General features: G+C 52.2%; 4 protein-coding genes across 21 annotated transcripts; 1 reads left to right on the forward strand and 3 right to left on the reverse strand.

Moving 5' to 3' along the window:
• Positions 1-1311: 1311 nt before the first annotated feature.
• Positions 1312-86081, reverse strand: SBNO2 (strawberry notch homolog 2). 2 transcript variants are annotated; one of them, XM_053300134.1, is made up of 32 exons: positions 85780-86081; positions 60859-61086; positions 59462-59547; positions 53352-53475; positions 41308-41469; positions 38487-38570; positions 38241-38337; positions 37664-37824; positions 35067-35200; positions 34022-34112; positions 32060-32203; positions 31287-31404; positions 29726-29831; positions 28199-28352; positions 26323-26499; positions 26041-26138; positions 23326-23408; positions 21943-22143; positions 17712-17887; positions 16243-16374; positions 15976-16111; positions 14829-14941; positions 14479-14550; positions 14208-14316; positions 13346-13414; positions 9760-9903; positions 9517-9611; positions 8431-8523; positions 7287-7418; positions 6802-6878; positions 6380-6570; positions 1312-5283 (listed from the first exon to the last, which is right to left on the reverse strand). In XM_053300134.1, exons 2-32 carry the CDS (start codon positions 60985-60987, stop codon positions 4676-4678), a joined length of 4296 nt encoding a protein of 1431 aa, XP_053156109.1. In that variant the 5' UTR covers positions 60988-61086; positions 85780-86081; the 3' UTR covers positions 1312-4675. The 2 variants fall into 2 exon arrangements, with proteins under 2 accessions (XP_053156109.1, XP_053156110.1); XM_053300135.1 differs by lacking the exons at positions 53352-53475; positions 59462-59547; positions 60859-61086; positions 85780-86081 and adding an exon at positions 47793-48002.
• Positions 86082-102845: 16764 nt separating this feature from the next.
• Positions 102846-163245, forward strand: STK11 (serine/threonine kinase 11). Of its 6 annotated transcripts, none has more exons than XM_053303481.1 (12): positions 102846-106182; positions 123163-123246; positions 131754-131843; positions 131971-132103; positions 134712-134848; positions 136520-136647; positions 144660-144717; positions 149771-149970; positions 151865-151987; positions 155444-155503; positions 160611-160846; positions 162437-163245. In XM_053303481.1, exons 1-11 carry the CDS (start codon positions 105893-105895, stop codon positions 160820-160822), a joined length of 1515 nt encoding a protein of 504 aa, XP_053159456.1. In that variant the 5' UTR covers positions 102846-105892; the 3' UTR covers positions 160823-160846; positions 162437-163245. The 6 variants fall into 6 exon arrangements, with proteins under 6 accessions (XP_053159456.1, XP_053159457.1, XP_053159458.1 ...); XM_053303482.1 differs by having other exon boundaries at positions 162529-163245; XM_053303483.1 differs by lacking the exon at positions 162437-163245 and adding an exon at positions 156448-156604 and having other exon boundaries at positions 160611-160747.
• A 2868-nt stretch (positions 163246-166113) lies between these two features.
• On the reverse strand, positions 166114-190424 carry CBARP (CACN subunit beta associated regulatory protein). Of its 9 annotated transcripts, none has more exons than XM_053303479.1 (10): positions 190261-190424; positions 185238-185307; positions 182133-182278; positions 181348-181409; positions 178686-178851; positions 177946-178123; positions 176661-176798; positions 175849-176047; positions 173580-173763; positions 166114-169986 (listed from the first exon to the last, which is right to left on the reverse strand). In XM_053303479.1, the coding sequence occupies exons 2-10, from the start codon at positions 185283-185285 to the stop codon at positions 168864-168866; spliced, it is 2244 nt and encodes a 747-aa protein (XP_053159454.1). In that variant the 5' UTR covers positions 185286-185307; positions 190261-190424; the 3' UTR covers positions 166114-168863. The 9 variants fall into 9 exon arrangements, with proteins under 9 accessions (XP_053159454.1, XP_053159449.1, XP_053159453.1 ...); XM_053303474.1 differs by having other exon boundaries at positions 185238-185311; XM_053303478.1 differs by lacking the exon at positions 190261-190424 and adding an exon at positions 189107-189126 and having other exon boundaries at positions 185238-185311.
• A 14577-nt stretch (positions 190425-205001) lies between these two features.
• Positions 205002-211269, reverse strand: CIRBP (cold inducible RNA binding protein). 4 transcript variants are annotated; one of them, XR_008316299.1, is made up of 8 exons: positions 211114-211269; positions 209042-209151; positions 208752-208858; positions 208346-208484; positions 208164-208251; positions 207986-208050; positions 205322-205419; positions 205002-205123 (listed from the first exon to the last, which is right to left on the reverse strand). XR_008316299.1 is itself a non-coding variant. In XM_053296752.1 (7 exons), exons 2-7 carry the CDS (start codon positions 209142-209144, stop codon positions 207512-207514), a joined length of 519 nt encoding a protein of 172 aa, XP_053152727.1. In that variant the 5' UTR covers positions 209145-209151; positions 211114-211269; the 3' UTR covers positions 206746-207511. The 4 variants fall into 4 exon arrangements, 2 of the variants coding, with proteins under 2 accessions (XP_053152727.1, XP_053152726.1); XR_008316298.1 differs by having other exon boundaries at positions 207986-208053; XM_053296752.1 differs by lacking the exons at positions 205002-205123; positions 205322-205419 and adding an exon at positions 206746-207528.
• Between the last annotated feature and the right edge of the window lie 70715 nt (positions 211270-281984).

Genomic DNA, 281984 nt, shown 5'->3' on the forward strand with positions numbered 1-281984 from the left:
GACCGTCAGGAAACCACTGAAGACGTTTAGTTAAGTTCGTGTTTTTATGGATATTTTGATCTGGTTTTATGTTTCAACTGTTAAATTCTTGGTTTGCTTGATCCTTGGTCTTGTTTGTTTATTTATTTAACACATTTCTATACCACCCAAAACGCAAGTTCTCTGGGCGGTTCACAAAACAATAAAAACAGCCAATAAAAGATTAAAACATTTCAACAATTAAAACTAAAAAGTTAGAACTATTAAAACACAATTAAAACAGTATCTAATGAAAAGCCTGAGTGAACAAATGCGTCCTGACTGCCTTTTAAAAAGTTGTCAAGAGATGGGGAGGCTTTTATTTCAGCAGCGAGCGCATTCCGAAGTCCAGGGGCAGCAACGGAGAAGGCCCGTCCCTGAGTGGCCACCAGATGAGCCGGTGGCAACTGCAGACGGACCTCTCCAGATGATCTCGATGGGCATTGTGTGGTTCTCTTACATACCCAGGGCCCAAGCTGTTTAGGGCTTTATAGGTTACAACCAAAACCTTGTACTTTGCCCGGAAACTTACTGGCAGCCAGTGTAGATCTTTTAAGATGGAAGTGAGATGGTCCCTCCAAGATGACCCAGAGACCAACCTGGCTGTCACATTCTGGACCAACTGCAGTTTCCAGACTACGTACAAGGGCAGCCCCACATAGAGCACATTGCAGTAGTCAAGTCTGGAGGTGACCAGAAGATGTACCACTGTTCTGAGGTCGTTCACCTCAAGAAACGGATGCAGATGGCATATCCGCTGAAGCTGATAAAAGGCACCTCTGGCCACTGCCTCAGCCTGGGACACCAGGGAGAGGTTTGTGTCCAAAAGCACCCCCAGACGGCGTACCTGTTCCTTCTGGGGAAGTGTGACCCCATCCAGAACAGGCAGAGCAACAACAGGCGGTTTTATGCTGTAAACGGCCTAGAGACTTTGGTAGTGGGTGGTATAATAACTTATTAAATAAATAAATAGCAGCCACTGATAGGCCTGTCCTCCATGAATTTGTCTAAGCTTTGCTTAGAGCCACCCAAGCCGGGGGCTGTCACCACATCCTGTGGCAGAGAGTTCCACAGATTAATGATGCACTGTGTCAAAAAGGACTTCCTTTTGCAGTCCTAAGTTTTCCTGGTCTCCCGTTTCACAGGATAACCCTAGCGTTCTCACACCACTAGAACATATATGGCTTCTAGTGGGTGCGAGTGAAGGCGGAAAATTCCTCTCTAACCACTTGAACACACTTTAGAAACCAATGCATCCAGCCCCATCCATTCATGCACTCGTACAATCGCAACTGAGCTGAAATGCCCATGTTTTAATCCTTCCAATGCAAGTATAAAATTCAGGAATAATTAGTCCAAAGAAAGGCACATTTTCCCCCCAAAACGGAGAGGGAGAAAGAGTCCTCCTCCCCTCCACCCACCCCGCTTTACATATATACAATTCACAATTACTTAATTTGCAGTTAATTATAAATATACATAAGGACAAAAAAAAAATAATAGTAAAGCAGGCCCAAAGGGGGTGGTTAGAAAGTGCCAAGAAGGGGGAGGCCAGGGGAAGACCGAGCAGAAGATTCCATTGGGTTTTTTTAAAAAATACATATCATCAGTAGGACAAACTCTGCAATAATTTAGTTCAAAAGTAGCTATTACATATTATTATTATTCCTGAAAAAAAGGGAGGGGGGGCCACGCCTGGAGTGGGCAGGGGCAGCGTGTCATTCATGGGCCTCCTTGCCCCTCGCGCCCCCCACCCCGCAAGAAACTCGGAAAGGAAATTGCATATATCATATTTTAAAACAGCCATAAAACCACCACATACAATTCTGAGATCTTTTTTCTAGGGCAAACGTCATGGTGAGAGCAGGAGCGGGGCCGACCGAGAGCACCTCCCGTTCTTTTCCTGAGTTTTAGGGCCTCCCACCCACCCACCCTCCTTTTTGGGGGTGTGTGTGCTAGAATCTGCAAACCAGTAAAGCCAGACTACCTGGATTGTTTATATTTTTTAAAAAAAATTATGGATACTAAAAGAAAGTCAGTCTAATGACAGGACACAAAATGCACCAGGTGCTGCACTGTAACTACACAAGAAGCGACACTGGTCTCTGTCCCAAGGAGCTTACAAATCAGGATTTCAGATCCCTGGCAGATATTATGCAACTGGTCAAATCTGCATAGGGTTTGGGGGGTTTTTTTGGTTGCTTTTTTTGTTGCATGATTTATCCTGCTCCTCCTAGTCCTGGGGATGAGGGAAAGAATTATGCAAGGCACCAAAAAACCCTCCCCCTCCCACAAACAGGGAAGGCCTCTTCTAGGATGCGGCATTCCTCCTCCTCTTACATGTGAGGGAATGCCTCTTCTCTCACTCACTCTCTCTCACACGCCCCCCCACCACCACCACCTGCACCCACCTAAAAAGGCCACCACCACGATGTCCAGTGTCTTGGGCAAAGCTGAAAGGCATTTGCAGAGAACCCAGAATCCCCCCATTGGAAAGCAGGAGGCTGCACACACAGCAAGAGGAGGACGTCAAGAAAAAGAACGCCTGAAAACGCTGCCGCTGTATTTTGCACCAAGGGAAGCCAGAAGTTCATAACCTCTATGAGCTTCTATATACATGACACGCCAATAGGCAAGGCAGAGAGAGAAGGAAAAGCCCGGGACCCCACATCCCTGCTAGAAATCTTACTCGGTATCTCGGCCCTTTTGAAACATCAGCAGACATTCCGAAGGGCTAGAAACACGCAGACTTAAAAACGGAAGCGGGAATGCCCCAGGGGCCAAAATCCCGCACCTGACCTCAAATCCAGGGGGGAGCCTGCCAGCCACTCCATCCCTCCCTCCGCCTAACCCAGAGTCAGGGGAGTGTGGATCCAAGCACAGAGCCTCGAGCGCCCGGGTGGGACAAAGGTCTCTTTTTCCAGACCGTCAGGGGCAGCCTTCTGTTCACGACGTGGGGAATCTCAAACCTGTATAGACTTAGCTGTTACAAATAAAAGACATCCTCCCCCCACTCACACTCACACATAAATAGGGGGCAGGGGAGAACCAGAGTAAGTACTTTGCACAGAGAAAGACATGCAGAGGGTGTGTGTGAAATGACTGAGGTTGAGGGATGGGGGGGGGCGGGGGGCGAGAAATATTCCAGCAGGTCTGCATAAGAACATAACAGCAGCCCTGCTGGATCAGGCCCAAGGAGGCCCATCTCGTCCAGCATCCTGTTTCGCACAGTGGACCACCAGATGCCGCTGGAAGCCACAGGCAGGAGTTGAAAGGGGCAGGCCCTCCCTCCTGCTGACTCCCCTGCAACTGGTACTCAGAGGCACTCTGCCCTTGATGCAACTAGGAAGGAATTCTCAGCATTGCCTTAGAAATAAACGTCACACACACACCCCCAAAAAGAAAGAGGCAGGATAAACTTGTTTAAAACTTCCCAAAATCCTGAGATCTAAAAACCAGACGCAGAACTTTTCTTCTTAAGTGGTGGTGGTGGGAAGGCTAGACACAAAATTGCCTGAAGAGCGGGCTGGGGGAGGAACCAGTGCTTCTCTTTGGGATGAGGCATGACAGTTTGTCTAATACACTGGAGTCTGGAGCAGTCTGGGGTCCCAGTGGTGGCGAGGACTTCCCTGGCTAAGATTTTCGGCGGAGGGTGGGGGAGAGGGCTTGCTCATTTGCCCCTCCTTTCTCTCCAATATTTTCACTAACAAACAGAACCAAGCTGTAGGCAGGACTCTGCTAAAAATACACACACACACACTAAATTCAGGCCAAATTAAGCCAAATTGCATGATCATAGTAAATCAAGCACATTTCCACACAGCAGGCTGGCTTTGCATAATTTATCATCCTTCCACTGGCTGCACGGAGGGGCAAAATAAAAGCCCAGGCAGAACCGACCCAGAGCACTGAAAATGTACCCGCCCGATTCCTGCCTCTTTTGCCACACACCGCCAGCACATGGGCAAGCGGTTTCCTTCAGCCTTGAGATTTAGGAAGTCTGGGGTTCGTTTCCTTTAAAAACACAGAAACCGAGAATCGGTGGATGCTGGATCGTGCAGCTGTGCAATGCAGCTGGGGGGACCAACGCCTCCACCCTGTCCCCTAACTCTTGCCCTCTGCTATCATGGATTCGAATTGCGCCCTCCCAGCCCCGAACAAAAGGATTAGGATAGAAAAAAGTATAAAGATTCTAGCTTTCCGAACTCAGTAGTTGCATTGGGATGGGGTGGAGAGGGAGGTGCGGCAGGGGATGTGGGGGGGGGGGGAGGCCGGCAGCCAATTAAAATTCCTCTGTCTGATGACCCCCCCATTTTTTTTTAGGTGCTGCCCCCCACTTACCCATCCCCCAAACTCCACTTTGTACATATCTATATAGAGATATAGATATAGATATCGAGATATATATATATATATATATAAAATTTAGTATGCATGGAACTGTATATTTATATATAAATAAAACTTTGCTTCTCTTAAGTATAGTTCTCTGTCCCATCCCTGTTTTTGTTTTTTTTTTAAAAATGACAGAAGTGGTCCATTCCAAACCAGTATTCTTTAAAAAAAAAAAAAAGCGCCCCACCCCAAAGGAGACCGCTGGGTCTGGGAGAGGCGACGATGCCGGCCGCAGCAGCCCCCGCGCCCCGCAGCGGGCACCCTAGAAGTCGGCGAAGGAGCCGCTGCCGTACTGGATGACGCTTTGGCGCTCCTGCCCGACATTCAGGGAGCTCAGCATCTCCTCCAGGAGTTCCTTGTAGTTGATCTCCGGGCTGGGCATGGAGAAGTTGTCCGGGGGCAGGGCCTGGGCTGCTTCGGGCAAGTGTTCGTGGGGCTGGGAGGAGGAGGAGGAGGAGGAGGTGGGGCCGAGGGGGGCGCTGCCGCCGCCGCCCCCCATCAGAGGGGCGGTGCCGTCACAGGGAAGCGGGTAGCTGAAAGGCAGCGGAGGGTGCGGCTGGGGCAGGGGGTCGGTCCAGAAGCTCAGCGCCGCCCCAGAGCCGGCCAGCTCCGCAAGGCTGTTGCTGGGCGGGCTGTAAGTCAAGTCCAGGACCTCATCCTGCGGCAGGGAGGCGTGCTGGGCGGACAGGAAGCCTCCCGGGGTCACGGGCCGGCTGAGGTCCAGCGGCAGTGGTTGCGGGAGCAGCGGGTAGGGCAGGCTCGGACCCTGGGCCGCCAAGAGCGCCTGCTCCTGCCTGTGCTTCACGTCCGCGTCCATCTGCTTCAGCTCCTTCAGCACCTGCTGGACGCAGCTCTCGGGGATCTTGATCCCTGCGGCGGGGAGGGGAAGGCAAGACTGGTCAGCCGCCAGGCACACACACACACACACACACACACACCCCCGCTGAGCTCAACCGCCCACCTGCCGTCCTTCTCTTGAGCACGGAAAAAGCCACGCAGCAGAAGGGAAATGGCAGCACCGCGCAAGAGCGACAGAAATTACAAGGGGGGGGGAAACGGCTAGATTCCCCCGAACCCAAGACAACTCTGAATTTAAGACAACCCCCTTAAAAAGTAGGAAGTTAAAGACAGGTTATCTACCTGCACTTATCTGAAAGGAAGAGGACTCTGGATTTTAAGACCTCCCCCTGATTTCTGATATCAAAACACTTGGGGGGAACCTAGTCTTGGATTCAGGTCCATACAGTACATGCTTCCGGAAGTTTGCAGAACAGGGTCGTCTTTTGAACCATGGCATACAAGGCACCACGCTGGGCCCAGCAATTCAGGCCACCTTTCACCTCATCGTTTAAATGATCCTGAACGGGCTGCAGCCACCCCTCGGGCGCCTCCCCTGAAAGAATTCTGCTCCCCATTCAGGCCAGGAACTAACGGAGTTCGGTCGTGACATCCCAACCAACTGGATCTTGCTTCATTCTCCCCAACTTCCCTAAGATGAACACAGATCTGAAATCCACTTCGAACCGTGGGCGCCGATCACGGTTTATCTGAAGGGAAGTTGGTGAGGATTAACCGTTGGTTCGAAGCCGCCTTGGTTTGTTTTGAAGCCCAATTGGAATGAGGATCCTTGGGGTGGGGGGGATTCATGGGGACAGAGGAGGGAGGAGTGCCCGTTCTCAAGGCTCCGGAACATCATGCGGAAGCCGCCTCTCTAACCACGGGGTCGTGTCACGTCCGAATCGGCCCACCGTTTGTTGGATTGTCTGAATCAGCTGCTGTTTTCGAGAGCCAGCAATGGGCCCAGCCACTACCAGATAAAGGCAAGACTGTCCTGTGCCTCCCGCTTCTCTGCTCCTGGTGTCCAAGGCAGCGCGCACGCACACATACACCCTCCCGCTGCCGCCGCCGCCAAGACCGGGAAGTCTCCAGGCTGGCTCGCCACACGGAACAGCACCACCCCACTCACCAACTTGCTTCTTCTTCTCTTTGGTCTTCAGGCGGACAATCTGCAGGTAGCTGGTGTTGGTGATGTCGGCCATGATGCTGGCGATCCTGCTCCAGACGCGCAGCAGCGCCCCACACAGCATGTAGTAGTGGCGAAGGCGCGTGCCCTGGAAACACTCCTTGCCTTCCTGGACCACTTTGCAGTTCCGGTTCCTGTTTTCGGGGGGGGGGGGGGGCGGGAGGAAGAGGAAGAGGTCAGGCTGAGAGCTTTTTCACACGCTCACCGCCTGGACACAGCCAGATTTTGTAGCTCGCCTGATCCCAAAGGCCTGGGGCGGAGGAGACGGTCTGACCCAGCGGGGCCCTTCTGAGAGTGGCCCCTCTATTTCCCTCCACCCCCGGCATATGCACCCCAAAGGACTCCCTCTCTCCGTGGCGACTCACCACACGGCGTGGCTGCAGTTCTTCAGCGAGAAGGCGTAGTTGTCCTCCCAGTGCTCTTTGGCTTCTTCTGGCGACACCTGCAAGCAAGGCAGGCAGCAGGAGATGGTTAGGGCCTCTGTCTTCCTCCCTCGGGAAGGAAGAGAAGCAGCAGCAAGAACAGAGAGGAGAGCTGGTCTGGTGGGAGCCAGCATGACTGGTCCCCTTAGCTAAGCAGGGTCCACCCTGGTTGCATTTGAATGGGAGACTAGAAGTGTGAGCACTGCAAGATATTCCCCTCCAGGGATGGAGCCGCCACTCTGGGAAGAGCACCTGAGGTTCCAAGTTCCCTCCCTGGCAGCATCTCCAAGAGAGGGCTGAGAGAGACTCCTGCCTGCAACCTGGGAGAAGCCGCTGCCAGTCTGTGAAGACAATACTGAGCTAGACAGACCAAGGGTCTGACTCAGTCTATGGCAGCTTCTTCTGTTCCTAACCGGGGCCGGACTTACCCGTTGGTACTTCCTGAGGAGGCTTTCCAAGCTCTCGGGCTGGCTGTGCTTGCCAATATTCGGCTTGTAGAGGGTGAAGTATTTCCCCCAGTTCTGCTCCGCCAGGAGGCAAATGTGCTTGTCGCCCCGCACCTGCAAGGAGGGGGGAGGGGACACCTGAGATTAGGGGAGGGGGAGGGGGCAGGAAGCAGCGGGCCCTGCACAGACCCTCTCCCCTGTGTCTTGGTGCACCGGGGACCTCCGGGGGCTCATCTCCAAGGCGGGATGCCGTCACGGGCACCGTTCCCTCTAAGGCGTGCGCACTTGCATGTGCTCACGAGTTTTCTGATGTCCGCTCAGTTAATTTTAGATCCCTCTCAGGTTGAATCCGGAAGGCCCTACTCTGAATGCACATACAGTGCCTTCATCCTGCCGCCCAGAACAAAACGCACTCCGCACAGAGATGAAAAGAATGAGAGGGGCCACGGGGCCACCCTACAACGCCCCCATCGTGACCGGAACCCCCTCTGTCGCTGGAGGCAGCAGGGAAGCTGGGACGCATCATTATTAAAAATATTTACACCCCACCCCCTTCAGTGCACTGCTGCTCAGGGCCGTTTACAACATTAATAAAATCGATACAATACAGGATTAATTATCATTAATTCGGTTAAAAAAGTTAAGAGACCAGGCTAAAACCACCATTAAAACAAGTTTTAAAAACTGAAAATAAAAACCGTCAATAAAAAGGGCAACACACCAGATAAAAGTAGAGGACCTGTTCAGGATCCATACCGCTTTTCCTTCCCAGGTTCCCAAAGCTGTTTACATAGAGAAAGAGATGGGGAATGCCACCCCACTGCCCCAAAGGGGCTCACGATCAAAAGGGAAACAGAGAGAAAAGAGACACCAGCAGGAGCGGGCAGGACAGCTACTCTCCCCTGACTCCATAAAAGAGAGGGCCCTCACTCACTCAGCCCAGCTGGGAGAGGCGATTCCCAAAGACAGGAGAGCCTGAAGGTGGTTCCCTGTCCATCTAAAAAGACACACAATGCAGACACCAGCAAGAGACCCTGGGAGGGACGCTGGGCTGGGCTGGGACAGCGGCTCTCCCCTTGGAGAAATTCCTCTCCCAAGTTTCTTGGAGAGAGCATGGTGTACTCACCCTATGGGAGACATAGAAGCCGTCGTCAGGGCCCGTCAGCTGCAGGGACTTCTCATAGACTTCTTCCCACTTCAAGCCTCTGTCGACACTGATCTGAAATGGAGCACAGGCTGAGCCAGGCCCTTGGGACCATTTAACTCAGGACTGTCGGTCTGCACGGACCGGCGACAGCACCCTGAGCGAGATGGACCAGCGGTCTGACTTGGGCGCAGAGAGAGAGAGAGAGAGTTACTTTAAGGATCTCCGGAGCCAGGCCTGAAGCCCTGGAGTCACAGAACTCTGCTCCACACGCTAGCAGCCTGATTCAGTCGCAGGCAGCTTGGCTTCCCGTGCTCACCATAAATGCAAATAAAACGAAGTCGTTCTACACCCCCACCCCCACACTTCTGTACTCAAAATCCATTTTAAAATGACAATTTTAAAATGACCCTCTTAACCCATGTTTGGTTCCTAGGATCACCTGTTAGAAGATAAGGACAGCCCTGCTGGATCAGGCCCAGAGCCTCTTTCCCACAGTGGCCCACCAGAAGCCTCTGAGAAGCCCACAGGCAAGAGGTGTGGGTGTTGCTGCGGTCTCCTGCTGTGGCTCCTTGCAACTGGCATTTAGACCAGTTCGTGCCTCTGAGGCCAGAAGTGGCCCACAGCCACCAGACTAGTCGCCATGGATAGCCCTGCCCTCCATGAATCTGTCCAAGCCCCCTTTAAAGGTGGCCATCACCACATCTCCTGGCAGAGAATTCCACAGCTTCATTATGTGCTGTGTGAAAAAGTCCTTCCTTTTGTCAGTCCTAAATGTCCCGGCCTTCAGTTCCATGGGATGAGCCCTGGTTCTAGTGTTATGCGAGAGGGACAAAGATGTTTCTCTGTCCTCTCTCTCCGCTCCATGCACAATTTGATACCCCTCCGTCACGTCTCCCTAGTGAACCAGTGTTCACTGGTTGGGTGCATTTTCCCTTGGAAACTCTGGAACGACACCGTCCAGCCCTGAAAGCCTGCAGAATCTGCAGAATCCCCACCCAGAGGAGATCAGGGGTGACGAAGCCACAAGATTGGATCACGCCTGCCGTCAGCTAGCCCCCCCCTTACCTTGTAGAAGACCACTTGCCCATCCTGGGGGTGTCCCGGGGTAAGGAAAACCTCCTTGCTCTCTTCATAGATCTCATCAATGCCGGGAGCCAGGTCTGGGGAGGCAGAGGCGTTGTTATTCTTCAGATTATCGACGCCACTTTTCTGAGTTGCATTAATGACTTTTGAGAGAGCGTAGACCCCCCCCCCCGCAGCCCAGCCTGCTGAACTTCAGAATCACTGGTTCAAGGCGATGCGGCTTACCCAGAATCCCCATATCGTATTTGCCGTCTTTCTTGTCCCGCTCGATCAAGTAGTCGAAAGTGTCACTGAAGTACTGGAAGAGGAGATTCTGCCTGTCGACTTCCAAGCCCAAGATGCGGTTCAGGAACTTGGTGATGGAGCAGTCTGGGACAAGAACAAGGCGGCAGGGGTGGAAAATCGACTTTGGGCACGACCATGCAAGCCACTTACAAAAAGTGCTGGGCAGAGGACCTCATACACTTCCAGAACACAAGGATATTATTTCAGAGGAGCTCTTCTGAAAGAGGATGCTTCTGCTACAACAGGCCTGATTATGTACAAAGCAATGTTTTGGATTTATTGATCAAAAAGGTGGATGGTAGTTTAGAGATGACTTTACACAGAAAACCTACAGATAGGAATACCTATTTGCAATTTGATAGTTCCTATTCCAAAATCACTCAGGGAAAATCTACCATATGGAAAATATTTTAGGGTTAGACAGAATTGTTCCACTGATCAATCATTTGTTCGAGAATCCACAATATGGACAACAATTTCTTGACAGGGGTTATCCAGAGACAGTTGGTGAATGTAATTTATGGGAAGCGATGGGGATTCCTAGGAAGCAGCTTTTATGCGTACACAAGAGGGATCCCTCCAGGGACATCCACTCCAGTTAAACATTTAATCATATTACCAACTATTTACAAAAGAAAATCAAGCAATACTGGGCCATTCTAAGTGATAGCCCTGGTTGCCAGGATAAGCCCATTTCTTTTAAGATGACAACAAATCTGAAGGACATATTGGTGAGATGTGAATATAAAGAGGAAGAGAGACAAAGTCTACATATTTTACCAGGAGGTTCCTCAAAACCTCAGGGTCATTCTCCTTGTGGCCACTGTGTATATTGCCAATTGTAAGCCCTTTGGGGACAGGGATCTTTCTTATTGATTGATTGATTGATTGTTTCTTTGTTTAAGAAGAACATTTTTGGAAGGGCAGTATAGAAGTCAAATTATTATTATTAATAATAGTAGTAGTAGTAGTAGTAAATATTCAGTTAAAGATTTTGTAAATCATTCCAATCATTCATTCAATTTCGATACCGCCCTTCCAAAAATGGCTCAGGGCAGTTTACACAGAGGAATAACAAACAAATAAGATGGCTCCCTGTCCCCAAAGGGCTCACAGTCTAAAAAGAAACGTAAGATAGACACCAGCAACAGACACTGCAGGAATGCTGAGCTGGGGATGGAGAGGGCCAGTTACTCTCCCCCTGCTCAATAAAGAGAATCACCACGGTAAAAGGTGCCTCTGCTCAGTCAGCAATCAGAAATGTTACACACAGCATTCTTTTACCAACTGCAATACGGCTGGTGTGGTGTATGTCATTCAGTGGCCATGCAAGAGAACGTACACTGGAAAAACTTTGCGATCTTTAAAGAAGAGGATGGGAGAGCATCTGGGTAATATTAAATGTTCCAAGAAGGGTGCCCCTTTGGTGGCCCACCTTTTGGAACACAAGCACTCTTGCAAAGAATTACGTTTTTGGGCTGTTGAAAAGATTAGTTTTGGCCATGATAGAATCTTAATTAGGAGGGAGGATTGGGAAATTAAAAGAATTAAAAACCTTGATTCCAGGTGGTTTAAATGAGGAGTTAGATGCTTAAGTGAGGATTATTCTCCTTTTAAGTCCCCTGCTAACTGGGCAAAAAGGCACCTTTTTAATGTGGTGATTCTCTTTATTGAGCTGGGGGAGAGTAACTGGCCCTCTCCACTGCGAGTACAGTACCTCCAGTGACTGTTGCTGGTGCCTGTCTTATGTTTCTTTTTAGCTGTGAGCCCTTTGGGGACAGGGAGCCATTTTTATTTAAATATTTATATTTATGCCAACCACTTTAAGGACTTTTGTTGAAAAGCAGCATATAAATATTTGTTGTTGTTAAGTAGCATGACTTCAGGAGTTGGTTAGGCAACGTAGCACAGCTGGAACATTGTTTAAGGGTATAAATTTGCAGGTGAATGGAGAAATGTGATAAGCTCACAGCAGGAAGATAGCAGCAAATGTGCTTCATTCGTACTGCCATATTGTTTTTCAGCATTATTTTTGGTCAAGCATCGGGCAGCAGCGACATAGGAAGATGCAGAAAGGCATCATCTCATACTGCGTGGGAGGAGGCAAGGGTAAACCCCTCCTGTATTCTACCAAAGAAAACCACAGGGCTCTGGGGGTGCCAGCAGTCGACACCGACTCAACGGCACAACATTTACCTTTTACTGCTTTTGCAAAACTGAGCTTCTATTTTGGATTTTCTAGATTGCTAACTGTTTTTGAAGAAGTATTTTTGTGGCAGGATTACATTGGATAATATGTAAGTGTACAATGATTAGAGTTTTCGTAATAGGTCATTTTAATATTACTGTTTTTTAAGAGTCTAATGATTGTACATTTTAACATTTTCTATGTTCTCATGTGTCCTAGTTTGCCCCTGAAGGCGGCTTCGGCTGAAACGCATTGGGCTCAAATAAAAAAGTTTACAGCACCATGGGAGTTTTGTCTTTTCATTTGCATCAGGGAAAATAAGATGACAAAGACAGAGATGAAGCAAGAAAAATAGGAGTGACTTCCAAAGAAAGGGAGAGAATTTCTGTGTAAGAGAAGGACGACTGAAAGGAAACCGTATTCCTTGCACTTTTCTGCTTCTTATTCTTTTCCCACTCTAGGTCTGTTGAAGGAACCACCCAAGTCCTGACTCAATACCAGAGGTTCAACTGTGCATAAACGAGAATTTCCACTACACTTTTTTAATTGCTTGCTTTGCGCTGCAAAAAATGTGTCCAGCTACACATCAGAATAAGTCTCGGGGCTCCTGACATATGCAGAGCAAGCAGAGAGGAAACGTCTCAAGATCAGCAGCAAAGCAAGGCAGGTCCGGAGAGACGACGAGCTTCTCTGGACAAGCAAAAAGCATCGCTCATCAGCCTCTTCTGGTTTCCCTTTGTAGGCAACGTGGAAAGCTTCCATTGGTTGAGTCAGACCTTTGGTCCATCTAGCTCAGTACTGTTTACACTGACTGGCAGCATCTCCCCAAGGTTTCAGGCAGGAGTCTTTCCCACCCAGTCCTACCAGGAGAGGCTGCCAGGGACGGAACCTCAGACCTTCTGCACGCAAAGCAGAAGTTCTGCCACTGAGCTACAGCCCCAAAGGCAAGTTCTGGCCCATGAAAGCACCGAGGGCAGAGTTCCCTGCCCTCCCACCCCATCTTGGCCAGAGGTACCTAGGCAGCGGCCTTCTACAGAGCCAGACCACTGGCCCTCCAAGCTCTGTTGCAGCAGCTCTCCAAGGTTCCACACGCAGGGATCTTTCCCAGCCCTACCCAGAGATGCTGTCGAGGATGAAACCGGGCACCTTCTGCAAAGCAGATGCTCTGCCACCGAGCGTGACCCCCTTCCCCTTGGGCTTCTGGAAGGAAGGGCAGGACCAAAGAGGTCAGGGAAAGCAGAGCAGTCTCAGAGGTGCCTTGTCTACAGGGCACCATTTCCCTAGGAGCCAGGCAGCCCCGCGCTTCTGGGGGAAGAGAACCGAGACCCCAAAGCGTACCTTTCTCAGCAGCGCCATACCGCACCTCCTTGCAGCCAATCCCGACTGAGAGGAGAGCCTGTTTCATTTCTGGAAATGCAGAAAGGGATTCCGGGGGTGGGGAGAGAAACAGCATCATTTTGCTTGCAAGCCCAATATTATGCCTAGAATATTTATGTGCCGCTTTTCAAACAAAAAGGTTCGCAAAGCGGTTTGAATGGCAAGAGCGTGAGAAGACAGTTGGTCCTCTGCCCCAAAGGAGCCCACCGTCTAAAAAGAAGCAAAAGCAAGACCCTGGGCGGCTCCGCCTGGGATGCAGGACGAACGGGGACCGCTGCTCTTCCCCTTACGAGGTGTCTTCTCTTTGGCCACTTAGCAGGGGCAATGCCAAGCTGAGTGCCACAAGGCGGCCCCGCAAAGGGGCTCACCAAAGCACCAGGGAGATCCCAGCAGGGCCCACGGGAAGGATGCTATGCAGGCCGCCCAGGGACAGCTGCTCTCCCCCTGCTGAAGCCGAGGGGAACCGCTATTTTAGAAACTCTTCCTCTTTGCCCAATTCGGAAGGGCGATTCCTAAGCACAGGAGGGCCTGAAGAATCTGAAGAGGAGACCCCAGCAACAGCCAGTAGGAGGACGCTGTCCTGTGCTGGTGTGGGACAGTTGCTCTCCCCCTGCTGCTAAAAATCGAGGTCTCACTTTCAAAAAGGCGCCTCGTAATCCTGTTAGGTGGGAGAAATGCCCCACGCCCTGAGCGGGAACTGATGCCCAGCCCAAGGCCCAGCTGTAATCAGAACTGGGGGGCATTTCTCATGTCCGCAGCCACAAGCCACGCCAGCTCCTGGGCATTCCTTCGCAGCCACACGGGCCTCGCCTCTTGAACATACCGTGGAAGAAAGCGGCGTCTCCTCCCAGGTAACTCTTGGGCACCGGGACTTTGTTCTCAGGCTGGTTGTGGATGGTGAGCAGGACCTTGTCGAGGGCTTTGGACCCGTACTGGGGAAGGGAAGGAAGTGGTCAAGAGCCAGGCTCTGATGTTTTGCCAAGCCCATGGCTCTGCTCGGCCCCACATTTAAAGAAATCAAGGCACAAAAAGCTGCACCCCGACAGCCCAGAACCTGCACTGAGAAGAGTCGAAATCCCGGCTGCATTCCTCACCTTGCTTTCGAAGTTGTATTTGCTGAGGTCCCTGGATTCTGTTGCTCTCCTGTCCCCGTGAGTTAAGGCACCCTGTGGAGATGAGAGGAGGAAGAGATGGGGGTGGGGGGGGAGGAAGAGAATGCAGACACTGTTCACTACAGCAAGAAGAGAAAAAACAACAACCCATGAGCAACAGAGAAAGCCAGCGTCCCCTCCTCCTCCCCGTGGCGGTTTTCTTCCACGGTGGCTTCAGACGATACAGAACACGGTCTGGACTCTTTACTTCCAGCACCGCTGATCTGTTGTGCACAGGAAGCACACCAGAGAGAGCCAGAAGCTGTCCTTGAGAAGAGGAGCCCCCAACTTACAAGGCTCTCCAGGCGTTTGGCTACGATGGAAGCAAAGCGTCGCTCGCCGGCCAGTTCGGAGATGAGGAAGATGTACTCGGGAGCAGAGACTTGATTGGAGCGGTGCGTTCGGCCTGGAGGGGGAAAGAAGAGATGCTCGGAGGCTGGTTCTCGGTCCCCGCACCAAGGAGGGACGGACAGCAGGAGGCCTATTTGGGGCTGGAGTTCTGTTCAGCTTAACGGCGACGTTTAGTTGGCGATAAGAAGGACCCCTGGAACTGTGCAAGCAGCCAATCCCGCTTTGTGACCTCATGCATTCTGCAAATCTGCACAAGGTCACCTGCTTTTGGACTACTTCCTGCTAGATGTGGGAGGCTCAAGGAAACCAAAGCCTCACCCAGCCCTGGACATCCTAGTCAACCACTCAAGCTTCTGAGGCAGGAAACATCAAATCACTTCATTTATCATATTTATATACTGCCTGATGTGTGTATCCCTAGGCGATGTAAATAATTTAAAATGCAATAAGTACAGAACAAGCTGAAATGATTAAAACAATTTTACAAAATAAAATAAGCAGTTTAAAACTCACTAACTAAAAGCTGGAGAAAAGCAGGAGTGTCTTAAGGGGCTTTTTAAGAACAGCCAGAGATGGAGAAAGCCTGCTTTTAACAGGGAGTGCATTCCAAAGCCCCGGGGCAGCCACAGAGAAGGCCTGGCCCCGAATCGCCACCAAACAAGCCAGCGGCATCGCCACCAAACAAGCCAGCGGCAAACAAGCCAGCGGATCTCTCCAGATGATCTTAGCAGGTAGCAGGGTTCCTGACAAAGGAGGCACTCTCTTAAGAACCTGGGCCCCAAGTCGTTCAGGGCTCTGTAGAGACACTTGGTATTGCTCTTGGAAACATATCGACAGCCAGTGCAATTCTTTCAGAATTGGCAATATATTATGGTCCCCTTCAGGTTATCCCAGAGACCAGTCTGGCTGCCGGGTTCTGCACCAACTGTAGTTTCCAGACTATGAATTTTGCAGCAGCCATAATGGTGAGGAAAGCATAGGAAAGGAAGGCACGGAAGCCGAGATTCTCAGGAAGGTGGAAACGGGTGCCCCAAGACGCACCCTGAGCCCCTGCACGACACCCAGCGGCGGCTTTCATTTTCTGCTCACCAAACTGCTGTATGGCTCGGTCAGCGCTCCAGGGCAGTTCCAGCGTCATGTGGACGCGCCGCTTTTGATTCTTTACCCGTTTGTCGGCCTGGAGAGAAATCCCTGAGCTGGAGGCCTCAGAGATTATTGCTACGAGCTAAAACGAGAGAGGAGGAGGAGGGTGAACACACACACACACACACACACACACACACACACACACACACACATGTGCCAACACTCCACCTCCTCCCACCGAAGCCAGTTCCTCGCTCCCTCGCTGCTCACCTTGTCTCCGTTCATGAAGCGCTCTTTCTCCTTCAGGTTCACGTGGTCGATGGAGAGGCTGTGTTCAGCTCGTGACTCGTACATCACAGCGCCGCTGGGCCGGCGCACAACCCGCCCTTTCCTCCCCGTCATCTGTGTGGGGAGGAGAGTGACACTCAGCACAGCACCTACTGCACCCCAAGGGAGGCTGCCCCCCAAACAGAATCCGCCCTGCAGTTCTGATCCAGATGGGTCACAGAATCGCAGGGCGCTGGGAGTCCAAAGAGACCTCGGTGGTCTTCAAATCTGGTACACAGGAGGGGGCAATATGGCTGCCCTCTGGACGTGGCTGAACTACGACTCCCAACATCCTCAACCACAACCTATTACAGTTGAGGATGGTGAGAGTTTGCTTGTTTATATACTAATAAACATAGCCTTTAAATGATATCAATACACATGCACCTTTTAAAAGGGCTGTCGAGACACATTTATTCACCCCGGCTTTTAATTAGATTTATACAATTTATCATTGTTTTAAGTTGTTTGAACTCTGTTTTTCATCTGTGCTGTATTATTGTAAGCTGCCCAGAGATGCAGGTTTTGGGCAGTATACAAATATGCTCGATAGAGTGAACCAGTGTTGTTCAATCCATATATTGCCTTTCATAAAACTCGTCTCCAGGCGGATAAAAATCAATACAATAAAATTCCATAAAAGTCACAGCGAAATATTAAAATCCATTAAGATCACTGTAGTTCAGCCATATCTGGAGAGTCACCGGTTGCCTATGCCTGGGCTACGGTCTCCCGGGGAGAAGGGAGTCACAGGACTGGAAGGGACCTGGAAAGTCTTTTGGGTCACAAGCCAGAAATCCCCCCAGCGCAAGCATTCGCTGTGGTCTCAGAGCCCACTGTAAGCCCAGAAGGGAAGAGGAAAGATCACTGGTCCCCAGAAGAGGCCAGCCGTTCCCATGAGCCCCGGGACCCCAAGGGGAACAACAGTTCCGAGTATGGCTGCCCACAGCCCTGGTCTGGCCAACCCTAACAATGGGGGAAGTTTGGGACGCCGCAGAGCTGGAAAGAGAAAGAAAAGGAAGGAAGGACTAGAGAGGAGTTCCGTGACTTGGGTCTATGCTTTGGGCCGGTGTGACTGGAGGCAATGGCAGAGATGTGGAAAAGCAGGAGAATAACCTCTGCTCAGAGGAGGCTGCCTGTTCTGCTCCTGCACGAGTCCCTCCGCTGGGGTTGCTAATCAGGAGGCTACTCAGAGCAGGGACTCACGCAGAGACACCCACAGGCTCATCTCTGCAGGTTCCCATCGTCATGCAGAAGAAGAGGAGTAATCCTTTGGGGAGGGCAAATGAATGTGGGGAGTAAGCCTCCCCACACAGAAGTGTGGGAAACGCCGGCACAGAGCACGGGAGAGCTCCTCCTCATCCTCCTCCATTTCAAGGTGTCCCCCCCCCCCCACCCCGGTGATGCTCTACCTCTGCCACGTGTTCCGGGCCCCCAAAGTGATCGATCAGTTCATCCAAGGTATTGAGAGGTAGTTCTTTGCCCAGTGCCTTCACTTTGGACAGGAGGTCCTGCTTCATCTTCTCCATGTGCTCCAAGGCCCCGGGACCGTGCATTTCCTTCTGGGACCCTTGCAAGTAGAGGCTGCCTGCATGGGATGGGGGGGAGAGAAAAACAGTTTCAAGGCTTCATCTCTGAGAGGGAAGGAAAACAGGGAAAGGCAGAAATGCAAGCATGTCTAAGAACGTAAGATCAGGCCCAAGGAGGCCCATCTAGTCCAGCATCCTGTTTCGCACAGTTGCCCACCAGATGCCACTGGAAGCCTACAAACAGGAGTTGAGGGCATTCATTCATTCATTCGATTTCTATACCGCCCTTCCAAAAAATGGCTCAGGGCAGTTTACACGGAGAAATAATAAATAAATAAGATAAGATGGCTCCCTGTCCCCAAAGGGCTCACATTCTAAAAACAAAAAACAAGATAGACACCAGCAACAGTCACTGGAGGTCCTGTGCTGGGGTTGGATAGGGCCAGTTACTCTCCCCCTGCTAAATAAAGAGAATCACCACGTTGTGCCTCTCTGCCAAGTTAGCAGGAGTAACTGCTAACTCCTCCCTCCTGCTGTTCCTCCCCTGAAATTGGGATTCAGAAGCATCCTGCTTTGAGGCTGGAGGTGGCCTATAGCCCTCCGACTAGTATCTGCCCTGACCATTTCCCAAGCAACGTTCACAGGTTTCATTCCCCGCTTGCAGTGCATAAGCAAATCGTGACCAGGATTCTGATGGAGGTTGAGTGGTCTCTACTTCCACGCTCCTGCCTTTTCCTGTTGGGAGGCGGACTGAACTCCCAATTGTGCTGAGGGCCTGGCAGAACGGAGCCTTTTCTCCTCCAGAACCTAAGACCACCTGGATTTGTTCATTATGTATTTGGTTTTGGTTGCTATATTTGTACAGCACCCCAAACGTCTGTGGGTGGCTTACAACAACATAAAAGAAATGAAAACATTGAAACAATCTAAAACCACAAGTCTAGTTAAAAAGCTTGGGTGAATAACTTTTAAAAAGTTGGCAGAGATGGGGGGGCTCTTATTAAGCCGGGAGCACGTTCCAAAGTCTCAGGGCAGGGACAGAGAAGGCCCATCCTAGAGTAGCTACCAGACGAGCCAGTGGCAACCGCAGACAAACCTCTCCGGATGATTGGGCTCATTAACCCTTGCTAATTGAGCAAAGAAGTCTTTTGAGGGTACCACGGACAGCCAAGAAAAACAAACAAATGACTCACAGAACAAATCAATCCAGAACTTTCACTCGAGGCACAAATGACCAGGCTCAAATGATCATACTTCAGACACATTATGCAAAGACCTTGAGAAGTCCACAATGCTAGGAAAAGTGGAAGGAAGGAGAGGACGACAAGCAGCAAGGTGGATGGACGTGATCATGACAGCAATGAATGCAGCACTGCGAGAGCTTCAAGGCCAAGTTGAAGGCAGATCATCCTGGAGAGAATCTCTCTCTGTGGTCGCTAAGCGTCGACACCAACTTGACGGCACTTAATCAATCCGAGCAAGAGGCACTTTTTTAAAGTGATGATTCTCTTAATATTTAGCAGGGGGAGAGCAACTGGCCCTATCCAACCCCAGCACTACATCCCTCCAGTGGCTGTTGCTGGTGTCTACCTTTTATGTTTCTTTTTAGATTGAGAGTCCTTTGGGGGCAGGGGACCACCTCATTTATTACTTGTTTATCTTCCTATGTAAACTGTTTTGAGAACTTTTGTTGAACAGCAGCATATAAATCTCTATAGTAGAAATAGATAGATAGATAGATAGATAGATAGATAGATAGATAGATAGATAGATAGATATAATAATAATAATAATAATGATAATAATAATAATAATAATAATAATGAAGAAACTATTCAACACCAATGAAACAAAGCAGGCCTATAAGAAAGAACAAGTCAAGAAACGAGCAGAAAAATGGAAAAAGAAGCCCCTGCATGGTCAAGATTTGCACAATGTAAGTGGAAAATCAGACATCACCAAGACCTGGCAGTGGCTTAAGAATGGCAACTTGAAGAAAGAAACAGAGGGTTTAATACTGGCTGCACAAGAACAGGCACTAAGAACAAATGCAATAAGAGCAAAAGTCAAAAAGTCAACAACAAACAGCAAGTGCCGCCTTTGTAAAGAAGCAGATGAAACAGTGGACCACCTGATCAGCTGTTGCAAAAGATCATACAGACTGACTACAAACAAAGGCATGACAAGGTAGCAGAGATGATACACTGAAACATCTGCAAAAAATACAAGCTACCTGTAGCCAAAGATTGGTGGAACCATAAAATTGAAAAAGCTGTAGAAAATGAAGATGCAAAAATATTATGGGACTTCCGACTACAAACAGACAAACATCTGCCACACAATACACCAGATATCACTGTAGTCGAGAAGAAAGAAAAACAAGTCAGAATAATCGACAAAGCAATACCAGGGAATAGCAGAACAGAAGAAAAAGAAATAGAAAAAATCACAAAATACAGACATCTACAAATTGAAATTGAAAGGCTGTGGCAGAAGACGAATAAAATAACCCCAGTAGTAACTGGCTCCCTAGGTGCCATTCCAAAATACCTTGAAGAGCACCTCAACACCATCGGGGCCACAGAAATCATCATCAGCTAACTACAAAAAGCAACTTTACTGGGAACAGCCTAGATTTTGCGGTGATACCTATAACAACAACATTGATAACAAAATTCTGGCATCCCAGGTCCTTGGGAAGGACCCGATGTCTGGATAAATCAAACCAGTCAATAACACCTGTCTGACTGTGCAAACAAGAATTAATGATGATGATGGAGGAGGAGGAGGAGGGGACGACGACATTCTCTTAAATACACTGGGCCTAATCAGACCAAAGTTCCACCTAACCCGGCATCCCATTTCCAACACAGGCCCATGGCGTGCTTCCTAGAAGCCTGCAACCAAGGCATGAAGGCAGCAGCCCTCCCTTGTCCCCAGCATTTAGTAATCAGAGGTAGACTGCCCCCCTGTGTGGAAGCTCCACTGAGTCTTCACAGCCAGTAGCCATCGGGCGGACTGACTGCTCGTCCATAAGATCAGAACGGTTCTGCCGGATCAGAGGAGAGGGTCCAACGACCCACTGCTCTGCTTCCCTCAGCGGCCATCCCGCACTACTTAAGTCCAAAACCCTGCAATTAAATAATAATAACCTAGCACTTCAGAGAGAAGTGCTCGCTTTCTGGTTGCAGAAGTTTTGGTGGTTTCCCTATGAGAGGCCTGGGGAAAATGGCTTCTCTTGAAAACTGTGCAGGCCAACCCGTGGCAGAGGCTGATCTTTATAAGGAAATGGGAAGAGAAGAGGAAGAAGCCCTGGAGAAGACGGCTCTGAAGGACAAGGGTGGCTGAGGAAGACCAAGGCCTCTTGTGGGGAGCCGTTACACTTTGCAACGCTTCGCCCGTAGTCTGCAAAACGCCCAGGTTCAGCAAAGCATGTTGTGTCCCAACAAGAATTCAGACTCTAGTACTGATGATGAGATTTTTAACATACTTTGTTCTTTGTAATAATATTAAGTTGCTGCTCATTGTTTGAAGTTGTTTTCCAGTTATTATAATGTGTTTATTTTATTATAACAATATATTTTCCATATTGTAGCTATCAGGATAAAGTTATTGGCTAATGGATGGAGGATAAATGTTAGAAATAAAAAATCCTGAGCGGGTGTGGGTTGCAGGAGATAGCTTCTGCCACAAGGGGAAATTCTCCACACTCTGCTGTGTGCTCGCAAGAGTGGTGTGTGCTCACTCAAGAAGCAAGGTTTCTAGCACTCGAACATGAATCAGGGAGATTCTTCCATTCACAGGAGCGGAACATCCCTGAACTAGAATCCTTAATAATACTGTACACACACACATGCATATATATACATACACAGACACACACACATACATATATGCATGCACACACACACACACACACACACACACACACACACACACACACACACAGACACACACCCCCATATCAGTATTGTAGATGATATCCAGTAGATGATATCCTTTGATCTTTCGTTCCAATTCAGGCGAGAGCTTCGCCCCTTTGGAGTCCAAGTCTGCATTGTTGAGGCTGGTGGTTTCCTTACATCAATTTCCAACAACCCCCAATCGCTCTCACCTCGGTCCTCGCACGCAAAGCCGTTGGTGCGGTCGACGAAGATCACGTCGTCATTCTCCACGAGCGACTCCGGGGAGGAGTTGAAGTCGCTCTCCAGCGCCCCCTCCGAGTCGGAGCTGCTGTCGGAGCTGATCTTGATGATGTTGCTCGCAAGGTCACAGGTGGCCTTCGGGGCCTTGGGGCAGCGGCCTCGCTGCTTCCCTGTCGGGGCGGAAAGGAGGAAGGCGTGAACACCTCGTCCTCAGAAAGGCGACGAAAGGCCGGGCCAATATGTGGCTATCTCTGTGCTAATTACAAGGCAGGATGGGGACATAAGGCATTGAACAGCTGTGGGTGCATCCCCATGCAAAGAGACCGGACTAACATTTAGCCCCGTCCAACATCCTGTTAATTAGCGCTGCTCTGGGCTAAGCACTGTGGTCAGGGCTGAATACTCCCTCATGGAACGCCTCTTCCCAGACTTTGCCAGTGATGACACCCATGCACAGAAAGCAAATGCCATCTCAGAAGAGGCCTTCCCTCTGCATTCTCACAGAGGGGATGCTTCTTCTGAGATCTGGCAGTGGTGACACCACTGTTCCCTCTAACAGGGATTCCCGGGTATTTTTTGACTACAACTCCCATCATCCCCAGCTGCAGTGGCCACTGGCTGGGGATTATGGGAGTTGTAGTCAACAACATCTGGAAATTCCTGTTAGAGGGAACACCAGATGACACCCGTGCGCAGAAAAGCAAGCGCCAGCTCAGAAGAGGCATTCCCTCTACTCTCACAGGGAGGGAATGCCTCTTCCAGACTATACCTAATGCACTCTAAGAATATGCTCTCTCTCTTCAGGACTACTGTTTATTCACATTTAAGCATATGCAGATTTCACTAGCACTCATATGATTAATGTACAAATATGAATCATGTGGGCTAACGACCACAGACTAATACTTCTTCAAATCCAATGGCAGTGCTAGATGCAAGAGAACTTCGGACACCCAACGTTGGCACTTTTAACAGGGGATGATGAACCCCTCAAGGGTGTGTCATAATTGTAACAAGACAAATACATTAAAAATCAATACAAGAGGAGAAGGGAAGGATCAGGAGGGTGGGGTGGAAAAGTGCATTGGAAATCCACGATCACAAAAATGTTTAGTAGCTACATGCCTAAGGGACCCTCTAACAAGGGAATGGAAAGAGGAATTCTAAAGATTAAACCAACAAAACAAACAAACAAGTCAGTAAAACAAAACAAAACCAAGCGCAGGATGGAGAAGCAGAAGTGCAGAGGCGGGAGGGGTCGGACAAAGAGGACGAAGCCACGAGCCGCAATCACGCTGGAAGAGGCACGTGGATGCCAGGTTTGGGGGTGGGGGGGAGAGAGAAGGTCTTACGTTTCCTTTTAATGCCAGTTCCTCTTTCTCTTTTTCGCTTAGTTGAAGGAAAGTGCTTCTGAATTAGTGAGAAAAAGACGCCTCTGAAAGTTAAGATGCAATATTTTATTCTAGCTGACTGTACAAAAATGGTGACACGGGGGGGTGGGCGTGTCACAAAAAAAGAGAAAACAAAATAAAATCATCTACTTGGTGTTGGGATAGGTAAGACTGCAGAGCCCCAGTGTGAACATTCTGTGACAGGGCTCTTGTAGCCAGGAAATCATTTTCCTGCCTTCCAGAGCCTATTGGCTGAGCTGCTGTGATGTCAGAGAATGTTCACCCGCATTTTCAGTGAATGACCTCAGCTCCTGCCTGTAGGCTTCCAGAGGCATCTGGTGGGCCACTGTGTGAAACAGGATGCTGGACTAGATGGGCCTCCTTGGGCCTGATCCAGCAGGGCTGCTCTGATGTTGGAGAACAATAACAGAGAGCAAAATGGAAGAATGTTTTGGCGGGGAGGAACCGTGCACAGGGCCTGTGGATAGTGGGCGGCAGCATGCTGCAGCTTGGAAGAGCTTGGGAGCAGTGAGAAGAGAACCAGGGTTGTATAGTGGTTAGAGCACCGGGCTTGGACTGGTGAAGCCTGGGGTCGAGCCCAGATTTGGATTCAAAGTTTATTGGGCACTTTTGGGCCAATCCGCTCTAAGTAAACACAACACAAAATAAGGTGTATTACTGAACCAAAGAAGAATGTAGATTAAAAAAAAAGACCAGAATAAGAAACTAATGTCATAATAGGCTGCCAAAAATTCAGAATGTCCCTGAAAATGTGTATATTAATAATATAATGTAAAAGTTCTACAGAGAACTAAGCACATTTAAAACCATACCATAAAAACATTCCTGTGCAGACAATAATAATACAAAATCCCATAAAGGAATATATCAAAATGTCCCTGAACAGTCAAAGAGGACTCACAGTGAGCCAAAACCCTTATGAAGAACAAATGCCTTTCCACCCAACAAGAAGAAGTCTTTTCAGAGTGTCAGAGCCCTTTTCAGTGGACTCTTTTAAAATGCAGAACGTTTAAATCAGATGAACAACACATACCCATTTCCAGGGACATTCTGGATGTGGGGCAGCCTGTTATTACATTAGTTTCTTGTTCTGCCCAATCCGCTAAAAAACAGCCCTTTTTCTCAGCCTCACCTACCTCACAAGCAGTGGCAGCCCATGAACGTGCCGCTGGGGGGCGGCGGCGGGGGCGGGAGGCCCCTTTAAGAGTAAATGAATCCGGTGCTTACCTCCGCTCCCGCCGCACCTGAACACTGTTCGGCGAAGCAGCCCCTGCAGGGGAGAACTGCCTCCGCCACTCACCTGGCTTCCACGGACACGAGCCCCCGCCACGGCCAGGTGAGTGGCAGAAGCGATACCCTGCCACAGGGGCTGCTGGGCATCATGCTGCTTCGCCGAAGAGCGTCCAGGTGCGGCGGGAGCGGAGGTCAGCGCCCCATTCATTTACTCTCCCGCCGCCCCGCCAGTGGCGCGTTCGCGGGCCACCTCTGCTCAGAAGGCATGATCTCCATCCCACAAGAACAGGGATGAAGGTCATGCACGCCACACCTTGAGCTCCTGGGAGGAAAGGCAGAAGGGAGGAGTGGAGAAAGCTTCACACAGGGCCTCAGACAGCAGGGGAGGAGGACGGAGAGCTAAGTTTCACGGCCCAGTTCCAAACAAACTGGCCTGCAACTGCTGTTAATGGGCCAAGCACAGAAGAGTCATTCCTCACATGGTCAGGAGGAGGAATGACCAAAGGACAGGGGGCGCTAGGACTCTTGCATGGATAGCCACAGAACCCAACTGATGCAGGAGACACATTTCTTTGGAAGAACCAAACAAGGGCAACGAAACTGAGAAACAGCCGCCCATAAGAACGGATCGCCTCCTTGTGGGAGGCTGTGGCTTTTGGAGAGCAAGGAACTCCCAACACGTGCACCAATTTTTTTTGGTCTGCTGCCAGCACCATTATTTCATTCTTCCCAAGGCCTCTCTCTCTCCTGCATCCATCCGATTCTGGTTTGTGGTGCTGCCCTCTTTGCGGACACGGGTGCAGCCAACAAAAAGAGAGAGAATGGAAGGGAAACCAAAAAGGATGCCTGAATCAGGGCCTTGGATGCAGATGGATGGGCAAAAAGGGTCTTCCGGGGGGGGGGGAGGCCTGACCTGAACCCCCGTCCCCGCACACCGCCACCCCAGAGACCCTGGCTGATGAGAAAGGCAGTTGTGAGCACACGGGCGTGGATGTGAACAAGAGCAAAAATTTAAAAATTTATTTCAGGTTGTTTTTATTTGTGGTTCTAAGCTGTGTGCCCTTTGCCTTGAGAGTCAGGTTTCGAAAGGTAATCAATGAACACATGAAATAAACGAAATGAAACCAGAACCATTCAAGCTGACAAGCATGGATGTGGAACCACCCGCCACAGGTTTTTAGAGGGGTGCTGGGGAACCAGGCAATGGGGGGAGATTAAGGAGAGACCCTTGCTGCCCCCCCCCCCGGGCAGGCACTGAGCCAATCAGTGGCCAAGAGCACTGGGGGCTGGCCTTGAACATGCAGGGCCTCCTGCTTGGGTTCTTTGGGAAGGCCAGGAGTCCGCAGAACCACCGACCGAACCCTCACACCGGAAAGCCTCGGGGCTCTTTGCGACGGGCACCCCCCGCCGAGCGGCACTCACTCAGCAGCGGAGACGAAGCAGTCCAGGTGCCCCTCGTTCTCGTCCAGGACCTCCCGGGTGCGGGCCTCGCCGGTGGACTGCAGCCCGATCACAACGCACTGTGGGGGAGAAGTCGCCCGTGGTGGGGAGAAGGGTCAGCCCAGCGGGAAGAAGGAGAGGCCGCCCTTCGGCGCGGGAAGCCTGCTGGAAACGGCTCCTCCTGCTCCAGGCGGAGGGGGAGGCCAGCCAGCGCCCCAGCAGCACCCCTCTGCTCCACGGTTCCATCCAGGCCGGCATTCTCACCTTGTCCTTGCTGAGCTCCTCCTTGGCCAGCTCGACCAGGCGCCGGACCTTGGCGGCGATGCAGAGGTACTTGAAGAAGCGCTGGTGGGCGGACCAGAACTGGCCCCAAAGGGACTTGCGCGACTCCAGGCCGATCAGGTCCGCGGCCTGCTGGAAAACCACCAGGGCTTCCACCCACTGGAGAAGGGGGAGAGGAGAGCCAAAGTGACCAGAGCTCTGTTCAGTCCTGCTGGCTGGTTAACGTCAGAACATGCCTGCCGGACCAGGCCCAAGGAGGCCTCTCTCGCCCAGCATCCTGCTTCCCGAAGGGGCCCACCACCAGATGCCTCTGGGAAGCCCACAGGCAAGAGCTAAGAGGGGCAATGCCCTCTCTCCTGCCCTTGCTCCCCGGCAACTGGTATTCAGAGGCTGGTGGTGGCCTATAGCCATCGAGACTAGCCGCCACTGAGAGACCTGTCCTCCATGAATTTGTCTCCTCTGAAAGCCACCCGGGCTTTAATGCCATAGGCTAATTATGCCCTGTATGAAAAAGGGCTTAAGGGTTCTGACTTCCAGCCCCTAATAATCCAAACCAGAAAAGCCTTATTAGGATAATTTGCACCGTTCAGTGCAAGCCACTTTGAGCTGGTCTGAGAAAAAGGTGGCCACCCCCATCCTGCGTCAATAAAAATACTGAACAAACCCAAGGTCGGGCTTGGGATTTGTAAAACGAAATCATGGGAGTCGCAGCTCTGGGTGAGTGTAGAATCCAAAGGGATCCCCAAAACGCCATCTAACCTGCCCCCTTCCTGGGCAAGGCAGAATCAGCCTCTCTCTCAGAGGAAGCTGCTTCCTGGTGAGTTGGACCCTTAAGAACATCAGAACAGCCCTGCTGGATCAGGCCCAGGAAGGCCCATCTAGTCCAGAATCCTGTTTCCCACAGTGGCCCACCAGATGCCACTGGAAGCCCACAGGCAGGAGTTGAAAGGGGCAGGCCCTCTCTCCTGCTGTTGCTGCCCTGCAACTGGGACTCAGAGGCACCCTGCCTCGGAGGCTGGAGGTGGCCTGTAGCCCTCTGACTAGTAGCCCTTGATAGACCTCTCCTTCATGAAGTCATCCAAACTCCTCTTCAAGCCATCCAGGTGGTTGGCTGTCACCACATCTTGTGGCAGAGAATTCATTATGCGTCGTGTGACAAAGTACCTCCCTTTGCTGGTCCTAAATTTCCTGGGAATCAATTTCATGGACCCTTGGTCCATCTAGCTCAGTACTGTCTGCACTGACAGGCAGTAACTCTCCAAGGAGAGGAGAGCTGGTCTTGTGGCAGCAAGCATGACTTGTCCCCATAGCTAAGCAGGGTCCACCCTGGTTGCATATGAATGGGAGACTTGATGTGTGAGCACTGCAAGATATTCCCCTCAGTCGATGAAGCCGCTCTGGGAAGAGCAGAAGGTTTCAAGTTCCCTCCCTGGCAGCATCTCCAAGATAGGGCTGAGAGAGATTCCTGCCTGCAACCTTGGAGAAGCCGCTGCCAGTCTGTGAAGACAATGCTGAGCTTGATAGACCAATGGTCTGACTCAGTATATGGCAGTTTCCTATGTTCCTATGCTTCCTATGTAAGGTTTCAAGCAGAAGTCTTTCTCAACTCTACCTGGAGATGCTGCCAGGAACTAAACCTGCTTGCAAAGCAGATGCATTACTGCTAAGCTATAGTCCCTTCAAGATCACCCTACAGAATCTGAAGCATAAGCAGACGCAAAGGCGGCACACTGGCAGGAAACCAGGCCCAGGTGACTCAAGGAAGTGAGCCAAGCTATACAGAACGTGCGGGACCAAAGCAAAATCCCAGGACCAACCACAGGCCCTGGAATGGCTCCATGGGGAACCAGCAGCTCACCAGCTTGGCTGCCTTGTTGTAGACGGCTTTGTACTCCGGGTCCAGTGGGATCTCCTCTATCCTGAAGTTGACTCCCGAGAAGCTGAGCTGCCGTGCGATGTACATCCCGCTGACCTTCATGTCCATCGCAACGATTTCCATCGCGCCAACCCCCCTGTGGAGAGAGCGCAAGAGTGGGTGAGAACGACCGGCCGGGGGGAGGATGCAACTGGCCCCCAGCCCTGCGGGCTAATGGCAGAAAAGTTCGGAGGACAACGGGAGGGAAAGTGAGAGGTTGACGCCAGAAAGAGCCGAGAGGCTGCCTGCGAGACAAGTTTATTCCAAACGCTGATAACCTGCTTTTCTCTCTCGCTCCTGTCTGCTGCACCCACCACCTCCCCGCTTGCTGGGACACAGATGCACAGCTTTCCATGTTGATCGCAGGGCAGGTTTCCACAAGGGAGGGCAGACCTTTGGGTGTGGTCTCAGAGCTTTAAGAGCCAGGCCCGTTTTTAAAAATAGCAAGCCATGCTGCACCCTCAAGATGGGACGGGGAAAGCATCTAAGCCTGTTCACCCAGGCTTTTAATTAATTAATATTGTTTTAATGGTTTTAATGCTGTCTTAAAATATTTTTAAAAATTTTAAATTGTTGGAATGTGTAAAATTTTCCATTTTTTGTCTTAACTAATGTTTTACTTTGTTTTTATTCTGTTGTAAACCGCCCAGAGACTAAGTTTTGGGTGGTATTTATTCATTTATTCGATTTTTATACCACCCTTCTGAAATGGCTCAGGGCGGTTTACAATTAAAAACAGAAACCATTAAAACCGATATCAATTAAAACAGAAATATAAATATGAAGACCAATTAAAAAACACATCTTAAAAAAACAATTAAACTATCAGAACAATTAAACCCCTGAAAACCAGGTTAGCATTAAAACAATTAAAGCTAATTAAAAACCCTGAAAGGCCAGGCCAAACAGATTTATTTTTATTTATTTATTTATTTTTGCATTTATATACCGCCTTTCGTTAAAAAGATAACCCCAAGGCGGTTTTAAGGGCTCTCTTGAAGGTCAGTAAGGAATTAAGATGGCGGATTTCCTGCTGGGAGTGCCTTCCACAGCCCGGGAGCAGCTACAGAGTATAAAAATGTTTTAATGAATCAACAAAATAATAAATAAATATAGAACGGAAACTCCTGCCAGCACTCACGGTTTAATTGAGAGCCCCTGGTGGCGCAGTGGTAAAACTGCCGCCCTGTAACCAGAAGGTTGCAAGTTCGATCCTGACCAGGGGCTCAAGGTTGACTCAGCCTTTCATCCTTCCGAGGTCGGTAAAATGAGTACCCAGAATGTTGGGGGCAATATGCTAAAATCATTGTAAACTGCTTAGAGAGCTTCCAGCTATAGAGCGGTATATAGATGTAAGTGCTATTGCTAATTGAAACTTCTCAGGAGCCACCAGGAAGCTAGAGAGAGAGCGTGAGAGATGCCACCTCCCCTCCCCTGGCCTGGCCTGCTCCCCCTCTGTTGCCAACGTACCGCTTCTCAATGGCGTGCAGGAACTCTTCAAAGGCCCGGAAGGGGGTGCCTTCTCCCCATATCCCCAGCCGGCTCATGTAGATCATGTTCTTTGGCTCGGAGGCACCTGTCGGAAGGCAACGCACCACGAGGCTTAGATGTGGGAGCCGGGCTGGGGCCTCCTCCTGACGTGGGGGTCAGGAGCCCTCAGGCCGCACCTGCTTGACTCTTCCCAGCACAAGAGCGGCTCTCGGAACCCCCCCACATCGGCTTGCCAATGTGACAGCAGCCCCACCCCGCCTCCCTCCGCGACTCTGTCATTCCGGCATTGAGGGGAACTCCGTGGGTGGGGTTCAGAGGGAGACGCTGGGGGTGCTGAGTCTAGAAAAGACCCAAGGGAGATGCGGAGGCCAGCTGCAAAGAGGACTGTGGCACAGGAGATGGGGAGGACCCCGAGGGACTAGAGCCCGGGGCTTGAAAAGGACAAGGAAGCAGACTCCGGCCAGGCACCGGGAGGCATCTCCTACATGGGACAGCCGGACAGCCTGCCTCAGGCAGCACCGGGCTCTCCTTCGCAGGATGTTTGCAGACAGAGGCTGGACGGACACCCACCCACCAAGGCTGCCGCAGCTGACTCCCCCCGCACTGAGCGGGGGGATGGACTAGATGACCTCTAAGGTCCCTTCCACACTATTTATTTATTTATTTATTTATTTAACACATGTATAGGCCACCCCAAACTTGCATCTCTGGGCGTACAACACCACCATACAAGTTAAAACAAAATTTAAAACATCAAAACTTCAAGACAATTGACAGTTTCACACCATGTTAAACTATTAAAAGCTGTAATGGCCCACCGACCTGCCCACGTTCCTTCTTCTGTTCCCCACCACCACTGGAAGAGCCACCCCATAATCAGTGGGGAGCCTCCACCCCCCATGTCTCCCCATCTCCAGAGACGTTAAAAAACCATCTTGGGTGAGATTGGTTTATAATGTGTCTGGGTTTGCGACAGGGACCCCATCCACTGACTCCGGGGGCGGCTATTCCGGCGGTGGAACATTGGCAGGCCGGCAGGCCATTACAGAGGTAGGGAGATCAGAAATCTCCTAGTGGCTTCTCCTTCCGGCTGTCCTGCCAGCGCTTTGACCTCGGGGAGCAGCGCCAACCACCCCCAGGGCCTCACCTTCCTCCTTTGCAGTGCCAGGCCAGGCCAGAATAAATCAGATATGATCCACGATTTGACGGATGGTTCACGCTAGCATTCTACAATCCTAGGATTACGGTTTGTTTAAAATTAACGGCGAGAGGAACCTGCTAATCCCCCGATGTTGTGGACTACAACTCCCATCATCCCCAGCCAAGGGCTACTGAAGCTGGGGGGTGATGGAATTGTAGTCAACGCCTGGGAATCCCTGTACGCTGCGGCCTAAATAAACCCAGCAGACACAGCCGGGCTGCTGAGCGCCCGTGACGGCAGCGGAGGGAGGCGGGTGCAGACGCTTGCTCTCCCTGTGAGCCCCGACGTGTCCCCCCTCTTCACCTGCGAGGCGCTGGGTGCAGCCCCCTGGCCCCTTACCTGTGGCACTGGCGTAGACAACCCTTGCGAGGGGCAGCTTGTTCTGCAGGTCCAATACTGCTTTGCCCATCTTAGTGGAGCTGGCATTTTTGGCTTTGTGGCATTCATCAAACACAATCTGAGGGCGAGGGCCGAGTTAAGGAGACAGACAGAGAGAGAGAGAGAGAAAAAGGCCTCTGCTCTTGGAGAGCCAAGGTCCGCATCACTCCGGGCAGCTTTGGATACGAGTCAACAAAACCGAGCCCCCCACCCCGGGGGGGAAGCGCAGGCAGCTCCGAGGGCTCCTGAGAGAACCAAAGGACAGGTCGCGCTTGGGGATTGGGGGAGGGACCTCAAGTCGCTAGCCCTCATGACTGCAGGAAGCGATTAAGAAAACCCACCAAGACTTTGCCAATTTAACGAGGCAGCTTAGCAACTAGAATGTACGTGGAACAAACCTCAGATGGCTTCATGCCCAGACTACCTGCCCATGCTTTTAATTCTGATCTTTGGTTTGGAAAAGATCTGCCTCTTTCATTGTCAACTTCTGGCCAACGGGAGGAAGCCGCCAAAAGCAGACTAGGGCGGCCAGCAGAGACTCTTTGCCAGTAAGCCAACACAAAACCCCAGTGCTGAGATCCTGGAGAAGCCAAATTCTCCAGCAGCATAAATAAGTGTTGACTCGTTTTTTAATGTCTCAGAACTAATATGAACGAATTCAGGAGCCAAAAGAAGTCCGAGATTTGGGGGGGGGGAGATGCAGCAAGCAGATACTCTGGTTTCTCTTAGGATACAACACCATCGAAATCCTCCTTGCACCAATCCAGAATCTGCTTCAAGCGGGTCCTGTGCTGGCCACCTGCGAGGCTTTCGCCGATCAGGGCGGAGTAAGTGGCAAACAAGACTCCTTCCGAGGTAGCTGTGTCACCATATTTAATCTACGTCGGGGAGAAGAGCAGGAATCAGAAGGGGTGGGGGAGAAGGATCTGGCAATGCGACATTTCAGCCACGGGACTGGAGAGAGCTGGTCATGTGGGGGCCAGCAGGAATGGCCCCCTTTGCTAAGCAAGGTCGGCCCAAGTTTGCATCTGAATGGGAGACTCCATGTGTGAGCACGGTCAGATCTTCCTCTTCCGGGAAGATCTGAGTCACAGCAAGAGAGAGAGGGCAGGCCCCTTTCAACTCCTGCCTGTGGCTTCCAGCGGCATCTGGTGGGCCACTGTGTGAAACAGATGCTGGACTAGATGGGCCTCCTCGGGCCTGATCCAGCTGGGCTGTTCTTATGGATGGGGCCACTCTGGGAAGAGCATAAGCCTGCTTGCCTGCAGGATGTTCCAAGTTCTCTCCCTGGCAGCATCCCCAAGATAGGGCTGAGAGGAACTCCTGCCTGCAACCTGGGAGAAGCTGCTGCCCGTCTGGGTAGACAACACTGAGCTAGACGGACCAAGGGTCTGACTCGGCAGATGGCAGCTGCCTATGTTCCTATGACTGCAGGGCAACATGGGTTTGCAACTCCATCAAAAAGGCCCTCCAAGAATATTCAGGAATGAGGATCCGCACATTACACTCTGGATGCGGGAACTCATGTGATCAAGCCTGCGCTCGCTTCGGGAAAGAGGGGGGCCAAAGCTGCCCTATCCACTGCTTCCCTTCAACTCAGGGCTATTTGCCTGGGCTGGTAGCCGCTCTCCGGAGTCTCAGGTGGAAATGCTCCCTATAATCCTTGGAACTCCAGGTACCGAGGACTTTGGACCCAGCGGAGGGAGAGCAACTGTCCCCACCCTGCCCAGCATCGCGCCCTGCCTGGTGGCTGGAATGGGTGTCTCCTTTGTGTCTCTTTCCAGACGGCAAGACCTTTTAGGACAGATCTCCCACGACCTCGGCTCACTGGGCCAAGAGGCACTCTTCCAAGCAAGGGCTCTCTCTTGCTTAGCAGGGGGAGAGCAACTGTCCCTCTTCAGCCCAGCCCAGCATTCCCACAAGAGCAGTTCCTCAGGCAACCCTGTATTTAGACTGTAAGCCCTTTGGGGCAGAGAACCAAGCTGAGAGGAAATTTAGGACCAGCAAACGGAGGTACTTTTTCACACAACGCATCATCCACTTGTGGAACTCTCTGCCACAAGATGTGGTGACAGCCAACAACCTGGATGGCTTTAAGAAGAGTTTGGATCACTTCATGGAGGAGAGGTCTATCGACGGCTACATGTCTTGATGGCTACAGGCCACCTCCAGCCTCAAAGGCAGGATGCCTCTGAGTATCAGTTAGTTAGTTATTAATTAATTAGATTTCTATACCACCCTTCCAAAAATGGCTCAGGGCGGTTTACACAGAGAAAAAAATAAATCAGTAAGATGGCTCCCTGTCCCCAAAGGGCTGACAATCTAAAAAGAAACATAAGAGAGACACCAGCAACAGTCGCTGGAGGTCCTGTGCTGGGGATAGATGTTGAAGTTGCAGGGGAGCAACAGCAGGAGAGAGGGCACGCCCTCAACTCCTGCCTGTGGCTCCCAGCAGCATCTAGAGGGCCACTGTGTGTGAAACAGGATGCTGGACTAGATGGGCCTCCTTGGGCCTGATCCAGCAGGGCTGTTCTCATGTTCTTAAGCGTCCTCTTATCCCTTTGGCTAAGTCAGGAACTGTGAGAACTTCTCTTTGCTGGAACGTGGCCTCTATACCACGATCATACATCCGAATATCCACCCCTGCCCCTGCCAGGTCTTAGGAGAGGGAGAGGGAGAGGAAGGAGATGCCCTACCTTGTTTAAAGCGTGGACAGGAATGTTGGAGGCATCTATATCCTTGAGGTCCCTCTCGGCGTCGTACTTGAGATCGTTGGAGGCGCTGAACCTGAAGAGGGATGGGGGGCACAAGGGGACAGGGAAGAGGACTGAGCTCGATCTTCCAAAGCTCAAGTGGGGGGGGGTAGCTCAGGGTTTGAGGGCAGGGTGGGCGGCCGCCTCTCTCTTGCAGCTGCCGGCTTCTTCCTCCCCCCGGGTAGGCCGGCAGCCGCGGAACCGGGCTTCTAGCCCGCCATCTCCGCCTGCCACAGCACCCCACACAGCCCAGAGGAGTGAGAACACGGCGGGGAGCAGCAGCTGGCTAGAACGCTGCTACTGCTGCTGGCCCACTGGGACCGGAAAGAAGCCGTGGCCTGCCGCCCTGGGAAGTGGAGGGGAGTCCGTCCCAGCAGCGGGAGCTGGTTGCTGGCTCAAAGGCCAACGAAAGCCCAAGAGAAAGGGGGGGAGGGGGGAAGAGGCGAGCTGGAGAGACAGCAGTCGGCACAGGAAGGGTTAAAGCAGACTCCTGGCCAACGTTCCTGCAGAGCAGACACCTCTCCTGCAGCCGCATCCACAGCCGGCAGCGCGTGTGCCGGGGAATGCCATGTTGCTGGCATGCGGGGCGCTTCTGCCCATGCACAACGGCAGCTCGTGGGCGTCCTCTTGGGCCAGGGGCGGTGGAATAAAGCCGGCACACACTTAGGCCAACGGGCGGACTGAGCTCTTGCCGGGGAATACCACGCACCCGATGGACTCCCCCCGAGATGCTGCTGTGTAGCAGCGCTCTGGCGGTTTTGCCCACTACTGGCGCCGAGAAAAGGGAACGAGGGGTTGGAGGAAGTGGCTGTCCTACACGGAAGTAGCACTGCATGTGCCCCCCGCCACAAGCCTTCGGGCAACTGCTCGGCGGTAAACCTCTGGCGCCGCTCCCCAGAATATCTTCGGACTGCAGGAGAGCCTCCCCGGGGGCAGGAAAGGAATGGCATCAAGGGAGGGCATCTCCTTCAAGCGAGAGGACACTCACCAGAGGGCTTTCTTCCTTCCCTTCAGGTAGTTTTCAAAGATGATCCCTGCGACGGTCCGGCCCTTCCCGACGCCAGCCCCGTCCCCGATGAGGAAGCCGGCTCTTTGCCCGCTGGGGAGTAATATCTCATGTTGCTGCCGATTCAGAAGAAAAGGGTTAGCCCTGGGAGGAGCCAAACAGTGCCATGCTTACCGGGTTTCCCATTTGCCTCCTGACGGTGTCAGACTTGCATCCTGACCAGGGGCGTAACTCTCCGAGGGCAAGGGGAGGCAGTTGTCTGGGGGCCCACTGCCTTGGGGGCGGGGCCCAGAGGCAAGCCACATGACGGACTCCCCCAGCCGCGCACCCGCCCGGGCTTCCTTCAGTCGCATTCATCCTCCAAAAGTGATGTGAGTGTGAAGACCTGGAGCTAGCAGAACAGCATGTCTTTCTCTGGTCCCCTTAAATGACTTGCATCGTCCACAATTTACAAAACCGTTTTTAAAATAATTTAGGACGATGTTCTACTGGAGGTTCTCCAACCTCCCTTTTGTAGCGAAGGTGTTAGAGAGGGTTGTATGTGCCCAGCTTGAGAGGGTCTTAGAAGAAAACTGGCTATCTTAATTCTTATTAGTCGGGGTTCCAGGCCTCGGCATAGCACAGAGACAGCATTGCTCGCTCTGGTAGATGACCTTCTTTGGGACCTTGATGAGGGTGGTGTCCCTCTCCTGGTCCTTCTAGATCTCTCAGCGGCTTTTGACACTATCCTCCTTGACCGCCTGCGTGAGTTGGGTATCGGGGGCACTATCTCACAGTGGTTCCGTTCCTACCTTAGCGGGCGTGTCCAGTCGGTATGCATTGAGGACAGATGCTCTGACCCATGGCCCCTCCTTTACGGAGTTCCCCAGGGTTCAGTTCTTGCCCCTGTCCTCTTTAACATCTATATGGAGCCACTGGGTCAGGTCATTTCCCAGTTTGGGGCGAGATTTCACCAAAACGCTGATGATACTCAGCTGTATATTGCCATCCCAGACCATTCTGGAGATGCTGTTTTCTGTGCTTACTCGATGCCTGGAAGCTGTTAAGGTCTGGATGAATCAAAATAAGCTCAGACTGAATCCCACCAAGACTGAACTACTCTTACTCAGCCCTCGTAGCGGCCAACAGCTGGATGTGAACCTTGTTTTAGATGGGGTGGCACTGCCCCCGAAGGAGCTTGTACGTGACGTGGGGGTCCTTTTGGACTCGCACCTCCTGCTTGAACAGCAGGTGGAGGCTGCAGCCAGAAGTGCCTTTGCCCAGCTCCATCTGATTCGTCAATTACGCCCTTACCTTGACCGGCAAGCATTAATGACAGTGACCCATGCCCTTGTGTTATCTCCCGCCTAGACTACTGTAACGCCCTCTATCATTCTAGGGTTACCTTTGAGGACGATCGGAAAGCTACAACGGGTCCAGAATGCAGCGGCTCGTTAACTTATGGGTGCCAGAAAATATGACAGGGTAACACCTCTCCTGCAGTCATGTCAAAGCCTTGCGGGGTTTGGCACCTGTTGACCTACAGACCCGCCTCTCCTATCCAGTTAAATCCCGTCCGGTCAGATGGCCCTTTTGTTGGTCTCCGATTTCCGAGAGGTTCGGGGAGCTAGAACCCGTGAAAGGGCCTTCTTGGTTGCCGCCCCACTTCTCTGGAATTCCCTTCCCCTGCAGATTCGTTTAGCTCCTTCTCTGTCGATTTTTAATTCTTTATTGAAGACTTTTCTTTTTCACCAGGCTTTTGCCCTGTAGTTTATCTAACCCACCCCGTTAGTTACTTTAGTTTTATTTAGAATCTAATTTTAATGCTGTTTTGTTTTGCATGTTTTTGTACACAGCCCAGAGTCTTCGGAGTGGGCGGTATATCAAATGTTTCAAATAAATAAATAAATATTGTGGCACATAGGTGTTTATTTATCTCTCTCACTCTCTCTTTCACACACCTATGAGCCGCAATAGAACATCATCTTAAATTATTTATTTAAAGGTTTTGTAAAATTGTGAACGATGCAAGTCATTTAATGGTACTAGAATGGTACAAGCGTATATATATATATATATATATATATATATATATATATATATGCATGCTATCTATCTATATCTATATATGCTTTTTGTTACCACTATTCAGCCTCATTTAAGATTTCTTTACTTCACGAGCTGAGCTTCAGTGAGGGGGGGGCCATTTTTAAATCTTGTCTCTGGGCCCGCTCCAAGCTCGCTACGGCCCTGATCCTGACCCCCTCCAGCCTCTGTGTGTCAGGAAACACATGGCAGCCCGGCAGGAGGCAACCTGACCCTCTGAGCCGGCAAGGATCTGCCCAGCCACATTCCGTGGCCGTGGGCAACCTGGGGGGGTCTGGAAGCCACGTCCCCTGAGGAATGGCCCAAAGTGTGGCGTGGGCCTAGCCTGGAGAAAAGGACGACGCCAATGATGAAGGGGAGGTACGAGAGCCCTCCTCAAAGAGCCGAAGGGCTGCAACGGAGAAGACGGAGCAGACACTAGAACCCATGGAGGGAAATGACAAGGAGGGACATGACCGGACCCACCGGAGGTGCCCTCGTCGTCCCAGACATACCTGGCAGGCATAAGTAATCGCTTCCAGCTGTAGTGCGGAGAGAAACCCGTTGTCAGCGATCGAGCTGGAGAGGGACAGGCTGTAGGTGACGTCTGGCGGGGGGACGCTGGAGAGGGTGCTCGTTTCGACCACTCGGTCGGGGTGCTGCTTCCCGATTTTCGCTGCAAGTTAAGACAGAGCAAGCGAGTCAGCCACGACGGTTGCCTCTCGGCTGGAGGAGAGCTGGCTTGGTGGTCGCAAGCATGACCGGTACCCTTAGCTAAGCAGGGTCTGCCCGGGTGGCATCTGAATGGGAGACAGCGTGTGTGAGCACTGGAAAAGATTCCCCCCTAATGGCGCTGCTCTGGGAAGAGCATCTAGGCTCCATGTCCCCTCTCTAGCGCCATCCCGACGCCTGTTGGCCAGTGTGGCTAGGGATGATGGGAGTTGTAGTCCAAGAACAGCAGCCCCCGTCTGTCCTCAGACAGCCCTGGGCTAGACAGGCCCAGGGCTGTCTGACTCGGAAGGAGGCAGCGTTCTGTGTCCGGGGCACGCTCTTTTGGCCAAAGCCGGAGCCGCCTCCCCCAGGCCCACTCACATTTAGAAGGGACGTAGTCCGCGTAGGTCTCCGTGTGCCCCAGCTCCTCCGTTTCGTCATCGTCTCCTTCCTCCTCCTCGTCTACCTGAGTTTGGGACTGAGACCAAGGCAGACCAAAGAGTCAGGCCTAACGAGAGTCTGGGTGCTGCCCTCTCTCCTCCCCCCCCCCCAGCGCCCCGCGATCCCGCCTCCCCTTCCTCCCCCCACGGTGGTCTCCGGCCACTCCTTCCCTGACCCCGTCCCCACCTGAATGCTGGACAGGAGAGGGGTCTCTTGCGCAGCGGCCACGTGGCTCTCGATTCCCTGTAAGCCTTCCAGGCCTTGCAAGAGCTGTGGAGGAGAGAAAGAGGGGAGGAAGTCTTCAAGCGCAACCGTTGAGAGGGGAGCTGGGAAGAGGAAGGTGGGTCCGGAAACCGTCCCGTGAAGAACGGCTGAAGGAGCGGAGGGGGAAAAGGAGAGCCCTCTTCAAAGATCGGAAGGGCCAGAACCTACAAGGAAGCCGGTTCAGGCTAGACACTCGGAGCCACTGCCTGCCAGGAAGAGCTGTTGGAATGTGGAACCATCTGCCTCATGCAGCGACAGGCCTTCCCTTGCTGGAGGTTTTCAAACAGAGGCTGGCCAGTCACTTCTCAAGGCCGCTGTTGTGGATTCCTGCATCGAGCGGGGGGGGGGGTGACCTCCAGGGTCCCTTCAACCTTCTATGAATCTAAGAATAGCCAGGAATACTATGCACCCTGCCCTCCCAAAACATCTCTTCTCCCACATTACTACTACTACTACTCCCTGCTAACTGAGCAAAGAGGCACCTTTTTAAAGCGGCAATTATATTTATTTAGCAGGGGGAGAGCAAGCGGCCCTATCCATCCCCAGCACAGCATCCCTCCAGTGGCTGTTGCTGGGGTATGTCTTTTTTAAAAAAAAAAAAGATTGTGAGCCCTTTGGGGAAAGGGAGCCATTTTATTTATTTGTTATTTACCTATGTATAGTGCTTTGGAAACTTTTGTTGAAAAGCAGTATATCAATATTTGTAGCAGTAGTACTTATATACTGCCCCTCAACAAAAGTTTCCAAAGCGGTTGATATAGGAAAAATAAAATAAAATGGTCCCCTGAGCCCAAAGGGCCCACAATCTAAAAAGAAACCTAAGGCAACAGACCCTGGAGGGAGGCTGTGGTGGGGATGGATAGAGCCAGTTGCTCTCCCCCTGCTAAACATAAGTGACACCACTTTACAAGGCATCTCTTTGCTCAGTTAGCAGGGGCGAGCTCATTGCCTAAGCCTTCTAGAAAGCTTTGCAGCTGAAAATAAGAGCCGGAACAACTGCTCAGAAGGCCTGCTCGGTAGGAGGTCCTCGAAGAGCAAGGCTTGCCTGGCTGTGGCACCGACCTTTCAGGAGGCAAAGCCAAGCCCACCAGGTCCCTCAGGCAACTGGTCAAAACGTGGCTCTTTCAGAAATCTTTGGGGCTACCTTCCTTTGGGCCAGAGCTTGACATGAGGCTATTGTTGACCATCCTATGATCAACCGTTGGTTACTTTTTGTTTGCTATTGTCATGGTCCGGGACCTGTACTGAGTTTTGGCCATTCCAGTTTGTGTCTTGGGTCTTTGATGGGCTTCTTTTAACCTTGGGCAGCTAGCTAGCTAGCTCTCTCTCTCTCTCCCCCTCGCCTACCTCACAGGGTTGTTGTGAGACCAACACTGGGGAGGGTGGGGAACACAATGTGCACCCTCCTGAGTTCCTTGGAAGGAAGGTAGTATTAAGAAAAATGCAATAAATAAAATAAGAAGTTGTCTGTTGGCCACTTCAGGGTTGTTTCTGACATCGTGGCCACGAGTTCAGACAGAGGGAAAACCTGAAGAAAAACTCCTCACCTATATTTTGGGGTGGGGGGGGCGGCAATACACTTTTGGGGGACCAAATGTTTTCTGGGGGCAGAAAAAGCACTTCTTAACATGGGGGAGAGGAAACACACTTGGGGCAGGTGAAAAGCTAATACTTTACGGGACAGGGGCTCCTCCTAAAATGAGGGGGGGGCTCCTTAAATACTATGGGGGGGGGATCTGCAAACCTAATCCTAACTTTGTATAAAGTCACTCTGGAATTTGCATTTCCCAAGAACACCCCCTTCCACCCCCCAACGGGGGGGGGGAGGAGTCGAAGAAGAGAAAGTCAGCAATTGTCTGGGGAGTGGTGTTAGTGGCGGTGGGGAGAATCCAAACACAATCAAATACTTGGCAAAGTGGCTCCCTTTCAGCTTTATAGCCAAGGGTGTCGTTGCCAGGACTATAAAGAGAGAGAGATCCACATTCCTGAAGCAGAAGCGAAAATGGGAAACCCAGAGCACAAACACACGCTGCAATTATTTCCCTTTACTGGAAGTCTGAGTCACAATTACCAGCAGGAAGTTGGAGACAAGAGCAGAGGAAGTTTAGGGGGGTGTGTGTGTGTGTGTGTGTGTTTGTGTGTGTGTGTGTGTGTGTGTGTGTGAACGACAACAGCTTCAGCCCGCAGGTAATCAAGTATTTATTCTTTTCTTCACTGGCCTTATTTAATCAATTGGTCTTCTGCCACGTGGCACTCAAAACTGGGTGTGAAATGCACCCATCAGAGCAGCGAGCTGATGGATCTGCCGGTGGGGGCCTTTTTTTTAAATTGGCAAGATCACATCTTAAAAAGAGGTGAAGCTGCAAGAGAACGGCATTTCTAGACAGGTGAAAGGGAGTTCTTTTAGCTATCAAGTGAAGACTGCTCTGTTCACCCAGGCTTTTAAAGCAGGTCTTTGAAAGAGGTTTTTTAAAGTGTTGTGTATTTCATTGTCAATATTTCACTGCCTTTTGTTTTGTGTGTTTCAGTTGTATGTTGTATTGGAATGATGTTTTATTGCTTTACTGTCTGAGCCACCCAGAGAACAGTTTGTCATGGGCTGGCCAGCAAATAAAATCATTGTCTTTTGTCGTTATTTTTAGAAAACGTGTTAGGGGACCCACTCTAGATCTCTTTGCACTCATGTCGAAGTTTAGAGGCCTGCTTGGAGGCGGGGGGAAGCCGCCCTGGCCGGCTGGCTGACCTCTATTTGGTTCTGCTGGGGTGTGCTGATGTCCCATATCGTTGGCACGTGGCTGAGGCTGTCGGCGGGCAGGAATTCCTGAGCATCGGCGATGTCCGAGAGGGAATCCGTAGGGGAGGAGAAGAGGGAGTTGCTGGAGATTTCATTGAGGTATGAAGAATCCTGGGAAAGTGACCAGAGAGAGAGAGAGAGCACACATCCGTGACTTGTCGTCGCTGCCATGCAACCGACATCCATACCTCGCTTTCCTACTCCTGAAAGGCACTTAAAGCAGCGCACAGTGCAAAACTAGCATCGCCACCGAGGAGGAGAACAAGGCAACCCAAATGCAGCCCTTGATCTTCCTCCCTGCTGATTCCTAAGGAGAGCCAGGAGGACGGAAGAACAGCCCTGCCGGATCAGGGCCCAAGGAGGCCCATTCTAGTCCAGCCTCCTGTTTCCCACAGTGGGCCACCAGATGCCGCCTGTGGGGAGCCCACAGGCAAGAGCGGCGAGGGGCAGGCCGCCTCTCCTGCTGCTGTGGCTGCCCTGCAACTGGGATTCAGAGCATGCCGCTGGATTGGACTATAGGAACGTCTCTCTCGGTTTACTGCATTTACTTGCATCCCAGGTTTTTTTTTTGATACTAGAAATCAGGAGGTAGTCTTAAATTCCGAGTCCTGTTCCTTTCAAATAAATGCAGGCATAACCTGCATAATTATAACGCAGGTATAACCTGCTTTATTAATTATGCAGGTATAACCTGCATAAACAATTAAACAAACAAATAATTTAATCTCTATTTTTTTAAGACAATCGTCTTAAATTCATAGGGCTATTTATTTTTACACCAAATCCCGCTCTTCCTCTGAGGAGCCCAGATCAGTGTACATGGTTTATGTTTATGCTCACAACAGCCCTGTGAGGCAGGTACGGCTGAGAGAGAAGCAACTGGCCCAAAGTCACCCAGTGAGTTTTATGGCTGAATGGGGATTTGGTCTCCCCACTTACAGTCCAACAGTCCTTTCAACAGGAAGCTGCTGCCTACTGAGTCTGACCCTTGGTCCGTCTAGCTCGGGATCGTCGCCACGGACTCGCAGCAGCTCTCCAAGGCAGGCCTCTTCCCCAGCCCTTCCTCACGATGCTGGGAGACCTGGCCCTTCTCAGTCATAAACAGATGTTCTGCCGCTGGGTTGAGGCCCCATCCCATTAGAGGTCCTCGTGCCTGGGGGCAAGGGTCTCGGCCTTGTGTCCTCTGGGTTGCTGCCTGTTTCACACACACACCCCGCCCCACAACTCAATAGGAGCCCCTATTAATAGCGGCGGTTTGAGACCCAGCCCAGGGAGAGGGACGCAGTGGGGTTCAACACAGCAGCCATCAAGGTTCCCATTTCCTGGGCACACTGGCCGCGGCCCACTGGAGAAGGGCTGGGGGTGGGAGAGGGGGGGCTTCTGCCTCTAGGCCACGACTCCCGCCTGCAGGGCCAGGTGGGGAAATCGCCCGCGCAAGCTGAAACGGGCTGCAGGCGGGCAAGTTCCCGGAAAGCAGAAACGGAGCAGCACCTCCGAGGCTGAACCGGGCTGGAATTTATTCTTTTCCTTTGGAGGGTTGGGCTTCTCGCATCGGGAGCGCTCGGAAGCCCAACCGTCTGAAGCGGGGCGGCTCAAAAGGCCACCACCTGGCCCCCCCGCACGCGTGTAGACTCGATGCACGTGGGGTGAGATCCTGCAAAGCGGGAGGTGTGTGTGTACAAACACACACACACTCACTCACTCACTCACGGCCAGGAAAAAGGTGACCCCATGGGGGTCAGAATGCCCCACCGACACCGTGCCCCCTCACCATAGGGGATGTGGGAATATAAAAAGGTTTTAGTACATCGGAAACTGCCTGCTATACTGAGCCACATCCTCGGTCCGCCTAGCCCCGTCTTTTCTGCACGGACTGGCAGCGGCTCTCCTGGGTTTCAGACAGGGGTCCTCCTCCCAGCCCTACCTGGAGATGCTGCCAGGGATTTAACCGGGAACCTTCCGCGTGCAAAACAGGGGCTCTGCCGCTGAGCTGGGGATGCTGCTGACGAACACACGAAGGCAGCCTCCTACCGAGCCCAGCCCTTGGTCCGTCTAGCTCAGTCCTGCCAGCTCTGACTGGCAGCAGCAGGTCTTCCCCAGTCCTCCCAGCTAACGGCCTTCCAGCTGTGGGCGCCGGAGGCCCAACCTGCTGCTCCACAGAGCTCCGGTGCTCCTGACAAACAGGCCTGGCTGTTTCCGCCGGGTTTTCCCAGTGGGGCGTCTGCCCAATCCGTCCTCGACTCGGTGGCCTCTGCTTTGGGCTGGAGTTCAGTGCTGCAGTCACGGTCCTGCCTTTGGCGAGGCGGAGAAGGGTTTGCTTCCTGGGCAGAAGCAGCTGGCCAGAGAGACAGCCGGCTTTCTCTCTCTCCTCCTGCCGCTCGCAGCCCAAGGGAGAGAGCCGTTGGGCAGAGCGGGACCCTAGGGCAGGTTACCTCCCTGCCTAAGGGGCTGCTCAGGTAGTCGGCAAGGATGCATTATGCCCTCGCCCGGAATCCAAGACGAGGCCCCCAAGGCAGAAATGGGGATGCCATCTTAAAGTCAGAATCCTCTTCCTTTTGGATTAACCCAGGTATAACCTGAGCCGTTATTTCAAAGGGGGTTGTCTTCAATTCAGAGCCGGGTAAGTACAGCAGAAGCATAGAGAATACTGGAAATTTTGGGGGTGGGAGGGGACCCCTGGAGGTCATCTAGTCGAATCCCCTGCTCAGCACCAGAATCAGCGACAGGTGTCACGGAAGGGGACAACCGAAGGTTGGCGGGTCTTCCAGTGCCATTCCCTACTCCCTGCCAGAGGGCCGTCCAAGCTCTACCTGGAAACCTCCAGCAATGGAGAGCCCGCCAATGCATGAGGCAGGCTGTTCCGCCGGCCAGCAGCTCTTACAGTCAGGGATTTCAAAGCTCCTCCTGGCATTCCATTTCCAAGAGCAGCAACTAAAGCATGAAAGCAACTAGCCCTCAGACACACAAGGCCCCTATACAGGGGTGGGTGGGTACGGGTTTCCATTTAACTCTCACAGCTAACAGAAGCTGATCGGCCTCCCAGAAGGAGAGCCTTGCTGGCCCAGAGTCAAGGCCCATCTCATCTCCTCCAGTCTCCGAAGAAATGCACCAGTGCTGTGACTCCTGCAAGAAAAGGCTGCGAGGGAGGAAGGCCCAGCCAACGGGAGGGAGCTTTGCCCAGACAGTGAGAAGTTAACCCCGTCGCCAAAAGGACAAGGAAGCGGACACCAGGCGGGCAGGCTCCGGGCAAGCCGTCAGCGCCGCTGTCTTTAAAGCCGCGGGCGGGTGGGGGAAAGGTCTGTGGTCCCAGAAGAGGAAAGGGGGGTCTGAATGAAGCCCCTTTTGCCTTTGGCCTTCCAGCACTGCCTCTGGGCCTCCTTCCTTCGGAGGGCTGAAGTGGCTGCAGCGTGGTGTAGTGGTTAGAGTGCTGGACTAGGACCAGAGAAACCCGAGTTCAAATCCCCATTCAGCCATGAAAACTAGCTGGGTGACTCTGGGCCAGGCACTTCTCTCTCAGCCTAGCCTACTTCACAGGGTTGTTGTGAAAGAGAAACTCAAGTGTGTAGTACACCGCTCTGGGCTCCTTGGAGGAAGAGCGGGATGTAAATGTAAAATTAATAATAATAATAATAATAATAATAATAATAATAATAATAATAAATTCCAGATCGCCGAGGAAGACGAGATGAAGAATCCATTCTCTCTGCTCCCAGCAGCCGGTTAGTATGGACTCAACAACAGCGTGGACTTGCACACACTCAGAGTCAACGGCGTACAAGCCTGCTCTTGAACTGGCTGTGCCCACTATAGGCCAATTCCTTGGCATGGCAGCCTTCTTACGAATGAATAAAAGCTACCCCCCTCAGAGAGAGAGAGAGAGAGAGAGAGAGAGAGAGAGAGAGAGAGAGAGAACGCCATCTGTATTATTCTGCTTCTGCAAAGCCGTGCAGACTTCCGAGGCCCACAGAACACTTCTTCCTCTTCCACCTGAATACACCTGTGCGGTTCCCAAAGCCTGCACACTTACACACCAAGAGACGTAATGTTCGAGTTAGATATTGCCTGGCTTGGTTTTATTTAAAAGCTGGACAAGCTATGCAAACTTCCAAGGCCTACAGAAGGCTTCTTCATTATCCCTTCCCCCCTGCACACAGCTGTGCAGTTGCAAAGCCTGCACGCTGACACACCAACAGAAGCCGTGCTGAAGGGCTTGGCTGGGCTTAAAAGCTGCCTTCCACCTCTCCTCCAAGGAGATGTGCCTGGCGGATGCCCCGCTTGTTGTCTCACAACCACCCTGTGGAGTAGGCTAGACCAAGAAGTGCGGACGGAGCCGAGGAGAGACACAGAGATGTTTTGTTTTTTTCCTGAACAGCGCCTTGAGCTTCAGTCCAAGATCAGCCCTTGACGAGCCTCACACTGGCTCTCAGCCTTAACTGGGTTCCACGGGGTTCTGGCCTTTTGTCACATAGGAAAAGAAGAAGATGCCTTTGACCGAGTCAAACCCTTGGTCCCTCTAGCTCAGAGCTGCCGGCACGGGCTGGCAGCAGCTCTCCCAGATTCCAGGCCAGTCTCTCTCCCAGCCCTTCCTGCCTGCAGAGCAGATGCTCTACCCCTGAACGACAACCCTCTTCAGGGCACAGACATCCTCTGTCCCCCGCATAGCTGCTGTGCGCAAACCTCAGAAGAGCTTCGCTGGGACTGGACCAAAACAGCCTCCCAGCTGATGACGAGACGCCACTGGGAAGCCCTCATTAGTCCACCAGGAGTAGACTGCCCCTGTATATGGAGGCTCCGTTTAGCTTTCCCGACTAAACAGCCGTAATAGCTATCCTGGCAAACAGACCCCGCTCAACGACCATAGGAGGACCTAAAGTGAGTCCTGCCAAATTGGACCAAAGGTCCCTCTAGAGCAGGAATTCTCAACGTGTGGGTCCCCAGATGTAACTGGACTTCAACTCCCATAATTCCCAACCAAAGACCACTGGGGCTGGGGATTATGGGAGTTGAAGTCCAATAACATCTGGGGACCCACACGTTGAGAAACCCTGCCCTAGAGACAAGGTCTTCCTTCCAACAGCTGGATGGGCCGGTCTCTCCAGAAAGCCCTCAAGGGAGGCTTGAAGGGAGCAGCCCTCTCCCGCCGGCTCTCCCCAGGACTTGGCATCAGGGGGCAGACTGCCTCCGAACACGATGGCCAGGAGGGTCTTGGAGCAGGCGCCAGGAGAACAGGGAAGCGTTGCCCCACGTACGATGCCCTCAGCTCCTTGGAGGAGATGGGGAGAGGCATGCCGCAGCTCCATAAAGAGGCTGAAACAAGGCAGGCAATCTTGGGCCAGAGGTTTTAGCACTCAAGACACACACAGGCGGATGCAAGCACAGGACCACTTCTGGGGGGTGGGTGAACTGAGCTGGGCTCAGACCGATGCCGACCACGTCTCAACCCCTCCCGTATACGACCCCACGCAATCCAGCCCCTGCACCCACCCACAGGGAACAGCCATATATTGAGTCGGGCCATTGGTCCATCTAGCTTAGTATTCTCAACCCAGGCTGGCAGCGGCTTCTCCAAGGTTGCAGGCAGGAGTCTCTCTGAGCCTTATCTGGAGATGCTGCCAGGGAGGGAACTTGGGACCTTCTGCTCTCCCCAGAGCGGCTCCATCCCCTAAGAGGGGAATCTCTTGCAGTGCTGCTCACACATCAAGTCTCCCATTCAGATGCAACCAGGGTGGACCCTGCTTAGCTAAGGGGACAAGTCAGGCTTGCGACCACCAGACCAGCTCTCCTCTCCTAGCGCCACGCCAAGGAGTCCGACCCGAGGAGCCACGCAGATCCCCGGTTCTAAAACAGACAGACCCGAGACGGGCAAGAACTTGAACAGGCTGCCGCTTCCGCTTTGGGAATCTGGCAGAGTCCCGGTGCAATGAGAAAACTGAGTCCCAGCAACTTCCCTCTCTTGGGGACGCCGGTTCAGGGATGGGGAAAACTTTCCTAGCGCACTGGAAACTCGCACAAGCCCAGAGTTTTCACAGTGATGTCACCCGACAAAGACACCCCCCCGCCCGCCCGCCTCCCAGTCGTAAGGGTCTAATAAGGCAAACCCTTTGAGTGAGTTTATTGGCGAGATCCTTGTGTGTCCCAAAAACAAAGACGGGGCTTCTTCTCTTTTCCTCCAGCAGTTCACAAGCTCGCGGCTCTCCGCCTGCGCTCCACAACCCTATTTCCGCACCCTGAAAAGCCATTAAAAGACGCTGGACAACCAGGCAGGCACTGGATAGTCTGAACTTTGACCAGCGGCGGGACAGGAACGGTGACCTTCCCCCTTTTGAAAGAGGCTCCCCTCGCAGGGCAAAGAGGAGAGGGTGGAGGAAACGGCGAGGAGGGTTTTGCCTTTTCTAAAAAAAAGCCAAAAGGAAGGAAGGAGGCGAAAGAGTTACCTTGAAGAGAGAGGCAAACTTGAGCCAGAACTCCACCTGGGACATAGTAGACGGGCATCCGAGGCGTCGTGGGAGAAGCTGGTGCGTGGCGAGGTGGCGGCGAGGCGGTCTTTCTGGGCACCCCAGGGCGGCCAAGTTTGCCTCATGACAGCAGGCACGTTGGGAGCCGGCAGGAGAGTGGCATGGGGATGGATTCTCCCCCCCCTGCTTCTCTTTAATGGGCACTAAATTAGAAAGCGCGAAAAACCAGCGGAGGAGGAGGGGGCGAGGGCTGGAGGGGGGTGGGAGAAGCCGGCCCCACACACACACACACACACACAGAGGCAGCCGCTCCGCCGCTCTGCCATCCAGCCCCACCGCCACTGGTTTCGTCACGGAGAGGAGGGCACTTTCTTCCTCTAAATCCAGCCGCCTGACTTTCAGGAAATGAAGGGCTGGTTGGTAAGTCAGTGAAATTACTGGCAGTGAGCGCCGAATTACTGTCCGTGTGGTGTAATTTAACCACAGAGCCACTGTAAACAGAAGGCGCAGAGACGCACCGGAGGGCTCCAGCACCAGCCCCCCACGCTCCCCCCACCCCACCCCACCCCGGCTCCTGCCTCTGTGCAAAAACACAAGGGGGAGGGGAGGGCGGCTCGAACCCTCCCCCCCCCGCAAACGGTGTTTGCAATCCTTTTTTCCGGGGGGGACAAGCCAAAGACAGCAACTCAATTCCGTCCCGGGGCTGCCGGGAAGAGGAACCGGTGAGGATTCCTTAACTTTTTTCCACCTTTCCAACTCAAAACGTCCGTTGATTGGTTTGGGGGGTGCAAGTGTGTGTGTTTTTTTCCCCTCAGAACGTAGATGCCCCCTCTCTTTTGAAGACCAAACCGAACCAACACAAATCGTTCTCCTAAAAGGGGCAAACAAGGAGGAACTTCGAGCAAAGAGGCTAAAACGAAAGCAACCCGTCACCGAAGCCCAGACGCCACTTTCCCTGCATTTCACACCACCCGGCCGATTCTTCCCTGGAGGGGAAGGCCGCCAAATCAGAGCCCAACTGCCCCCCCCGCCCCGCTGCAGCCTACCAGAACAGACCCTAGACACTTAATGGAGCAGTGGGGCAGGACCCCTAAGAAGTGGGGCAGGGGAGCTGAAGCTTCAAAACAGCGCCCCCCCCACCCCAACATCAGAATGACGCAGTGGCCGGTTTCCTGGTCACGACCAGAATGAGTCACTGTGCACCAACTACTATCTGGGAGGGTTGTGACAGACGTCATTTCCTCTCGCGACAGAAACCACAGCCCGTGGACGGGGCAGTGGGGCAAGACGGCTGTGCCGGCCGTGAAACCTCAACACCCCCGCCTCTCACCCCACACCCACACCCCTCTAAAAAAGCCACAGGGGCCAGGAAGACCCTTCGAGAGGTTCAGAAGGAGCAAGAGGTACCAGCCAAGGCCTGCTGCCCCAAGGGGTTCTGGGCACCACAACCAAGCCGTGTGGACTTAAAACGTGGCCCTGGCACTGAAAGGCAGCCGTGAATCCCCTCCTGAGCTCTGCCCTGTGCTCTTAAGGGCTGTAACTGGCCCGCTGTGGCCACCACTTCTGCAAACAGGCTCTGCTGTGTGGGTCGTGTTTTCCCCCCACCAAGCCTTTTATCGAACAGAGGAAGCTGCCTTCTACTGAGTCAGACCTCTGGTCTAACTTGGCCAGTCTTGTCTACACTGACCGGCAGCAGCAGTCCAAGGTTTCAGGCAGGGGTCCCGCCCAGACCAACCGGGAGATGCTGCCAGGAAGTCAGCCTGGGACCTTCCACATGCCAAGCAGGGGATCCCCGGCTGCGCTGCGGCCCCATCCCTGCAGACACATGCCACCAGCAAATGCCTCCGGAGAGCAATCCCTCCCGTGGGAGAGGGCAGGGGAAAGGGGGATGTCCTTGCTCAGAGGGTGTGCATCTCAGAGCAAGAACAGACTCCGAGGAGGAGGCACCCCCTGCAGATCAGAGGCGGCCATGGGAATCCTTCTGGACAGCCCTGGCCCTCTGAAGCTTATTTTGAAAAGTCACTCATAGGAACCTAGGAAGCTGCCATATCCTGAGTCAGACCATTGTTCTATCTAGCTCAGTATTGTCTTCACAGACTGGCAGCGGCTTCTCCCAGGTTGCAGGCAGACTCAATTATTCCAGGGTCCTTCAAATGGAATGAGTTGCTTAAGAGCTCACAGTGTGGCTGTTTACTGCCATTTGCACAATGCCAGTTGAAGCAGAGACCTATCGCTAATTAGAACCAAGACGGAAAACATGTCAAGCACCAGAAGCCACTTAACTTTTCCTGCAGGGGAAGTCAGTCCTTCGATGGGGGCACAACAAGAGCACACGGACAAGCTGGGTGTAAGTTCTATGGTGAGTTGGATGCCATGTGTGATCCGGTGCTTTCTGTTGAAGCACTCGGCCTGTGGAACTCCCCACCTCAGGACACTGGACCCACTCCTTCCTTGGCAGTGTTCTGACAGCGTCTGAAGACATTCTTGTTCCAACAAGTGCTGGAATTTCTACTTTGCCTCTTGCTTGGCTGATGTGGTTCCTGCCGTCTTCATTGCTTAGCCTGATGGCTGTTTTTAAGTTTGCTGTGCTATCTATGCGTCCTGACTTTTCAAATTTTGAGTGCCAGCTGCTTCGGGCACCCTCAGTCTTGAGGGAAGAAGCCAGCTATCAGCGGTTTAAAACAGAGCTCCATTTGAGCCTCCCCACCTCTTTCTTAGCCACTTTCCCCAGACATGTTGTGAGTTGCACCCTCTGGGCTGGCCTCTTGGATGCCTGGTGGCTCGGTGGTGAGAATGGCACTCTGAGCATGCCACACGCGAGAGGGACACCTGGGTGAGCCAGTTCACTCCTTCCCGGAACCAGCTGTGCAGGTGGTGGTCAGCTGGCGACCCCACAGCCCAAAACATCAAGGAGTCCAGAGAAACACAGCCCAGCACGGGGGGCTTTGAGCCAGGCGTGGTGCCAATGCCTGCCAGAGTAGTAAACGTAGAGGGGGAAGTGCACACACACACACACACTTCTGGTAAATGCTCCTGGCTCCACAATGCCAAGAAACAGGGAGAGGGAAGAGAATCGCAGGCGCAACCGGTCGGACCGGCTTCTGCAGACGGGGTACCCATTTCGCTCCCAATCAAGGAGAGCCAAAGGGCAGGCGCTCTCTCTGGAAGGGTGGGTGGGGTTCCCCCACATGCCTCTGCGTTGGCCTGCCAAGCAGGCCTCTCTCCAAAATGAGATCTGGGTCGAACTGCGGTCGAGCAGAGGTCTTGGCACAGGCTCAGTGGCCGCCTGTATCTTCAGGTGCCCAAGGTCATCCTCAGTCAAAGTGGCGCATCTGTCCTAAACCAACCGGGACGATCGTTCTTTTCTCTTCCTTAGCCCCCTTGGCTGACACACGGCATGGCAGAGTTTCGTGAGTAAAAGGAAGGTCCCTGCCCTCAAGGATCTTACAAGCTGGAACTACCCCAAAGGCTTGGGGCAGCTCAGAACAGAGATCGGCAGGTGGCAGATAATTCTGTGGAGCGCATCAAGATGCAAAACCGCAGCGGAAACCTCCTCCAACATCTCCCAGCATTCCACCTCTTCCCCAGTCCAATCTGTTCCATCACGCCTCCCAGGCGGCAAACCACATTCCCCTCCAAAACACATGCGCTCCACTCATCAGAGAAACCTCGCCACCGCTTCCTGAAACCCCAGGGGCAATGCTCCACTGTCGCGCACACGCGCATGATCACCCATGTAGCTGCCTTGAGACACACCTGTTATATACACACACACACACACACACACACACACACACACACACACACACACACACACATGCACACAAGCCTAGTTGGGTCCTCCTGGGCAGCGAGACTTGGCTCAAATGGCATCCTCAACCCATTGGGCTTCCCCACTGAGAAGCTACCCACCACCCTGCCATCAGCACCCATAGATTTTACCTCCCCTAAATGAACGAGTGAGACTCGGTGGCCAGAGTGGTGGCCACTGAGAAGGCTTGGCCACCAGCACCTGAAGATTTCATCTTCCTGAACAAAGGCAGCTCAGAGTCTGCCAAGCCTATCGTGGGGAAGCAAGGAAGCAGTTGTGGGACGAGGTGCTTCAAAGGCATGAATTCAAAATTCTAGACCCTTGAGGAGTCTGGCTTAGCAGTCCCTGAGTGGGGAAAGGGGTTGGTGCTCCCCCCCATACTCCACTTGCTTCAGAGATCAGCAGCTGATCGGATTGCATCTTTAATGCTTGAGGACATGCCTTACCTGTAAGGTACTCGTTTTTCTTGGAACACTGCCCGAACCATAAGTTAAATCAATCATGCCTTAATTACTGCCTGGTTACATGCTGTCAAACAGGCCTTCATCTCCTGCCTGCTCAATTTCGGTGCCAAAACCAAAACTTGTTTCCAAATCTCTCCAAAAGCAAAATACCAAGATGCGTATCATGGATACAATAGGATTCCTTACTTATGATCTAGGAGAGACCATATTACTCCTGTACTGAAGGAGTTACACTGGCTGCCGATATGTTTCCAGGCAAAATACAAGGTGTTTGTTGGTTATAACCTATAAAGCCCTAAAGAGCTTGGGCCCTGGGTATTTAAGAGAACGTCTTCTTCATCATGAACCCCACCGCCCATTGAGATCATCTGGAGAGGTCCGTCTGCATTTGCCACCAGCTCGTCTGGTGGCTACTCAGGGACGGGCCTTCTCCATTGCTGCCCTGAGACTTTGGAATGCGCTCCCTAGTGAAATAAGAGCCTCCCCATCTCTGACAATTTTTTAAAAGTCTTTAAAGGCGCATCTGTTCACCCAGGCTTTTAACTGATACTGTTTTGATTGTTTTTAATGTTGTTTTAGAATATTGTTTTAAAACATTTTAAATTGTTGTGTTTTAAATGTCTTGATTTTGTTTTTAACTAATATTTTAGTGTTGTTTTTATCTTGTTGTAAACTGCCCAGAGATGTAAGTTTTGGGTGGTATAAAAATATGTTAAATAAATAAATAAATAAATAAAATAAAATGATACACCAGGCTTGTAAACAGGTACTCGCCTGGGGTGAGTTAAGAATAAGTTACAGGTGACCAGTGAGGGACGCTTTGCAAAAACAGGGTCACTCTTTCAGGCCACAAGTGGCAAACAGAAAAACAGTGAGGCAGCAAACGTCTCTGTGGCTAATTTCCAAGGCTGTGCCATTCCAAATTCCCAGTTATTTAACCTCCTAGACAGGCTAGGAAGATCAAAACCATTTCACATTCCATTTGCATGCATGCTTTCTTTCAGCTTTTGATGGGAGTTGTAGTCCAACAACAGTCGAGGGTCAAGGCTGCCTATTGTTGGTAGGGGCAATGCATCAGCCCAATTCTCCCACATCTGATCAACAAGAGTCAAATCATGCTGCAAAGTCACTGTTTTGTGCTACTATCTTTGGCTAGAATCAGCAAAATAATGAAGCAGAGAGTTCAGGGAGAGGAGGAGAACCCCGCTGCTGCCAGAGCAAGCCAGATCCACAGGGATCCTGGCTGCAAAGCTTGGCTCTTACCTGAGCTAAGTCGCCATTCAAGGGCAGGAAATCAACAAGGCTTGTGGGTGCATAGTTGGTGTCGGGGAAGGACGTCCTGCTGATGGAATTCGTGAAGAAATCAGACGTGGTATCAAAATATTGCCTGTGAAGGAGGAGAGAGATAGATCAGGCGAGCAAGCAATTCCCGTGCGTCTGTTTTTCCAACCTAAGGGCACAATAAGAAAGTGGTGCGCATGGATGGATTTCATTTGCACTGAATCAGGATACAATATGAAAAATCAGAAATGGTTTTTTAAAAGGTGCTATGGGTTGCCTCCTGGCCTAAGACCCAAAGGGAGTAATTGCCGCTAGCTTAAATGTGCACCCCACCCCCGGCAACCCCAAGAGAACTGGATAAGTTATCAAAAGCTTTAGCTACGCTAACTTAAAAGAAACTGAACCACCAGATCCCGAGGCAGTCTACCTGTCATTACTAAACAGCCAACAGAGGATGGACCACCTCCGTTTATACCCAGGGGAATCCAATGGGCTGGGGGGGGGGCGGAATTAAGTTGGACCTTTCTTCTCATTATTAGGGTTTGTACCTGCTTAATCACTATAGCACAACCCTGATATATTCATTGACGACCCATGGTCAGCTTATAGCGCAAGCTTAGTAACCGAAGCAAAGAGTAGGGCGGTCGTGATTGCCTCTAGCAGGCTGCCTTAGTGGCTGTTGGCCCCCAGCCCGCCCCCAGTATTTGCAAGCTTTCTCCTGCAGCCATGAGGCCTGGCTACTTGGCGGGTGCTTTTTTCCAACGAAGAGAGGGGACATGTTCTCAAGCTCCTTTCTTGTGCCTTGAGAGGGCACCAGGAGGAGGCAGGCAGAGCCCAGGGGCTGCGGCTATAAATAAATAAATATATACATATAAGTTACCCCCCAAAAACCCAGCCCTGACTGATTCCTCGCCCTCTGGAAACAGTGGGTCAAAAGTCACCAGAGAAGACGGCAGCCTCCCTCCCTCCCTCAAGAGAGGGACCCACCCACGCCCCCAGGTCTCCGTGGCCGGGTTTCGGTTTTATTCGCATGGCAGCCTCGGGCCCCCAGGAGGCACCTCCCTCCTCTCTGCAGCAATCTGCTTCATCACCCTTCCCGGAAGAGCGTCTGGGTTGACGGGCGACCCGGAGCCGCTCCCTGGAGTTCGAGGATTGCAAGGCATGGGGGCCACCCGGAGGACAGCTGGGAATCACACACACACACACACCCCCAGGGGCCCCTTGGGTGTCTTTGCCCAGGGAGACCACCCCCTACTGTGGGCCGGGCCCCTGGGAGACCCTCCCGGGTTTCTAGCCATCCTGATTCCAACACACAGACCCTCCCCGGGTTTCTAGCCTCATGGAAGAAAGCAATTGACCTTGGGTTTTGTTTTTTGTTTTAAAGTGAAACTTCTGGCGAGTTCAGCCAGTCTTGCCATCACAGGAACACAGGAAGCTGCTGTTTACTGAGTCCGACCCTTGGTCCATCTAGCTCACTACGGTCAACACTGACTAGCAGCAACTCTCCAAGGTTTCAGGCTGGAGCCAATCCCAGCCCTGCCTAGAGATGCTGCCAGGGAGGGAACCTGGCAGCTTCTGCGGGCAAAGCAGATGCCCCAGCCCCAAATCCTCACCTCCACCCTCAGCAAAAGCTGGGAGTGGACGCAGGAATCGGCAGCGTAGACTGGGCACCAAAGATCCACTGAGCCGGGCACCTGTGAGCCACGCCGACCCACCGCAGGAAGGTCGCAAGCGGGCAGTGGCCCTCTCTCCGCGATGTCTGCCCGGCACCTGCAATTCAAAGGTGGACTGCCGCCGAGCATGGAGGTTCCATTTAGCTGCGACTAGCGAGAGGAAGAAGAGCCCTGCCCTAGGCAAGCTGCAACCACATCCGGAACGTGTGCTCACGCCCACCTCCCACTCCCGGGCAGTCGGAGTCAGCCCAATGAATCGGGGGCCCAGCCGACGTTTCTGGCAGCTGGGAAAGCCGCATCCCGCCCGCCTCGGTTTCCCCTGTTGTCTCCGGCGAGTCCGGGGGGGGGGGGGGCCTGCAGATGTGCTGCCCCAGCCGAGGCCGAGTTGGAGCAAGGCTGGGTGAGGGGAGGGCCGCGAGCTGGATCAATAAGCCCATCTGCAGGCGGCCATTCAATACCAAGCGGGGAGGGGGGCAGAGAGAGAGAACTTCTTCTGCTCACACCTCCCAGGAGGGCTCAGAAAGCGGAATTTACAGGAATCCTCCCAAGCGGGGGGAGCAGGTCCTTTTCCAAGCATGGGCGGCAGCGGGAGAGGCTGTCCAATCGGGGCGGCGGGTGGCTGGGGCGGCAGCACCCAACTCCCGCCGAGCAGAGGCTGCCAACACCCTCCTCCCACCGGCCCACCTTCGGCACGGCTTCTCTCCCGCTGCAGGGAGGCGGGAAGCCTAGCCGGCCACACTCCGGGATGAAACCAAACGGCCGCCCGGCCCAGAGTCCGAGGGTTAGGGTCCGCAGCTCAGGGGAAGAGCACCTGCTTGGCGCGCAGAAGGACCCAGGGCGAGAGCCGCTGCCAGCCCGAGCAGGCTGTGCTGAGCGAGGCGGACCGAGCGACATGGCACAGCTCCCTCCGCTCCCCACTTCAGGAGCATCGGCAGCTATGGGGTAAAGCCCCTGCTCTGCAGGCAGAGGGGCCTTGGGTTCAGTTCCTGGCAGCATCGCCAGGCGAACCTGGGAAAGACACTTCCGGGAGAATGCTGCCAGTCAGTGTAGGTCGTATCAGGCTGGAGGGACCGAAAGTCTGATGCGGGATAATGCAGCTTGCCACGCCTTTCCCCACAGAGACTAACCAGAACTCCAAGGCGGCAGCGGCCATCCCTGGCCGTTACTACGCAGCAAGCGGTGTTCAGGGGTATACTGCCCTTGAACATGGAAGCTCCATTATGTCTAAACAATGCAGCACCCTCTTTCCCACAGTGGCCAACCAGGGGCCCCAAGGAAGAGGCAAGCAGGGCACAGAAGCTAGAGTCCTCCCCACAGCAACTGGCCTTTAGAGACAGATAGACGACCAGGGAGGATGGAGGCTCCTTACAGCCATCATAACATCTGCCCTTTGCCAGCAGGTTGATCTCCAGTTTAAATTGCCAGCAGTTCCAGCTGAAGGGGAGGCAGGTGGGGCCGGGAAAAGACACCGTCGGTCCGAGAGGAGAGCTGGCCTTGAGCACGAGCTGCCCCCTTTGCTAAGCAGGGTCCACCCTGGTTTGCATTTGAAAGGGAGGCTACATGTGAGTACCTCTCTGGGAACAGCGCCTGCCTGCTTGCATGCAGAAGGTCCAAAGTTCCCTCCCTGGCAGCAGCATCTCCAAGACAGGGCTGAGAGAGACTCCTGCCTGCACCCTTGGAGAAGCCGCTGCTGCCAGCCTGGGTAGACAGTACTGAGTGAGATGGACCAAGGGTCTGACTCAGTAGATGGCAGCTTCCTACATCCCTATGCCTGCAGGGTGCCGGGGGCTGCACTGACCAGCGGTGCAATTCAACAGAAGTCGGCTCCTGACACCCTCCCATTTCTCTGAATTGCTTTTACACATTTTATATATCATTTTATGCCCCAGATCTGTGTGCGTGTGACTCTTTCCCAACACCACTGCCATTCATGTCAAGATCAATGGTGCCTGGAATCAAGATGCTTCCCAGCAGCCCTGCGTGGCGCCCCCCTCTCCTCCAACGCCGCCCCCCCCGCCCCAAACCCACCTCTTCCGTGAAGCTTTTGGCACTGCTCTGGCATCGCCAAGACCTGCTGCCACTAAGCCTAAATACATGCCACTGAAACAGACACACCCTCCTCCTCCTCCTCCATTCGCCTGTGCCTCCGTATCCCTCCCCTTCCCCTCTTGTCTCCTTTATGTCCAAACACAGACTGTAAGCTCTTTGGGGCAGAGACTTGCCCCCTTACCTACCACCTTCATGGAAGGCAGAATAGCAACTGTAATTCAGAGTCTAAGAGAATAAGAGACCACGTGTCCAGAGAGGTGGAACTGCAGCCCAGAATTCCTTGGGAGGGTGAATTTTAGCACACTCGGGGTCTTCATAGCCCAGTTTAAGGAGAAGATCCCTCTCACTGATCCCCCAGTCATACCGGCTGGAGAAGCAGCAGCGAGAAAGCCTCGCCTGTTTCCACTGTACGTAAACTGGCTCGCTCACTTGAGACACCTGCAAGCACAGGATTCTAACTCCACGTCACGTCGTTTGCATCCAGCCAGCCTTTTTGCCAAGCACTCAGAGTGCTCCATATCCTAATTATTCTCACAACAGTCCTGTAGGGTAGGACAATATTACTTCCACAAACAGTGGGGTGAGAGAGAACAGCTTGGGAAACAGAGTTGGTGGCACAGATTCGAAGAGCGAACTTCCCTTCCAGTTTGCAGCTTGCTCTCTTAACCTGTGCCTTCATCTCCCTCATGTCCAAGTATAGACTGTAAGCTCTTTGGGGCAGACGTGTGCCCCCTAACATGCCACATTCATGGATGGTGCAACAGCAACAATAATTGTGAATAATTCAGAGTGTATTTAATACAATAATTTATTCTCATTGTACCAGAGTAAAATCACCACCTTAAGTGGCGCAGCGGGGAAATGCTTGACTAACAAGCAGAAGGTTGCCGGTTCGAATCCCCGCTGGTATGTTTCCCAGACTATGGGAAGCACCTATATAGGGCAGCAGCGATATAGGAAAGATGCTGAAAGGCATCGTCTCATACTGCGCGGGAGGAGGCAATGGTCAACCCCCCCTGTATTCTACCAAAGACAACCACAGGGCTCTGTGGGCGCCAGGAGTCGAAACTGACTCGACGGAACACTTTACTTTACCAGGATAAAAATGCCACGTGTCCAAAGAGGCGGGCCTGTGACCGAGTGATGCACAGAGAGAGACAACTAGTCTGAGACCATCCGATAAAGCGGGGATTTGAACCTGGGTCTTCCACATGCCATATGGGGGTCTCTACCCATTTGGGATCCGAGTGCAGACGCCCATGCTGCCCATCACGGCAAGAGACGGGCCAGACCCAGATCGGAGTCTCATTGTGCTAACAGGAAACAAGCAGAATCCGCAGAAAAGAGAAGAGATGGGCGGGGGGCAGGGGAGAGAAAGGAGGGAATGATTGGGGTCGGGGGGACTGACCGGAGAGGGAAGGACCCAAGAGCGAAACGGCAGCTGTGCCAGAGTCGAACGGGACAAAACCACACCCCAGTCGCCACCTCTGCAATGGCCCTCCAGTGATTTCAGAGTCCTCTCTGCCAGCCCCCTGCACTTTTAGCAACAGACGGAATTATGGGGGGGCGGGATGAGACAGCCCGAGGAGGGCTGGGGGTTCCCCCAAAGAGGGGGCCCCTCTGAGCCAGAATGTTGCAGGCGAAGCTGTGTTCGGAATGGAGTTCAGCATCCCCACCCTCCCACCGATTCTTCCCTCCACCTCCGCGGTGTGACCTCAGCCAACATGGTACTGGGAATGCACCACGGCAGAGGGGATGGTCCTTCCTTCCTGTGGGGAGATGAGAGAGGCGAGCCAGAGGGTTGGTGGCCCACCCCAAGGAAGGCGGGGGGGGGGGTTCGGGTTCATAGGTCCGGAACCGGAAAGCAGCGGCACGTACACACACCGCCTGCTTCCCCCCAAAGTAACACGTGATGCAGAATGAAAAGGCCGTGTATCTGCTACGGAGAGTTCCAACATTCATTTAAACCTGGGTTGGGCCAACTTGGCCCCCCAGCTGTGGATGATGGGAGTTGTGGTTCAACAGAGCTGGGGGGCCAAGTTTGCCCACTCCTGATTTAAACACACACATGTACATTTCTTGGGACAGGATTGCAGGAAACACAGGAGACAATGAGACGTAATGGACAGAGTACCGGATCCGGGTTCAAATCCCCACTTGGGAAGGATGTTTGAGGAATCTCTCTCTCTCTCTCTCTCTCACACACACACACACACACAGACATACACAGCCTAGCCTACCTCGCAGGGGTGTGAGGTAGAACCTCACAAGGTTGTGGCGAGGGTGGCTCAGCTTCTGGGAGGCAGGCCGGAATTTTACTTGCTTTTAAACCACAAACCAACCAAGGTTTAAGAGCCCAAGAGCACTTACTGGTTTTCGCTCAGGAGAGACGGAGCTGTGTAAGCAGCGGTGGAATACAAATCCGAACCCCACCAAGTGGAAGCCAGGGCAGAATTCTGCAAGGAAAAGGCGGCAGGGTGAGAAAAACAGAAGAGGAGGTGGACCCGTAGCTCAACGGCGGAGGGTACAGGGAGTTCAAGCCCTGGCATCCCTACATCTTGGGCAGCAGGTCAAAGACCTACGGCCGGGGTGGGTGGGGGGGGAGACTGAAGACAGGGCTGGTGAGCGTAAAGACGGCCTCGTACCAAGTCATCACACTCCGTGCCTTCTACACCAACCGCATTTCAGACGGGGCTCTGTCCCAGCCCAACTCAGAGATGCTGCCAGCTTGGGACCTGCTGCATGCAAAGTACACGCTCGACCATAGAGCTGTGGATGCTTCTGACAGCGCTGTGGAGCTGCCTTTTACCGACCCAGACGCTGGTCCACCGAGGCCGGTACTGTCTACTCTGACTGGAAGCAGCCCTCTAGGGTTTCAGAGCGGGGTCTTTCCTGATGCTGCTGCCAGGGATTGAACCTGGGACCCTCCACGTGCAAAGCCATGGGGAGCTTCTGTACCCCACCCCAAGTCTCCCCTAAAGAGACAAAGCTGCCACATACCGAGTCCCTCTAGCTCAGGGATGCAGCGGGGGGGGGGGTGTATGTTGGATAATGAGAGTGGTTTGGACTACAACTCCCAACATGCCCCTGCCAACTTGGCAAAGAGGCACCTTTCTAATGTGGTGATTCTCTTTTATTTAGCAGGGGGAGAGCAACTGGCCCTGTCCGTCCCCAGCACAGCATCCCTCCAGTGACTGTGGCTGGTGTCTATCTGATGTTTCATTTTAGATTGTGAGCCTTTTGAGGACAGGGATCCATCTTCTTTATTTATTATTCCTCTGTGTAAACCGCCCTGAGCCATTTTTGGAAGGGCGGTATAGAAATAGAAATCGAATAAGTAAACAAACAAACATCTCCATCTCCAGGCACAGTGGCCAGGAGTCATGGACGATGGGAGTTGGAAGTCAACACCTGCCCAGTTGGGCAACCTTGCTCCAGCCCAAACTCCCCTACACCGTTAAATTCACCTTAATTGCATTTACTATATTTACCTCCATCTATGCCAAAGAAATTCACACACACACACCCCCAAAAAATCTAATTGCACTTGGGGAGAAAGTTTTATAGAGATGATTACCCGGCCAAGAAAAGCCATGTCGTGATCCCCACCCTGACGAGCAGCAGGTCGCGGGTTTCCGGGAGGGGCCTTACCCAGCCCGACCTGGCTGGAGACGCTGCCGCCAAGGACCGGAGGTGGGACCGATGCGGTGGTGAAGCCCACCGAGGCGCCGCTTCGGGCACGGGAAAGAGACAGCCAGGGTACTCACCTCGATGGTGGGCATGCCCAGTGGGGCCTGAAGGGCGGGCATCCCGTAGAGCACGCTCCCCGGCTGCTGGTGCGTGTGCGGTGAGTGGAAGCTCTTCCCCCCGTCCATGGCCAGGCGCAGCGAGGGCATCAGGCTCCGCGGCGACGCATGGAGGAAGCCGGCCTCGGCGAGGGATCCCAGACGCCGCGGGAGGGAGCCTTAGCTGCGCCCTTCGCTCTGCAGCATGCCCTGAGGAGGAGCAGAGAAAAGACAAGACGGGCCGGGAGGGGGTCAGTGTGGATGTTGTGCTGGAACATCGGCTGCTGCCTTCTACCTTCTATCCAGCTCCAGTTTCATTATGAAATGCTGTGAAATTCCAGGCATTCCTATGGCCTTTTGGAAGGAGGAAGCTTAGGAACATAGGAAGCTGCCATATACTGAGTCAGGCCACTGGTCCGTCCCGCTTAGTATTGTCTACCCAGACTGGCAGCGGCTTCTCCGCGGTTGCAGGCAGGAGTTTCTCTCTCAGCCCGCGCTTGGAGCTGCTGCGCTTGGAGCTGCTGCTGCCGCCAGGGAGGGAACTGGGAACCTTCGGTAGGCAAGCAGGCAGGGGCTCTTTCCCAGAGCAAAGAGACACCTTCCCAAGGGGTGGTTCTCTTCTATTTAGCAGGGGGAGAGACACTGGCTCTATCAAGCCCCAGCCCAGCATCCCTCCAGTGGCTGTTGCTGGTGTCTGCCTCGTGTTTCTTTTTAGACTGTGAGTCCTTTGGAGAGGGGGACCATCTTACTTATGTATTATTATTTTCCCCCCTATGTAAACTGCTTTGACACTGGTCAATTTGATTGATGACCCGTATATAAGTATTCGTAGTAGTAGCAGTAGTGGTTTTCCCCAGAGTGGCCTCATCCCCTCAGGAGAATACCTTACAGGGCTCACACATGTAGTCTCCCATCCAAATGCAAACCAGGGCAGACCCTGCTTAGCAAAGGGGGCAATTCAGGCTGGCTCCCACACAAGACCAGCTCCCCTCGAGGGCACCTTCCAACTCTAGGATCCCGTCAGCCTTCCAGACTTGTGGCATCTCCAGGGATCGGCACCCATTTCCCAGGCGACTCTTGAAAACAAGCAGCAAGCCTGGAGATTGTCACGGCCTGACCTGGGGCAAAATATTCCACGCGGGCGGCGTGGATCTCCAGGAATAGTTTCAGTGAAAAAAGACAATCCAAAAGTAATATAAAACGACGGCGCTCCGACTCATTTATCTCAACAGTGCTTAATAAGACTAACTTGCGTCAGGGTCCTGCCAGATTATTATTTGTAGAGCAGAGCCACAACTCTACACAGAGAGTATCTGGGGTCCGCAGTGACCCCAAATATGAATAAGAACATGATGTAATTCCCGCCTTGGATACATATAGCATAGGTGGGAGTGGAACTGCGCTGGGTCTGATGCCCGACCACTGCGGCTGCAGCTCCCTCTGTTTTCAGAAGGCCGCTTGGCGGTCTCATGGACAGGTCTTTTCAGTCACGGCCCCGGGCCTGTGGAACTACCTGCCCCTTGGCGTCAACTATAGCTGCACGGTACATCTGGGGACCCATCAGGCTGGCGGCCACAAGACCAGCTCTCCTCCTCGTGCTGCACCTTACTGGAAAAGCACGGCAGAAATCTTGTGCAGTAAATGAATGTGTGAAAAGATTCACGGAGATGCTGATCTGCAAAGCTGCAAGGGGGGGGCGGAGACCAGGCATGCTGGGAGAAGAGCTTCTTCTTCCCCTCCCACCTCGAACGCAGCCCCAGGCTGCTTTCGGAGTTAAGAACTGTACAACCGAACAGGGGTTTGTTTATTTATGATGATTATTATGTATTGTTAAATTTATACCCCGCCTTTCATTGAGAAAATCCCAAGGCGGCTCACAATAAAATTTAAAAACAAGTTTATAAAAAGGACACATTAAAATATTGAGCTCAAACAAACAAACAAAAAACACATCTGGTTTTAAAAAAGAAATTAAAACACAAGCATAAAGGCTTCTCACACTTGGGTCCCCAAACAACACTGGACTACAACTCCCATCATCCGCAGCCAGAATCAGAACCTAAGACCATAAAAACAGCCCTGCTGGATCAGGCCCAAGAAGGCCCATCTAGTCCAGCATCCTATTTCCCACAGTGGCCCACCAGATGCTTCTGAGAAGCCCACGGCCGGCCGCAAATCTTTATATACCACTTTTCAACCAAGGTTCTCAAAGCTGTTCACCTAGATATAAATAAATTATAAAACGGCTCCCTGTCCCCAAAGGGCTCACCGTCTAAAAAGAAGCATAGACCCCCAGCAACAGCCACTGGAGGGATGCTGTGCTGGGGATGGAGAGGGCCAGATGCTCTCCCCCTGCTAAATATAAGAGAATCACCACTTGAAAAGGTGCCTCTTGGCTCAGTTAGCAGTTAGTATGTCCTTAGTAAGATGAGGCAGGCCCTCTCTCCTGCTGTGGCTCCCCTGCAACTGGTTTTTGGAGGCATCCTGCCTCTGAGCCTGGAGGTGGCCTATAGCCCTCCGACTAGTAGTCATTGATAGACCTCTCCTCCATGAATTGGCTGAAGGCAACCAAGATTATCAGGGGGCTGCAACACTTTCCTTAGGAGAAACCCTTGGGGGGGTTTTAGTCTGGAAAAGAGGCAGTTGCAGGGAGACATGGCAGAAATCTATAAAACGGTGCATTGTTTGGAGAGGGCGAAATCTTTCTCCCTCTCTCACAGGACCAGAACCAGGGGTCATCCCATGAAACCGATGTCCAGGAATGTTAGGACCCACCTACAGAAGTACTTTTTCACACAGTGCACAGTTACCCTATGGAATTATCTGCCACATGATGGGGTGGCGGCCACCAGCTTGGATGGCTTTAAATGGGGCTTGGAAAAATTGATGGAGGGCAGGGCTATCCGTGGCTTGATGGCTGTAGGCTGCCTCCAGGCTCCGAGGCAGGATGCCTCCGAATCCCAGTTGCAGGGGAGCATCAGCAGGAGCGGGGCCATGCCTTCACCTCCTCACCTGTGGGCTTCTCGGGGGCATCTGGTGGGCCACTGTGTGAAACAGGATGCTGGACTAGTTAGGCCTCCCGGGCTTGATCCAGCAAGGCTCTTCATATATTCTTATTACTCCAACAATATCTGGGGAGCCAAGTTTGAAAACCCCTGCAATTAAAGAGAGCCAAGATACAAACGTACATTTGCTTTTTAAAATAATTTGCCCTGATCTTCTTCCACTAGCGAACTCAGGCTGGAAATATCACTAAATCTTCCTCCTCTGCAGGCAAGAACTAGCCAAAGCATCTCCAAGAGATCTCAATGGGCAGAATGGGAGGCGAGCTGGTCTTGCGGCAGCCAGCATGAATTGGCCCCTTTGCCAAGCAGGGTCTGCCCTGGTTGGCATTTGAATGCCAGGTCTTCCCCTGAGAGGACGGGGCTGCTCTGGGAAAGGCACCTGCCTGCTTGCCTGCAGAAGGCTCCCAGTCCCCTCCCTGGCGGCAGCATCTCCAAGACAGGGCTGGCAGAGACTCCGGCCTGCAACCTGGGAGAAGCCGCTGCTGCCAGTCTGGGGAGACAACCCTGAGCTAGAGGTTGCTCTCGGTCCACTCAGGTCCTAAGAGCTCAGCATCTCCCAGAAGCAGCGAGAAACACTCCCGCTTCCTTCCAGGAGCTTATCCGACGACTTTCCACCTGAGGCTTCCCTACTTTCCACTCGGGAACCCAAAGCATTTGAGTCCAGCAGGGCAGAGGCGGGCGATGAGGGGAGGGAGGCAGGCAGGGCCTGGGGCTGCTCACTCCCCACCTGGCCAGAGTCCCCCGTGCCCTCCCTTCCAGCTGCCACGTCTTGAGCACTGGGGAGCAGGCCAGGGGGAAGGTGCCCCCAACCAGCCCTGCAGGCCCCGGCCAAGGGACCGGGCCCCAGGCCCTCACACAAGCTGGGAGAGACGCCCATCAAGGCCAGCTCGGAAGAAGAGACCCCCTCCCCTCCGGTGTGGATGCCCGGGGGGGGGGGGCTCTGCTCTCACTCCCCACCAAGCATAGGGGCGGCGGGGGGGGGAGGTTTCACCCCGTCCCACTGAGACACCAGCTGAGCAGCTGGCTCAGGGTCCCAACACTTTTGTGGGAGACCCTCCCCAAAGCTGGGCCAACAGGCAGCACCCCCTGCCAAGCTCAACAGGAGGTTAGAGACGGTGCCAGTTTGGACGTGGAAAGAGAGCCTCGCCACGGTCTGGCACAGGGCCTCACCAGCGCAGCCCCACTCCCTTCGACTGAGCCAGACCCGAGCTCAGGACTGTCTCCCCAGACTGGCCGCGGCTTCTCCCAGGTGACAAGCAGGGATCTCTCTCACCCCTATCTGGAGATGCTGCCGCCAGGGAGGGAACGGGGAGCCTTCGGCATGCAAAGGCTCTTCCCTTCCCCTCAGGGGAAGCTCTGACCCTGCTCAGCCCTGGGGTCTCCCATTCAAGTGCAAACCAGGGTGGACCCAGCCTAGCAAAGGGGGCAGTTCCTGCTGGCTCCAAGGCCAGCTCTCCGGAGGCGAGGCGGGGGCCTCCAGCGGCGGATTCCTGGGGCACAGCAGGCCGGCAGGATCCCACCCCCCACTGCCGGCCACCGGAGCAGCTCTTGGGGATCCATCCGGCCCCGCGGGCTCAGCAAGGAGGCCGCCTCTCCTCACTCTCCATGCAAAGCTGGCCAGGAGAAGCAGCACACTCCCCACCGGCGAGGATCTGTTCTGCATGGGGCAGGGGAGTGCCCGGCGCCTTGCTTCAGCCCCCACCAGGCCAGCCCTGCCCAGATGGGTGGGAGGCGGGCGAGGGTGCCCCACTCACCACCTCCCCTCAAGCCTGGCCTGGCCCCGGCAGAGACAGAACGCTGGGCACGCGGCATCCAACAGGCCAGGCCTCCGTTGCAAAGAAGCGGAGGAAGGAAGAATCATTCTGCAGCCTTTTGGAAGAAGGGACTCGGGTCCGGGGGGCAGGGGGAGAGGGCGGCCAACAGGCCAGGTTTCTCATGGCACTCAAGCAGGCCTTCCCCATGGATAGGAGGCCTTGGTGGGCCGGTGGGCTTCCTGGAGGCACACTGGCCGGCCGCTGCGGGAAGCCGGACGAGACCGAGCTTTGGGCCTGCCGCTCACTGCCCAAGGGCTTGGGAGAGATGCAGCCAGTCAGGGAACCGGAGGGGCAGGCCGGCCACCGGCCAGGCTCCGGCAGCCTCCGACATCCAAAGCTTGCAAGGCAGACCATCCGCAGCACACCCTGCTGGAGTCAGCGAGCCGGGGGGTGGGGAGAGGGGAGATCCATAACTCTCTCGCTGGGCCCTCCGCCAGAACACAAATCGACACCACTTCACCTTTACAAGCAAAGCCATTGCTTTTTACGACGCCATAAAACCGGTAATATACTCGCAGCTGGGAGGTGTCAGTCCCGTCGCTTGTCAAGATGTCCAGGACGTTCCCAGCCCCTGGGCAGCAGCCGGAGGATTGATGTTCTTTCCCGCTCCCTCCGAGGGCAAAAGAGCCGGGCTGCAGAGGAGGGCTCGGCGTTACCGAGTTGGACGCCGGAGCGCCCGACAAGAGCTACGGAAGCAGCCCGAGAGGGCAGAGGGGTTCCTGTGGCTGCGCTGGGCAGACACAGGCTCTGGGGGGAGGAGTTCCACGTCCAAAAAACTTCGGGGTTTAAAAGCAACAGACAGGTTTCTAGTCCTCAGGCTGCTAGGATAAGCTCGGAAGTGTGTCAGAAATGCCTGGCAAAATTCCTGGACTGTCATTTGTATACTGCTTTTCAGTGAATAATTCTCAAAGCGGTTTACGCAGAAAAAAAGAACAAGAAGATGGTTCTTACTACTAACTGAGCAAAGAGGCACCTTTTCAAAGTGGCGATTCTCCTTGAATTGAGGAGGGGGAGAGCAACTGGCTTTATCCGTCCCCAGCACAGCATCCCTCCCGTGGCTGTTGCTGGTGTCCATCTTATGTTTCTTTTTTAGGCTGTGAGCCCTCTGGGGACAGGGAGCCGTCTTATTTATGCATCTCTCTGTAAGCCACTTTGGGGACTTTTGTTGAAAAGCAGTACATAAATATTTGTCGTATTTGTATATTCCCTGTGCCCCAAAGAGCCCAGTCTGCAAAGAAACACATGGGAGACACCAGCGACAGCCACTAGAGGGGTGCAGTGCTGGGGTTGGATAGGGCCAGTTGCTCCCCCCACTCGCCACTAAATATAAAGGAATCACCACTTTGAAAAATGCCTCTTTACCTAGTTGGCAGGGGAATTGAAAGGGCGGGGGGGGGGGGGCGTGTAACATTCTAAGGGTCTCCCAGTGGTCAGAGGGGATCGTCTCTTCCATGCCCTATGCAAGACCTTGTCCTTTCTCCCGACTGAGGAGAGCGGGATGAATTATGCAGGGAGATCATGCATGCAAACCGCATGCATAATTTATACAGGTTGCAAACGTGGAAAGTCTCTCTTTCTCTCTGTTCTAGGAAGGTAGGTTGGCTTACCGTAACATCCCCCATGCTCGAACGGTGGCCAAAGGACAGCTGTCCACAGGGGGCGGCGCAGGCTGGATTCCGACCCCACCAGCAAAAGGGGCCGACTGTCCTCCCACACTGAGCCTGAAAAAGCAGGAACCCCCCAGCAAACTAGAGACTACGCCCCAGCAACGGAATCGGCAGGATGACGCCCCTGAAAGGCTTTAGGCCCAAGGCCAAATGCTTCAGAGGTTATCCTTGCAGCTTAAGGGCTAGAAACTTGAGCGTGAAGTCAGAATATTCAACTCCCATTATCGGTCAGGTGGCCGCGCTACCCCTGGTAGTGCTCTGGCCGCCTAGCAATGCCAACCGAGGAAGAGGTAGATTCGGTGCTGGCTAAAAGGAAGTACCTCATCACACAACTCATAACGAGTTTGTGGAACTCCCTGCCACAGCAGATGGCTATGAGTTTGATTGCTTTATTTTATTTTATTTTTTTAAAGAAAGTTTAGAAAAATTCAAGAGGGATATGGGTTGAACTGCAGCTTTGGACAGGATCCTTCGATGGAGCCTCCATGTTCAAAGGCAGCACATCACTGAATATTAGCTGCCTTCTTGCCGGCTTCCAGGAGGGATGGGGCTAGTGGCTGTTGGAAATTTCTGGTCTGAGCCTGCAAGGCTCTTATGTCCATATTGTCTCACTCTTCCCATGAACATTCACATCTTTCGAGAACTACCAACTCTTATATCAAGGGGAAGCCACTGAGAGAGCTTCTGCTCTGTGTTCACAAGGTCCCAGGTTCAGTCTCTGGCAACATCTCCAGGTAGGGCTGGGAAAGACCCCTGCCTGACATCCTGGAGAGACGCTGCCAGTCAGTGTAGATGATCCTGACCTAGACAGACCAAGGTTCTGACTCAGTAGGAGGCAGATACCTGTAGACCTACTTTGCCAGTTACAATGTCCGTTTCTTGCTGCTCAAAGTACAGGTTGAATACACCTCATCCGAAATCCGGAACGCTCCAAAATCTGGACACCACGGCAGTGGCGGTAGGAGCAGCAGTAAGTGGCAGCTACGGGTGTTCTCGCTACGTACATAAAGTGCTGCAGTTTCTGAGGCTGCGCTTGGTGGGCGCCACCAACCCAATCACGGGAGTTCTGGTCACTACCGAGCCCTCCAACACGTTTCTGCCTTATGCTCCCTCCTCCGCCACCCGCTACCACTGAGGAGGAGAGCTTTATTATTCACTCTGCGCGGTCCGCAAGGAGACCGCAATGCGCAGGCGCTGCTGCCGCCGCCATTACCACCCGGGTTACCCGAAGCATGCTGGGGCTTGTAGTCCCGGTGATGGCAGAATGTCCTCCTTTTCTTTTACTGGGCTTCCGGCCCCTGAAACGACAACTTTCCAAAATCCGGAAAAGTCCGAAATCCGGAACACTTTCTGGTCCCAAGCAGTCCGGATAAGGGATACTCGACCTGTAGTTTCACTTAAACTTAGGAACACAGGAAGCTGCTTTCTACCCAGTCAGACCCTTGGTCCATCTCGCTCAGTATTGACTACCCAGACTGGCAGCAACTTCTCCAAGGTTGCAGGCAGGAGTCTCTCTCAGTCCTATTGAATCTTGGGAGATGCTGCCAGGGAGGGAACGTCCAACCTTCTGCATGCAAGCAGGCAGATGCTCTTCTCACAGTGGCCCCATCCCCGGAGGGGGATACCTTACAGTGCTCACACATGTAGTCTCCCATTCAAATGCAAACCATAGTGGGCCCTGCTTAGCAAAGGAGACCATGCATGCTGGCTCCCACCACACCAGCTCCCCTCTCTTGCTCATCAGCTTCATTTGTTGTTTGGCAATCATTTTCTCACTGTGATTCTGTAATTTGCTGCTTTCTCTTCGGGCAGTGGGGGAGAACGCAGTACAGAAACAAACTAAATCTAGTGGAGGTGGGTTTTTTTTCCAAGTTGTTGAAGTTTAGTGGCAGTTTGTGTCTGTCTTGGCTGCCCTCCGCTGCCTCGAGCCTTAGCTTTATACGGCCCCAGGTTCAAAGCCGGAGGCTGCAGCTCAGGATGTCCTGGGTTCAGTCCCTGGCAGCATCTCCAGGTAGGGCTGAGCAATGCGCCTGCCCGAAACCCTGGATAGCCGCTGCCAGTCAGCGAAGACAAGACTGACCGAGCTAGACCAAGAGAGACTGACTGAGCAGACGACAGATTTACGTGTTCATATAAAAGGTAACGTGTGCCGTCGAGTCGGGTGTCAACTCCTGGCGACCGCAGAGCCCTGTGGTTGTCTTGGATATGGGACAGTTCGACACAGCCTCCAAGTCTGGGGGGCTGCAGGCCTGTGACTGCAAGATGCTCGATGACCTCCATGCCCTGCTGGCTTCACGGAAGCCACGGCTAGAGGTGGCACCAGGGCAGCTCGGCCGCATCCTGCACAAGCAGTGCTTATTCCTCAGGCCGCTTGAAAACTCCCTCTCACATCACACATTGCCGGGAAATCTAGGACCAGCCAACGGAAGCCCTTTTCCAAACAACGCATCATCCACTTGTGGAACTCTCTGCCACGAGATGTGGTGACAGCCCACAACCTGGATGGCTTGAAGAGGGGCTTGGATCACTTCATGGAGAAGAGGTCTATCAGCGGCTACTAGTCGGAGGGCTACGGGCCACCTCCAGCCTGCAAGGCAGGATGCCTCTGAGTACTAGTCGCATGCCCTCAACTCCTGCCTGCGGGCTTCCCAGCGGCATCTGGTGGGCCCCTGTGTGAAACGGGATGCTGGACTAGAGGGGCCTCCTTGGGCCCGACCCAGCAGGGCTGTTCTGATGAAAAGCCAGCCAGCCCCGCTGTTTAAACCGGAGGCGCTGGTGCCCGTGCCCACCCCCTCCCCTCTCCCCAAGTCCGCAGCGCCTTGTGATAGGAAATCCAGAGGCAGCGTTTCCCGTAAGGGCTCGGCTCCCCTGACTTGCATTTTGCAAAGAGTAACCAATTGTGAAGGGTAGGAAATCAATAGTGGGGACGAGGGGGGGGGGAGAGAGAGACTCCCCCAGCGCCTCCCATTACCCGCTTTGCCTCCGCTCCAGGAATAGGGGGATTTGGCTTTTGGTTGGCTCTCCAGGAGGAAACTCCCTTCTCTCCAGGTGAGGAGTGGGGAAAAGGAAGACTGCTCAACGGCATAGGAGGAACGAACTTGAGCTGCTTACCCCTGGTCTTGAGTCCCCAGGTGATGTTCGACTACAACTCCCATCATCCACAGTCCCTGGCCAGAGTTGCTGTGGGCGATGGGGGTTGTAGTCCATCATCACCTGGGGACCCGTAGTTGGAATCCTCTGCTGTTCTAGAACAACAGCTGGGGGCTGTGTCGATCAAAAGTCCACAAAGTGCTGCAGCCAGTCAGGACAGGAAGAGTTCGAATCCCGAAGACCCCAGTTCAAATCCTCACTCGGCTGTGAAACGCATCGGACAATGGTGGGCCGGTTTAGCCTACCTTACGGGGTCACTGTGGAGATCAAACAGTGGGCGGGGTGGAGAAGTCACGGCCTCGCGACACAAACTACCTCACAGGGTTGTTGTGGGGATAGAAACGGAGCGCTGTGTTCACTGCCCTGGTCACCACGGAGGGAGGCGAGATAGAAACACAGATTCCTCATCACTGCTGCATGCTTCAAAGACCCAATTCAACTCGCATTTCAAAGCAACGTAACAGAGTCTGGCACCAGGACGCCTGGATTCTACCACCTGCATGACTTGACTAAACATATTATTACATCCAACGAAGCCCAGTGTGACTAGCCTACACAGATTTCCCAATAGCCCACTTTCCCAGTAGCCCACTTGCTCTTAAGTCTATCAACAGTTACCAGTTGTGGTGGGTAAGTGGAACCTCCATGGGCACAGGAAGTCTACCTCCGATTAGATCCCGGGGGGTGGGGGAGCAGACCCTTGCTCACGAGAAGCAAGGAAGAACGAGGCGGTCGCCAGCTGGACCCATTCGGATTCTGAGGCTCAGTCTATAGCTTACAGAGCTTGAATAGGAAGCGGCCTTATAGCAAGTTAGGCCGTTGGTCCAACAGGCTCAGCACTGCCTGCCCTGACTGGCAGCAGCTCCCCCGGGTTTCAGGCCGGAAGCCTTTCTCAGCCCTCCCAGGAGATGCTGCCAGGGGTCCGGGGACCTTCCACTCAGCTCTGCTCCTTCCCCTACTGTCCTTCAGGAAAATATTTTCTGCAAAACACGGAAAGCAACAGCAGGCCGCCGGTTTTTCCGCCTGGGGCAGGGCAGAGTCCTCCCAAGTCCAAGGGGCCAAGTGATCCGTGGGGCTCCTGTTCCGGTTGTGCGTGGCACACCACCTTTAAGGCCTTTTTCCAGGCAGAAAGGAGAGATGAGGCCGGGAAGACGCGGCCTTCGTGACCCTGAGAAGGGCTGGGCTCCTAACGTTTCTAGCTGGCGCCGAAATCTCACCGGCTCAAGAGCCCAGGTGGCAAAACTCAGAAGTGGAGCCAGCGCTAACCTGATGGGGCCGGAGCTCAGCGGAAGCGCATGTGCTGGGCCTGCAGGAGGCCCCGGGGTCAACCCCTGGCAGCATCTCCAGACAGGGCTGGGACAGACCCCCTGCCTGAAACCTGGGAGAGCTGCTGCCAGCCAGTGTAGACCATTCCGAGCTAGATGGAGCAAGGCGGGTCTGACTCAGCAAGGGGCAGCTTCCTAAGTTCCGCTGCTGCTGCTGCTGCTGCTGCGATAACCACTAACCGCCGCTGCTTCCTGGGGGCGGGGAGGCTTCCATTCCAATACCGAAATGCGATCCCCTCCGGAGCACTCTCCAATTACGCTGCTAAAGAGGCAGGCGTTTAATTAGCTGCGTTTTAAGCTTCGGGCTGACTCTGATGGATGGTGGCGGCGAGGCTCAGCTGGGGCAGAGTGAAACCACCACCACGGGGTGGGCGGTGAGATCTGCAGGGCCATCCTCCCTCCAGGACTGCAGCATTTCAAAATGCAGGGGGGGGGATGCACATTTTAATGCTTCCCGTCAGCAGCCTCCGCCCAGGGACCACGCGCCGGTTAGAGCGGAGAAAGCCATTTCCACCCAGCTTTGGCGTTTCCAACCCACCTGCGCACGGCGATTCCATTGCGCTCTCCTGATGCTTAGCGACTGATAAGACCAACCTGCCGTAAGAACACAAGAGACCTGCTGGATCAGGCCAAGAGGCGCTCTGGCCCAGTATCGTGTTTCCAACAGGGGACAGCCAGATGCCTCCGGAGAGTCCACAAGCAGGACAGGAAGGGAACAGATTCCCCTGTTATTCGTCCCGAGCAAGCGGCATTTTGGACATAGACTACCCCTGTGCAAGGATGCTCCATTCCACTAGCCAGAGCGATAGCTGTGGATTGATCCACCCCTCCACAAGCACACTAAGAGAACCCCACTGGGATCGGACCGAAGCACATCCAAGCATCCCGCTTTGGACGGTGGACAACCTGACGTTCCCAGGACGCCCACAAACAGGGCCCAGGGAATACCACCCTCCTCCGCTCCTTGTCCCTAGCATTTAAGTGAATGAGGCAGACCAGTGGCTGCCAACCCGGGAGGCCTCCAGATGTTGCTGAACTACAACTCCCATCATCCCCAGCTAAAATAAATTGCAGCTGGGGACGAAGGGAACCGAGGTTCAGCGACATCTGGAGGGCCCCCCACCAAGTTGGCAGCCACTGAGGTAGACTACCCCTCAGCATGGAGGTTCCATTTAACCACCGCTATTAATCACCTTTTCCCTCCCGAAGAGCCCAGCCAGATCAGGCCAAAGCGCCATTTAGCCCAGCATCCTGTTTCCGACAGCCAGACATCTCCGGGAAGTCAACAAGCAGGGCGCGAAAGTGAACGCAGGTTTCCTCTGAACCTGGATCTCGTGGGCCTTGCGGTGGGGGCGGCTGCAGCCGGGCACAGACCTGGCCTTTTCCTGCCTGACGGGTTCCGCTCCCCAGCGGCAGGCAGGCCTCCCCCGAGCTCTGCCAGTTGACGGCCCGTCTGAAAAACATCCGCGGCAGCCGCCAGCGGAGGAATCCGGGGCCCCGTGGAGAGCCGCCGCTCAGCTGAATCGGACCCAGGAAACGCAGCCGAGCCGCCGCCCCGCCCCGCCCCGCCCGGAGAAACGGGAACCTCGGGCCGGGGAATTCCGAGCCAGCCCCAGGAGAGACGGACCTTCGGACGCAGGGCCTGCCGCACTGGCCCCCCTCCACTTGCCGGGCGGCCAGGTGGCCAGGAAACCTCCCCGGCGGAGAGGAGAGGAGAGGAGAAGGGCTTCGGCTTCCCCACCCACCCTCGGCTGCCACCGCCCGGCGTGCAGCCAGCGAGCAAGGAGCACCCAGGAGGGCACACCCTCCCCCCCGCCCGCCCCCCCCCCCTTGGAGGCCAGGCTGGGTGTCGCCATGGTGGCTTTCGGTTTCCGTTTGGGGCAGGACGGAGCCCACGGCTGCGCAGGAGGCCTGCGTTTTGAGGGAAAGGGCGCCAAGGAGAAGGAGCCGCAGCAGGAGAGGGAGAGGAGAGCCAGAGCGAGGCGGGCGCAGCAGCAAGACCCGGGGCGCCGAGGGGCCACAGTGCCCGTGGGGTCGAAGGACCCGGGCTGAGCTGCCTCGGGAGCCGTCCCGACACCTTCTGGGGCACCTCACCGGTCCCTCCTCTGCCAGGGTGCCTCTCCCCCGCCCCGGCAACGGCGGGCTCCCTTATCCTGCAGGGTGGCTGGTGTCGTCCCCCCCCCCACCCATAGGAACATAGGAAACTGCCGTATACTGAGTCAGACCACAGGTCCATCTTGCTCAGTATTGTCTTCACAGACTGGCAGCGGCTTCTCCAAGGTTGTAGGCAGGAATCTCTCCCAGCCCTGTCTTGGAGATGCTGCCGCCAGGGAGGGAACTTGGAACCTTCTGCTCTTCCCAGAGTGGCTCCATTCCTGGAGGGGAATCTCTTACAGTGCTCACACATCAAGTCTCCCATTCATATGCAACCAAAGCAGACCCTGCTTAGCTATGGAGACAAGCCATGCTTGTTGCCACAAGACCAGCTCCCCACTAGGCTGGCCTCTACATGTGCACAGAGGCCATCGGTCGGCCCGGCAGCTCTCAAACGGACACCGTGCCACTGAACGGTCTTGGCAGCCGAGCGCCCCACGGAGGCGATGAAGCCACGGCAGGCTGCCTGGAAGGTTCTGCGGCTCCAGGAAACCCACGACACATGGCACTGGGGGGGAGGCTCCAGCTTCCCACAAGCCCCAGATTTCAAGTTGTGGTGGTTGTTGTTTTCAAAGGAGAGCACAAGTTTCTAGTCCTCCGGGGTTCCCCCAGAAAAAGCCCGGAAGCGCAGGTGGGCAAGGCCTCTGTTCAAGCGGCCTCGTTTATACAGACTGCCGGACTGGGCTTTTCAGGACGCAGCATTTGCTCTGCCACTGAGGAGGGTTCAAGGGGGAAACCTGGCAAAGCCTGGCTCTGGGCCCAGGACCCAGGCTGGCCCCCAGCCACCTTCACAGCCCTGGGAACAGCTGGCAAGGCACGGGCATTGCAGCATCAGCCCCTTCTGGGGTCAGCCTGTGGCGCCAAGGGGGCCCAGCACACCTTGGCAGGATTCAAGCGTGCGCGCCAAAGAGAGGATGCAGCAACCCTCAGGAGAGGTGACTGTCAAAGCTGGAGGGCAGCTCCTTCCAAAGAAAAACCACTTCCTCAAAAACACAAGTGTCACTGCCAGCTTCCCAGGAGACGGCCCAACTCACAAGAGGAAAGTGGCCTGTCTGGAGAAACAGAGCACGGTCCAGCCAGATCAGATACCTCCTCCATCAATTCCAACATCAGTCAGTCGGGAAGCCCACAAGCAGGGCAACGGCAGCCTCTTGGCATCTGTTCCCAGCGTCCGGCTTTTGAGGGTAGATTGCCTTGGGATCTGGAGGTTCCATGTTGCTACCCTGATTAGAAGTTATTGGAAAATCCTCTATTCTATACTAATATAAGAGCCCGACTAGATCAGACCAAGATGGGCCAGGGGCCCCCTTGTCTGTCCCCTGAATCATGCATGGTGTGGAGAAAGTGGAGAGAGAGAAATTCTTTTCCCTCTCACACAACACTAGAACCAGGGGTCACTCCATGAAATTGATTGCCAGGAGGTCTAGGACCAACAAACAGAAGTACTTTTTCACGCAACACGTGATCCACTTGTGGAACTCTCTGCCACAGGATGTGGTGACAGCCAACAACCTGGATGGCTTAAAGAGGGGTATGGATGACTTCATGGAGGAGAGGTCTATCAATGGCTACTAGTCGGAGGGCTGTGGGCCACCTCCAGCCTCAAAGGCAGGATGCCTCTGAGTCACAGTTGCAGAGGAGAAACTGCAGGAGAGAGGGCATGCCCTCAACTCCTGTGTGTAGGCTTCCAGTGGCATCTGGTGGGCCACTGTGCAAAACAGGATGTTGGACTAGATGGGCCTTGGGTCTGATCCAGCAGGGCTGTTCTTATGTTCTTAATCCGGGCATTTTATTCAATTTACGACTAGTGAAAATATTTGTACCCTGCCCCTACTGCTGCTGGTGGAAGCCGTTAACAAAACCAGTACAAATAACACACTACAGAACAATTATTCTGGTCAATGACTGTAATAAAGATTGGATTGGAGAACAATATGAAACCAATAAAATAGAAACCAACAAATCCCACTTAAAACCAAATTTTAAAAATTACAAGTCACGACATGGAAAGCTGAAAAGTTAGAAACCCACCAGAAAGAGTTACAGCTAAGATGTTAAAATGGGTCTTCAGCAATTTAAGACCCCCAAAGGGCGGCAGGGGGCAGGGGGCATGATGGAACTCCCCCAGGAGGGTGTTCCAAAGTCAAGGAGCCACAACTGAAAAGGCCCTTTCTCTGACCATGCAGACTTCACTTTATTATCTCAGCTGAGAGCCACTAACAGACTTCAATCTCTCTTTTTTTGAAGCCATCGAAGCTAGTAACTGTTACAACATCTGGGGTCACTGAGTTCCACTAATGACTAACTCAGACCAGTGAGGTGGCCAAATTTGCAGACGACACTAAACTATTTAGGGCAGTGAAATCCACAACAGATTGTGAATAGCTGCAAAAGGATCTCTCCAAACTGGGGGAGCAGGAGATAAAAATGGCAAATGCGGTTCGTGGTAAGCAAGTGTAAAGTGCTGCTTATTAGGCCAAAAAAAAACCCCATCTGATGGGGTCCAAGATGTCGGTGACCGAACAGGAGAGGGATCTTGGGGTGGTCATGGCAGAAAGCTCATTGAAATGATGGAACTCATCAACTCAGTGTGTGGCAGCTGTGAAAAAGGCCAATTTCATGCTTGGAATCATTAGGAAGGGGACTGAAAATAAAACTGCTAACATCATAATGCCCGTATACAAATCTATGGTGCAGCCACATTTGGAGTACTGTATAAAGGTCTGTTCACCGTATCTCAAAAAGAACATTATAGAGAGATGCAGAAAAGGGGAACCAAGATGATCAGGGGCCTGGAGTACCTTCCTTATGAGGCAAGACTAGAGCATCTGGAGCTTTTTCATTTGGGAAAAAGATGACTGCAGGGAGACATGATAGAGGTCTATACAGGGTGTAGAGAGAGTGGACAGAGAGAAATTGTTCTCCCTCTGTCATAACACCAGAACCGGGGGTCATCCCATGAAACTTATTGCCAAGAAAGTTAGGGCCAGCCAAAGAAGTATCTTTTCACACAACTCATAATCTACGGAATTCTCTGCCACAAGATCTGGTGACAGCCACCAACCTGGATGGCTTTAAGAGGGGCTTAGACAAATTCATCAAGGCCAGGTCTATCAATGGCTACTAGTTGGAGGGCTATAGGCCACCTCCAGCCTCAGAGGCAGGATGCCTCTGAGTCCCAGTTGCAGGGGAGCAACAGCAGGAGAGAGATCATGCCCCTTTCAACTCCTGCCTGTGGGCTCCTCAGAGGCATCTGGCGGGCCACTGTGCAAAACAGGATGCTGGACTAGATGGGCCTCCTTGGGCCTGATCCAGCAGGGCTGCTCTTATGTTCTTAAACAGCACTTCCTTTCCAGCAATCCTGCTGCTCAGGCAACCAACTTCACTGAGTAATCACGAATTCTAGTATTCAGAGGCAGTGAATCCCCCTCCTATCGGCAGCGTAAATCCAAGAGGCCTTGTCCACCTTTTAACGCGAACGCCAATACTCCCGATGTTAAGAGTCATGGAAGGTCGGGCCATTGGAAGGCACAGCAGCACCTGAGTTATACGGGTGTGCTGCTCCTCCTCAATGCCAACTCGTTTTTCACACGCCTGACATGCGCGGGCAAAGCACGCCGGGGCCTTCCACGCTTCACGCTCCCCTGCAGCGAGCGACGGGCGGTTTTGGGTTTCGTTCCGCACAATGGAGTCGCTGGGGAAGGCAGGGGCAAGTGGAGTCATGCCTCTTTCTGCTCCCAGGGTCACCCCCTGAAAACAAACACCACTTTCTGCACATCAGGCAGGCAAGGCCAGCTTCCCGTGCAGATTCACTTCCTAAAACAGAGTCCAGACGTGGGGATTTGGGACTCGTGAGCCTGCCCTGCCTTGGGTGGGACTCTTGGTCCAACCAGCTCAGTACTCTGACTGGCAGCAGACCTCTCAGGTAGGGGCCTCTCCCATGACCGGCTACCTGGCCCATTCAAGCTGGAGATGCCAAGGATAGATCCGGTGGCGTTTTGCATTCCAAGCAGGTCCTCTCCCACCGCAACGCTGCCTTCTCACCAAGTCAGCCCATTAGGCCACCTAAGCCTTTCCCAGCCCTGCTGTGACGTGGGGTTCTGGGCACTGGGCCAAAGTGTGCCCTCGAGTCGGTGGGGACTCCTGGCTCCCCCAGAGCCCTGTGGTTTTCCTTTGGTAGAAGACAGGAGGAGTTGCCCATGGCCATCCCCTCCCACGCAGTCTGAGATGATGATGCCTTCCAGCATCTTCCTCTATCGCTGCTGCCCGACAGAGGGGGTTCCCCTAGTCTGGAAAACAAACCAGCGGGGATTCAAACCGGCAACCCCGGGCTTGGTAGTCAAGCCACCTCCCCGCTGTGCCATGAGGTGGCTTCTGGGCACTGAACCTGCATGCAGAAAGCAGGTGCTCTGCCACAGGACACAACGGGGAGAGCAAAGCACATTGGCCCCAGGTTTTCCTGTGTGGGGTGGGGGCTGGCTGTCGGGAGGAAGAGCATCAAGGGGGCAGAAGTGACCGAGTGGGTTGAACGCCCCTCACCCCGATGCTCCTTCGGCTCTCCAATAAACAATCCCGCACACACAGCGGCTGGAACCACATCCTTAGAGCCAGGCGGTCCCCCCCCCCTTTGTCCTGAATCCGGGGAGACCACAGCTGGAGCCTTCTCCACCCCAGCCACTTCTGTCTCCGTTTAGGAAGACTCCGAGAGCCCCACCCTGCCCGGAGCTGAGCCCTCCGACCTGCTGTCTCTTGGTTTTTACGCGGAGGCGTCAGGGATCGAACCTGGGACTTGCCACGCGCCGAGACCCACGCCTCACCGTCCTCTCTCTAGTGACTGCAGGGGAACCCCGTTTCCGAAACCGAACCTTCAGCCAGGCAGCGGGAACCCTCCGGGTTTCCACAGAACCGGTCAGGCCGAGACCCGTGCCAGGGGAGGAAAGGGTGTCATCACCGCCTCCAGAGAAGGGCTCCGGGAGGGATGGTGGTGTGTTCGGCTGGAGGGAGGAGGAGGAGGAGTGTCCCGTCTCTCAACAGCAGCCCATCAACAAACAGTCAAGAGACTCGGCGAGGGGAGGGAGTTGATTTATCTGCGCCTCTTCTGGAGCAGGATGGGGCATGGGGGGTGGAGGCAGCGCCCAGGGGAAGCCGGCGTAGATGGAAGGCTGGAGGGGGACCAAAGAGGAGAGGGGGACACCTGCACACACACGTCCCCTCTCAAGGAAAGTTCAGCGTCTTTTGAGTTGATCAACAAGATATAAATCTATTCTAAAATCGGTTTTATGTTGTTGTCGACTGCCCAGAGATGCAAGTTTGGGGTGGTATACAAATCGGGGGGGGGGGAAGCAATATTGGGGTTCAACTCCCCTCTGAGGGTCGCCCGTTCCTCCAGATCCTTCTAGAGCAACACCCCACTCCAACATCTACAGAACTCTGCAAAGTTATGTAGCGGGGAGGAGAGCTGGTCTTGGGGCAGCAAGCATGAATGGTCCCCTTTGCCAAGCAGGGTCTGCCCTGGTTTGCATTTGAATGGGAGACTACATGTGTCAGCACTGTGAGATCTTCCCCTGAGGGGATGGGGCTGCTCTGGGAAGGGCGTCTGCATGCTTGGTTCCCTCCCTGGCAGCATCTCCAAGAGAGGGCTGAGAGAGACTCCTGCCTGCAACCTTGGAGAAGCCACTTCCAGTCTGTGTAGACAATACTGAGCTAGATGGACCAAGGGTCTGACTCGGTAGAAGGCTGCTTGCTATGTTCCATGTGCATTGATGGCCTGATGATCACCATCTTCCCAACCATAATCTGGACTAGAATGATACAACCACAGGTGGAGGCAGGTGGAGTTTGCTGTTAGTGTCTAGGACTGGGGAGACCTGGGTTCAAATTCCCATCATGCTCACCATGGGGCGGCTTTCTCAATCCCCGTCTCTCAGCCTAACCTACCTCACAGGGTTGTTCCAAGGATGAAAGAAGGGGCAAGAACCCTACACACTGTCCTGGAAGAAAAAGCACGATATAGAAGTCGACTCAAATCAATATTCTACCGCAGGGCTCTTGCAACAGACCCCAAACTCCCTCTCGTGGGGGTCCTATCAGGCAGCACAGCCAGCTGCATGACCGTGAGCATGGGAGTCACCCGAGCATGGGTTCCTTGGCGTCATTGCCTCCAGGAGGTGTCCGCAGGGAGCAACCTGCAAATTCCTGAGAGCCAGCAAACCCGGGGCACGGGGGCAGCATCTTTATATTCCCCAACCAGGTGTGTCCCCAGAAGACTCTGCAGGTTGGCAGGTGGGTGGCCTGGGGAAGTTGGCCCCTTGGCCTCCGGCAGGTAGGGGGCGGGGGGGGGGAGAAGCAACTGTCCCCCTCACCACATACCAACAACACTCTCTGCAGGGATTTTAGCGATAAGCTCCTGCAAGCAACAGGATGCCAGCCTGCTTAGCGGGGACGCGTTTGCCTTCCTAGGAAACCCGTTGCTTCATGGATTTCGCAACTCCACCTCAAGAACCGTTTCCCTTCTATTCCTCCTCCGCCTGCTGCTGCTGCCGCTGCCGCCAACCCATTCCAGAAGCACGTCAGACTCTCTCCCGCCTTGCCAGAGTCCACATTCGGCAGCCCTGCCCCGCCCCCACCCATGCTCGGTGCCCGTCTGCAGGGGATGGAGGAGGCCCCCCCCCCTCGGACCCCTGTCCCAGGCAGCAAGGAGCAGTTCCCAAAAAAAGGGGAGGGGGAGGGAGAAATCTCAGGCCAACTCCACTCCTGGCCGCGCAGAGAAGACCTCCTGGGGCAAGCAGGCCGTGCCAAGCCTGCCATACAGCCGGGGTTTGGTGCCCTGCCCCCAGGGGGAACAGAGCCAGACGTGCCGGTTTTGCCCTCGCGCGGGCTGCAGGGGCCTGAGAACGTAGGAAGAGCAACGGAGCCAGCTGAGAAGCCACCCGGCCAACGCCACAGCCCTCCCCTGCCTAATTCCTGGGCCTGTGGCGGCTGTAGTGGCTCCTAGTTAAAGGGATGGGCCCTCACGGTTTGACGGCTATGGGCTTCCCAAAGGCATCTCGCCAACCACTGCGAGAAGCAGGACGCTGGACGTGGACCTTTGGGCCAATGCAGCCGCGCTTCCTGGATGCTATTAAGGGAGGGGGGGGATAAGCCAAACTGATGGAGGAGCCAATCCATCAACGGCTATGAGCCACAATCACAAAATGGAGCCTCCATGTTCAGAAGCAGTCCACCTCAGAGGGGCGGGCAGCAAACGGGGGAGGGCGAGAGGCCTTCTGGTTGGCCTGCGGCTGGCCACTGTGGGGAAGCAGGGTGCTGGCCTAGATGGACCGGCAGGCCTGATCCTGTTTGGCAGAGCGTCTTCAGCCCGATTTGAGGCTCAGCCCTACTGAGACCTCCACACAGGTGACAAACGGGTTCCAGGGGCAGCACTAGCTGGCCCGCCTTGACAGTGGCGCAAGCCCAAGCCGGTCGTGTCCCCAGGGCCTGGGAACCAGCCTCCCCTCCAGCAGGAGATTCCAGATGTTGCCGACTACAACTCCCAGCATCCCCAGCTGGGAGGCTCTTTGGCTAGGACTCGCAGGAGCTGACGCCGCCGACATCGGGGATTCCCTGTGCGAGGGAACACTGCTGGGAACGGGTCGGCAGTTCAGAGCAAGAGCCCCGGGTGCCCTCCTGCCCTCCTGGCCCCATCAGCTCAGCCCACGCCCCTTCTGTGTGGCAGGAGCCCCAGCCGCACCCCTGGCCCCCGAGCGGCAAGGCGGGCTGCTTCTGGACGGCACTCCAGGAAGTGATTCAGAAAAGCGGCACCGTCCGGGTATTCCCTGAAGCTCCCCCGCACGCACCTTTGGAAGGGGGAAGCAGCAACGGGAAGCGTGCAGGAGCCCGTCCCAGGGACAGGAGGAGGAGAAGCCCAGCCGAAGGGCGGCTCCAGAGAGCCAGCCGGCGACGCAGGGGGCAGGGGACGCTTCCTCCTCCCCCACTGGCCTGACAGAGACCCCCAGGGCAGGGGCAAGGCCAACTCCTTCTCCCCCTGCAGAACTCCTTTCACCCTGAGCTGGGGCTGCCCCCTCTGACCCGAACCAGGCTGCAAACGCCCTAACCCAGCCCCGAGGAAAGAAAGGTCTCTTCCTTCTTCCACGCCCCCAAACCAACCTCGAAGGCTTCCCTGAGTGAATAAGCAACACAAACCGGGCGGGGGGGGGCGGGTAAGGCATATCGGGAGACGCTGGCACGACGTTCCATGTCAGGCCAGCTAAGAACATGGGCTCAAAATCCCCGCTTCGGATCAAAGGTGGAGGTACTCAGTGGCCGAGGGCCTGGCCTGCGCCGAGAAGGCCCTCCGGTTTAATACAGCTGGGCAAGACCCCGTCGGAGCCGCTGGAGAACTGTGGCCAGGCAGAGCAGATGACGGTGAGCTAGACGGGCCCAGGGTCGGATCCAGTACACAGGAGCTCCCTATATTGAGGGGGGATTTCATAGCTCAGGGGCAAAGTGTTTGCTTTGCACACAAAAGGTCCCAGGTTCAGTTCCCAGCATCTCCAGGCAGGGCCCGGAAAGCCCCGTGTCCGAAATCCTGGGAAGCTGCTGCCAGTCAGTGTAGACAGCTCTAAGAGAAACGGACGGAAGGCCTGACTCAAGAGAAAGAGGCTTCAAAGGCGAGGATTCATCAGTCCGATGAAGGGCAACTCAACCTGCCCAACTTGCCCTTTCAGGCACTGACAGAAGCCTATCAGACGACACATTTATCTTGCTTGATCCTGCGCCTTTTCGAGGGGAAGGGGAGAGAAACATTCGACTGGATCACACTCAAGAAGTCCAGTGAAGAAGGGAGACGCTTCCCTTCTCTTCCAGCTGAGGAGGACAGCCTAACCCTAACCCTAACCCTAACCCTAACCCTAACCCTAACCCTAACCGACCGAGTCCCTGAAGTTTGCAGCTTAGAGAGTCAGACTAGGACCAAGAGGAGCTCGGTTCAAATCCCCCTCTGAGCCATGAAGCTCACCGAGGGGACCTTACACCACCTCTTGGCCTAGCCTACCACACGGGATTGTTGTGAGGATAGAAAGGGGGGCCAGGGACAGCCTCCCAAGCTCCCTGGAGGGCGGCCGGGCTAGAAATGTTGTCATTAGTAACTGCGGACCATCTTCAAGGGGGGAAAGAGCAGGGTCCACCTCGTTACCGCACACCAAAGAGGCAGAGGCACTAACCCTTCCTAATCGCATCAACAAAAGTATCTGCAAACTAAGCACACCTTCTCACCCTGCCATGAATCACTTTTTCAGGCACTTCCCAGAAATCCTAGCCTCGCCGAGTGTGAGCGAGAGAAATCCCATTCCCTTGGGGAACTCCCTGCCACAAGATAAAGAGGCAGCCAGTGGGAGGAAAGCCGAATCTACGAGATCAGGCCCACAGGCCTCAGCAAGGCCCCTCAACAAGAGAAGGGGCCTCCCCTGCAGTGGCTCCCCTGCAACGGGCATTTAGAAGGGCTTCAAAGAGGGAAGGCAAATGCTTCCAATTCTCTAAGCAAGACAGGGCTCAAGAGGCCAATGGGGGAAGCACAGGTCTATCGCCCCCTTTGACATGCAAGCCCCAATGAAATTACGAAGCAGGACCCTATCACACTGGAGGAAAGACGCCTTCTCCGTTTCCTCTCCCCACCACCAAATGGAGAGAGAAAACTTCTGAGGCGGGGGGGGGGAAGGGTTTGAATCCATCACTCCCTCCCCCCAATACAGGCCTCCCCCCAATCAGATGCTTCCCCCGCAAAATGAGACAATCGCTGAACCGCCTCCCTCTCACCATCGATGTTTGCCACCCACACACATCATCATCATCATCATCATCATCATCGCAAACCCAGCAGCAGAGATCTGGAGAAGGAAGAGAGGGAGAAAGGACTGGGAAAGAGAACATACCTTGGAAGGGGATGAGTCGCGGAAGGGAAAGAGTAGCGGGAGAGGAAGGCAGGGCCATTCTCACTAGTCGTTCTCCCCCCCCCCAACTCTCTCCCATTTTCCAGACTTCATAGAAAGGAGCTATCCACCTTGGGAGACCCACTGAGAACTGGGGGTGGGGGCACAGGAGATCCCTTTTCACCCGAGGAGTCCAAGGAGCTTAGACAAATTCATGGAGGACAGGTCTAGCCATGGCTCCTGGTCTGGTGGCTGTGGGCCACCTCCAGCCTCAGAGGCAGATGCCTCTGAGTACCCGTTCGTTGCAGTTGCAGGGGAGTAACCGCAGCAGGAGAGAGGGCAGGCCCCTTTCAGCTCTTGCCTGTAGGTTCCCCAGAGGCATCTGGTGGGCCACTGTGTGAAACAGGACAGACAGGCCTTGGGACGGCTCCAGCAGGGCTGTTCTTATGTGGGCGGAGGGGGGGGTGGGCGGAGAGAATGAAGAGGAAGAAAGAGAGAGGATGCAAGGACTTTAAAATCAGGGTCTGTACGGACCCCACAGACCCAAAGGAGGCCGTTGTGGGGCGAGAGAGAAAGAGTGTGCTTCCTCCCCATGGAAAGACAGACCTTGGTCTGAAGTCTGGGTGGAGAAGGTAAATGAGAGGTTAGTGAGTGGGGCAGCCACGGAGGCTCTCTCTCACGGCCCACCCTGTGCCACCAGGGAACAAGCCAAAGTTGCTTCCCCCCCCACCCACCTGGAGGAAAGAGAGGTGCTTCTCTGCCAGCACCCCTTCACCCCTCACTATGAGTGCCTACAAGGGAAAAGAGAGAGAAGGAAGAGGAGGAAGCACGGGAGGGGCGGAGGGGGGGGTTGAAAAAGTCCCAGAAGGGGAGTTCACTCTGGCCTCTCCTCTTCTGACACCCCCCCCACCCCAGTGCGCCCACTCTCTCAATTCAGGCAGCGACAAGAAAGCAAGCGGGGAGAAAGGGAGGATCCCCCCCCCAGCACCTCTGACAGCAAGGGCCCCAGATGGACAACGATGGTCCTTTAAGGTACCCAGATCCCCAGCAGCATAAGGCTCTCAACGCATGTATGGGGGAGGCAGCAAGCGGGGGGGGGGTGATAAGGAGGAAGGGAGAGCTCCCAAGGAGGAATCAATGGGAACCCGGAGGGGGAGTTCCCTGCTCTGCCTCCCAATGACTCTTACCATTAAAGAGGGGAGGGGGCGACAAGCAAAGGGGTCTGACTTATCCTGGTGTGCCCAATCAGGGCCGGGGGAGGGGGGAAGAGGCACCCGGCAAGGAAGGATCTGCCTCACCCTCCTCTTTCCAGTCGTTTGCATACCGGGGGTCGGGGTGCCAAGCAGGGGCAAGGAGGAAGTTCCCTCTCCCCTTCTGCCCCCCCCCCACCAAGTTGCTCTGTCCATTAGGGAAGTCGGCGGGGGGGGGGGGGGCGAGGAGAGAAATTCTCTTCCCCCCTCCCCCAATTAGCTCTTCTTCCTTCAAGCTAATGGGGAGGGCAGCAAGCAAGGGGGGGGGGAGAAAAAGTTCAATCAGGGTGGGGGCAAAGCCCACCTGCTGCCCCCCTCCCAAGCCTTTCCCTTCCCCATTGGGGGAATCAGGAGAGAAAGCTGGGAAGGGGGGAGGGGGTCCACAGTCCTCCTGCTCCCCCCCCAGGATAACCCCCCCCGCCTTTTTCATTGGGGCTACTCTCCTTCGTCCAGGGGGCACAGGCCTCACCCCTTCCCTTGAAAGTGGGGGGTTGAGGGGAGGAGGAAGCAGAGGGGGGGTCGGGGGGGACCCAAGGGAGGGGCATGCCCCCGGGGCGGGGGGGCGGCTCTTACCTTGCTGGGGCTCTTCTCCCTCCAAGGGCGAGGACGAGGAGGAGGAGGAGAGGGCGGCAGTGGAGGCGGCTGCCGGCTCAAGGCTCCCGGCCCTGGTGGTGGTGGCGGCGGCGGCGTTGACTCTGGCTCTTGCCCACTTCCGGGTAGGCCGCCGCCATCTTGGACTTCCGGTGAGGAGAGGGTGGAGGAGGGGCGGGGCTCTCACGCACTCCCGACACGTCACTCTTTCGACACTTCCGGGCGGCCCTTTGACTCCACCCCCCACAGCCCCCACACCGCCCACTTTAGGTTTTTTTCTTTCTTTTCTTTTCTTTTTTTTAATCTCTGCCCAGGAGCCCCCTGCTCCTTTGGACGCTTGTAAGAAACAACACACGGAGCGGGGGAGGGGAAATCACCGTTGCGTAGACTGGACTTCCGGTGTTGGAGGGACGACGACAGTTTGCCCGTTAACCATAGAGAAGCTCTAGAGGGTCTTTCTCTGGAGGCGCTAGACCCGGGCGGCCCAACTTCGGTCCAGTTGGACTACAACTCCCGGCATCCTCAGCCGCATTAGCCAAAGAGCAAGCGTGATGGGAGTTGTATGCCAACGGCAGTGGGCGGGCCGAAGTTGTGCAGCCCTGCCTGGACTTCCACTAGTAGTCATACTAGGAGGATAGATTTTTATTCTTATTTAGTTTTAGTTTTAACTTTATATCCTGCTCTTCCTCCAAAGGAGCCCAGAGCAGCATGCATGGTTATGTTTATCCTCACAACAACCCTGTGAGGTAGATTACCAGAACTGTCTGGCACAGAGGGCCCCCCCCCCACCCGCCTGTGAGCGGCATGTCTGAACATGGATTTGCACTCAGGTTTCCCCTCTTCTAGTCCATCATTTTAACCCCTTCAACATACTGCCTCTAGGCTTGGAGTAGTCACTTTAAGTGGTGCAGCAGGGAAATGCTTGACTAACAAGCAGAAGATTGCCAGTTCGAATCCCCCGGAAACAGGAAGATGGGCATCATCTCATACTGTGTGGAAGGAGGCAATGGTAAACCCCTCCTGCATTCTATAAAAAGAAAACACAGACTTTACCTTTTCTTATAAGTAAAGTGTGCCATCAGGTCGATTTCGACTGCTGGTACCCACAAAGCCCTGTGGTTGTCTTTGGTAGAATGCAGGAGGGGTTTGCCATTGCCTCCTCCCGCGACCCACACAGCATCTTCCTATATTGCTGCTGCCCAATATAACCGGCAACCTTCTGTTTGTTAGTCAAGCATTTCCCTGCTGCGCCACTTAAGGTGGTCAAATTGACATTCTCCTAAATACCCTGAAGCCACCCCATGGTGCAGCAGGAAATGACTTCCCAGTCATTTGGCATCCCAATCACTGGCTTGCTAATCAATTCATTTCCCCGCTGTGCCATGAGGTGGCTTACACTTATAATTAGCAGCAGATTGTGCATCGCCCACAGACTTATTTGTATGGGGCGGTATAGAAATGTAAGAAATAAATAAAATGAAATAATAAAACTATGATGTTATCATCATTATCAGAACTATTGATTGACTGATCAATCAAATTACTATGTCATATAATCAATATAATTCTATAATATAATCTAGTATGATATTTTAGGTTTATTACACTTAAATGAGAAATATTATCATTAGATTTGAATTAGATCAAATTAAATGTATGCTATATTCAATTCTGCATAAATATATAAGGCATCATGGGCAGCCTCACCAGCCCTGTCCTCTCCTAGCTGCCACCCCAGAGCGACCAGGAACCATCTGGCTTGGAAGTGGGGAGATAGCACCATAGAGGGGAAAGGGGATTAGAGCAGGTCGCTCTATGCTGTATTGGAGAGAGAGCTACTCTATGGTGCTTTCCCCCTATAACTTTGCATTGGATGCCAAAGGGAGGCTCTCTCTCTTCTGCCCCATGCTTCCGCCCCATATATGGGGATGTGGAATGGGAACCTGAAGTGATTGTATAAGTGTGCCTAACTCTTGTCCTTTGCATCCTATCTCTATGTTTTTTGCGTCAGGGAGAGGAAGGGCGGAAAATGGGCAGGATGCCAGAGTGGGCGTGGCCATGCAGATAGGGAAGAAGTCTGGGGAAGGGGAAAGGGAGGTCAGAAAAGTCAAGGGGCACACTGAGGAATCCAGACAGCCCTCAACGGGGTTCCTTAACCTTGGGCCCCCAGATGTTGTTGGACTACAACTCCCATCATCCTCACCACATAGGCCATGTCTGGGGATGATGGGAGTTGTAGTCCAACATCTTGGGGCTCAAGGTTAAGAAACTGGTCCACAACGTTAACAAATATAAATAAGATTATGGGAAATAAATACAAATAGGTCACTGTCATTCGTGATTATTGTTCATAATTAATTGAGCAAGAGTTATGGATTATCGTAATTGGCATTTGTGTTAAGGCTGTCCTTTGCAAACCTCTTGCAGGAATAATCTTGAGACTTGATGAAATCATTAAATGGCCATAATATGTTCCTGGGTCACCCCAAAAAACTGAACATAAGAACAGCCCTGCTGGATCAGGCCCAAGGCCCATCTAGTCCAGCATCTAAGTCCAGCATTTCACACAGCAGCCCACCAGATGCCTCTGGGAAGCCCACAGGCAAGAAGTATGTGCACATCCTCTCTCCTGCTGTTGCTCCCCTGCAACTGGGATTGAGAGGCATCTTGCCTCTGAGGCTGGAGGTGGCCCATAGCCACCAGACTAGTAGCTATTGTAGACCTGTTGGACCTGTCCTCCATGGATTTGTCTAAGCCCCTTTTAGGGCCATCCATCACCACATTCCCTGGCAGAGAATTCCATAGATTAATTATGCACTGTGTGGAAAAAGTACTTCCTCTTGTCGGTCCTAAATTTCCCAGCCTTTAGTTTCATGGGGTGACCCCTGGTTCTAGTGTGATGGGAGAGGGAGAAGAATTTCTCTCTCTCCACTTTCTCCACACCACGCATGATTTGATAGACCTGTATCATGTTTCCCTGCCGCCGTCGTTTTTCTAAACTAAAAAGCCCCAGATATTGTAGCCTTTCCTCATAAGGAAGGTGCTCCAGGCCCCTGGTCATCTTGGTTGCCCTCTTCTGCACCTTTACTAGTTCTACAATGTCCTTTTTGAGATGTGGTGACCAGAATTGTATGCAGTACTCCAGACGTGGCCGCACCATCATTTTGTATAAGAGCATTATAATAGTAGCATTTTTATTTTCAACCCCCTTCCTAATGATCCCTAGCATGGAATTGGCCTTTTTCATAGCTGCCAGGCACTGAGTCGACACTTTTAGCTGTCCACCATGAACCCAAGATCTCTCTCCTGGTTAGTCACTGGCAGCTCAGACCTCATCAGAGGATATGTGAAGTTGAGGGTGGTGGTGTGGGTTTTTGGGTGGTTTTTTTTGCGGGGGTGTGCCTCAATATGCTTAACTTAACACTTGTCAACACTGAACCACATTTATTTATTTATTTATTATTTTTACATTTCATATCCCACTCTTCCTCCAAGGAGCCCAGAGCGATGTACTAATACTTAGGTTTCTCCTCACAACAACCCTGTGAAGTAGGTTAGGCTGAGATAGAAGTGACTGGCCCAGAGTCACCCAGCTAGTATCATGGCTGAATGGGGATTTGAACTCGGGTTTCCCCAGTCCTAGTCCAGAACTCCAACCACTACACCACGCTGTCTCTTTGCCATTTTGTCACCCACTCCCTCAGTTTGGAGAGATTCTTTTGGAGCTCCTCACAATCTCTCTTGGATTTCACTACCCTGGTCAATAAATAGTTTAGTGTCATCTGAAAATTTGGCCACTTACCTTCTTAAACTTAAAGAGCACTGGGCCCATTACAGATCCTTGGGGAACCCTACTTATTACTTCCTCTGCATTGTGAAAATTGTCCATTTATTCCTATGGTGTTTCCTGTTCTACAACCAGGTACTAATGCACGCTTGAACCTGTCCCCTTATCTCATGACTGCTAGGTTTGCTCAAGAGCCTTTGGTGGGGAACTTTGTCAAAAGCTTTTTGCAAGTCCAGGTATACTGTGTCAACTGGATCACCTTTATCCACATGTCTGTTGACACTTTCAAATAACTCAAAAAGATTGGTGAGGCAAGACTTGCCCCTGCAGAAGCCATGCTGGTTCTCCTTCAGCAAGGCCTGTTCTTCTGGGTGTTTAACAAATTTCTCCTTAAGTATGCTTTCCATCCATTACCTGACAAGAAGTTAAGCTAACTGGCCTGCAATTTTCCGAATCCCTCCTGGATCCTTTTTAGAAAATGGGAGTTACATCAGCTGCTTTCCAGTCCTCTGGTACAGAGCCTGATTGTAGGGACAAGTTAAATTTTTTTGCTAGGAGATCCGCAATTTAACATTTGAGTTCGTGCAGAGGGTGGATGCCATCTGGCTTTGGCGATTTGTTAGTTTTAAATTTTTCAGGACAGTTTAGCATATCCTCTCTTGTCACCTCAAATTGGCCCAGTTCTTCAGCCTCCAAGCCAGTGCAGTTCCAGAGTGGATATATGCTCAGTATCCTCTGCTGTGAAGACAGATGCAAATAACTAATTCAGCTTCTCTGCAGTCTCCTTATCCTCCTTAGTAATCCCTGTCACGCCCTCATCATCTAAGTGGCCAACCCGCCTCCCTGGCAGGTTTCCTGCTTCTGATATATTTAAAGACATTTTTGTTATCTCCCATGACACTTCACGCTGTATGCCAGAATGATGGCCAGAGGGGGAAATGTCCTGGGAAATTTTGATGGCCAGGAAATTTTGGACCGACAAAAGCAAGTCCTTTTTCACACAGCACATAATTAATCTATTGAATTCTTTGCCACGGGACATGGTGATGGCCACCAGCTTGGATGGCTTTAAAAGGGGCTTAGGCAAATTCATGGAGGACAGGTCTATTGCGGGCTACTAGTCTTGTGGCTATAGGCCACCTCCATTCTCAAAGGCAGGATACCTCTCAATCCCAGTTGCAGGGGAGCAACAGCAGGAGAGAGGGCAGGCCCCTCTCAGCTCTTGCCTGTGGGCTACTTGGAGGCATCTGGTGGGCCACTGTGTGAAACAGGGTGCTGGACTAGATGGGCCGTGGGCCTGATCCAGCAGGGCTGCTCTTAGGTTCTTCTTACGTAAGTGGGCCCATTAATAAAACAAGGAGCATTGGCTAATGGGGGCTGAATTGAGAAACTGGAAACTGCATGCCGCTGCAGTGTCAGGAAGGTTTCAGTTTCACTCAGTGCTGTGTCAGCAAGAAAAGCCCTTCATGCGGAAAGGAAGCAAATATTTTTGTTGAGTAAGTTTTGCTACATTCTAGGACTTGCTGCCAGGAGGATCACAGACAGAAGCTTCGGAGCCACACAGAACTCTTTCCCCTGGCACTGAACTCTTGCTTCCTTTATCCCACTGGGGGAAAAGACAGGCAAACAGATCCCAGCACTATAACATACATCTCCCCTCTTCTGCTTCTCTCTTTATTGGTAAGAAAGTCCCACTGTTTGGGGGGGTCAAGTATCGATTTATCTACATGGTCGCTAGGGGCCGACACCGACTTGACGGCACTTAATCAATCAATCATAGATTTATAATCAATAATGGATAAAGAGTTCTGTGTGATCCCAGAACTTTGCTTTCAACGCCGCAGAGTGTCAAGCGATGAGGACATCCAGGGGCGTAACTATAATAGGGCAAGGGGAGACAGTTGTCTGAGGGCCCACTGCCTTGGGGGCCCCCCAGAGGCAAGTCACATGACTGACTCCCCCAGCCGCACATCTGCCTGGGCTTCCTTCAGTTGTATTCATCCTCCGAAATTGATGTGAGTGTGAAGACCTGGAGCTACCAGAACAGCAGGTCTTTCTCTAGGACCATTAAGTGACTTGCATCATCCACAATTTACAAAACCTTTTAAAAAATAATTTAGGATGATATACAAATTTTACTCTGCTTTTTGTTACCACTCTTCAGCCTCGTTTAAGATTTCTTTACTTCATGAGCTGAGCTTCAGTGAGGGGGGGGGCATTCTAAAATCTTGTCTCTGGGCCCGCTCCAACCTTGCTACGCCCCTGAGGACATCACTGTCTCTAACCCTTGATGTGACTACGAATGTGCCTTGAATGGCTGTGAATAACCACGGCTGCTCTCTACTGACCACATCGTCCCCTCACCTCTAGTCTCAATCTGGTTCCTTGTGATTTCAGCCCATGGGCTCCACGCCTGCCCTCGGGAGCCACAGATAACACGTCCACTCCTCCTTCTGTGCACCAGCCCTGAGCAAGGGGGACGAATGTCCCTGGGCCGGTGGGGGGTGGGGGGACGCCTTGCACTTTGCTCCCCCCCCAGCCTCTCTGAAGAAAACGGCAGGGGGTGGGGGTGGGTGGCAGAGACCCTCCTTCTTCGCTCTTCCAGTCGGCCCCGGGGCCCACGCCAACCTTGCTACGCCTGTGCTGGAATGCACTGCTGTCATGGAATCTGGGCGCAACCGGGGCGTGTGTGGCCAGGTCTGCCTTCTCTGGGGGGAATCAAAGAAAACAGGGATGTCGCCAGCAAAGGAGGCGAGCGGGCACAGGCTGCAGGCTATTTGCTTTGGGGTGTGTGTGTGTGGGTGGGTGTGGTGGGGGGACACACAGACGTTGCTTTGCAGCGTTATAGCTTCCCTCCATCTGGCCGCCCTGTGAGTTCCCCGGCCTCTTTCCTCCTCGCCCAGAAGAGCTTCACTTTCTCTGCCCCTCCCACGGGTGGGTCCCCCACGCACCCAAGAGCCTCCCAAAGGAGTCCAAGAGCCACGACCGGCTTGAGCCCAGGCCAGGCGGGCCGCTTGCCCGGGCTGGGCCAAAGGTCGTGGAAGGCGACTGAGCACCACGCCTGGAGCCACTTCCCGGACTCCTCTCTTGGAAATCCCCCTGCTTCCCCAGGGCAAGGGAGGGTGGCGTGTCCCTCCGTCACAGCAACAGCAAGATCCCTGTGAAGGGATCTTGGCTCCCGTCCTCTTTGCTTTGACTGAACGGACCGAGATCCGTCTCGCTGGGCACCAGCAAGGGGCGTGCCGCTTTTCTTCCACATGAGTGGGCACTGCAGTGGGGAGGCCGCCCCACCCACCCACCCAGGCCCACGTGGAACCACGTGGGGTGCTTATTCAGACACCCATCGCAGCCAGGGGAGGGGGAGGAGGGAGGTTTTCCTGGGGGCAGCTTTGTCATCCGCGGAGGGGGGGGGCTGACAGCACGGGAGCAGGAGCGTCCCTCACCTCTTCCCTTCCACCATCAGTCATGACCAGGCATCCCCAAACTGCGGCCCTCCAGATGTTGCTGAACTACAACTCCCAGCATCCCTAGACACAATTTTTGGTGGCTGGGTATGCTGGAAGTTGTAGTTCAGTAACATCTGGAGGGCCGCAGTTTGGGGATGCCTGGTCATGAGGGTCACTTCTTAGAGTCCAAGGGAAGGCCTGAGAGGTCAGCCCTGAAGGGCGCTCTGGATCGAAACCCGCTCCAATCCACCAGTGACTGAAGCACCGTGGGGGCAGCGTGGGGGCTTCGAGGAGGGGGCTCTTTTTCCAGCTGCTTCCCACGTGCAGAGAGGGCGGAGAGGGAACCTCTCCGTAGGGCAGCCCCAAGGCAGGCCTGGATCAGACCCAGGGCTGGGTCTTGCAACCGGTTCTAGCCTTCTGACTCAAAGCAGCTGCAGCCGCGATTTGGAAAAAATAAAGGGAAGCGCCACTGAGCCGTGCACAAAACTGTCTTTCCCTGCCCTGCTCGCCTAAGGTGAGCAGAAGGGCCGGATGGTGAGCAGCGGTGGTGGGGGGGTTGTTGTTTTGAAAACAGAAGAAATGGACCTGCTGAAGGTGTGTGGGTTTTGCAAGGGGAAAAGTCCACGGCCCTCCTGGATCTGGAACAAACTTCTTGTCCTCTGCTCCAAATCCCTCCAGGGCCTTTTGTTAGCACCCCCTCCCCACCCATAAAGGTAAAGTGTGCTGTCAAGTCAGTTCTGACTCCTGGTGCCCTCAGAGCCCTGTGGTTGTCTTTGGTAGCATACAGGAGGGGTTGACCAGCATTGCCGCTAGAGTTCCAGCTTTCAGCATCTTCCTAGATCGCTGCTGCCCGATATAGTACCAGCAGGGATTTGAACCGGCAACTTTCTGCTTGTTAATCAAGCATTTCTTCATTCCTACCTATGCCCCTGGTCCTCCAGCAACTCTGCCCCTTGTCCCTTGGAACAGAGGAAGCTGCCATATCCTGAGTCAGACCCTTGGACCATCTATATTGTCTACCTAGACTGGCAGCGGCTTCTCCACAGTTGCAGGCAGGAGTCCCACTCAGCCCTGTCTGGAGGGAGGGAACTTGGGATGTTCTATATGCAAGTATGCAGGTGCTCTTCCCAAGGTGGTCCCATCCCCTCAGGGGAAGATCTCACAGTGCTGACCCATGTAGTCTCCCATTCAAATGCAAATCAGGGTGGACCCTGCTTAGCAAAGGGGACAATTCATGCTGGCTACCACAAGACCAGCTCTCCTCCTCGCTGCCTCTGATGTCTGCAACCACTTCTCAAAGTGTGTGAAGAAGTGAAAGGGAAATGAATCCAGAGAGTATGTTCTTTGCTTCTTTAATTGTTCCGTTTGGTCCAAGGAACCCAGGACGGATGACTGTGCAACTATCTGAAAACATCACAACTCTAAAAGCGTATAAAGAGCCAAATCATGATGATGACGAAGATGATTTATTTTATTTATTTATTTAAAATATTGATATACCACCCCAAACTTGCATCTCTGAGCAGTTTGCAATTAAAATCATGATGATGCAGATGCAAAAAAGCCCAGCAACAAGCATGAAAAGAACCCCAGCCCACAATACCCCACATATTTGCACACCCCATGGATGGCTGAGCATCGTTGTTAACCCAGCTCTGATCCTTGGGGGATGTCCCGGGAGGAGGAGGTCCCCTGTTGCCATAGCCAGGTGGAGGGGTGTGCGTGTCTTTCTGCTATTTTGCTCCCCCGCCCAGTGTGGAGAAGCCTCGTGTGATATTCTTGCTGCATGCTGGTTTTAGTTCTGCCGGTCAAGGTTTTGCGTGCGCCAGATGTCCTGTGGCGAGAGACAGACAGGCTGGCTCTGGGGAGGAGGGCGGCCAGCAGACCAGGGGCTGAGGGATCTCTCTCTCTCTCTCTCTCTCTCTCTCTCTCTCTCTCTCTCTCTCTCTCTCTCTCTCTCTCCAGCTGATGCCAATGGCCGGTCCAGCAGCCAGCTGCTTCCAGAGAGGGTCAGCCCTCTCTCCCACCTGGCCCTGCCTGCCTGCCTGCCTGCCTGCTGCTCAGCTTTCTTCTCCTGCACCATGGGCCCTGCCTGATCGATCCTGCTCGTCCCACTTCTGGGAAGCGGCCCCTCCTTGAAAGGTAGTGCTTGGCTTTCCAGTAGTTGGGCCGCCGGTGGTTTCCAGAGCTCTCCAGCCAGGGCCAAAAATGGATCGCAGGCTGCAAGCACAGCAGCCTTGGCCTGCTGCTAGAGAGGGTGCCGTGCAGGCTGACCGGGCAGCACGGCTACCTCTCCGGCTGGCTGCTGCACTGGGAGAGCTCTCCTCGCCCGCGGAACGCACGTTGGCTTCTCTGCGTCCTGCCATCGGGCCGCCTTCTGTTGAGTCAGACCCTCGGCCCAGCTAGCTCAGTATGGTCTCTACACAGACTGGCAGCGGCTTCTCCACAGTTGCAGGCAGGAAACTCTCTCAGCTCTGTCTGGAGATGCTGCCAGGGAGGGAACCTGGGCCTTTCTGCATGCATGCAAGCAAGCAAGCAAGCAAGCAGGTGCTCTTCCCAGAGTGGCCCTATCCCCTAAGGGGAAGATCTGATAGTGCTCACACACATGTAGTCTCCCATTCAAATGCAAACCAGGGTGGACCCTGCTTAGCAAAGGGGACAATTCATAGGAACATAGGAAGCTGCCATATCCTGAGTCAGACCCTGGGTCTATCTAGCTCAGTATTGTCTTCACAGACTGGCAGCGGCTTCTCCCATGCTGCAGGCAGGAGTCTCTCTCAGCCCTATCTTGGAGATGCTGCCAGGGAGGGAACTTGTAACCTAGATGCTCTACGCAGAGCAGCTCCATCCCCTGAGGGGAATATCTTACAGTGCTCACACATCAGGTCTCCCATTCATATGCAACCAGGGTAGACCCTGCTTAGTTAAGGGGACAAGTCATGCTTTCTACCACAAGACCAGCTCTCCTCGATGATTGCTACCTGCCCCTAGGGAGAGGAGAGCTGGTCTTGTGGTAGCAAGCATGACTTGTCCCCATAGCTAAGCAGGGTCTGCCCTGGTTGCATATGAATGGGAGACTTGATGTGTGAGCACTGGAAGATATTCCCCTCAGGGGATGAAGCCGCTCTGGGGAGAGCAGAAGGTTCCAAGTTCCCTGCCTGGCAGCATCTCCAAGATAGGGCTGAGAGAGGTTCCTGCCTGCAACCTTGGAGAAGCCGCTGCCAGTCTGTGAAGACAATACTGAGCTAGATAGACCAATGGTCTGACTCAGTATATGGCAGCTTCCTATGTTCCTATGTTTGTGGTAGTAAACATGACTTTGTCCCCTTAGCTAAGCAGGGTCTGCCCTGGTTGCATATGAATGGGAGACTTGATGTGTGAGCACTGGAAGATATTCCCCTCAGGGGATGGAGCCACTCTGGGAAGAGCAGAAGGTTCCAAGTTCCCTCCCTGGCAGTATCTTCAAGAAAAGACTAGACGATTTTTTTTTATTAGGACAAGATTTTTTTTTTTTTTAACCAACAAACTGCCAAAGCAAACAGTACGTTACCAAAGCACAATTATATACAAAGTGGTTGTTTGCACATCATATACACAAAGATTTACGCACAAGGATTTGGTAACCAACAGGGTTATAAAGTATATGCAGCCAGTATTGTAACTCCGTGTTGGTGAGGATTTCAAAGCACATCAGGTAATCGGGGTGGGTGGGTGGGTTTACATCCAACGTCGATTTCCACAATTTGTCCTATTGCTGTTTAGAAGAGAGACACACTTATCTTTCTGCACATAACCATCCAATCTTTCCCAGAATAAATTTACTGTCTTATCCACATGGGCTGAGAGAGACTCCTGCCTGCGACCTCGGAGAAGCCGCTGCCAGTCTGTGAAGACAATACTGAGCTAGATAGACCAATGGTCTGACTCAGTATATGGCAGCTTCCTCTGTTCCTCCCCAGCTGCCACCACAGAGGTGGTTAAGAGCCGTCTTGCCCTAAGGGAGGAGTGGGCAAACGGGACACTCCAACAATGGTTGAACTACAATCCCCACCATTCCTTGTCACAATAAACTGTGGCTGGGAATGACAGGCATTGTAGCTCAGTCACAGCCGGAGGGCCAAAATTGCCCAACCCTTCTCTAAGAAGAGGAGAGAGGAAAGAAGCCAGCCTAAAGAGCCTCGCACTTACAGATCTAAACATGTTGTCCGATGTACGGTTCTTTATTGAAGCTTTTCTGGAAACCACTTTGGGAGGTTCGCCAGAAAAGCGGTATATAAATACAACAAATTAACAAACAATTTGTCATCCAATTAAAACCGTCATCTAATCAAGGAAATAAAAACATCAAATGTTTGCAAATCAGCCTACCAGAGGATTAAACCTTCATCCCTTTGCATATGTCCAAAATAATAATTTAGAAGAAACAAAAACGAGTTTCTTTGTAGATGGTTTAAGTTGCAGCAGGTGCCATTTTAACAGAAGGATTCCCCCGTGCTAGAGAAATTGGGATGCCTCTTTTACAGTGGTGCATGTGTACGTTGCAGGGCACACCCTTTTAGACGAGGCATTCCCTCCTGTGGGAGAGAAAGATAAGTGCTTCTTCTTGGCGGCTGCTTTTAGATGGTGTGTGTGTCTGTGAGAGAGAGAGAGAGAGAGCAGGGGCCATTGGGGTAGAGGCATTCCCTCCTGAGTGACTGTGAAGGGGGAATACATCATCCAAGATAGTACCTGCCATACCTACAGTTTTTGTAAATGCTTCTGTCCAAAAATTGTTAATGTGGCACGCACACACGCACACACTCCTGATTGACAAAACATAAATTTAACGGGCAAGACATTTGGGTTTCTACCTTCTTCAGCTGGTCTGATGTTATAGGAAAGGTATGAAGTCATGTTTACAGCTTTAAAAATTGCCCCCACCCATATATATATAAGTAAAACATTACCCAATTAATCAGAGATGTGTCTTTTTAACTGATTAAAAAATTAAAGGTGCAGCCCTAACAAGGGGGTTCCAGAGGGGTGGGGGTGGGGGGCATGCACCCCCTCCAAAATGTGGCCTCCTCCTCCTCTCCCCGCCCCATTTCTGTTTCAGAGATCGAGCATGTGGGGCCCAGCTTGCCCACCTATAAGTGCCCCTTCCGTGCCCCGCCCTCTTTCCAAAAAGTTCCCTGGTGCTGCCACTGGGCCCTAAGTACAGAGATGCTACCAGGGACTGAATCTGGGACCTTCTGCAGGCACAACCTGCCCTCTGCCACTGAGCTGCGGCTGCCATTTTTGGCTCTCAATTGGACGGGCCATTGCAGATGAAATTGCATTTGGCCTACAGGAACGTGGCAGTGACGAGCCTCCAGCAATAGGTACGAGTGGAAGAGGCAGGGCTTGGGAAGTGATCCTCCGTGGTGGGGGGCAGGGGGACCACCACAGGGTTAGAAGTAGCAGGTCCCTATTTTCCCTATGGTGCCTATGGTGCGACCACACTTGGAGTACTGCGTACAATTCTGGTCACCACATCTTAAAAAGGACATTGTTGAACTGGAGAAGGTACAGAAGAGGGCAACCAAGATGATCAGGGGCCTGGAGCACCTTCCTTAGGAGGCAAGACTACAACACCTGGGGCTTTTTAGTTTAGAAGAAAGACGTCTGCGGGGAGACATGATAGAGGTCTATAAAAGCATGCATGGTGTGGAGAAAGTGGAGAGAGAGAGATTCTTTTCCGTCTCACACAACACTAGAACCAGGGGTCACTCCATGAAATTGATTGCCAGGAGGTGTAGGACCAACAAACGGAAGTACATTTTCACACAACGCGTGATCCACTTGTGGAACTCTCTGCCGCAGGATGTGGTGACAGCCAACAACCTGGATGGCTTTAAGAGGGGTTTGGATGACGTCATGGAGGAGAGGTCTCTCAATGGCTACTAGTCAGAGGGCTGTGGGCCACCTCCAGCCTCAAGGGCAGGATGCCTCTCAATACCAGTTGCAGGGGAGCAACAGCAGGAGAGAGGGCATGCCCTCAATTCCTGCCTGTGGCTTCCAGCGGCATCTGGTGGGCCCCTGTGTGAAACAGGATGCTGGACTAGATGGGCCGTGGGCCTGATCCAGCAGGGCTGTTCTTATGTTCACTGGGAGAAAAGTTGGACTCTAGCACTACCGCCTTGGAGAGATGGTAACCATCATTTCTGCATCCCTCTGCTGCTTCCTAGTGGAGGAGCCTGGCATGTCTAGAGCCTGGAAGTGCAGGGAACTCCAAACATCTGAGAAAGGAAACGGTGTCCCTGTGAAGAACTCATCTTCATTAGTGTTGCTGATATCGTATCTAGGCGAGGCCCGTTGTTGACTGGGCAAAGTCATTTTGAGTAGATTACAGTACTGCTAGGAAAGTTCAAGGAATGAGATCCAGGAGGCCCCCTCTTTGTGGGAATCGCGTTGCAGAAGTGCTTGACCTGATCCCACAAACGGAGTTTGGTTCCTTAGCAAAACAGTCCACTCCTGCAGCAAAAATGGGTGGAACAGCATGGGAAAGTGGCTATTTAAACTGTATACCAATTCAGCTGGGTGTGTGTGTAGAAAACCACGAGAAACCAAAAACTACCCTGCCTTTACAATTGCTAAATTGGTATATTTTATTTTCACACTTATATCCCACTCTTCCTCCAAGGAGCTCAGAGTTAATACATTGTTATTTTTATCCTCACAACAACCCTGTGAGGTAGGTTAGGCTGAGAAATATATGACTGGCCCAGAGTTACCCAGTGAGTTTAATGGTTGAATGGGGGTTCGTACTTGGGTCTTCCCGGTCCTAGTCCAACACTCTAACCACTATGCTATGTGGCTCACAAATGGGTTAAATTGCTATCCAATGGCCACCTAGTATATGTCACAGAATATCTTGTTAATGTGCTTGCAAAAGGGAAGTAAAACAACAGTTTGCAATTTGTAGGATTTCAACTTCAAACATGATTAATTTTATTGAATAATTACCATATATGGTGAATTAGAATCCTAGTAAATTTGAATCTGAGGAAGATCTCAGATTCAGCACGTAATTAAACTATGGAATTCTCTACCACAGGATGTGGTGATGGCCACTAGCTTGGATGACTTGGACAAATTCATGGAGGGCATGATACCCACTTTGTATTTAACCTGTGTTTTTTAAAGGACTTGTCTTAAATTCAGAGTTGCCTCCCAAGAGCCCCTGGTGGTGCAGTGGTAAAACTGCCGCCCTGTAACCAGAAGGTTACAAGTTCGATCCTGACCAGGGGCTCAAGGTTGACTCAGCCTTCCATCCTTCCGAGGTCGGTAAAATGAGTACCCAGAATGTTGGGGGCAATATGCTAAATCATTGTAAACCACTTAGAGAGCTTCCAGCTATAGAGCAGTATATAGATGTAAGTGCTATTGCTATTGCTATTCAGTTAAATATAGTGTGTGTGTATATCTATCTATCTATCTATACACACACACATATATTGTACAACAAGATGACTGACAGAGATACAAGTAAACCAAATAACATATGTGCAGGGAGACATTTGGAACGTGAAAGAGCAGAACACGCTCCAGCATGCATGGAGTTTATTTAAACCACAATCATAGAAGCCCAGTTGGGATGAAGTTTTGGAAAACTAAAAACTAGCAAATCTCCAGGGCCGGATGGCGTCCACCCAAGAGTTCTGAAGGAACTCAAACTTCCTCAAAATAAAAGGGACTCTCCCAACACACACACACACACACGGTCCTCTGTTGGCTGTCGAGACGGGTCATCTCGGAAGTTTTAGCCCGAAGAGTTCCCCAGCAGAAGTCCAGCTGCCGTCTGGGGTCTTTCCGCCTTTGCTGTTTCCGCCAGAGAGTCTTCAGTCTGGTCTTCTGCTCTCTGTTGCTGGCCGGTCAGCCACTTGACAGTTAGGTCCTCCAAAGATGAGGAACCTCAGGTAGCCAGATACTCCCTGTTGCTGGGGCAAAGCTCCTTAGGTGAGCTGTTCCGGCCACTCTTCCGAAGGTGTCTCATACAACTTGTAGTTCAGCATCAGCTGGGGCAAGCCAAAGGGTGCCTACCCCATATAAGCTCTGTCCAAACCACTGGCCTGCCGACAAAAAAAGGTAGAACCAGCCAGCCAGGGAACACCTGAGGATACCTGAGGGTTGCTGCCCACTTGACAAGGTCATCCGAGGGGCAGCTAGGATTTTATCTGGAGCAGCCCGTTGGGATCACATCACACCCATTTTGAAAGAGCTGCATTGGGTTGGTGGGTTGGATGTGGGCTAATAAACTGAAATTGAATCTGGACAAGACAGAGGTATTGTGGGTCAGTAGGAGAGCCAATCGGGATGAGGAGATTCTACCGGTTCTGGATGGGGTTGCACTCCCCTTGAAGGAGCAAGTACGCAGCCTGGGGGTATTGCTGGACCCGGCTCTGCTTTTGGAAGCTCAGGTAGAGGCAGTGGCCAGGGGTGCCTTTGCACGGCTTCGGCTAATGCGCCAGCTGCGTCCCTTTCTCGAGAAGGCAGATCTGGCCACGGTTACCCATGCCTTAGTCACGTCACGGCTGGATTACTGTAACACACTCTATGTGGGGCTGCCCTTGAAGGATATCCGGAACCTGCAGCTAGTGCAAAACGCGGCAGCTAGGGTTTTGTCCAGAGCTGCCTGGTGGGAGCACATCACACCCATCCTGAAAGAGCTGCACTGGCTGCCAGTTCATTTCTGGGTCCAATTCAAGGTGCTGGTTTTGACCTTTAAAGCCCTTAACGGTTTGGGCCCGGGTTACCTGAGGGACCGCCTGCTCCCCAGGGTTGCTGCCGGCTTGACGAGGTCATCTGAGGGGGCTCTGCTCTGGGGGCCGACAATGAGGGAGGCTCGGCTGTCGTGCACTTGGGACAGGGCCTTCTCTGTGGCTGCCCCCAGACTCTGGAATGCTCTCCCGGTGGCTATTCCCTCCTCGGTCTCCATCACGGCTTTTAGGAAGCATGGGGAAACCTGGCTTTTCACCCAGGCTTTTATGTGATCGTCTCTGCTGCGGCTTCTTTGTATTTTGTATGGTTATTTGATGCATGTATTTTTAAAAAATCTTTTTAGTAAGAGCTCTGGTTTTTGTATTTTTGAGCTTAATATTTTAATTGTGTCATTGTTATAGTCTTGGTTTTTTAATTTCTGGGTGAACAAAAGTTGGGATTGTTTTAACGAAAGGCGGTATACAAATTTAACAACAAAATAAATAAATGAATAAATAAATGTGGTATACGCGGATTACACAGTTCCTCCCTCTCTGCCTATATCAAGGCCTGTTCAACTTTGCCCCCCCCAGCTGTTTTTGCACCACAACTCCCATGATCTCCATCCACAGTGGCCAATAGCCAAGGATTATGGGAGTTGTAGGCCAACCTCTGCAGGAGGGCCGAAGCGAGCAAGCCTGGCCTATCTGGTGCATCAGCTTAGACCAGCCTCGACCCCGCCCCTCGACATGCGTCACTATGGCAACCGCTCGCCCTCTACCCACCCCTCCCATCTCCGCCCGGAGACCCACCTTCCTTCTGCCCCGCCTCTCGGTCCCGCCCCTTCCCCTACCCCAGCCAATCACTACCCTCTCCCTCCTCCTCCTCCCACTTCCCCACCACTTTCTCCTGACACACTCAGCCTACTCTTCCCTGGCAGGAAAACCGCACACTCCGCCGCCCAATGGGGATCAAAAGCAGGGAAGCCGCGCAGCCAATCGGGGGCCGCTCTGAGGAGGCGGTGGCGGAGGGTCGGCACGAGCGGCGGCGGAGCGTCCAATGGGGAGGCGCAGGGCTCCAGACGCGCGCCTGCGCGGAGGGCCACATGAGTGGGGGAGGAGCTGGCGGATAGCGTCGGTGAGGGGAGGGGGGAGGTAAACAAAATGGCGGTGGCGTGTTAGTTGCGGCGGCGGCAGGCAGGCGCTGAGAGGGCGCGACGGCGGCTTGGCGCGGCGAAGGGAGGGCGAGCATCCACCGGCCCCCCCCACGCCCACAGCCGGCCCCGCAGGAGGGGCAGCCCCACCCCCCTCCCCAGCCCCCCGGGGGAGAGGCCCCCCCAGCAACGCGCTCGCCCCCCAGCGAAGGGGCCGGGCCCTCTTTCCCTGTGGGGCGAGGGAGGCCTACCCCGGAAACAGGCCTGGTATTTATTGGCGGGGGGGGGAGGGAGGAGTGAAGCCTGAGGGAAGCCCAGTTGTGTGGTGAGAAAGAAGAGGGTGTCAGTGTGGTAGGCAGCTGGTCCGAGGGAAGAGGGGGGTGGCTGCCACTGACACTAGCTGGCCCCTCCTTCCCCTCCCAGTGGGGGTTTTAGAGTGTGTGTGTGTGTTGCGAAGGGGTAGGTGTGTGTGTGTGTGTGTGTGGTATATTGGGAGAGGTGGAGGCATCAGGTCTTGGGAGTGTGGTGGGACACTGCATAGCCTCTTCCCTACTTGGGGGGTGCTTCTGTTTTGGGTGGGCCTGCAGAGCATCTATTGGGTACCACCAGAATGTGTGTGTGCCTCTGTGAGGCACCCCAGCAGGTTGATATTTTTGGGGAGGAAGCGGTGTCCATTAATTAATTAATCAATCAATTAATTGTTTGCCACTCACGTGCAAAGGATAGCTTCCCCTTGACTTCCTGCCCTTTTAAGCCTCCTTTTGTCTTCCCCGTTTGGTGTAGAAAGAAGTGTAACCATTAATTAATTAATTAATCAATTAATTAAAGGCCATTAATTAGCCTTTTCCCTCTTCGCTGTTTGCAGCTCGGAGAGAGATTTAGTATATCTGAGTGACCCTCAGTTACATTAGGGGAGAAGTGTGGCCATGAATTGCCCTCCCTTAATTTGGGGGAAGAATACCAATTAGTGACTCTTTTAGAAAAAGAGAGGTTCTTCCCTCTTTCTGCTTGGTTTCTTGTCAAGTTTGCATCCTCCTATTTGGGACAAGTTTGGGAAGAAGTTTTTAAAATGTAAATAGGGCCATCTCTTAATTAATATCCTAGCCTCCTTTTGGTGCCAATTAGCAACACTGCTGGCAGGGAAAAAAGCTCCTTCTGTTCTCCTGTTTCTGCTTGTTTGGGTGATTTCTTCTGTTAGGGACAGGTTTTCTTCTCTTGTCTTGTTCACAAGAATTCCTCCTTCACTAGTTCTTGCAGGAAGCTGTCATCTTTGGTGTGGTCTCCATCAATTGAGTCCCATCCAAAGAAGGGGTTCTTGCCCTCTTAATAGCTTTTTAACCCATTGGAGACTGAATTATTTTGGGGAGCAGAGGTGGTGGGTAACATCTCTTTTTCTCTTAGTGAGTGTTGGGCACCTTTCTATACTACTGACTCTCTCCCCCTGCCCCAATTGTAGAGGAAGTGACTGTTTTTCTGTTAAGTGGTGCCTGGGGTGTTAACTGCATTCTTCATTAACTTGAGGTAGGTGAGAAGTTACCTTCCTTTTTATTGAGTGGAAGCTCAGTTTCCTGATCCCTTATTTATGTGGGTCCTGAGTAGCTGAAATAGGCTTTAACGGGGTTTTGAGGCTGAGGGTGGTGGAAGAAGGGGCCCATTAGTAACTTGGTAGGAGGGGAAATGGGAAGAAAAGGCCAACTTCCCCATTCAGATTCTCCCCGCCTGTTTGACTGGTGCCTTGCTCCCTGAGTACCAATCAAGAGGGCAACGGTGCAGTTGTCTCTCAAGGAAAGAGTCCAGTTTCCTACCCTGTTTGCCACTCATGTGCAAAGGATAGCTTCCCCTTGACTTCCTGCCCTTTTAAGCCTCCTTTTGTCTTCCCCGTTTGGCTTAGAAAGAAGTATAAACATAAGTGCAGGTGGAGAAAGGGAATATTGCTTCGAAGAGGCCAGCTAGGTGAGGCGATTGGCACAATTGGGGTCTGTCTCTTTTTGAGTGATGTGTGTATGACACTGGAGTTAAGTGTGATTGAAAAGTTGAGGCTTCTTCCTAAGTCTAGGGTGCCCTCGGGCTGCTTCCCTTCTTTGAGGTAGCTGCTAGATTTGGAGGGGCCCTGTCAACTTCTTCAGCTTGCCCAAAGATACCTTGTTCAAACCAGCCAGCCTGCCCAGTTCAGTGCAACTTGAAAAGGGTTTGCGCTGCCTGCCTGCCTGGATACCTGAAGCCGTGGGGTGACACATCATGTGTCAGGTAGACCCCAGGTGTTTGAAGGATGCCCCTGGAAGTATTCACTAGACACGGAAGGCCTCAAACCTTTGTCAAGGACAAAAGAGAAGCTGCGAAAATCAGTATTGAAACTTCCTTCAAAGAGACTTGGTTCCAGCTTCCCAACGGCTGAGAGGACTCGCGACAGACTTCGTACCTGGGTGGTGGAAGACAGGAGCCTCAGCCCTGTGCTTCTCCGTTCTGGAGCTGGGAGCCCCCGTGACTTCCTAGCAATGGAAAATCCTTGAGGACTAGACTACTGCTTTGATTTCAGGGAAGTCTTTTAAAGATGACTTAGGTCTCAACAAAGCAAAGAGCTGGGACTTGCTAAGGAAACCAAGCTGTTGAGAGACGCTTGGAACAGCAGGGCGAGATCAGAAAGTTAGCCAACTGTAAACTACGAAAGACAACCCCCCCCCACACACACACATACGCACATCCTCTTTTAAAGAGGCACTATAGTATTGGAACGAGGTGTTGCCTCTCTTTAGGACCCTCCTGGTTCAACAGAAACGTTCTTGCAGGTTGTTGTGTGTTTTTTAATTAAACGTTTGTACAATCTTCTGGAAAGTTCCTTACCTCTGCTGAAAACTCCTTGCCCTCCCCCTTAAAAAGAAGAGCTGGGAGTAAAAGGGAGCGTTGGTTACATCAGGAACTGGATTTATAAATATTTGGTGTGCGCTGACTGGCATTGGAGGAAATCGACTGGGTTGCATTGTTTGATCCAGGATGGATCTGGATGAATCCCAGCAGCTGGGCATGTTTGTCGAAAGTGAGTTGATGTCTGTGGGGATGGACACTTTCATTCACCGCATCGACTCGACAGAAGTGATCTACCAGCCCCGCCGGAAGAGGGCCAAGCTGATTGGCAAGTACCTGATGGGGGACTTGCTCGGGGAAGGGTCTTATGGAAAGGTCAAAGAGATGTTGGATTCCGAGACGCTTTGTCGGAGGGCAGTCAAAATCCTGAAGAAGAAGAAGCTGCGTCGGATCCCCAACGGAGAAGCGAACGTTAAAAAGTGAGTATTTCTGGTGGCATATCCACAAACGCAACCAGGGTCTCCTCACTAGGGATGTGCACGGAACCACGGCGGGGAGGCTTGAAGGTGGTGGGGGTGCCGCTTTAAGAGCGGGGGAGGATGCACCTACCCCTCCTGACACTTTCCCCCCGCCGGCCTCTGGCTTTTGGAAAGCCCATTGGGGCGACAGTGTACCTGCCTGTTGCCCCCATCTTCCGGATATGACCGGAAGTCTCCGGCACGCCTGTGCACGCTGGAGTCGGCAACTTCTGGTAATATCCGGAAGACGAGGGTAACGGGCCGGCAGGGAGGTACGCTACTGCCCCAGTGGGCTTTCCAAAAGACGGATGCTGGCAAGGGGGAAGCAGTGGGAGGAGTAAGTGCACCCTCACCCGCTCTTAAAGTGGCACCTCCGTTGCCGTCGAAGGGCCTCCGAACCGGATCCATGCACATCCCTACTCCTCACACACTGCATATTTAGGTGTATGCTTCACAGTGTCAAGCACAGATGGGGAAAATGGCTGTTCACAAACACACATCATAGAGGTTTTGCTAGCTGGCAAGCCGGAGCTGGTGACTGATTCCCTACTGGGCTCGCTCAGCTACGTAAGATACAAAATCTCCCTTTGAGCAAGGGCTGGGAAACATAATGGCTTGATGTCTGGTCCCTGCCCACTATGAACTTGCTCAGTGACCTTGGGCCTCAGTGGCTTAGTTCAAGCACTGCATTCCCCTGGTCTGCCATCCTGTTCTAGCGCTCAAACCTGAGTGTTCAGACCACGGCTTCCCAGTTTGGTCATCATGGCAAACTGGCTGGAGAGGCCAGGAAATCTTGCATTAAGCCAGGCACTGAGGAAGAAGGAAAAAAGTGTGTGGTGTATTTAAAGCCTAGCTAATCATGATTTGTTGCACCAGGCATGTCATGTCTGAATGGGGCCCTTGGGTCTCTGCCACAGCTCCTTCATCCATAATACAGGAAGAGTAGTTGTGGATGGCCTCCTACAAGTGTTGGGGAGGCACTTCTGCAGCTCTGCGAACTGACCTGGTGAACCCACAGTAGACACAAGTTCCCCATATCCTAATTTCTGCAGCATAGTTGTGCAAATGCTTCAGGTACCTGGGTATCCAAACTTCTGCAAGGTTGCCACTTGGAAACACAATATTTTGCTCATGCTGTGGCTAGTTGGGTCATAGTCATGAGGAGAGATCTTTCCCGAGTCCATTCTGTAGGTTGCTTTTGTAGCATCTGGGTGGAAATAAGGCTGTAAGAAAGTGTGTGTCTTTTGGTTCTGTATCTCTGGAAGAAAGAGAATGTTGTTGGACCTCTCGGGTATTTTCCAGGCCTCCTCTTACTTTGGCCATCCTTGATCAGATCAGGTAAAATGCCTTGGCAGCGGATGGAGAAGTTCCCTAGCTTTCCCAGGGAATAGACAGAGATGCCATGAGGAAATGGAAGGTGTCAAACTTGATTGGCATATACCAAATAGCTCGCTTGCAGATTTTAAAGCACGGTGCTCAGTTGGAGCTGTCTTGCATGGCTGGGTTTTGTCCTTGTGTGTGTTGTGAGCCGCGCAGCAGAGTTCGGAGGCCTCTCATCACGGTTGTCTCCATGAGTAGTACATTAAGCCCTGTTGGTAATTCTGGGGCTGGAACCGTGAGTCTTGTGTCCAGAGGCCGGGATCTAGATTAGGGAGTTAGCCAAGAGTGTGTGCGCACACACAGGTGCAGAAAGGGGTAAGGGATGTGACAAATTGGCTCCTGTGGCTGGCGGACAGGGTGAGCCTCAGATTGGCCGGGCCTGTATAAATACCAGGAGTGTGTCCTTATGCCCTTGCCTGGCCATAGAGTCCCTGCTGTGCTTCAGTCTTTCCGGCTCAGCCCTTGCTCCTGTAGCAGCTCAAGCTCTCAGTTGCAGCAACTGACCTCTGGGAACTCTCGAGTTGGGGAGCCCATGGTCCAGATCTGGCTAGGACTTGATGCAACTCCTAGCCAGTCCCTTGGCCCTCTAAAGCTAGGAGATTTGGCTGGGGAAACCTGGCTGTGCACGTCCTAGCCCAGGAGAGCAGTGCAGTGTTGTTGGGTTCAGCTTTGTGTGCTTTGCGACCTTCCCCTTGCTGCAGCCATCTTTTCCTCGGCCGGGGAAGAGTCCTAAGAGCCCCTGGTGGCGCAGTGGTAAAACTGCTGCCCTGTAACCAGAAGGTTACAAGTTCGATCCTGACCAGGGGCTCAAGGTTGACTCAGCCTTCCATCCTTCTGAGGTCGGTAAAATGAGTACCCAGAATGTTGGGGGGCAATATGCTAAATCATTGTAAACCGCTTAGAGAGCTCTGGCTATAAAGCGGTATATAAATGTAAGTGCTATTGCTAAGTGCTATTGTCCCGGCTTTTGAAGGGAACGGAAACACTGCTGCAAAGTTGCCTGGGCTCCCTTTCTGGTTAGAGAAGGGCCTTAGTTGCGTCACTGACAGTGGAGGGAGGCTGAAGAGGGCAAGCGGACCAAGGCTGGGGACCGGCTGTAGGGCAGGCTTCTTCCCAGCACGGCTGCTTTGGAGACTCCCCTTAGTTTTCAGGGGCTCTAGGTGTTTTGTTTCTTGGGGATCAGAAGAATTTGCTTTTCCTTTTCCTTTCCAGCCTTGAGTTAGGATTAGGGTTAGGTAAGAGCACCATTGGAGTGATCTTGATTTAGGGAGTCCCGCAGTGATAAACCCCTCCTGTATTCTACCAAAGAAAACCACAGGGCTCTGTGGGCACCAGGAGTTGAAATCGACTTGATGGCACACGTTACCTTTTTCCCTCTGCCCCAGCGCTTTAGTGCCGCTATAACCAATCTGCACCTTCCAAATGTCTGATCAAGACGGAGCTGTTTCTGCAAATGCAAAGACTTGTTCCTGTAACCTAGCAAGGATGAGCGTGGGCACCATGGCATCCTCTGAGTCGAGAGAATGGCACTGTCTTGCTGCTTGTTAGAAGTGAGGCAGGTAACTGACTGGCAGACCCCTAAATCTGCAGACAGCTCAGAGGTGTAGGACTGTGCCGGGCACCACTCTGCCCTTCCTGGCCCATGTAGGTGCCCTGAAGGCTGGCTGCTCAGCTGTGCACCCGTCCCTGCTGCTTCCTAACCCGTATGCTTTCGGGGGATGTGGGCCAGGCGTCTGTGGTGCCTTGGTGCGATGGGGAACCTTATTGGCTGTGGGTGAGTCCTAGCCCCTAGTCCAGGAGTGGGCCATGTGTGGCTCTCCAGCTGTTGCTGAACACCTGTCATCCCCAGCTGTAGTATAGGGATGGAGAAGATGTTAGATAGATAGATAGTAAATTGTGGTGGGGGGTGTTGGGAGTTGTAGTTCAGCAACATCTGGAGAGCTGCCCGCTGCCCACCCCCTGCCCTCATCCCTGCCAGAGTTACTTGGAAGCAAAGTGTGTAGACATCTTTGAGATGGCACGCACATGCGCCGACTGTGACAGCTGCATGATGTATGCTATTGATATTTAGAAGTACTTGCCAGTTTGCTGTTGGTAAGGAGGAATCTCCTTCTGGCGATCTGCCTCTTAGGAGAACAAAGCGAGAGGTCCCCTCCGCCGTTCGTCCTTGATCTCAGAGGAGTAAGAGACCTCTCACTACCTGACTGCCTGACCTCTTCCACCTTGCCTACAGTTCTCTGTCATGTATGTGAAGGGGAGGGATTGACCTTTCGCCTTGTCCCAGCATGAGAGGCAATTGGGAAGTGGCCAGAGGGGATCTGGAACCAAGGCTTCTGGAACCCTGCTGATCTTTCCTTTGGGCTCTGGAAGGGCAGGATTGCTCATTCATATGGGCTGAGCTGGCAGGCCCGCTGAAGGGACAAGAGAGCTTTTTGCCACTTCTAAGCATATCCCAGTGACCTCTCCTTTCCAGAAGCCTTGCACTGGACATCTTCTCAGCCTGCCCCGGGCCAGCAGGAGGCGAATCCTCACCCTGTTGAGGATGGGAGCAGGAGAACGGAGGGCTGACGAGGCCAGCTAGGAACTATTTATATAGTGTATGGCTCTTTACAAAATATGAGGGGGCAGGTCCCTGCCCTGAGGAGCTTACAATCTATTAATTGCCCATGGGGCAACAACAGAGGAAGGAGAGGAACAAAGAGCTACAAGTAAACGGTAGACAGAATCTGTACATACGTTGTGAAAGGCCAGACACATATATGTCTGAGTAACAGCAGGAGAGAGGGCATGCCCTCAACTCCTGCCTGTGGCTTCCAGCGGCATCTGGTGGGCCACTGTGTGAAACAGGATGCTGGACTAGATGGGCCTCCTTGGGCCTGATCCAGCAGGGCTGTTCTGATGTGCATGTATGTATGTGTAGTGTACACATGCCTGTGTCTTTCCTTCCCCGGTTCTCATAGCCCTTCATGCTTTCAGTTAGGTATTGTTTGACTGATTTAACCCTAGTGGACTTGGATGGCTTTACCAATGGCTTGGGAGATGCTTTCGGCTGCAAGGGAAGCAGGATGTAAATATCTGAACTGCATAGGCTGGCGGTTCACAAACTCTCTTGTAGCAAGCATCACAGCTTTACATTTCCTGAACTTAAGGTGCTGGGTTTGCTCTCTGCTAACGAATAGCACCTGGATTCCTTTCTGCCTTTCTGTCTGTGGGACAGCCGGCGTGGGGAGATCGGGACCCCCTCCTGCAGTCTGCTGTGCAGCAGAGCATCGGACTGGGTGCAGGCTTTCCTGTACAGTTGCAAAAGGACACCTTGTGCATGCGCACCCGCTGACCTTTGCCAGACCTTAGAATGCCGCAGCCCTACAGCACGGAGTTGAGTCTTGCTGTAACTCTGCAAGTGGAGGGTGGTCTGCCTGGCTTGGAGGGGGCGAAGTGCGGAGAGCGGCATCGCTTTGGTGTGCAGGGCAGGGAGGGGTGACTGTCTTGCGTGGCATTGCTTTGTCCTGAGCACCGGTCTCTGACCTCAGAGGGTGAACACCCAGATCCAGCCTAGACGGGGAGATCTCTGTGCGTTTCTCTTGACGCATGGAAACGAAAGGAGCACACTGCGCTTTCCTTTTTGGTAGTGTGAAGATTTATAGCTGGGAGCAGAGGGTAGAAATCTCCCAGCATACTGTGCTACAAAAATAAAAGCATGTGGGGGGAAAAGCTGTGTCCCCTTGTCCTCTCTCCCCCACCGCCCCACTAACTCAAGTTCATACTAAAAGTGAAAGTAAACTGCTGGTTAATGTGTAATAAAGTTATTTTGCATGGGTTCCGTTTTCCCTCTTCCCTGCCTCTGAGGTTTGCGGATGTCCCTCTGTACTATTTTTCTCCCCAGTCCGGTGTTTGCTAGTTGCATCAAGAGCTTCTCTGTAAAGTGGGGCAAATGTCTCTGCTTCCCCCCCCCCTTACGTGCCATATAGCAACGCCTCTCCCCTACCTGGGATGAGGTTCTTGTGGGAAGACGAGTGGTTCGATTTGCAATGCGCCTTCTGTCGCCTGGGAGCGTTGGTCTTCTGTGGGTCTTCCATCACTAGGGCCATCTGATCCACACACAGGATTGCCCTGTGCAGCTCAGGCATGTGGCCACCTGGCCATCAGGTGCTCAACCTGTGTGCCTCTCTTCCCTCCCAGCCATACCTCGATGTGTTCCTGAGCCACTTAAAGTTGGGGTTGACGGTGCCAGTCACCCCTTGCATCACTCTCAACCTGGATAGATGGTACTGTGCCACAAATTGATCAAGACATGCTCTTCTCCCCCACCCCCCACCTCAGTGACCCAGTAGCTGCTCTTAAACTTGCTGTGTGTCCACTTTGTGCATTTCTGCCTTTTCAGGCCATCTTGGATAAATCAGGATGGCAGGATGGCCTGGGCCCCTCACCACCTCTGCCTGTCTCAGATGGGAGATGGCCGCCCCTGTCAGTTACCTCTTGTTCTGCTGTATTAACTCTCAAGCCAAGTTCCTTTCCACCCTGTTCTCTCTTCTAAGAACAGCTCTGTCGGAGCAGGCCCAAGAAGGCTATCTAGTCCAGCATCCTGTTTCACACAGTGGCCCACCAGATGAGGAGAGCCAGCGTGGTGTAGTGGTTAGAGTGCTGGACTAGGACCGGGGAGACCCGAGTTCAAATCCCCATTCAGCCATAAAACTAGCTGGGTGACTCTGGGCCAGTCACTTCTCTCTCAGCCTAACCTACTTCAGAAGGTTGTTGTGAAAGAAAAACTCAAGTATGTAGTACACCGCTCTGGGCTCCTTGGAGGAAGAGCGGGATATAAATGTTAAAAAAAAATAAAATAATAATAATGCCTCTGAGGAGCCCACTGGCAAGAGCTGAGGGCATTTCCTCCCACAGAGATTGAACTAAATAGCAATTTGTGGTTGTCTTGGCACTATTTTTTGTGGTTCGTGCCCTGTCCAGAGCCCCCAGAATCCCTCTCTCTAACGTTGAATTTCTAGTGACTCAGCTTCCCTACCTTGTCTCTTCTCCCCTGTTCCCACTTCATCTGGTCTCTCTGAACAGATGTGGACCTGTCTTAAATACTCAAGATAGCTTCTGCAGCTTGTGGGTGAGACCTCAAACTCTTCCCAAATCCCTGGAATAGCTTTTGAGGGTTGTCTTTCTATGAATGAAGGCCCAGGGTCTTGGAGCTGGTTAGGAGGACGCGCCTGCCTTAGGCAAGGCACCATTCACATGTGCTGGTCTTGCAGGAGTCCTTTCTCCATATGAAGGATCATCGCAGGAGGGAATCTCAGAATTCTCTTCTACTCAACTTTCCCAATGAGACATTTCTGGCCAGAAAGGCGTTTAGAGGGGGGGGGGTGTGTCTGTGTGTGTGCGCGTGCGCGTGCGCAGTTCAGGGTTTGGGGAGTACAGCACATCTCTCCCTTTTAAGGAAGGATTTCCATTCAGCTCCCTTGCTTGTGGAAGATAAAGCCACACAGAAGGGTTTGTTGGACCAAAATAACTGTTCGCGTGGAAGGTGGCATGAGCTCATCTTCTCTAGGAGAAGCAAAAGGGCTCTAAGTCTCCACGGTTAGGACAAGCTTAACAGAAGAAAACTATTAATAAGTTTTCACTTGATTAAGTATTACTTGCTGGTCTCCAGGCACTTCAAGTGGTACTTAATCTGCTCCAGCCCCACACCACTTCTGCCTTGAATAACAGAGCATCTCTGTGTTAAAAGGCTTGCTTGAGTTTTCCCACGTGAGGAAAACTGTAGATAATCCCAAAAGGGATCCAGGCTCATCTTTGCATTTTATGTAAGAATCGGACGGGACCAACAGCAGCATAGAGATGTGTGTAATCAAGCCAGGTGCAGGCAAGGTCAGCAGTGGAGCTATTGGCTGTCTGTCATGAGACGAGATTTCCCCTTGCTGTATCACTGCAGACCATAAGTGGGGCGCATTGTGCTTCTCTGATCAGTGACAAAATAGATCCAGTCAACATAAAATAAAGTTTCCGACTAATCGCTGGTGAAGACAGGCAAAACCACTTTGCCAGAGATTCTGTGGTTACCATGTTTGCCCACTGGCAGTTAGCAGCATTAATTTGTTGTCTGTGTTTGTAGCCTGCCCTGTCTCTCCCGCCCTGTGCTCAGGAGGGGTAGCAAAATCAGTACCTTTTCATCATAAATTCTGCCATGTGGGGAGGAGAGCTGGTCTTGTGGTGAGAAGCATGAATTGTTGCCTTTGCTAAGCAGGGTCTGCCCTGGGTTTCATTTGAAGGGGAAACGACATGTGTCAGCACTGTAAGATATTGCCCTTTGGGGATGGAGCCGCTCTGGGAAGAGCACCTGCCTGCTTGCATTCAGAAGGTTCAAGGTCCCTCCTTGGCGGCATCTCCAAGATAGAGCTGAGAGAGACTCCTGCCTGCTCCCTTGGAGAAGCCACTGCCAGTCTGTGAAGACAATCCCGAGCTAGATGGACCATGGTCTGACTCGATAGAAGGCAGGTTCCTATCTTCCTATGAATTTGGGTATGGGCTCTTCCCCTCTTCCTTCCTCCCTATCACACAAATTCAGGCCAGCCATTATGTGAAATCAACCTTGTGGCTTAGGCTTGTGAACACCACCTTAAGCTCCACCGTATGATACAACTTCCTAGTAAAAATGTGAGTGTCGGAGAGGGAACCAGCAGGTGGGGATCCAACTAGAGTGACTTGTTGACATGCTAAGTTTAGGCCCATGCATCTGTTGTGTTCCCGTCTCACTCCAGCCTCTTACCATTTGCTGAACAGCCGTGCCCTTTTCTCTGTTCTAGGAAGCTCTTCCTGGATGTTTCTCCTCCCTTGGTGTCCTTGCCCGTCGGAGGCAGATTGCAGGGCTTGGTGTAGGAAATGATTCATGCGCGCTCTCTTTTCCTCTGCCTGTCCCCTAAATAGGGCTTGGCTGCTGAGCCCCACGATGCTTCAGAGCCTAAAGCAAGGGGCAGGCTGAAAGTGCATGTGCCCCACACACGTGTAGCGGTTGTACTCGGGGACGTAGATGGAGTGCAGGGAGTTCTATTTGACTTATTATTAGCTACCTTATCAAACCAAAGCAGCCACAATCTCACCCCAAGATGAACTGCGCAGTGAGAGCCTTTGGGGGCTACCCTGGCCCTCCTCTCTTGGAACAAGTCATGGCCTAGGCCTTGGGTCCTCGGCTGCTTGTTGGACTGAAACCCCCATTCTCCCCAGCCCTGATGGCCAAAGGATGATTAGAGTTGTAGCCCACAACATGTGGAGAGCCAGGGTTGGGGGAAAGCGAAGATTGTGCCGTCGAGGCAGTATTGACTCCTGGCGGCCCCAGAGCCCTGTGTTTGTCTTTGGTAGAATACAGGAGGGGTTGACCATTGCCATCTCCCGCGCAGTATGAGATGATGCCTTTCAGCGCCTTCCCATATCTCTGCTGCCCGATATAGATGTTAAACATACCAACAGGGATTCGAACTAACAGCCTCTTGCTCCATAGGCAAGTTGCTTCTCTGCTGCGCCATTAGGTGGCTCAGAGTTGGGAAGCCCTGGCCTAAACATTGCACCTGTGACTGGGTTATGTAGGATTATGTATCAGCTGCACCACCCCTGCTTGGAGATGGCGGCTGCCATGTCCAAGTGCTTGCCTGTGTGTAGGGGAGAACCCAAATTGGCAGAGAGAGGCTCTAACCTAGGCATTTCCCTGCTGTGCTACATGCCCAGAACACTACCCACCCCCCAACATCAGGGATCTTCACCTGCCCCGCTGCATCCTTCTGCTAATGCAGGGCTTCTCAACCTGGGGTTCATGGACCCCCTGGGGGCCCATGGAATAGACCCATCTGGTTCATGGAAAATGAAATGTATTAGTAAAGCTCACTCTCCCCCACAAACATCTCATCAAATAGGATACTGTCCTTCTAATTTTCTTGAATTTTACCTTCAGTTGACAAGAGTGGAATTAACTGTTCTGAGTTCTCAGTGTTTCCCAGAGCCTCATGAAAGCATATTCTGTAAATATGGTGGGAGCCCTGGCTAATATAAGATAAAATAAAAATAATTCTCAGGGATCTGGGGGAGGAGTGCAGTCCATAGGTGCAAAAAAAGTTAAGAATCCTTGATAACAGGAGCCACAGCTTCGAAAGGCAACTTGGATGTGGCTTCCCCCATGCCCAGAACCCTAGAAGTTTTGTGTGGCCGGACAGACTCATCGTTGCTCGCCTACGGTGAGCAAAATCACCCCCAGCAACCAAATCCAGGAAGCTTTTTTGCCAATTTGAAGAATGGTTGCTTTCTCTCTCTCTCTCTCTCCTTTCAGACTGTCTGAAATGTGTAGGAGGAGAGCTGGTCTTGTGGTAGCAAGCATGGCTTGTCCATTTAGCCAAGCAGGCTCCACCCTGGTTGCACATGAATGGGAGACTAGAAGTGTGAGCACTGTAAGATATTCCCCCTCAGGGGATGGATCCGCTCTGGGAAGAGCATCTGAGGTTCCAAGTTCCTGCCCTGGCAGCGTCTCCAAGATCGGGCTGAGAGAGATTCCTGCCTGCAACCTTGGAGAAGCCGCTGCCAGTCTGTGAAAACAACACTGAGCTAGATAGACAATGGTCTGACTCAGTATATGGCAGCTTCCTATGCCCCTATGTGTAGGTATGCGCACTCAAGTGGGCTTGTGTCTTGCAGAGCAAAAATGCTGGTGGGCGCATCTGCAAAGCTGGGGATCTACTAGTCATGTTGGTGTACTGCAGATCTGTGAGGTTTAGTTGATTAACTGATTAATCAGCTAAAACATCTTGATTTTGGTATTTATTTTTTTTAACACAAGTACTTAAACTTGGAAGAAGCATTTCCCCTCGTCACTCCCACAAAGCAGAATACTCATTTTTGGACACATGTGGAAAGAGCATGCTTCCTTTGTTTTAGAACCATGGTCTTTTTCCTATGGAAACTTATGCTGATTTAACTGACTCTAATCAACCTAAACTCGTACAATTCATCAATTAAGATGCTTTTGATTGGGCAACTACCTTTGTGCATGCTGACTAATTCCCTGAGTTCTATTTTACAGAGCAGCATCTCTGAATGAGCCATTGGGGTCAACTCGGGCAAATGTTAACTTCCTTGGCTGAAGAATAGGAACTTTTTATCGCACAAGAGAAGGTTTATTTTTCTCCTCCTCTTGCTGATTTGGCCATCTGGCTGAGGCTTGGCCACCAGCCAGACTTCTACATCCTGCCTTGTCATGGTGATGGTAAACAGAGAGGATCCTTGTATGAACCTGTCAGCAATACGGGTGCTGCAGCATGTTGACTGAAACCTGAACCGGTCCCAAAGAGGAAATCCTACAGAACAGGATTGGAGGGTGGGGTGTGGGGTGAAGAGCCACAGTGCAGGGCTTGCAGGCCTACAAGGGCCAGCCGCTGTCCTAGAATTGCCTGCCGATGAGCCGCAAGTCTAGGGCAGAGGAGAGGAAGTGCTTGTACACACAAGTGCATGCCCAGGAAGCGATGTTTAAGATGCAGTCTCTGGAAGTGGCCATCGCCACAGGCTTAGTTCTTTCAAAATGGGTTGAGAAGAATTCACAGAGGAGAATGGCTTCGCCACTGGCTACCCGTCATGATGGCTGCATAGATCCACTTTGTTCTGCAGCAGTATATGCATTTTGGGTATCCCATTTTGCTGGGTAGCTCTCCCTGCAGCTGCCCTTTGGGGGGTGTGTGTGTTGGGCAAGCCCTTGATAGACAGTGAAGGGACCATACAAATTTGTGGTTGGGGTGAGCTCCCAGCAACATGGTCCCAACAATGCTATGCTTTTCTGCATGTTGCTGCCAAATACCTTGATATGGGTCAAGCACACAAGCTTACGATGTCTTTTACCAGAGCTAAGGAGACACCATATGAACATAGGAAGCTGCCGTATACTGAGTCAGACCATTGGTCTATCTAGCTCAGTCTTGTCTACACAGACTGGCAGCGGCTTCTCCAAGGTTGCAGGTAGGAATCTCTCTCAGCCCTCTCTTCGAGATGCTGCCAGGGAGGGATCTTGGAACCGTGTAACAGGAATCTTCATGGTAAGGGCTCTCTTGGTATTGGAGTTTTGATTTTCTTCTAGTTATCACTTCAGATCCTTTGACTTCGATGAGGCCACATTGAGCTTGCAGAGGGGCAGGATAAGTGTCTGCAAAATACTGTATTGCCCGAATCAAAGACGACTCTGAATTTAAGATGACCCCCATAAAAGGGTTAAATACCAGATATTTCTGCATTTTACTCTAAAGAAAAAGGACTCTGAATTTGAGATGGCCTCCTGATTGCTAATATTAAACTGGCGGGGGGGGGACCTAGTCTTGGATTCAGGCAAATACAGTCAACTGATCGATTCTACCCTTTCCCTCCACCCCCACGTTTTTCTTAAATTCTGTGAGGACTCAACTCCAGGGAGCCACCGAGTTGCCTGCAAGCACAGTGGTGGCCCTTGTGAATTTTCTCTCCCACTCTGCAGCACATAGTAACACTCACTATTTGCCGTGGTTCAGGTTTCCCCACTCACCAAAGATACAGTGTGAGCATTCCTATGCGTCACAAAGATCGAGAACTCAATACAGCACTGCAGGTTTTGCAGGTGGGGCGGGGTGCCCTCTAGGCATGCTGAGTCTCCCATAGTACCAGGACGCTCCCTAACTCGGTTTCACACAGCACCCTTGTGCTACTTGTTCTCAGTTAATCCAGAAGCACAAAGCATCCACCCACTTTGCTAGCTGAGGGACTGTTAGGTATGGCAGCTCATCCCCTGGGCAGTCAGGCACGCTGAATCTCTAACTTTGGGATAAGGATAGGCTCTGAGGGCTTGGTCACGAAGTGGCTGAATAGTAGCACATCTGCTGTGTGTGTGTGTGTGTGCAGAAAATCCCGAGTGAGAAATATAGGGAGCTGCTGCCTTCTGAGTCAGACCCTTGGTCCATCTCACTCAATATTGTCTTCACAGACTGGCAGTGGCTTCTTCTCCAAGGCTGCAGGCAGGAGTCTCTTCCAGCCCTGCCTTGGAGCTGCTGCTGCCAGGGAGGGGACTTGGAGCCTTCTGCAGACAAGCAGGCAGGTGCTCTTTGCAGAGTGGCCCCATCTCCAAAGGGGAAGATCTTCGCGTGTTCACCCATGTAGTCTTCCATGCCAATGAGGGTGGACTCTGCTTAGCGAAGAGGGCAATCCATGCTTGCTGCCACCAGGCCAGCTCTCCTCCCTGGGTTCAGTCTGCAGTTGAAGGAACTTGGCTAGCAAAGCCTTCCTGGAGAACGGCTCTTCGACAGACCAAGGGCCTGACTCCATCAGCAGCTTCGCTTGTTCACCCCAAATGCAGGAGCCCAGTAGCTTCCAACACCCTCTAACTCTTCTCCCCCGCTCTCCCTCTGTTGACGGCTTGCTAAGTCCTTCATGTTCGCCGCCGCCAGCATCCTCGCTGCTTCCCCTTGCCCAGCTTGGCCTTCCATCGAGTGTACAGCGGTCCAGTAATGTGTCAGGAGCCCAGCAGGGTGCCTGAATGGATGGCCCTGCGTTTCCCCAGAAGCGGACGTGGAGGTGGGGGGAAGGATGTGAGCCGAGCAGCGCTCTTTCCAGTTGTGCTGCCCTCCTGGAGAAATCGCGAGGTCTGGAGCATCTTCCGTGGCTGGGCTGGAAAGCAGCCCTTCCATCGGCCTCTGATGGGCCCGTGGCCTTCTGCTTCGGGGCCATGTTGGCAAGTCTGCTTGGAAAGCAAACTTACTGCAGAGAAGTGAGGTCTGTTTTTAACCTCGCAGGCCAAGCTGAGGCTCTCCAGCTGTTGGACTACCATTCCCATCATCCCCCACAACTCATTGTGGTGGGGGATGATACAATACAACAAATACTTATATACTGCTTTTCAACAAAAAATTTCCCTAAGTGGTTTACATAGATATAAATAAAGTAAATGGCTCCCTGTCCCCAAAGGGCTCACCATTTAAAAAGAAACCCAAGAAACAAGCCGCAGCCACTTGTAGGAATGCTATGCTGGGGATAGATAGGGCCAGTTGCTCTCCCCTGCTAAATAAAGAATCACCACTTTTTAAAAAATGCCTCTTTGATCAGTTAGCAGCTGTTTGACTGTGATACCTATGATGGGAGTCGAATAGCTGGAGAGCCTTGGCGTGGCCATTCCTGTCGTGGGCCAATCTGCTACTTGCAGACATTGCCGACTTTGGTCCAGCATAAGTTTCAATCGGCAGGACCGTCTCTCTGCTATCTATGCCGGCAGTGGCACCGCCCTCCTGTTGGGACATGTGGGGTCTCCCTAGTTCTTTCATCGTACCTTGGTGCGCTTGACCCATATTGAGGAGTGTTGTGGCAACATGCAGAAAAGCAGAGCATTGTTGGGACCATGTTGCTGGGACCTTGTCCTGACCACAAATTGGTAAGGTCTCCTCACTGTCTATATTTCCTGCCACCTGGTTAAAACTTACATTTGGCAGGCTTTTAAAAAATCTCTTGAGTTAGAACATAAGAACAGCCCTGCTGGATCAGGCCCAAGGAGGCCCATCTAGTCCAGCATCCTGTTTCGCACAGTGGCCCAACAGATGGCTCTGGGGAGCCCACAGGCAAGAAGTATGTGCCTGCCCTCTCTCCTGCTACTGTGGCTCCCTTGCAACTGGTATTGAGAGGCATCTTGTCTCTGAGGCTGGAGGTGGCCCACAGCCACCAGACTAGTAGCCTGTCCTCTATGAACTTGTCTAAGCTCCTTTTTAAAGTCATCCAAGCCTGTGGCCATCTTCACATCATGTGGCAAAGGACTCCCATAGATTAATTATGCGCTGTTTGGAAAAGTACTTCCTTTTGTCGGTCCTAAATTTCCCGACTTCCGGTTTCATGGGTTGCCCCCTGGTTCTCGTGTTGTGAGAGAGGGAGAAAAAGGTCTGGCTACTCCGTGATGTGTGTGTTTAACTCTTACTGTGTGCCACTGAGTGGTTTTTCTATGGAGACATGGTAGCAAGTCCTTCTCATGAGGACTAGGGACTTGAGCAAGGCTAAGGAAGTTGTAGCATCCGCAGAGAGGGCTATTGCGCTCCTGGGCCAAGCCAGTCTTGCTGTGCCTCTCCCAGGACGCACTGCTTCATCCTGCTTGCACCTGTGCTTGTCCCAGCTCCATGCATCAGGAGGTGCTGAACGGAGCAGCCGATCCAGGGACCCACCGTCTCCAAGGTGCAGGTAGCCCTGGGCACTCCTTGCAGCAGGGGTGGGGAGGCCCTGGCTGCTCGGCTGGCCCTTTTCGGGCCACTCTGCAGGCCTGTTCAAGCCCAGTGCGACTGGATGATGCCGGAGGTGCTGGCTGATCCGGCTGCACCACGGAGACGCATTGCCCTTTCCCAGAGTCAAGCCAGGGGGACTGAAGGTCTGGATTAAGTGTTTGTGGGCGGGGGGGAGGGAGATGTTTGCAGGCCACTCAGCTTGTTGTCTTGTAGTTCTGTCAAGCAGATCGCCTCTCCCAGAGTAGCTCGGCTACTCCCCTGTGTCTTGCAGAGAGCCTGGTGGTGTTCTCTACGTGTCCTAATCGGTCGTCTGTGGGGCGTGCTCATCTCTAGCAGACCACAGAGGGCGGAGAGGCAGAAGCCCTGCCGGGTGTGAGATTCCCTTTTTGCTCCTGAGCTGCGCAGCTCGGTTAGCTGGCCGGAGTTCCCTCTGCCTGTGCCTTGCTCCGTGGGCAGTGTGTGTCCACCCTGTGCCTGGGGCTGTGTGCACTCCAGACAGTGGGCAGCTAGTGAATGGGCTACTCATGCCTCCAGCTGCATAGGCTGCTCTTGCTCTTTGCTCTTGGGTCTCCTCCAGCACACTTTCTAGTTTTGTTTGCCCAAACCTTTATTGCCTGGGGCAGAGAAGCAAGAGTGTTCACTTTGCTGAAGTCTTCCTTCCAGCAGTAGATTGCCACAGTAGGAGCATAGGAAGCTGCCATATGCGGAGTCAGGCCCTTGGTCCCTCCAGCTCAGCACTGTCTACACTGACTGGCAGCAGCTTCTTTAAGGTGGCAGGCAGGAGTCTCTCCCGGCCCTGCCTGGAGATGCTGCCAGGGATTGAACCTGGGGACCTTCTGCATGCAAAGCAGATGCTCTGCCCCTGAGCTCTGGCCTCATCCCAGCTGTAGTTTTCCAGCACCTGCCCTCTGGAAGAGCGCCAGGGTGTGGACGCAAGCTTGCCTTGGGAGGCAGGCAAGTGGGTGGAGGGGTTGGGGTGCCCCCGGAGGAACAGACTGTCCCCTCACGCAGCATGGTGGCTCCCGTCCTCGGTTGGCAGCCCGAGAGCGCGCCGTGGTCTCCCGCCCCAGCGGAGTCCTCGATGAGCTGTTCTCCTTCCCTCGCTGACACCACACCAAGCTGTTCTTCCTGTTTTTTGAGCTCACGGAACAGTGGGGGGGCGGGGGGGCGGGTAGAGCGCACGGTGCCTGCGGTATGTTTGTGTGAAGCAAGAGACCATGCCAAGAACTGGCAGCGTGAGCTGCGTCAAGTGGACGGCGCTTGCAGCCAGCGAGAGGCTCCCTCTTAGACACTGAGGCACACTCCCTTGGGCTTCTGCGTCGTCTTAACTTGCAGAACTTTTTGCAGCAGTGTTTTCTGTTGTCAGGCCAGGGGCAGCCCCCTCAGCCCAGGATGTGGCTCCCTGACTCCTTGTTGGGCCTGTGTGGCCCTTGAGCGGAAGTGGGTACTGGGTGCAGCCCCATGTGGGGGTGACCCTTCCCATCCTGCAGTGCAGCACTTTGCCCAGCGCCGGGAGAAGCTCCTTGCACCCTCTCGGAAGGTGCGCACAGAGTGCTGGGGAGTGTCACCATCCCCGGGAAGCTTTCCCCCTAGAGCTCTGGGGTGGGGACTCTGTCTCTCTTCAAGGGCCCTCCCAGCACTGAGGAAAGTGCAGGGCTGTGCAGAGGTCAGGAACTGCCCTCATGTTGAAGATTTTTTGCCAAAAGTGGCTCCCGCTTGTAGTGAGGATCACTGTGTGTGTGTGTATCCTGCTGTTCCTCCAAAGAGCTCAGGGCAGTGTACATGGTCCTTGCTTGGAACCTTCATCCTTGTGAGGTACCTTACGTTGAGACGGGGGGGTGGGGGGAGTGCCTGGCCCATAGTCACTTGGTGAGCTTCGCAGCTGAGTGGGGATTTGAACCCGGCTCTCCCTGCTCCTCGTCAGCCCTCTGATCATGACACTGCACTGGCTCTCGCTGTGTGCCTGGTGGCAGACATAGTGAGAAATCTGTTCCCTGTCCCAAGGGGCTCCCAATCCAAAAGAGACACCCAGAAAGCCTCAGGCTACATACCTAGCAGGAGAGGGATGCTGTCAGTAGATAAAGGGGAAGGATGAAAATGGGGGGGGGCGCCTTAGGAGGAAAGATTGGGGAAGGGAGGGGGCCTTCCGAGTGTGAATGTCTTGTCAGTGGCAAATAAAGTACTCCTGAACTCGGGGCTACCACACTGCAGCCCAATTTCCCATCTGCTGGACTAGTGAATGCCCGGGAGGTGAAGGAGAAATCGCATGTCAGCTGAACTGGCAAACATAAGTGTTTCCTCTCTCTTTCTCCAGGGAAATCCAGCTCCTCCGGCGGCTACGGCACAAAAACGTCATCCAGCTCGTTGATGTGTTGTACAACGAAGAGAAGCAGAAGATATATCCTTTCCCCCCGCTGCATGCCTTGCTGAATTCTTTATACAAGGATCTGAATCCTGTCTGCATGTGTGTTTCTCCTCTAATATTGTGTTGCCCTTCTGTTTCTAGGGCTCTTCCATCTCTGCATGGAAGCTGCCTTGTCCCGAGTCAGACGCTTGGTCCCGCTAGCCCAGGACTTCTGCTGGGGCCAGCAGCGGCTTTCCGAGGTCTCTCGGGCAGCTTTTCCCAGCCTCCCTGCCTGAGATCTTTTAAAAGACACCATGGACTGAACCCCGGCCCTTCTGCTTGCAAGACTGGCCCTCTCCTGCTGGGCTGTGGCCCCTCCTGAAATCTCTGGGGTCCTCTAGCTGGTGGAAGGTTTCTTTTTTAATGGGCTCCAGAAGTGTTGGTGAGACGCTGTGCAGACCCTGTCATGGCCTTAAGCGGAAGTTTCAGCTGCTAGTATCCGTAGAAGAGTTGGTGTCGTCTTGGGTGGTCATTGGTGGCTGGCGCTTGGTGCACAGCTTGGGAGTCGGTTTAATTTAATTAAATTATCCTCCCCCGTCCCAGCTTTGGGAACAGGGAGATGGCATGAGCCACCAGCTGTTCCTTGTAACGAGGCAAGAACATCTCTAGGCCACCAAGAGGCAGCCATCATGAGCTGGGCAGCTATTTCAGTTCTCTCGTTTTGAAACAGCAGCTTTAACTTTGAGGGCACTCGGCTTGACCGGTAGATGGTGTTCTCTCTAAACTTTTTTTTTGTCTGTGTGCAGAATGAGTTTTGTTCTGGGTGGCAGGTTCAAGACAGTGTGGGCCCACATGCATTCAGAGTGGGACCTTCCTGATTAAACCTGAGCGGAATCTAAAATTAACTTAAAAACAACAACACGTGAGCGTGCACACACGCTTTGAGAGGAGAGCTGGTCTTGTGGCAGCAAGCATGACTTGTCCTCTTAGCTAAGCAGGGTCTGCCCTGGTTGCATTTGAATAGGAGACTAGAAGGGTGAGCACTGGGAGATATTCCCCTCAGGGGATGGAGCCACTCTGGGAAGAGCATCTAGGTTCCAGGTTCCCTCTTATCCCTGGCAGCATCTCCAAGATTGGGCTGAGAGAGATCCCTCCCTGCAACCTTGGAGAAGCCACTGCCAATCTGGGTAGACAGTACTGAGCTAGATGGACCAAGGGTCTGACTCGGTATATGGCAGCTTCCTATGTTCCACGCACATGCTTTAGGGAACACTGCTGGTAGATGGGGACGCTGCTATGCATGTGCATAGGAAGCTGGCTTCCGAGTCAGAGCCTTGGGCCATCTAGCTCAGGATTGCCTACACTGACTGGCAGAGACTCCAGGATCTCAAGCAAGAGACTTGCTCAGCCCTACCTGGAGATGCAGCCTGCATGGAAAAGAGCTGGTCTTGCGGCAGCAAGCATGAATTGTCTCCTTTGCTAAGCAGGGTTTGCCCTGACTTGCATTTGAATGGGAGGCTACATCTGAGCACTGCAAGATACTCCCCTCTGACGGGGCCACTCTGGCAAGAGCGCCTACCTGCTTGCATGCAGAAGGTTCCAGGTTGCTTCCCTGGCAGCATCTGCAGACAGGGCTGAGAGGGACTCCTGCCTGCAACCGTGGAAAAGCCGCTGCCAGTCTGGGTAGACAGTACTGAGCTGGATGGGCTGGTGGTCTGACCCAGGTGTAAGTCAGCTTCCTGTGCTGCCACAGATTGAAGCTGGGACGCCCTGCATGCCAAGCAGATGCCCTCTCATTAGGCTATGGCCCCACCACCCCCAGCATATTGGTTGTGGCCCAAGGCAAAGGCATGTAGGAAGCTGCCTTATAGCGAGTCAGGTCCTTGGTCCATCTAGCTGCTTGTGGTCTACGCTGACTGGCAGCACTTCTCCAGTCTTTCCTAGCTCCACCTGGAGATGTGGCCAAGGATTGAACCTGGGGCCTCCTGCGTGCAAAGCAGGGGCTCGGCTAGTGGCCTGCCACCATACAGAGCCTTTAAACCGCCCAGAGACAAATGTTTGGGTGGTGTATAAATGTGATTAGAGAAAGAAAGGTGGCTTGGGCAGGGAGGGTTGCTGGTCTTGCCCTTCTGTTGGCCAGGAACCTTGGTGCAGACATGGGTTGCTGCTTTAAAAAGCGGCTGTGATGGTGCATGGAGACAGAGGGGTGGGAGAGAGCCCAGGGAAGGCTGCCCCGTTGCATGAGTAGCAGCTTGCCATGGACAGCTGCTTGGCTGGGATCCTAGGCTTCTCCTTGGCGTACCTTCCTGCATCATGATTCCCTCTCTCGAAGACCCTCTGGTCCCTCGGGCTGCAGTCCCTCTTCTGCTGCTTCCACAGCTGCTTCTTCCGAGGCCAGAGTGACTCTGCTTTGGTTTACTCAGCATGACATCCTCTCTCTGTTAGGATGAGTGTGTGTGATATTTTTAGAGGATACTTTCACATCCCACAACTGATTTGTCTGTCTTGTTCTCCGTCTCCCTCCTTTATATCTAACCCCACATGCATAAGAACAGCCCTTCTGGATCAGGCCCAAAGCCTATCCAGTCCAGCATTTTGATTCACACAATGGCCCACCAGATGCCTCTGGGGAGTCCACAGGCAAGAGGTGAGGGCAATGCCCTCTCCCCTGCTGCTGTTCCCCCGCAACTGGTATTGAGAGGCATCCTGCCTCTGAGACTCGAGGTGGCCTATAGCTACCAGACTAGCAGCCTGTCCTTCATGGATTTGTCTAAGCCCCTTCTAAAGCCATCCAAGCTGGCGGCCATAACCGCATCCTGTGGCAGAGAACTCCATAGCTTAATTATGTGCTGTGTGGAAAAGTACTTCCTTTCGTTGGTCCTAAATTTTCCGGCCTTAAGTTTGAGGATGACCCCTGGTTCTAGTGTTGTGAGAGAGGAAGAAACATCACTTCCTCTACTTGATGTATAGTTTTATACACTTCTGTCATGTCTCCCTGTAATTGCCTCTTTTCCAAACTCAAAAGCCGTAGATGCTGTAGCCTTGCCTCATAAGGAATCATCTGATCAGGGTTGCCCTCTTCTGCACCTTTTCCAATTCTACAATGTCATCCTTAAGATACAGTGAGCAGAACTGCACACAGTACTCCAAATGTGGCTACACCATAGATTTGTATAATGGCATTATAATATTATCATTTTTAGTTTCAGTCCCCTTCCTAATGATCCCTAGCATGGAATTGGCCTTTTTCACAGTTGCTGCACACTGAGAACACTTTCATCGAGCTGTCCACCCCCCACCCCAAGATCTCTCTCCTGGTTGGTCACTTTTCAGCTCTGACCTCATCAGTGTATATGTGAATTAAGGGTCTTTTTTTGCCCTAAAATGTATCACTTTACACTTGCTTACATTGAACTGCATTTGCCATTTTGTTGCCCACTCACCCAGTTTGGAGAGATCCTTTTGGAGCTCCTCACTCCAATCTCTCTTGGATTTTGCTACCCTAAATAGTTTAGTGTCATCTTCATATCAAATAAATAAATAAAATTGGCCACTTGGCTGCTTATCCCCACTTCTAGATCATTTATGAAAAAGCTGGCAGAGCACTGGTCCCAGTACAGATCCTTGGGGGACCCCACTTCTTACTTTCCTCCATTGTGAAAACTCTCCATTTATTCCTACCTTCTGTTTCCTGCCTTTCAACCAGTGACCAATCCACACAGGAATCTGTCCCCTTATCCCATGACTGCTAAGTTTACTCAAGAACCTTTTGTTGGGTAACTTTGTCAAAAGCTTTTTGCAACTCCACTGTGTCAACCATATCACCTTTATCCACATGCCTGTTGACACGCAAAGAACTCCAAAAGGTTAGTGAGGCAAGACTTTCCCCTTCAGAAGCCATGCTGGTTCTCCTTCAGCAAGTCCTGTTCTTCTATATGTTTAACAATCTTGTCTTTGAGTATGCTTTGCTACAATTTACCTGGCACAGAAGTTAAGATAACTGGCCTGTAACCTCCTAGATCCCTTTTTTAAACATCAGGGTTACATTGACTACTTTCCGGTTCTCTGGTATAGAGCTTGATTGTAGGAACAAGTGACATATTATTGCTAGGAGATCAGCAATTTCATATTTGAGTCCATTCAGAACTTTTGAGTGGATGCCATCTGCAACATCCTTTCATCACCTCAAGTTGGCCCAATTCTTCAGCCTCCAAGCCTGAGAAGCTCAGTTCTGAAGCTGGTACATAGTCCGTATCTTCCACCGTGAAGACAGATCCAAAGAACTCATTCAGCTTCTCTGCAATCGCCTTGTCCTTAATCCCTTTCATACCAGCATTGCTTTCGTTTTACCAGTCCTTTTCCTATTCTGAAGTCCAATGCATCTGTGTTGGACTTGCTTAGTAGTGCTCCACTCACATATAAGCTGAATTGGATCACACTTCGGTCACTGTTCCCCAATGCTTCTACAACTCTTGACATCTTGCACCAAGTCCTGGGCACCACTTGGGATTAAGTCCAAGGTCACCTTCTTTCTGGTTGGTTCCACGACCAGCTATTCTAAGGCACAGTTGTTTTGCATATCTAGCAATCTGGCCTCTCTGTCAGTACGAAACATTAGTTTGCCTAGTCCATGCGAGGGTGATTGAAGTCACCCATTATTACCGCTCTGTATCTCGTTGACAGCTCTCTGATTTGTCTCTCCAACTCCTGGTCACTCTCAGCATTTTGGTCCGGTGGGCAAAAGCACATCCCTGGTTACGAGGACTGAAAGGAAATGTGTATTGTCACCCATAATGATTCTGTGGAGGATTCTGGTCGTCTTAGGTTTTCTAGCTTGTTGGATTCTATTCCCTTCTTTAATATATAGTGCTGCTCCACCCCCAACCCTACCCTCCCTGTCCTTTCTGTTGAGTTTGTATCCTGGAATAACAGTGTCCCACTGGTTCTCAACATTCCACCAGGTTTCCATTATGCCCATCCACTGGGTGGCTCAGCTATTTTACAGGTTTACACATGTGTAGGGGCAACACTTAAACATTCTTCCTTCTTGCTGATTTTTCTCTGGAAAAATTTCCAGATTTGAAAATGCTCCCTCCCACCAACTCCTGCACTTTCATTCCAAGCAGCACACCAGGGTTGGGAATCCCGTGTTCATCAGCTCTTCCTTTTTAAAGTGAGCCACTGAATCTTTGGCTCAAATTCAGGGCGCCCTCTCTCTGGCCTGGACAGGTTTTAATTGAGAGTGTGATGAAGCGGGATGCTCTTCATGCTCCCAGCCTCTCCTGACCAAATGGGGCCAGCCGGCAAGCTTCTTCTCAGCTGCATCAGTATTTTAAAGCTTAGCTTCCTGTGCAGTTGGGCCGGACAAACTGGAAAAGCTTGGAGCGCTTGCTCGGTGGTGGGCACCAAGGATCAACCCTCTTCCTAGTCTTCCATCTCCCCTAGGGGTGGGCCACCTGCAGAATTGTCCCAAGTTCAGTGTCTGGCATCTGCAGTAGCCACAGGTGCTGAGAGATCCCTGGAGAGCTGTTGCCAACTGGAGTATGCTGTCTGGAGCTAGAAAGTCCAACTCGGCATGAGAAAGTTTCATCTGTTCATCCAGAGTTCGGTGGGTGGCTTTGCATGCTGAAGGTCCTAGATGCAGTCCCTGGCAGCATCTCCTTATAGGGCTGAAGAATATCTCCTTGTAAGATCCTGAAGAGCTGCTGCCAGTCAGTGTAGACCAGGACTATGCAACTTCAGCTGTCTTGCAGATGTTAGCCTATAGTTCCCATCATCCCTGACTACTGTAGACATTGGGAGTCTCCCAGGTTGTTGGTGGTGAGGACTTCAATGTTCACTCGGAGACCAATTTGTCCGGGGCAGCTCAGGAGTTCTTAGCTGCCATGACAACTATGGCCAAGTGGTCTCAGGACTAAAGCACAGTGTTGGTCACATGCTTGATCTGGTCTTTCACTCTGATCAGGGTGGTGTTCTGTGAGTGGGGACCCCTGTGATTTCCCCATTGTCATGGATGGGCCACCATCTTGTTAAGGTTGGACTCAAAGTCATGTCCCATCTCCGCGGGGGTGAGGGGCCTATTAGAATGGTCCACCTGAGAAGGTTGTTGAGTCCAGTCAGATTCCAAGAAGCCTTGGAAGGATTTAGTGTTGGCTTAGCCCTGTGACTCTGTTGATGCCCTGGGGGAGAACTGGAACAGCAAACTCACCAGGGCAGTAGACATGGTCTCTCCGACCCACTTCGGAATTGGCCCCTTGGTGTATGGAAGAACTGCAGGAGCTGAAGCGGCAAGGTAGACGACTGGAGCGCAAGAGGAGAAAGACTTGAATCCAACAGATTACAACGTAGAGTGCATTTTTGAAAACCTATGCTCAAGCAATACATGTGGCAAAGAAGCGATTCTTTTCTGCCCATATTGCATCCTCAAGCTTATGCCCAGTGGAGTTGTTCAGGATTGTGAGAGGCCTCGTGCCGGCCCCTTCTACTACCTTGAATCGGTATTTGGAGCCATCAATTACGCATTGTGACATCCTAAATGAGTCCTTTGTGGCTAAAATACCTCGTATTCTTGCAGAGCCTAATGCAGAGGTGTCCAGCAACTCCTCTTATGTGGTTAGGCTGAATCAGTTTGTTTGACTCCTGAGGATGTGGACAAGCTGATTGGAACAGTACGGCCTACCACCTGTTCTCTTGACACTTACCCTACATGGCTTATACTATCTGGCAGGGAGGTTGTTGTAGAAGGCTTGGTAGAGATTATCTTTAGACCGCTTCTGAAGAAGCCTGCCTTGGTTCCCTCAGAGTTGAGCAACTATAGGCCAACCTTCTGTGGCTGGGCAAAATAATTGAGGTGGGGGTGGGTGGGTGGCCTCCCAGCTTTAGGCAGTGGAGAAACTGATCACCAAGACCAGTGGTTCGCAAACTTGGAGCCTCCCAGATGTTGCTGAACTACAACTGTCTGGAGACTCCCAGATTGGGAACCATTGATCTAGACCCATTTCAGACTGGCTTTTGGGCGGGCCATGGGGTGGAGACTGCCTTGGTCAGCCTGATGGATGATCTCCAGTTGGGAATTGACAGAGGAAGTGTGACTTTGTTGGTCCTTCTGGATCTCTTGATGGCTTTCGATACTATCAACCGTAGTATCCTTCTGGAATGCCTGATGGGGTTGGGAGTGGGAGGCACTGCTTTGTGGTGGTTCCACTCCTGCTTCTTGGGCAGATTCCAGATGGTGTTGCTTGAAGATTGTTGTTTTTAAAAACGTGAATTTTTGTATGGTGTTCCTCCGGGCTCCATAACATCTACATGAAACTGCTGGGAGAGATCATCAGGAGATTTGGTGCAGGGTATTATTAGTATGTTGATGACACCTAAATCTATTGCTCCATGTCAGCGTAATATGCAGAAGGCATAACCTCCATAAATGCCTGCCTGGAGGCAGTGATGGGCTGGATGAGGGATAACAAACTGAGACTGAATCCAAATAGGACGTAAGTACTTATTGTGCGGGGTCAGAACTCGGGAGACAATTTTGATCTGCTGCTTCTGGATGCTGTCACACTTCCTCAGAAGGAGCAGGTATGCAGTCTGAGGATGCTTCTGGATCTTAACCTCTCCCTGGTGTGTCAGTTTGAGGCAGTGGCCAGAGGTGTTTTCTATCAGCTTCGGCTAGTACGCCAGCTGTGTCCATTTCTTGATATTAATGACTTCAAGACAGTGGTACATCTGCTGGTAACCTCCAGACTGGACTACTGCAATGCGCTCTATGTGGGGCTGCCTTTGTACGTAGTCTGGAAACTGCAGTTGGTACAGAATGCGTCAGCCGGGTTGGTCTCTGGGTCATCTCAGAAAGACCTATATTATTCTATATTAAAAGAACCACAGTGGTTTCCAATAAGTTTCCAGGCAAAATACAAGGTGCTGATTATAACCTATAAAGCCCTAAACAGCTTAGGCCCTGGATATTTCAGATGATGTCGTCTTTGCCTTGAGCCCCACTGCCCATTGAGATCATCTGGAGAGGTGCCACCAACTCATCTGGTGGCCACTCAGGGAATGGCCTTCTTTGTTATTGCCCTAAGACCCTGGAATGCTGAAATAAGAGCCGCCTCATCTCTGGCAAGGTTTAAAAAAACAGATGTTAGGACACATCTGTTCACCCAAGCTTTTTAACTAGACTTGTCATTTTAAATTGTATTTGATTTGTTGTATGTTGCTGTAAACCACCCAGAGATGGGAATTTGGGGCAGTGTACAAATATAATAAATATTGGCCGCTGGGTCTGGGGATGCTGGGATCTGTAGTCCAGAAACAGCTGGAGGGCTGAGTAGCCCAGGTGTGGACCATAGTCAGCTAGATGCGTTGCGTGCAGAAGGCTCCAGGTTCAATTGGCAGCATCTCCAGTTCAAAAAGATCCCCAGTAGGTAGCAGGTGGTGGGGAAAGCCTTTTTCTTTCCTTGAGAGGCCGGGTCTTCTGCAGCAGTGCCTCTGGCTGTCTCTGTGGCCCTTCTGTCCAGGGCTCCGATTCCATCTCTAACCTTCCTTGACTCTCTCCCTCTCACGTATATGGTGATGGAGTACTGTGTGTGCGGCATGCAAGAGATGTTGGACAGCGTCCCAGAAAAAAAGTTTCCAGTCTTTCAGGCGCACGGGTAAGTAAGCCCAGGAGGTGACTTGGGGTACTCGGTGACCAGGCCAGCTATACTGTGTCATACCAGATGGTGGCCTATTGGTCGCCCTCCCTTGACTGGTCTCTCCCTCTTTTTCTCACTTGTGCAGGTACTTTTGCCAGCTTATAGATGGGTTGGAATACCTGCATAGTCAAGGAATCGTCCACAAAGATATCAAACCGGGAAACCTCCTGCTAACAACCAATGGGACGCTGAAGATCTCCGATCTGGGGGTGGCAGAGGTACGCTTGGGCTCCTGAACCATGTGCGCAAGCACGCCTTCTTCCTCCCCCCCCCACATACACTCTCTGTGCATGTATGGGGTGTGTTTGGGTTGACAATATACCAATTGTTACCCCCATATTTGGAAGCCCCCTCCCCCATTTGCATGTGCTGGAAGATGTCCAGGAAGACACTAGCATCACAGAGCACACCTATGGTCACAATGCAGCCAGTTGCATTTGGGGTTGGTGCTTGTCCGGTGGCTGCTTGGGGGCAGGCCTTCTTTGTAGTCGCCCTGGGGCTTTGGAGTGTGCTCCCTGTGGGAATAAGAGCTTACAGAGAGACTCCAATGACACACCTATTCAACTAAGCTCTTATTAATACTACTGCTAGATTTATTGGTTAGCCACCCCATAACAAAGTGTTCTCTGGGTGGCAATCAAATAGAATATACACACAATACAAAATCAAATATAAACTTTTTTAAAAAATTAAAGACCCAAATTTTAAAAGACCCAAGTGATGACGGCAGCAATCCTCACTGGGGAGGCTATTCTGTAAATGGGGTGCCACCACCGAAAAGGCAGTAGCCACCTGCCTCACCTCATTTGGCAAGGGCACCTGGAGCAGGGCCTCCAAAGAGGATCTCAGAGTCCAGGTCAGGACACCTGGGGCAAGGCACTCTCAAGGTAACCTGGTCCCAAGCTGTTTAGGGCTTTAAAGGTGAAAAACAAGAATTTTGATTGGGCCCAGAAATGGACAGGGAGCCAGTACAGCTCACGGAGCACTGGCGTGGTGGTACCAAAATGCTCCGCCCCAGTTGGTAATCTTGTGGCCCTATTTTGGACCAACTGCAGTTCCTGGACTGCTTTGAATGGTAGCCCCACATACAACACATTGCAATAATCTAAACAGGAGGTTACCAGAGCATGGGTAACCATGGCCAAACTATCTCCATCCAGGTAAGTTGGCAGCCAGCATATCTTAAAAAGCGCTCCGAGGCATAGAGGCCACGAGATCCTAGTGACCATGCTGGATCACTACCCCCAGACTGCGAACCTGGTCTTTTAGAGGGAGTGCAGCCCCATCTAGAACAGAACTAAAACTAATTTTAGATATGTAAAGAGTAAATTGTGTTAATGTGTTTCCCCTTCATTTCAACTGAACAAAAAAACCCAAAATGATCCATATGAATAAGTTCATAGTTGGATTAAAAAAACAAGTTCTAGTAAGAACTAATCAGCCTACTTTCCTTTCCCTGTTTCTACAACTGAACTAAATTTGGTACAAATTGAGGTCCACAAGTTAGATTTCTTGTGCCTCTTCATGTGTCTGCCATCTTGGATCAGGGTGGATATCGTCATTACAAATAGCACCATTGAGGTGTCCTTGTGTGTCACTCAGTACAGCTGTTCCAAATTTGATTCAAATCGGTTAGACTGTCTTCAAGTTAGTGCACTTGCGCCTCAGAAGTCTATGGTTCCGCCATCTTGAATCATGGTGGATGAAGACATCACAAACTACACCACTGAGGTATCTTTGTCACTCACTGCAACTGTTCCTAATTTGGTTTAAATTGGTTAGACAGTCTACAAATTATCCCACTTGCACCTCCGATGTTCACGCGGCTGCCATCTTAAATTTGAGTGGATTACATCACACAACACGCCATTTGGGCATCCCTATGTCTCCCTGCATCTGTAGCAAACTTGGTTCAAATCGGTTAGGTGGTTCACAAGTTAGCCCACTTATTACAGCTGTACCCGATTTGGTTCATATTGGTCCCGGTGTTGCGAAGTTGATAGGGGGAGACACACACGCACACAGAGAGAATGCTGGGTGACCTCATAAGCCTACTGGAAAGTAGGCTAAAAATACCGACAAAAGCATCCTTTAATTTACACAGTATATAATGCTGACTTTAATACTGCATGGGTGTGGGGGGGAGCCCAAGTATCTTCCTCATTAAACTGCAAATAAGTACATTAAAATTAGACTAGATTGCTAGAAAATCCTTTGCCATTCTACCAAAAGAAAACCAGTTCAAATGCCAACCAGGAATACCCATCAGTTATCCAAAGTTGAAGATCAGAAGTAGCTCTGTCCTTCCAGTGTTGTGTAATCTTATTAGCAACTCTCATGCTTGATAGATCCATAATTCTTGATGTAAAGCAAGATTCCGCATACTAGGCATGTACCCCAAAAGCACATGAACCTCCTAAAAAGACACCTGCAAAGACATATTAGCGATCTTACGAATTTCAGGCCAAAACGAAACAATAGGACAAGACTGAACTGTATGCATTAAATGTTCCCATTTCTAAACTACACCTCCAACAGACAGACTATAACCAACCCTTACCAAACATTTTCTAGGGTGTCTGTTAGATACAAAATACATTTCTGTTTCATCAGCCTCATTCTTAAACCTAATGAGAAACACTTTAAATTTTGATATATTTTTATTGTGTAAACCACCTGGGGTGCTATAGAAATGTGTTAAATTTTTAAGTGATTTTAGTCCATCACGCTAAATAAATTTGCATAGGACGACAAGAAGAACTTGATTTCTGTCCCTGTCTTTGACCCAAATGCTGACCGCTGCTCCTCATTGCCTCCCGGTTGCAGGCCTTGCATCCGTTTGCTGAAGATGACATGTGCCGAACGAGTCAGGGATCACCCGCTTTCCAGCCGCCGGAAATCGCCAACGGCCTCGATACCTTTTCTGGCTTCAAAGTGGATATTTGGTCAGCAGGCGTCACGCTGTAAGTGTGACAGGAGCCCAAGGCAGAAGCGGCCTGCTTAGGCCGGGGAGGAGGGATCCTCTGAGGCGACTTCCTCTTCCTTCTGTGTTTGTGTACTCCCTCTTAATTGTGCCATGGTGCTGGAGGAAGGAGGTCTTTCGGTAGCAAGCGTGAATGGCCCCCTTTGCTCAGTAGGGTCTGCCCTGGTTTGCATGTGAATAAGAGACTACATGTGTGAGCACTTTAAGGTACTCCCCTGAGGGGATGGGGCCGCTCTGGGAAGAGCACCTGCCTGCTTGCATGCAGAAGGTTCCCGGTTCCCTCCCTGGCAGCATCTCCAAGACAGGGCGGAGGGAGACTCCTGCCTGCAACCTGGGAGAAGCCGCTGCCAATCTGTGTAGACCATACTGAGCTAGATGGACCAAGGGTCTGACTGGGTAGGAGGCAGCTTCCTCTGTTCCTGTGGGTGGCAAAGTAGCCCTGTTTAGACACTTCATTATGTGGGAACAGATACCTGTACATGCATACATCTGTGTTTGCAAATGACTGTACCTGTATCCATTTAAAAAGTGAACTTGGCTACAGGTCTGTCAGACGTAAGGTATAGCTAGAAGGGCAGTGTCCTTGGTTCGGCTTAGCCTGTGAATAACTGTCCCTGCCCATAGATCTGTACACCTTGTATGAGCCTTAATCGTAATGTGTGAATAGGGTTGATGTGGTGTTGGCCTCAAGTGAAGAGAGAGTGGGCCAAACATCACTGCTTCGCCTCCAAAATGGCTTCCTGGTAGATTTTGGCTGTCCTTATTTTAAATTTAATTTCACATTTTATATCCCGCTCTTCCTCCAAGGAGCCCAGAGTGGTGTACTACATGCTTAGGTTTCTCCTCACAACAACCCTGTGAAGTAGGCTAGGCTGAGAGAGAAGTGACTGGCCCAGAGTCACCCAGCAAGTCTCATGGCTCAATGGGGATTTGAACTCGGTTCTCCTCAGTCCTAGTCCAGCACTCTAACCACTACACCATGCTGGCTCACCACTTACCCTGCCGCCACATCCCCTCCTCCTTCCTCCTTGAAACAGCTTGAAGGAGAGTGGCAAGAGACCCTTGTTGCTTGCTAACAGGGCAAAGAGGCACCTTCTCCAAGTGCCGCCTGTTGAGCAGAGGGGAGCGGTCGTCCCTGCCTAGCCGAGTGCCAGTGGCTGTTGCTGGTCATGGTGGGGAGGGGGCCGCAGCTCAGTGGCAGAGCCCCTGCCTAGAATGGAGAAGGTCCTGGGTTGACTCCCTGGCAGTGTCTCTGGTGGGGCTGGGAGGGCCTCCTGCCTGACACTTGGGTGTGCTGCTGCCAGTCAGTGCAGACAAGACTGAGCTGGATGGCCCAAAGGTCTGCCTCAGCAGAAGGCACCTCCCTATGTTTTTTGGGGGGAGGCATCTGTTTAGACAATAAAGGGTCTTTGATATTTGTGAACCGCCCTGAGCTATTTTGTAAGGGTGGTCTAAAAATCAAGCAAGCAAGCAAGCCAGCCCTCTTGGGACAGGGAGCCATCTCTTCACTCTTACTTCATTGTCTTTGTTGTGTGCACTGCTTTGAGAACTCTTTTGATTGAAAAGCAATCAATAGATATTGTAATAATACCTCTATGCATGCTTTACTTCTGCCCCCTCTCAACGTCCTGCTGTTTTTCCTCTTTTGCAGATACAACATTACAACAGGTCTTTATCCCTTTGAGGGCGATAATATTTATAAGTTATTTGAAAACATCGGGAAAGGGGACTACACAATTCCAGAGGACTGTGGTCCTCCGCTCTTTGATCTGCTTAGAGGTGAGTGCCCCTCTTATCAAATAAGAGGACAGCTTGCATTGCATGGAAAGTTCGTTCTGCTTAATGCCAGAGAAATCTCTGTGGATGGGATAGGTCTTCTAAATATCCACAAATGGTTTAGGCTTTCAAAGAGTTTCTAGCTTCCTCTGCACAAGCTAAGTCTGAATGGAAGAGCTTGATTTTTTTTTTTTTAAATGTTCAACTTGTCTTTTGGTCCAGAGGACCGACCCCTCCCTCCCTCCCTCCTCCTCCTCCTCCCTTCCTACACTCACTCACTCGTGTCCCCGCTGAAATGCACACTTTAATAAGAAAACCCTTGAAATAACAGTAAGAGATCAGTGAAAAGTGCAAGCAAAACCATTTTGGCTTATGCAGCCCCCTGCTGAAAAGAAATAAGATAAGAAGGGACTCAGACATCCCTGGGAGCCTGCCCATAACCCTTAGGAGCCAGTAGAGAAAAAGCTTAGAAGTGAACATAAGGGCAGCAGCTCTCCGTGTCACATAGGAAGCTGCTGTATACTGAGTCAGACTATTGGTCCATCTAGCTCAGTATTGTCAACCCAGATTGGCAGCAGCTTCTCCAAGGTTGCAGGCAGGAATCTCTCTCAGCCCTCTCTTGGAGATGCTGCCAGGGAGGGAACTGGGAACCTTCTGCTCTTCCCAGGCTCCATCCCCTGAGGGGAATATCTTACAGTGCTCACGCTTCTACTCTCCCAGGGTGGACCCTGCTTAGCAAAGGGGACAAGTCATATTTAGGGTGAACCAACAAACGGTAAACTTGAGGAAGCATCTGAGGACCAGATGCTGTCGGCAGGGAGGATCTGTTGTCTTCATACCCAGCTTGGTGTGAGCATCTGGGCGGCTGCCGCTGGCAACAGGATGCCAGATGGGTCTTCTGATCTGATCTCACACAGCAGGGCTTTCTCTGTGTGCTCACCATGTGGAGGGCGGGGTCTCTCTGCAGCTATTAACCACAAGAGCTGAAAAGGGAACCTCTGAGTTCCGAGCTCTAAAGGGGTAGGGACGTGCACGGAACCCGTGTGGAGGCCCTTTTTGAGCCTCCAAACCTGTTCGTTCGGCCGGGAGTTCCACCGGTTTGAAGGCAGGGGTGGAGGCGTACCTTTAAGGGTGGGGGAGGTGCCCTTACCCCTCCACCACATTTCCTCTCCTGGTGCTCCGTTTTAAAGGTCCCCGTCGGGGCAGCAGAGTACCTCCCTGCCGCCCTGGTGTCCTCCTCGGCTGGAGAAGTCCCCAGCACTGCCTCTTGGGAGGAAGTCTGTCTGAGTGCAAGGGACAAAAGAGAGGCCGGCTGCCCTTGTTGAGCTTTGCACAAGTGTCTGATCAGTTCCTGGATAGGCCTCTGGTCTTATCCTGTGTGACGATTCTCGCTCTTTAAAAATACCATTTTCTTTCTGTGCATCTGTGAGATGACGAAGTGCCTCTTCCTTTGCAGACAGGAGTGTGTTCTCCTCCTTATCCGAGACCCTTTTTGGAGTCGAGGTTTTCTTCCTCCTAGAATGAACCTCAGCCAACAGAATAGTTTAGAAGCGGCATCAGAATCAGAGAGAGAGAGAGACGGACATAGACACAGAGAGAGGTGCGGGGGAGAGAGATCGGGTGCTTGAAGCAGAGGTCCCCAGCAGATCCTTACATAAGGCAAAGACGGAAGCTTTTAAGGACTTTGGTCTTGCTCCCTTTCCACTGTTGTCTCTAAATGTCCAGCTGGGTCCGGACCATTAATAATCTGGCCCCCTTTGGTGTCTTTGTGGAAATGCTTGAATTGGCACCTAGGAACCCAGTGGCCTTTTCTGCTCCTTGAAACTGAAAACTGCCAGATGACTAAAAGGTGCAGAAATCGATTCTGAGCCTGAGCAAGATCATGGTGAGACTGGAGCTAGTCTTAGGGGGCAGGGAGACCTTCTGGGAAATCCAAGGAAGCAGACACAGGTGGCTTCTGCCTCTCCCTCACTTCATGGTCCCCGTCCCTCCTCTTTAGACACCGATGTTTAAAGATAATAGTCTGCCTCATGCTGCTGCCTGGAAATATCGGCTGCTCCAGAAGGCCGTGTTTCCTGGCTGTTTGCTGTAGGTGGCACTGCAAGTCCAGGTTATCGGTCTTGAGGCATGCAAACACAAAATCTTTTGCACACTTCAAACGAGTCCTTGTCAGGAGTTTCTCCCCCCTGCCCAAGTGCCTGACAGCCGAAACACCCTCCCCGCTGCCCCCCATTGAAGCCATCTGTATGGCTATCTTGATCTTGCCATAGTTGTATGTGCTGTGTCCTTGCTTTTGACAAACACCCTCTCTTGCAGAGGACTTGTTACATAAGGCAGTACTAGAAATCTGTTCTCGGCGGGGGGAGCTGGCGTCTGCTCTCTGGGGCCAGACTGTCTTTCTCCAGTTTTATTTTTAGGTTCCCAGCCTGCCTTGTCTGAAGGGCTCTGGGCAGGTAGCTGCATGCATGCATGCCAGCCTGCCCCATTCTCAGCATCAGGCTAAATTACTAGATTAAACCAGCTTCATTCTCCACCCTATTAAAGGGGAGGTCTCCCCTCTCGCCAGCCCAAGTGAGAGAGGTCTTACTACTCATCCGGAAGAGATTTCGCTCGCACCAGGTTCCCACCAAGGTGGGCTGATTGGGGAACCCCCCAGCCAGCTGTTTCATCACAACTGGAAGAGAGCCATTAGGCTCCTCCCCGCACCCCACTCCTCCAAAGGTGAATGCCTGCTCTTTGTTTTTAACACGGCCCTTTCCAAATGCTGTAGGAATGGACTCCCCCAGAGGTTCTGCGCCTTAGGTTCTTGGGCCATTATAGCTGGAGATGTGTTGATGTGGCCCACCAGCACCTGGGGAGAAGCCCTGGGAGGGGGCTCCTGTGAGTTCAGGGTACCAATCCACAGAGGAGGCTGGCGGTTGCTGCTTCCCTTCATGGCCCAGGGCGCTGGCCTCGCCTTGGCTGGGGGCTGGGGCAGGTTATCCTCCTGCATCTCGGCCTCCGTGCAAGCTGGCTTGCTGGATTGCTCCCAGTGCAGAAACTCTGCTGATTCACTGGCACTCGGAGTGGGGTGCAGTTGCTTCTGTGTCTGACTCACTCCTCGGGCTTGCCTCCTTGCATTCAGGAGTGATGCCCAGAGCAGTGACTCATGCAGAAGCTGAGGGGGTGGGCTCCTCTGAGGGCCGTGCACGTTCCTCAGAGTTGTTCTTCCCAGCTGTAGAAGTGAGTAGGGCCTTACAGTTTTTAATTGGGGCGGCGGGGGGGGGGGGGGAGCTTGCCGCGGTGAATGGGAGTCCTGGGAAGCCCAGGCTTTTCCATGTGCACAATAGTTTACAGCTAGTAAGAAGCCGTCTTCCATCGAGTTAGGCCACTGGTCCATTTAGCTCGGCACTGCCTGTCCTGTCTGTCAGCAGCTCTCCAAGGTTTTGGATAGGAGTCTCTCCCAGCCCTACTCTGAAGGGCTGAAGCTGCCAGGGATTGAACCTGGGACCTTCTGCTTGCAAAACAAGAGATCTGTCACTGAGCTATAGCCTCACCCCCACATCATTGGGCCCCATTTGTCCTGATTTGATTGATTGCTGTCAAGTCTGGGTCGACTCTTAGCGGCCACATAGATAGATTCTGTCCAGGATGATCTGTCTTCCACTTGGCCTTTAGGTCGCTCAGTGGTGCATTGATTGCAGTCATCAGCGAGTCCGTCCACCTTGCTGCTGGTTGTTCTCCTCTTCTGTCCTTGCCTTCAATTTTCCCCAGCATATATGCTGGGAGCTTCTCAAGGGAGCTGGGTCTTTGTATGATAGTTTGAGCCTGGTCATTTGTGCCCCAAGTGAAAATTCTGCATTGATTTGTTCTGTGATCCATTTGTTGGTTTTTCCTGGCTGTCCATGGTATCCAGCACCCAAGTTCAAAAACATCAATGCTTTTTCTATCCTGCTTCTTCAAAGTCCAGCTTTCACATCCATAGAGTGTCACGAGAAAAACCATGGTCCGAACGATTCTAATCTTTGTAGGTATAGACACATCATGGCATCTAAATATCCTTTCCAAGGCATTCATTGCAACCCAGTCCTGATTACTACCTGCAAAATATGCTTCTCTGCAACTTGATTCTATATGTAGTACCTGCCTCCCTTTTAATGTTGTGGCCATCTGTGTTCTTTGCTCTAAGTGTACATGTGCCCTGCTCTCCTTGGGGAAACCTGCTCAATCCCTACACATCTCCTCAACCCAGACCCAGGACTGAACTGAGTTTCAGTTTGTCAGAGGGAGAACTTCTTACATCCCGTTGCCACTTGTTATGGGGATGGGGCCATAGCTGAGGAGCAGAGCATCTGCTCTGCATACAGAAGGTTCGGTTCCTGACATCTCCAGGTAGGGACTGCGAACTCTGAGTTAATAATTCCTGTAAAAGGCAATGTTGAGGATAAGCAGATTGCCAAGAAGCTGAAGGAGTTCTTTGCATCCATCTTCACTGCAGAGGATACTGACCATATACCTGCTCCTGAACTGAGTTGCTCAGACTTGGAGGCTGAAGAACTGGGCCAATATGAGGCCCTGTTTTTCTGCCTTGAAATACTAAACATCAGCAAATCACCAGGGCCAGAGTTCTGAAGGAACTCAAATTGTTGACCGCCTAGCAGAAATATGGAACTTGTTGCTACAGTCAGGCTCTGCACCAGAGGACTGGAAAGTAGCCAAAAATGGGATCCGGGGTGATCCAGGAAACTACAGGCTGGTTAGCATAACTTCTGTGCCAGGTAAATTGATGGGAAGCATACTTAAGGACACAATTGCTAAATGTATAGAAGAACAGGCCTTGCTGAAGGAGAACCGGCATGGCTTCTGCGGGGCAATCTTGCCTCACTAACCTTTTGGAGTTCTTCGAGAGTGTCAAAGGGGAACTTTGTCAAAAGCTTTTTGGATGTCCAAATCTACTATGTCAACGGTGTCACCTTTATCCACAGGCGTGGATAAACCAAAAGCTCTTGAGTAAACTTGGCAGACATGGGATAAAGGGACAGGTTCATGTGTGGATTGATCGCTGGTTGAAAGGCAGGAAACAGAGGGTAGGAATAAATTGTCAGTTTTCACAATGGAGGGAAGAAAGAAGTGGGGTCTCCCAGGGATCTGTACTGGGACCAGGAACAATGTAACTTTTTCATAAATGATCTAGAAGTTGAGGTAAGCAGCGAAGTGGCCAAATTTGTGGATGACACTAAACTTTTTTTGGGTAGTGAAATCCAGAACAGATTGTGAGGATCTCCAAACTGGGGGAGTGGGTGACAAAATGGCAGATGCAGTTCAGTGTAAGCAAATGTAAAGTGATGCACATTGGGGCAAAAGAACCCCAATTTCACATATACACTGATGGGGTCCGAGCTGAAAGTGACGGACCAGGAGAGGGATCTTGAGGTCGTGGTGGACAGCTCACTGAAAGTGTCGACTCAGTGCGCGGCAGCTGTGAAAAAGGCCACTTCCATGCTAGGGATCATCAGGAAGGGGATGGAGAATAAAAAGGGCAGCAAGAGCAACCCTGGAGGACGCAGTGTGGGGCTTGGGAGCCCCATGGCTTCCCAGCACCCGGGGCAACAGGAGCCGCACTCCTGAAAAGGGGTGAGTGAGGGCAGTGCCATCCTCCCACCCCCTCCCCGACCAGAGCATTAAATGTGGTCAGCAGGCCAGTCGGTGGTTGTTGAATTGAGTCCTTTAAGCATCGGGGAAACTACTGCACCTGGCAAGCATAAGTTAGGGTTGTCTAGCCTACCTCACGAGGTTGTTGTGAGGATAAAAAATAACCATGTACACCGTTCTGACCTCCTTGGAAGAAGAGCGGGATAGAAGTGTAAAATAATAGTAATAAATAAGTCTTCCAGAACTGATCTTGTGGCAGCAAGCATGAATTGTCCCTTTGCTGAGCAGGGTCTGCCTTGGTTTGCATTTGGATGGGAGATGTGACCACTCTAAGATATTCCCAAACTGGGAGCCTCCAGAGGTTGCTGAACTACAGCGCCCATCAGCCCCACATAGTAAATTGTCGCTGAGGCTGCTGGGCACTGTAGTTCAGCAACCTCTGGAGGCTCCCAGTTTGCGAACCACGCTTACTTCTGCTTACATGCAGAAGGTCCCCAGTTCAGTCCCTGGCAGCATCGCCAGGTAGGGCTGGGTCAGACCCACGTCCGGAATCCTTGGAGAGACGCTGCCAGTCGGAGCAGACGAAACTGAGCTTGAGGGGCCCAGCTGTCTGGCTCAGTATAAGAGAGCTCCGTAAGTGGTGGGGCACCTCCTTTGGGATGTGATAGGCCCCGGGGTCCACCTCTAGCATCTCCAGGAGAGAAGAGGTGGTGATCCTGGGGAAACTGGGCTCAGAAAAACCTTGTTCCACCAGAGACCCCCGAGAACTGCTGCCAGTCAGAGCTGGGTGAGCTGGACAGACAAACCAACTCGGCAGAAGGCGGCTTGATGCAACCCCATGATGCAAGGGCCACCTTCTGGCGATATCCGTTTCCCCCACCATCAGCGGCCCACTGAGCCGGCCCGCCGGCCCTTGTATGTGACGAATGCCCCCGCAGAGCGTTCGGAGGCTTGGCCTAGGAGCCTCTGTGCCTTGTGTGTGTCTGTCCACACTTGGGCCTCCCAGGAGGACTTGGCTTCCTTTCTTTGGCCTTGTTACCAAAGCAGATACGGAAGAGTGCCTTCTAGGAGCCCCACCACCCCCCGCCCCATACCCTTCCCTTCCCAGCTTCACAAATGCTCCAGCTGGTGGGGTTCTCCTCCAGGCCTGGCTGCTTTCCATCTCCCCACACACAGCTGGAAGGCCCTTGATGTGGCTAGGGGTCTTCCCATTTCCTTGTTGCTTCTGCCAGGTCAGCAGGCTGTCTTAGGAGACCGGCGTCCTTGAAGTTTAGTTTTAGCGATATTTCCTCTGCTTTAAAGTCACCTTAAATGGCACAGCGGGGAAATGTTTGACTAACGAGCAGAAGGTTACTGGTTCGAATCCCCGCTGGGACTATATCGGGCAGCAGTGATATAGGAAGATGCTGGAAGGCATCATCATCTCATATTGTGCGGGAGGAGGCAATGGGAACCCCCTCCTCTATTCTACCCAAGACAACCGCGGGGCTTTCTGGGCACCAGGAGTCAACACTGACTCGATGGCACACTTGACCCTTTTTTCAGGCAAGATGGCCAAGTTTGAGTCAAACAGGATGGGTGCAGGCAGCAAGAACTTGTAGGAACTATCGATCCCGCAAAAGGAGGGGGGGTGTAGGAGCCGCTTCTGTTTGACACGTCTCTCTCTTCTTTTTCATGCCAGTGCTGTATTTAAGGGCATCTCTTTAAAGCAGGGCGACACAGCTTCAGCCCTCCAGCAGATGTGGGGCTATGACTCCCTAATCGCCCCCAGTGCTTGGCTGCTGTGACTAGGAATGATGGGAGATTAGGGGTAGCCCCAAAGTTGGAAACTCATGGGTTTCCCAGCTTGCTTCGTTGTAGTCCAGCAACCTCCTGGGGGTTCCTCTTTGCCAGTTGGAATCTCTCTCTCTCCATGCTCTGTTCAGAAAATAATGGGAGAAGGGCTGGTCTTGAGGCAGCAAGCATGAATTGGTCCCTTGGCTGCCCTGGTTGCATTTGAATGGGAGACTTGATGTGTGAGCACTGGAAGAGATTCCCCCTTGTGGGGATGGAGCTGATCCGGGAAGAGCATCTAGGTTCCCAGTTCCCTCCCTGGCAGCATCTCTAAGACAGGGCAGAGAGAGAGACTCCTGCCTGCAACCTTGGAGAAGCCGCTGCCAGTCTGTGAAGACAATACTGAGCTAGATGGACCAATGGATAGACCGATTAACAAAACCTCTTCTGGTACTTTGCACGTTGGACGGATGTTGACGTGGGGATCGGCACCCCATTCTGCCCTGTGTGCTGCACTTCTATAGAGAAGGGCTTTGTGCCCCTTTTTCCCCACTGGGCCTTGATTCGGTCCCTAGATTTATGCAGCTTTCCTCTTGTTCCTTTCTTCCCAGGAATGCTTGAATACGACCCAGCCAAGCGGTTTTCAATACAACAGATAAGGCATCACAAGTGAGTGCTTGCTTTGCTTTTATTTTATTTTTTATTGTAATTATGGATTTGTTTTAATGATTTCTTGGCCCCAGGGCAGTGGGGAGGGCAGAGCACCAACTAAACTGAAGAGGAGGGCTATGGCCAGTTACAGTTTTTACTTTTTGGAATGACTGTCCCATTGCATGGCTTTCTAGGAAAGCCCTTGAAGCAGCTTAGAGCACATGATGGATGAAACTGTGGAGAAAGTGTGTGTGTGTGTGTGTGTGTGTGTGTGTGTGTGCGCGCGTGTGGGCGTCGTCCACTTTTTTGTGCACATACACGGACAGTAGGTTTCTTCTACCCTCATTTGGGAGCTCTGTGCATGCTTCCAGTTTTGATTGTGTGTTGGTTTAAAAGCCAAGGTCAGAGGCAGGGAGCTGGATGGCGAGCTAAGCCCCAGCTGGGCAGGATGGGCCCACCTTACTCGGATTCCGACCTTGGCTTCGGAACAAGGTAGGAAGAGATCGCCTGCCCCCCCCCCCCCAGCTGGGGCTTAACTCACGATTAAGCTCCCTAACGTTGTATTAAATGGGGACACAGTTTTGTTTTGTTTTTAAATGGGGCATGCACAGAGGTCCCGAATTAGGGGTGGAGGCTTCACCTCCCCGAATGTTGATTGTGTGAACTCCCTTACTAAGTTCACATAGCAAAAAAGAGACCGTTCCTTGTTGCAAAAAAAGAACATCTGAAGAATTTCTCGCGGTCTGAAGAAACAAGAGAGGCAACAGCCACCGAATGGATGCGCAGAGTGTGAACTGAATCCCTGCTCCTGCCCACTGAAGCAAGCCGTGTTGCTAGAAGCGGAAGGAAATAGAATGGCTGACCACAGCAGCCGTTGCCCTTCTCGGTGGGACTGTGGTAGGGTCTGAATAACACGCAGCTCCATTTGCAAAGAAGAGGTCTTTGTTGTTATCCCGATAGCTGTCAGCAACCAGCCAGCTGCCCCTGGGAAGCCTTCAAGGAAACAGCCCTCCTCCTCCTCCCTCTTGTCTGGTCCTCCACCCACCGGCATCTAGATCTGGCAGGTACACAATGGCTGTACATGGAGGCCAGGGTCCCTCTCATTTCCCCCCAACTGTGAGTGGAATGAGCTTTGTTCTGGGCAGCAGGATTAAAGCAGTCTGTGTGTGCACGGCGTTCAGAGCGGGGTCTTCTTGATCCAAGCTGATTGGGATCTAAAATTCACTGAGCGGACATCAGAAAATGTGTGAGCGCTCGCCTTGGAGGGGATCTGGTCTTGTGGCAGCAAGCATGACTTGTCCCCTTAGCTAAGCAGGGTCCACCCTGGTTGCATATGAATGGGAGACTGGACATGTGAGCACTGGAAGATATTCCCCTTAAGGCATGGAGCCGCTCTGGGAAGAGCAGAAGGTCCCAAGTTCCCTCCTTGGCAGCATCTCCAAGATAGGGCTGAGAGAGATTCCTGCCTGCAACCTTGGAGAAGCCACTGCCAGTCTGTGAAGACAATACTGAGCTAGATAGACCAAGGGTCTGACCCAGTACATGGCAGCTTCCTATGTCCCTATGAGGGAAGACGGGTGGAGGCTCCCCTCTCTGGCTTCAGCTTCTCTGACTCCCCACCCAGCACGCCCTGCTGTGCTTCTCCAGTCCCCTTCCCATCTTGCGGCGTGAGCAAGTGCATCAAGCGAACCCACCTGGGCACGAAGAGCTGTCTCTGGCCCTGCTCTGTAGCCAGAGCAGGCAGGCAGTTGATGGCACCAGCTGTTGGGCACCGGGATCAAGCGGTTGTCTGGGGCACGCTCTCCCTTCCCTGGGGGACTTGGGCCAGCTTGGCACGCTCCTGCTGCTGAGCTACTTGGGGCGGGGGGACGTGGCTCCAGCCACCCCGGATCCAGCATTGCTGCTTCTAGGAGGAGCTGCGAAGGCTTAAGTCTGCATGTCCCGTAGCCCAGTCGGGTCCGCCCGCCCCCTGTGGGCTTGCTCCCAAGGCCCACAAGAGCCCCCCCCCCGTTGCTCTGCCACCCAGCTTCCGCCACTCGGTCCCTTTCAAAGCAGGCTTGACCGTGCCTTGGCTCAGTGGAGGAACGTCTGGCTCCCACACCAAGTCCCAGGTCCCTGGCAGCATCTCCAGCAGGGCTGGGGTAGGCCCCTCGCTGCCGGAGGCCCTGGAAAGCTGCTGCCGGTCCGAGGAAGCAGTCCTGAGCTGGTGGCTGGAGGGTCTGACCCGGGAGAGGGCAACTTCACGAGCTCATTGGGAGCCTCCGCGGTTTGGTGGCAAAGCCCCTGCTGGGCATGCAGAAGGTCCCGGCTTCAGTCCAGGCAGGGCTAGGGGAAGACCCCTGTCTGAGAGTGCAGGCGGCCCTGAGTGAGCAGGGCCAAGGGTCTGGTGGCCGCTTCAGAGGCTTCTAAAGAGGATCGCTCTGGCTTGAAACAACCCGACGTAAGCGGTGCCTCTCTCTCCCCCGTGGCCACGTGGCCCTGTTGCTCCCTCTCCCCCATCTCCAAAGTGACTCGCCTTGCCCAGAAGGCACTCCGTCTCAATGTGGTCTTCAAGGCCAGGCTGTGTGTGTGTGTGTGTGTGTGAGTGAGTGAGTGAGTGAGTGAGTGAGTGAGTGAGTGTGTGTGTGTGTGTGTGTGTGTGAGTGAGTGAGTGAGGGGGGGGGCGGGAACTGGAATGCCTCTGCTTCAGATTTCCCCCTAGTGGGGATGCTGGCCTGCCTTACAGGGTGGTTGTGAGCAGCTGCAAAAGGTACTTGCAGACTGGCTATTTGTGTGGAAACTCAAGACTGCTCGTGCTCACCAGCTGAGGCCTGCTTAGCTTCCGCAAGGTGGTGGTGCCTTCAGACAAGCTTCAGTTCCCCATTCCCCCTAAACACCTCGTGGAGAGGCTCCCCTCTGCTTGTCCTGAAGCGCACTCTTCTGTCTCTCCCCCCGCCCCGCAACTTGTCATCATGGATGCATAGTCAAATCTTTGCCTATAATCTCCCAGAGGGCTGGAATCCGCGCTGCTTTGCAGGTTTCCGCAGTTATCCAAACCTATTTTTACTCTTTCATAAGTAGGACACGGAGGGAGCCCGGCTGTACAGCAGAGCAAAATGCAGACACCTCTATTTTGGTCACTTGCAGCACTCTTATGCAGTTCATCTTGGCCCTCTTTCTCCCACATTCCCCATGTCTCCAATCTGTGTAGATTCTCGAAGAGCAGCCACTGAGACCGACAGCTGGTAACTGTTATCTTGAATTGATTAAACACCAGCCTGTTTAATTTTCAAGTTCTGGAATGATCTACCTGTTGTGAAATTTTGATGGAGGCACCTTTTTTGAAGATCCTAAAAATGGGCCCGGGTTTTGTCAAGCGTTGAAAGACTATAATGTTTAACAACTTTGAAGCGTGTGTGCTTGTGTATGTGTGTATATATGTTTGTGCACACACCCCATAACTCTTACCTCTTACCTCTGTCTCCTTCAGGTTTATGTTGTTCTGAATAAAACAGCCTATCAAGCAGTACTTGCTAACTGAGCAAAGAGACTCCCTTTTAAAGTCGTGATTCTCGGTATTAGATTGTGAGCCCTTTGGGGACCCAGAGCTAACTAGCTTGTTTGCTTTATTTATTTATTTCTGGGTAAACCGTGTTTTCAAACTTTTGTTGAAAAGCACTATATAAATATTGATTGTATTTGCATTGCATTTGTATTTGGCTTGTCACTTCGAGTCAACGCCGACTTGACAGCACTTAATGAATCAAATCAGCAGGCCGGGGCGGGGGGTGGGGGGGTGCCAAGAAGGCACAGCTGCCCCTCCTTCCCAGAGCTGCATTTGCTCCTCTTCTTTCTGCATTTGCTCCTCCTTCCCAGAGCTGCATTTGCTCCTCTTCCTCATCCCGCCTTGGGTTGCCGGTAGGCTGGCCATTTGCAACCCGAGCTGCTGCCAGGAAGCAGGCCTGGCTGTGTCCTCCGGCCTGTTGCTGCCGCCACCAAGGGCTTTCTAGCTCCCATCACAGTTCCTTTTGGGGGATGGGTGTGTGTGTGTGCGCCAGTCGCTGGCAATCCACAGTCCGTGGCTCTTGGGCTTAGTTCGGTTTAGGGGGCCGCATCAAGCCATGCAGACCTGTGCTGCAGCTCTCAGAGCGAAGCACCGCATAGTGGGAAGCAGAGAGAGAAATGGTTTTGAAAGGTAGCAGGTAGCAGCCTCTCCTTGGCAAGTGGTGTGTGGGGGTGTCCCTGCAGATATTATTCAGAAAAATCCCAGCTAGAAGTGGATGGTGGTTGGTCTGGAGAGTTAAGGAGTGAAGCCGGCAGAGAATTAAGCCAACAGACCAGCAGCTTAAGACCCCAACGTATTTCTAGGAAAGCTTCAGCTCTCCAGACCAGAGCCAAATGGCCGGAGGGAACAGGCTGGGAACCCAGCTTGCGCTGAGGCTATCGGAGGCTGCCCCTCCTAGCTCCCGCGAAGCTGACTGGTTACAGAGCACCTCGAAGGCTGACACCGCAAAGGACCCAGACCCTCCCCACAGCAGACAGTTTTCTGCCAGAGCCCGGGGAGGGCAAAGGGGACCCTCCATTCTGCAGGGATGGGTGCATGTTTGCGTCCTGGAGGTCTTGGGGTCAATCCCTGGCATTTCCTGCTACAGGCCTAGCCAGGCTGAGAGACCTCTCTGCCAGAGAACCTGGAAAGCGGCTGCTAGTCAGAGTGGGCTAGATGGACAAAGGGTCTGCCTCAGTGAAAGGCAGCTTGCTGTATTCACACTGCTGGGGATTGAGGCTGTTCTCGCCTGTGAACACAAGTAGCAGCGGTACGTGAGCCTCTGTCTGCTCCCCTCTCCCTGAGCCTACATTGGTCACCACTGCCTTTCTTTAAAAAGGGGGGAGGGCTATTAGTTACTACTAGTAGTAATAGTTACTACTACTAGTAGTAACTACTGCTGCTAGTAATAACGACTAGTAGTAAATTTTCAGTGCTGTAGTAGTAACTTGCACATGCTGTTGGGCAGAAAGGCAGACTATAAATGGCTTTAAGTGAGCAAATAAGCCCATATCGTGAGGCTCCATTCTCTTGCTTGCTCCCTTCCAGCTGGTTTCGGAAGAAGCATGCTCAGTCCGAACCTCTGGTCCCCATCCCTCCCAGCCCAGAGACCAAGGACCGGTGGCGGAGCATGACGGTGGTGCCTTACTTGGAAGACCTGCATGGCTACAACGAGGAGGAAGAAGAGGATTTAAAAGATGATTACTTGGAGGACGAGTTCATCTACACTCAGGACTTCACTGTGCCAGGTAAGGGAGGTGCCCCCCCAAGAGCGTGGGCCAGCAAACAGGCCAGATCAGAATGACTCCAAAGGGGATGTGTGTGTCCTTTATAGGAGGCCATCTGTCTGGTAACAAGGAATCCCGGTTTCTGCAATACTTGACCCGTATCGTTAAGTTCGATACTTAATGAGTATCATTCAGATATTGATGGCTCAGGTTCTAGCAGGGGATCCATAGTTTGTGGCACTTGACCCTCTTCCGCCTCTTGGTTTGGAAGCAAGCAGGAATGTGGAGTCTGGACGACCCTTAAATAACTTCCCCTGGCATCCCCTGACCAGGGCTGGATTAATCCTTATGCTGAGTACTCGATAGCATAAGGCCATGGCCAGGTTGGTGGCAGCGCTGGGGTCCCCTGTCTGCTCTCAGCAGAAGCTGTGAGAATCCAACCCTGCCACCTGTGTAACTGGGGGGGCTGCTCCTCTCTTGAAAAGACAAGGCAGCAGGGCCTTTGGAATATGGGGAGGTGCGGAGGAGAGACGGGCTTCTGCGGCGTTTTGCTCTGCGGAGATTGCAGTGGCAGGGTGCTGAGAAAGAGCGGCAGCCGGGTACCCCTTTGAATCAGTCTTCCCATATCCACGTTGCTGTGGGGATTCTGATGGGCGCGTTGACACGGATCTGAGGCAGGGGAGCCCCAAGTAGAGCTCAGCATGGGATGGCCAGTTTCCATTTCCTCAAACCATTTCCCGCCTGCACAGGTGACAGGCCAGCATCGGTCCAGGCTTGCTGTATGCATCCATCCAGGGCTCTTTTGAGCCTCTTCCCTGCAGATGGCTCTCTCCAGCTCCTTCCTCTCCCCTCCACCACCCGAGTTATTTTTAAGGGCAGCTTTTTAAATAGCTGCATTCACAGCGGACTGAGCATCCATCATGCTAAATTCAGGAGACTTGTGATTCTCCCCTTAAGGTTACTCTTCCGTTCCGTTGAGCACTCTTCCTCTGTCCCAGTTGCTCACGGCAGCCGAACAGAGAAGCTTCTTGCGGGGTGGGAGGGGGGTGTTTAACCCTATAAAGAATTCAGCAGATGGCTTGAGGGCTTTGGTGCTGGGCTTTGGTGCTGACTTCACACACATCAGAGGGCAAGAGAGGAGGAGTGTGTGTGTGTGTGTGTGTGTGTGTGTGTGTGTGTGTGTGTGTGTGAGAGAGAGAGAGAGAGAGAGAGAGAGAGAGAGAGAGATGGAGGGCGCTCATGCTTCCCACCATGGTGGACGTCTCTCTCTCTCAGCCATGATTGTCGGCAGGGAGCGCTTGTGCGTCCTTGATGCTATTTTTTGGTTGGTTTAAAGATGACCTCGCCCTTTAGCCTGTGGTTGGCGATGCTTGTATTCCGTGTTCAGAGCAAAGATTCTGCACTTGGGAAATCCAAATTCTGCATGTGAAGCTTTTTCAGAAATGGAGAAGATGTTGGGTCTCATTTCTCTTGTGTTTTTGGTATTCACCACGTGCACCATTTTTGGATTCCAGTTTTGCTAGTCATGAGGGAGGGGGCACAGGGGGCTGAAATTTGGACCCTTGGAAACTTTATTCAGTTTTCTCCCCCCCACACTTATTATTTATTTATTTATTTATTTATTTTATGTGTTCGCATCCTTTTCTGCCAGGAGGACCTAGTATTTTGCTCAGTAAACAATAAACCGGCACCGAGCTGGATTCTACACCCAGGAATGTGTATTTTAGCAGAAATGCATCCCTGCTTGTGGTTTATCCTGTTCACGCTGCGTCGGGGCACCTGGCCTTGGTCTGCTCTGGTCACCCAGCCTTTTGCATCCTGCTCAAGCAGAGACCGTAACCGCCCTGCATATGTGAGAGATTTCCCTTGGCTGCATTTCTGCCTCCCGCTAACTGCTCCCCGTTGCGTTTCTCAGGTGCAGACGAGGCAGGGCTTAGAGAGGAGGAGGAGAGCGCAGTGCAGGAAGGAATGCTTGCGTACCTGTTCGGAGAAGGAAGCTTGGAGACCAGCACAGAGGAAGACGGAGCGTGTAGCTTAGGTGGCCAGAGAGAGCAGGAGAGAGAGCAGAGCGTTCTGCTGCAGCAGTCGGGGCCTGGGGGTGGAGGGGGGGGGCTTTGCTGGGGTCCGACTTGGGAGCCCTCCTGAAGGCCAGCTGGGCCAAACCCAAAGGGATTCCCTGCTCGTCGGGTAGCCGGTGCCCTTGGTCCCCTGCGGAGGAGGCGGTTGGATGACCTCTGCAGTTGACTCGTCTCCCCTGCCCAAGAGCTGCACGTGTCTGCAGCCCCTCTGTGTGTGTTTCCCATGTTGCCCTTGGTTCTAGCTGCCGAGCATGATGGGAGTTGAGCCCACTCCATGGGCCCCAAGCCGACCATGTCTCAGCTGCCTCCTCCCAAGTTTGGAGCGGGGGGGGAGCAAGTCCCTGTGGGTGTGTCCTCCCTGCCCCTTGGGGCTCTCTGCCCTGCTGCCCCTCGCGACAGGTGGGGCGCTCCCCTCCTCCTCCTCCTCCTCCTCCTCCTCCTCTTTCCCTGTTGCATTTAGCTGGGAAGGGCCAACAGGCCAGCCCTCTCAGAGCCTGTGTGCTCCCCCCTTCCGCTCCGGCTCCCTGCAGGGTGGGCTGAAAAGCTGAATGCAGACCCACCTCGCTGGCCCCAAGACCTGGCCGGTCAACAGTCATGCAGGAACCCCTGCTGCCCTCTCCCTTCCGGCCCTGTTCTGGCTGCCAGTGTGTGGTTTCAAGAGTTCTCTCCTTGGGTTTGCTCCGTTTCCCCCCTGCGCCCCGGGCTCTCCTCCGGAGCTGGCGGCGGCGGCAGCAGCAGCATTCTCCTCCACCTCTCCCTGCCTGCTCAGAGGATGTGTGTTCCGTGGGCACGACAGCTCATCACTGCCGCATTAGTCAGGGCGATTATCTGCGCCTTCTGGCAACAGCCACCTCTCCTCTTCCCAGCCCATTGAGGGCTGTCAGTCAGTGGGCTTGACGGGCCATTACAGGGAGAAGTCGGTTGTCTGTTCCACCAGCACTCCTGGGCCCCACACACTCTCCACCCCCACAGCCCTGCCCTGCCCTGCCCTGCCCTGCCCGGTGTTCTGGCGTTAAGGTTTTGAGAAAAGTTGTTGGTTGGCCACACTTGGTGACCTAGAAAGTAAACCGTTGGTTTGAGTAGTGAAATAAAAGAAGTTCTTCCATTTAACAACCGGACTCTCCATGGTAGACTGCAGTTCAGCTTTCTAGTGTACGGCTTTGCTGTCCAAAGAGGGGTCAGAGCCAGCTGGCTGTGTGGAACGGCATTTGTCTGAAGGGAAGGAGAGGGCATGAGCGCTTGGGAGGCTAAGGAGAAGCAAGAGCGCTGGTCTTGTGCTACCAAACGTGGTTTTGGGTGGGAGATTGCCCTAAGGGAGGGGAGCTGGTCTGGTGGTCCACATGTATGAGCACTGCCAGGTATTCCCCTTCTTAGGGGATGGAGCCGCTCTGGGAAGAGCACCTGCATGCAGGAGGTTCCACGTTCCCTCCCTGGCAGCATCTCCAAGAGAGGGCTGAGAGAGATTCCTGCCTGCAACCTGGGAGAAGCCGCTGCCAGTCTGGGTAGACAATACTGAGCTAGATGGACCAAAGGTCTGACTCAGTATTTGGCAGCGTCCTAGTTTAGAGAGGAGAGCTGGACTTGTGGTCGCAAGCATGACTTGTCCTCTTAGCTAAAAGCAGGGTCTGCCCTGGTTGCATTTGAATGGGAGACTTGATGTGTGAGCACGGCAAGATATTCCCCTTAGGGGATGAAGCCGCTCTGGGAAGAGCAAAAGGTTCCAAGTTCCCTCCCTGGCAGCATCTCCAAGCTAGGGCTGAGAGAGATTCCTGCCTGCAACCTTGGAGAAGCCGCTGCCAGTCTGTGAAGACAATACTGAGCTAGATGGACCAAGGGTCTGACTCAGTATGTGGCAGCTTCCTCTGTTCCTATCCCAGCCACAGTGGCCCCTAGCCAGGGATTATGGGAGTCTTGGCCAACCTCTGCAGGAGGGCCGAAGTGGAGCAGCCCTGCCCTAGGGGCAGGGGACGGCCACCTTGTCTCTTCCAGCTGCTCTTCAAGGAGCTCCAGGGGCAGCCATGTGGGGAAGACGAAACACCTTTCCCTGCTTGGGACTCGACTCCTGGGTGCTCGGATCCAGCCCAGGGTTCCCCAAGTTGCTTACAGCGCCATCTCCTGGGAATTGTAGTTCAGCAGCTGGAGTGCCAAGGGGGGGAGCATGTGCATGCGGAAGGTCCCCAGTTGAATTCCTGGCCGTGACTCCCGCAGGGCTGGGGGAGACTCCTGCCTGCAACCCGGGGGAGCTGCTGCCAGTCGGTGCGCGCAAGACTGAGCGAGCTGGGCCAAGGGTCTGACTCGGCAGAAGGCAGCTTCCCGCGTTGCTAATGCTGGTCTGAGATGCCGCTGGAAACGGCTAGAAAATGATCCCCGCGCCCAAAGCTTTCTCCTCCACTTAAGAGCATTCGAGGTGGTAGGGCTGGCAAAAGGCCAGTGGTCTGACTCTGTTCAAGACAGACCCATCTCTAGGTGGAGTGCAGGATTTCCCTGCAGAAAGCGCTGGGTTCAGTCCCCAGAGGGGAGACAGGCAGCGAGTCGACGCCCAGGTTGGTTCCCAAGGGCAATTTTTACTCGAGCCATGAGTGCTCAGTGGAACCTCCATGCCTGGGGGCAGCCTACCTCTGAGGGTTCTCTACTGGAGGCAGAGAACCGGGAGGCCTCGTAGATGAGTGGCAAAGCACAGGCTTAACACACAGAAGACCCCAGGCAAAAGATCTCGGCCGTCAGTGCTGGGAAAGACCCCTGAAGATCTGCTGCCAGCCAGTGTAGGCATTTTGTGTTGGTCACCAAGTGGCAAAAGGTGTTGCTGTTGCCCAGATAATCTGGTGGCGAACGTTGAGCTGCACGGGATCCTTGTGGCTTGGCCCTGGGTGAAGCGCAGAGGGGACGGGTTCCTGCTTCAAGGAGCTTACCGTCCGAAACGTGGGAAGCCAGTAGCTCTTTGCTGCCGGGTGCCTGTCAGTCCCTCCCTCAGGTATACAACCCAACAAAAAGAAATGGAGTCTATGCATGGCGTCGCTTTGCTCTTTAGCAGCGGGGGAGCCATGCAGTGTGCGACAGCCCTGGGGAGCCCCCCGAAGTTTGCCAGGAGGGTGGGTGTTTCTCCACCTGTGCCAGAAACCTGATCTCCATTCTCTTGTCCGCGGAAGGAGATCGGGCAGAGTTGGATAGCCAACAACTGCCCAGTGCAGTCACGGGGGGGGGGGGAGAGAATGGGGCTCCTTAAGAGCAAGAGGAGGCCTGTCCGGCACAGTGGCGCAGATGCAGGGGGAGGCAGTTTCCTACCCCAGCTTGGCACCGGGCAATCCAAAAAAGATCTGGGGAGTCTGTTAACAGACGAAGAGCCACGTTTGGGTTGGGTGGGTTTCTTCTCCGTCTCTCTTTCCGGGATCCAAGGATCTCTGATCAATTCCCTGCAGTGTGTGAGCACCAGCCAGCCAGCCGCAGCCAGCGAAGGAAGCGAGGAGGAGAGAATACAAGTGAGTCACCGGCGGGGGTGGATGTTGCGGGGGGGGGTGGGGGCGGAGAAGAGAGGACTCATTAAGCTTTCCATTGATCAGAGGGTGAAGTGGCTGGAAGGGGGAGCATCTCTCTTCCTCCCCTGGAAGGTTTACTTAAAAATTTATGGTGCTCGGCTAAACCTTAAGAACACTTCCCTTTCGATTGGGCGCTTAATGGCTTGCTGAAAGAGTTGGAGGAGAGCATCTCGGAGGCAGGTTGCCTCTCCCACCTCTGCTTCCCCCCCACTCCTGCCCCGGCAGCCCCACGGAGAAAGCCCAGAGGTGGCCGGGAGCAGTCTCAGATGGGACCGTGGCGGGCAAGAAACGAAGGCACTGGGCCGAATTCAGAGAGGTCCCCAGGCCCAAGATGCTCTGGGATCATTTGAAGCTTTTAACGGCTGTAAAATTGATTTATTGTTAAATTTTATTTTATGGTTAAATTTATACCCCGCCTTTCATTAAGAAAATCCCAAGGCAGATTCTGTTGGCGGATTTTCCAGGAATGGAATTTCCTGGATCTGGGATTTCCTGGATCCAGGTGGATTTTCCAGGAATGGAAAATCTATTTCCATTCCTGAAAATCTTGGTTCCCCAGGCTAATCTGCCTGCCTGCCTCTGTGGCTGCAGGTGGGAGGCCTGTCCCATCTGAGGCGGTGAGAGGGGTGGGAAAGGTTGTGGAAACAGTCTGGAAAACCCATCTCCTTCTGCCTCCTTCCAAAAATACTCCAGCCAGCTCCCTCTGAAGCTCAAAGCACCGGCTTCTCATGCTTCAGAAAGGGGTTGGTGCCTCCATGCCAGCGGTGGTTGCCTTAACACGACCCCACTACCTGGTAAGCTTGCCCTCGTGGGGAGGCTTACCAAGTAGTGGTGGACCACGGCGGCCACTCTTTCCTCCAGTCCCCTCACACCTATTTGTATGCCAGCAACCAACTTGAAGGGAGCAAAAGCAGCCACGCTTCACAGAGGCCTGAAAGACAAGCAACTCCTTGCTGGAAATGCAGCCCAGCGGACAGTGCAGGACGTGAAGATTTAGGGACGGCATCGAGGGTCCCCAGGCAGCAGAAGCCAAAGGCAAGAAAGGTGAGGCAAAGCTAGCTGGAAGGAGGACGAGGAGGCTGGTCATTCTCTGCCCACTGGCAGCACCTCGTGTTGTGCATGTTCCCTCCAGCTGGGACTTGTGTCCTGGGCTCCCAGATCTTGCAGCGTGGCCTAAGCCATTCTTCTGGTTGAGCCCATGAGCTGTACCTGCACATGATCATTTCAGAGTTGTAACTGTGGCTGGGCAGGTTATGAGAGCCTGGCCTCGCCCCGCTTGAGGGCCATGCCAGGCCCCTCCCTGAGTGCTCTGCTTTCATTTAAAAAGCAAGTTGCTAGTCCCTTGTGTGTGGTGAGCAAGCGGGCACGCAGGGTTCTACCCAATGGCTCACTTAGAAATAAACTTGCTCCCACATCCCTGCGCCCTGGCCAAGGAATGCAAAGAGATTGGGATCCGTGGTGTTGACTACAACTCCCAGCGCCCCCCCCCCCGCCAGCTGCAGGGGCCCCGTGGTTGTCTTTGGTAGAATGCAGGAGGGCTTGGCCATTGCCTCTTCCCGCGCAGTATGTCAATCAGTCCCCAGTTCCGGTCCTACAGGCAACGTTCGGAAAGAAAGAGCTCCTGCTCCTGTCGAATGTTTCAGGCTAGTTCTCCCCCCCCCCCCAACCAGGCTAGTTCCCCCTATTTTTCTCCCCTTCCTCCATCACCTCTGTGTACAAGGGTGGGGAAGGGAGTCAAATCCTTTAATTGGTCGGTCTAAATTTCCTTTTTCAGTCTGTATTGGGCTCGGCTCCACTTTGATATAATTTTGGATGTTGCTATTTAATACTGTGCAGGGGCTTTAAACCCCTCGGTTTAATGCTCGTGGCGATTTATCTGCCCCTGCCTCCACAGATTATTTGGCTATAGACCTTGCACATCACTGGGGAGATTGCATGGGAAGGGAACCCTGGTTCTGAGGTGGCTCATCTGGGTTTGAAGTCAAAGGGGGGGGGAGAGCTGTCGGCTAAGAGAGGAATCTACCCAGAGAAAACTGGATTTGAGGGTTGAGGCCAAGGGTAGGCTCCCATGGCTCTCCAGCTCTTGCTCAACTACAATTCCCATCATCCCCAGCTGCCAAAAATGTGACTGGGGATGATGGGAGTTGTAGTTCAGCAACAGCTGGTGAGCCAAGATTGCCTGCTCCTGGTTTTTTGTTTTTTTTTAAGTTGAGTGTGAAAAAAATAAAAACACTAAGGACTAGCAGCTTGAAGCTAACAAGGTAAAATGGCAGGGGACCAGTGTGAGGACTCAAACTGCTTCTTTCCTTCCCCTGCTACCCTCCCCCAGCTTCAGGAATCCAGCAACAATTCTAGTCTGCTTTTAAAAAAAGAAAAAAGCCCCCAGGCTGCAGAATGTTTCTCCTGCCACATTTTTTCCTGCCACTGCAGAGATGACGGCTCTTTTGAGATGCAGAATCCAAGAGGATGCCTCCCCCCCCCCGCCCCCGCCCTCCTTCCCAGCTTCTTAGACCTTCTTTTGTTGGTGGTTTAAAGAAACAAATTCATTCACAAGGGTGTATGTGTGTGTGAATGCCAACCTGGGTTCCAGAGCCTTGGGCAAAAAAGGTGTGCTTTGCCTGGGGTCTTGCTTTTGGGGCACCTCTGCCCGCCCCCCATGCACCCCAGACGAGTGCTCTGACGGTGAGCAGGAGCGGGGAACTGCCGTGACGTCCGGCCAGGTGTCCATGAGGCGGAGGGAGCCGTGCGTCCTCCCCGGAAAATTGGACACAGTCGCCTGGCGTCTCTTCCTGTGCTGCTGCCGCCTCTGAGTCACTGGCCTTCAGAAGCTCTGGCGTGAAGGGGCTGGGGGGGCGAGGGGGGCCCCGGGGGAGGGAGGGACGCGCCATCCCGCTTGGGGGGGGCTGAGCTGTCAGCCCAGCATGGTGGTCCTTGCTGTCCACTCTCCCTCTCCCCCCGCCCCGGGGGCTGAGCTGGAGGCAGCCCCCCCCTTCCAAAACCAACCAACCAACTCTTTGTTTTGCATGGCAGTTTGGGGGTGCAGGCGGAAAGGAGGGATCTGGGGAGAGGAGGCGGGCAGGGGCAGGGGCAGGTGGGCAGACCAGAAGCGGCAACCCTAACCCTAACCGGCTCTGGACGTGGCCAGGCTGCCGCTGGGTTCCCCAAGGGTTCATTGGTGCGAGGGGCTTGGCGGTGCACTGGTGTATCGGAAGCACCCCAGTTGGAAACCAGTTCGAACGGTCAGGGCTCTCCTCCCCACCACCCCGCAGGTACCATGGAATCGCTTCCTTGCCGCTGTCACACACTTTAATATTGATTAAGTGCCCTCAAGTCGGTGTCGACTCTTAGCGACCACATAGACAGTTTGATATTAATAATATTAATAATAATAATAATTCGATTGCTATACCGCCCTTCCAAAAATGGCTCAGGGTGGTTTTCACAGAGAAATAATAGATAAATAAGATGGCTCCCTGTCCCCAAAGGGCTCACATTCTTAAAAAAAAACACCAGATAGACACCAGCAGCAGCCACTGGAGGGATGCTGTGCTGGGGGTGGAGAGGGCCAGTTACTCTGCCCCTGCTAAATAAAGAGAATCACCACGTTGAAAAGGTGCCTCTTTGCCCAGTGAGCAGGGGATATTAGCTGCTGCTTAATATTCTCCTCCGTCTGTCCCTTCAGTACTGTATTCCAGCCTTGGGTTTCCCGGTGTCCTTGGACTACAACTCCCACCATCCCCTGCCGGTGGCCATGGTGGCAGGGAGTGATGGGAGTTGTAGTGCGACGCCATCTGAGGACCCAAGGTTGGCATCCCCTACGCGATTCCACGATCTCCCTTAGGGCCTTTGGCGACACCGACCTCCACAGATATATGCACCGCAGTCCAACAGAGTGCTGAGAGTGGTTTACATGGGGGAGGGGGAAGAGTAGTTATAAGATGGTTCCCTGCCCCAAAGGGCTTACAATCTACAAGGAAATAATAATGGAGGCCCCAGCCACTGCAGGGATGCTATCCTGAGGTTGGGTAAGGACAGTAGCTCTCACCTCTTGAAAAGGTGCCTCTAAAAGTGTTGAAAAGGTAACTCCTGAAAGTTAGCGGAGAGTGTCTGGGCAGCCCTGGTGGTCCCCGGACCCTTTGGAGCCCCCCGTGTTCAAGGAGAACAGTGCTGGGACGTGGAGGCTCTAACGAGATAGCGAGGAAGGTCCCTCTCCTGCACACGCACCCATCTGGGAGTCGGCCCCAATGAACACAGTGGAACTTACTTCCAAGTAAGCCTGCATCGGGTCACACTTGTTCAAAAATGAATCACCCTGGCTTCAAAGAGCTCGGGGCGCTGCGAGGTCTTCTCCCCCCTGCCCCCGTGTTATCCTCCACAACAACCTTGTGAGGTAGGCCAGGGCGAGAACAACTGGTTCAGCCATGCTTTGTGGTCGGGGGGACCTGAACCCGGTTCTCCCTGATCCTGATCCAACACTCCGATTGCTACACCGCCCCAGTGCTCAGGGGAAGGGGGTGGTGGTCCTGTGCACCCTTGATGGTAAGGATTTTCTCTCCTCTCCCCACCCGGAGAGGAGAGCTGGTCTGCTGGCCATCTGGTTAAGGTTGGACCTACAACCACAGCCCACCTCCACGGGGTGAGGGGCTTCTTAGGATGGTCCGCCTGAGGAGGTTATTGCATCCAGTCGGATTCCAAGAAGCCTTGGACCAGTCCGGCTGGTCTGGTGGTCGCAAGCATGACTTGCGCCCTGAGCTAAGCAGGGCCTGCCCTGGTTGCATATGAAAGGGAGACTAGAAGTGTGAGTAGCCCTGGAAGATAACCCCCCTTCGTAGGGGATGGAGCCACTCTGGGAAGAGCAGAAGGAGGTTCCCAGTCCCCTCCCTGGCAGCATCTCCCAGACAGGGCGGAGAGAGACTCCTGCCTGCAGCCTCGGAGAAGCTGCTGCCGGTCTGTGATGACGGTACTGAGTGAGATAGACCGATGGCCTGACTCAGTAGATGGCAGCTTCTTCTGTTTCCTGTGACCCCGCCTTCCTCCTTGTGCCCCCCAGGACAGGTGCATGACGACGACGCGAGGCAAAACGGACAGAGCCGCAGCCGAGGGCTGCCCAAGCCGGTGTGCATGAACGGGACGGAGCCGGGCCAGCTGAGTGGCAAAACGAAAGCCGAGCCGCGGAGGGCCAGCGCCTCCTCCAACCCTTCCCGCAAGGCGGCCTCTGCCACCAGCAAGATCCGCAAGCTCTCCACCTGCAAGCAGCAGTGACCCAGGCCTGCCCGCCTGCCCCAGGTACCTTGCCGAGTAGAGCTCCCTTCCTGAGAGGCAGTCTACCTTGCCCTGCTAGAGGCTGGGGAAGCAGCACCAAGAGAGGGCTCTTGTGAGCGTGCAATGCTCCCCCGGCTTGCCCTTCCCTTCTGTTGGTCCTCCTGAAGGATCTCGGGTTGAGTTCTGGTGACCTGGGGTGTGTGTGTGGGGGTGTGTGTGTGTGTGTGTGTGTGTGTTTTGTATGTGCCTTGCTTTTTAAGTCAAAGGAAGTTCCTAGTCCTCATGATGCTGTGTGTGGGTAGTGATTGGGGGGGGCAGGTGGCCCTCCAAACTGAGGTCAGATCATTTCTCATGGCTGAGGGATGGGGTGTGTGTGTGGGGGGGCGTGTAACTGTAAATTCACACCATAGTTTTGCCTGGGGGGGTGTGTGACACAGCAGGGGCCATTTGGGTAGAGGCATTCCCTCCTGAGTGTGAAGGGGGAATACATCTTCCAAGATGGTACCTGCCATACCTACAGTTTTTGTAAAAGTGTGTGTGTGTGTGTGTGTGTGTGTGTGTGTGTGTGAATGAGTGTGCGAGAGAGAGAGTCCGCTGCTGCTTTCCCCACCCCCCCGCTTGCTCATCCCTCCCTCCTTGTCATGGCCTCCCCCTGCTGCCCTGCGTGGATTCATGAGCTGCTCCTGCGAAATTATCCGTCCCCTCCTGCGATCTGCCCGCCTCTGCTTTGCCTGCTCTCTGGCCTCGTCACATGTGCGCACTTGGCCAGCGGTACTCTCCTCTCCTCCTCCTCCTTTGTCTCTTCTCCCCGCCCCGCCCTCCCCAGCAAGCTCTTCTCTGCTTGGCGTGCCGCGCATGCGCACACGCCCTCTCTCCCCTCCCCTCCTGACAGCCAGGCTGACGTCTCCAAACTAGGCCTTGCATTGCTCTGCAAATAAGACTTTTTAAAATTTTTGTGTCTTGTGAGTACTTGGCGGAGGCAGAGAGCACCCCATTCCAAGATGCGGGGGTGTGTGTGAGTGTGTGTGTCTTTTTGCAGCAAACACCGGGCCCCCACCGAGTTCCCCAAAGGCACACTCCAGACTGTCTTTAAATGGCGTTCAGGGGGTGCCTAATCCACATTATTCTACACACCCCTGCAGCTGTGGTTATGGGGGTACACAGAGCACCAATTCTGTACATGGTGCTTGAGAGAGGGGACAGGACCCTGCCCTGAGGAGCTTACAATCTAGAAATCAACACAAGGCAGGCAACGGAGATGGGGAAGGCAGGCGTGAAGAGGCGAAAACTACATTCTTCCAGTATGAGAGGATGGGTGTGTGTTGTGTTGTGTTGTGTTGTGTGGCTTCCCCTGCTCCTGGCCCCATGGTGTGGGGGCCCTCCGAATAGGAAGCTGCTGAATACCGAGTCAAGCCCTTGGTCCAGTTGTCCTAATCGTGTCTGCTCTGGCTGGAAGCAACTCTCCCCGCCTCGTGAGACTTCCTGCATGTGAAGTTTGTTCTCGGTTGCTAAGCTGTGCCACCTCCCCCCGCCCCCCCAGGTAGCCTGTTGGGGAAATCCACTCAGCTGGTCTCATTTAACACCCGCCCCCCGTATCTCTCCCTTTCTCCACAGCCAACCCCGAATCGGCCTGGTGTCCTCGGCTCGGCGGCTCCCGCCTGGCTCATCTTCGTCTCTCTCTCTCTCTCTCTCTCTCCCTCTCCCAGTGGCGGACGATCCATTGAACACGCTTGCAATCAAATGGGTGGGGGGGACAACTCCCCCCCACCCCGCCCTCCTTTATTTGAAAAAGAGACAGACCCGAGGCACGGTCCCCTGTGGACTCCCACAGACTTGCTTTCACCGCCGCCGTCGGCAAAGGCCTGCTTTGGGCAAGCGGAAGCCAAGAGCCTCTCTGTGTCCTGCTGCGATGCCCTCTGGCCGGCTGACCCACGGACACGCCCCCCCTCTCTCTTTTTTCCCTGGGAGGTTGTGGTGCAGGGGTGGGGGGTGAATTCGGGGGCAGAGGTGGAAGGGGGCCCAGGGTCTCCGCCCCCTCGCACCTTCCTGGGTGTCAGTTTTTTCCAAGCCATCGCCCATGCACTTTATGTAGTAACTACTGTTAAATATATATTATATATTATATTTTTTTTTCCTTTCTCTCCACTCCTTCCCTGTTTGATTTATATTTGCAGTATCTTTAGAGACCTTCCTTCCACCTTGTGATGTGTTTTGGGGTTTTGTTTTCGTTCTTGGTTTTCTTCAGACACAGGCAGAAGAACATTTGAGAGAGGGATTTAAGGAAAAAAATATAATAATAAGCAGGTATTATAAATCCACCACACTCTACGAAAAACAACTGCATGCTGTTTATAAGGCCTGGAGCAAAGGGAAATGAGTGCTTTTTTCTTTTCTTTTTTTAAAGAAAATAAACTGAAAACGACGCTGTGCCTTTTTGGAGTCTGTTTTAGGCCGTCTGCAGGACTCTGGGCTGTTCATTTCCCCTCTCCGTCTGTGGGTTGTGGCTTCCGAGGCCTGACTCAGTGCTGTCTACTCTGGCTGGCAGCAGCAGTTCTCCAAGGTTTCAGCAGAGGGGCCTCTCCCAGGCCTCCTTGCAGATGTTGCCAGAGATTGCAAAGCAGGAGTTCAGCCACTGAGTGGTGATAAGAGCAGCCCGGCTGGATCAGACCCAGAAAAGCCCTTCTCGTCCAGCGTCCTGAGAGCAGGCCCGCTCTCCTGCTGTGGCTCCCCTGCAACTGGCATTCAGAGGCATCTTGCCTCTGTGGCTGGAAGTGGCTTATAGCCACCAGACTAGTAGCCATTGATAGACCTGTCCTCTGTTAATGTGTCTAAGCCCCTTTTAAAGCCATCCAGGCTGGTGGCCATCACCACATCCTGTGGCAGAGAATTCCATAGATTAACTGTGCGCTGTGTGGCAAAGTGCTTCCTCTTGACGGTCCTAAATTTCCTGGCCTTCAGTTTCATGGGATGGCCCCTGGTTCTAGTAATGGGAGGGAGGGAGAATATTTTAGTTGTTGCATAGTTTTATACACCTCTTTCGTGTTTCCCTGTAGTTGCCTCTTTGCCGAAGCAAAGCGCCCCAGGTGTTGTAGCCTCGCCTCCTATGGAAGGTGCTCCAGGCCCCTGATCATCGGGGTTGCCCTCTTCTGCACCTTTTCCCAGTTGCACAATGTCCTCCTTAAGATATGGTGATAACTACACGCAGTACTCTAAATGTGGCCGCACCATAGATTTGTATAAGGGCACTATGATATTAGCCATTGCATTTTCAGTCCCCTTCCTAATGATCCCTAGCATGGAATTGGCCTTTTTAACAGCTGCCGCACATTGAGTCGACACTTTCAACGAGCTGTCCACCATGACCCCAAGATCCCTCCCTTGGTCCATCACCGACAGCTCGGATCCCATCAGCATATACTTGAAGTTGGGGTTTTTCGTCCCAATGTGCATCACTTTACACTTGCCAACACTGAACTGCATTTGCCATTTTGTCGCCCACTCATGGAGCTCCTCACCATCGGTTGTAGATTTCACCAGCCTAAATCATTTAGTGTCATTCGTAAATCTGGCCACGGGCATGCTTCCCTCCACTTCTAAGTCATCTATGAACAAGTGGAAGGGTCCTGGTCCCAGTCCTGACCCCAGGGAGACCCTACTTCTGGCTTTCCTCCAGTGTCTGCCACAGCACTTTAGGGTTTTAAGACTGGTGTCTTCCCACCTCTAAGAGAGCCAGCGTGGTGTAGGGTTTAGAGTGCTGGACTAGGAGCAGGGAGACCCGAGTTCAAATCCCCATTCAGCCATGAGACTAGCTGGGTGACTCTGGGCCAGTCACTTCTCTCTCAGCCTAGCCTACCTCACAGGGTTGTTGTGAAAGAGAAACTCAAGTAGGTAGTCCACCGCTCTGGGCTCCTTGCAGGAAGAGCGGGATATAAAGTGTAAATAATAAATACTCCTGAGATAACAGCTTTCTTGGGTCTGCTCCCAGAGACCTTTTAAAGTGAGGATTAAGCATGGGGCCTGCCTGCGTCTGCTGGATGTAAGAGGCTGCTATCGACAGCGTCAGACCATTGGTCCTTCTGGCTGAGTATTGACTACTCTGACTGGCAGCAGCTCTCCATGGTTGGGCAGAGAGAGTTTCTTCAGCTCTGCTGCCGGAAAACTGCTTGAACGCGAGACCCTCTGCCTCCGAGAGGTATTTGCTGTACCAGAGCTGTGGATACTCTACAGCAGGCGTGGGCAACCACCTCACTTTCTTTCCTGTGTGTGGGGAATGAGTTTGCTCTGGGTGGCAGTATCAAGGCATGCTCTCTGTGTGTGTGTGTGTGTGTGTGTGTGTGTGTGTGTGTGTGTGTGTACATGCACTCACAACGGGGCCTTCCTGATTCAACCTGAGCAGGAGCTAAAATTAACTGAGCAGACCTAAAAAAAAGAACCCCACTTGTGTGCATGCATGGTGCACCTTGGAGGGGATGCAGCTCTCCAGCTGTTAAATTGCCATTCCTCCCTACTGGTGAATTACAACTACAATAAATCGGGGCTGGGGGTGATGGGAGTTGTAGTGCTGCCGCCGCAGCGGAAGCATCAAGCTTGCCTGCCCGCCCCTGTTCGGCCGTCTCAGAGCTTTGGCGCTTCTTCCTGGCTGTCGGCTGCACTCTTTTTAACTGAAGCCATGAGGGTTTGAGTGGCGGGCAGCCACTGGGCTACCAAGCACGTGATCCCCCCCCACCGCCAGCAGTGGGGCCCAGCCCCACACCAGGAAGAGTTTTGTGTGCGCTTCGGGCTAATTACAGGGCACAAGTGCCTGGACGCTGTTCCGGGCTGCCAGAGCAAGTAGAGGAGTCCAGCAAATTGGGAAGGCGTCTTTCCGCCCTGGATTTGGCATGAGGCTTTGCACGAGTAGAGCAGGCATGGGTGGGGAGAGGTGCACAGGTCTGGACCTGCAGCGACTTTAGAGTCGGGAAAGAAAGGCCTTTGCCTGAGAACCACCCCTCCTCTTCCAGGATCTCTGCCCTCTTCTGCAGTCTTATTCCAAACAGGAAGGCACGAACAAATGGGGCCCGCAGGTCTGCCACCCCAGCTGGTCCTGCAGTCTGTGTCCCCAGCATGGGTGGCTCGGCGGTAGACTGCTTCTGCACATGGAGGTTCCACTGAGCTATCGGGGCTCACTGCCAGAACCGCAGGGCGAGATTCCTTCTCACAGTTGCAAGTGCCCTCATTAGCTTCAGCCCTATACAATTTCCTGCCCCCCCCCCCCGCTCCACTGTGACATGAAAGACAGCAGGCTTGTCAGAGCCCTTTGGCACATGGTTTTTAATAAAGTCTTTTCCAAAAGGTTTTTGTTTTTAAACTGCGGTCTCCAGCCCAGGAGGGAGATGGCTGTTTTTCTCCCCTGCTATCACTGAGCTCTCAGCAAATGCAAAAAATAGACAGCAGAGGTGTGCAATGGTCAAAAGGGGGCAGGGGGGGCAGCGCTTCCTCCACCTGGCCCCCGCCTCTCACTGTATACTTAAAATACAAAAATTTCATTCCCCAGCACCCCACAATGTAACATTTTGGAAGATGGTTTTGCAAAAGAAGGGGAGAGGGAGAGGCCCCTTTAAAGCAACCACCTCACCCACTTTCTTACATGCACATATTGAAGCATTAGAATGTTGGGGGGGGAGGAGAAAGCGATACATTCAAGTCTATTCCCCCCTCTTCACCTGACTGAGAGATAATGGTGGGGGGGAGGGCCCCACAAGTAATCGGGTATGGACAGCAGCTCCTGCCCCCCCCGCCACAATTCTGCATTTAGCTTCTATCATAGCACAATGAAACTGCTCCAAACTCTGCCATAAGGTGCAGCAAAGTCACCTGTCTGTGTATATATTTTAAAATAATTACAATAAATAATAATAAATTAAACATGACCAACCTGCTTTAGTGGTATCTGGAGGGGGGGAAATGGTCAGGTTCCCCCCCCCCCAATGCTTCTGCTTGGGAAAGGGTCAGGGGTGGTTATCTGCACACAGCTGCCTCCCGCCATGGCCCTGCCCTAGATTGAGCTAAATCACCCCACCTCTTGGAAGCTGACATGGGCATATAGGACGCTGCCTTGGGCTGAGTCAGACCATTGGTTCATCGAGCTCTGGCCCCACCCCTTCAGGGGGATATCTGACGGTGCTCACCTGCACTCTCCCATCCAAATGCAAACCAAGGCTAACCCTGCTTAGCAAAGGGGACAATTCAGGCTCTCTACCACCGCAAGTGGTGTGGTGGGGAAATGCTTGACTAACAAGCAGAAGGTTGCTGGTTCGAATCCCCGCTGGTACTATATCGAGCAGCAGCGATATAGGAAGATGCTGAAAGGCATCATCTCATACTGTGCGGGAAGAGGCAATGGCAACTCCCTTCTGTATCCTACCAAAGACACCCACAGGGCTCTGTGGGCGCCAGCAGTCGAAACGGACTTGACGGCACACTTCACCCTGGCTCTGCCTTCTAAATGCAGGCACGGTGGGATCTCTCACAAAATTATCCCCGCACCCCACAATAACACTTGCACGGCCTCAACCCCACCCCCACCAAATGGATCTCTGCTATATTGCAGGCTAGCAAAGGTTTTTTTGGGGGGGTGGGAAACACACACCTTGCTTGGGCCATGCAAAAGCCCCCACAGTCAAGCCGTTCAGCAGACCTGCCAAGCCCACATGATGCAATTTGGTACTTTCCCACCAGGCCAGATGTGCGGGGGGGGCGGGATCCAGGCCATGCGGGGTGGGAACAAGAGAGGTTATGATGTGTGTCTTTTTTTTTTGCGGATGGGGCTCCATGTCCTGCCCCTTGAAGACCCCGAGAGGGATGGGTAAGGGGAGGCACAGAATCAAGGAGCTGGGGGACGCCTACAAACGCGGGAGCCAGGGGAAACCCTCCAGAACCGAGGCACCTGGGGAAAACTGAGCTCCAATCCAGGGCAGGAATAGAGAGGTGAGGCTGTGCAGTCAAAGGGACCAGAAGCCACAGCTCCCACGGCACACCTTAATCTGGGGCTCACCCCTCCCAGAGACGGGGCTTTGCCCTCTGAATGAAGACGCGGCATCCCCCAACGCTTCCGCCACACATATTCAGACGCTGCCGATGTCTTTTCCGTGTCCAAAAGTCACTTAGAGGACCCTGGCCGATTTGGACCCAGCCACCAGGTCTTGGGAGGTCTGGTCCCATCTGGAAGGCGTGGTGCCGCCACCACCACCTCCCGCCATGAGGAACACCCCACCACCACCACCACCACCACTACTCCCAAGGACAGCAGCAGCAGCAAGGTGTGCAGGGGGAAAGACATGGTTATTGCTTGTAAAAAAAACAGAGAGAGAGAGAGTGTGTGTGTGTGTGTGAATGTGAAGGAGTCTCGATATCTGCTACAACCACCAGCTTGTCACATCTTGAGGTAAGTGTTGGGCCTCCGCTAGGTTTTTCGGGGGGGATTCCTTTCAGGAAAAAGGTCCCTTCAAACTTAACTTTCTGGCTGTGCAATTCGAAGTGCCTGCTTTGGCAAACCCGCTTCGGAGGGGCCGGAACCAGCTGGGCTCGGAACCACCCCCATCTCGGGTGCTCGCGAGAAGGGAGCAGAGGCCCCCGGGAAGGAAGCCCTTGTTCCCCTCGAATCCTCACCAGCGGGAGGCAAGCCTAGCCTGACCTTGCCGCTGTTTCCGGGGTACACTGGACCTCCATGGACAGACTCCAGCGGGCCAGTATCTCCACTCCCCCTTTCCTGGCTAAGGACAGAGGCTTCCCCCGGGAAATTCGCCCTCCCTTGACCTCCGACCACGGCAGGTGCCTCCTGGTTGGATACGGCCACCTAGAACGTGGCAGGGGTCTCCCACGCGGAACCGGGCAGATCAGGCCGGCCGATACGGAGAGGATTGGTCCCAGGTCGCCTCGCACCCTCGCGCCCCCGGAGTGCCCTGTGCCCTGGTTGGCGGGCAAGTCCCGTGGTGGCACGGCCAGTGCTGGGGAGAGAGGTGTGGCCACCTCACGTGTAGGCGGCTATGCTTCCTGGCCTCCGCTATTCCGGGCTAGGGTCAGGAGAGGCCTCTGCCACAACCGCCACGCACTCGGGACTCTCTCTCTGTTTTTTCAAGGGCCCATAGAACCTGTCTTCCAGCCCCCCTGCAATCTTGTCCATCAGGTCGGTGCCGAGGCTGCCCAACCCCAGGCACTCGCCGCCCCCCAGGCAGCTGCCGCCATAGGGGTCGGGCGCCGTCTTGGCCTCCTCGGGGGGCTCTTCCTCGATGACCTGGATCTTGTCGCTGGCTTCCGGGGGCGGCGAGGCGACTTCCTCGTCCCCGGAGCTGACGATGCGGGGCAGGGTGCTGTGGTAGCGCCCCTCCAGCGGGTAGTTGACGCTGTCGCCCCTCCGCAGCGGGGTCCGGTGCCTCTCCAGGGCGGGAGGGTAGCGGACCCCGGGGTCGCTGTACTGCTTGGTGCGCTGCCACTGCTTGCGCAGGTGGGTCCGGGAGCGGTGCTTGGCCCGCAGGGGGGACTCGTCAAACTGGGGGTCGTGGCGGACAAAAGCATTGAAGAGGGCGTCGGTCTTTTCGTCAATGCTGTAGTCCCGGCGGGGCAGGGGCTCCCGGGTGGGGAACATCTGCCCGTAGGGGGCCCACACCAGAGGGCTCTCTGGGGACTCCCCGCCTGCCGCTCCTCCCTCCTCCTCCTCCTCCTCTTCCTCCTTCTCTTCCAGTTGCTGCCCCTCAAAGCTCTCGAAGATGGTGGCCTTGCGCCCCGCACTGGTGAAGCAGTAGCGTTTCTCGGAGGCCGTCTGATCCTCACTCACACGGCCGCTCGGAGCCTCGATGGAAGCGTAGCCGCTGTCCATCTGCAGCAGCTTACGGGTCCCGGCCTCCGGCCCCACACTGGCCTGCTTGGGCCTGCCCCCCAGCTTCTCCTCGGTCCCCTCAGCCTCATCGGCCAGGGAGGAAGGGAAGCTGGGCAGGCCACCCGCCAAGGAGGAGACGCTATCGCTCCCGTCGCTGCGGACTGAGTCCCGGTCGTTCCCCTGCTCCGACGATGCGGACACCTCCAGCGAGGCCCGCAGACTCCAGATGTCATGATAGAGGGAGATGGGGGGCTGCTCTGCTGGGGGGGGCTCGGGGGAGGCGGGGCCGGGGGGCTCTGGCGATTCTAACCTGCAGTCAGAAAAAGGTGGGGGAAAGGACAGGTTGGCTTTAGGAAACGCCGCTCTCCGTCTCTCTTGCTCCTATGCAGGACGTGGAAGAAAACGTCACAGCAAACCAAGGTGAGGCCCAACAAGATATGATTCACACATGCATGGCGATTACTGAACAAGCGGGAAACGGGTTTCAGCTCCGTGGCAGTGAGTAAGGAGGTGAACTGGATTCCATCTCCAGTTCAAAACTGCCACGGCCAGGGATGGTTCCTCTGCCCGAGATCGTGGAGAACTGCTGCCAGATTAGGGGTGTGCAATTCAGATTGTTGGTGTTTCAATTCTGATCCAAATCAAAACACCTCCGATTTGTTTTTCGGTCCAAATCTGACCCATCCGAATCACCCCAGATTTGATTCGGATACGAATTAATCCGAATCCGAATTGATTTGGATTTTTAAAAACTGGGTCCCAGGGCCAAAAGAGTGGGGTGGGGTGGTAGAGCCTAATGGGTGGAGGCTACCACCCAAATTGCAGAGGGATTGGGCAAAGGGCTGATTTTTGGTGAATTGTTGAAGTTTTAGTGTCTTTGGGGCAGATTTGGGGGCATAAAGTGTGATCTGGGGCAGAAGAGTGGGGTGAGATGGTAGTGCCTAATGGGTGGAGGCTACAACCCAAATTGCAGAGGGATTTGGCAAAGCGCTGGTTTTTGGTGAATTGTTGAAGTTTACACATCTTTAAGGTTTTTCCCCATAAGGTATAATGGACGTGTATTGCTTCACGTGGGGTGGTGGCGGCCTAGAGCGGTGTGGGGTTGGTGGTAGTGCCCATGGGGGGCAAGGAAGCTACCAGAAATTTTTCAAAGGATTTGGGCAGAGGGCTGATTTTTGGTGATTTGTTGAAGTGTACGAGTCTTTAAGGTTTCCCCCCATAAGGTGTAATGGAGGTTTCAGCATCCCCATAACTGCACTTGAGGGGCGCTGGGGTGGCCCAGAGTGAGTGGCGGTGTAATGAACAGAGGGTGCCAGCCACCCCCATGGGTTGCTAACCCCAGGGGTACAGGGTTCTGTTGTTTCGGAGGTATTCTGAGTGTAGATTCTCTGGTAGCAAATGAGATTTTCAATACAAATCATGAATCCACTCTCATTTACTACCAGAGAATCTACACTGCCTTGTGGGTGGGAGTGGGGTGTAGTTGGCACTTGGCAGTTGAGAGCTGGCACTGTCAAAAAGACAGTCAAAATGAACAGAAGAAATGAAAGTGTGTCATGAATCCTCATAGGGATTCATTGAGGGGAAAGTTATTATACACCAAAGAATGCAAACACTTGAAAACGAGCGACCACACATCTTGTTCCATAACTTCATTTCTACAAGGGCTAGAGCTTAGCTTATTTTTAACTGAAAGCTGGGAATCTTGGGGGAATTATTAGGAGGGATCTGAATCTCAAATCGATTTGAATGGAATCGGGCGCGATTCGATTTGTACTCGAATCTAGCCAATGGACCACAGGGGTGATTTGTTTTGTCTCCGAATCACCCGAATCACCTAGATTCGGGTACAAATTGATTTGTACCCGAATCAATTTCCACATCCCTACGCCACTCAGAGCCATCAGTACTGGACTAGATGGTCTGACTCAGCACCTGGCAGCAGCTCGCTGTGTTTATCGGGAACACCCACCACTCAGGTGTGGAACACCCACTTTGCACTCAGAAGGCCCCAGGTTTGAGCCCCGGCACCCCAAATGAAAGGACAGCGAGGTGGCAGGCCTGGGGAACACCTGAGCCCCCTGAGAGCGGCTCTCAGTTAGGCCTGGTGGACCACGAGGCCGGAGCCCAGATGTGGCCACTTTGCATATTCCTAGCAGTGCCAAGAACCCATGGAACCGAGGAGGAGTCGGTCTGCTTGCCCATGCAGCCGGGTGCAGAGAGGAAGCCAGGGGCAGGCGGGACTCCGGTCCTCGCATTGATATACAGGTGAGACTCGGAAAATTAGAATATCGTGCAAAAGGCCATTCATTTCAGTAATGCAAATTAAAAGGTGAAACTGATATATGAGACAGACGCATTACATGCAAAGCGAGATAAGTCAAGCCTTAATTTGTTATAATTGTGATGATCATGGCGTACAGCTCATGAAAACCCCAAATCCACCATCCCAGAAAATTAGAATATTACATGGAACCAAGAAGACAAGGATTGTAGAACAGAACAATATCAGACCTCTGAAAAGTATAAGCATGCATATGTATTCAGTACTTGGTTTGGGCCCCTTTTGCAGCAATTACTGCCTCAATGCGGCGTGGCATGGATGCTATCAGCCTGTGGTACTGATGAGGTATTATGGAAGACCAGGATGCTTCATTAGCGGCCTTCAGCACTTCTGCATTGTTTGGTCTCGTGTCTCTCATCCTTCTCTCGGCAATGCCCCATAGATTCTCTATAGGGTCAGGTCAGGCGAGTGTGCTGGCCAATCAAGCACAGTACACTGTATACTTTTCAGAGGTCCGATATTGTTCTATTCTACAATCCTTGTCTTCTTGGTTCCATGTAATTTTCTAATTTTCTGGGATTGTGGATTTGGGGTTTTCATGAGCTGTACGCCATGATCATCACAATTATAACAAATTAAGGCTTGACTTATCTCTCTTTGCATGTAATGCGTCTGTCTCATATATCAGTTTCACCTTTTAATTTGCATTACTGAGATTAATGGACTTTTGCACGATATTCTAATTTTCCAAGTTTCACCTGTACATTCACTACCTCTCTCTTTAGAGTCCAATTCGTTTGCGCAGAGGATGGGAGCCAGCCAGCCCTGGGCTCCAAATCTGACTCAGTTCATTATTACTCGATTGGGTCGCGAACGGCTTCCCTCTGCACCAATTTGCACGGGTCCCCCGACCTCAGGGGGCCTCAGACGCGTTTGCTTCAGGGCCCGTTGACCAGCTCAGGGCCACCAAGGATCCCTGCAGCGTCCTCTTGGACTGCCCACCGAGACCTTGTGCTGGCCACCCAGTTTTTTGCTCCTCCAAGTTCCGCGACCCACAGGCAAAGTCTTCCGCAAGATGCAGAAACGAGGGCCCCTCGCCCAAGACCGCGCTTGCCCCCTGCAGTTTTAATCAGAGCGTGAATCGAAGAGAAACGTTTTAAAAAGAAAATCTGTCGGCTGATGAACTGGGGGCACTCCTTGTAACGGGTCAGCGGGCAAAGGGTAAGCAGCAGGTCCTTCGAACCAGAGGAGACCTGTGCAGGGGATCAGACCCCCCCCCAGCCAATACCCCACCCTCCTCCTGTCCATCCATTTACAAGGCAAAGTCTTGTGTTGCACACCCCCCCACACCTTTCTAAATTGCTCATTCATTCATTCATTCATTCATTCATTCGATTTCCATATTTACTTCCGTAAGAGCACTCTGCGCATGCTTAAGAGCCCACCGTGGAGAAACAAGAAGGGTCTGATCATTAGGACCCACTCTCTTTCCCTGCAACCCCGCCCCACCCCCCCACCCAGCGAGAGTGGCCGGAGGGCCCCCGGCCACCCTGACGGCAACGCAAGCTTCATTCCCCATCTACGCCGCGCGGGGTTCCCACTTATCTACTGAAAAATACCTGCCGAGAGATAGTGTGGGGCTGGCTGGGGCCGGCAGGAAAGGCCCCGCCACGGGACGGAAGGCCACGTCATCCGTCCGGGCGATGTACTGGATGATGTCCGTCTGGTGGGCGTCGCGGTCCTCTAGGTCCATGCTCTCGCTAGCCGCCCTCTGGCGCTGGAACTGATGGCGCTTGGGGGAACCTGGGGTGGGGCGCGGAGTTTGGCACGAGTGAGAGAGCTGGGCGGGGAAGGGAGACCTCCCACGCCCATCTTCGAGCCTCCCTGCAACAGCGCCCGGCAGCCGGCCTTCACCCAACCCCTCTCCCTCTCCCGCCACACTCGAACCAGGGGCCATCCCACGAAACCGAAGGCCGGGGAATTTAGAGCCAGCAAAAGGAAGCACTTTTGCACACAGCCCATGACTGACCTATGGAACTCTCTGCCACAGGATGTGGCGATGACCCCCAGCTTGGATGGCTTTAAATGAGGCTTAGACAAATGCGTGGAGGGCAGGACTGTCAGTGGCTACTAGCCTTGATGTCTATAGGCCACCTCCAGCTCAGGAGGCAAGATGCCTCTGAATATCAGTTGCAGGGGAGCACCAGCAGGAGAGAGGGCCTGCGTTCACACTTGTGGGCTCCCCGGAGGCCTCTGGTGGGCCACTGTGTGAAACAGGATGCTGGACTAGATGGGCCTCCTTGGACCTGATCCGGCAGGGCTGCTCTTAGGTCCTTATGCTCCAGCAAGCCAATTTCCCTCCATACCACTTTGCAGGACAATAATATTGGTTTAGGGACTCATTTACCTCTCCCTTCTTCCAAGAGGCTGAGGGGTACTGCAGACCAGTTGTCCCCACCGATTCTGCCCTCACGGCAACCCTGCGAGGTAGGTGAGGCCGTGGCTGGCCCAACGGCACGCCCAGCAGGTTTCCTAAGGATCTGAACCTAGATTCCCCGAGGCCTAGCTGGGTGCACCCCCACAGTCTCAATGGCAACGCTGGCTTACAAAATACAAGAGGACGGGTCCCTGCCTTGAGGAGCATACAGTCCAAAACCTAACAAACTGCCTTGCCTATGTTGAGAGGCAAACACTGAGAAGACATACAAGTCTAAAATAAACTTTTGACACAGGGGAGGGTGCAGAGGAAGAGGAGGGTGGTCAAGGCAGGGCTGTACAACCTGGACTACAGCTCCCATAATCTCAAGTCAGCAGTCAGGGATGATGGGAGTTGTAGTCCAACATCTGCAGGAGAAACAAAGTTCGGCATCCCTGAATCAGAGGTGCATGGCCTTCGCTGCCACAGAGTAAGGGGACTAGGGGACCGTGCTCTCCGAAGAGGTGATTGAGGAGAACTGAGAGCCAGCATAGTGTAGTGGTGAGAGTGTTGGACTAGGACCAGGAAGGCCCGAGTTCGAGTCCCCATTCAGTCATGAAACTCACTGGGTGACTCTGGGCCAGTCATGTCTCTCTCAGCCTAACCTACCTCACAGGGTTGTTGTGAGGATAAAAATAACCATGTGCACCCCTCTGAGCTCCTCAGAAGAAGAGTGGGATACAAGTGTAAATATATATATATATTTATTTAAAATTTAAAATAAATAAATAGACAGAAATATTTAAATTAATTAAAATATGTTAAGTTAAATAAGGGAGTTCCAGGCGCAAGGGGCAGCAGGGGGGAAAGGGGCGGAATCATTTAAAGGGAACTGGAGATCTGTGGGGCCTTTGAACAGGGGTTCAGAGGACAGCAAGGGAGCATCTGCAGCCCTTTAAAAGCAGGGGGAGACCCACGAGGAGCTAGGAGGGGATTCCTGGCATAGGGGGCAGCAGGGAAAATGGAAGGAGTCATTTGAGGGAGAAGCAGATATACGGGAGGGCATTCCAGGCTGCAAAGGGGGCAGAGTCGTTTAAGGGAGCAGGAGATCTAGGGGGCTCTGGGAGGGGGTCCCAGGCACAAGGGGGCAGCAAGGGAGGAAGGGCAGAGTCATCTAAAGGGAACTGGAGATGCATGAGGGGGGGGCTTTGAATGGGGGTCCCAGGCACAAGGGGGCAGCAAGGGGGAAGAGAAGCTGTTTGGAAAGAGTGTGGGAGACACGAGCCCCTAGGAGGGGATTCCAGGCATAGGGGGGCAGCAAGACAAACAGGGCAGAGTCGTTTAAGGGAGCAGGAGATCTGGGGGGGTTGTGGGGGGGGTGTTCCAGGCCTGAGGGGCAGCAAGGGGGGAGGAGTGGGAGGGAGGGAGGGAGCAGGAGACCTGCAGGAGGGAGGGAGGGAGGGAGGGCCCACCTCGCGTGTCCAGGCTGGAGGCCCTCTGGCTGGTCTCCAGCTTCCACTTCTTGATCCGGAAGTAGGGGCTGGCGCTCTCCAGGCTGGCGTGGCGTCGCAAGCGGGTGAAGAAGTGGAGGACGGTGCCCGGGGCGGGCGGCGGGGCAGCTTCCCCAGTGCCCGGCCCGGCCCCCTTGGGACTCCTGGCTGAGCCGTCGGGCTGAGGGGCGGGAGGGAGGAGAGCGGGTCACGGGAGCCCCCCCAGCACGGCACGGCACAGCGCCCTTGAACGGCCCCCGAGGAGGGCACGAGGCCTCTCTGCAGCCCCCGCCCAGGGAGCCCAGCTGAACAGTGCCCCCCCATGCCCGCCCCCCCCCCCACACGGGTGCTGGACACTCACTGCAAGAAGCAAGCGGCGCCGTCCTTGGCGTCCCAGCGGGCACTTGGTGGCCGTTCCTAAAGTCTCCCCGCCAGCCGCAAGGGGACCTGGGGGGCCCACCCAGCCACCCGCTCCCCGGGGAAGCCGCAGGAAGACGGGACCCCCGAGACAGAAGGCCAGGAGCTGGCCGCTGAGGGCAGGGGCAGAGCAGGCCGGGCAGAAGCCCCCTTGCCGAGCAGGGCCTGCCCTGGTCTGCGCTTGAAGGGGCCGCATCTCCAGGGAGGGCTGGGAGGGGCTCTGGCCGAAACCTTGGAGAGACGCTGCCGGTCAGGGTTGACAACCCTGAGCTGGGCGGGCCAAGGGCCTGACTCGGGGGAAGCCAGCTCCCTCCGCCCATGCATCGTGCTTGCGATGGAGAAGGTGTACGGGGGCGCCCTGGGCCATTTCCACGTACCGGGACGCCCTCGCCGGAGTCCGAGGCGGCGGCTGGACCGGGCTCCACCGTGGAGTTGTAGGTGTCCCCCGGCAGGGCTGAGCTGGGACACAAACCGTGGCTGTTGAGCGCGGTCTGGGGCAGGGTGGCTCCTGGGGGCTGCAGGGCCGTGAAAAAAAGAGGGGAGGCAGGAAGGAAGATGAACAGCAGCCCAGAGGAGAGAGCAACTCCACACCCCAACAGCACCCAGGGGAGAGGGAATGGAGGGGGGACCATCTCTTCTGCCACACCAGCGGAGGCCGTCGCCAGCTTCTGAGCTTCACAGAAGCCTGTGGTCAGAGTTCTGCGGATCCTGGATACTTGCCTACAACAACCTAAGCTGTCCGGTTAGAAAACAATCATGCACGATATGCTTATTTTACCGCGTGCAATTGCTGGATATTGCAGAAGCCTGTGGGTCAGAATGGAGGGTTACACAAAAGCTTGCATCCTTTGGAATAAGCACGTTCTGCATTAGTATTCATGCGCGGCTTGCTTATTGTCAGGCAGGCAAGCTTTCGCAGGACGCATCCCCACTAAAGAGGTCTGCAAAACGCAAAAGCATGCATATTTCATAAGATGTATATGCATAATCTGCATCATGGCCACTAGCTTGGATGGCTTTAAAAAGGGGCTTAGACAAATTCAAGGAGGACAGATCGACCGATGGCTACTAGTCGGAGGGCTACAGGCCGCCTCCAGCTTCAGAGGCAGGAGGCCTCTCAATCCCAGTTGCAGGGGAACAACCGCAGGAGGGAGGGCATGCCCCTTTCAACTCCTGCCTGTGGCTTCCAGCAGCATCTGGTGGGCCACTGTGTGAAACAGGATGCTGGACTAGACGGGCCTCCTTGGGCCTGATCCAGCAGGGCTGTGCTTACGCTCACTCTCAAGGATGCAGGCTTTTGCGCCTCACAGCACTCCTCCTTCTGACCAGGGCATTCTGCAGAACTCAAAACCTTGCACACACCTCCTGCAGTCCAAGCAGTCTCAGACGCAGCAAATCATGTTGGTGCCAGAACCACGCATAAGGCAGAGAGCCCTTTCCCGAGGGCTAAGCAAGCTAGGCCCCTGCCCTGAGGAACTTACAGGTTAAGCGTCGATGAGAGGGAGGCAGAGGGGAGGGGAGGAAACGTAGAGCCCGGTGAGGGTGCTGAGACGTGGTACAGTCCTGTACATCTCTGGCACCCCTGGAGCGGCTGGGCCTTCCTTCCTTCCCTCCCTGCGCTGCCCCTGCCCACATAACCTGTCAGGCGTGCAGAGGATTCACCTGGAAGATGGCGAGGCCAGGCTTGGCGGGTGGCCGGCGGGGCGTCATGGCGATGCTGTTCTCGTTGGATTCGCACTCGTGTATCGTGACGATTTTGAGGGCAGCAGAGGGAGGCAGAGGGAGGTGGCTGAGGCGGGCGTTCTTCAAGTGGTGGAAGTCCCCTTCCGTCAGGGTGTACCTGGCCGAAGAGAGCAGGAAGGCATGAGAACATCAGAAGAGCCCTGCTGGATCAGGCCCAAGGAGGCCCATCTAGTCCGCCCTCCTGTTTCACAAGTGGCACACCAGATGCCGCTGGAAGCCTACAGGGAGGAGGTGAAAGGGGCCTGCCCTCCCTCCTGCTGCTGTGACTCCCCTGCAACTGGGACTCAGAGGCATCCTGCCTTTGAGGCTGGTGGTGGCCCACAGCCCTCCGACTAGTAGCCGTTGATACTCTCCTCCACGAAGTGATCCAAACCCCCCTTAAAGCCATCCAGGTTGTTGGCTGTCACCACATCTTGTGGCAGAGAATTCCACAAGTCGAAGGCATCAAGCACCCACAAAAGGAGCTCCGCCCCCAAGCCAAGAACATCCCCACAGGCACCCTGCCCACTGGCTTGGCACCCTTCCCCACCAAGAAACTGTGCCCGTCTAAAATGACTGGTCTAGGGTGAGGGGGCAGCATTTCCCCACGGCAGCAGGCTTGGCTTCGGGGAAGACCAAAGGCCTTCCTGCGACAAGTTCTGAAGGGATTTTGCACCCACCTCCTCCCCTTCTCCTGGGTCTTCTTGCTCTGCTCGAAGAGCGCGGCCTCGTTGAAGGAGACCCTCCGCCCCGTGGCGCTTCCCGACGACAGGAAACGTTCGCTCTCCGCATCGCGGTAGCTGGAGCTGGACATGCAGTCGGGGTCATCCACCTTGATGGTGATCTCTAGGGAGGCAAGGCCAACAGCGCGTCAGCAAGCCCACCCCCTCACGTCCACTCCAAAGGAGTTCATCCAAATGTCATCACTGGGGCCCTCTTCTAAGGTTGCAGTCAAAGATTTGGAACTCACTGCTACCCCAAAATGGGAGTCATTTTTTAATCTTCTGTGCCTATTTCTTCCCTATCCAACTTGCTCCTGCATCTTCTCCATCCTCCCTGGTTTGCTCTCCTCCTTCTCTTGCTTCTTCTCCATCTTCCCCGATTCGCTCTCCATCTTCCTCCTGCTTCCTTCTCCATCCTCCCTGGTTCGCTCTCCTCCCTTCCTCCTGCTTCCTTCTCCATCCTCCCCGGTTCGCTCTCCTCCCTTCCTCCTGCTTCCTTCTCCATCCTCCCCGGTTCGCTCTCCTCCCTTCCTCCTGCTTCCTTCTCCATCCTCCCCGGTTCGCCCTCCTCCCTTCCTCCTGCTTCTTCTCCATCTTTCCCAGTTCTCTCTCCTCCCTTCCTCCTGCTTCTTCTCCATCCTCCCCAGTTCGCTCTCCTCCCTTCCTCCTGCTTCTTCTCCATCCTCCCCGGTTTGCTCTCCTCCCTTCCTCCTGCTTCTTCTCCATCTTTCCCAGTTCTCTCTCCTCCCTTCCTCCTGCTTCTTCTCCATCCTCCCCGGTTTGCTCTCCTCCCTTCCTCCTGCTTCTTCTCCATCTTCCCCAGTTCTCTCTCCTCCCTTCCTCCTGCTTCCTTCTCCATCCTCCCCAGTTCGCTCTCCTCCCTTCCTCCTGCTTCTTCTCCATCCTCCCCAGTTTGCTCTCCTTCCTTCCTCCTGCTTCTTCTCCATCTTTCCCAGTTCTCTCTCCTCCCTTCCTCCTGCTTCTTCTCCATCCTCCCCAGTTCGCTCTCCTCCCTTCCTCCTGCTTCTTCTCCATCCTCCCCGGTTTGCTCTCCTCCCTTCCTCCTGCTTCCTTCTCCATCCTCCCCAGTTCGCTCTCCTCCCTTCCTCCTGCTTCTTCTCCATCCTCCCCGGTTTGCTCTCCTCCCTTCCTCCTGCTTCTTCTCCATCCTTCCCAGTTCGCTCTCCTCCCTTCCTCCTGCTTCTTCTCCATCCTCCCCGGTTTGCTCTCCTCCCTTCCTCCTGCTTCTTCTCCATCTTCCCCGGTTCTCTCTCCTCCCTTCCTCCTGCTTCTTCTCCATCTTCCCCGGTTCTCTCTCCTCCCTTCCTCCTGCTTCTTCTCCATCCTCCCCGGTTCGCTCTCCTCCCTTCCTCCTGCTTCCTTCTCCATCTTTCTCTCACTCTTTTCCCACCAGTTCACTTTCCTCCTGATACTCCTTCTCATTCCCCAGTTGCTTCCATCTTCCTCCCACTACCTCCTCCATCTTTCTCTCGTCACTCTCCCCCTGCTTCCTTCTCTCTCTGCTTTCTCCTTCTCCCTCTTTCTTCCACTCCTTCTCGCCCCCACTTTCTCCTCCATCTTTCTCCAATTGCTATTCTTCTCCCACCTCTTCTTCTGCTCCCTCCCACTCCTTCTGTCTCTCCTTCCTGCTTTTTCCTCTACCTTTCCCCTGCTAACTGAGCAAAGAGGCACCTTTTTAAAGTGGTGATTCTCTTCTATTTAGCAGGAGGGGGGCAACTGGCCCTATCCGCCCCCAGCACAGTATCCTTCTAGTGGCTGTTGCTGCTGTCCACCTTATGTTTCTTTTTAGATTGTGAGCCCTTTGGGGACAGAGGGCCATCTTTATTTATTTTTATTCCTCTATGTAAACTGCTTTGGGAACTTTTGCTGAAAAGCAGTACATTAATATTCACTGTCGTCGTCCTCTTCCGCCAATTGATCTCCCTCTCCTTCTCCCGCTTCTCCCCACTCCCACCTCTATCTTTCCCCAATGGCTCTCCTGCTCTTTCTCCTCCTCCTGTTCCTGCTTTTATCCCCCACCACCTTCTCTTGCTCTGCCAAGTTATCTGGAAGAAGATGGCGATAAAAGCTATCTGGACTCCAAGATGTAGCCATCAGCACCCGCACACAGATGAGCCTAGCAGGGAGAGGCTACCCCTTTCCGAGTGGGTTGGACAGATGCGGAAATTCTGTGAGGAAGGGGGCGGCGTAAGAGACCAGGGGACCATTGCCGAAGACCCAGGATACCCACTTTAGCACACCTGCGTGTTGGGAAGTTATTTCCCGGTAAGCTCTCTGAGCCCGCAATTGCCCGGAAGCCTGCACGCTTTGTGCACCCCCATGAGTAGAAGGGACTAGCAACTTACTTTTTAAACGAAATCCAAACTTTCCGCCAGAGGTCTGGGCCGTCCCCAAGGGGGCCAGGCCCTCACCCATCCCCTGCGGCTTTGGCGCGCGGCGGCTTCTGGCGGAGAGACAAGCCAGGCGGTCTCTCCACAAGGGGCTGAGAGGTAGGCGAGATGCAGGAGGGGAGAACCCAGTTTCCACGGTGATGCCTCCTAGCAACAGAGTCCCGACAGCAAAGCTTTTCATGAAAGGGATGCTGGAAGGAAAGCCTCACCTTGAGCGGGCTGCAAGTCGTCCAGGTAGGTAGTGTTGGTTTTCTCTGGGTCATCGCTGGCTCTGAAGGCAGGGAGGAAAAAGGGGAAACGAAACGCCACAAGATCAACAGAGATCGCCAGGAGTTCGCCCAAAACAGCCTGCACAGGTGGTGGTCTTAATTCAGCAAGCCCACCAGGGAGCGACCGCCACCAGTCGGGTACATCGCTCGCCTGGTTTGGTGCACACTCGCGGCCTAACTGCAGCACGACTCCAGATCCCATGTAGGCCCAGGATCCAGCGCTTGCCAAGGATGCTGCCAAATGGAGTCCGACCCTTGGCCCATCCAGCTCGGCACTGTCTACACTGACTGGCAGCAGCTCTCTGCAGCCTCAGATGGGACCTTTCCCAACCCAACCTGGAGACAGCAGGAATGGAACCTGGGGCTTCCCACCCCTCTCGCTAAAATAATATCGGAACCGGGCTCCTTCTGGGCCCATTACCTGGGTGTAATATTCTCTACTCTGACTGGCAGCAGCTCTGCAGGGCAGAGATCTTTCCCAGGTCTACCTGGAGATGCTGCCAAGGACTGAACCTTAAGCGATTCTGCCCCTGAACTACAGATTCAGCCCCCAAGTTCTCCTTCCTGCATGTCGGGAGGCTGCAGAGTTAGAGCTATCTGCCGTAAACTACCTACACTCAGCCAGTGAGAGACTCCCAAACGGCAACCATCCTTGGCGCTGGGCCCTCTCCTGCCCCACCCCACCCTTGGCACCGCCCGCCCCAGCCTGGAATGTCAACCGTTACCTGGAATGCCGACGGTCCGTCTCACAGCAGCGCCGGCAGATGATTAGGATGCCAAAAAGAAGCACCACAGTGCCCCCGATGAAGACGGAGAGAAGGACCAGGAGCAGGATATACCCATCCTGGGTGCTCACCTCACCAGGTACTGCCTGTAAGGAAGGCAAGAGGAGGACTCAGAAGTGGGGCGCGTAGCTTCCCTTCACAGGAACCACACCATTTGACCGGATGCTGTGGGTGACACTTCTCCCCTGAAACAGCCGGAATGTTTGCAAACATTCCGTGCCCTCACAGCAGCTGGCTTGGAAGCCTTTTGAGGCAGAGACCCATCTGCAGCCTTTGTGCCTACAGGCAGCGCTATTCATCATTAATCATCATTCATGATAACCTCTTTCCCCGACAGAGTCTTTCTGCCTCAATGACAAAAGCCAGCGTGGTGTAGTGGCTAGAGTGCTGGACTAGGACCGGGGAGACCTGAGTTCAAATCCCCGTTCAGCCTTGAAACTAGCTGGGTGACTCTGGGCCAGTCACTTCTCTCTCAGCCTAGCCTACTTCACAGGGTTGTTGTGAGGAGAAACCTAAGTATGTAGTACACCGCTCTGGGCTCCTGGGAGGAAGAGCGGGATATGAAATGTAAAAATAAAATAAAAATAAAAAGGAGCTGTTTTATTTCCCTTCCCAGAAACTGAGCGACCAGTCAGAAGGGCGAGTCAGAATGTTTGTGAACAGTCCGTGACGTCACGGCAGCCCAGTCAGTGGCTGTGAAGGGTCCCATGGGGGCCAGGGACAGCTGGTTTTTTCCCTATTTGTTTTTTTAAGGTGCGCATATCCACAGAAGTTACGAGCTGAACGGACCCGTCTCCCACTCCTGCAAGGTGGAATCAACACCTTCCAGGTGTCAACATGCCATGACAGGAATTCACCTGCAGCCGTGCTCAGAGAAGGTGGGCTCTGAACCTGTTGCATTTCTACCCGTCCAGACTGCCAAGCTAGGCTTGACATTGTGTAAACACAGCCAGGGTTTTGGGGAACTGGGCGGTGGGAACATCTTGCCAGGGCAAGCCCCCAATTGCTGGCGTTTCGGCCAATCCACCTGCCCCAATCCATGTTTCTCCCCTCCCTGTTTACACTGTTCAGTGATGCAAGAAAAAGACTGCAGATTGCATCGTTCAAGGAACACAGGAATATAGGAAGCTGCCCTTTACGGAGTCAGACCCTTGGTCCATCTTGCTCAGGACTGTCTACCCAGACTGGCAGCAGCTTCTCCAAGGTTGCAGGCAGGAGTCTCTCTCTCAGCCCTATCGAATCTTGGAGATTCATTTATTATTTATCTATTTACATTTTATATCCCGCTCTTCCTCCAAGGAGCCCAGAGCAGTGTACTACGTACTTAAGTTTTCTCCTCACAACAACCCTGTGAAGTAGGTTAGGTGGAGAGAGAAGTGACTGGCCCAGAGTCACCCAGCAAGTCTCATGGCTAGAAGACAGCTGGTCTTGTGGTCGCAAGCATGACTTGTCCCCCTAGCTAAGCAGGGTCCGCCCTGGTTGCATCTGAATGGGAGACTAGAAGTGTGAGCACCGGGAGATATTCCCCTCTTAGGGGATGGAGCCGCTCTGGGAAGAGCAGAAGGTTTCAAGTTCCCTTGCTGGCAGCATCTCCACAATAGGGCTGAGAGAGACTCCTGCCTGCAACCTTGGAGAAGCCGCTGCCAGTCTGTGAAGACAATACTGAGCTAGATAGACCAATGGTCTGACTCAACATATGGCAGTTTCCTATGTTCCTATGGCTGAATGGGGATTTGAACTCGGGTCTCCCCGGTCCTAGTCCAGCACTCTAACCACTACACCACTGCCAGGGAGGGAACTTGGAACCTAGATGCTCTCCCCAGAGCGGCTCCATCCCCTAAGGGGAATATCTTACAGTGCCCACACATGCAGTCTCCCCTTCAAATACAAACCAGGATGGACCCTGCTTAGCAAAGAGGACAAGTCATGCTTGCTCCCACAAGACCAGCTCTCCTCCCACACCGTTAAGAGGAAGGAGCATTGGGGAGGAATCTGGCAGAGTACGAGACTGAAACCAACGCACATGGGGAACCGACCGACAAAGGGATCAGTGAAAGGGATCCCAGCTGCAGAAAGCCAGCCAGCTCAGCACTTCTGCAGGGAGAATCATCAGGGCAAGTTGTGTGGGTGGAGGGAAGGTGGTTAATGTCCCCGAACCAGAAGTGGCCTCTTGCCTGTATCGTTCTGTCTTTCCCAGGCCTAACGAGTGGGCTGGGAGGTCACCCTTGAAAGGTCTTCCTTCCTCCCACACCTGTGTGCCACCATCACACAGTGGGCAGCCGAAGGACACCCTGCGCATGCTGAGAGCACCAATGGCTCTGATCAGGGTACAGAAACCCACCCACCGCCTTCTCACCATGCCGTGATAAAACCACGTGTAAGGGATCAGGCCCTCAGGGATGGAACCCGAATGACCATTCATTCATTCATTCATTCATTCATTCGATTTCTACACCGCCCCTTCCAGAAAGGGCTCGGGGCGGTTTACACAGAGCAATAATAAATCAACCAGAGGGCTCCCCGTCCCCAAAGGGCTGACCATCTAAAAAGGAACACAAGACAGGCACCAGCAAGAGTCACTGGAGGGATGCTGTGCTGGGGGGTCCCGAACAGATGCGCCGTCGTTCAGTAGAGGAGAGGAAATGGGTCCCTTCTGAGAGTAGATGCTCCTCCCCAGATGCTGGAGGGAACCTTCTTCCCGGTGGATGGCAGAAGCAGAGCGCCTCTGTGCCAGAATCCGGACCGAGACGGGTCGTTCTCACGGGGACAGGAGCTGGTTCCCCCCAAAGGCCAGCACCCACCCTTCTACGCGTGGCCAACACGTGGATCTGTCTCACGTCTTCTCACGCCGAGAACTCATCCACCCACCCCGACGTGGGCCTTCTGGGCCGCTCTGTGGAGCCCGGCCCCGGTGGAAGGGAAGTTGGACAGGGCAGAATACCGGGGGCGGGGGGCGGGCGAGGGATATTAACGGGGCGGGGGCAGGATTACGCCAAGGACTGCCCCATCTCCACCCCCCCCGGCCCCCCGGGGCCACACACTCACCGTCACGCCTTCCGTGGTGTTCTCCCATGAACTCCAATCATTGCTCATGGTCTGCTGCCCTCGGAGATGCCTTCCTGGAACCCAGCCGCAAGAGAAATTTCGGAGGGGGAGAGAGAGAGAGAAGGGAGAGGAAGGTGAGACACAAGACACAGACATATAAAGGTCTCTGTATCGGTGCCTATCGATCCAAACGGGCAGCGGGAGAGCGGGCGTGGGGTGGCCGTGTGGCTTCTGCTGCCCGCCTCTCCGCCCCGCCTCCCTGCCCCTGGCTCTCCATCCCGCCTTCTGCGGGGTTCCCAGGTCCGGCCAAGAAGAGGAAGGCGCCTGTCATGCCTCACGAGGAGGAGGCCGGGTGCGCTGCTGCTTCGGCCGCTCCATCGCCTCCCGGCTCCGGTTCGAGAGCAGCCCTCGGCTCTCCCGCTTCCCCTCAAGATCCGAGGCGGGAGGAGGATGGCAGAGGCACCTGGCAGCATCCTCCTGCTGGGGGGCTGCGGCCGCCTCTTCCCTCGGCCCCTTGCCCAGAGTCAGGCGGCGGCCTTCCTCCTCCTCCTCCTCCTCCTCCTCCTCCTCTCTCCAGGAGCCCGAGGAGGCCCGGCTGCAGCAGTGCCCTGGCGGTGTGGCCGCTTCTCCTCCACCGCCCCCCCCCCGAGAGGGGAGCAGCCCTGCCCTTCCCCATCGGCTGCCGCTCGCTGCCAGGGGGGCCCCCCCGCCCCCACCCCACCCCACATGCAGGAGGATGGAAATTACATCTGCTTGATCCAAAAGAAGGCGAAGGAGGAGGAGGAGGAGAAGAAGCAGCCACCAGCAGCAGCCGCCAGCAGCAAACGCCTGAGCAGGCTCCGGAGCCCACACAGGCGATGAGTCACAGCCAGCGACCAGCAGAGAGAGGAACCAGAGGGGCTTCTCCTGCAGAGCGGCGGAGAGGGGCCTGCAGCCGGGGCCCCGGAGGAGGAGGAGGAGGAGGAGGCCTCCCTCAGCAAGGCGATGTCTGGGGGGGGCCATCCTCAGGGTACCCCCCCCTTACCTTCTGTGCCGACAGTTTCCAGGAGGCTGCCTGCAGAGGCCACGGCTTGGCTGCAAGGAAACTGGGGTGGGGCCTGAGGGCTTGAGGAAGGGACCCCCAAGCCTGCCCCGCTCCTGTGGCAAGGATTGATCCTGACCCCTCCACCTGTCAGGTACGTGTTAAAGCCGCGTTTCCCCTGCATGCGCGACACCCCTCTTGGCCCCCGCCTCCATCTCCTCTGTGCTCCCACGTGTCGATTTCTAGACTGTAAGCTCCTCGAGGGCAGGGACCTGTCCTCCCATTCTTTGCAAAGCACCCGAGTACAGGGGTGATGTAAGAAATACTACCAACCACAATGACAATGATAACATGGATAAGAACACATAACAAGGTGGTTAATAGCCAGAACAAGTGAACAGACTGAAAATCAAGCAGGATGTGTGCCAGGGCTGAGCATCACCGTCGGCAAAGAAAGAAGGATTCTGAGCACGTGCAAAGTGAGAATTTCCCCCATGCTTTGAAGCATTGTAACTGGTTGAGAAAGAGGGCTTCTGAGCATGTGCAAAGTGAAATCTTTCCCCATGCAACTTTGCATTGTGATTAGTGAAGGAACAGGGCCTCTGAGCATGTGCAAAGTGAAATCTCCTCATGCTACTGAGCCATCACAGAGAGACTGTACCAAAACAAAAAGAAAAAAGGGACAAGCCCTGGGCTTCAGGTGAGACAAGAAAGGGCCCCTTTAACCTCTCTCAGGTTGATTTGGTTTTTAAAAGAAGTTAAGCTAAAGAAGGAAGGGAAAATAAAGGGCACAGCCCATTTTTGCCTGCAGTGAGACGGACCGAAATAGATGCAGCCAAGGATGATCAGTGGGGCTCCTGAGGGCCCATCCATCTTGCTTTTACCCAGTAGCTATTGAAGGCCCCCCCGGAGGGCACCTGCCAGAGCTGGATGTGTAAAGCTAAGCTGGTCCTAGTTTGGTCAGCCCCTGGATGGGGGCCATAAACAGTACAAGGAGGTGGTAGAGTCCTGCAGTGCCAGAAAGGACTGTACCAATGCAGGGAGGGCACCCGTTCTCCTCCATGCACAGGAGCAGTCTACCTTTCCACCGGGAATGGCTGAGACTGACATGAGGAAGGGGCTTAGGGGAGCAGAACAAGGAGGGATGAGGAGGAAGATCTTCCCCGCAAGCGGAAAGCTAGCAAAACCATGTGGAGGGGGGGATCCCTAGGCCCACCCCCTGCTGGCCTGCAGGGGACTGCAGGTGGAGGGAGGAGTGGTCAGAGTTGGACTGGCCCACACCAAGCCATGGAACTCGCTAGGTCATGCTCTCTCAGCCTAACCTACCTGGCAGGGTTGTTGTGAGGATGAGCAGGGGAGGGGGAGCAGTCTGCCCTTCTCTTGGAAGAGAACGTGGCTCTGCACGTACTGAAGAGGCATCCCGTTCCCTGGAGGCTTGGGCTCAAAATAACCTCTGCTGCGATCAGTGTAAGCCTGGGAGATGTTTTTAAACGCCTTCCGGGAACTTCTGAACCAGGGCAACTCCCTGCCACCAGATCCATCGCAGGTGGGGAAGAGAGAAGGACGTCACTCAACCACTACCCCACAGCCACTGCCATTTCCCCAGATAATCACAGAAGAATTTCATCACCATGGTGACACTGAAGCAGGAACTCAGCGGCTGTTGTTTATGCCTGCTGAGAAGAAACAGGATTCTAACACTGCAGCAGATCCCAGGAGCCATTTAGATCTCGAGGGGGGAGGCAGCAGGATAGAGAATGCAGAAAATCTCCAGGCAAAGCAAGGCTGCCCTGATGAAGAAGGCACCAAATATACCCACCCCTGCGCTCGGTCTCCGGCTGAGGACAGCCGGGCGCCCCTGGGGAAAACTCACCAAATGGGCATCCCTGAGCCAGCCGTACACATGTGCATCCAGGTCCCCTGCCCCCGCCCTCCCTGACAGAATCTGAGGTAGACTACTTTTGAACGTGGAGGCATTCTTTATAGCTTTCCACGTGCCTCGATGGACCCGTCCTCTGTGAATCTGATTCTCTCAAACATAAGAAAAGCCCTGTTGGATCCAGCCCAAGGCTTATCTAGTCTCGCATCCTGTTTCCCATGTGGCCCACCAGAGGCCTGGGAAGCCCACAGAGAAGTGATGAAGGCAATGCCCCTCTCTCACTGCTGACCCCCTGAAACGGATATTCAGAGGTAGCCTTCCCTGCTCCATGGGGGTTCGATTTAGCAAAAAAACGAAGAAGAACCAAAGGCCCAACAGTGGCCAGCCAACCAGATGCCTCTGGGAAACCCACAAGGAGGGCATGAGTCCCCCCCCCCGCCCTTCAGCGCCTCTGCTTCTGAACATGGAGGCTCCATTTGTAGCTGTTACAGGTGACAGCTGTTGAGTAACATCTCCGTTATGGATGCCGCATCTTTTAAAGGGGTCTGTCTTGGCGGCTGGGAATTTGGGGAGAAGGGGAAGCCTGTTGCCAGCAAGAAATAAGCTCTGCAACATTGATGGCCAGGGCTGCTTGGATGCAAGCCCGGCCTGGGGCCCTGCAAGCTGCCCCCCCCCCGCCCGTCCCCTTTCCCGTGCATGCCCAGTGAAGACCCCCCCCCGCCCGGAACCGCATTTCTCCGTTTGCAAGAGGAGGCAGAGCGGCCAGATCCGGTGCTGCCGCGCTCGCTTTGGCGACCGGGTTTTTGCAGCCGCGTGTGCTCCATCTCTGGAGAAGAGGGTGGGTGGGTGGGGTGAGGTGAGGTGGTGGGGAGGGAGGGAGGGAGGGGGCGAGGCAGGTCCTTGCTGGAAGCCCCAGCAGCTGCCCCGAGGATGGAGGGGGGCCACCCCGAAGACGAAAGCCTCGCAAACCTTAGCCGGCATCACTGCCGCCCCGCACATGCCCATTTGCTCCTCCGTTGCCCCCGACGCTTTGCAGCGCTGCTAATGGGTTTGCGCTACCCCGCGCAGAAGCGAGCAAAGCCAAGCCGAGGGAGGGAAAAAAAGATGGCTAGGGGGCTTTGAGAGAGAGAGAGAGAGAGAGAGAGAGAGAGAGAGATTTTCTGATGGCCTCCGTGTGCATGCAATGTGTCTCCCCCTGCCCAGGCCAGTGGAGAAAAGAGGGCTCCCTTTCCTGGCCAGGCGGCAGGAGCGTTGCTGCGGCGGCTTCAAAGAAACGCGTGGACCCCAAACCGGAGCCCGTTCCGCAAAGCCTCCCGATTCCCAGCCCCGGAATGGAAGAGGCAGCCGCACACCCACCCACCGCGGCCAGCTCTCCTGCTGCATCCCCACCAGGGGTAACACCCCCCCCCCCCGCCTTAGCAAATCCGCCCCCCCGCCCCGCGCCAGGCTCACAGTTCCCAAGCCAGATGAAGACGCGGGAGGGGTGTGTGTGTGTGTGTGTGATGAGAGGATGGAAAGAGAAGGCATTGCATGCCAGGAAGGAGCAGGGAAAAGGTGAGACTAGACGTCCAAGGAAGAGAGAAAAGCTCTCTCGCTCTCTCTCTCTCTCTCTCTGTGTGCATGCATGTATATATTATATGCTCCGTGTATATACACACACGCATTTTTAGATCTATGTATCCAGAGAGAGAGAGAGAGAGAGAGAGCAGTCCAAAGCACACTTCCTAGCGAGTAAGCTCGATGGAGCTCAGTAGGGTTTCCTTCTGAGTAAGCATGCTTACAATCGCCCTGCATGGACCGGGGCGGGGGAAGAGGAGCTCGCCTGGCCTTCCCTCTGTTTAACTCTGAATTTTTAAAATATATTAATAAGTGGGATGGACGGGGAGCGGGCGGGGGGGGGGGAGAGAACAAAATGACAGATGGTCTCTCTGTGCAGGGCGGCGGCGGGCAGGCAGGCAGAAGGCACTACGTTTCACCTCGACTCCTGCCAAGCTCACATCTGCAAGGAGCAGACCTGAGGATCCGTTTCATTTCTTTCCCCCACTGGAGCAGGGCAGGAATGGGAGGGAGGCGAGATCCAGGAAGGAGAAGGAGAAGGAGAAGGAGAAGCGAGAGATACTCACCTAGCTGGAGTTTACGCGCTCCATAGGCAAAGGGAAAAACGCTCCGGAGGTTGTGGAAGCAGTTTTTCTGGGGGAGTCCCCTTCCGGCTCTTGGCACCTTAATTTTGATTTAAAAGGACCGAGGATTTATGAATGAAAAGGGACCCACCCACCTCGGCGCGCGGAGGGGAGCCACGTGACCGCGTGTTCATACAACAGCAAGGCGGGGGGGTGGGAGGGAAGAGCGGGGGCGGGTGTCATTCACTGAGGATGGGAGGCGGCCGCTGATTGGAGGAGCCCGGGAGGGCTCTTCGTGCAGGGGGAGGAGGGAAGGGTTATGTAAAACAAATATATGCATATTTATTCTTTAGGGGGGGGATATCTCTGGGGAGGGAGAGCGGCTGAACAGGCTCCTTGGAAGCAGAGATGTGGTGGTGGGTGGCTGGAGAACATGAGAGCCTAAGGAGAGCCCTGCCGCCGGATCAGGCCCAAGGAGGCCCATCCAGCCCAGCAGCCTGTTTCCCCACAATGGCCCACCAGATGCCCCTGGGCAGCAAAAGAGGTGTGTGCAGCAGGGCCCCTCTCCTGCTGCTGCAACTGGGACTGGGACTGAGAGGCATCCTTCCTCTGAGGCTAGAGGGGGCCCACAGCCAGCAGACTGGGGGCCATTGATGGGCCTGCCCTCCAGAAATCTGTCCAAGCACCTCTTACAGCTATCAGGACTGCTGCTGGGCACCAGGGTCTCCTCGAACAGGGATTCCCAGATGTGCTCGACTACAATCCCCAGAATCCCCAGCTGCAATGGCTTTTGCTTGGAGATTAAGAAAATAGGAACAGCCCTGCTGGATCAGGCCCGAGGAGGCCCATCTCGTCCAGCATCCCGTTTCACACAGTGGCCCACCAGACGCCTCTGTGAAGCCCACAGGCAAGAGGTGTGTGCCTGCCCTCTCTCCTGCTGTGACTCCCCTGCAACTGGTATTTAGAGGCGTCCGGCCTTTGAGGCGGGAGGTGGCCTGTAGCCCTCCGACTAGTAGCCGTTGATAGACCTCTCCTCCATGAAGTTCTCCAAACCCCTTTTAAACCCATCCAGGTTGTTGGCTGTCACCACATCTTGTGGCAGAGAATTCCACAAGTGGATGATGCGTTGTGTGAAAAAGGACTTCCGTTTGCTGGTCCTAGATTTCCCGGCAATCCATTTCATGGGATGACCCCTGGCTCTAGTGTTATGGGAGAGGGAGAAGAGTTTCTCTCTGTCCACGTTCTCCACCCAATGCATGATTTTATAGACCTCTATCATGTCTCCCCTCAGTCGTCTTTTTTCTAAACCTTTCTCAGTCGTCTTTTTTCTAATTAAGGTCATATGAGGAGGTTCGTCTCCAGTTACCACCAGCTTGTCTCTCTCTCTCTTTTTTGCATATACTTTTTATTCAATTTTCACAACATCAAAAGACAAACACAAATAGTACAAACACACACAATGAGGACTTCCATCTCATCCTTGGAACAAGTGTTGTTAATAACCAGAATCTTGCCTATAGGCTAAACATTCTCTCCCCAGTAATTCATATAACGAATTGTTATCAACACATCTGCATTTGGCCCAAAACATCTATTCTCATATGCGTTTTATGTCTATCTAAAAAGTAAATATACTCCCTTGCATCGAAGTTTTGATTCTCCATATGCCATGTAAACCAAAGTGCTCAGCCATATTGAAAGAAAACTCTTGGTGATTTCCCATCATTTCCCCTCAAATCTGTTGTATCTCTATCAGCCTACGTTGAGACAATTCCATTAAAGTCTCCCATTAATATAATCTGTTGCCTATCTATCTCTGTTAATTGCTTTTCCAATTTTCTATAGAATTCTGCTTTTGCCTCATTGGGGGCATATATGCCCAGTACTATGTACTTTGGATCTCTAACCTTTATTTCTACCACCAATACTCTTCCATGATCATCTTTATATAACAATTTTGGCTCTAAAAGTTCTTTTGTATAAGAGACTACGCCCCTTTTTTTCTTAATAGCTAGGGTTTCAAATTGCTAACCTAGTGCTTTATTTTGTAAATATTTTCTATCTCTCCATTCTTATATGCACTTCCTGTAGGCAAATCAAATCCAGTTTTCTTTTTCTCAAACCATGAAATGTTTTTTAGCGTTTTATTTTTATATTTAAGCCATTTACATTTAAAGAAAAGAGTTTTAATTCCATACTATTTGTTTATATTGCTAATTCCTCCCTTATTTAGCGCCTTATGTCTTTTGGACATCGTTTGAGATCTGAAGATCATTCCTATACCTACGAAGAAATTGTTTCACTTTTAGGTCTTCGGTTAGTCTGTGTTTCAGAGGCGGGCCTTCTCTATAGCTGCTCCAGGGCTGTGGAATGCGCTCCCTGCGGAAATCCGTAATTTGAATTCTTTGTTAGCCTTCAGGAGAGCCCTTAAAACGTATTTGTTTGGCCTGGCTTTCCAGGGTTTTTAAATTCTAACCCGATTTTGGGGTTTTTAATTACTGCAATTGTTTAATTGCTGTTTTAAAATGTTTTAAAATTGTTGATTGTTGTTATATTGTTTTTAATTTGTTTTAGCTTTTTATTATTTTAGTGGTTTGTTTTAATTGTAAACCGCCCTGAGCCATTCTGGAAGGGCAGTATATAAATCAAATCAAATCAAATCAAATCAAATAAATAATAAAGAGCCCCAGGTGTTGTATTGCCTCATAAAGAAGGTGCTCCAGGCCCCTGATCATCTTGGTTGCCCTCTTCTGCACCTTTCCCAGTTCTACAATGTCCTTTTTAACATTATGGGAGTTGTAGTCCCCAACACCTGGGGATATCTGTTAGGGCAGAGTTTCTCAACATTGGGTCCCCGGATGTTATTGGACTTCAGCTCCCATAATCCCCAGCCCCAGTGGCCTTTGGTTGTTGGGGATTATGGGAGTTGAAATCCAATAACAGCTGGGAACCCAACCTTGAGAATCCCTGTGTTAGAGGGAAAACTGTTGGGCACCACCACCATATCCTGACTGCTATTAAATCAGACATAAGCGGATATAGAGACACAAGGCTCATATGCCATGTCGCCATAGGCAGATACACTCATTTCCACATACATACTGGAACATAAGAAGCGGACATATGCAGAGTCCGACTCTTGGTCCCTCTAGCTCAGTACTTCCTGCACTGACTGGCAGCGGCTTCTCCAAGGTTTCAGGCAGGAGTCTCTCTGCTGAGCTATGGTCCCATTTACTCAGGATTCTGTATACTTTTGATCCTCATTTCTATAAGATTAAGTTTATATCTATTGGTGGATATAAGAGTTACATCAGGACCCAGTTCTTATCGCTGGGATTTCTGCAGAGGGCTGGAACCTCTGTCTGGAGTTATTGTTGTTATTATTTATTTATTTATTTATTCATTCATTTATTCATAAACTGCCCCATCCAGAGGCTCTGGGCGATTTACAACAACTTTTAGAAAGACATAAAAACACCCAATTCAAAACACAGTGCTAAAAACAATACAAACACAATTCAAACACAATTCAAACACAATTCAAACCATTTAAAACCAATTAAAATACATTTAAAAACAACAACGCTTTACAAGCCTTGGAAGGCCAGCAGGGGCGTATCTAGGGTGGGGCAGGCAGGGCACGTGCCCCGGGCGCCACTTGAAGGGGGGTGCCATTTCATAAAATTAAAAAAAAAAATTAAAAATGGCTGCTGAAAACACAATGGCCACTGCACATGCTCAAATACTCTGTGAGGCCCTAGGCCAGACCAGGCCTTGCAGAGGCCATTTGAGCATGTGTGATGGCCATTTTGTTTTTAGCGGCCCTAGAAGCTAGCAGGGGGAGGGGGAACCTTTGCAGACCCCCCCCCCACAGCTTTTAGGAAGCCCCCCGAAGGGACTACATATTATTATTTTTAATTCAATATAAGATAAATCACTGTACACATATTCATTTTGGCACTATGTACAGAGAATCAGGGCTTGTGAATAATGAGCTGAAGCTTATGAGCTAGGATTATATTCATTTGCTCTTACTTTGTTTCTTGTGATTGGTGAGCTAAATGTGATGTCTTAATAATATGGATACTAATGGTGAGTTTGTCTTTGAATCGGTGTGAAATCCTTAGTATTAAGGCCCACTGGGAGTTTCTTGCTCTCTTTCTCTTATTTTAACTGTCTTTCTGAAATACTAGAATATATTCCTAACAGTGACACAGTTTACTCTGCATATCCTTTAATTATTTCCAGAGTATCTGGGAAAAGCCAAATTCTCCATTTATTTTTACAACTTATGTAATAGTGATGCTACAATGCATAGTAGAGAATTAGACAGGCACTTCTGTTTAGTTTTCTAAGTACACCTCCACATAGTATTTGGGTATTTCATGAGCCCCAGCATACTGAAATTTGTAGTTTCCCAGCATTTTTTGGTCTGTCTATGTCCACTGCTAAATAATTTTTGAAATATTAAAAGATTAATGAGCTTGACTTGTATTTTTCAGCTGATATTATAATAAAATTATCTGAAAGATGGGTGTTAAATGTTTGGACAGGGGGCGCAATTTCAGTGCTTGCCCTAGGCGCTATTTTTCCTAGATACGCCACTGAAGGCCAGGCCAAACAAATTTTAGGGCTCCCTTAAAGGCCTTCAGTGAGCCTAAACTGCGGATATCTGCCAAGAGTGCATTCCATAGGCCAGGAGCAGCGACAGAAAAGGCCCGGTTCCGAGTCACGACCAAACATACTAGTGGTAACTGGAGACGGACTTCTCCAGATGACCTCAACATGCGATGGGGATCATACCCAAGAAGGCGCTCTCTAAGGTAGCTTTAAAAGTAATAACCATCACTTTGTATTTCACCCAGGAACATATCAGCAGCCAGTGCAGCTGTTTTAAGACAGGCATAATATGGACTTTCCAGGTTACCCCAGAGACCAATCTGGTGTACAGAGCTAGGAGCATAGGAAGCTGCCTTCTACTGAGTCAGACCCTTGGTCCATCTCGCTCAGGATTGTCTACCCAGACTGGCAGCAGCTTCTCCGAGGTTGCAGACAGGAATCTCTCTCAGACCTATCTGGGAGATGCTGCCAGGGAGGGAACTTGGAACCTTCTGCTCTTCCCAGCGGGACTCCATCCCCTGAGGGGAATACCTTATACTTCTAGTCTCCCTTTCATATGCAAGCAGAGCGGACCCTGCTTAGCAAAGGGGATAATCCATGCTTGTGACCACCAGCCCAGCTCTCCTGGGCCAAGGGTCTAACTCAGTAGGAAGCAGCTTCAAATGTTCATCAAGAGCACCCATAACTCAGTGGAACAGCAAGTGCTTTTCATGCAGAAGGTCCCAGGTTCAATCAGCTGCTCCCAAGCGTTTCTGCCCACCCCACAAGGACATCAGAGGAGGCTTTGCTCCGTATGATGACATCGAGAAAAGCTAAACTGCGGTGCATGCGGGACGGGGCCTTCTCTGTGGTTGCCTCTCAGGCTCTGGGATGCTCTCCCAGGGAATGTCCACTCTTTGACATCGGTGGCTGCTTTAAAAAAACTAAAAACTAAAAACTAAAACAACTTCTTATTTTACTGCTGGGTTTCTCAGCTCTCTTGCTATTCTGTTGGAACCTTTTTTTCCATGGTGGTTGCTTTTTGGTTTTTTGTGGTTTTAACTGATTTGAATGTTTTAATGTGATTGTTATGGAGCTTTATTGTATTTTGATTTTTGTAAACTGCCTTGGGATAAGTTTATGCAAGGCAGTCTAGAAACTGAGCAATAAATCTCTCCATCTCTCAGTCTCAATCTCAATCTCTCTCTCCAGTTAACAAGAACTCAGCACGGATGGGAAGGCTGCTGCCAGTCAGAGTAGACAACAGTGGAACTCGATGGAGCGGGTTTTTGACTCACTGCCACCACACACAGGGCCGTGACAGGGCCCCAGGTTCAATCCCTGGTGACAGCATTGTTGGATAGGGCTGGGAAAGCCCCCACCCCCTGAAATCCTGGGACGCTGCTGCCAGTTAGTGTGCAGTCAACACTGAGCTAGACGTACCCATCGCCTGACACAGCAGAAGGCAGCTTCCTATGCTTAAGAGCTCAGTGATAGAGCATCTTCTTGATATGCAGAAGGTCCCCCGTCCAATCCCGGCCTGGCATCTCTGGGTAGGGCAGGAAGAGACCCTTGGAGAGCTGCTGCCAGTCAGCACAGACAGTCCTAAACTTATACGGACCAAGGGCCTGACTCAGTATGAGGCCGCTGCGATCAGATGAGCAACCAGCATCCTGTGGTTTCCAACACAGGAAACTCCCACACAGGCATGAAGGCAACAGTGAGCGATATACTTTGCTGTTGCCTCCCCGCTCAGCAACGGGTGTTCATTTATTTATCATATTTTTTATCCTGCCTGCCTCATATGTAAATCTCTAGACGGTGTACAAAATTCAGAGGTATACTGCTTCTGGCCATGGAAGCTTTGCTATCATGAGGAATAGATGGATACAGTGTTCTTCACGGTAAAGCCCAGGGCCAGTGGCAGTTCTCATAAACCCTGTGGCCCCCTAATTGTTTGTTTTGGCTCTGGCCAAAGCTCACTATTTGATCACTGGATTAATGTAAATGTAGTTGTAGGAGGGAGAAATGAATGAATGAATGAATGAAAGGATTCCAGTTAAACCAATCAATGAAACCTGTCTGTGTAAACAACAAACAACAACAATAATAACAGATCCCAGTACTTACTACTACTAAAACTTTATTTGTTAGCCAGCCCATAACAAATTGTTCTCTGGGCAGCTCACAACACCACCACAGTAAACACACCCAATGAAAACACACAAACCAAGACAAATGACAATGGAAAATAGAAAACACGATACAACAGAGCCCTTTTAAAAGCCTTCTAAAAAGCTATTTTAAAAGGCCTGGGCGAACAGAAAGGTCTTCGCCTGGCATCGAAATGAAGAAGAGCCTCACTGGGGGGGGGCTATTCCAGAGCCGGGGGGCCACCACTGGGAAGGCCTTTGCCCTAGCAGCCTCCCGCCTCACCTCATTGGGCAGCGGTACTCGGAGCAGGAACTTGGAAGCTCTCGAGGTCTGGGTTGGGATATGTGGGGTAAGGCGCTCTCTCGGGTAACCTGGTGGTCCCAAGGCTTGTAGGGCTCTAAAAGTTAAAAATTGGGCCCAGAAATGGACCGGGAACCAGTCCAGCTGATGAAGCTCAAGACGCCCAACCCCAGTTAATAATCTGCCCTCCATGAAGGGGTCCCCTTTCAAGCCACCTAAGTGAGTGTCCGTCCTTCCAGTCCTGTGTCAGCAAAGCGGCCCCTGCCCTGGACATTCTGTTGCTTCGTCAAGACCCTGGCACTGCCCTGTCACTCCAATGCTCCCTCCCGAGGCCCGGCACTTTCCCAGCCGGCAGACCCCCTGCAGAAAAGGACACACTGGCATCTTTGGCCCGATTTCTTGGACATCCTGATTACCGCCTGCTTGGAACATAGGAAGTTGCCTTCTACTGAGTCAGACTCTTGGTCCATCGAGCTCAGTATCGTCTACCCAGACTGGCAGCAGCGGCTTCTCCCAGTTGCAGGCAGAAGTCTCTCCCCAGCTCTATCCTGGAGATGCTGCCAGGGAGGGGACATGGGACCTCCTGCATGCAGGTGCTCTTCCCAGAGTGGCTCCATCTTCCCCTGAGGGGAAGATCTCTTCCAGTGCTCACACGTGCAGTCTCCCATCCAAATGCAAACCAGGGTGGGCCCTGCTTAGCAAAGAGGACAATGCATGCTTGCTGCCACCAGACCAGCTCTCTTCCTAGATGTGATTGTTCCGTTTGCTCTGGGTTGCATTTGCTCTCTTGACCAGGCCAGCAATGCAAAGGGCCCGGCCAAGGCTGGGCACGCTCACCCAGACGTTTCACTGCCTTATGAGACGCCCAGGCAGGCTGCCTTTTGCACAGGGAGAGCCCCCAGCGGGGTTTGCACTCCTGAGTAAGCACATATAGAATTGCAGCCTCGGCCGCTTGCACAAGAGAGCGCCCAGAGAACCTCACGGCAGCATCCTAAATGGTTTTGTGTTCAAAGTGCCACAAGATGAGCTGGGTTGTTTTGATATTTCTCTCTCTCTGCACAAACAGACTCTTTTTGGGAGGGGGGGGTGGAAACTGGTCTGTGTTTTGAATGGAAAGAAAGAGAAGCCTTGAAGCCCCTGGAGGACGCCGGTGGAACAGATTGCCTCAGGAGCGACTGGGGGGAAAACGCACAGCCCGTCCTGTGAGGCTGGTTAGCACGGAGCGGATGCTCAAGTTGAGCCCTTGTGCTAGCAGCCAGCTGCTGCCCCACGCGCCGTAGGCCAGGGGCCACCTGCCCCATCCTTGGGGTCCTTCTTCTCACGCTACACTCTGTTCCAGACGGCCCGTGTCTGTCCTTGCAACAAGGCCTGCGAGAAAAGACTCCTTGCTGCTGCCCGGGGCCAGATTCCATCCACTCCTACCCAGTGCCCTAGAGCCCTTTCCCACTTCCTGTAAGGCACCAAATGCCCCGAGCCTTCCCTTGGAGGGGGGGGGGGCAGGCAGAGGCTCCGGCCTGGCTCCCTGGCCTGCCCCTTTCCAGCTCCAAGTGGGGCCGCTGCCACGGCTCACCCTGTCCTAGGAGTGTCCTGCCAGGCCAACCCCCCCCCCTTTACGCTGTGCTGACCGTCTCTGACTATCCACAGCTCTCCCGAGTTCTCCGCATTGACGAGAGCGGGATGATGCAAACTCCTCTTGCCGTCTTCGGGGTGGGGGGACGGGACTGCTGGCTCTCTCCATGCTCCCCCCCTCCATGAATATCCCTCCATGGTTGGAATAAGCATGGGGGGGGCGGCATTCGCAGACCACTCTGCTCCCCAGCCCAGATGCGCCTGTTTGTTGATGTGCCTTGGTTTCAGCCTCGCCCTGTGGCTCCCTGCGCTTGACATCCAGTGCCCCCTGGCGAAAGGAAGGCGCACCCGTCAGCCTGGCCGCCTGCCTTCGGGCCCGCCTGCCAGCTGGTGAATAACAACACCGCTTGCTTGTGAGAGCGAGGCAAAGGGGTCAGGGAGACGTTTGGACGGAGTACCCTGGGCCACCCAAGACCCAGCGTCCGGTGGAGGATCAATGCCTAGCCTGGCGGGACGAGAGACGGTTGCTCTCCCGGCAGGCCCAGGAGAAGCAGGGCTTGGGCAAGCGGCGTGCTGAGAGCATCTGCCATCAGCCTGGCTTGGATTTCGACTGCAGGCCCCACGGAGGGGAGAGCTGGTCTGGGGGCAGCAAGCATGCATTGTCCTCTTTGCTAAGCAGGGCCCACCCTGGTTTGCATTTGGATGGGAGACTAGAAGTGTGAGCACTGTCAGATCTTCCCCTCATCAGGGGATGGAGCCGCTCTGGGAAGAGCATCTAGGTCCCAAGTTCCCTCCCTGGCAGCAGCATCTCCAAGGTAGGGCTGAGAGAGACTCCTGCCCGCAACCTCGGAGAAGCTGCTGCCAGTCTGTGAAGACAATCCTGAGCTAGATGGACCAAGGGTCTGACTCAGTCTAGGGCAGCTTCCTCTGTGCCTACGCACTGTTCTTTTGACTGGCTTAAAGGTTAACGGGACACACTGCAGGGCCATTTTGCAGACTAGAAAACCAAGGCCAAGACATAGCGAGGGCCCAGCCAAGGTACACCTCTGGTCAAGTGGCCTCGCGGGGGGGGGGGACACACCCACAAAAGCCCCCAAACAGCTAGCCTAGCATTTTGCTCCCCCTGCCTTTTTAAAATGTCTGCCCAAACCTACTCCATGTTGACAGGAGGCTACAGGCAGATCACAGAAGATAAGCCTGTCCCTTGTCCTCTTTAAAATTTTCATGGCGGCATTTTTTAATTGAATTGTTTTCACCTTGTTAACTGGTGAAAGCCTTGTTGTTGGCCTTCTCTGTAGCCGCTCCCGGGCTGTGGAATGCACTCCCTGCAGAAATCTGCAATCTGAATTTTTTATTGGCCTTCAGGAGCCCTCAAAACCTATCTGCTTGCCCTGGCCTTCCAGGGTTTTTAAATAGTTGTAAATGGTTTTCATGCTGTAACCTGGTTTTTAAACTGGACTGTTTTAGTTGTTATTGCTTCATAATCTCTGTTAACTGTTAATTGATTTTGTTTTACTGTAAACTGCCCTGAGCCATTTTGGAAGGGCGGTATAGAAATTGAATAAATAAATAAAATAAACTGCCCTGGGGTCCTGAGGGCTGGAGCTCAGGGTAGAGTGTCTGCTTTGCATACAGAAGATCCCAGGTTCAATCCCTGGCAGCATCTCCAGGTAGGACTGAGGAACACTCCTACTTTGGAGAGCGGCTGCCAGCCAGTGTAGACAATACTAAGCTGGACAGATGAATGTTCTGACAGTAGAAGGTGGTAGCAAGCATGACTCGTCCCCTTAGCTAAGCAGGGTCTGCCCTGGTTGCATTTGAATGGGAGACTAGAAGTGTGAGCTCTGGGAAGAGCATCGGCCTGCTTGCATGCAGAAGGTTCCAAGTTCCCTCCCTGGCAGCATCTCCAAGATCAGGCTGAGAGAGACTCCCTTGCAGAAGCTGCTGCCAGTCTGTGAAGACCATACTGAGCTAGATGGACCAAGGGTCTGACTTGGCAGAAGGCAGCTTCCTATGTGAAGGAGAGGAGAGCTGGTCTTGTGGTAGCAAGCATGACTTGTCCCCTTAGCTAAGCAGGGTCTGCCCTGGTTGCATTTGAATGGGAGACTACATATGAGCACTGTCAGAGATTCCCCTCAGGGGATGGAGCCGATCTGGGAAGGGAATCTCCCAATCTCTGCTCTTGGGAAGGTCCCGTTCCCTGCCTGGCAGCATCTCAAGATAGGGCTGAGACTCCTGCCTGCAACCTTTGGGAAAGCCGCTGCCAAGCCTGTGTAGGCAATACTTGGTGAGATGGACCAATGGTCTGACTCAATATATGGCAGCTTCCTATGTTCCTAGCCTGTGTACTGGGCAGGCAGTTAGGCTATGGCACAGCAGCAGGCCAGCCATATGATGAAGGCTAGAGCAGATGTGACAACAGGAACTTCAAACTGTGGAAACAATGGAGAGTCCAGGACCCAGTATGGGCACAGGAGGCTGCCTTGTAGAGTCAGGCCCTTGTTCACCCCAGTCCAGCACTGCCTACTCTGGCCTGGCAGCAGCCCTCCAGTTCAGGCAGAGAGGTGGTTTGCCTGATCTTTCAGCTTTCTGGCGACTGAACTGGGACTTTGGCAAAAAACAAACCCACCCCACTTCGGCCTTTGAGTAATGGCCTATATCCTGGATTAAGAGAGTCGTGGCCTCTACTTGGCCAGAGCACCACTGCAAATATGCCTATACATGCAGCGTCTCACCACTTGCTTTCTTAGAGGAGCCCAGGCTGTACTTTAAAGAGTTGGCCGCAGGATGGCCTCCTATGCACGGAAGGGTTTCTTGGAACAGGGGAGAGAAGTCAAGGGAGAGCTGGAGGAGAGCCATGTTGTGCTTGCTGCCCCAGGCCACATCGAGGCACTTGCGAGACTGGACTTCTTGGGGCAGAGATCCTCCTCCTCCTCCTCCCAAGGCTTCTTCAGCAGAGTGGAAAAGCCTCCTTCTCCTCTGCATCAAGGGCCAGGTTTCTAGTGGGGCCAGGAGGCCGTTCAGAAGTGGCCCCCAACAGCTATAGTTATTCCTCCCCATTCTAGGGGGAGACGGGCTCCAGGAGGCACCCACTAGAAACCCACCCAAGGGGTAACGCAGAGCCAGGACTTTGCATGTTGGGGGTGTGAAGCTGTGCCTCAGAAGTGGTTTCAAGTCTAAGCAGCTTCAAGGGGAGGGGAGTTTATGGCAAGGGTCCTTTGAGACCACACAAGCCGCTTGGTGCGTGAAAGGGGCCACCCCCCGAAAGGTCCCTGCCACCCAGAAAACAGGCTCAGTTCAAGCCAGGGCTCCTGAACTAAGCTGGCCATTCTAAACACTTCTGGGCAAGCCTTGGGGCTCGCTTATGAGCCCAGCCCTATCCTCCCACTCTGATCAAAAAGGCTGGATTACACAGCCCCAAGAGACCCCCAGGTTAAGTTAGGGCACACGGAGCAAAGTCTTGCTTGGCGAATGGCCCTCCAGTTGGCAATTCCCTTTCTCTGGGAAGCCACATCTCTTCCTCCTCCAAGCTGGCTTTTACTCCCTATTTGATGGTCCCTTTCCACGCCTAGTTGTAGGAGCTCCCACTTTGAGTAGGAAGCCACCTAATGGCCCAGCGGGGAAGTAACTTTGTTTAGTTCTTTATTGAGCAGGGGGAGAGTAACTGGCCCTCTCCATCCCCAGCACAGGACCTCCATTGACTCTTGCTGGGGTCTACCTTCTGTTTCTTTGTAGATTGTGAGCCCTTTGGCAACAGGGATCCATCTTATTTATTATTTCTCTGAGTAAACCACCCTGAGCCCTTTTTGGAAGGGCGGTATAGAGATCGAATAAATAACTTTTCTAGAGGGCAAGAGGTTGCGGGTTCAAATGCCCACTGGAATGTTTCCCAGACCATTGGAAACTCCTATTTCGGGCAGCAGCGATATAGGAAGATGCTGGAAGGCATCATCTCATACTGCGTGGGAGGAGGCAATGGTCAACTCCTCCTGTATTCTACCCAAGGCAACCACAGGGCTCTGTGGGCACTAGATGCAATTGCTTCCTTGATGCTCTTGTGAGCAATGCTGCAAGATGAACACTCTTCTCATTTTTAAAGTCAGAGTGCTCCACTTTGACCCGAGTCAGGGACATGGCAGAAGAACACAGGTCACCTCCAAGTGCAACCTCTCTGGCAGATAGAATTCAGGGGCCAAGAAAAACAAAGCCCTGCGTATTTTTTCTAAGACAAACTTCCAACTCCTTTCCCCCAGCCTCCCATTTCTAGAGGATGCATCAAGGCCTGATGCATGAGAGCTTGAAGGCTTCTCACCTCACAGATGTCATGGCGCCTATTTGTTCTTGTCCATTTCATATTTAAAATTGGGGGTGGGGGCATAGATAAAAGGGATTTTTCCAAACTCCCAGATCTCAGCATCAGTCCCCTAAATGCATTCACAACTTGCAGCAGATACTGGTGCAATTCTAAAAATACAACAAAGGGAAAGGCAGGGACAAGCCCGCATGCCTCCCTGCTCCTCTAGTCTTTCCCTGCCCCTGGAGTGCAAATTGAAGGGAGTGCAATTTACTGGGTTGGTTGGAAAGCAGTGTGTCATGTGAATGGGGCATCATGCCCTCTCCTGCTGTTACTCCCCAGTAACTGGGACTGAGAGGCATCCTGCCTCTGCAGCTGGAGGTAGCTTACAGCTACCAGACAAGCAGCTATTGATAGACCTGTCCTCCCTGCGTTTATCTAAGCCCCTTCAATAGGGGGACTAAGCCCCCCAGCTCACACTTGCAGCTGAGGGGAAACCTGCAATTCTGTCTCCCTTTTGCCCCTGCTCGCTCTAGTCCACAATAGGAGGCAGTGGGGAAATGGAATGTCCCAAAGCCTGAACATAAAAGAAAATTTTCAGCACCCTGAGCTCAAGTTTTCACACCTGCTCGAGCAAGGCAGGGCGAAAACTGGGACGAGAGGATAGCAACTCCCACACAATCATGTGAACTCTGCAACTGGCCCTGTCTTGGAGCTACCACCCTTCAGAGACACTCCTCTTCTGAGGGAGGATCACTACCTAAATGCAAGTAGTGTCACAGTTCTGTCTGGCCCCTCTGAGGCCCAACGGAAGCATCCTGTCCACACACCCCTGCAAGAGGCACTTTGCTCTCCCCACACTTCTTACTAAGCCTCTTCCTGCAGGAGTGGGCCTGGCCTCCCCTCTTGCCTGTGGGCCCCCCAGAAACATCTGGTGGGCCACTGTGGGAAACAGGAAGCTGGACTAGACAGGCATTCTTGGACCTGATCCTAAAGGGCTGTTCTTGGGGTTTTCCCCCCCTTTAGTAACATTTGAGACACTCAAGAAAGACAAGCTTCCATGGCCTCTTTTCACTCTGTTCTAGTCATCCTCTTGCCCAGGTGCTGCTGTTCCAGTTCCATAACGATCACTGGAAGAAGCAGCTCCCCCGCAAGACTTCCACTTGCTCACCTTAATAGACAGCAGCAAAGTTATCAAAAAGAGAAAGCAAAAGCTGCAAATTTAGCCTAGTCAGAATAACTGGAGGGGAGCAGAACAATGTCATCTTAAGTGCAGGAGTCAATGGGGAGCATTTTCAGCCTGGGATTGTCGTTTTGAACTTTAAAGTGCATTTTAAAGGAAAACAATGCTTCTTTTTTCCTACAGGTATTGTGTGAGCAGTAGTTGACACATCAAATTCTGACTTTTAGGGGAAATCCCCATTAAGCCTCTCGGCCTCTTCCAGATACTGCTTGCTGGTGGCAAGGAACTCAGGTTCCTGACATTTTCAAATATGTGTATTTAATTACTTCTGAAGTTTTCTCCTCCATCCAGTGAAGGAAAACTATGCGACCTTTCTAAACATTCCAATTGTAGGACTGTTTCTACGGAACCCACACTTTCTTCCTGGACTGTGTTTTAAAAGAATGTGGCATTGCCAGTGCTAAGTCTCAGGAGGAAAAGGAGTTCTCTTGCTCCTTTCCTCTGCTGCAAAGCTCCCGAGCCACAGCTTCCTGATGAAGCAGGTGAAAACTGCTGTTTCATGAAATCTCCAAAAAAGGGGGGGGGTCTCTGTGGCAGACCCTTCATGGATCTCAGTGCCTCCACTTAAAATGCACAACCACCAGGTTTTATAGCCCCATGTTTGTTTATTGATGTATTCGCGCCACTGAAGACACAGTCCTCAGAACTCCTTTGCAGAGCCCACAGTGGCCGTGATCCTCCTCCAGTCTCTTCCGAGCAGCACAGCACTGAAATGGGACCAAGAAACATACAAAGGTTAGGAGGCAAAGAGGCCTGAAAGTATGCCATCATTAAACCCAGTAAGCTTCAAAAACCTCAAGAGTGTGACTTGATAAGCTGTCCAGACGTTAGCAGCGTGGGTATTTTCAAATTGCTTTCCTGGGTCCCAAAATGCAATGCTAATAGAGCTAGTAGAAACACTGTACCTCCTTGCGAAGCTGGCTGGAGTTTATGGTTCCTGTTTGGTCCTTGGGTTCAAAACCAGTCTCTCTGCTCAGAGGTCTGTTCCATCTTCTTCTTCAACCTGCCAAGACAAACTTGCGTTACCAAAAAATATCCCCACAGGCAAGCTCTATACTCTACCCTGCCCTCCCCAAAACAGCATCACGGCATTTTCTACAAAAGGGTTCCACAGAGGGCTGGTGGAGACCCATTGCATCTCAAAAGCCCAGAGTGGGCCAATTGGTTCAAGACTGAATCTGTGCCTCTCTCAGACTGGCCAGAGGCACCTGGTCCCACAAAAGCAGTTAGTCACTGTTGGTACAGCTGCTTAGGAACAGTGTGGGCTATGGGGGAAAAGTTAATGGCAACAAGAGGGCAGAAAACAACTAAGAGTTATGTGACTTAAGTCTTAAGGAAGAGTCTCCAGAGATAAGCATAATCACTTGGGGGGAATTCAGTTCCCCAAGCTGACTTCCAACCTACTGGCAAAGAGATGGCTGCATACACACCCCCTTCTGACCCATGTCAAATTGCCACAGTGCCACAGAAGCCAAAGGTTCATTACAGGAGGACTTTAAAAAAAAATTGCTCTAAAGAGGCATATCTTTTTAGTTGACCAAAACTGACAGATGTAATTTAGCTCACATGGGTTAACATTCAGACTTTCAAAAAAAGAAATGAGCTCTCAACAGGAGGAAGGATGCGGACATGAGCAAAAGAGTTACCTCGAATTACAGGACTATCCCCACATATGAACTAGCCAAGAGAGCAGCTTTCGTCTCAGAGGTTCTCTCTCTGTTGGGAGGCACAACACCTTCTTTTTCGCCAAGGCACTGCCGTTTTCCATACGCTAGCAGAGAATTCTTAGAACTTAGAAGGCAACGACAAAGCTAGCTAAATTAGGTCACAGTGTGGAAAAGCCTTGGAACACTGTCGGACTAGCAGCAGCTCATCCGGGTAGACACCCCATGCTAAGCTAATGTCTGGCTGGCTTTCCGCTAACACGCTGGTGACTAGAGGGCAGCTAGGTCTTCCCGAGACTAGTATGGAATTATTAGGAACTATTTTGCTTGGAGTCACTAGGCGTGAGCTACTATGGAAAGCAGTTGAACCCCCAGTATATTTGCAAAAGGTTGGATCAATTCCAGCCAAATGTTAACATGTCCCATTAAGGGAAGTTGGCAACATCCTTTAGAGGCACTGGCTTCTACCACCCTCAAGCTGAAATCCCTAGCTAGGTCTTAACCCTACACTAGGATTTTTCCTTTAAGCTTCCACCAACACTAACCTGTGAACTTCTCCCTAAAGCAAGAGTTCTCACTCCCTGCCACTGTCTCCTCTCAACTGTATACCTTGTACGGCCTACAGAGTTGTGTTGTGCAGCAAGATGTAAGATTTCAAGAGCAGATTCTTTTGTTTCAGATGGACCTTTAATAGGCTTCGTGAAGCCAAAGGAAAACTGTACAAGAAATCCTTTTACCACTTCAAAGATACAACAGCAATGGAATTAGGCATACTTTCTTCCAGTAAAAAAAGGACAATATAAACAAACTTTTTCCATGAACCTCTTGCGTGATAAGACTTGCAGAGTCTCTCTGGGTTAAGTTTTTTATGGCATACAAGTAAAAGTCTCTTAATGCAGGTTGAAACATACAAGCAAGTATCTCTTTAGATATATCAAGGTGGGTTGCCTTTCAACTTCATTCTCAGGCCACAGAACCTACCTTGGTACACTAAAGGAACGTTACAAAATGATGCACCAAAAAAGTCCACAGCTTGCTCAGCTTCTACTGAACAATTAAAGTCCTTTCTCGCTCAAAACAAAGGAAAAAAACAGGGGCCCCCAAACCTTCCGGTCTTAAAAAAAAGAACTAAGAACACACACCTTGTCTCACAAATGAACTAAAACCTTAAGTGCTTTAAAATGAAACATTAAAACACTTGAGAGGAAAAACCCCAGAGCTTTCGTTAGAGTCTAAACAGACCATCACTTAGAAGCTGTCAGGCTGTGTTTTTGACAAGGTCAGAACTGAGAGGTTTTTTGTTTTTGTTTTGTTTTTACTACAAAAGTGAGAATACAAAGGAGATGACTACACAAGAACGATTTCAGCGAAGCTCCAAAAATCTTTATAAATACAGCCATTGGAAGGACGATCTTGAGTCAGGAAGGTTTTTTACTCGTTGTGTGTAGCTGAGGACAAGAAGCAGGCACAATTGTAAAGGCACTGAAGCATAGACAAGTTCCAGCATTTTCCTCCCCTACTTGCTTGCAAGCATCTCAAGGCTAGCTGGCTAGCACGTCTCCCACCCCTGGCATTGGCTCTTTTTTAAAGGTCTTGCTTCTGGACTTGGAGAGGATTTGGGGTGTGATTTGCAGCGTCGGAAATGCTAGCATGTACAACTTGTTTTGCCTTTCGGTCCAACTAAAAGCTACACATGCATTAAGGAGGCTTTTTCTGCTTCACAGTGGCATGAGTGCTTAAGGCCTGCCAAAGGAGGGGCGCTCACACAGGCAAGGACAGACTGCCAGCCACAGGCTCCAAACGAACCTTACAGGACTTCCAGGGTTATCAATCACCGCAAGGTCAAAAGAGGCTCCAAGCACTCCCACGCCAACGTATCCTCCACTCCCTCATGATCTCACGTACCGTAACTGTCGTAGCTGTCTCTGTAGGACCCTCCTGAAGGCCTGTCTCCATAGCTGCCTTGACTCCTGCTGTGAAAGACAGAGGGTTTCACTTATACCTGGATTCACCCACAGCCAAGCAATCACTGAAATAGGTTAGCCTTTCCAATCTGTCCACATAATCATCCATTCACATTTACCTGCTGCCATAGTAGTCTCTGGATCCACTGTAACCCCCGCTTCTTGATTCAAATCTGCCACCACCATAGCCTCTGTCTCCACCAGTACCTGGAAGAAATGGAAAAACCCAGAAGCCTCAGTGCTGTCAGCTCACAAGGTAAGGCCAGAAGCCAGGGGTCAACGAAGAGCATGAAGAGCTCACCTCTGGAGAAGCCTCTGCCCCGGCCTCTGCCACCACGGAAAAAGCCTCTGCCTCCGGCTGAGCCCCCTCTGTATCCACGAGATCTGTTCTCAGATGACTTGCCTGCTTGGTCGACTCTAATTTGGCGGCCATCGACAGACTGAAACACAGCAGCCTCAAAGTAAACCACTATTCACCCAGACACATGACAATAGACACACAGAACTGGCTGGTACTCACTGGACTACCACCCTCATCTCCCAAAAGCCACTTCCAAGTTATCAATCTACATTTATTTACAGTGTGTTTCTAGAACTGCCAGTTTTATGGCCATAGCATTGCCCCATGTATATAAAGCAAGTTGCTCAGCATGGGAGATGTTCTACAATTATAAAACTCTTCTGAAGCACCACCAAACTGAACTCACCTTCCCATTCATGGCCATCATTGCATCTTTTGCATCATCAATGTTCTCAAAGGTGACAAAGCCAAATCCTCGGGACCTCTGGGTTTCTCTGTCCTTCACAACCACCACTAAAAAAAGAGAAGACACATTTTAACACATCTTGCCGCCTAACAGTGGAGTGGATCACAAAACCGAACTTGCGCAAAAACCTGTTGAACATCTAAAGAGAACCATGGGTTTATTTTATACTAGCCTTGAACTGTCAGCAATCCAAACAAATGAAACTAGAGTGCCTCATTTCTGGATTTTACCTTCAGATATCTGGCCATATTTCGAGAAGACTTGCTCCAAAGACTGTTCATTGGTATCGAAACTGAGTCCACCAACAAAGAGCTTTCCCTCATCAGATGCCATTTTTCCTCTGTAAGCAAAAATAAGCTCAGAGTTTATCATCCCTCAAGGAAGGCAAATAATTCCCCCTCCTACTTAAAGCAGGTCTTTTAAGATGAACTGGTGGGTCATCATGAGGATCCTACAAGTGAGCCAACAGTGTCTCCATTATTATTTTATTTGCTTGGGTTTCTCAGAAGGAGTGCAAATATTATTATTATTTTAACATTTACATCCCACTCTTCTTCCAAGGAGCCCAGAGCAGTGTACTACATACTTAAGTTTTCTCCTCACAACAACCCTGTGAAGTAGGTTGGGCTGAGAGAGAAGTGACTGGCCCAGAGTCACCCAGCTAGCTGAATGGGGATTTGAACTTGGGTCTCCCTGGTCCGAGTCCAGCACTCTAACCACTACACCACACTGGCTGAATAGACCTAGAGAGGGTGCCAGGCCCATTAGCTTTTTAGGCACCACTGTTAAAAGGTGTTTGTGTTACTGCAGCAGGACCTATGATGCAGTTGGCAATTACAGAGGTCCTGGATCTACAACAGCTGAAGAGCCTCAAAAGACCAGGAGCAGCTTTCACACACAGAACCTCACTTTGGCAGATAAAAGAGAAGCACACAAGCAGAAAGGAAAAATACATGCAAAGCAGCATTAAAAGGACCCTGTTAGGTATCAGGGCAAGTACTGCTGCATGCCATTCAGCTCTGGGCTTGAGAAGTCCTTGACAATCCCAGTCAATCAAGAGTGATGGCCAACCAAGCTCAGTTAACCACCCCAGCATGACAGATCCACGAATGGGCTCTTAAAAATACAAACCATCAAGAACTTTCTTCTCTGGCAAGCCTTTTTCAGGCTAAATCACAATGCTTTGCATCTCCTACTTGGAAGCCAATCCCACTGCTCTCAACTGGGCTTACTGCCAGGCACAAAGCTACACTGTTTTACTGCCAGCTCTTTTGCTTTTAATTCTGTTCCTGTTGTAACAGTCATCACTGCTCTAGTTTTCAGCCGTATTTGGTTTCCACTGTTAATCCTCACCTGCAAAAATGAGGCGGCATGCATTGCCCAACTAAACAAAAGGCATACAGGCACAATGTTATTGCTTCATTTGGCCAGAAGACAGCCTAGCAAGCCCTCCCCTGCCTTTCACTGTTCCCGCTAACAAGAATTCCCAGGGGCTGTTGACTACAGCTCCCAGCATGCCCAGCTTCAGTGGCCTTTGGCTGGGGATTCTGGGAGCTGTAGCCACCAGCCTCTGGGGATCCCTGTTAAAGAGGGAACACTGCCAAACCATCTCAGCCATGCTCGTGCACCTAAGAGCCAGACTGTGAAGCCAATCTGAAGTTCATCACAGCAGACCTAAAAGCCTTTGCACATTTGAGAGAAGCAGCAGAATAAAGGCAGAAATAAAGCTTAAAATAATCCCGAGGGGCGGGGCGCACACTAGCAAACTGCTTCATTGCTTATGAGCAAGTTTCTTCCTATACATCTCTATAACGCCTGTGCCTCCGACGGAGCAAGGACTTTAGTCTTTACAGGGGGCACCCTGAGAGTTTCCTTACCCCCCCACCTTACACGATCGCCCTCCCCACCCATTAACCTAGTGGATTCTCTCAGCGCGCATGCGCAAACCCGACCTGCCTGCCTCTAGGGGGCGCCCACCAGCTCCCGACTTGAGCGTTCCAGGCCCTCTCGGCGCATGCGCAGGTCCCTCCCCCCGCGCCCCGTCTGGCCGCCCCCGCCGCCATTTTGAGCCTCCATCAAAAGCCGGCTGGAAGCCATTTTGTTTTCGCCGGCCTCCCTCCTCCCCTCAGTTATCTTCAAAGCCCGAAATAATGTTAGTAGGGCAAAGCGCCATTTCCACACACCCCACCAACCCGCGCTCGAATAACGGGGTTTTAAAACATACATGTTAATTTCTTCATTTTAAATGTAAGTATTGCCTCTCCCCACATGCCTCTTATCTGCTCCCCCTCCCACCTCTTACCGGTGCGATTTCGCGGCTAGTAGAAGCGAAACACGAGCTTCCAAGCTCCCAGCACGAAGTACGCAGCCGCTTGGCTGCGCCTCCGCATATATACCCCCTCTGCGTCACCGCCCACTTCATGAATATGCAAAAGAGCTGGGCTTTGTGGAAGGCGCCCCCTCTCCCGCGCCTGCCGGCATGAGGTAATCCGCGAGGGCATCTTCTCATTGGTCACGCGCTGATTAATAGTCATGAGCAAAATTAAAAAAAATAATAAGGCGTGGAGAAAAGAACGCCTCTTTTCTTATCTCCCCAGCACGTGGGGGACGAGCGCAAAAGCGAGAGAGGATTGGGCGAAGCGAGGAGGCGGGGTGAGGTTGGTAAGGGCAACTTGCCCCGCCCCTAATTCTCTCCCGAGCTGATTGGAGGAGGCGACCCCTGCGACTTCTCCCTCCTCTCTACAGCCGCAATCTTCGTCCGCCCCTCTCGCCCTTTACCGTTGGGAACCAAAAAGAGAGAGAGAGAGAGAGCGAGTGGGCGTGGCTGCAGTGACCTACTTTCGCGCCCTTGTCAGCAATGCGGCGCGATTTTGCCGCAGCGAACAAAGGGGCTGCTTGAGGGGGCGGCCGCCATTTTGGAGAGGCGCGCAGGGTGGGCCCCAAGCCTTACCCAGAAGCCTCAGCGCTAGCGGTTCCCCCCGCCAAAGATCCACAGTACATAAAAACATGACAATGAGCATGCCATAAATTGTGTCACCCCCACACAAAAAACACATTTTCCCCAGAGCCTGTGTGAGAGAACTCCCTCAAGTGTCCCCACAAAAGCACCTTCACACAACTCACCAAAATGACGAATTCACGCATCTTGGAGAAGGCACTCTGGCAATGGGGCCTTCCATGCTCACAATCCTTTGCACCAAGGGTTGTCAGCTGCTCTGAAGCCATTCCTGCTTCCCCCCTGCCCACACACGTTCTCCCTAATCCACACTATGGGCCCATTTACACATTACATTCAGCACTTGTACAACAAGTGTACAGTGTTCACTGGTGCAATCATTCACACGTTGAACGCAGGTACAGAACTACACTTCCTCTCTGTACCGTGAATTTGAAGGGCCTGTACCTAGGTTCACCTTTAAAATGAATACAGGTACAGTCATTCACACAAACACATGTACAGGTGTACACAGATCTGTACACTTGTATAGCATAATGTCTGAATTGGGCTTATGAGGCAAGTAAAATCTCCAGGATTGTTTTCAACAGGCACCTGGAGACTGGTGCAAATTCTTGGAGACTCCAGCCCAGTCCTGGAGGGTTCCTAACAACCCCCATTTTGTACCAGGAGTCCTGCAAAATGATGACTCTCTGCATGCCAGGAAACCCTACATGCGTCACCCTCACAAAAGGCATATTTTTCTCAGAGTCAGCTGTGAAAACCTCCTATGCGCCAGTCAAATCCTCCAGAGCCAACTAGAAGCGTGGATTCACACACCCTGGAGAAGGGTGCATTTAGTTTGGTGTGACTCCTCATAGTAAAGCTCCTTGCAGTACTTGCAAGCTGTCTTTGAACATTTTGTATTCATAAGGGTCCTTTTTAAATGTCAGATACAGGGTGCAACACCCTTTTCAACATCCCCCCAAAGTACGTTTTCCTTCATAACAAATTGTGTGTGTATCCCCTCTACAGAACTCACAATCTCAACACTTATTACTCTCTTTCTCTCTCTCCCTCTTCCATATTTCTATACCGCCTGATTTACATTTATCTTAGGTGTAATTACGGTAAAGGCAAAGTTTGCCGTTGAGTCCATGTCGACTCCTGGCGCCCACAGAGCCCTGTGGCTTTCTTTGGGTAGAATACAGGAAGGGTTGACCATTGCCATCTCCCTCACAGTATGAGATGATGACTTTCAGCATCTTCCTATATCACTGCTGCCCGATATAGGAGTTTCCCATAGTCTGGGAAACACACCAGCGGGAATTTGAACCAGCAACCTAGGCAACTTACTTCCCCACTGAGCCATTAGGTGGCTCCCTAGGTGGTGTACAGATTATAAAATTCAACAGATCTAGGGATAATTAGAAAGGGGATTGAAAATAAAACGGCTAACATTATAAAGCCCTTATACAAAACGATTGTGCGGCCACATCTGGAGTGCCACATACAATTCTGGTCACCACATCTTAAAAAGGACATTGTAGAACTGGAAAAGGTGCAGAAGAGGGCAACCAAGATAATCAGGGGCCTGGAGTACCTTCCTTATGAGGCAAGGCTACAACACCTGGGGCTGTTTCGTTTAGAAAAAAGACATCTGCGGGGAGACATGATAGAGGTCTATAAAATCATGCATGGCGTGGAGAAAGTGGGGAGAGAGAAATTCTTCTCCCTCTCATGTAACAGTAGAACCAGGAGTCATCCCATGAAATTGATGGCCAGGAAATCTAGGACCAACAAACAGAAGTACTTTTTCAGACAACACATCATCCACTTGTGGAACTCTCTGCCACAAGATGTGGTGACAGCCAACAACCTGGATGGCTTTAAGAGAAGCTTGGATCACTTCATGGAGGAGAGGTCTATCAACGGCTACTAGTCGGAGGGCTACAGGCCACCTTCCAGCAGCATCTGGTGGGCCACTGTGGGAAACAGGATGCTGGACTAGATGGGCCTTCTTGGGCCTGATCCAGCAGGGCTGTTCTTATGTTCTTATTAAAAACAGTATAAAACAGTTAAAATGCACAAAACATATACAACAATCTTGCAAGATAACAACACAATCAATAGTTTTAAATTAATTTCAGTTAAAAGCCTGAGGAAACAAGTACATCTTGAGGGTCTTCCTACAAGCAAACAGAGAAGGGAGCATATTCCCAAGCCCCGGGGCAGCCACAGAGAAGGCCCAGTCCCGAGTTGCCACCAAAAACGAGCCGGGGGCAGCCGTAACCAGACCTCTCCAGATAATCTTAATAGGCAGCAGGTTCATGACAAAAAAGACTCTCTCTTAAATACCCTGGGCCCAAGCCATTATGGGTCCCCATATGTCTCCTCCTTGGGGAAGATTCGAACACACAACTCAGCCTGGCCAGCAAAGCGGCACAAAGACCTGCCCAGGGGGAACCAACTGAGATTCCCATTTTATAGGCAAGGAACACTGAGGCTAAGAGAGGAGTGAGCAGCAGAAAACCAGCCATGGCAGAGAATTCAAAAAGAATGCTTTCCAGAAAAACCAGCAATTTGTTGCATCAAGACCCATTTTACAGCTGGGGAAGACTGAGGCTCAGAGATAGATAACTTGCCCACGATGACGCAGACACATAATTCTGCCCAGAGGGACGGCAGTCGTGTTGTTGTTTGTATCTTGAAGCAATTGGGGGTGGAAAATCCTTGCTGAGCCACCCTCAGTCTGTCCAGCCCTGGTGTATAACCTCCCATTTCACTTGGGGAAATGCGCCAAAAAACACCCCAGTGGTGCATCCAATTAGTGTTTAACTTTCCTAACATTAATACTATCTCACAGGAGCATTTTAGCAGCCCGGCTTCCCACAGCAGAAGTGAGATCTACCCTGGTGTTTTGGAGGGCCTCTTCCACAGGCTTCTGTACTCTTTGAATGCTACAACACTCCACCAACTCTCTGGAATTTTCCTTTACAACCCTACAAAAAGCATCAACTGTTGCCTCTTTCTCACAGTGGCTTGAGATTCAATTTCCTTTTGTTTTTAAGCCTGGAGGGCATTTGCCATGGGAGTAGTGGTGGTGGTGCTGGTGAGTTTCCCCATTTCAAACCATTCTTCTCTCTGTGTGCATTAACGGTGCACATTTGTGTATTTAGCAAAAGGGAGCAAGGACTTTTAAAAAATGCTCTTTGACAAGAGAACGGAGGAAATTAAAAGGTGGGTTTTCTCTGATGCAGTGTCAAGGAGCTGGGAATGAACAAACTGGCAACGTTCTCTTTGGCTTTTCCCTTCTAGCAAAATAAACCCATCTTTTATCCCCATCTTTTTTCTGATTGATCAACAGCTGGATAAATACAGGGTGAAAAATATATTGGGATGTTTAACTCATTTTTGTGTTGAGAGTTCGTTCTCTCTCTCTCTCTCTCTCTCTCTCACACACACACACACACACACACACACACTCCAAATCTGTTTCCATCCTTGCTGGCACTAAAAGATCGCCATCGGATGTTAATACATCTTTTTCCTCCAAGGGCTGGGCCATAGCGTTTATTCACATTTTTTTTCCTCCCTGTGATTTTGGCTTTCACATCATGAAGAAGCTTTGAGCAAAGAAAACATGATTTGCCTTAATTTATGGAGATGCCCTGGGCTGTTTCATCAAGATGTAGGTTCACACTGTGACAGTACACTAGCAAAGGCCTCATGAACATCATCTGTCCGTTGAACAAACACTGAACAAACCCAAGAAGCAAATAGCAAATATTTTGCTTATTTCCTCCCAGCAAAGATTGATCAGGCATACACATGTTATGGGCCAGAGACAATCAAGATTTTAACTCCAGCGTGCCAAGGAGGTCGGTGATTACAGCAAAAGAATGGAAAGCGAAGAACGTATCATTGTAAAAGTTTTGAATGCACTGGATTCCAGTCTGTTTATTACCTTGATTGCCGTTCAGCATATTAGCTCAATCCCTTTCCTAATTATTTGCATCGTTGGAGTACACAGGCTTTCGAAATGCTATACATCCTATTAATGCTTCTGCTTCTGCATGTTCAGAGTAAGGAATAAAACGAATCTGATATCAGACGAAAACATTCCAGATTAAATAATTAAGTAGCCCTATTCAGTGGCAAGGCAAAGCAAGGAGAAAGTGAATAATTTAGGGACTGGAGAAGCTAAATGACCCTTGCAGATCTCAAATAGAAATAGCCATGTCAAATCAAGGTCTGACACGGTCAACAACCGAATTCCTTTTCTAGTCTGTCTCCTCCTTGCCAAACCAGACGTACAAGGTCGGTGGGGCGGCCGGGGGGGGGGGGGAGTGGGATCTCAGAAGCTTTATAAGCTCAGGCTTGAGTCATACTGCTCATCCGTTTGGGCCTCTGGCGTCAGGGACAAAAAGCATCACCAGTCGGGAAAACACTATTGACTCCTAGAATTTTGCTTGCATTTCCTCAAGAAAACAGCCGTATGTCCCTGGTCAATAGAAGGCCATTTTGTGCATGGAGACGGCACGTAGGCGTCTTTGAATCCTTTCGGAAGGAGCAGGGGCACTGAAGGAGCCATTTCACCCCAGTCTTCTCTGATGAAAAGGCCTTTTCTGAGAAGGCCTTGGGATGCCCTTATGAAAGGCGGTACAGTATGAAAATGGAACAATAAACAGAATGACCTCCCATGCATGTTTGTTACGTTATTCTAGGAAGGAAGGCACTTCTCAGCAAGCAGGGACAACACAGGGTAGGAACGTTCGGGTGAAAACCACAGGCATCGCTTTCAGATGCGCTCCTACCCTCATCTTCAGCAACCATCTGTGCCAGATTCTTGGTTTTCCACCAGGCCGGAACAGATGCTGCGAGATTTGGCAAAATGTCATCCATGGGGTCAAAAGAACAAAAGCTGTGTGTGTGTCTCCGCAGTCATCAGAATATTGATGATCTTGTGTCAGGAAGGCTCAGTTCCCCTCACTTCTGTGCCTCTAGCCTCTTTTACTATAAAAGTTGGGGGGGGGTGTTCCCCTCCATATTTGGCTTTGTGTACATGGATGCATTTGCAAAGCACTTTCATGTATTCAAGGGAGGAGAGCTGGTCTTGTGGCAGCAGGCATGAATGGTCCCCTTTGCTAAGCAGAGTATGGCCTGATTTGCATTTGAATGGGAGGCTCATGTATGAGCTCTGTAAGATCTTCCCCTCAGGGGATGGGGCTGCTTTGGGAAGAGCACCTGCCTACTTGCATGTAGATAGCAATAGCAATAGCACTTACATTTATATACCGCTCTATAGCCGGAGCTCTCTAAGCAGTTTACAATGATTTAGCATATTGCCCCCAACATTCTGGGTACTAATTTTACCGACCTCGGAAGGATGGAAGGCTGAGTCAACCTTGAGCCCCTGGTCAGGATCGAACTTGTAACCTTCTGGTTACAGGGCGGCAGTTTTACCACTGCGCCGCCAGGGGCTCTTAGAAGGTTCCAAGTTCCCTCCCTGACAGCATCTCCAGATAGGGCTGCGAGAGTCGCCTGCCTGTAGCCTTGGAGAAGCCGCTGCTGGCAGAGGCGTATCTAGGGAAAATAGCGCCTAGGGCAAGCATTGAAATTGCACCCCCTGTCCAAACATCTGACACCCATCTTTCAGATAACTTTACCATAATATCAGCTGAAAAATACAAGTCTGAAGGTCACATACAAGTCACATATCTGAATATGTGTACAGTGACTTATATTATATATATATATTTTAAATTACCTTTAGCCCCTTCGGGGGGCTTCCTAAAGGCCGTGGCTGGGGGTCTGCAAAGGTCCCCCCTCCCCCCTGCTGGCCTCTAGGGCCTCACAGGGACCATTTGAGCATGTGCAGTGGCCATTTAAAAAAAAATTTATTTCTTTTTTAAAATGGCAGCGCAAAACAAAATGGCCACCATGCATGCTCAAGTGCCCTCTGTGAGGCCTGGTATGGCCTAGGGCCTCACAGAGGCCATTTGAGCATGCATGGTGGCCATTTTGTTTTAGGCAGGCTTTAAAAAAATAATAATAATTTTAAGAAATGGCGCCCCCTTCAAGTGTCGCCTGGGGCATGTGCCCTGCCTGCCCCACCCTAGATACGCCCCTGGCTGCTGGTCTGTGTGGACAATACTGAGCTAGATGGACCAAGAGTCTGACTTGGTAGCAGGCAACATAAGTTTCTATTTTCCTATGACTCAGGTTCAAATCCACACTCAGCCATGAAGCTGGCTTCAGGTCAGCCCCTATCTTTCAGCCTACCCTACCCCACAGGGCTGTAATGTGAGGATCAACGTGGGGGGAGAGACCCATCTATGTTGCCTTCAGCACCTCGGAGGAAAGTGGGATAACCATGCAATTAAAAGCAATCCTAATAATAATGTGTCCGTGTGATTTTTCACCCTTCTGCAGGGCTGCGAGCAGAAGGTGCCAAACAGAAGAGGCCAGAAACCTAGGGTTCTTATCTCTCCGGCATTTCTCTGCAGGGGCCCTGTCCTATTTTGCAAACCAGGATGGCGAATTTCATACCAAGGAGGAAACACAACGTCAAAAAAGAAGCTTTTTTAAAAAAAAAAGGAAAAGGGAAGAGAGATCATTCAAATAAATAAATAAAAGGCCTGTGAACAGCTGCTCGGTTCAGCCTGATCACCGTAAAAGGCCTTTTAAAGTAGGTCAGGCAACAAGCAAACTTAGAACTGCGTAAATCCGGGCGCTCGGGTTGTTTTTGCTGTAATTCTCTTGGATGCAGTCCAGTGAATGTGGGCCGGGGGTGGGTGAGGGGAGGGGAGAAGAGACGGCAAGGGAGGGAAGCACACAAGCGCATTGGCTCTGAGAAGAGCATCTTCTCCTCTTCTCCCTCCCCGCCCCCCCTGCATAAAAAGAAAAAGAAAGCAGAAGCAGAAAGGGAAGGGGGAGAGCTACGCCAGGTACGCGCACAGGAAATGGAGGTGGGGGGGGTGAGGAAAGGCCAGCTGCATGATGAGGGGTGCAGCTGGGAGAAAGCAAAGGAGGGCATTCCAGAAAGCAGTCCTTCTTCTCTCCTTGGACTCCAAGTCCTCCCTAGGATCTCACTGCCTGTGGGGGGTGGGTGGGTGGGGGGACACACACAGACATACATACAGATTCGGCGTATCAAATCCCCTCGAGTTTGTATTTGTTCCGTGTATTGGCCACATGTGTGGTAGCTTAACCTTCCCACACACCAAAAGCACGTCCAGTGGGCTCAGGGTGCCGGCTGGAAGGATCAAAATGCACACCCATATAAAACAGCTGCGGAAGGGCCGCAAATACTGAAGCATAGCCAATCTAAGGAAAAGAAGAGGAGAAAACCCTAGGCCTATGAGATTAATCCGCAATCAGTGTGAAGGGGAGCCAAGACTGAGATCAAGGAAAGGTGTCTCTGGTTCTCCTGGAATCTGGCCTCTCCAAACCTCCTGCACTTCACAGCTCCTCCGAGCTCAGCTCACCCTCCAAGATTTCCCGGATGAAAGTGGGGACCTGTTTGTGGCAACACTCAGTTCTCCCACCCGAGATTGCCTGCAGTGCCATGTCCACGCACTGCTAGCGTGCCTGTATCCGCCGACGGCTGAATCATGCTGCATCCGTCCACTCTGCAAGAGCCTCTCCTCTACAGATGTAAAAGACAAGACCGGGTTTGTTCAGTGGGGTGAAAGAAAAACACGATTGTGCAACGATATGCCATCCAGAGTCAGAGCTAGTCCTCAGCTGCGGAAGGGTGTAACATGGCCGGGCCGTGCACTGCATGGTGCCATAGTTTTCATGTGTGCACATTTGTGTGCATGTGCATTTTAGAGCAATATACCGTTATTTCCTTGGCACCGTGATTTCCTGGACATAAGGGCCAGGAAACCTAGATTCTCCCTAGTAAGTAGCATAATTGAAGGGCGGGCAATAAATGATAGGGGTGATTTCTGAGGCAACCAAGAGGTGCCAAAATTCTCTGAGAAATTTGGAAGCACAACTGGTCCCCCAAGCTGATCACACACACACACTCTTAATTGCAACCTCACTCTTTTGCACTTCTGAAGAACAGGAAGAACAGAATAATTATCTGAAGGGTCAGACTTAAGGTCCATGGGTCCCAGAATACAGTTTCCGACAGTGGACAGCCAGACTGCACATGCTCCCGCCAGCTCTGTTCTCTGGAACGGAGCTGCGGTCAGTCTCTGTTCCCTTTGGGGAATGTCTTCTTTGGATGAGTGGGTAGCGTCACTGTTCAGAATGTGACAGGGACATAGTCTCTAGAGGACGGATCTCTGGGGGAGGGAGAGTCTGATGGGGAAAAGAGAGAGAAATAAAAGAGAGAAAGAAATTGGCCAAGAGAGAGGGAGAGGGGGAAATGGATACAGATAGAGGGATGGAGAGAGAGAGAGAAAATGGATAGAAAAAGAGAAATAGATGCCGAAATAGGAATGATGAGAGAAAGAAAAAAGGATCGGAGAGAGAGAAATGAGAGAAATGGATGGGAAGGAAGGAAGGAAATGGAGAGAAAGAACGGAAGAGAGAAAATGAGAGAAGGGGGGAGGAAGGAAGGAAGAAGGAAGGAAGGATGCAGAGAGTGATGGATGGAAATGAAAGGAAGGAAGCGATCAGGGTGAGAGCACATATCTAGGTCATCCTGATTAGCTGCCTGCCAAGGGAATGGTGCTTTGAGCTAGATTAATCAGCCAGGCTTTGGCTTGCTGGATCCAGAATGGTAACCAAACCCGCTTTCCTGGTTGCCAAGGCAACCGCTCGGCCGGCAGCGGATTCACAGTAACCTTGGAGCGCTTGGTTCCCGGGCGGAGGAGCAGCAGATGCGGCCTACTTGTTTTGTTGCGTTTTCTTCCTCCGTGACCAGAGTGCTCACGAATTCTCACCATGAGCAAAATCCTGGGGGATGTTTAGAACAATGCGTGTGTCTTAGGTTGCAGGCAGTTGCTAGGGATGGTGTCGTCCCCCTCCGTCCTCCCTTTGGAGAGTTGCTAAAGACGTCTGATGCCACTTTTGCCTCCGGTCAAAGAGGTTGTGCAGGTTTTTGGATGGTTCCTGAAACCTGCCACACCTGTTTGGCTGGTGGCAGCAATGGGGCCACAGAGACCTAAGGCAGAAGACGCCAAAGGAGCCTCTATTGGATCACTGTCAAATCTTAAAAATAATTCTCTGTCTCCGGCTTTGTTGGTAACAACCGACCAAGGAATGGTAACAGAGCAAACGATTCTTCTGGTAGGAAATGTCTTTGGTGCCTCCCTCTGTTTGTTCAGCCTTTGGAGGCAGGAGTCAAACTTAACAACAACAAGAACAAGAGCAAGAATGTAAATAACAAAAAACAAGAACAACAGCAAAACAGTCTAGGAAGTAGTTTTCAGTAAACAGACTGGAGCCTGAGTTCCACATTTCTCCATTACCTTGACCTAAACCAATCCCCTAGATGAGAGGAGAGCTGGTCTGCTGGTAGCAAGCATGACTTGTCCCCTGAGCTCAGCAGGGTCCACCTTGGTTGCATATGAATGGGAGACTAGAAGTGTGACCACTGCAAGATATTCCCCTCCGGGGATGGAGCCGCTCTGGGAAGAGCATCTAGGTTCCACGTTCCCTCCCTGGCAGCATCTCCAAGATAGGGCTGAGAGAGACTCCTGCCTGCAGGGAAGAGAGCTGATCTTGTAGTAGCAAGCATGACTTGTCCCCTTAAGCTAAGCAGGGTCCACCCTGGTTGCATACAAAAGGGAGACTAGAAGTGTGAGCACTATAAGAGATTCCCCTCAGGTGATGGAGCCGCTCTGGGAAGAGCAGAAGGTTCCCAGTTCCCTCCCTGGCAGCATCTCTGAGACAGGGCTTAGAGAGACTCCTGCCTGCAACCTTGGAGAAGCCGCTGCCAGTCTGTGAAGACAATACTGAGCTAGACAGGCCAAGGGTCTGACTCAGTATATAGCAGCTTCCTATGTTCCTAGATGCAAAACCGGATAGGTTCAGAGCACATTCAGTAGCCAGACCTTCCACTCGCAACTGTACGACTGGTATTTTATCTCCCTGGTTTTCTATCCTGTTGTAGTTGGTTTGCAAAGACCTTAAGCAACTTTAAAGCAGTAAAAAAACCCAACATATTTTGCTTTCCTGCAGGGGCGTAGGTAGCTATCATTGAACAAGGGGGGCAAATGTCTTTGGGCTCCGGAGGGAAGAGTATGCCCTGCCTGGACGGCCACTCGCTCTTTGCTGGTGTACAAGCAAGGGAGTGTGTGAGATATTATTTTTGCTGAGGCAGGGAAAGAGTATGCTGAGAATATCTCGTTTTTCATCATCTCTTTACGGTTTTTCTGCAGCAAAGACATGGAGGAGGAGAAAGAGGAGGGGACCCAGGGGCCCGGGCATCACAGGGGTCCATCTTTACTTCTTGCTCCAAGTGGTAAGAAGGGTATAAAGTGTGCCGTCAAGTCGGTGTCAACTCCTGGTGCCCACAGAGCCCTGTGGTTGTCTTGGGTAGAATACAGGAGGGGTTGACCATTGCCTCCTCCCGCGCAGTATGAGATGATGCCTTTCAGCATCTTCCTGTATCGCTGCTGCCCGATATAGTAGCAGCGGGGATTCGAACTGGCAACCTTCTGCTTTTTAGCCCTGCATTTCCCCGCTGTGCAGCTACCCAGGGTTATACATTTTTTTAATAACTCCTTATCCCTCCAGTTAATGATTGTATCCATTTTCATATCCACTTCCAGTTAATGGTAGTGTCCATTAAGTCGTATCCATTCTACAAAGTTATATTGCAAGCCAAGAGAGTTTGATATTCTTCTGCATGGTAAGTTGGCCGGTGGGAGGGGGGAGCAACTACCCTCTGAACTGGTTTGAGGGGCTGCGTTCAAGTTCTGCTCAAGCCTCCCCCTCCCCTTCGGTCAGAAGGGCATTGCAAAGGCCCGTTGAGAAGTGTGAAAGAGAATTAGACTTTGAGGGAAAGACTGGGAAACAGGGTTGCCGGCTGTCCTGGAAAGGGCATGATCCCATCTTCATACGACTCTCAGAAGCAACCCTGGATATTGTTTATGGCCTAAGGACATAAGAACAACCCTGCCCTGGCCCAAGGCTCATCTAGCAATAGCAATAGCACTTACATTTATATACCGCTCTATAGCCGAAGCTCTCTAAGCGGTTTACAATGATTTAGCATATTGCCCCCCAACATACTGGGAACTCATTTTACCGTCCTCGGAAGGAAGGCTGAGTCAACCTTGATCTAGTCCAGCATACCGGCCTGGTATTGTTATTGTTATTAAGAATATCTAGATACCATTTTCAAGAAAACAAATCCTTAAACTGGTTTCGTATAAAAACAGATAGTTCCCTGCCCCAAAGGGCTTACAATCTGCAAAGAAATACAAGGACGTCTTTTATGTTTAAAAAATTGTTGCCGTTTCTCCCAAGTGGTGTGCACAAGCCCTTCTGCCCCCACCCTCGCCACTGAGTTCCATTAGCACTACCTTTTGTGTGTCTGTTAACTGCCCTATGAGTCTGTGAACATTCTGTTCCATTGAGTTACATTGGGAGCATTTGGGGCAGGGTGGTTTTTTTTGTTTGTTTGTTTCACCCTTAAGTTTTTTTCCCTTTGATTTTTGTGAAACCAACCTATCTGCAGGATTTTTGTGAAACCAGCTTATCTTTATCCCGAGTCTGCCACTTGCCCACAGGTGTTCTGGTTACACTTCCATAAGAATCATAAAATGCCCAGCTCTTCCGGAAATCGTCGTAACTTTCAAAAGGTGCCTCGCCTCTTTATAATGACAATGTGTGTGTGTGTGTGTGTGTGTGTGTGTGTGTGTGTGTGTGTGTGTGCTGGAGACATAAACGGGGAGGGATGCAAACCCTCCAGAATTGGCCTGGGGTCTCCGGGAAGTAGCATCCGGGAATCTCCAGGCGAGGGACCAAAATGATCCTGGAGATGTCAAGGAAAGGCCTCTCTGCACTGTAGGCCTAGGCCAGAATCTCGGTTTTGTTTGGTGAGTTTAAAAACGGCTTTGTATCCAAGCCTGGGCCTCATGTAGGCTCTGCTTGGAAGGGAGGTGACTCCTTTCCTGTTTCTCCCCCTTGACCATTTGGTGATAACTGCTGTAAGCCTGGGGGACTGAATGTAAATTTTATTTATTTTATTGTTAAATTTATATACCACCTTTCATTCAAAACAATCCCAGGGCAGTTTGCATAAGTTTAAAAAATACAATAAAAATAAAAATTAAAACGATTAAGCTAAAAATATAAAACAGATCTAATCTGAAATATAAAATACAAACGTAAAAACTGTACACAGGTAAACACACACAGAAGCAGCAACAGAAACAATCATGTAAAGGCCTAGAGAAAAAGCCAAGACTGAACAAGCTTTCTAAAAACTGTGATGGAGTCCGAGGAACGAATGGCCACTGGGAGAGCATTCCAAAGTCTGGGGGCAGCCACAGAGAACGTGCACAGCAACCAAGCTTCCCTTTATGAGAAAGATATCTCTGGCCATTGTCTTTCTATTGCTGCAACCCCACAAAAAAAACACCATTACCACCAAAGTACTGTATCCGGACAATGGGAAACTCCTATATCAGGCATCAGTGATATAGGAAGATGCTGAAAGGCATCATCTCACACTGAGGGGGAGGAAGCAATGGTCAACCCCTCCTGCATTCTACCAAAGACAACCACAGGGCTCTGTGGGTGCCAGGAGTCGACACCAACTCGGTGGCACCACTTTACCTTTGCTGTATCCAAAGCTCAACAGGATGATGAGACAATCCAGTTAGGAAATTCTGAGCTAGGGAAATTTACCTATTTTCCTTTGTATCTCGGTGTGCGAGACAGCCGCTTCTGTTTGATGCCTGCTCTTAAAAGTCAGGGAGAAAATGAGAGTACTCTAGGGAGCTCTTGCTGGGGAGAGCCCGAGGTGTTTCAGGGCTCCTGAGACCAAGCAGAGTTCTTTTCTCCTCACTAGGGACCACAGGCTGCTACAGCCGTGCTTTGAGAGTTAAAATCCATCTTTCTTTTGCAATGTTCATTCATTTCGTTTAGTTATTTAAAATAGTTATATACTGCCTCAAACTCACATCTCTGGGCAGTTGACAATAAAACAACATGGATTAAAACAAAATTAAACAATGAATCATTGAAATTATTAAATTATTTAAGAGAACGCCGCCTTCTTATTGAACCCCGCGGCCTATTAAGATCATTTGGGAAGGTCTGGTTGCAGTTGCCACCAGCTTGATTGGAGGAGATTTGAAACCGGGCCTTTTCTAGGGTTGCTCTGGGACTTCCTAACAAGATTTGAGCCTCCCCTCTTCTGGATGTTTGAAGAAGGACCTGAATACATACCTGCTTAGTCAGGCTTTTAGTTTATTGTTTTAAAGTTCAACATTTTAGAGTTTTGACCTGAGTTTTAAATTGTTTTAATTGTGTTAATGTTTTAATTGTTGTGCTTTTAGATTTGTGAACCACCCAGGGGCTTACATAAGGGGTGGCATAGAAATGTGTGAAATGGAAACAGAAAACAATTAAAACATTTAAAAATAAATTCTATCAGTCTAATTTAGCCTCCCGGCTGACGAACATAGGATGTAAGTAGAATGCTTATGTTTTCAGCATTATTTTTATTCAGCCTGTAAAGCTCTGTTCCTTCTTTTTACCATCATAAACTTTTTAACAACCTTTTTAACCTTTCATCCTGTTCTGGGTTTTTACCACGTTTGTTCTACCTGGGTTCCTTTAGGCTTCAAGGGAATTATCCATATTGGCACATCTGGACATTCCCTTGCGTGTTGTAGTGATAGCAGCTAAAACCCTTGTAGTGATGGCAGCGGAAATCCCCCCATCTTGGGGCTGAAAAGGCTTAAAACAGAGGAAGAGCATCTGCTTTGCATGCAGAAGGTCCCAGGTTCCCTCCCTGGTGGCATCTCCAGGTAGGGCTGGGAGAGGCTCTTGCCTGGCGACTTGGAAAGTTGCTGCCAGCCAGTGTAGACAATCCTGAGCTGGATGGACCAAGGGCCTGACTCAGTAGATGGCAGTTTCCTATGTTCCTGTGTTCAGGGACCTTCATCAATATGGTGAAAAATATTGATGGGGCGGGCGGGGGGGTTGGGGGGGTTGGGGGAGTTCCAAGAATCGCTCCAGTCAAAAAGAAATTAAATACTGGTAGAAGGTGCCACCTGGTGGGCACAATCCACGTTACACTTTTGAGTAATTGCTGAAGTCGGGGACCTGGGCAAACTACAATGGTCTGGAGTGATCCAGTGTTGCAACGTTCTTGAAACCAAGGGCCAAACTATAGGTGATCGGATCTCCCCAAATATTTCTCTTTCCTTAAAAACAGCGGTGGAGCAGCAGATACCACCTCCAGCCTCCAAGGCAGGATGCCTCTGAGTCCCAGTTGCAGGGGAGTCACAGCAGGAGGGAGGGCAGGCCCCTTTCAACTCCTGCCTGTGGCTTCCAGCAGCATCTGTTGGGCCACTGTGTGAAACAGGATGCGGGACTAGATGGGCCTCCTTGGGCCTGATCCAGCAGGGCTGTTCTGCTGTTCTTCTTCTTCTTCTTCTTCTTCTTCTTCTTCTTCTTCTTCTTCTTCTTCTTCTTCTCACAGTCAGACAGGTGTTATGGACTGGTTTGTTTTATCCAGACATCGAGTCCTTCCCAAGGACCTGGGATGGCTGGATTTTATTGTCAATTGTTATAGATATCGTCACAGAATATAGGCTGTTCCCAGTAAAGCTGCTTTGTGTAATTGGCTGATGGTGATTTCTGTGGCCCCTGTGGTGTTGAGGTGCTCTTCAAGGTCTTTGGGAACTGCACCCAGGGCGCCAATGACCACTGGGATGATTTGGGTCTTTTTCTGCCACAGCCTTTCATTTTCAATTTGTAGATCTTTGTATTTGGTGATTTTTTCTATTTCTTTTTCTTCTATTCTGCTATCCCCTGGTATTGCTGTGTCGATTATTTTGACTTGTTTTTCTTTCTTCTCAACTACAGTGATATCTGGTGTATTGTGTGGCAGATGTTTGTCTGTTTGTAGTTGGAAGTCCCATAATATTTTTACATCTTCATTTTCTTCAACTTTTTCAATTTTATGGTCCCACCAATTCTTGGCTACAGGTAGCTTGTATTTTTTGCAGATGTTCCAGTGTATCATCCCTGCTACCTTGTCATGCCTTTGTTTGTAGTCAGTCTGTGTGATCTTTTTACAACAGCTGATTAGGTGGTCCATGGTTTCATCTGCTTCTTTACAAAGGTGGCACTTGCTGTTTGTTGTGGATTTTTTGACTTTTGCTCTTATTGCATTTGTTCTTAGTGCCTGTTCTTGTGCAGCCAGTATTAAACCCTCTGTTTCTTTCTTCAAGTTGCCATTCTTAAGCCATTGCCGGTGATGTCTGATTTTCCACTTATATTGTGCAAATATTGACCATGCAGGGGCTTATTTCTCCATTTTTCTGCTCGGTTCTTGACTTGTTCTTTCTTGTAGGCCTGCTTTGTTTCATTGGTGTTGAATAGTTTCTTGTTCTTGACCATTTGAAGTGCATCTTCTTCACTGATATATTCTTCAAGGCCTCTTTTCTCCTCCTCTGCTGTTTGATGGACTTGCAGCATTCCTCTTCCACCTGAGCTGCGAGGGAGGTATAGCCTATTGACATCACTGCGGGGGTGCAGAGCATGATTGATGGTCATGATTTTCCTGGTCTTACGATGTAGCATCTCTAGCCCTGCATGGCTCCAGTCTATTATTCCTGCAGTGTATCTGATAACAGGTATAGCCCAGGTGTTTATGGCTTGTATGGTGTTCCCGCCATTAAGTTTGGACTTGAGGATTTTTCTAACTCTCCTGATGTATTCACTTCCAATTTTTCTTTTAACTTCAGTGTGTGCGATGTTATCAGCCTGGAGAATGCCCAAGTATTTGTAATGTTCTTTCTCTTCCAGGTTCTTGATGTTGCTTCCATTGGGTAGTTCTATTCCTTCTGTTTTTCTTATTTTTCCTCTTTTCATTATTAATGCAGCACACTTGTCTAGTCCAAACTCCATTGCTATATCGCTACTGAATATACGGACAGTGTTTAGTAGTGATTCAATTTCTGACTGGGACTTTCCATACAACTTCAGACCGTCCATGTACAGCAGATGGTTGATTTTGCTTGATGTTTTAGATGTTTGGTATCCGAGGCCTGTTTTGTTTAGTATTTGTGAAAGTGGGGTCATGGCGATTACAAACAACAGAGGGGATAGTGAGTCCCCTTGGAAAATGCCTCTTCTAATGCTAACCTGTCCAAGTGTCTCGCCATTGATTGTTAACTGTGTACTCCACATGCTCATTGCTTTTTTTATAAATATCTGAATGTTTTTGCTGACACCAGTTGTTTCTAAACAGTTTAGTATCCATGTGTGAGGCAATGAATCAAAGGCTTTCTTGTGGTCAATCCTTGCAACACTTAGATTGGTTTTTATTCTCTTGCAATTTTCTAAAATCATTTTGTCAATCAGCAGCTGGTCTTTTGTGCCTCTGGTGTTTGGGCAATTTCCTTTCTGTTCAACTGGAAGCTGTTTGTTAGTTAATAAGTGTTGCATCACTTCATCTGCTATTATTCCAGTTAATAATTTGAACATGGTTGGCAGGCAGGTTATCGGTCTATAATTACTTGGAACTGCACCTTTTGCTGGGTCTTTCATTATGAGATGAGTTTTCCCAGTTGTTAGCCATTGTCCAATATCACCTCCTTGCAAAATGTGATTGAACTGTTTTGATAGTTGTTTATGAAGGCTTGTTAGGTGTTTAAGCCAAAAGCCATGCAGTTCATCATCGCCTGGCGCAGTCCAATTTTTAATTTTCTTTGCTCTTTCACTTATTAATTCTGGTGTTATTATTAGATCTTGCATTTGTTGGTTACATTTTTTTACTTCTTTCATCCAGCCTGCTTTTTTATTATAATCTATTGGATTGTCCCATAATTTCCCCCAGAATTGCACTGTTTCTTCTTCATTTGGTGTTTCTACATTTCTTGCAGTTTCTCCTTTTATGCTTTGGTAGAAACATCTCTGATTCGACTGGAATTGGAGATTCTGCCAGTGTTGTGTGATTCTGGCTTCATATCTGCTAATCTTCTTTGACACTGCTGTTATTTGCTGCTTTATTATTTCCAGGACTTCTCTAATTTTATTATTATTTATGTGATTTCTATACCACCCTTCCAAAAATGGCTGAGGGCGGTTTACACAGAGAAATAACAAATAAATAAGATGTCTCCCTGTCCCCCAAAGGACTCACAATTTAAAAGAAACATAAGACAGACACCAGCAACAGGCACTGGAGGTCCTGAGCTGGGGGTGGAGAGGGCCAGTTACTCTCCCCCTGCTAAATAAAGAGAATCACCACGTTAAAAGGTGCCTCTTTGCCCAGTTAGTGGGGTGCAGAGACCAGGGCTGCAGAGAAGAATTCAGGAATTATAGAATCATAGAGTTGGAAGGGATCTTGAGGGTCATCTAATCTAACTCCTGCTCATTGCAGAAAACAGAGAGGTTTAACCTCCCCACTGGGCTGTTCCCCTGGTTTGAATAGTTGTCCCCACCCCCCGCCCACTTCACTCACCTTTGGGGCTAACATCTCAAAGGAGAGAGAGAGAGCTGATCTTGTGGCAGTAAGCATGAATTGGCCCCTTTGCTAAGCAGGGCCCACCCTGATTTGCATTTGAATGGGAGACTACATGGGAGCACTACAAGATCTTCCCCTTAGGGGACGGGGCCACCCTGGGAAGAACACCTACATGCCTGCCTGCAGAAAGTTCTGAGTTCCCTTCCTGGCAGCATCTCCAGGTACTGCTGAGAGAGACTCCTGCCTGCAACCTTGGAGAAGCCGCTGCCTGTCTGTGCAGACAATACTGAGCTAGGTGGACCAAGGCAGCTTCCTCTGTTCCTATCTTATTTTGGGTGGGTGGGGACTAAGATCAGGAATTGGTGGAGGGGAGGGGGCATCAGGGAGGGGAGGAAGTTAACAGCTTCCCAGCGCTGTGGGCCCGATCTAGATCCCACACCCACATATATCCAGGAAATCTGATCACTTTCTTTAAGCAAAGGGGGGGGGGAATTGGATTGCAGCCCTAAACTGGTGCAGAACCTATCAGGGTTGCAGGGAGCTATAATCAAACCATTCTTAGCTTTCTAGCAGTCTTACACGCAGAAAGGTTCAGTCCCTTGGCATGGCTAGCTCTTCAGGGAACCGGATGAATGGGGGAAGAATCTGTGGTTATATCAGCACATGGGGTTCCTGCCCTGAGGGGCTTACAATTGAGAAAGGGCTACATAAGGGGAAACGAGGGTGGGTGGGGAGGTGGGGGAGAAGGAGCCAGGGGTAAGTAGCAGAAGGATATGTTAATATTTCAGTAGGAAGGGATGGGTCCCTGCCCCAAAGAGCCTACAGTCTAGTTAAAAATAGGCACAAGGGAGACGGCAGGGGAAGGAAGTGGAGGCAGGAAGTGAACGGGGGCGGGAGTGTGTGCTTATTTTAGTGAGACGTGTTTAGAATTAGCTACAGTTGGGTATGGAAACCAGCAGGTAGTCAGGACTTAATTTAATTCATCGTTCAGCCCTGAAAACAGGTTTTATTGTTGACAAGAAGGGGGGGAAACAAAACAACTATAACATTTTTAAAAAAATAAAATAAAAAATCCCACTTTTTGGCCACAGTCAATCAAAGCGATCCAGTGATGACCTGGTTAAAACCATGTCACACGCATCAAGTCATCTGGCAGCATAAAACAGCAGAACACCTTGTGAGTTAAAATCACAGCTACAGTTTCCTGGACAGGTAGGAACATTTTAGCAGCCCTCGCCCCCCTAAAAGGACTGGTGGCCCAGATCATTCCAGTTTCCCTCTGGAGGGAATTCCGCCAAACAAGGGCCATCCCCAGTAAGGGCCTACTTCTAAAGACGGATCGCCCTGCCTCTCATGGATTGAAGGCATCACTGTTCAGCAGTAGGGCAGGACTGGGACCCATTCTATGGAACCCGTAGTTGAAATTGCTAGGAAGTAGATTTAGGCGAGACATTAGGCAGCATTTCTTAACTGTAAGAGCTATTGGCCAGTGGAACAGCCTGCTCCATGTAGCAATGGGCCCTCCTTCAGTGGATGTCTCCAGCAGCGGCAGAACAGCCCTCCATCAGGGATAGAGTCGCCGCTCCTGTATTAAATGTTGGGGTTAGCTAACAGGAGACCTATTAACTGGGGTAGCTAAATAAAACATCCTTATACAGGAGCCGTCTACCTCCAGATGTTAAATATTGGGCTCCCCCTGTTGTACCCCAACAAAGAGAGGTTCTTTTCTGGGTCAGTAGCCAAAACACTTCACCAGCCGAGAAGGATTTAAAGGCTTTATTTGCTCTATAGTAGCAAAGGTCCTGGATAGCTAGCGCTCAAGTCCAAGACCCCGATCATTTACAAGCATGACATATTTATAGCCTAGAAGATGATACATAGGTACTGCCCCTTTCCTTTGTCTGGACTTTCAGTAATAAACTGACATTTCTTCAAAGGGAGCATTTCTGCCCTCATCTCCATAACTTGAGTAACTCCCACCAGAGCTGGGCCTCATCAGCAAAGGCGCTGTTTCTGGATAGCTCAGGTTTCTGCACTGAGCTGCCTGTGGGTTGGGCTAGGAGACCCCCAAGGTCCTGTGGCCATGGTCTCTCTCTGAACATGTGCAGAGTGCCTTGCGGACTGAAACACTGACGAACCGTATTTGGTCCTTGCCTGGATGGGAGTTCAAAGCAGAGCCCTCTAGAAGTGTTTACCTCCTCCCTTCAGAGGATGCTTTGCCTGGCCCCGAGAGGTCCCCTTGTGCTATATTTCACATTGGTGGCTAGCAACCACATGGTAGCTAAGACATCATCGCCTCCCCCAAGAGTCTCCCGTTATAAAAATAAGTGTTTTCCGCTCCAGTGAATGGTTACTCCAAGGAATAACCCTACAGCAGTGTAAGTGGCCAGGGACGAACCAGCCCCTTCCCGCACTGGAGGACACGGAAGGCTAGGGCTGTGCAGGGCTTCGAAGGCTGGCCGCTGTTTGCAAGCGATTCAGCTCAGTTTGACCATCGAAGCTGAAGTGTGTGGGTAACAGGTTGCAATGGTGAGGGGAAATCACTCTGTACATGCTCTTGGCCTAGAAAATGGTTGGGGAGAAACACGATGGAGTTGTACTGAAGCTGCCTGGATCAGAGAGCAAGATGGAAGCCACTCTGTGGGGGATCCCTCTGGGATCTGGGGGATCCCTCTGTGGGAATCCTCTTTGGGAATCCTCTGTGGGATTTATGGGATCTCTTTGTGGGGGTGGGTGGGTGGGAGAGAAGGAGGAAAAGAGAGAGAGAGAGAAAGAGAGAGAGAGAGAGAGAGAAAGAAAGAAAGAAAGAAAGAAAGAAAGAAAGAAAGAAAGAAAGAAAAGAGAATGGGGAGCGAGAAAAACAAAGTGGATGGAGAGAAAGGAAAGGAAGAAATGGAGAGGATGGAAAAAGAAATAAAAGTGGATGAATGGAGGAGCGAGGGAGGGAGGAGGAAAGAAGGAAGGAAGAATGAACAATGAATTAATGAAAGAAATAGCTACCTAACAATCAGCAGAAAGGAAGGGTGAGAAGGGAGGAAATAAGAAGAATCAGATGGTGGAGAGGAAAGAAAGAAGATGGTGGGGAAGGTGGCAGCTGGTGGGAAGGAAGGAAGGAAGGTGGGGGGATGGAGAGAGGAAGTGAAAAAGAAAAGAAAGGGACAGATGGATAGATGGAGAAGGGGAAGAGAAAAGAGAGGGATGGAAAAAGAAAGAACAATGGGTGAATGGAGGAGGGAGGGAGGGAGGAAGAAGGAAAAATGAACCAAAGAAATAGCTAATTGACAACCGGCAGAAAGAAATGGCGAGAAGGGAGGAAATAAGACTCAGATGGCAGAGGGGAAAGGAAAGGAAAGGAAAGGAAGCGGGCTCCCCGGAGTCCTGCGGCCCTGTGACCTGCAGGAGGCAGCCTTGCGATGCATGCGCGGCGAGTGCCTCCTGCCACAGAGGGAGCAGCCGCGGCTCCCGGGCTCACACCAGCCCCCCCGAGCCAGCCAGAGAGGCTGCCGCCGCCGCCGCCTCTTTGTGTGAGGTCCCCGGAGAGGTGGCCTGCCAGAGCCCCCCCGCAGCAGCAGCAGCAGCAGCAGCCGCCGCCCTGCTGGACGGAAGGAGCCCCCAGAGGCCCCTCCTTGCCGGCTCACCCACCCCCAGCCCAGAGGCCAGGGCAGCGCAGCAGGGGTGCGGGGGGGCCCGGGTGGTGGGGGGCAGGCAAGCCGCAGCATCGCCCCGCTGCCCACCCAAGTCCCCCTGCAGGGTCGCGGGGAGATGGGAGCCAGGAGCCTGGCAGGGGAGGTGGGCGGGGGGGTACTGCGCTTGCTTGCCACGGTGGGGAGGCCGAAGGGAGGGCTGGCTGGCCCCCCAGGCCCAGGAGAGGCGGCGGGCGATGAGGAGGCCCCGGTTTCAGAGACGTGCCAGCGTGTGGGCTTGAGCGTGGCTGACCCAGGTTGGCTCGTCCACACGTGCGGCTTGTCTCTCCCTGCTTAGCGCTACTGCTTCTTCAGATTCCCTGCCTGCCCCGCCTTCCACCCCCCCAGTGAACCCTGCCCAGGAGAGGAGATGGATTCTTCTTCCTTCATCTTTGTAAGGTGGTGTGTGGTTGCTTAGGAGTGGGCAGGAGCCACTCTGTCTGTGCTCAGAGGCACTGTTCTTCATGATAGAATAATTAAAATTCATGACCATATGGCTACCTTCCTCAAAAGCGCTCAGATCAGTGAACAAAGTTCTTCTACTCCCCATCTTGTGTTGGTTGGTTGGTTGATTTCGATACCGCCCTTCCAAAAAGGGCTCATGGCGGTTTACACAGAGGAATAATAAATAAACAAATCAGATGACTCCCCGTCCCCAAAGGGCTCGCAATCTAAAAAGAAACATAAGACAAGACACCAGCAACAGTCACTGGAGGTCCTGTGCTGGGGGTGGATAGGGGGTGGATAGGGCCAGTTACTCTCCCCCTGCTAAATCAAGAGAATCGCCAAATTAAAAGGTGCCTCCTTGCCCAGTTTGCAGGGGTTGTGTTTACTGGAATCCAAGATTAGTTCCCCCTCAAGTTCTTAAATGTTAGAATTTGGGGTGTGTGTGTGGGGGGGGAGTCATTTTAAATCCAGGGTCCTCTTTCTTTTGGGTAAATAGCATTACCTGCATTTAAGCCATATTTTTTAAGGGGGATCATCTTAATCAGCGTCATCTTCGATTTGGGTAAACATGGTATTTATTAATTTATTTATCCACCCTCACAACAGCCCTGTGAGGTAGGTTTGGCTGAGTGAGAACAACCAGCCCTGAGTCACCTGGTCAACTTCATGGCTGAACAGGGAGTTGAGCCTGGTCCACCAAATCTCTAACCACTAGGCCAGACATTTAATCAAGGAGACCACCGACACCCGCGGGCAAAGGGGCTCACCCTTTGTTCCCCGTCTGTAAAATGGAGATATTAAAAAGCCAGGGTTACCTGTGGAAATTATATTATTTATTAATCATTAATTATTAGATATTATTTCTTGTTTACACAGTCAGACAGGTGTTATTGACTGGTTTGATTTATCCAGACATCGAGTCCTTCCCAAGGACCTGGGATGGCTGGATTTTATTATCAATGTTGTTGCTGTTAATATTATAGATATCATTGTAGAATATAGGCTGTTCCCAGTAAAGCTGCTTTTTGTAATGGGCTGATGGTGATTTCTGTGGCCCCGATGGCGTTGAGGTGCTCTTCAAGGTCTTTTGGAACTGCACCCAGGGCGCCAATTACCACTGGGATTATTTTGGTCTTTTCCTGCCACAGCCTTTCCATTTCAATTTGTAGATCTTTGTATTTTGTGATTTTTCTCTATTTCTTTTTCTTCTATTCTGCTATCCCCTGGTATTGCTATGTCGATTATTTCGACTTGTTTTTCTTTCTTCTCAACTACAGTTATATCGGGTGTATTGTGTGGCAGATGTTTGTCTGTCTGTGGTCGCAAGTCCCATAATATTTTTGCATCTTCATTTTCCACATCCTTTTCAATTTTATGGTCCCACCAATTTTTGGCTACAGGTAGTTTGATTGATTGATTGATTGATTGATTATTATTACTATTATACTACATATTTTTATACTGCTCACATCCTGTATCTCTGGGCGGTTTACAGTTAAAATAATAAACATTAAATCAATTAAACAATGAAAATCATTTAACCTTATATGCAGTAAAAGTGTCAGAAAAGGTCAGGTCAGGATGAGATTGCCTTGCTAGCCAGCTGTGAGCTACGTGTCAGACAAACTGGGCTCAGACCCAGAATTTATTTATTTAACTTATTTATTTGGAGTGCCTGGAGGTTTAAATTGGGACTCCCACACAAAGCAAGCATGTAAAAAGTCCCCAGTTCAGAAACAACCAAGGACAAAAGGATGGAGACCTCTAATTTCAGAAGGATTGATTGTAAGCGCCTAGGGGCAGGGGTCACCTGCCTGTGTCAGTCTTTACGCGTACAGCGATGTCGCTGCATCAGATATAAATTATGGGGCAGTGCCAGCTGCCCATCAAGAACCCAAAGCAGAGCGTAGAGAGCATGAATGGTCCCCTTTGGCTAAGCAGGGCTCTCCTTGGTTTACATTTGGAAGGCTGACTATATGTGAGCTGTTGTGAGATATTCCCCGAAGGGCAGGGTTGGGCAAACTTGGCCTTTCAGGTGTTGTTCGACTACAACTCCCTTCGGCCCCACCCACAGTGTGGCCCCAGGTACAATCCTTGGCAGAATCTGCAGTAGGGCTGAGAGAGAGACTCCTTCCCAAAACCTTGGAGAGCTGCTGCCAGTCGGTGTAGACAACACTGAGCTAGACGGACGAAAGGCCTGACTCGGTATACAGCAACTTCAGAGCAGAGCGCGATGGGAGTTTGGCGGCCAAGGAAGGCAGGGGAGGCTGCAGGTGGTGTCTTTGCCGTTGCCAAGGGCCCTCCCATTCTGGGTGCCGCTGCCATAGCCCCTGGCCCTGACTCATCCTTTTGAGCAAATATGTCGGAATGCGCACACACAAAAGCCAGGCCAGGGATGTGTTTACTGCACAGGGATGATGAGACAGGCATGCCCAAAGTGCTCCTTGACCCACCTGCTGCTTGCCCACCGGAGAGAGGGAGGGGGAGAGAGATCCTTTCCTTCAGCTTCCTGGAAAGCACTGGTAAACAAGAGGGACCGGTAACTTGAGCCCATTGACACTAGAGCCAGGCCAGATTACTTCGGGTGGAGGAGTCAGGGCTGATTCTAGTGTTGTGCAAACATCCTCTTCCCACAACATGCAGCGGCCAAAGTGGTCCCACAGACTGGCGCTTCACACAAGGTGGGAGTGGTGTGCCCATGGTGGCCAGAGCAATTCCCGGCGTCCGGGATTTTCTTTCCCCACTCTATTCTGCACAGTCTCGAGCCAGCCAAATCTCCTAGGTTGCTTTCACGACTCACCTGGAGGTGGGTGCAAATCCCTACAGAGAAGCTGCGGCAGGGGGCGATGGGTGAGTGAGTACAGACTGAAAGGCTGGCCAAGCAGATGCTGTCACTGTTTCCTGAACCGAGCAGGAGGGGGCTGGAGACCAGAGGGCCTCCAAGACCCCTCCCAACTCCGGCATCCTCTGGTTCTATGACCTGAGCATTGCAGTGTTTCCAGGCAGAGGGTGTGAGAAACTTGGCAGGTTGGGACAGGTTTCCAAGGGACCTGCAAGGCAAGCAAAAGTCTCGGCTGTCTGGGATCCCACCTGGGCAGACTCCAAAAAAGAAAAAGGGAAAAAAGGAAGTGCTTACCAAAAAAGAAAAACAAACTTAACCCTCTGCCAGCAGTTTTTCTGGGATTCTGAAATATTCTCCTAAAGAGACTGACTGGGGGGGAACCATCAATCTCAGTTCTGGAACTTAGCGATTTCTGAAATGACTTAAACGGGAGTTAGAGGGGGTCAGCTGTTGAACCAACTTCTCTCTGTTAATATTATTATATCACCTTAGTCGCAAAAATGAGCAGATTCCAGGCCTCCTCTGCCCTTTTCCTCCAGCCTCCTTCCCCACCCTTGCTTCAGATCCCTCTTTCTCAGTCTGCACCCTTTCGTCCGTCTCCTGGGATCTCTTCCCAGTCTTCAGCCTCCTCTGGTGCGACATTTCAGCCCCAGCCAAACAAACAACTCTCTCTTCCCTCAGACTGAAAACTGTTTACTTCCCTATGCAACTGAACATTCTATGCCATGACAGCAGCTCAGCCAATCACAGACTTCACACCCCTGCAAGACAGTCCAGCACAAATAGGGCCGGATGGCCAGACAGAAATGCTAATCACACTGATTGTGCTCTGAGGCGGATGACTCCAGAGCCTTTGAAAGCAGGACCTGGCTGCACTGATGCCTTCTACACATGCTCAGAGGCTGACGGCTCAAGGATTTTTGAAGGCGGGAGCTGGCAGCTTGGCAGCGAGCCAAATGCGAAGGAAATCTTGCAGACAGCTCCAGAAATTATTGTTATGATTTCACAAGTGAAGCACTGACAGCGGGTGTCATAGGAATGGAGATCCAATGTGCCCCATAGCGTCAGCATTGGTAGATTCTCCACCCAGCTTCTCATGCCTGTTCCTGAAATCATTTCCCCCCCTGAACCTTCAACCTTGACGGGAACCAAAATGTGTACAGTCCTTGGGTGTGGCATCTGAAGAAGAAACAGCAGCAGCTCAGCGCTTTAAACCAGCCGTCCTGTGACTCCCAAACCCTTCCTAGAGTGAAAGGGCCCTTTGTTATGAGGTGTTTCACCACCCAGAAGCCTTTTGTAGACCAGGGGGTTGCAGGGTCTTTTAAAAACCAAAACTGGCATTCGCTTTAAGGGCACAAAGTCCTAGCCACATACTCTCCCACGGCATAGCTGGGTCACCGTCTCCTGTCCTGGTTTGCTGGCACTTTGCTGGTCTGCGTGGGTGATTTGGATGTCAGACAAGGACTGGGAAGACCTGAGTTCAAACCCCTGCTCAGCCATGAAACTCGCTGGATGAAAACAACCACCACCATGTACACTGCCCTCAACTCCACGGAGCAAAAGTGTTATATACGCATGAGATGGTAGAGTCCTGCCTTGGCAGAAAGGACTGTACCACTTCAGACAGCAGGTGGGAGATCTCGGATTTGAATTCCCCCCACCAGGCAATAAAATAAAATAAAATAAAATACTGTGTGCCCCTTGGGGCAGAGAACCATTTCCCACACTTTTGCTGTGTAAACGGCTCTGGGAGCTTTTATCATATGGCCTTTTCCAACAAAAACATAACAATAATTAGAAATACGAACAGAGCAGTGAGAGATCTAGCCCGTGGCCTTTCTCTATTGTTGTTGTCATTTATTATTATTATTATTATTAATTATTATTATTATTATTATTATTAGTCAGGATCCAGGCTAAATTAGTCATGACAAAGCACGACTGAAATAAACACGAGACAAGTTAGTCATGACTAACTGAAGTCCCATGCATTGTGAGAGGGCGTGGTCAGGGGCGTAGCAAGGTTGGAGTGGGCCCAGAGGCAAGATTTTAAAATGGGCCCCCCCTCACTGAAACTCAGCTCATGAAGTAAATAAATCTTAAGTGAGGCTGATTAGTGGTAACAAAAAGCATACACAAACACATATACATACACCTATGTGCGACAATAGATCATCCTAAATTATTTTTAAAGGTTTTGTAAATTGTGGACGATGCAAGTCATTTAATAGTACTAGAGAAAGACCTGCTGTTCTGGTAGCTCCAGGTCTTAACTCTCACATCAATTTCGGAGGATGAATACAACTGAAATAAGTCCGCTCGGGTGCGCAGCTGGGGGAGTCAGTCAAGTGACTTGCCTCTGGGGGCCCCCCAAGGCAGTGGGCCCCCAGACAACTGTCTCCCCTTGCCCTATTATAGTTACGCCCCTGGGCGTGGTCTCTAGACCCTGCCCATTAGTATGGATAATAATTATTTATTTCCGTAGCAGCATCAACATACGTGGTGATTCACAACAGGCGAGAGGATAGGTCTCTGCCCTGAGGGTGTTGCCAAGAGGCTTTTTAAAAAGTAAGGACTGCATTCTCTGCTGGAAAATCTGGAGAGGTACATCCCTCTCAGGACTTTATATCACTTCCCTTTGCTTCATGAGAAAGGCGGAGGTTTACCTGGCTCTATACAAAGGCTCCGAAACCCATTGGACCACCAGAGATGCTTCTGGCTGGCCTACCTTTTCGCCAGGGCGCTCCAGGCTCCGCCCCTTGCCCTACCTGCCTCTGCCTGTAGGGGGCAGTATCTTTTGCAATCCTAATTGAATTGTTTTGTGGTTGTGGGAGGCTGTCATATCCAGGCAGGCAACAGTCACCATTTTTGAAATGGAGGAAGGACGAGTTGCTCAAGAATCTGAGGTGCGTGTGAGGCAGGGCTTTGATGCAAGCATTCCTGTTTTATTCACCGAGGGGGAAAGGAAGTCCCCTTCTCAGAGCAGGCGCAGGCGAGGTGCTGAGTCAGATTTTGTCCCTGGAGCTGACTCAGCACTGTCCTCCTGTGAATCAGTTCCTTCCTCTTTGGGCTCTGTCCTCGTTCTTTCCCGCTCCTGCCCCCACCTACAGACTTCCTAGAAGTGCTTTGGCCGGGGGGGGGGATTTCTGTGCATGTATTTGGGGGGAGTCCACGGATTTCTTCTTCCTTCCAATGGCAACTTCAGAAAAGTGTCGAGTCACGAGTCTTGGGTTGAAATCGTCTGCTCAGCCGTGAGAAAAGGAAGTGCTTTTTCACACAGTGCATCATGCATCTGTAGGATTCTCTGCCACTGGATATGTGTGGTGTGATGGCCACCAGCTTGGACGGCTTTGAAAGGGGCCTGGACAAATTCATGGAGGACGGTTCTGCCAGTGGCTACTAGTCTGGTGGCTACAGGCCACCTCCAGCCTCAGAGGCAGGATGCCTCTCAACACCAGTTGCAGGGGAGCAACCGCAGGAGAGAGGGCGTGCCTGCATCTTCCGCTGGGCCACTGTGGGAAACAGGGTGTTGTACTAGATGGGCCTTGGGCCTGATCCAGCAGGGCTCTTCTTAAGTTCTCATGACGCTTGCTGGGTGACTTTGGATGCCTCACTTTGTCTCTCTGCTGGGCCTGCTTCACAGGGTTGTTGTTGTTGTGAGGCTAAATGGAGGAGTGCACATAAGAAATAACTTGCACGCTGCCCCAGCAGGCCTACGAGAACCCGGGAATGTGGCCTTCGTACCTCTGCTTCTCTGCAAAAGACCGACAGAAGCAAAAGAATAATAATTTTTAAAATGGAGTTTCCAAGATCTTTTGATTTAGATCGTGAGCCCTTTGGGGGCAAGAGGCCCATCTTATCTCCCCACCTCCAGGCCCCGTGTTAACCACTTTGAGAATCTCAAAGGAGCCGGTGTAGTGGCTAGAGTGCTGGACTAGGACCGGGGAGACCCGAGTTCAAATCCCCATTCAGCCATGAAACTAGCTGGGTGACTCTGGGCCAGTCACTTCTCTCTCAGCCTAGCCTACTTCACAGGGTTGTTGTGAAAGAGAAACTTAAGTATGTAGCACACCGCTCTGGGCTCCTTGGAGGAAGAGTGGCATATAAATGTAATAATAATAATAATAATAAATATTTATATACCACTTTTCAACCAAAGTTTCCAAAGTGGTTTACATGGAGAAAATATTAATAAATAAATTCTCTGCCCCTGCCTTCTGTTCCTGGCAGCTGGGTTGGCCAGCATCCTATTTTCTACCCCGTTGCTATCCTATCTGGCAGCTCCTCGTGAACTCTCGTGAGAGCTGCTACACGTGGGAATAGCGAGGGGTACGTTTAAGAGAATTAAGGAGAGAGAGAGAGAGAGAGAGAGAGAGAGAGAGAGAGAGAGGGCTCCCTGTCCCCAAACTAGGGCTCACAGTCTACAAAGAAACAGAAGGCAGACCCCAGCCAGAGCAGCCACTGGAGGGAGGCTGTGCCAGGGACGGGGACGGCCAGTGGCTCCCCCCCACTGCTCAATCAAGAGAACCACCACGTTTCAAAGGTGCCTCTTCGCCCATAGTCAGCAGGGGCCGAACGGAGGATTCGATCCACCAAACAGCCCCATCCACTCAGTCCCCAGGGCTGAGAGGGGCCCCTCCATGGGCACACCAGACGCCAGTGGCGCGGAGTGTGCCCGCCATGTCCGCCCTGCAAAAACTGGGGCAGGCAGGGTTGGGGAGGAGAGGAGAGGAAGGGGTGTGTGTGTGTCCTGGTGGTGGGCCCATTTCCCCACAGGGAGGGGAGGGGAGGCGCATCCCTCCCTCCCTCCTCACCCTTCCCCACCATGTGCCTTCTTGCTGACTCACTCACAGCGCCTGACGGTGGCGCCAGCCCAGCCAGAAGCCCTCCCTGTGGGAAGCCCCCCCGCTCTCTCTCGGCTGCGCTCCGCTGCCTGCTGCCAGCGCCAAAGAGGCCCCATCACCTTCCCGAGAGCACTGCTGCCACCACATCAAGGGTGTGCAGTGCGCAAGCACATTGCGCGGCCGCCCATGTGTGGTGGCTGCAGACAAAGAGAGAGGAGCTGTGAGGAGGGGCAGGGTGGGCCGTGCAGGCAGCCCAGTGGAGATTGGTCAGGACCGAGGGAAATCTGGAGCAGCCGGGGGTATCTGAGCATGTGCAAAGTGCCTTTCACCTATCATCCTTAATACTGTATCTGCAATTACACGGAGCATTTCATTGCTAAGCCCCCGCACAGTATTTCAAGGAGGGCCCATGGTTCGGCGGTAGAGCACAGGGTTTGTGGAACTGACTGCCACAAGGTTCTATGCACCAAGGCACCAAGAGAGGGCATGCCCTCAACTCCTGTCTGTGGCTTCCAGCAGCATCTGGTGGGCCACTGTGCAAAACAGGGTGCTGGACTAGATGGGCCTCCTTGGGCCTGATCCGGCAGGGCTGTTCTTAGGTTCTAAGGCAAAGAGACGTGAGATGGGATGTGCAGGGTGGATGCAGATCGGGCCATAGAGGGAAATCTGGATCACTTGGTGGGGGTGTCTGAGCATGCACAAAGTGCCTTTCATTCTATATTATTATACGTATGCCTTTCACTCATTATTATTAAAAATTACATTCGGCGCTTCATCACGAGGCAAGCACATTTCATTTCAAGGAGGTCCCATAGCCCAGTGGCGGAGCAAGGAAGGCTCTGTGGAATTCACTGCCACAAAATGTCTGTGTGGGGGGAAAGTGACGGGTGAGGTGTGTCCCTGCAGAGAGGGCAAAGCCTCAACACCCTCTCCTTCTAGAGATTAACCTCTGTTTGTGATGCACTCTGAAGCCAAGGCTCACTGGAGCCCAAGCTGGAACGCATCGAAGAACTGCAGGGGCAAGAGTAACTCTGAGCATGCACAGAGTGCCATTCATGCCTCCTCCTCCAGCTTCTGGGCAGACTCGCTGATTCACCACTGGAACCTTGATAACCTGTCCCTCTGCTTCATTCTCCCCAGATATTGCCACCCCCCCGCGTGTGGCTCCTAGCGCTGTCTCCTGGGGAGGGTGGGGGCAGCGTTCGAGCAGGCACGGGGTGGGTGGGTGGGGGCATGCTTCCCTGGCCTCCACCCCGCCCAGGAGCAGATTTCCCAGGTCTCTGTGCACAGCTCAGCACTTGTTAGCACTGGAGAAATCCGCCCCAACCGTTCTTGGAGGGAGACCCAGATGCCAATTGCCAAGTGGGGAAACACCCTGTTTCCTGGGGTGGGAAGGGGTGTGTGTGTGTGGAGGGGATCCAGACCAGACTCACATGTTTGGGTCACAGCCGCAAGGCAGGAGGAGGCGAGAGGAACGCCTCCTTCAACCCCTGGCACTCCTGAGGGAAAAGTGATCTCTGGGCCTCCTTCACTGCAGAGCTGTGGGAAGCTGGGCTGCTCAGAACTCTGCACATGTCCAGAGGCCCTCTTCCCAGCTGCTTCTTCACATGTTCTGGGACTGAGCCCTAACCCTCTGCAGGAAGCAACAACAATAACAACAACAACGTTTAAACATTATTACTCACCACTGGAACCTTGATAACCTTGATGTTTAAACATAACGTTTAAACATTATTAATGTTTAATGTTTAAACACATTAGTGTTTAATGTGGCCCATTGGGACCACAGAAATCACCATCAGCCAATTACAAAAAGCAACTTTACTAGGAACAGCCTCTATTCTGCGACGATATCTATAATAACCAACAGTATTGATGATAAAATTCTGGTATCCCAGGTCCTTGGGAAGGACTCGATGTCTGGATAAAACAAACCAGTCAATAACACCTGCCTGACGGTGTAAACAAGAAATAATAATGTTTAAACCACCAGAAATTAATCAGTGTTCTCTAGAGGTTCGCTCTGGTTTATGCTCACTCCGTTCATGCTCAGGGGAACTCTTTATTAGGTCATAGGAAACCAGAACTCTGATGCAACCAACCTATGCTTGCGCATCCCAGGTTGGAGACGTGAGCACATACGAAAGAGTCTGAAGCGTGCCTCTGAGCACAGGCAGAGTTTATTTCTTCCCCCCACAAGGAACCCCAGCCGTGCAAAACAAAGGCACTCTGTGCATGCTCAAAGGGCATGCTATTTAGTCCTCCCCCCTCCCCGGCATTTCAGGGCTCAACAGCAGCATCCCCACAAAGCTTCTCCCCTGCCCCCTGGACTCGGCTCAAAAGCAGGTATTTCTGCACCTGCTCTGCAGGGCCCTTCCCTTCTCCGCTCCCGGGGTCAGCTGGGGTCTCGGCCTCCACGTGGCGAAGGAAGGGCTTGGCACGGAACTGTGCGGCTGGCTGGGCTGGCTGCGGGGAGGCCAGGCTCCACCAGCCCTGAGTCACCGCTCGCTCGCTCGCTCGCTCGGCAGGCCTGTGAGTCACATCTCAGCGAGAGTCGGAGGAGGGAGCCAGCGGCAGCGTGGGGCACGCCGGGACACACAGGCCCACACTCCTGCCATGCATACTCCTGGTGCACTTGCTCTGGCACTGGCTGGGCCGCACGGGGGTCCCCGCCGCCAGCCCTCCGGTGCACACCAGCTCCACAAGCCTCTATCGGGGCTGGCCTGCCTCGTGCTCCTGCCGGCTGCCTTTCCGAAAGCGGGAAGCTGCCATCCCGGGCGCTCCCCTTGCCGCCCCCTAAAACCCGGATCCCACAGGCGGCGGCGGGGCGGGGGGGGGGGAGCAAGGCATGGCAGTGGAGGTGGGATGGGGCAGGCCCGCTCTTGGGAACCCTTCCCCACCCATCTCGGTCTGTAATTAAAACCACCTCCTTTGGGGTTAGGCCTGGTGGGCGGCGGGGCTTAGTGCCAGCAGCCTGGGGCGGTGGCAGGGTTCGCCCACAGAGTTCCCCAGAAGGCAGAGGGGGTTTGGGAGCCGAGGCTCCACCGCCAGATTCCTTTCCCTGCCTGACCCGGCAAGCCCTCATTCAAGCCAGAAGGAGGAAAACCTCCTCCCCTCTGTCCTAGGAGACAGCCTGCCGAAGATCTCTGTGCCCCTCTTCGGCTTGCTTCCAACCGTGCCGGCAGGCTCGGGCCCCCAAATAATGCTGCCTCCGTTTTTTTCGCACCCCGTGGAACCCCTGCAGTTGGGGAAATGGTGAGCTGTCCGCTTTTTGCCCTGCCTCCTGGGCTTGACAGGCAGAAATCAAACCGGTCAAGATTTAACTGGCACAGAGAAGACTAAAAAAAACAGGCTAGATTTTTGCATGCCGGGTTGCTGTGAAAAGCAGGGCCAGGAGAAGGTGCCAGCTGTGCGGTCTCTCTGCCCTCTTGGCCCAAACAGAAAACCAGAACTGGTTATTTAAGAAACTTGGAACTGGGATTCAGGCTGACCTGGAAACGCCCATTTTTGGCTTGGAAAAGAAGGCTTCCTTCCCCGAGTGATCTGGCGGGGTTGCTACCTCAACAGAATATCCTCACCTGCCTACGTGATTGTATGACTTGCTGTATTCTCAGAGAACCGAAGCAGAGAGTGCAGAGGAGAGCTGGTCTTGTGGCAGCAAGCATAACTTGTCCCATTTGCTAAGCAGGGAATGCCCTGGTTTGCATTTGAATGGGAGGCTACATGTGTGAGCACTGTCAGATATTCCCCTGAGAGCTTGGAGCCGCTCTGGCAAGAGCAGAAGGTTCCCAGTTCCATCCCAGGCAGCATCTCCAGATAAGGCTGAGAGAGATTCCTGCCTGCAGCCTTGGAGAAGCCACTGCCAGTCTGTGCAGACAATACTGAGCTAGAGGGACCAAGGGTCTGACTCAGTATATGGCCACTTCCTATGCCCATATGACTCAGAGGCACCCTATCCTCAAATCTACTAATGCTTTGCAGAAAAACACTTAACTACAGCTATCCCAAGCCACCGAATGGCGCAGTGGGGAAATGACTTGACTAGCAAGCCAGAGGTTGCTGGTTCGAATCCCTGCTGGTATGCGATATAAGAAGATGTTGAAGGGCATCATCTCATACTGCGCGGGAGGAGGCAATGGTCAACCCCTCCTGTATACTACCAAAGAAAACTACAGGGCTTTGTGGGGACCAGGAGTCGACACCAACTCGACGGCACAACTTTACTTTTTACGGCTATCCCAAGGAAAGGGGTACTCTTCACACAGTCCATCCTTCGGATCAGAACATGTTTAAAACAGGGCCATCACCCGATGAAAGAAAACTTTTGTCAGTTAATGTTAGGAGTGTGTGTGGGTGTGAATTAACACTTGTAATTCTCTGATTGTATTTGCATATGGGTAAGAAAAATCATTCAGAAGCAACAAGCATTCTTCCTTTATTTTAAGATGATGCACAGACTTCCTTTGAGAAGAGGCATCCCCCCTTCATTCTCCTCACAAGGAGGGAATGCCTCTTAAGGCAGCACTTACCTTTTACACATCTTAAAGGAAGCATAATCGTAGAAGAAGCATTCCTTCTCATGTGTGAGAGATGGAGGAATGCCTTTTTTGAGGATACTGCTTGCTATTCACACTGTGTGTCATAGCAGCATCTCAGAAGAGGCATTCCCTCCTCCCTCTGCGGGGAATGCTTAATCTAAGGTGGTGCTTTTCCTCTGCACTTGTGCATCATGGCAGACATAGAAGATGTATTCTCCCCTCTGGGAAACAGGAGAGAAAATGTCTCTTCTATGATACTGCTTGCTTGCCACCCACACTTTGTGGAATACCACTTTTAGAAGCATACTGTTTGGCTGCTGCATGTGCGTGTCATAGCAGGCATCAGCCTAGAAGAGGCATTCCCTTCTTTATGTGTGAAAGAAGTGGGAACACCTGCTTTACACTGGCACCATCATGGCTAAGAATGAAACCTCTATGCTTAGGGGCAGTAGACTACCGAATCTGATTTGCCGGAGAACAACAGAAAGGCGAGAGAGCGAGAGAGCTTTCACTCAATTGCCTCCCAAAGCTTCTGGCTGTTCACCACTGGAGACAAGATACTGGGCCAGTAGTCTGATCCATCAGACTCTTCGACCTCCAAGCCAAGACTCAAACTGAAGGCCAGCTCTTGGCCGTCTTCTCCGCTTTGGACAATCATTCGCAGTGTCCAACGAATGGGCCGCCCGGCTCTCTGCCCAGTCTAGGATAGTGCATAGGTTACGGGTCACCCTTGGTGGGGTGGGGAAGAATTTGCATCTCAGCCGCTAAGCAAAGGCCCAGCTGCACTCTCTCGCCTCTCTCTCTCTCTCTCTCTTTTCCGTTAGCCCTTGACTTTGGCGAGTGCTAAAAATATCCCCTTAAGATGGAGGAGGGTGAGGCAGCAGAGGGGAAGCGAGCCGGCAAAGGGGTGGGCGGGAGTTTCCTGGCAGGACGCCCTGCCTGCAGCGCCCCCCCCCCCACTGCGGTGACGCAGGACTTTCAAGAGTAACAAGAAAGCCGCTTCTGGATGGAGCCGCCTGCTTGTCCAGAGAACCAGTAGCCTTGCACGGGTCCACCTCCTTACTCGTATCATGTACGTCTGGCCTTGGTTCCGTGCTGGGATTCAAGATGGCGTCCAGCAGGGGACGCAGGTGGTGGTCTCCCAACCAGCCACTGGCCATATCCGACTCGGCTGAGCTTCAGCAAAGGAGCAGGCGCAGGTTGTCCATAACCAAACCAACCATCTCAGAAGAGGCATTCCCCCCTCCTCTCTCACAGGGGAAGGAATGCTTCTTCCAAGTTCCAACCACCATATTGTCTCCCACCTAGTCGTTGACCATATCCGAGCTGGCTTAGCTTCCGCATAGGAGCTGCATCGTGCCCCTTCAGACTGGACTTGTCCATAATCAAACCAACTGTCTCAGAAGAGGCATTCCCTCCCACACACACAGAGGAGGGAATGCCCAACCACCACATGGTCTTCCATCCAGCTGCTGATCACATCTGACCCAGCTCAGTTTCAGCAAGGGGGCTGCTCACTTGCTTTCAGATCACACTTGAGGCTCCTAAGATCCCCACTGAATTAACACAGGGAGACAAATCATTCCATACCCACACAAAAAGGCCACACACTCCAAAAGGGCTCTGGACCTCCTACTTTCAGCCAAAAACAGTGCAGCAGACCTTCTAATAATGCTTCCTCTCCAGTTGGTTTGGATTCCCCAGATATAGCTATTACACCTGCCACATCTCTTTAGGAGCATATAGGAAGCTGCTTTCTGAGTCAGACTCTTGGTCTGCCTAGCTCAGTATTGTCTACTCTGACAGGCAGCATCTCTTCAGAGTTTCTGATAAGGGTATTTCCCGGCCTTACCTGAGATTCTGCTGTGGATTGAACCTGGGACTTTCAGCATGCAAAGCAATAATAATACACAATGTTAAAACATGAAATTTTTAAAAAACCCCACACCACAAATTGAATCACAACAGACCAAAAGGGGAAAAAGAAAATACAACATAGAACACAAAGCAATTTTAAAACTCTTTAAAATCCAGTTAAAAATCAAATCTAGAAATCGAAATCTAACCCAGAGACAAAAGTTTGGGTGGTATATAAATGTGATAAATAAATAAATGAATAAATAAAAGGCCCGAGTGAACAGAAAGGTCTTCACCTGGCATCTAAAAGGACCAAGTGATGAAGCCAGGTGAACCTTCACTGGGGAGGCTATTCCATAAGCGGGGTGCCACCACCAAAAAGGCCCTCTCCCCAGTAGCTACCTGCCTCACCTTTGTCTGGCAGGGGCACCCGGAGGAGGGCCTCCGAAAGAGATCTTAAGGTACGGGTAGGCTCATATGGGGGCAAGGCACTCCCTCCCCTAACCCAGTTCCAAGCTATTTAGGGGGCTTTAAAGTTTAAAACCAGCACTTTGAATCGGGCCCGGAAACAGACTTGGGAGAGATTGCCATGAGGGGGGGGCAGGGGGGTCATCAACTTGTTAGTGGTGCTAGCCGTCCCAGCCAAATAGGCAGGTGTATTGTTTTATAAGTAATCAAGTCTTGCTTCTTCCATTCCTCACCAATGCCGATCCGGTCTTCCTTTCCCCAACTGCCTGATGGAGGAAAAAAGTAGAGGCTCTTCCTCCACTGAGCTGTGGATGTGTCTTATGAATCTATGAAGCTGCTTCCTACTGAGTCAGACCCTTGGGCCATCTAGTTCAGTATTGCCTGCACTTACTGGCAGCAGGTCCTTAGGATCTTGGGTAGAGGTCTTGCTCAGTCCCAGTCCTACCTGGAGATGCTGGGGATTGCCCCAGGGATCTTCTGCATTGCAGCATGCCTGTTAATATTTCTTAGCTAAGAAGATGGACTCTGGCTGGCAGCAGCTCTTAGGTCCTTTCTCTCTCTGCTTGGAGACCCTTTTAACTGGGGCTCGAACCAGGGATCCCTGCATCTACTACTGAGCTACAGCTGCTCCCCTCTCTCCACCCCTCTGGCGATAATTTAGATTGTAGATTCCTCAGGGCAAGGACTTCGTCATCTTTTTAAAAAGCTGCTCTAAAAGAGGTTGCGTATATAACTGCACAGCCCCACTGGCAGGAGCCGAACCTGCATGTCATGTGTGTGTCCCATCCTGGTGAGCGAGCAGCAGGATTTGTCCCAGTCGGCAAGGCATCAAAAGGAGAATGTCTCGCTTCTTCCATTCCTCACCAATGCCGATCCAGTCTTCCTTTTCCCGACTGCCCTGATGGAGGAAACGCAGCCTCCCTGTCCCCTGCCCGGCCACTGAAGTCAGCTGGAAAACCTGGACTGGATTTTCAGGACGCGACGGCTGGCTGCGGATTGTTGGATCCAGCAGGAGGAAGAAAACAGAGAGACAGAAAGCGCCCCCCACCCTTAAAACTGACATTTGTTGCTCTTTAAATACCAACTTGCCCCCTCCCGCCCCCAAATGTAGGAGGCATGTGTATCCCTTCTCCCCACACCCCAGGAAAACGTCACCCATTGGATTCCTGGATGCGGACTGCACGTTAAAGCGGCAGAGGAGCGGAGCCGTGTTGAGAAAGCTGGCAACCTTAGCCTTAGAAAGAGGCGGCCCAGTCCTGATTTTGGAGATCCGGTCTGGATTTTGCTTCCTGCCGCTGCCCGCCTGCCCTCCCCGGGCGGTGGGGGGGGGGGATGGTTGTCAGCTCAGCACAGAAAATTCATTCATTCTTCTCTAGGCCATTCATTCACACGGCTGGGCCCCAGGAGGGCGGTTGTCATGGAAACAAAAAAAAAAAAACCAGGCTGCTGCTGCTGCATCGGGCGAGAGGAGGAGGAGGAGGAAGAATGGTGGAGCCAAAGCCCCCCCCAGGGCTTTGCCACCCACCTCCTCAACCTCGCAGGCGCCTGTGCTTTTACCCAGCTGCGCAGCAGGCAGAAAACCAACCGGTGAAGTTGCCTCCTCCGGCTCGAAAGATGCGAGCCATCCTGGGAAGCTTTTTCCTTTTCTTTCAGTTTCTGCCGTTGCTCCCTTGGGTGCAATCCACACAGCGGGGTCCCGATCCACCGCTTGGGGAATCGCGTGGGCGCACAGACACACACACACACACCCCGCGGCGCGCCAAGCTTTGCTTAATAAGAGAAGTGGCAGGAGGCTTCTCAGGTGGGCGAGCTTCTCCCAGGATGGCGGTCCCTGGAGGCCCGGGTCCCAATCCTGCGGGGACCCAGAACAAATTTTCGCTGCTGGTTTTCTCTTGGGTGGAATGAAATCCCTGCACGCACACGCGCACACACACACACTTGCCTAAATAGAAGAGGTGCCAGAACATGCAGTGGCCTGGGTGTGTTCTCTCCCCTAACCTTTGACAGTTTGTGCTGTGAGCAAAAGACTCTGCACGTGCCTAGAGGCACCCTTGACTTTATTGCATCATGCCTCCACATGAACACTCAGGATTCCTGCATACAGTGGCGTCAAATGTTTGGTGCTCAAAGCCTCTTAAATGGCGCAAAGGCAATGACAGGTTGGAAAGTATTTATTTATTTTAAATTTTTTACATTTTATATCCCACTCTTCCTGCAAGAAGCCCAGAGTGGTGTACTACATACTTAGGTTTCTCCTCACAAAAACCCTGTGAAGTAGGCTAGGCTGAGAGAGAAGTGACTGGCCCAGAGTCACAACCAGCAAGTCTCATGGCTGAATGGGGATTTGAGTAGGCATATGTGAGGGCTCTCTTGTTTTTTATTTCTCTTTTTCTCTGCTGGCCTTCAAAGTAGCTTCCTCTGAAGCTCAGCTCCTGCTCCAAGACAGAGAAAGGCTGTTGACCTGGGTCAGACTCAGGGGTGCATAAGGTCAGCTTTGCAGTTTTGTCTTCTGAATGGAAGGTTGGGCCTTCTTGTGGAGCTTTAGAGGGTGGCCCTTTAAGGCAGTCATCAAAGTTTCAAGCAGGGAGGGTTTTATTGGGAAACCTCCAACTTCAAAAGCCTGGCAAGTGATGCCCTTTTTAAATTCTAAGATTTGATGCTGACATGCAACCTCTGGCAAAGCTTATCTGACTGCAGCAAACCTCTTGCAAAGTTTATCTGGTGCACGGGTTCAACCCAAACTCAAAATCAGTAATGATTGACACACAGTCAGAACAGCAGACTTGATCTGCTCTGCTAGGACATGCTAAAGATATAACCAATTCATTTTAAAATAAATTTGAAAAATTTGTTTTAGGAAAGTTAAACAGCCTGCACTCTCCTCCCACCCTGAGCTGCAGCAACTGGGTGGCACTTGGAATGAAAGCTGATGTTTTAATCAGAGTCCCAGAATACCTGCATGCCGCACTGGGCTTTGGCTTGAAGCATTTGCAAGGTACTAATGACTAGAGTGTCTCTGGGCATACACAGAGTGCTTTGCCTAAAAACCTCATAGTTGCATTTATGACAGGAATGGGGGCGGGGAAGCTACCATGTGGGACTGTATCCAGGTTGTTGTGAGCTTCAGTACCTCCTGATTTTTAGAAACAACTAAGTATTATAGAGAAATAACATTTATATATTTTTAAAAAGCGTACATAAATGTATATAAAAACAACTCGAGACCATGAGAAGTCTCTAACTGGGCTGAAACTCAGCCTGCTCCAGTTCTCAGGTCCCGGGACACGGAGACAACAGCAAGCCGTGCCTCTCTCTGGCCATGTGCAGAGTGCCTGGTCTCTGAGCACTGAGAGTGACTTTCCAGTGAGCATGTGCAGAGAGCTTCCTGGCCCCAGTTTGACCTACATTAAAGGGGAAGCACTGAACAACAGGGCGGAGCACCCATCCTGTAAGAAACCACCACCTCTGGTTCTTCCCAGAAGTCAGGGTGGAGTCGAGGGCTGGGCCACAATGCTGGGCAGCAAGGTTGGAGGTTCCTTTCCCAGTAGCTCTGGGCAGGCCAGGACGTCCTGTTCCCGTGCTGCAGGGTGGTGGTAACTGCGTACAAGGCAACACCGACCGAACTCCCCCCCCTCAAATGTTCCACACAATGCAAGACAGGAAGGACATCGGGTTGAGACACACCAGGATGGGGCGGGGGAATTAGTCAATGTGCTGCAGTCAAGCCCATTCACCACCTAATTTCTAAACATGCCTAAGAAGGAAGCCTGTGCCAAAGCAGCAGGGAGAGAGAGGGAGGAGAGAGAGGGAACATAGGAAGCTGCCATATACTGAGTCAGACCATTGGTCCATCTCGCTCAGTATTGTCTTCACAGACTGGCAGCGGCTTCTCCAAGGTTGCAGGCAGGAGTCTCTCTCAGCCCTACTGTGGAGATGCTGCCAGGGAGGGAACTTGGAACCTCGAGGCTCTTCCCAGAGCAGCTCCATCCCCTGAGGGGAGTATCTTACAGTGCTCACACTTCTAGTCTCCCATTCATATGCAACCAGGGCAGACCTTGCTTAGCTAAGGGGACAAGTCGTGCTTGCTGCCACAAGATCAGCTCTCCTCTCCGAGAGAGGGAGAGAGGAAGGGAAAACAGCCAAGTTGCCAACTGACCAGGAAAAGAAGTCAGACCTGCTCCTCTGCATATAACAACTGCTTGGTCTGTGGACATCAGAAGGTGGAACTGCTCAGGGCATGGCAAGAAGCACCTCCACTCACTAGTGGTTGCAGACCCAGCTCCTTAAAAGCACAGGAGCAGGGACTGGTCAAAAGTTGGCAGCCTCGTAGACTGGGGATTGGGCACTTTCCTCTGAAATTCAGCAGGCACTGAACAGTTAGGGTCTCTTTTGGTGGAAGAAGGGTTCCTGCCTCTGGACAGGTAGGCATAAAACCCAGCTGTGTCCAGTCCTTAATTCCCATGCCAAGAAGCAGTTCCACCAGCTATGGCCAAAGACATGGGAGCAATGCCCAAAAAAGAAGTTGGCAACCAGACTAATGCTGAACAGAAAAAGAGAGGAAAGTGGAGATGGTGCCAAAGTTGTTATTATAGGTTGCTTTTTAATTGCCTTTTTAAAGCTCCTTTCCCCACAAAGGAGTTTGGGGTGACTGACAAAAGTTCTCCCCCTCCATGTTATCCATAGGAACGCTGGAAGCTGCCTTCTACCGAGTCAGACCCTTGGTCCCTCTAGCTCTGTATTGTCTACACAGACTGGCAGCAGCTTCTCCAAGGTTGCAGGCAGGAGCCTCTCTCAGCCCTACCTGGAGATGCTGCCAGGGAGGGAACTTGGAACCTTCTGCATGCTAGCAGGAAGTTGTTCTTCCCAAAGCGGCCTCATCCCCTAAGGGGAATATCTGACAGTGCTTATACATGTAGCCTCCCATTCAAATGCAAACCAGGACAGACCGTGCTTAGCAAAGGGGACAATTCATGCTTCCTATCATAATACCCTACAACAACCCTGCAAGGTATGGAGAAAGAGATAGTGTGATGATCCCAAGGTCACCCAGCCGAAGGTCATCCACAGTGATTTATTCTGTGCTCCCCGCCCCCATGTTATCCTCACCACAACTTTGTGAGGTAGGCCAGGTCAAGAGACTGGCCCAAGGTTGCCCTCTTTGCAGGGATCCTAGCCCAGCCCTGCAACTGCTCTGTCCCATTGGCTGCCTGCCAGTGTCCTGGGCAACCCTCCTGTTCCCCCCTGAGGTTGCCTTGTTTCTCACAGGCACTTGCTCCTGTGCCTCCCACAACCCCTGCCGCTCACAAAAAGAGCAAGCGACCCCACACCTCACCCCCACCCCTTTAACTCTGTGCCAGAAAAAGCTACCCCGGTTCAGTTTCTACCTGCTGAGCTTCTTGTGAAAATGCAGAGGAGCTAGGGCGTGTGTGTGTGTGTGTAAGTTGGCAACCCTCAAGCCAGGGCTCCGGGTCAGGAGAGCAGCTTTCTCAAGGGCGGGAGGGGCAATTCCTTGGAAGAAAAACCACACACATTGTGATGAAAGCGGCCTCATGCGCTGCGTTGGCCGCTTTCCCCGCTAAAAAAGCAAAGCGGGGTATAAATCGACGGAACGGGGCGCGGCATGATTAACGCCTGGATACGGCTTTGCGCGCGCGCGCGCAAGTGGGGCGGGGTGGGGGGCGAGGGAGAGGGCCTCCTCCGACCCAGGGCGGCAGATGATCCCTGTGGTGGGGCCTTTGGCTGGCGGCCTTGCTCGATCGGTGGCGGGTGGGGGGGGGCGCCGAGGAGGGTGGGGGGAGAGGGGCCACGCGCAGGCACGCAGCACCACCCGGGGCTGTGCGTCGCCAACTGCGTCAGCCAGCCGAGCGCATGACGCATCGTTACCTGTGGGTCGCCACTATATATAGCCGCAGCCCGCCGCCTCCTCTCCCCCCCCTCCGCAATTCGACTGACTAAACACAACGACATCCAAGGACAATCTGTGTGTGTGGTGGGGGGTGGAGAGGGAGGGGACCTATAGGGCTGGACTCAGCCTCTCCAGGCTCCGCAAGCTGCCTCCCCGCTGCCCCCCCCCATCCAGCCCCCCCCCCGCCCTTCCAGGGGCTCCGGGGGCAAAGCCAGGCGCGGCCTCTCCGGCTCCCTCCAGTAACACACACCAGATGCGTGGAAAGGTTGCGGCAGACCCTGGACCGGCGCCAGCCTCCCCCCCGCTCCCCCCCCCCCGCCAAGACCTCGCGGGGTTAATGAGGGGCAGGAGCCAAAGGCAGCCGCGGCCAGGGGCCAGCTGGCCACGGGGGTGGGGCAGCAGCAGGCGGGCTGAGGGCCAAACAAAGGGACAGGGACAGCCCCCCCCCCGCTCGCCCTCCCTCTCCCCACCCCGGGTTGTTCGGCCTGCCCCAGAAGCAGCCTTGCTGTTGGGATGAGCTCCAGCCCCAAAGGAACGGCGGGCGGGGGGCGGGAGACCCTGGCACGCAGCAGGATGAGTGCCCTCTGCTGAGGCCCTGGCAGCTGGCAGGCAGGGAGGGGTTGCTCCCTAGCTGTGGGGTTGGAAGCAGCCCCGGATCCGGAGCGCCTGATCCTGGCCCTGGACCCCTGGGCTTGAGTCGCGGCAGCCGGGCTAATCCGGCCAACCGGCCCCTTCTGAAGCCCCCCCCATTTCTTTTTAGCAGGCGGAGAGCGACTTGCCCGCTTCGACCCAGCATCTCTCCCATGGCGGCGGCTGCTGCTGCTGCTGCTGGTGTCTCCTCTGTGGCTTTGGTTTTTCTTGACTGTAAGCCCTTTGGGGCAGGGAAGCCCTTTGGGCCACCACCTTCCCCTTCGGCTAAATAAACCGCTTTGAGAGTTTGCTGTTGGAAAGAGGCATGTGAATAAATAAATACGGCGGGGTGGGGGTTAGGGATCCATTCTGAAAGAAATGCTGAGACGGGGGCCCCCACCTCCGGCCTGGGACGGGATTCCTGCCAGGTCCCAGAAGCGGTTTCAGGGGCAGAGGGAGGGAGGGCTGGCCTCCTCTGCGTCCCCAAAGGCCCCCACTCCACCCAACTGAGGAGACCCACCTCCTTAAAAGGGGCCTCTTCTTTGCCCACCTATCAGGAGCCTCCTTTCTCCTGGCGGCTTCTGCCTGCTGCCTCCCCTCCCTCTGTCCTCTCCTTCCTGTCTGTTTCCAGACTGTAAGCCCTTTGGGGCAGAGGCCAACCCTCTTGTCCTGAAAGACCACATCCTTTCGCCCTAGTTTTGCCCTTGGCCTCCATCCTCTCTCCCTTCTCCTCTAATCTGTCTTTTTCTAGTGTATGAGTCACTCAGTTCAGGGACCTTTGTGTGCCTGTGCCTTTGTGTACTGAAATCAGGCCACATGCTTCCCCTGTTTTCCCCACCTCCCCTTCCCTGATTGTTTCCCTTGTGCTACTATCTAGATTGTAAGCCCCTCAGGGCAGAGACCTTGTCTCCTCTTCCTTGTCTCCCTTGTGCTGCTATCTAGATTGTAAGCCCCTCAGGGCAGAGACCTTGTCCTCTTGTAGTGAAATAGACATGCATGCTTCCCCTGTTTTCCCCACCTCCTCTTCCCTGATTGTCTCCCTTGTGCTACTATCTAGATTGTAAGCCCCTCAGGGCAGAGACCTTGTCCTCTTGTAGTGAAATAGACATGCATGCTTCCCCTGTTTAACTGCCTCTCCTTCCTCTGTGGTTTCCCTTGCGGTGCTTCCTGGACTGTAAGCCCCTCAGGGCAGGGACCTTGTCCTCTTGTACTGAAACAGACGGATATACACCCTTTGTTTACAGGTCCACAAAGCCACACACATCACCTGGTGGGAGTGAAACAACCAGAAGCCAGAGTGCATCTCTGTGGCCCTCCAACCCTCCCACTCTGGTGGCGGCAAGAGGGAGGCCCCCACAGTAGGGATGGGGGGAGGAGAGAGAGCACAGCCCCCCCTCCAGACAGCTGCCTCAAAGCCAGTGTGTGGGCTGAGAAATGCTAACTGCAAGGAAGCAGATGTATCCTCCACTCCGTGTGCTCCCAATGGGACATGGCGGCAGCAGGGGGGGGCATGGGGGGGAAGCAGGTGACGTGGGGTGAACAAGACTTCACTACAGCAGCTGCAAAAGCCTCTCCGGCATCTGCGTCTGTTCGCCTTCCAGAAAGAGTCAGCTGAGAGCCAGGAGAGAGAATGAGAGAGAGAGAATGAGAGAGAGAGAGAGCCAGAGCCACCTCTCCCAAGCAAAATGGCAAAAGGCAAAATTTCTGCAAAGCAATTCTGAGCAGGAGAAAGACACGGCCTGATCAGAGACTCCTGAAAGTGGAGTCACAGGGTTGCCAGCCCTCTCCGGAATCTGGCCTCTCTGTCTGCAGGTGGCCCTTGAAAGCAGCTCTGGAGCTTTTCATGGCTTGATATGTCAAACCATGTTGGGGGAAATGTTGGGGAAATACCTTGCCAGGAAGAGCTTCCTTCTGAGTTCACCATCCAACCAGTGAACCACAATGAACTCAGGGGAGGGTTCATGATGCTCCCCTTTGTTTTATCCTCACAACAACCCTGCTAGGTTGTGCAGGGGGCGTAGTTTGCCAGCCTTCCAGGATTATCCGGGAGCCTCCAGGGTTCCGCATCTCTCTCTCCAGTGACTCTTGAGCCCTGGAGATTCATGGCTTGGGGGAAATAAACAGCCAGAAATGGCTTTAGTCCATGGTTGCAAACCTGCTTGGAGAAGTATCTGAAGACCATCTAGTCCAGCCGCCTGCTGGACACAGGAAATCCAGAGCTGGGACATCCTCAAGATATGGCCAGAGAGTCCCTTGCAGAAATTAAGCTCTGCCCTTCCCTCAGAGAAAACTGCTGAACTCTCTAATGAGCATCTATTTATGTACGTATTTATTTAACATATTTGTATACCACCCAAAATGCAAGTCTCTGGACGGTTTACAACAAAACAATCACCACCACCACCACAATAAAAAGGTTAAAACATTACAACAATTTAAAATTTAAAACAATGATAAAACCATTGAAAATCATCAAATGATTAAAACAGTATCTAATCAAAAGCCTGGGTGAACAACTGTGTCTTGACTGCCTTTTAAAAAGTTGTCAGAGATGGGGAGGCTCTGATTTCCGCAGGGAGCCCATTCTAAAGCCTCGGGGCAGCAACGGAGAAGACCCATCCCCAAGTAGCCACCAGAGGAATCGGTGGCAACTGCAGACAAACCTCTGGGAAGAGCATCTGAGGTTCCAAGTTCCCTCCCTGGCAGCATCTCCAAGATCGGGCTGAGGGAGACTCCTGCCTGCAACCTTGGAGAAGCCGCTGCCAGTCTGGGTAGACAATACTGAGCTAGATGGACCAATGGTCTGACTCAGTATATGGCAGCTTCCTATGTCTCTAAGTCCCTCTCCTGATGATCTCAGTGGGCGGTGTGGTTCATAGTGAAGAAGACGTTCTCTTAAATGCCCAGGGCCCAAGCTGTTTAGGGCTTTATAGGTTCTAACCAACAAACACCTTGTATTTTGCCCAGAAACTTATCGGCAGCCAGTGTAGATCTTTTAAGATAGGAGTGATGTGGTCACTCTGAGATGACCCAGAGACCAAACAGGCTGCCCCATTCTGGACCAACTGCAGTTTCCGGACTATGTACAAAGGCAGCCCCAGATAGAGCGCATTGCAGTAGTCAAGTCTGGAGGTGACCAGCAGATGTACCAGTGTTCTGAGGTCATTGATCTCAAGAAACGGATGCAGCTGGCGTATCAGCCAAAGCTGATTAAAGGCTAGGTGATCAGGAGCATAGCAAACAGCTTTCTACCAAGTCAGTCCCTTAGCCCCTTCTAGTTCAGGATTGTCCGCCCTGATTGGCAGCGGCCGTCCAGGATTCAAGGCCGTCTTGCCCAACCCTCCCTGGAGATGCTTCCGCAGGATGGAACCTGGGACCCTCTGCATGCAAAGCCGATGGTCTGCCACTGAGTTATGGATGCTCTTGATGGACATCTGAGGCTGCTGCCTCCGGAGTCAGGCCCTTGGTCCATCTAGCTCAGTCCCGTCCACTCTGACTGGCAGTGGGTCCTCAAGATCGGAGCCAAGGGTCTTCTCCAGACCTACATGGAGAAGCTGGGATTGAACCGGGGGCCTCCTGCAGGCAAAGTAGGACTCTGCCCATCCCGCCACCCTGGGGTGCCGCCACCTTGTCCTTCTCTGTATTTGGCAAACAGGAAAAAAATTAAAAGGCAACCAAACAGCCACTTTGGGATACTGCCAGTTGGTGGCAGCTGCGGCATCGGGCACGGTGCCCACCAGAAGCAGGTTCATCTGGCATCGCCCTCTCCAGCCCTGCCCTCTCTCTTGCTCCCGTCTGTCTCTACTCCCCCCACCATCTCCTCCTCTAGGGACACTTTCTGAAATCCCCCTCATTCAAAGGTGTCCCTGCATTTTGCAGTGCTAAATGGCCTGGTCTTGTATCCAAAGTGAAAGCTATCTATCTATCTATCTATCTATCTATCTATCTATCTATCTATCTATCTATCTGTCTGTCTGTCTATCTATCTACTCAATTTATATACCCTCCAATGCATTTGCTCACTTTTTCCAATAACAACAACAACAATGACAACAGCAGCTACAACGACAACAACTTTATTTGTTAGCTGCTCCATAACAAATTGTCCCGTGGGCAGCTCACCACAACACAACAGTAAAAACATCCAATTAAAACACATAACACAAAAGAAACAAACATAAAATTAAAACATACAATAGAAAAATACAATATGAAATACAATTACAAAAAATACAATACAATACAATATAAAATAAAATAACGAATACAAACCATTTTATTTATTTATTTTTAATCAATTTTAAAAAGCTTGAGTGAACAGAAAGCATGAGGGAACAAATGTTTCACAGAGCACTTTTTATGTGTGGTGCAGTGTGTTTTCGAGTTTCTTTGTGCCTTTTGCTTTCCACCTTTGCATGAATGACACACTATAGCACAGCATTCAGGATGCAATCGTATGTACGACGGGACCTGAAAATTCTTCCTGTGTGGTGTTTGATGGGTACTCAGGAGTGCAGGAGTGCCTCAGGAAAACACAACACCCACAACTTTGGGACTACAGGTGCCCACCACATCCACACGGATCAAGCCCTGCAGCAAAGCCATCTGGACGCAAGCGTGTCATGTATGAGTGCAGAGTGATTATTTCGGTGTGGTGTTGCAGCAGTGCTCAGGTGCTCCTGTGGGCATCAGCAGCACACAGCACAAAATGATGCCGGAGGACAAAGTTACACAAAGACTGCATTTTTGCCGGGTTTCAGGAACGTGCACTTGTGGGCTGCAGAAGATGCATGTGAAACACAAGCCACAGAAAACAGCAACTTTGGAGTTAATTTTAGAGATTCTCGCAGAGCTGGGATTCCAGAGGGAGGGGGCAGCAGCCGAGAAAGAGATGCCAGGCCATGGAAGAATAGCAAGTGGGGAAGACCTGCTCACCCCCACTCCTGGCCTCCGGAGATTTGTGGGGGAAAGAAGAGCTGGACATTGGGTTTGGGGGCCCCTCCATGAAGTTTGGGTTTGGCGCTCCCCTGGGCAAGAAGTGTGGGGCTCTGGGTTTATTTCATTTCTATTTATGTATTTTTTTACATTTTATATCCCGCTCTTCCTCCCAGGAGCCCAGAGCGGTGTACTACATACTTGAGTTTCTCTTTCACAACAACCCTGTGAAGTAGGTTAGGCTGAGAGAGAAGTGACTGGCCCAGAGTCACCCAGCTAGTTTTCATGGCTGAATGGGGATTTGAACTCGGGTCTCCCCGGTCCTAGTCCAGCACTCTAACCACTACACCACGCGGGGGCTCTGCTTATTTGGCCGGGACGGGAGAGAGTCCAGGATGGCAGAGAGAGCAGAGCAAAGCGAAGCCCAGCTGGGGCTGGCGTGGCTCTCCCACGGCCCCACCCCAGGAGGAGAGGGAAAGGGCACTCCCAGCACTGGAGACATGTCAGTGGCTGCTTGTGGCGGGGGGGGGAGGAAGGCGGGTAGCACCCTCCCCGCCGGAGAACTGCTGGCCTAGGCCTCTGCCTAGGTCCGCCTAGTGAACAGGCTGACCCCAGGGAAGAGGGGACGTGCCTGTGGGGCCCAGCTTAGCTTTGCACTGTCATCAAGGCAGAGCTGTGGGGAGGGAGGGCCGGCCTCCCCAGGCAAGCAGCTCCCTCCTTCCCTCCCTCGAGCACAGAGAAAGGAGGCTGGTCTTGTGGGGGCAAGCATGAACTGCCTCCCCTTAAAAATATTAGTACTGCAGTTTAGTGAACTCCCCCCCCCATTTATAACGATCTTTGCATTCCATCTTCCCATATTCATCCAATGATGGAAGGAAGGGAAGGAAAGAAGAGGGAAGCAGAGAAAGGAAAAGAGGAGGCGGGGGCAGGGGGAGAAAGAGAAATGAATGCCCCCCTTTGCTAAGCAGGGTCCTCTCTGGTTTGCATTTGAATGGGTGACCACATGTGAGTCATGTCTGCTGTAAGATATTCCCCTTAGAGACAGATCACCTGCTTGGCATGCAGAAGGTTCCCTCCCTGGCAGCATCTCCGGGTAAGGTTAGGAAAAACTCCTGCCGGCAACCTTGAAGAAGACGCTGCCAGTCTGTGAAGACAATACTGAGCTAGATGGACCAAGGGTCTGTCTCAGTAACGGCAGCTTCCTATGTCCCCATGGTTGATTTCTCATGTGCCCTGTCCATTTCCAGGGAATCCAGAGCCAGCGTGGTGTAGTGCTTAGAGTGCTGGACTAGGACCGGGGAGACCCGAGTTCAAATCCCCATTCAGCCATGAAACTAGCTGAGTGACTCTGGGCCAGTCACTTCTCTCTCAGCCTAACCTACTTCACAGGGTTGTTGTGAAAGAGAAACTCAAGGATGTTGTACACCACTCTGGGCTCCTTGGAGGAAGAGCGGGATATAAATGTAATAATAATAATAATAATAATAATAATATAATAATATATATTCGTAGTAGTCGTCGATGTAGATAGAAAGATATCTGATTCTAACCCAGGTGTTACTGAAAATATAGCCAGGTTTCTTGTGGCAGCAGCTATTAGAACAAGGTCGGAGATATGGAGAGAGGCCAAGTTGTGTTAAGTTTAATTTAATTTTATATTGTATCGATGATGCTTTGTGTGTGTGTGTGTGTGTGTGTGTGTGTGTGTGTAAATTTAACTCTGCTTTACAATTTGATTGTATTCCTGGGTTGTTGGTGGGTTTTTTTCCTTCTTCTTTCCCCCCCCTTTTTCCTGTTTTAGCATCATCGGTTTGATGCTGAAATGTTTGCTGTCCTTGTTATGGTTTGTGGGTTGAAATATACCCTGTTTGAGTAGCCATCCGTTCTCTTTCAGAAAGAAATCTAATCAGTGGGACGGAGCTCAGCCCCCGCCCCCCGCTGACATGCACTCTGCCTCTCCTCCTGTGCCCCCCACCCTGCCCCCCACCTGCTTCTGGTGCTGCTGCTGCTGCTGCCACTGCCACAAAGGTCACCCTGTTCTCCATCCATGTTGCTGGGGAAAGAAGCAGCCCCCTCCTACCCCGGAATGCGTGGGTGGGTGGGTGGGTGGGACGTCTGGAAAGCAAGGGGGGGGCGGCCTCCCAGCGGGGAGGGCCTGTCCGTGGCTCCAGGCGGCTCTCTGATCTCATCAGCCAGGCATCTCCGCCTGGCTGCCTTTCCCTGCGGTCCTCCTCCTCCTTCACCTCTGGCTGCCTGCCTAGGCCTGAACGGTAGCGTCTCTCCTCCGCAGAGTGCGGCCAGAGAGCCTCGATGCTCTTCTTCGCGCGCCAAGGAGCCGCAGAGCAGTGCAGGAGGAGGGGATGGAGGCCAGCTCCAGACAGGCCCCCCTCGGCTGGTTGTTTCTCCCCCTCTTTGTTTCAGCTCCCTCTCTGGCAGGGCTCTTTCCCAATCCCAGCCCTCTCTCCCTGGAGATGCTCCCAGACAGGGATGGAGCTTCGGAGCGTCTGCATGCAAAGGCAGCGGTTGTGCATCGATCCTGATGGACATAGGAAGCTGCCTTCTCCTCCAGAGTCAGAGCCTTGGTCCATCTCGCTCAGTATTGTCTGACACAACAGAAGAACAGCCCTGATGGACCAGGCCCAAGGCCCATCTAGTTCAGCATCCTGTTTCCCGCAGTGCCTCTGGGCAGCCCACAGGCAAGAGCAGAGAGGGGCATGCCCTGCTATTGCTCCCCTGCGACTGGCATTGAGAGGCATCCTGTCTCTGAGGCTGGAGGTGGCCTATAGCCACCAGACTAGCAGCCATGGATAGACCTGTCCTCTGTGAATTTGTCTGAGCTCCTCTTAAAGCCATTCAGGTTGGTGGCTGTCACCACACCTTGTGGCAGAGAGTTCCACAGGTTAATTGTGAATTGCGTGGGAAAAGTACTTCCTTGGGAAATGGCTTGACTAGCAAGCCAGAGGTTGCCGGTTCAAATCCCCGCTGGTGTGTTTCCCAGACTATGGGAACCCCCTCTTATCGAGCAGCAACGATATAGGAAGATGCTGAAAGGCATCATGTCATACTGTGCGGGAGGAGGCAATGGTCAACCCCTCCTGTGTTCTGTCAAAGAAAACCACAGGGCTCTGTGGGCGCCAGGAGTCGACACCAACTCGACAGCACACTTTACCATTCTGCCTTGTGTTGGTCTTAAATTTCCTGGCTTTCAGTTTCATGGGATGACCCCTGGTTCTAGAGTTATGAGAGAGGGAGAAGATTTTCTCCCTATCCACTATCTCCACACCATGCATCATTTTATAGACTTCTATCATGCCTCCCCTCACTCGTCTTTTTTCTGAACTAAAAAGCCCCAGGTGTTGTAGCCTTGACCCGTGAAAAATTAAAAACATGGCTTCTGTGCTGCTTTTTCAGAGTATCACATTGCGAAAAGGTTCCTGTTCATTGCAAGAAAGTAAATGTAGTTTATCAAACAAGTTCAAGTAAAACAGGAAGCAGCTGATCTGGACACTGACAGACTAGGCCCATCGGACGCTTCCTTCTCCTGAGTCAGTACCTTGGTCCATCTAGTTCAATATTGTGTACACTGACTGGCAGCAGCCTTTCAGAAAGGAGGGTTTCACAGAGCCCTCCCTGTAGCCAGGGTTTTGCTCCTAGGCTCCTGGTGAACCCATGGAGCTGCTTGTTACAGAGTCAGACCCTTGGTACATGCAGCTCAGTTCTGCCTGCACTGACCGGCAGTGGTTCTCCAGGGTCTCAGAGAGGGATCTTCCTCAGTCCTACCTACCGGGAGAGGTCAGGGCTTAAATCTGGGAGTGGGACCTTCTGTATGCAGACAGAGTGGGGGCCCTACCACTAAAATGCAACCCCTCTCCAAGACTGCAGGGTCCCCTCCCCTTCTTTCTGTCCTCACAACCACCTTGCGAGGTGGGTCAGGGAGCAGCCGCCAGCTCAGGCCTGGCCTGGCGCGGTGAGGATTTGAAGCCGCTTCTCCCCAGTCCGAGACTCGCCCCGAGCCAAAACCCACCCACCCCTCAAACGAAGCGAGAGCTTTGCATTCTGGGAAGCGAGCAAGGCAGAGAGGGCTGACCCTGGTTTGGGAATGCAGGGAGGTGTTGGAAACCCAGGCCCGCTTTCACCCCAAATGGCCTGGTTCCTGAGCATACGCTGCGTTCCCAGCAGGCGACTCAAAGCCACCCACCAGACGTCTGGCACGGAACGGTTCCCCCCAATCTCGCTGGCACGGCCGTCAGGAGCCTGTCTGAAGAGCCGTCAAAGAGGCCGGCGGGGCTGTGGGCGTCTCTCTCTCTCTCTCTCTGCCATTGTTCACAGAATTAAATCCTCAACAAGCTCTGGCATTTTGTGGGGCTGTTGCTGAGGCTCTAGCTACTCTTCTACATAGAATCATAGATTTTCTGTTCTACTTAGAATCATAGGTTTTTAGAGCGGGAAGGGGCCCCTAGTCAGGTCAGGAAGAATCTGCTGCAGCATCCCTGGCAGGTGGCCCTCCGACAGATGGAGGTTTTCAAGCAGAGGAGAGCCCAACCCTGCATGTGGCAGGCTGTTCCACTGGCCAACAGCTCTTACAGTTGGGGAATGTTTTCTAATGCTTAGCCTAAATCTGCTTTCTGAGTGCTGCCCTCAGGAGCCACAGGTAACATGTGCTTCTTTCTCTCTCTCTAACCAGTCAACATGGACTAGTCTTCTCCCTTCTTCTGTGATGAGAGAAAATAATTTCACCCCATGACTTGTGGCCCGTGTGCAGGCGTGAACCTCAGCACCCATCATTTGTGAATTTGCCTCAATAAGTCCCATAAATCCCTGAGAAGGTTCCCCCCCCCGCCCCACCAAATAAGTCTTCAGCAGTTGCTTCATTAGGGCCAGGAGATTCTAGTGGGCCATTGGCTTGTGGAACTGACTGCCACAGGAAGCTGCAGTGGCCACCAGTTCTTTGTCCACCCCTGCTTTAAACATATCAGCCTTAAATCTATACTTCCCTCATTTCACATCAACTTGCATTAGACACCATTCCCCACCAAACAGAGGGTAGGGATAAATGGAGTTTTCACAATGGAGGGAAGTAAAAAGTGGGGGTCGCCCAGGGATCTGTACTGGGACCGGTGCTTTTTAATTTATTCATAAATGATCTAGAAGCAGGGGTAAGCAGCGAGGTGGCCAAATTTGCAGATGATACCAAACTCTTCCGGGTAGTGAAATCCAAAACGGATTGTGAGCAGCTCCAAAAGGATCTCTCCAAACTGGGGGAGTGGGCGACAAAATGGCAAATGCGGTTCAGTGTTGGCAAGTGTAAAGTGATGCACATTGGGACGAAAAAACCCCCAACTTCAAGTATATGCTGATGAGGTCTGAGCTGTCGGTGACGGACCAGGAGAGGGAACTTGGGGTCGTGGTGGACAGCTCGTTGAAAGTGCCGAATCGATGTGTGGCAGCTGTGAAAAAGGCCAATTCAATGCTAAGGATCATTAGGGAGGGAATTGAAAATAAAATGGCTAATATTGTAATGCTCTTATATGCCTTATACAAAACGATGGTGCGGCCACACCTGGAGTACTGTGTACAATTCTGGTCACCACATCTCAAAAAGGATATCGTAGAACTGGAAAAGGTGCCAAAGAGGGCAACCAAGATGACCAGGGGCCTGGAGCACCTTTCTTATGAGGCAAGACTACAACACCTGGGGCTTTTTAGTTTAGAAAAAAGACGACTGCGGGGAGACATGATGGAGGTCTATAAAATCATGCATGGTGTGGAGAAAGTGGAGAGAAAGAAATTCTTTTCCCTCTCACACAACACTAGAACCAGGGGTCACGCCATGAAATTGATTGCCAGGAAATCTAGGACCAACAAACGGAAGTATTTTTTCACACAACAGCATCATCCACTTGTGGAATTCTCTGCCACAAGATGTGGTGACAGCCAACAACCTGGATGGCTTGAAGAAGGGTTTGGATAACTTCATGGAGGAGAGAGAGGTCTATCAATGGCTACTAGTCGGAGGGCTACAGGCCACCTCCAGCCTCAAAGGCAGGATGCCTCTGAGTCCCAGTTGCAGGGGAGCAACAGCAGGAGGGAGGGCAGGCCCCTTTAAACTCCTGCCTGTGGGCTCCCCAGAGGCATCTGGTGGGCCACTGTGTGAAACAGGATGCTGGACGAGATGGGCCTCCTTGGGCCTGACCCAGCAGGGCTGTTCTGATGTTCACTCCTGCTGGCCCCAAAAGATTTCTGTCCGTGGCTCCAGATCAGTGTGGAATAAGGTTCCCAGCCCTTCAGGATGGACCTGGAGGCTCCAAGGACCAGCATCACTTTTCAGGTGACTATAGAAAGCAATCGAAAGCTTTTTGTGGCTTGATCTTGTGAAAAATATTGGAAAAAATATTGAGAAATATAAATTTCCAGGAATAGCTTGAATCACACCGGTAACCCTAGTGTGGAAGGAGTTATTAAGGGCTACTCCAGATTAAGGTTTATATTGTTAAAAACACAAACACGCTGTTTTTATCGACGTTGTAAATTGCCTTGTGGAGTCTAGACAAAAAAGGTGGCGTATAGATGCAATAAATAAACATGTCAATGCAAGAAATCCAGCAGCTCAGGGGTAGAGAACCTGTTCCTTGTGACCAGGTTCAAATCCTCACATCTTCAGACAGGGCTGGGAAAGAGCCCTTGTCTGAAACCTCTGGAGAGCTGCTGCCAGTCAGTGTTCACAGCCCTGAGTTAGATGGACCAAGGGTCAGACTCGGTATAAGGCCGCTTCCGGTGTGACTTTATCAATAATGCACGAAATAAATTTGGAGTAACAGGAGTGGGAAGTCAGACGCCCGCAGTGGCTGAGTCCAGCTCGACAGAGAATATTCTGCGTCTCCCAGGCAAGTAAAGGGTACATTTTGCTTCGTAATTTTGCTGGGCCCGGCGCCTGGTGGAGCAAGAGCGGGAAGAGGTGGTGGGTGGGTGCAGAGGGGCTGTGCTGAATACTCGGCTTCCTGACCTCCGCAGGAATTTGGTGCTAGCAGCCAAGATTGCAGCCCTAAGCCAGCGGGGCTGTTCTCTTTCCTTCCCAGAAGGGACATTCCCCTCCTGTGTTGTATATCCCAAGGAGCTGAAGCCCAAAGCAAACTTTGAATCCAATTAAAAGGAAAATGTTAACAAAGAAATTGCAATGGCGTGTGTGTGTGTGTGTGTTTAGTTCCAATTCAGACTTTAAAAAGCAGGATCCATAAAAAGCAAGACCGGCAATTTGGGGAGGAGAGCTAGTCTTCTGGCAGTGAGCATGAATTATCCCCTTTGCTAAGCAGGGCCCTCCTTGGTTTGCATTTGAATGGGAGACCACATGTGAGCGCTGTAGGATATTCCCTGAGGGGATGGGGCTGTTGCTCAATGGAAGAGCATCTGAATTCATTGATATTTATTTATTTACAATATTTATACCCCGCCCCTCCAGGACGCTACTGCTCGGGACAGCTCACAACGCTAAAATAGATGCAATATACAATAAAAGCAATAAAACTAAACAAATTGAGCATACAAGTTAAAAGTCAGGTTAAAAACCACAACCAGTATTCAACTGCAGATGAACAATGTCTAAAAGCTAAAAATTGAGAATTATAAAAACTAAAAACTAAAATTAAAGAACTGACCAGATGTAACCACAGAGGGAGTATTAAAAGCCTCTTTAAAAAGATGTGTTTTTAGTTGTTTTTTTACAAACACTAAGGGAGGGAGCATGCAGAAGCTCTACAGGGAGGGCGTTCCAGAGTCGAGGGGCCACAACCGAAAAGGCCCTGTCTCTAGTCCCCGCCAACTGGGTCTCTGTTAGTGGCGTGGCCATGAGTAGGGCCTGAGATGATGAGCAGAGGGCCCTGGCAGGTTCAGATGGGCGAGTGTGGTCTGACAGATACCCCAGCCTGAAGCCGTGTAGAGCTTTAAAGGCCAAGACCAGCACCTTGAATCTAGCCCAGAAGCAGACCGGTAGCCAGTGAAGCTGCCGCAGGATGTGTGTGACACTCATGAAACGATTAGCGCCCAAGAGCATCCTAGCAGCAGCATTCTGCACCAGCAGAAGCTTCCGAACCGTCTTCAAGGGCAGCCCCATGTAGAGCGCATTGCAGTAGTCCAATGCTTGCATGCAGAAGGTCTTGGGTCAGAGGTGGGCAAACCTGTTCCTCCAGCTATTGTTGAACTACAACTCCCATCATCCCCAGCTATAATTTATTGTGGCTGGGGGATCATGGGAGCTGTAATTAAATAACAGCTGAACGGCCACTTTTGCCCACTCCTGTCCCAAGTTCACTCCCTGGCAGGCAGCATCTCCAGGCAGCGTGGGGAGAGACTCCTGCCTGACACCTTGAAGGAGCTGCTGCCCGTCAGTGCAGACAAGGCTGAGCTAGATGGACCAAGGCAGGGTCTGACTCGGTAGAAGGCAGCTTCCTATGTTCCTAACTGGTTTGGACCCTTTGCACTGGTTCCGCTTTACTTTTGTGCCCATCAGACTGAACCTGCGTGTGCCAATATTCACTTTCTAAAAGGGATGCCTTGATCCGGATTCCACTGGAAGAAAAAGAAAACATCTACTATCATTGGGAACTTTTGCTAGTTTTTCACTTCTTTGGAAATGGCTCTTGATGATTGTTGGAGCACAAAACCTGCCAGGGAGCTGGCTGGACCCTTAGATTATTAAGGAGCTATTCTTGTGGTCGTAAGCATGACTTGTCCCCATAGCTAAGCAGGGTCTGCCCTGGTTGCATATGAAAGGGAGACTTGATGTGTGTGAGCACTGGAAGAGATTCCCCCTCAGGGGATGATGGAGCCACTCTGGGAAGTTCCCAGTTCCCTGCCTGGCAGCATCTCCAAGATCGGGCTGAGTAAGATTCCTGCCAGCAACCTTGGAGAAGCTGCTGCCAGTCTGTGTATGTGGACAATACTGAGCGAGATGGACCAAGGGTCTGACTCAGTATATGGCAGCTTCCTATGTTCCTATGAGAGGAAGGAGATTGCAGAGAAGCTGGATGAGTTATTTAGATCTGTCTTCACGGCAGAGGATGCTGTCCATAGACCTGCTCCAGAAATGAGCTTCTCAGGCTTGGAGGCTGAAGAACTGGGCCAATTTGAGGTGACGCGAGAGAGGATGTTCTAGTGAGATTCACAACAGATTGTGAGGAGCTTCATGAGTGGGCGGTAAAATGGCAAATGCGGTTCAGTGTAAGCAAGTGTAAAGGGATGCACATTGGGACGAAAAACCCCAACTTCACATAGACGCTGATGGGGTCTGAGCGGTCAGTGACTGGCCAGGAGAGGGATCTTGGGGTCGTGATGGGGGGCTTGTTGAAAGTGTCGACTCAGTGCATGGCAGCTGTGAACGCAGGAGGCAGAAGTTGTGCAGCCCTGGTAGAGAGTCTGTGTAACAGAATCATCGCATTTGGAAGGGACCTTGGCAGTCTTCTAGTCCAGTGTTTCTCAACCACCGGTCCCTGGACCGCTGCCGGTCCCCGAAGGCTTGAGTGCCGGTCCCTGACTGGGAGTCAACCCCCCCCAACTGAAATCAAGGCACTCACTTCCTCAATTTTGCACATGGCACGGAAGAGGAAGAGTATCACGGAGGCATGGAACCCTTCTTGTGCCTTGCCTCCATGTGCTGCTGAGATCTTCCTACAGCTATCTTATTCCCTATCTTTACAGCTTCAAACTGTATGCGGTGCAGGGGCATGGAGGAAAAAGTATGGCAGTGGGCGCCACTTGAAGGGCTGCTGGTTCTTGCATGCTCATTATTTGCAGCCAAAGGTTGGTTGATTGAAACCCAGCTGCCTGTTGTGGTCGAGGCGCCTTGAGAGGGAACACTGTTTCCCTTTTGCATCAGTGGGGCTTGCTTGTATGTTGTTTTCATTGGCCCCATGTAGCTTTTGAATTTTTCTAATGGCCCAACATACCCTCTCCACTGAGTAATCAGAAGCACCTCCACCCCCACCCCACACATACTGAAGACATACTGGAGACAAATTTGTTCACCCAGGCTTTTAGATTCAGGGGTTCTCAACCTTGGGTACCCAGACGTTGGTGGACTTCTACTCCCATAATCCCCAGCCATAATGGCCAAATGCCATTGTTGTTGGGGGTTATGGGAGTTTAACTGAGGGACCCAAGGTTAAGAACCCCTAATATTCCATGTTTGCAAAAGATTCCAAATTTAATTATTTTAATGCTTATATTATTTTCATTCTAAACTGCCCAGAGATGCATGTTTGGGGCAGTATAGAAGTCTGATAGATAGATAGATAGATAGATAGATAGATAGATAGATAGATAGACAGACTTGAAACCAACCCCTTTACTAACTGCTGGTCCGGGAAACTGCGCATGAAGAATGTAGTGGTCCTTGAAACTCTGCACGAAGAATTTAGCGGTCCTTGACTCCAAAAAGTTTGAGAAACACTGTTCTAGTCTACCTCCTTCTCAGGGCTGGAATTACAAGCAGGGGGTTATAATTATATGCCACAGCCAGGCATTATAAGCAGGGGTTAAGCCTTAATGTGGTGGCCACCAGAATCTTTTGCCCTACCTCACCAGGTTGTTGTGAGTCCCAGAAATTGTCATTGTTGGGATTCAAGGCCATGCAAAGGGTGTCTCTGGGTGTGTGCAGAGTGCATATCCTTCTGTTGAGTGAAAAGAGCCTGATCCACATACCTAGAGGTAAGGCTGGCAGACCTGACATGCTTTCGTTTTTAGAAACAAACCATGCGCGGCCTTTCATATGGTTTCCAGTTTCACAATGTTGGCAGGCACCCAGGTGCCCTTTCACCGAAATAGCCTGCTGTGAGGCACGGCTCCTTTTCTCCAGCTTCCTCCCCAAAGACTGGCTCTTTAACATGTGGTCTGCAGACTGCTCATGGCTCCCAGGCTCATGATGGAAATAATCTTAGACAGAACTGGTGAACAAGACACCTTTTTGGTTTTTTTGGGGAAGACCTCACTGGAGTTTCCTGTTCTGCAGAAGAGGCAAGCCCCGTCTCAGCTTGAAGGCGGCTTGCCTCTTCAGCAGCACAAGTGGGGACCTTAAAAAAAGAAGAAGCAACCATCATCATCAGTTGTGTCTATGGTGTGTGTGTGCGCGCCTGGCCAGTGGTGACTTAGGGTTGCTGGATCTCAAGGTGCGACCCTGAGTCTTGACTTGTTGCTTTCTAACGCATGGGGTGGGGAGGGAGAAAGAGGGAGGGAGGGAGAGAGAGAGGGAGCGTTGTTTTTTGATGGGAAGAATCAGCTTGGCTTTAAAAACAAATTAGACACAGCAACCACTCAACAACAATCACCTGGGTGGGGGCAGCTGTTGAGAATAATTCCTCAGGGAAATTAAACCCCACTCCGTGTTGGGTAGCTGAGCTGTTCGGAGGTGGTGATGGTGGGGACATAAGTGAGAACGGGCCTTTCAGGGATGAGTTTGGGGGTTTTGTGTGTTGTTTTTGCATGTCTAGATATTAGTTGAGAATGTGCAAGCAGAGAGAGAGAGGCGGGCGGGTTGCTTTCCCTCTGTGGATGAGGTTTTTCTGAACATTGGTGGGCGACTGTGAGGTGTGCAGGTGGGTGGGTGCAGGAACATGCTGTTTATGGTGTGTGTGCGGGGGCATGCGAGAGACAGCTCTTTCCCAGACCACGTGCTTCGCTGCTGTGTCAACGTCTTGGCTGGCACAAGCAGGCGCCAGCTCCAGTTCACCAGGGGCCAGGACTGCGCCCACAAAATTCTCCTGCTGGATCCAGCCAGTAAGGCCCAGCATCCTGTTTCCAGCAGAGGACAGCCGAAGGGCTCTTTCGCAAGGCACAAAGGCATCAGCCCTTCCCCATGAGGTTTGTCCTCACCAGCTAGAATTTGAAGGCACACTGCTCTTGTCCATGGACGGTCCACCGAGATGTAAAGCTTAACCGTATGATACTTTTATTATGCTATTATTACTATATAATGCTTTTTAAAGTGACTGAAATTGGCTTTAAAAAATCAGACAAATGCACAGGGGCACGAGCCTGTTCGCCACAAACAGCTGAGAGTGAAATTGAGCTTCCATGTACAGGAGCACTGTAGCTCTGAGCACAGGTTTCTCAACAGAGACGACTAGGAAAGCATTGCATTCATGCGGTGCTTGAGAGTTCACTGAGGCATATGGTCAGATGCTGTTGGCAGAAAACAGAAACGGAAAAGCAACATGTACTGGGAGGAAACAGCCCCCTACTGAGTCAGACCCTTGGCCTGTCGAGCTCAGAACTGCCTATGCTGGACAGGCAGCAGTTCTCCAGGGTTTCAGAGGGACATCTTTTCTACCCATGAGGTGCTGTCAGGGACTGAAACCAGGGCCTTCTACATGCCAAACAGGGGCTGGCCCCCTGAGCCACACTCCCTCAGTATAAGCTGCCTACTGCCGAGTCAGACCTATGGTCTAGCTAGCTGTGCATTGCCGACACTGACTGGCAGCAGCTCTGTAGCGTTACAGGCAGGGAGGGGTCTTTCCCAGCCCCACTTGGAGATGCCGGGGGTCTTTTTGCAGGCGAAGCATGTGCTTTACCACGGAGCAGCGGAGTGACAGCCCTTAGTTCTGCATCTCTACATACACAGAGCCCGACATCTGCTGGTTTGCAAACCCTGCCTGTTTGCCTGCGGGCGATGGTTTGCCCAGGCAACAAGCCCAGTACCCAGTCTCCGTCAGAAGTGTGGTTCTTCCAGTGGTGGCACTCGCTTTCTGGAAATACTCTCCACGCAGTAGCAGGGTTCCCTCCAGTTATTTTCATCTGTGTGCCGAATGGGTTTTGTTCTGGGCGGCAGTATTTTTATTGATTATTTTATTATTTTAACATACTTATATACCGCCCCAAAGCCATCTCTCTGGGCGGTTTACAATAAAATACAAATTCAAACACTAGAACATTAAAATGTTTCATTAAACCGTATCAAGGCAGTGTGTGCGTTGAATGGGGCCTTCCTAATCCTACCCGGGCGGGATCAAAAATTAACGGAGCAGACACCAAAAAATTTGTGAGTGCACAAGCCCACGCCTTAAAGAGGGAACACTGGTGGGGCGGCCAAGGCAGGCCACCCTGTTTCCGCCCGGGGTTTATTTATAAGATTCATATGCTGCCGTTCTTCATAAATGAATTTTGGGGGGCTCACGACAAAATTAATTAAAAAACAAACAATCTTAGAAGTGCAGGATAAGGCCACGATTTTAAAAGGGCGATTGCAAAGAAACGTCTAGAGATATGGGAAGGCCTGCTGAAATCAGAGAGCCTTCACCTTTCATTGAACATTACACAGGGAGGGGGCAAGCCTAAGTTCAAGGGGCAGGGAGTTCCATAGACAAGTCTTTGGTCCCCACTAACCCTCTGGATATCCGTCCGTGGACGCTTCTCTCTCCGTTTCCTTGTTGCGCTGCTGGGCTGCTGCTTTCCCCGTGCAATCTGAGCGCTTGTTTCCGATGCTTCCCTTCGGGGTGGGGTGGGGGGGAGATTTGCGTGTGCTTCCAGAAGGCGTGCTTGGGGACCCGGCTTTCGGGCCTGGGGAGAGGGGGCAATCCGGAAGAGAAGCCGCTGAACCCAGACAAAGAGACGCCAGCCCACAACCCCATCCCCCCCGCTTCCTGACACGCTAGCTTTCTAGCAGCCGGGAGTTTCCTCGCGCAGAAGGTTCACTGGGTTGTTGTGCGAGCCTTTGCCGGCCGCTGGGAGCGGTGGGCCCCGGAGGAGCTTTCGGGGTGGGGGGCACTGAGTTTCTGGCTCTGGGGACGCTCTCGGCACAGCCCGCCAGCTCGCCGCCGGGGTCCCTCGCGGCTGCCACCAGGTTGCGCAACGCGTGCGGGCGAGTGTCTCTTTCTGGAAGCGGGCCACGGGGGCGCCGCCGCCCCTCGCCGTCCAAGGCCTCCTGCGGTGGGCCCCTCCCGGGCTGTTTGGCTTTGGCATGGCCAGAGGTAGCACAGGAGGAGGAGGAGGAGGAGGAGGAAGGCGTGCAGCAGGGGTCATGCTCCTCGAAATGACGTCAAGCAGCGAAAGCCGCCAGGCTGCGTTGTGCAAACGTGCGCCTTCCGCAGAGGTGAGGCGGGCACGCGGCTTCCTCTCCCCACGCTGGCTCTCGCTAGATCACTCCGGGGCAATCGAGTTCCACGGAAGCAGTCAGCGCTGCCGCCGCCTGGGAGCCCCTGAGCCTGTCTGCGTGTTTCTCTCTCCTTCCAGCGCTCTGTGCCGCCTCTCAGCGGGCTCTGTCTGGCTGCGGCCACGGATCGCCGTGGAGGGCCCAATTCCCGCACGGATGTGTCAAATATCCCACTTCTTGTGGCGCTGAGTTCCATAGGTCAGTTACGGGAATTGTGCGGAGGAGGACTTTGCTTTTGCCTGACCAATACGAGCCTCCCAGAGGACGATTTGTTATGGGGCGGCTAACAAATAAAGTTGTTTATCAGTTATTATTATTATTTATTACTCTGCATATGTTCAGAGGCCCTCTCGACAGCCGCACCACATGTTCTGGGGCCGAGCCAAGTGGCGGCGAACTCTCTGCGAGAAGCAGCACTCAACCCACTAAAAGCTAATCAAGCTTCTCTGCACTCAAGCTATACCATGCTTCCCCCACTGAAGGGCTTTGTATTTGATGTTCTGAAAAGACACAAAAGCACCAAACAGTGTCGCCTTGCCTCATAAGGAGGCCGCTCCATCCTGCACACGCACGCACGCGCACACGCACCCCCCCCCCCCCATGAACGTGTCGGCCTTTCTTCAGCATGCTTTCTCCTCCTGCCTGCAGCCCACTTCTGGGCTGGGGCCCTGTGTGCAGCTTCAGGGGGCAGGCATTCCTGGAGGCACACACCTGCTTGCGGTGCGTTGTGGCCTGGATTGCGTAGGCTGCATGCTGTGCTTGCGGGCGTGAGAGCCGTGTGTGGGTGGACGGCCTTCCTGTCTCTTCTCAGCACAGGCTGACTGCATGGCGCCCTGCGAGAAAGAGGCGAACAGCTTGGCAGCGGATCAGAATCGGGTGGCGGGGAGCTTGGCGCAGGGAAACCCCTTCTCTCTCTCTCTCTCTCCCCCTCTTTCTCGCTGGGTGCCTCCAGCCCCCTTCTCATCGAACAGACATTTCTCAGGCTGCCGCGCAGAGGTGCGCCCAGGTAATTGTGGAGCCTGGGCCGAGAGGCCTTTGGAGGGCCCGCCCCCCCTTGCAAATTAAGCACCCTCATGCTCGGGCCAGGTGACCACACCGTCTGGGACAGACTAAAGAGGATTTGTGGGCCCCCTGGGGCTGTCGAGGCCCTGGACTTTGGCCCGGGAGTCCAGGGGTAAGAGCAGGTCTGCTGCCGCGAGCGCTTAGGGGTGCCCGCCCTTCAGGGCTGGCCTGCAGTCTCCAAGACTCAGCATATCCACCTCCAGCTGACTCTTAAAAGCAAGCCTGGAGATGTTCACACTTGGAGAGAGCCGGTCTGGTGGTCGCAAGCCTGACTTGTCCCCTTAGCTAAGCAGGGTCCACGCTGGTTGCATGTGAATGGGAGACTAGACGTGTGAGCCCTGGAAGAGATTCCCCTCTTAGGGGATGGAGCCGCTCTGGGAAGAGCAGAAGGTTCCAAGTTCCCTCCCTGGCAGCACCCCCAAGATAGGGCGGAGAGAGATTCCTGCCTGCAACCTGGGAGAAGCCGCTGCCAGTCTGTGAAGACAATCCAGAGCGAGATGGACCAAGGGTCTGACTCAGTATATGGCAGCTTGGGGAAAATGCATTTCTAGGAATAGCTTCATTCTGAGTTGCCAGTCCTACACAATGCCTCCAATGAGTTCAGGGGAGCATACGTGAATCCCCCCCCCTTTTTTACCCTCACAGCAGCCCTGTGAGGTAGGTAGGGTTGCTAATCCTCCAGGATTAGCTTGGAGTCTCCAGGAATTGGCATCTGTCTCCCTGTTACCAAATTGCTTTAGTGAGAGCATATGAGCTGGTTCCCGAATCGCCTTTTAAAAACAAGAGTGTCTACAGTTGAAACTCAGAAAATTAGAATATCGTGCAAAAGTCCATTCATTTCAGTAATGCAAATTTAAAGGTGAAACTGATATATGAGACAGACGCATTACATGCAAAGCGAGATAAGTCAAGCCTTAATTTGTTATAATTGTGATGATCATGGCGTACGGCTCATGAAAACCCCAAATCCACAATCCCAGAAAATTAGAATATTGCATGGAACCAAGAAGACAAGGATTGAAGAATAGAACAATATCGGACCTCTGAAAAGTATACCGTGTACTGTGCTTGATTGGCCAGCAAACTCGCCTGACCTGACCCCATAGAGAATCTATGGGGCATTGCCAAGAGAAGGATGAGAGACATGAGACCAAACAATGCAGAAGAGCTGAAGGCCGCTAATGAAGCATCCTGGTCTTCCATAACACCTCATCAGTGCCACAGGCTGATAGCATCCATGCCACGCCGCATTGAGGCAGTAATTGCTGCAAAAGGGGCCCAAACCAAGTACTGAATACATATGCATGCTTATACTTTTCAGAGGTCCGATATTGTTCTATTCTTCAATCCTTGTCTTCTTGGTTCCATGTAATATTCTAATTTTCTGAGATTGTGGATTTGGGGTTTTCATGAGCTGTACGCCATGATCATCACAATTATAACAAATTAAGGCTTGACTTATCTCGCTTTGCATGTAATGCATCTATCTCATATGTCAGTTTCACCTTTTTTAATTTGCATTACTGAAATTAATGGACTTTTGCACGATATTCTAATTTTCCGAGTTTCACCTGTATATCGATTACTGAATTACCTTTTCAATGAGAGAGTCCGAAGCAGTTCCCAAATTGCCTTTGTAACAAGAGCATACGAACCGGTTCCCGAATCGCCTTTTCAATGAGAGCGTCTGAACCGGTTCGCAAATAGTCCTTTTAACAAGAGCGTATGAACTGGTTCCCAAATCACTTTGATAATGAGAGCGGCCAAGCTGGCTATCAAATTGCTTTTTAAGATGTGTTTTCCAAACCAGAATTGAACTGGTTAAAATGATGGATGAAAGTGGAAGAAAAACTGAACCCAACGTTTTAATGATGGTTGGAGTGGATCTTTTCCGGTTTCAGGGAGGGAATGTTTTTAAAACAGGTGCCTGCAGCAAAAGGAATACAGATGCAAACAAGGGGTTTCCCCCTCTCTACTCCTGTTTTGGAGAGAGCTTGCTAAAATTGGTTGGAAGCTGTGGTCCAGAACTGCAGACACCTGCCTTGTCAAGGGAGCATTTTCGACTCCTAACTCAAAGGGAGAGCGAATGTTGGCTTGCACCCGCCTCTGCCTTCCTGCTTGCTACCGGGAACTTGCAGGCCCCCAGGTGTACGTGGCTTGCACAAAACGTGCCTCCCCCAGCGTCCTCTCAGCTGCTCATGGTGGCTTCCGGCTGAGCCGAGAGCTTTTCTGAACAGCTACATCCGACTGGAGCCTTTGCTTGTGACCCATGAGGGGGCCAGCTGCACCCGCAAATGAACTCAGCAGATTTTCGAAAGGAGGAGACAAAAACATATGCCAAAGGAAGTTGCTTGCAAGGCAGGTGGAGACAGGCCTGCAGAACTCCCTGCCACTAGATAGCCGTGAGCCGTTCCAAAAAGGCCGAGGCAGGTTGCATGGGAGGTTAAAGACACACATTCAAAGGACTGTGCCGTTCATTAAAGATGCTTTCACTTTTGGACTTTTGTGTCTCCCGCCTTCCTCCAACCCTTTATATGAACATTATAGGCCTCCTGTCCCCTTAAACAACTCTGCCCTTTCTCCCTTACTGCCCCTTATGCCTGGAACCCCCTCCCAGAGCCCCCCAGGAAAATGACTCTGCCCTCCATCCCTGGCTGTCTCTTAAGCCTGGAACTCTTTCACAGAGAGGCCCCATAGATCTCCTGCAGCACTCAGTTACTCTGACCTTTCCCCACCTGTTGCCCTTTATGCCTGGAGCCCCCTTTTGGAGCCCCAGATAGCTCCTCCTTTTTAAATGACTCCCCATCCTCTCTGAATGCCCCCCCCCATGCTGGGAACGTCGTCATCATCCCAGAACCCCACAGATCTCCTGCTCCCTCCCTTAAATGACTCTGCCCTTTCTCCCTTGCTTCCCCTTATGCCGGGAACCACTTTCGAGAGCCCCCCTAGCCTCCTCCTTACCCCCCACTGTCTCTAACCCCGTGCCCCTGAGCGAATGGTACCTTGTCTCCCTGCCGCCACCTCCCCTGCGGTGGATTTTCATTGTAAGCCCCTCGGGGCAGAGACCCGCCTGCTCATTCTTTGCAAAGAAAGCAGTGCGTGTGCATCAAGGCGGGGCCATAACACTTCCCCTTCGAAAAACGCACCACCCCCACCCCCTCCATAAGGACTAGAGCCCCAGGCTTGAATCATGATTCAGGAGGAGAGATTGGCGTAGGATATACTGGGAGCCTGATTCAGCCTCACAAGGAAGCGCTGCCCTGTCGATAAGGCTGTGCAGATAGCAGGTGGCGACGTCATCGGGGCGGCTTGTGGGTAAAGCCTAGAGGAGGCCTGAGTCAAAAACGGCGGGCGGCATCCTCCCTCCAGGTGCTGGCGAAAGGTCACCTGGCGGTCACGGGCGGGCGAGGGAGGAACAGGTTTGCCTACTTTGAGAGCGGAGCTATCCCGGAAAGGACGGACCCAGGCAGGCAGGCAGGCAGGCAGGGGCCGCTTCTGGAATGCAGCAAACCCCAGCTTTTTACCACGTGAAATCCCGCTTGCCTGTCTGCCGCCAGACGTGTTCCCCTCGATCTCACACACACACACCTCTCCGCAGACTCCCACAGGCACCCTGGAGCAGGCGTGGGCGGACCTTGGCGCGCCAGCTCCTGCTGAATGACTACAGCGCCCATCACCCCCCCCCCCGGCACAAGGTGCTGGGTCCTAGAAGATCGCCGGGCATCAGGGCTCGCCACCCTCTCTCAGACTGGTGTTCCTCTCTGGGTGACTCTTGGAAGCAGTTCTGCAGATCGGCAAAAGAATGGAATAGGGATTGGGCGGGGCGGGGCACAGCTTTGGTCCTCAGAGGAGCAGCCCTGCTGCTGGATCGGGCCCCTCAAGGAGGCCCATCGAGTCCAGCATCCTGTTTCCCACAGTGGCCCACCAGGCGCCTCCGGGAAGCCCCCAGGCAAGGGGTGTGGGCAGGCCCCCTCTCCTGTTGTTGCTCCCCTGCAAATAGTCCTCTAGGCTGGAGGAGGCCCGTGGCTATCAAGACTAGCCCTTGATAGTCCTCCAGGAATCTGGCTAATGGCCGCTTTAAGCCACCCAAACTGGCCGCTATGACCACACCCCGTCAGAGCTGGCATCTCGATGTAGAGAGGTGCTGCCTGCTGGCCCCCGTCAGAGGTTCTGTGGGTGGCCATCTGCAGAAGAGGTGGATTTCTCAACAGTGGTCCCCCCCCCGTGGAACTGCCCTCCTCAGGAGGTACGGCCAGTGGCGTCCTTTTTAGCAGTCTCTTGTCAGTGTGGTGAGGACATTTCTTTATCGGCAAGCTCCCTCGTCGTCGTTTTCTAAATGATGTGGTTTTCATTTCTGGGTATCTTCCTCAGGCTGACACAGTTTCAACCGAATGTCCTTACAAATAAAAGAAAATTACACACAGCACTGCATTTGGTTTTATCGTTAGCTGCTTTCCTTACGAGGCAAGACTACAGCATCTGGGGCTTTTTAGGATGGAGAAGAGGTGACTAAAGGGAGACGTGATCGAGGTGTATAAAATTATGCATGGAAGAGAGAGAGAGAGAGAGCAGAGAGAAGTTTCTCTCCCTCTCTGACATCACTAGAACCAGGGCTCATCCCATGAAACTGAAGGTTAGGAAATTTAGGACCGTCAAGAGGAAGCACTTTTTCACACCGCACATAATAAATCTATGGAATTCTCTGTCAGGGGATGTGGTGATGGCCACTAGCTTGGATGGCTTTAAAAGGGACTATGGAGGACCGGTCTATCCATGGCTACTAGTCTGGTGGCTGTGGGCCACCTCCAGCCTCAGAGGAAAGATGCCTCTCAAGACCAGTTGCAGGGGAGCCACAGCAGGAGAGAGGGCCTGCGTTCACCTCCTGCGTATTGGAGGCATCTGGTGGGCCACTGTGTGAAACAGGATGCTGGACTAGATGGGCCTTCTTGGGCCTGACCCAGCAGGGCTGTTGTTAGGTTCAGCTGCTGGGGGCCTGAGCAGAGGTTCCGCCCCTTCCTGGCTTTGGGTTTATGCATTACACTCCCCTGGAAAGAGCAGGTGGATAGTCTGGGGAGTCCTTCTGGACCCAAAACCTATCCCTGGCCTCTCAGGTTGAGGCAGTGGCCAGGAGGGCTTTCTATCAGCTTCGGCTGATACACCAGCCATGTCCTTCTGGAGATTAACTACTTTAAAACAGTGGTGCATAAGAACATCAGAACAGCCCCGCTGGATCAGGCCCCAGAAGCCCCATCTAGTCCAGCATCCTGTTTCACACAGTGGCCCCCCAGATGCCTCTCGGAAGCCCACAGGCAAGAAGTGAGGGCAGGCCCTCTCTCCTGCTGTTGTTCCCCTGCAACTGGGACTCAGAGGCATCCTGCCTCTGAGGTGACCTATAGCCTTCCAACTAGTAGCCGTTGCTAGACCTCTGCTCCATGGAGTGATCCAAGCCCCTCTTAAAGCCATCCAGGTCGTTGGCTGTCACCACATCTTGTGGCAGAGAATTCCACAAGTGGATTATGCATTGTGTTAAAAAGTACTTCCGTTTGTTGGTCCTAGATTTCCCGGCAATCAATTTAATGGGATGACTCCTGGTTCTAGTGTTATGGGAGAGGGAGAAGAATTTATCTTAATCCACTTTCTCCACTCCATGCATGATTTTAAAGACCTCTTTCATGTCTCGCAGTCATCTTTTTTCTAAACTAAAAAGCCCCAGGTGTTGTAGTCTTGCCTCATAAGAAAGGTGCTCTAGGCATATGCTGGTAACATCCAGGCTTGACTACTGCAATGCGCTCTTCCTTGGGCTGCCTTTGTACATAGTTGAGAAACTACAGCTGATACCGAATGCAGCAGCCAGGTCGGTCTCCGGGGTTGTCTGAAGGGATCATATCACACCCATTTAAAAAGAACTTCTCCGCTTGCCAATAAGTTTCCGGGTGAAACACGAAGTGCTGGTCATGACCTCTAAAGCCCTGAATGGCTTGGGTCCAAGGTATTGAAGAGAGTGCCTCCTTCTTCATTAACCCCACTGCCTATTCAGGTCATCTGGGGAGGTCTGGATGTGGGCCACCACCTCCTCCCCCTCGCCCACTCCCGAGAGTGGCCACCAATTCCCGTGGGCCGGCTCGGCCTGCCACCGCCTTCTCCTCCTGGTGGCCAGCCCGGCATCGCTTCCTGTCCCCGCTGGCTGGTTTGGGCCCGCTACCACCTTCTCTTCCTAGCTGCTGGCCCAGGTCGCTGTCGCCTCCTTCTCCTGCCGGCCAGGTCGCGCCGGCTGGCATCCCTATTCCCCCTCGCAAATCCTATCCGGCAGCTGCTCGCGAACTCTCGTGGGAGTTGAGATTAGCGACGGGTGCGCCTCGGAGAAATAAAGGTATGGGTGAAGAGACTCGAGCTCAGCCTGGTCCGGGTTGGCCCGTGCCCAGCCCAGACACACCTCTCATGGCCCCATTCCTCTGTGCTGCCCAAGGCTGGTGGGCGCACGGGCCATGCAGGGCTTCCAAGCCTGGGAAAGAGCTCCGGACTCCTTGAGGAATCAACGGAAAGGCTGAATGATCAAAACAGGGGCCAGGAGGAGGCAGACCTTCGGCCTCAGCTCTTTGACACACCTGGCAGTCAGGAACCAACTCATTGCCACTGCTTAGATGGCCATGGAGACAGAAAGGATGCGGAGAAGAGCCGCTGCAGCTGTCTTTGGCTTCTTTTTAGATGGCAAGTCCTTTGGGGACAGGGAGCCATCTTATTTATTTATTTATTCTTTCTCTTATGTAAACCACTTTGTTGGACACTTTTGTCGAAAGTGGTATATAAATATTTGTTGTTGTTTTTCTCCTCCCATGGGAAGGGCTGGCTTGAGGGGGGAGACATCTCGTCACTTTCCTGCTTCCAGTCTACAACTACAGCAAATATTTATATGTTGCTTTTCAACAAATGGTCCCAAAGTGGTTGACATAGAGAAACAATACATAGATCGATCGATCGATTGATCGATAGAGATGGCTCCCTGTCCCCAAAGGGCTCACAATCTAAAAAATAAACACAAGATAGACACCAGCAATAGTCACTAGAGGGATGCTGTGCTGGGGACGGAGAGGGCCAGTTGCTCTCCCCTTGCTCGATAAAAGAGAATCTCTGCTTCATTAAGTCCTAGTGGTTAATTGGGATCAATACCAGTTGGGGGTCAGTACTCTCAATCCCAGTCACTGGGGAGTCGCAGTGGTGCTCCAGAGCCCCGGCCCCGATTCGGAGGCGCTCTCAGTCCCATGGCTCGGGGACC

This window comes from Hemicordylus capensis, chromosome 2, assembly GCF_027244095.1.
Source record: "Hemicordylus capensis ecotype Gifberg chromosome 2, rHemCap1.1.pri, whole genome shotgun sequence".
NCBI lineage: Eukaryota > Metazoa > Chordata > Lepidosauria > Squamata > Cordylidae > Hemicordylus > Hemicordylus capensis.

Excerpts from the sequence above, each read along its gene's own strand:
- SBNO2 (XM_053300134.1), bottom strand. The coding sequence starts at position 60,987 with ATGCCCTCGCTGCGCCTGGCCATGGACGGGGGGAAGAGCTTCCACTCA. Across the intron at positions 29,832-31,286 it reads TGTCTACGCCAGTGCCACAG|GTGCCTCCGAGCCAAAGAAC; the intron begins GTAAGGGGCCAG and ends GCCTTCCGACAG. Across the intron at positions 28,353-29,725 it reads CTGCACGCCATTGAGAAGCG|GGGGGTTGGCGCGATGGAAA; the intron begins GTACGTTGGCAA and ends CTCTCTCCACAG.
- STK11 (XM_053303481.1), top strand. The coding sequence starts at position 105,893 with ATGGATCTGGATGAATCCCAGCAGCTGGGCATGTTTGTCGAAAGTGAG. Across the intron at positions 132,104-134,711 it reads CCGATCTGGGGGTGGCAGAG|GCCTTGCATCCGTTTGCTGA; the intron begins GTACGCTTGGGC and ends TCCCGGTTGCAG. Across the intron at positions 136,648-144,659 it reads GCTCTTTGATCTGCTTAGAG|GAATGCTTGAATACGACCCA; the intron begins GTGAGTGCCCCT and ends CTTTCTTCCCAG.
- CBARP (XM_053303472.1), bottom strand. The coding sequence starts at position 186,442 with ATGCAGGGGAAACGCGGCTTTAACACGTACCTGACAGGTGGAGGGGTC. Across the intron at positions 178,852-181,347 it reads CGACTTGCAGCCCGCTCAAG|AGATCACCATCAAGGTGGAT; the intron begins GTGAGGCTTTCC and ends TTGCCTCCCTAG. Across the intron at positions 173,764-175,848 it reads CTCCAGCCTGGACACGCGAG|GTTCCCCCAAGCGCCATCAG; the intron begins GTGGGCCCTCCC and ends GCCCCACCCCAG.
- CIRBP (XM_053296751.1), bottom strand. The coding sequence starts at position 209,144 with ATGGCATCTGATGAGGGAAAGCTCTTTGTTGGTGGACTCAGTTTCGAT. Across the intron at positions 208,859-209,041 it reads ATATGGCCAGATATCTGAAG|TGGTGGTTGTGAAGGACAGA; the intron begins GTAAAATCCAGA and ends CTCTTTTTTTAG. Across the intron at positions 208,252-208,345 it reads GGGCAGAGGCTTCTCCAGAG|GTACTGGTGGAGACAGAGGC; the intron begins GTGAGCTCTTCA and ends CATTTCTTCCAG.